General features: G+C 50.9%; 3 protein-coding genes across 11 annotated transcripts; 1 reads left to right on the forward strand and 2 right to left on the reverse strand.

Annotated features, from left to right (window-relative positions):
• Window positions 1–553: 553 nt before the first annotated feature.
• On the forward strand, window positions 554–67,257 carry STXBP1 (syntaxin binding protein 1). 2 transcript variants are annotated; one of them, XM_073314006.2, is made up of 20 exons: window positions 554–750; window positions 27,586–27,635; window positions 28,241–28,322; window positions 31,738–31,814; window positions 33,768–33,846; window positions 36,048–36,151; window positions 39,329–39,477; window positions 40,250–40,334; window positions 41,458–41,588; window positions 43,559–43,666; window positions 44,837–44,897; window positions 45,930–45,995; window positions 46,991–47,071; window positions 48,149–48,287; window positions 49,516–49,625; window positions 50,256–50,357; window positions 53,614–53,699; window positions 56,172–56,326; window positions 58,021–58,146; window positions 64,867–64,955. In XM_073314006.2, exons 1-19 carry the CDS (start codon window positions 714–716, stop codon window positions 58,128–58,130), a joined length of 1,812 nt encoding a protein of 603 aa, XP_073170107.1. In that variant the 5' UTR covers window positions 554–713; the 3' UTR covers window positions 58,131–58,146; window positions 64,867–64,955. The 2 variants fall into 2 exon arrangements, with proteins under 2 accessions (XP_073170107.1, XP_073170108.1); XM_073314007.2 differs by lacking the exon at window positions 58,021–58,146 and having other exon boundaries at window positions 64,867–67,257.
• A 4,626-nt stretch (window positions 67,258–71,883) lies between these two features.
• On the reverse strand, window positions 71,884–144,117 carry AKNA (AT-hook transcription factor). Of its 3 annotated transcripts, none has more exons than XM_073313988.2 (22): window positions 144,016–144,117; window positions 117,170–117,733; window positions 112,804–114,044; window positions 112,108–112,182; window positions 98,558–98,714; window positions 97,474–97,634; window positions 97,154–97,213; window positions 96,122–96,249; window positions 94,613–94,829; window positions 93,934–94,088; window positions 92,879–93,052; window positions 90,361–90,637; window positions 89,628–89,734; window positions 88,880–89,130; window positions 87,571–87,721; window positions 82,412–82,582; window positions 81,427–81,539; window positions 80,669–80,779; window positions 80,310–80,408; window positions 78,967–79,092; window positions 78,107–78,275; window positions 71,884–77,346 (listed from the first exon to the last, which is right to left on the reverse strand). In XM_073313988.2, the coding sequence occupies exons 2-22, from the start codon at window positions 117,522–117,524 to the stop codon at window positions 77,055–77,057; spliced, it is 4,590 nt and encodes a 1,529-aa protein (XP_073170089.2). In that variant the 5' UTR covers window positions 117,525–117,733; window positions 144,016–144,117; the 3' UTR covers window positions 71,884–77,054. The 3 variants fall into 3 exon arrangements, with proteins under 3 accessions (XP_073170089.2, XP_078705167.1, XP_078705168.1); XM_078849041.1 differs by lacking the exon at window positions 144,016–144,117 and adding an exon at window positions 127,047–127,295; XM_078849042.1 differs by lacking the exons at window positions 71,884–77,346; window positions 78,107–78,275; window positions 78,967–79,092 and adding an exon at window positions 79,236–79,529.
• A 7,216-nt stretch (window positions 144,118–151,333) lies between these two features.
• Window positions 151,334–264,727, reverse strand: WHRN (whirlin). 6 transcript variants are annotated; one of them, XM_078849035.1, is made up of 12 exons: window positions 263,272–264,726; window positions 230,674–230,889; window positions 209,831–209,956; window positions 194,158–194,377; window positions 193,636–193,661; window positions 185,323–185,535; window positions 183,447–183,653; window positions 164,191–164,262; window positions 163,155–163,743; window positions 157,821–157,999; window positions 154,785–154,907; window positions 151,334–152,476 (listed from the first exon to the last, which is right to left on the reverse strand). In XM_078849035.1, the coding sequence occupies exons 1-12, from the start codon at window positions 264,031–264,033 to the stop codon at window positions 152,294–152,296; spliced, it is 2,916 nt and encodes a 971-aa protein (XP_078705161.1). In that variant the 5' UTR covers window positions 264,034–264,726; the 3' UTR covers window positions 151,334–152,293. The 6 variants fall into 6 exon arrangements, with proteins under 6 accessions (XP_078705161.1, XP_073170174.1, XP_078705160.1 ...); XM_073314073.2 differs by lacking the exons at window positions 193,636–193,661; window positions 194,158–194,377 and adding an exon at window positions 180,141–180,173; XM_078849034.1 differs by lacking the exons at window positions 193,636–193,661; window positions 194,158–194,377; window positions 230,674–230,889 and adding an exon at window positions 180,141–180,173 and having other exon boundaries at window positions 263,272–264,727.
• Between the last annotated feature and the right edge of the window lie 20,925 nt (window positions 264,728–285,652).

The following is a 285,652-nucleotide window of genomic DNA, read 5'->3' on the forward strand; positions in this document are numbered from 1 at the left end:
GTTTGCAACGTTTCCATTCAAATAAACAATGCAAGGCTGAGCAACGAATAAACACACAGGCAGGGGAATAGCAGCTGGTTGTAAAAGCACAGGGGTTGCTTTGATTCAGGCAATGCTTTCTGACCAGGCTCTGTGCTCAGGGGCTGCCAATCCGGCCCTGGTGTAAGGCCAGGCACTGCAGTCGGGTTTCCCCCGGGAGGAATTGGACCCAAGCTCTTCACCCCCCCAGCATACAGCCCTGGTGAGTGGCAGGGAGGGCGAGCACTGCGGCTGATGCTAGGCTGTTCCTAGACGGACATATCCCCCCCCCCCCCCCCCAGCACCCTGCTGTGTGCGCAGGATCAGAGCCCGCCGGCGGCTGGAGGGGTCTCTCTCTGTCCCGGGGGGGGGGCCCGCTGCTGCGCCCCCTCCCTCGCCCAGGTGGCCAGTGGGCTGCACCGCAGCCCCGTGATGGAGGCACCAGCCCGCCGAGGCGATTGGTCTGCGAAGCGGTGACGTCGTGGAGCACCATCACCTCCTCTTCCCCATCATCAGCATCAGCCCCCCCCCCGCTCCCCCCCCCCAGGCCCATCTCCAGCTTCCCGGTCTCCCCCTCCTGCGCAGGCAGCTGAGCGCACAGCCCGGGCGAGCGGATTTGTACAAACCAGAGAGCAGCAGGAAAAGGGGGAGACGAGCCCCCCACCCACCCACCCCCCGAAAGGCACCAGGGCATCATGGCACCCATTGGGCTCAAGGCTGTGGTTGGAGAAAGTAAGAGGATGCTTCTCTTGTGGGTCTATTTCCCCTTCTGATCGCTCCCCTCCCTTCCCCGGGCTGTGCGGGTGGAGGCTGGATGGGTGGGGGGGGGGGAAGATCTGGGAGGTTAGATGGGCTCTGTTTGGATGTGGGTGGCGGGCGGGGGGCGGGGGGGGGGCAGGATCTGATGGGGAAACGGACCAGAGTCTTGGTAATCTTTTGCAGGAGAAAATAGAAAGTGGGGGCGGGTTTGGAATTGCAGATGCGCAATCCGGACCCTTGCAGTCAGGATCAACGGCCAGCTGGGGGTGGCGGGTGGTGGGGGGAGATAAAGGGGGCAGGGGAATCAAACCAGAGGAAACTGGAGAAACACATGGGGAAATGGGGGTGTATGGGGGGGGTGTTGCCATTGTTTGATTGAGGGAGGGGGGCGGTTGGGATTTTTCTGCAGTGCTGGGGGAGGGAGATGGAAAGGGACAGCAAGCTGAGCCGTTTCCCCAGGCTCTGGGTCCTAGTGGCTTTGTCCAGCAGGCAGCGGTCGCCTGATTATCCCAATAAATAATCATAGGAATGATCATCATTAATAATAATTAATAAATACATCCCAGATGATTCCCCAGAGCCTCCGGGCATGGGAGGGCGGGGGTGGGGGGGGAGAAGGAGGAGTGATCTCTGCCTGGGCCAATAATAAATAAACACAAAATTACCGGCTCCTTCGCCGACATTGGCTGCGTTATTTTGCGCAGGCACAGACAGCCCTTGCTGCTACGCCAGGTCCTGCAGTGTCAGGGCAAAGCCTTCTGGACTCCCTGCTCCCACCCCCAAAATCAAATCAAACCGTGCAAGCAGCACCCAGCTTTCCCTTCCCATCAGGAACATGCCCCCAAGGTGGTGGAAGCTGTTCAAGCTACCCAAAGAAATGGTTCAGATAAAGGCCGACTCTTCTCTGGGCTTTGAGCTGGGCACTTTGGCAACCAGGGTATTTCTTTGTGCAGTTGCTCTGATTGGGGGGGCATAAGCTCTTGTGTATGAATCCAAGGTGCTGTTTTTGGCTCACGGTTGATATCTTCTCTAGCTGGGGGGCCGAGGGGGGAATCTATGATTCTCCCCCCCCATGGTGTTATTCTTAGTATCTAAATAAGGGGTTCTTATTTTTGGAGTGTATGCAGCTGGGCAAGTGGGGAGTTCCTGTACAGAGTGCCTGCATTCCTCGTGCCATAATAATCTAATCGAGAAACTTTTATGCCTAAACAACTAACAACAAAAACGGTATAAAATGGTAACAACTTCCTCTGAGTCCCCTCTGCCATGAATCATGTAAATCCTTCACTCTCTTTAAATTAATTAACCTTGTATTAGTTATTTAAATGGAAACTAGGCAAAATGTTGCCTTAAAAAGTCATCGTTCAATTTTTTGTGTGTGTGTGTGTGCTTAGCAGTGGGAATGGGAGAAATACATGTCGATTCGAATAGCTCTGGCTACCAAGAAAGCGCTCCTGGAGCTTTGTGCATTAAGAAGGCAGGGTCTTATTTAACAATCCTCCACACCACAGCCTCGGCTCCAGGCTGCAGATGGTGCGGCTGAAGTGCGGTGGTGTGACTGTTTGGTGGGATGATCCCATTAGATTTATGTCCTGCTTTGTTCCAAGAAATCACCTACCCAGAGAGCTAACAGACAGCTCTGCACCAGTCTCGCTCTGCTTTATTTTCCAAAACCCTACAGCTCAGCTGTGGCTCGGTGAACTCCGTCAGGGGGGAGAAAATCCTTTGGTTCTAGTGCTGCAAGATAATCCTGGAGGGGGGTGAGGTGGAATTTAAAATGTTTTGCTGCATTTAATTCTCTGGCACTAGATTGTCCTCTTTCACTCTCTAACGTGTGAAAAGTAGGTTATGAAACCGATAGGATGCACAATGTATCGCTGCGTTCCTGAAGAGCATTACTTGGAAAAGCTAAAGGTCTCATCCGACCCTCCTTCCTCAGTCAAAACCCCCAAAGGCTACAATCTAAATGTATCTTCTAAACCTTCCATTCCTTGAACAAAGACCAGTAGCTGGAAGCTAGTGATGTGGACTTTTCACATATTTTCTTTCTTTGCTTGAATACAATAGCATTGGCCTGCTAAACCCAAGGTTGTGAGTTCAATCCTTGAGGGGGCCATTTAGGGATCTGGGACAAAAATTGGGGATTGGTGCTGCTTTGAGCAGGGGGTTGGACTAGATGACCTCCTGAGGTCCCTTCCAACCCTGATATTCTATGACAACATTAACCATCACAAGTCACACACACTGTCTTGTTCTAACCACCATGATGGGCATCTGACTGAAGGCAAAACTCTAGCCTTCAGGAGTCTTATAACAAACTGCACTGTTCACAGAATCACAGAATATCAGGGTTGGAAGAGACCTCAGGAGGTCATCTAGTCCAACCCCCTGCTCAAAGCAGGACCGATCCCCGACTAAATCATCCCAGCCAGGGCTTTGTCAAGCCTGACCTTAAAAACTTCTAGGGAAGGAGATTCTACCACCTCCCTAGGTAACGCATTCCAGTGTTTCACCACCCTCCTAGTGAAAAAGTTTTTCCTAATATCCAACCTAAATCTCCCCCACTGCAACTTGAGACCATTACTCCTTGTCCTGTCCTCTTCTACCACTGAGAACAGTCTAGAGCCATCCTCTTTGGAACTCCCTATCAGGTAGTTGAAAGCAACTATCAAATCCCCCCTCATTCTTCTCTTCTGAAGACTAAACATCCCCAGTTCCCTCAGCATCTCCTCATAAGTCATGTGTTCCAGTCCCCTAATAATTTTTGTTGCCCTCCGCTGGACTCTTTCCAATTTTTCCACATCCTTCTTGTAGTGTGGGGCCCAAAACTGGACACAGTACTCCAGATGAGGCCTCACCAATGTTGAATAGAAGGGAACGATCACGTCCCTCGATCTGCTGTTCTTCCCTCAAAAGAGCTTTTTTAATCTGTAAGATAACCAGTAGCTGGGTATCCCTCTAATATAAGAGTATCTATAATACTCACGCTAGATTCTCTCCCTGGGCAGGGAAATGCTGCATAGGACACAGGTAATTTGGACTGTGATTGTCCAGAGAGCTCCATGTAATCTGACCCCTGTTGGCTTCATTGGGGCTTGGGATTCTGCCTACAGAGAGCTTTCGTTGTAGGATCAAGGCCTTGGAGAGAGTTTGCTCTCCATTTCCTTGGAATTGTCCTATCTGGGAGGTGGAGCTCATCCCCTGACCATAGGTCCCAGCTATCTGCGTGGGAGTCCTGTGCTTCCTCATGGCCTCCTGACCAGAGTGGTTCCTGCAGGACTTCCTCACTGGCCCTGCCCACCTTTTCCCATGGGTTCACTGGGCAGTTGCCCACACTGTGCAAGGTAATGCTGACTATGAAGATTATTGTGGGCTGGGATGTCCAGGAGGTTTTTCTGGCGGTGATGGTGGTGGTGATGATGATGCCATGGAGAACAGTTGTCCTGATCCCGAGGCCACCCACTGATCCTGTGCACAGACGGGGTTACCTCTTGAGTGGAGAAGGCAACGGAGCATCATCCTGCCATGGCTCCCTCTTTTACATGGTCCCACTCTTCAAAGAAAGGCACCGGGCCTGGCTCCCCTCTAGCCCTTGGTGATAACTTTGTAGACTTGCCTCTGAATTCGCAGCCAACTCTTGTCATGATGATACCTTTTCTGGGGCCATTCCATCCAGTACGTCACCCCTTCCAGTCACCCCTTCCACCCACCCGGTGTTGCGTTTGAGAGCAAACACCGTGCAGCCCATGCGGTTGCAAAAAAGTCTCATAATTCTCCCCAGAAAAAAAAAAAAGTCACATTCCTGGATGAAACTTTCCAGGTCTGGCCTCTGCCCACAGGCGTCTTGTAAATTCTGAGTAAAATCTCTCCAGCGTATCTGAGGACAGTGACGGTTAAACCCTGATTCCCAGCCCTTTCTATCACCATTTCATGAAACTCCGGTCCACCCTTTTTTGGGCAGGAGGAGGCTGGGGGGGGGGGCAGGAGATGAAGTTACCGTATTTGCCAGCTGCCCTGTTTGACCCAGGTTTGTCCCTATCTTTTAAAAGCCAACTGTGGTGCCTAGTGGAGCTGGCGTGATTGTTTTTAAACCACGTTGGCCTTCCAACAAGTAGAAGGAGATGTGCTAAGCAGGCAGGAGTGTGTCAGGGTGCAGAGCAGATGAGTTGGGGTAGAGTTTGTACCTTTGCCTTGGGATTTACTGGGGGATTCCAGCTCGCTCCAATGGGCTGCTCTTCCTGCAAGCAGTGGACAAAGCAGGTGGCTGCCAAACCACGTTAGAAGGGAGCATTGCACAACTTTAAACGAGCATGTTCCCTAACTGATCAGCAACGAAACAGTGTTAACTGGGACGACTTTAAGTGAGGAGTTCCTGTACTTTGATCTCGGCCTTTGTGTCCCTGAATACAATGGGCCTGGAATACAGGGCAGAGTAATGAGCATCTCTGGTCATCTCCTCCCCAACTAGGTCCTAAGGCTATTTTCTTCCTCCCTTGGCCAGTCTGCTTCTTTTTGCACCTCTCCTAGGCCAGCTGGGTTGGATTGTCAACTTGTTCCTCTGCTGAGTTCATAGAGCTTTCCCACACGGAGCCCCATTGCTTCAGTGAAGCGGTTATGGGTTAAAGTGTAGCTAAAGGAGAGCAGGCTGGTTATGGGTTTGTAAACAGTGCAGCTAAAGGCGAGCAGGCTGTAAACACTGTGCCAGGTCCATTGCCCTCAGCCATTGCACACGCCTAGGATTCTCTTTCTCCTCTTTGAATTTAATTTCCTATTTATTATTACTGTTTCTTTTAAAAGAAATGAACTCTTGTGTCGCACCGCAAAGTCAAGGACTTAAATCTGCAAACAGTTTAGGGCATTTAGACCCTTTAAAAATGATTTAGGACTCTGACAAGTTTACAAACCCTTGCCCTGTACATATCAGAAACAAAACCATTGTTACAACAGCCTTTGTTTAAAGAGACACTATAAAGGAATGTAGTAGACATCTTTATTATTAGAATGAATGGGAGCCGTGTGTCAAGAATCCACTGAGTTGCTTGGGAAATCTCCATCAAGGTACCTGAAACCATGCTGCCCATATGGAGCATCCCCTATTTTAGCTTCCTTGTTAGATGTCTGACTTCATCACTGTTCATGATTTTCAAGTGAAAGCCGCAAATATATACAAGAGGTACAGGGTGCTCACGCTAATGGTGCTGAAGGATGCCGAACTCTCGCATGTTGGGATTTGTAAAAGAATTAACAAACCTTAGCTTCGTATTCATTTTTTTAGAATGCATACACACTCTCCTTCTCTTCACGTACATCTACACAATCCGAGAAACTCTTCTTATAGTCACACAAATGATCAAGTGCCCAGGGCTGGCAGGCCATCCACAACTCACCCCCGTGGGACAGATTTTTAAAAGCGCTCAGCATGCTGGGTACATTGGAACTGAGCCCTCTTGAAAAGCTGGCCTGAATAGTGTCGAATGGGCTGATTCTTCACTGCCTTGCCCCTTGGGTAGTTATTTAGGCCCAGATGCTCAAGGCTTCTAATGTCCACGGAAATCATTGGGAGTCAGGTGCCTAAATATCTTTGAGGATCTGGGCCTTATACCTGTGCGAGAGCATGTGGCATCTTGCTACCAGCATGAATGGAGGATTCTGATTTCTTAGCCTTCAACACCCACTTGCACAGGCTCATTGACCACCCAAGGTGCAAGGCAGGGGAGAACCAGCCCTTAAAGTATCACGGCTGAGGTGTTACTGAATGCAAAGATTCTGCATTTGTCTGAGCTCCCCCTCCCCAAATAAATTAGATATAACAAAGGAAATTATGGCTAGAGTGATAGCTTCCAACAATGCAATCTGACATTTCATCATAATATATAAGCCTTTTTTGGGTTTAATTTTCCTTTTTATTCTGCCCCCCCCGCCCAAACTGTAGTTTAAAAAGAGAGCTCTGCATCTCCCTAACGATCCACTCCCTCCTACAGTACTTACACAAAGTTTTCCCTAGGTTTTGGCATTTGGGCAGAAAGATGCACGTCCTGTTTCAGACCAGCACAAACAAAACCAAGACGACTTCATTGTGGGTGATGAGGGAGTCTGCAACTAACCCTTCCAATCAGACTTCCAAGTGCCCATGATTTCAGGCAGATTTCTTAAAGTGCGCCACTCTCAATATGCTGAGTGCTTTTGAAAATCTGCCCTTCCACACAGTGCCGCAGGAGCATTAAGGAACTCCTGGTGGCGGTAAAATTTGTGGTCCTGCATCCCTGCAATGCAACCCTTCAGATTGAGTAACCAGGAGGGGCAACTCTCCAGGTGGTTGGAAAAACTGCTCCTGCTCCCCTTGACCTTGATCAGAATTCTGTTGCTGAGCTCAGGGAGAGAGGTTATGGGCTACCTCCTGCTATCTCTGTACACTTGGTAGTCATGTTTAATAGTACACATGTGGCACCCTGGAGCTCGCATCTCTGTGACCGTGCCCTAAAGGAATCTTTAAAAACAGAATAAGTCCTTCTGTTTAAGGGCATTGGGCCTGATTCTTCAACACTTATGGAGGCTTCTTTGGTTGAGTAAATGTTGCAGGGCTGGGCCCTGCTTTTAAGAATGAGGTCTTATCTGTGCATTGAACCAAGTGACTGCCTCCCCACTGTTCCTAAGTCAATGAAGCCTGCTTTACAGTGATGGGCATGCTTAGGGAATAATCATTTTAGGCCTAGAGAACATGCATTGAGCCAATTTCTAGTGCATGTAAATGGTATAATAGATTACGTGTGGCTGAATGGACACAGTGGAGCCCCTCATAAGCAATCAGTGAATGGACCAGCAAAAATCAGTTGTCAACTCAAAGTGGGTCTTTAAGTAAAGATTGAACAAATTTGTGCTGGACATACATTAAGCTAGGAGTTGGTATTGGACGTGGTCCTAGGGCAGGTGTTGCTGTAGAGATTGTCACCAGCTTTTCAGAAGTGACTAGTGATTTGGGGTCCCAGGTGGCACTATGTTAGAGGCCTGACTTTCAGAAGTGCAGAGCAGCTGCCCTGGGAAAATCAGGCCCTAGAAAGGAAGGGTAATCCAGTGACAGGGGCGCTAGCCTGGTAGTTGGGAGCATAGTCAGCAACAAGTATGCAGGTCGTACCCCGAGTGTCTTTGTAGAACTACAGCCCTGGTCCAGCAACACACCAGCAGCCTGCTGGCAACACCCCACTATCACACTCTGGCTTGCACCAGCCTGGGTTACAACCAGCAAGGTGACCCCAGCACACTCCAAGTCCTGGATTTCTTCAAAACCATGTGGTCTGCAATGTCCAGCTCTCTCCTGGACAGTGCAGAGAAATCATAAGGTTCATTTGTTCCTCTAAAACACACAAAACCCACTAGCTTGCCACATTAACTGAAATGAAGAGTCACTTTAATTCCAACACAGCACTAGTGGTTTAGATTAATAGTAAAACAAAATTAACAACTCTAGAACATAGGTTAAGTGATGCCAAGTAAAAGGAATGATGTTAGAAAGGATTACAAGCAAATAAAAGTGATAACACACATCTAAAGCTCTAAAACTTAATCTAGCAAGGTACAGGCTTGGTGAAAGATGGTTTCTCACCTATATTCAATTTCCAGAGACCTTAACCCCCTGCCCCCCGATTTAGTTGAAGGACACATCTTTCTTGGCTTGCAAGAGCTCTGTTCCATTGTGTCTGGCTAGGGCTGGATGCCGAAGATGGCTTCTCTCCTTGCTTATATCGTCCAAAGTTCAATGACTGTTTCAAGAGGCAGGATGATCTCATGCTGGTTTTTCCCTTCCTGTGGGCTTCCCATCCCCATGCTGGTCCTCTATGTAAATGGAGCTTCTATTGTTTCTAGTTGCACGTTGCTTAATTTCATTGGAGACTGACAGACAACTGCCATCGTGAGGTTAGTGTGAGGTTTGCCTCCACCTCTTGTTAGCTTGATGGGACTGTTTACATGATATGTAAATACATTCTTCTTGTCTTTCAGAGAGCTTTGGAAATAACTCCCAGGTGGGGAAAACATGTTCCTTTGTCTAAGGCAGACCTGTTTACTAGCTCCCCTGGCATGCCTGGGTTAAACACACTTGAGTCATAATTCTAGCACATATCCATTACTCTTAATATCCAATGCTTATATACATCACACAAGAATATTAATGATCATGGAATTATTAGTTTTCAAATGATACTTCACAAGGTGTGTTTTGTACAAAGATTACTACAATAGTGTGTAGGGTGTGAATACAGAGGTGCTTAGTGTCACAGTCACTAGTCTCTCTGTGCCTCAGTTCCCCATCTGTACAATGGGGATAACAGCACTGCCCTGCCTGACAGGGGTGTAGTGAGGATAAATACAGTAGTGACTATGGGGTGTTCAGATACTACAATAGTGCGGGGCCACATCTTAGATAGTGGGAGCTGTATCTGAAAAGTGGGAGCTGTATCACATCACAACATATGCATGTTACACGAGATACCCACACCATCACTGGTTCTTTGTAAGACCTGAGGCTGAAGGCCAAGTACCTTCAGCCAGCTGAGAACAGGTATCCCTTTTTGCTGCTCATCTTGAAGTGTATTACTGCTCTTGTGAAATGTGTTGCTGTTTGTTTGCCTAGTGAGTCTTTCCCATTGGTTAACAGCCAGTGTTGGGTAGCTAAACTGGCAATATCCTCCCAGTCATATTCTTCATCAGCCAGTCAGGTTGCTCTTATGTTACCAGTCCTATTAAATATGCATGCTGGTTTACAACTCCCCTTGGCAATGTATTTACATGCCATTAATTTCCTTATGGGCTTCAGGTTATTTCTGTAGCATGATCACATGTATAGGACAGCTGTAGATGTAAAATTAGACATATTGAAGCAAATTTTGCCTTTGGTTATACCTATGACCTGCCCTAGAGTTAATATGGCTTAACTGAGATCTGGTCTACACTGGGAATTTGCATTAGCATATCTATGTCTCTCTTGGGTGTGAAAAATCCACACCCCTGTGAGATATTGTTAAGCCAACCTAACTCCCGGTATAGCCAGAAGAATTATTCAATCGCCTTAGGTACTGCTTCTCAGGGAAATGGGTTAACTATGCTGACTGGAGGACCCCTCCCATCGGTGTAGGCAGTATCTACACTGAAGTGCTACAGTGCTACCCCTGTGTGAGGTATTTAGCCCACTTTTCTTACAGTTCCACTATTGCACCATCAATGTCAACTGGAGATTTGCCATTGATGCTAATGACGGGTGGATCAGACCCTATGTCAAGCAAACTGTACTCGTTTGAAAGGCTCCGTGAAAGATTGCTCTGCTTTTGCTCGGTTATAAATAAAACACATTGCCTCCCAAGGTGACATACAAGTTTTATTTCTTATAGGCCACCTCATTGCTAACTTTTAAATTAGCCGGTCAGTCACTTTAGTGCCATGCAAATCACCCAGAGAGGCAAATTAATTCAGAAGAATGATGGATTGGAAGATACATGCAAGATATCTAATGAGCTGGCTGTAGCCCTAAGATTTGTCCCCATCACTTATTTAAGACCTTATCCCTCAAGAGTGGTGAAGACTATCAATAAAAAGGGTAATCAAGAACAGAGGAGGAATACTCCCCCGTAGCCATTTGAATTGCATTTTTTTCTAGAAGCTACAGAAGTGAAATTGTAGCAGTTTGCTTTTTCCCCTCATTCTTAGTAAAAATAGAAATAGAAATGTAAGAGCAGCTTAGCCTGAGGATAACAGACCCAAAGTGGTGAGGCCATACAAGCATGCATATGATGATAACATCTGGTCTTGTGGGATGAAATGGCCACCAAACACATTTTTTCATGACCGTAGTTATATCTGACTGTCACAGGCTCACCTGAGGCATCCAATAGAACAAGCTCACCTTAATTTTACAGAAAATAAATTAACACTTACCTCAAGATGGCCACTTGGGCATTAAAGTACTTATTAACAGTCCTTCTCTGGTCCAGGTTTCTTGGGTTAAGACAGGGAGAGTCTTCCCGCCCTGTCCCAGCCTCTTGTAGAACTGCTTTAGATAGTAGCAGCCAACTCTTTTTATCTGGCCTGCTGGCCCCTCATTGGCCTGTGCGTACTCCAGGCCCTCTAGCCATTGAAAGACCAAATCTCACTGGTTCCACCAGCAGCTGATCCTGGGAGGGCCTTTCCAGGCAACTCCTGGAGGGCTAGAATTTGCTGCTTTTCTCTTCCAAAAGGACAGCTTCTTAGGGGGCCAAGGCAGCAGGACCTCCAGTAGAGGGCCGTAAATGGCTGGTACACCCTGTCCAACCCATCTGTCTAATATTAAAGCGAATAGGCTTGATTTTTCTTTTGGTTACAATGGTGTAAATACAGAGTAGTTCCATTAGAGTCATTAATAGACACACGCGGGCAGCACGCTGCTGGCCTTCCAGACAGGAAGTTCATCAGAGCTCCTCGTTTTGCTGCTTCCCCACCCTGCAGGAGAGCCGCGGAGCCCATACTGGACCCCGTTTCAGAAAAGCACAGTCAGTCCCCGGGCTGGGTCCCAGGATGCACTAGTCGGTGGGGAGGGAGTGGTTGTGGCTGCTGAAAGGGTTAACTGAGTAACAAGCGTAGCATGTTGTCCCAGGTGAGATGGCTTCTCCCAGTCGAGGGGTTGGCGGAAGGGTTCAAGAGTCCAAGCCCCCCCCCCCCCATTTCAGACCCTACAATTCTTCATTATTTGTATTGTGATAATGCCTAGGGGTCCCACTCATGAATCCAGGTCCCCTTGGGACCGAGTATCCTCTAGCCAAGTCTGGCTCCAGCTCGCTGGAGCTACTAGAGTTTTTGGAGTTTGTATGCGCTATGGCTGCTGCACAGGCCCTGCAGGAGTGCTGTTAGCTGAGCGGTCCCCACCTTCCTCCAGTTGTTCTGCGCTCCGTCCTGATCTACCCTGCCCGTATCTCACCCTGGGGCCAGACAGCGCCCCCACCCTATCCCTAAGCCTGGCACATCTCCCCCATGCATCCACCTTTGCTCTCTGCATGCATCTACTGTGCCCCCTCCTCCCCCCACCACACACACGGCTTCAGCCCAGTCGGACCTAGTGGGCACGGCAAGCTGGACCAGGGTGGCCAGAATTTCAAAATGAGGCAGGGTGTCCAGGGCCCAGAGGAGTGCAGCGTTTCCAGGACAAGGCTCTCTGGCGTCCGCGGTGCCGCTGTCTTTGGCAGGGTTGCTCTCCCTGAACCGGCGGCAGGCTGCCCACTAGCGTGACGTCTCTCTCCTTTCTCCCCGAGGTCGGGGCTGCTTCTCCAGCTCGCGTTCTGAAGCCATGGCTTTGCGCCTTTCTGTTCCTGTGCGATTTCTGCCTCTCTTGTGTTTTGGGCCCTGGAGCGGGACACGTCTCTCATCCAGACACTGGCACAGCGGGGCACAGTCACCTGCGTTGACATGTCCCACCCACTCCCCGCCTCGCAGACATGCGGTGCGGGAAGTGGGGCACTCCCGGAGCGGGGGGCGGCTAGGGAGGGCAGGAGCGAGCGCCGCAATGAATCCAGCCAGTCCCTCCCAGTAACTCCACTCTCTGATTCTTCTCCTTCCCCTTCAGGGATTCTCCTGAAACCCTTTGCCATTATCTCCCCCGGGTGTGCCTCAGCTGTAGTCAGTGCAAGGGATGTGATCTATTGCTATGGATTTTTTGGGTTTGCTGCCGGGTATCTGGGTACTGCAGTACTGAGGGGGCTGAGGTATGGCAGTATTGGAGGGGCCGGGAGGCTGGGATATTGTAGTACTGGGGGCTTTGGGGTACTGCAGTACTTGGGGAGGCCTAGCGTATTGGGGGCTTGGGGTACTCAGACATCCAGGGCTCCTTTGAGGATAAAAATTCTCACTCTGAGTGCTGCAGACTCCTGCCCATGCAGCACATGTGCACGGGGGCAGCATGCCGCTTGCTGCACTATGGCCTGCATCAATTTATTCCTCATTCCCAGGCCAGGATCATCCAGCCTTCAGGAAGTGGCCTGTCTGACCAAGGCTGTATTTGAGGCCGGGGGGGGAGGTCTCTACGAGAGGACCAGCCCCTTTACCAGTTGGCTGGCTTGTTCTGTGAAGCATTGAGTGATTTTCAGACAGAGTGGGGCAGCCTCCTTGCAGGCTGAGTGCACCCCACCTCTGCCACTCATCACCCCTTTCCTGCTCTCACTATGGCGCACGGAGCCCAGAGGTGGTATCGCTGTAATTAACCCAAATCACTTGGCACACAGCCAGCCTCCCTGGGCAGAGGCATCTTTGTCAGATGAAGTCAGACCCTTGCGTTACAGCCTCATCTGTTCCCCACCCTACATCTCCCCAACCTCTGACTTGCACTGGCTGCAGGCCTTACCCGACAGCTGCCTTGACAGCCGATTTCCCTGTGGTCAGAGATGTGGAGGTCCTGAGAGGCGAGGGCCATAATGACATTCCATACGGCCACACTGGATATGCCAAATCAAAGCCGTCTGCTTGTCCCTCTAATCTGTCATCCTGCCCGTGAGTCAATGGGCATCAAGCTGTGGTCAGGACTTGCTCGCTAAGTGCCAGAAACAACACCTCCCCCACCCCACCCCGTGTTTAAATGCACACGTCAAGAGCATTGGTTATGTTGGACATCAGGCTTGCTAGGGAGACTGAAGCACTTGAGCACTGGCCTTCTGCCTCTAAGGTACCAGAGACATGGGTATTTGAAACAAATCTCATGCTTCAGGGTATAGTTTGTGGGGTCAGGAAGGGTTTCCAGCCTCCTCTCTACAGAAGATTCCACAATTGCCCTGAAGAATGCCGATGGATTCTTTGCCTTCCTCTGAAGCAGACACTGGGCTTCAGAAATCCTCTGCTCGTATTGGCTGGCACCAGAGGCTGTCGCAAATCTCAGTGGGCTGATCTGGTGCAGCAGGGCCGGTGCTAGCTCAGCCCCACAACGGGCAAGGAGTAAATAAATCTGAACAAAATCGCCTCAGCCCAAACCTGTGAGCTGCTTTCAGCCGCTTGTGTAACAGACTAGCGCTGCTTGGGCAAGTCATGGCACCTCCGTGCCTCAGTTTCCCCACCTGCACAACAGGGATAATGGTACTGAACTCCTTGGTAACGCGCTTTGAGATCAGTGGATGGAAAGTGCTGCAGGTGAGCTAGGCATTGCTATTGTTGTTCTAGACGCGGGCTATGAGCTTGGGCAGCGGCTCTGGTGCCATGGACTGCATAAAGCAAAAAGGTGCATTCTATCAGGGGCCATGCAGCAGCCAGGGGAGGGCACTGAACAGCTCAGCAGCCCTACCAGAGCTCAGAGGCGCACTTTTAACAGCTCCCTTAACTAAGGAACTGGTGGACAGCAAAGGCAATTTATGGAGCCTGCCCTAAACCTCTGACCAAGAGCTCTCACTGGGCAGGAGATGTAGCATTGGATCTGATGGAACTGCGGGCAGACGCCACTCGGATGGCTCACGGCAGATCTTCGAAGCCCAGGATCAAACAGACTGCAGCTTGCTGCAGAGCTGGGGGTGGTGGAGGAGGAGGAAACTGACTGCAGGGTACTGAGGCTGGCAGTTAACCTGCCAGAGACAGCCGCCCATCCACAGCCTGCAGGGCCTGGGGCAGGTTGGCAGTGGGGACCTGCGTGGCTGCCCTGAGAGGACTCTGCCGGGGCTGCAAAGCCAGAATCCCTCACCTGGCCAGCTTGTTCTCTCTAAACCTGTGCGTTCAGGGGGCTGCTCTTGCCAACCCTAGAGCACCACTGACAAAAGGAGGGTCAAAATGGCTCCTGCCAGGCAGCGCCGAGCCAGAGGATAAGGAATGCCAGCAATCCCCCTCTCCAGCACCCTCCCATCAACCAGCTCCAAACACGGCGATGCACCTTAGCCCTTGCAAGGAGCAGGGTGCCGCTGACGAGCAAGTCCCAACAATACCCCAGGAGCAGCCAGGGGTGTAGTGGCCTTGGCATCCCCAGGCCTGGGTACTATCGCATGGGAGCCAGAGGCCCTTGCACACAGGACCTGGCAGCTACTCTGCTGCTGGCACTGCATTCTCCGCTCTGCTGGCTCTCGGCTGTATCCCAGGTTCAAGGTCTGGCCTGTTTCCTCAGGCACCAGCTGTGAGAGCCGCTGCAGTCGGAGGAGAAAGGGGCTGCAGGCAGGGGTTGGTTTGGGTATGCAGAAATGGGCCTGGCCATAGGTGAGGTGCGTGGGACCCTGTCCTTTGCACAGGGTTCCTCAGAGCCTGAATCACTGCTAAGACAGTCTTGTGCCACCTCAGATCCCTTACCAGCACCCCCCACGCCCTGGGCAGTGCCAGCATGTGGCAGCCCCTCAGTCCTGGTGCGATCTGCCAGCCCAACCATGAGAAGGTGCCCAGCCGCAGTGTGGCAGAGAGAGGGCTCTTGGAGGGGAAAGACGCTGCTGACTCCATCTGCAGGCTGGGCAAGGCCTCTGCCCACACAGCTGGAGCCCAGCCATCAGCCAGACGCCTGCTCCGGGAGCCACTGCAATGCCAGGGAAAAATACTGCAGCCCAGTGCTGCAGCAGCAGCTGCTTTGTGAGAGGGAGAGGAGAGTCATAGTTGGAGGCCGGCCCTTTGAAGGACAGGATCATCCTCGCGCCCCAGCAACATTAGGGCCAGCGATGGGTCCCGGAGTAGTGAGTTTGGGTTCAGACCGGCCAAGCTCCTTGGCACCCAGGGGAAGAGAGGGAGGGTAAAGGAGATGAGATGTCCCCTTTTAGATGAGCCACAATCCCTGCTGTCTCTCACATGCACAGAGACTGGATCCAAGCCCCCAAGCTGATTTCCAGCCTCCTGCCTCAGACACATCTGCCCTTTGTGTTTCCCAGCAGCACGCACAATGCTACCGGGGGCAGAGAAATGGTGGTGGGAAGGGATGACTCAGCTTGGTGCCGGGAGGGGGCGTTATTGTTTCTGGACCAGAGGGAGATGGCATGTGTGACGGGGGAAGACATTTCTCCCCTGGCAGTTTGTATAAGGCTGGATTTATCTGGAACCCATTGAAGAAGGAAATCCCCTTTACCCCCAGGTCGGGCCAGATTTGTACAGGTATTCAGGTGGCTAATGCCTAGTGGGATGTTCACAAGTGCCCAGTGCTTATCTAGGCACCTATATACGCCTTTAAAAGTCTGGCCCTAAGGGACTTGGTCAAGGTCACACAGTCTGTGGCAGAACAGGAACTTGAACCTGGCTCTCCCAAACCCAGGCTAGTACCCTAACCCCAGGACTATCCTACGTCTCTGTAAACCCAACAAAGATCTGAATAAAAGGTGGTTGCAAATATATATATTTGAACTGATTAGTCTGATCTGGCACGTGGGTTCTGGGGCATCTTCAGACAGGATGTGGCCGTATCCCGTGCAGAAGCCACGGAGCGATAGTTAATTCACCTCCTTGGAAACCCCAGATCATGGCCTCCTAAGCATCCGTTTGCCTAGAAATCTGGAAAACCTCACGGTCTTTCTCTGCTTTCGCCTCAGCCATTCTGCTAGCTGGAGTTGCAAACAGTATGGCCAGGGGGTCACCTGGAAACCATCCTTTCCTCACAGGTCAGGTGCAGGAGGAACAGTTTGTGGTCTTAGCTTCAACACGCCTGTCCCAATGCCCAAGCCCAAGGGGTTTCTCCTAGACAGCAACTCCCCTGCTTCTAGAGCAGGCATGGGTCACAGCTATTACCGTCCTTGCTGCTGAGGCAGCCCCCAGCCCCACGACTGGGTTGGCTGGAAAATCCTTGCAGCAAAGACAGGTGCCTGAGATGGATTCTCTGAGCCTAGCTCCATGGCTCTGGTTCGCAGAGATTTCTGTGAACTTTTTATCCACTTTGGGCCCATGGGGGCAGAGGTTGCACCTCCTTGAATCTTGGGTATGAAGGAGATGGAAAACCCCAGGAGGGACCCAGCTGAGAAGGCAGAGACTCCCCACCTTGAGTATGCTTCCGCCTCCTGCTCTAGATCTCTCTCTGCCCTCCAGACCTGGCCTCACTCACAATCCAGACCTGCAGGCTCGCTCAGTACCCCCAGAAAGCCATGCTGCCCCGACCCGTAACAAACCCGCCCATGCTGGGAGCGCCCAGAGAAACCTGTTACAGCTTGATCTCTGGCTAGCTCCTTTTTAACCCTCGCCCAGCCATTGACCTTGCCCAATGCGGCGAAGGTAGTTACGCCTGCACCAATGCAGAGCATGGCCCCTGATACTCACATCCTTGCTCCTTAGCAGAGAGCCAGCTATGAGCACGAAGGGTCCCTTTCCCCAGCTGCACAGCCCTTTGCTATCATCCACCCCGGCAGGGTAGCTGAGCTTGCTTGCTGCTAGCAGCGCATCTAACAGTTCTGCACTTCCGGGTCCCCAGCAGCATCTGATCCTCCCCCACGGAAACAGATTGAAGCCGGTTTCCTCTTTGCTATTCAAGGGACAGAGCCATCCAGGAGCCAGAGGCCTAACATGCAGAACCAGGGAATCCTCTCCCCTCACACAGAGCACTGTAGCAAGGCGAGACCCACCGCTGTGGCATCTCCTGCTGGTTACACTGGGAATTAGCTCTTCCAGCTCCAGAGCGCCTGCTGCTGGCCAGTCTCTCTCCTGCTGTCACTACTTGTCTTACCACTGGCATCAGTGTAGGCCCCTTGTCCCCCCTGGCCTGCAGTGCCCCTTCTCTGGAGTACTCCCCCACAGCAGTGCCCCCACACTCAGGGTCCTCCCAAGGAACCCCAATCCCACCTCACCACACCAACCCACTGCCAGTCTTCATCTAGCCCCATCCCTCAGGGGCAAACTGCAGTCTGAACTGGCCACTCATCATCAGCAAAGGGGTTAAACCCCCTGCCCCTGCCCCTGCCCCTGCCCCTGCCCCTGCCCAAGAGAGACTACCTACCTTCTGGCCCTGCAGCCCTTTTATAGGGCCCAGCCTGGCCCTGATTGGCTGCCTCCCAGCCTTCTCTGATTGGCTGTCAGCCCCAGCCCTCCCCAAGGGCTGGCTTTTAACCCCTTCTGAGCCAGAGCAGGGTGACCATCCCGCTACAAGCACCCACTGCATCTTATCCAGCCCTGCTTATATGCAAATACTATTGAAGCCATATAGCAGAGCGCAAGGAGCGTGAGACCAGGACGGAGGAGACCAGGATTTATTCCTAGGTCTGCCACTCCTCTGCTGGGCAAGTCACATTACTGCTCTGTGCCTCAGTTTCCCCATCTGTAAAATAGTGATAGTGCCCCCCCCCTTTGCAAAGTGCTCTGGGATCTACTGAGGGCAGGAGCTAGGTATTGTTATTGTTGTTCCCAGGATGTGTTCAGTTTTTATTATTGTCAGCTTCATGGTAGGACCTGTCCCCCTTTCACACTTGGATCAGGTGTATTAGGGTGGGGTGGGTCATGATAAGGATACCAAATATTTGGCTTTTGACACAGTTCATCAGGCTTTTTAACATCAAGTGCCTTTAACTGCATTTGAAGCGGTTTATGCCGTGTGTGTGTGTAGCTTTGTAAACGGCATTGTTATTTCTGGGTTTGGTATTAAAGGGAAAGATCCAAAAATGAATGGGACATAAATATATTGGAGGCGATGGCATGCGCTAGAAATGCTTGTCTGTGAACGTCTGTCCCCTGACTGGGACGTCACTCAAACTGCTGATCCCCCCACCCTTCCCTCCCGTTTCACAATTCAACAGTTCTGATAGTCACAAGCCAGGACAGGTGATTTTCCCCAAAGGCCACGGTCGCTTGGACATTACAGTGTTGGGAGGTCTGCATTGCAATGTGCTTCCCCCACCCCCCAGCTCCTGCCCTCAAGGGCAGAGATTCCCCTACAGCTCCTTGGGAAGAGGCAATACGCTCTGACCTGCTGCACGCTCACCACCAGGTAATAAACAGCAAGTGCGTGTGAGAGGGAGGCGAACTGGGGTCTAGTACCATCTCTGCCTCTCACGCTGGGGACCAGGGGAAGGGCTTTTCTTGCCATAGAGGGATGGGTGAGGTGCAGAGAGTGTGAAGTACAGGGATAGCTCCCTCCCTGCTTATTACGCAGGAAGTCTCCTGTGGATCAGTGCATTTATTTCGGCTAGCATATCAAACCGTAGCGTGCCGTCCCCTACATAGCCCAGATTCCCACCTGCCCTGGGCAGGAAAGCCCTTTGCAGGAGCTCAGTGTTATTCAACGGAAGGCACTCTGCTGGGGATGGACTTTGACAGTCCCAGGGCCGTAAAACATACCTCACGGCTGTGCCAACAGGGAAAGAGAGCCCCTATCCCTTTCCCACTGCAGAGAGCTCAGAGGCCGAGATTTGCCCATCCAGACTCTGCGAGGAGCTCGGGAAGCCAGAGCATAGCAGCCTGGCCCCAAGGGGAGGCATCCCTGGTGCAGTTCTGTCTCCAGCACGTTGTTTGATGCGTGCCTAGATCCAGCCTTTAACATTTAGGAGGGAGAATGGGCTCTAACCCATCACAGGGTACAGCTATCAGCGCCCGACTCCCCCAGGGAAGGGGACATCTCCAGGTGACTCTGGGGAAGGCGCTTGTCGTACATGGACCATAGAGCCCGCTGCCTGAGTGACTAGACCTAAGGAGATGTTCCCAGCTGTGCCCTGCAGCAGCACAGACAGCCGGAGCTTGCCCAGCAGACTTTCCTGTGAGACTGAGCTGCAATGGCTGATCCAGTGGATAAAGGCGGGGGGGGGGGGGCATCCAGAGCTAAGGGTCCTCCTGAGAAGCTCTCCCACTGAGGCACTTCCATCTCCAAAGTCTTTTGTAACCTGAGCCTTAAAAAGTAAATAATCTGCTGAGGTTAGTCCTGATGAAATCTGCTGAGCTCAGAGCCCTGGAGCCCAGAGAGTGCTCTACTTCTCCACAGGAAAAGATACATCACAGGTAACACACCGGCTAATACAGCTACAGCACGGGTAACACACTGGCTAAGCGTCATGACCGATGGCTGGTCCACATGGAGGATGGCCTGCTACTGCTACCAGCTGATGGAGTTACTCCTTGAGCTCAAGTGGCAGAAGCCTGTACTGTGGTAGTGAAGGTCCGGGATTTTATCCCTTGTGGAAGAGCATACTCACGGCTGGTGCCCCTCCTCCTGGCTGGGCGCGGCATAGCAGCTGCTCTTTCCATTCTAGCGTCCCGCTGATGGTTGCTGTCATCCCACGGTAGTCTGCCTCTTCTAGGGACCCAGCCCTCCAGCCAGGCTGTGATTTAGTTCTACCCCTTCCAAGGTCACAAAGTCCAAAACATGCGTCCAATGTCCCTACCTCTGGTCTTTGGACCCAACTCTGGGCCCCATGGCCATTTCACCCCTTTGGTCAGAGCGTTCAGTGGTCCTTATCCCGCTCTCTGGCCCCATGTAGGGGAACCCAGGCCCTCCCACTACACTAGGTCTCAGTCCAGCAGCCACAGTCTGCTCTGCCAGTATCCTTGCTCCCGCCTCCCTGGACCTCTTCCTACCCGCAGCCTCTATAGTTCAGCCTTCTCTCAGGGCCCGGGCTCTTCCCTGGAATCCCCCAGTAAATCCCAAGGCAAAGGTACAAACTCTACCCAACTTCAGCCCTCCTCTGGCTTGACCTTTCATCCCTCTTACGTTTCCCTTGCTGTCCTCCACTGAACACCTCCCACGGCTCTCTCCCCGGAAGTCCAGGTCCTGGCCTTTTATCAGAGCTCTCCCCTAGCCTTCTGTATACAGGAGCAGATCCCAGGGCCAACTCTCCCCTAGACATCCTCCTTCACCCTCCCAGTCTCTCCACTCTCTAGTTAGGTTGCTCCCTGGAGTCCCCTTTTGCTTTGTACCAACCACCCAGCTCCTCCCCAGCTGGGTTTAGCCTTAATTGGGCCTGGCCCAGCCCCCAAGTGCAGCCAGGTGAGCAAATTGGCCTCGCTTACTCCCATTAACTCTTTCAGAAACAGGATGGTGTGTACCGGGGATTGTCATAGGTGCACATCAAAAGGGTGAGGCGGTTATTCAGCCACCTGGCCCAGGCAGCTCTGGGCCTCCTTGCTTCAGCTGCCCACTAGGGCCACATTTTCAGTGATGTGGACACTTGCCCACTAGAGACTGGATGAGGAGCGCTAATTTACTGCATGTAAGCCACCAGGCAGTCACTAGATGGGGGTAACTTTCAGTCACTGCAAAGAAGATCTGGGTTTGAACCTGGGGCCCAGGGGAGTCCCTGGAGATGTCATAACAAATTGTTAGCCCCTGTCAATGGGGCAGAAATATGTCTCTGGGCTGGCCAGGTCTCCTGATCCAGGTGCTTGGTTTGGAAGGCCCCTGTCTCACTAGTTGGACATGACCCCTAGAAGATGGTGTGATGCTTACACAAATTCCCCCTAGCCTCTACCCCCTCACAAAAAAGCCAGGCGGCCTGGGGTATAGAGTCCCCATGACTTCTGGGATGAGAGTTTTCCCAGGCCAGCCCACAGGCAGAAAAGGCTTCTGAAGAGACAAGCAGATAGTGAATGCATCCAGCCTACATTTAAGTCCACTAATTAGGGGAAGCCAATTTTTACTGCAGGCCTTCTATCAGCAGAGGGAAATTCCACAGAGAGCCTGTAGGCTTTACTTCATGGCGGTTTCATTCACCGCCTTGGGGCCTTGGATTGACACTGAACGTGTCTCATAAGTGCAGTACCTTTTCCTGTCTCCATGTAGTAATTAGTGAACATCTCTCCATCTTGGACCCCCATGACAACAGTATCTGAGCACCTCACAACCCCAGGGAGGTAGGGCAAGGCTATTGTCCCCATTGTACAGATGGGGAACTGAGGCACAGATAGGCTAAGAAACAAACTGAAGGTGACACAGGATGTCTGTGGCAGAGCAGCGACTTGTACCCACATCTCCCAAGTCCCAGGCTAGCAACCTAGCCACTAGATCATGCTGCTATCCCCTTCTCCGGAATGGCATGAATCCACATGACTCTGTTCAGGGCTAAGCCCAATGCCGGAATAGCCAGGGATGGAAAGAAATCCAGGCTGCTGATGCAGTGACAGAGCTGGGTGTGTGGATCCATTGTGGGGGCAGCAGGGTATACTGCAAGACAGGACTTAGGCACATGGGCAGGTGTCTGTGTGACTTGAACAATTTATGACCGTGCTATGTCTGGCATTACCCAAAGCACTGAGTTCCATGCTTTCCCAAGCGCTAACAGCCACCAAACTTATTGTTTCAGAAGTCCTATCAAATAGACTATTGCAGTCTGCAGCGCTGGGATCTTGGCATCAGTAAAGCCAGCACTTCCTATTGCTTTATTGCTGTGAATGCATATAAAACATTATCATAATTCATTAAAAACGGGCTTTATTTGCCATACCATTGTCATTCCATGCAGTGTTTTACAGCATGAATACTACAACTGCGGTGGGCAATTGTGGAATATTTTTACAGATCTCTGTGATTCTAGCCTTCCACTTATATAGCACCGGAAAGCCAAAGCACCTCAAAAGCAGGTATGATCTATTGGGGCCACTACCTAAAACCAAGCAGCTGTTTAGCCGGTCACAGTAACACTGCAGGGCACAAAGTGAAAGATTCTCTTTTATACCTGCAATTGGATGGGGAGGTTAGGGTTTATTGACGTGAGTGCCAAAACTCCCATAGATTTCAAGGGTGCAGGGAGGTAGAAGCTATACGACAGATTTGGAGAGTCTTCTTGTTCTGGGCCTCTGTTTTCCGTCTCATATGAAATAAGGCACCTCCAGTAGCAAAGTGCCCCCCCGGACTCAGAGGGGAGAGGCCCAAGCTGGGTGACTGCCAGATTTTCCATTTTGTGGGAAATTCCGTGAGTTTGAAAGAAATTCAATTCCAAAATGTAAGGAAAGAAAATAAAAATTGGAATTTCCTGTGAAATTAAGTTCTGAAAAAAGAAATAATCTTGGCTTGATTGAGATGTTTCCATAAAATCAAAATGTTTTGTCCCAATTTCTACTTTTAAAAAAAATATGATATAATGTTAAAGATTGAAACAAAAAGTCATTTCAAAATGGAAAATTGGAATGTTCCACCCGGAAAAGGTCGAAATGTTTGGGACGTTCCGTTCTGATTTTTTTTAAAATGAAATTTGATCCAAACGGGCGTTTCTGTAACGTTTCATTTTAACGTGAATCAGCATTTTCCAAAGTAATAAAACTTTCATCAGAAAATTTTCAGCCAGCTCTAAAGAGAGCCCCCTCTGCCCCATGCTGGTGCCCTCTGGTTAACGCCCATCTTCATGCCAACCTCGCTGAGCTGGTCTGCTGGAGGCATGTCTCACCTATCCTAGAAACAGCTGTTCTTCATTATATAGATCCGTAAGGCTAAATTGTGGCGTTGAGGCCACGTTCCAACCCAGAACTGGGTACATTCCAGATAGTGAGTGAGTGAATGGCACATATAGTTTGCCAACTGTTCCTTTGGGAAGAAAGGCCAGTGTAAGCCATGACTTTTCCATTTATATGTTAAAAAAAATTACTTTTATCTAGGACGGTCTTGTGGTGTTGCTCCCCCCTGCGCTCCTTCTCCCAGAAAATGGACAGAATTCCTTATTATCTGTAAAGCAGACCGTTTCCTGTGGTTCCTGATGGGCTTTAACCTGGTGCTTTTGTCTGGAACGTGTGCAGTATGTGCCCATAGGCTACCCACTGCCTGTTGACTCAAAATGAAAGCTAATAAATATATATATAAATCCAGAGGCCAAGGATTTCAAAATTGATTTTGGGTGTCAGTTTTTCAGAGGGCAGGTGATCAGCATTTTTAAAAACCAGGCCTCTTTAAGGTTTCTTGCATTGGGCACCCAAAATGACTAGTTACTTTTGGTTCTGAGCTTTAGTTCTTTCTAGTCCTCATTTGGGGCTTGATCCGGCAACCAAATAAGCATGTGTGTAATTGACTCACGTGAGCAGTGTCATTGAGGTCAGTGGGTAAAATTGTTCACCGTATTAAGTATTTGCAGGGTCTGTCCCTTAGTGACAGACTTCTGCCCTGATTTTTTCATGTACCGCATTTAAAAAAAAAACCACACCACAGGATGCTGAATTCTTTATTTAGTTTTCCCACTCTGAGATTGCATGGGTAGCAAAACCCTCTGGGAAGGAAAGGACAGAGAGAGGGAAATGACAAACCATAAGGCTTATGCTGCCTTTCCACCAATGTTGCACTTTAACTGTACTTTCTTTTGCTCTGGTTTAGCTGTACAGCTCAGCTGCGTATCTGAGTTCTGGGAGGAACTGATTGGACTGGGGGAGCTGCGGGGGAAAGGAAGTTTTTAGGATAGCAGGTGTTCTGGTTCCTACTAACATGCTAGCTAACTGTGGAGTAACCTTCTCTCGATTGCTAGTCCACATGGAGGATAAGATCTGCTACTACCTGAAGGGATAACTTCTTTAGCCCACCTGGTAGTGGCTGGTGCTTTTGGTGCCAGGTTCTCTCCTTGCTGATGGTGGTAGGGCCTGGCTTTCACGGACGCATTGCTAAGAGCTGGAGAGAGCCTTTCTACTCAACCCCCTCCTTTGCTTCCAGGCATAATTTTCTTGAAATACGATGATTTGGGCTGAAACGTTTCATGCTTGGCTTCGGGCCAGAAGTGAAGAGGGTTTGGAGCTAAGTGCTGCTTCGGCAGAGTCCCATTTGAGAAATTGCCAGAAGCGAGGGGAGGAGGAGGCAGAGGATGAAGAGAAGAGGCAGGGGGCAGGGACTCGAGCATCTAAAAGTCAGAGTGGGGCCGTACAGCCATGACTAAAGTGAGGTAGCCTGGACAAGGTGGGACAGAAATCCAAGTGCATGGCCAAGAAAGACAAAAGCTGCTTAGCACAGGGTGTGAGGACAGACCCCCTGAGCCAAGCGGTTGGAAAGGCTGATTCTCAGCCTCAATAGCCAAGAGTGTTTTGGGGAAGGTTAAAATGTCATTCCCCCCCCCCACCCGCCCCACAGCAGTTTGGAGCTCAGGGGCTCTGCCGCTCAGACAATGGGGGTACCCCACAGCTCCCAACTGCCCACTGCGGGCTGAAGTCACAGAGGTCTCTGGACGTCATGGATTCCGTGACTTCCGTGACCTCTGTGACAAAATCGTGGTCTTATTCATCATCCACTCACGCGCTCTCTGTATGACTGTAACAGGTGCGCAAAGGCAAGTCAGGCCCTGTGGCTAAGGTAGAACCCAGAGCAACCTGGGATGGGACATGCCTGGAAGGTCCGTTGCTGCTGACCCGCCTTAGCCCTAGAGCTTGGACTAGTGGTGGGAGCCCAGGCGAGGCAGATGCTCCAAGGGTGAAAGTGGAGTGAGCCTGGCGTGTGAGGGTCCGTGTGATGTTGTTGCCTCTGGTTGCGTAAGACAGACCTAAATGGGAGGTGAAATGCGATTGCCAAGGATTATAAGGGAATGGCTCAAGCTGCTTGGTTCTTGTTTCTAAAAGGGGCTCTAAATCCTTTGTTGTTTTCTTCGTGCGTTGGATTAGAAAGCTCCAGTCGAGCGGGGTGGGTGAGCAGCGCTCAGGCCTGCCTACTTGGAGGCTTTTGCTGCTCGAGTGTTTGCACAGAGCAGGCCTTCAGCTGCAGGAAGCTGGGTTCGAAGCCTGTCTGCATGGTTAAAAGGGAAAAGAGGGCAAGGGTAACAGGGAAATCCAGTGCCTGAAGAATAATGGAGGGTGGAAACTCATCTGGCCACCTGCCCTCGAGGCCTGTGAAATCTCAGTCCCCGGAAGAGCCCCTCTTTGCCGAGCAACCACTTCCCACAATGGCAGAATTTTAGCAGCCCTTTTGGCTACTGCCGTTACCAGATTTTACTGTGTTTAGGTGAGTTCTTTCAGGTGATCAGGGCAGATTTGGGGTATATGACAGGGACACCCCCCCTCCCCGCCAGGACTGACACCAGGATAACTTCGGTTGCCCTCCTGATGTCACTATGAACTGGGCTATGAGCTTTCTGAAGGCTCTGGAATACCCAGTCTCACTTGGGACCTGCTCCAAAGCCTATTGAAGTCAATGGGTGTCTTTCCATTGGTTAGAAGGGACCGCAAGGGTCATGCTGTCTAACCCCCTCCCAAGATGTAGGATTTGTTGTGACGAAACCATCCAAGGCAGCTGGCTATCCAGCCTCCTCTTGGAAACCTCCAGTGAAGGAGTTTCCACAACCTCCCTAGGTGTCTGTGCCATTGTCCTACTGTTCTTATAGTTGGGAAGTTTTTCCTGAGATTTAATCTAGATCTGATCTGCTGTAGTTTGAACCCACTGCCGCTTGTCCTGCCCTCTGGGGAAAGAGAGAACAACATTGTTTTTATGGCAGCCTTTCAAGTGTTTGAAGAAGGACCTGATCCAAAGCTCACAGTGAACTTCTGGGCATGACGCACAACCCATCCATTCTCACAGATCAAATCCCCGCAGCTACCCTGCTCCAGCCTTTCCCCGTACAGCCCCCGCGCTAATGGAATGGACGCTCCCCTCTTGCTGCCTCAGACTACAGCTGGTCAGAAAAATTCAGACAAGACACTTTTTCTGGAAGGGGGGATGAATTCTGATTTGTCAGAATCGAAATGTGTCCTGGAGATGGTTTGATTTCGATGAAGTTCTGATGGAGCCCAGCCTCCAGGGAGGTTTCCATTGGACACTGCCTGGTTTCCTGCCAGGTTACCTGCCTGGCTCCTCAGCAGCCCATCTGGCAGGCCAGGGAGCTGGCAGCTTGGCAAATCCTGATTCCCAAGCTCCAATGCACACAGCTCCATGGCAGTCGGGGCTTCCATGTTCCCTGGCTCTGGGTGCAGCCCATCAGGTCAAAGTCAGGGAGAACAGGGCTCTGCAGCTTAGTGGACTACCTTGGAGCTGGGCTCCTCCAGCATCCACAGCTCCGTGGCTCCATTTCCTTTATGGGAGAATTTCAAACTTTTTTGTTTCGGTCCAAATCAGAACCAAACCCGATTTCGCAATATCAAAATGAAATGGGATGATCTTTCTCTGCCCAGCTCTACCTGAGACTGCAAAGCTGCTCAGGGTGGGGGGGGGGGCAGTGGTGTCTCTCTATTACAATAGTCCCCTATCCCTTTCCTCTCTCTTCTGCTGTCTCGGTCAGGCTGCTTGTCCTGCTGACTTGGCATGTCCTGCAGCAGCATCTTTGTGTTCCCACAGTTTCGGAATAAATGACACTAACACTGTCCCAAGGAAAGGAGCACAACTCAAGTGCTACTCATTCTCCCCTTGGGCAGGATGGATGCAGATGCCCAGAGTGCGCGAACGGCCCCGATACAGGCTGCCTCTGGAATTGCCGTGAGCCATCTCTTACCCTCGTGACTGATCCCAGACACAGCAGTTAGAGGTCACAGCCTGGTTCAGAAGTGGTTGTAGCTCAGATGGTGTAAGAAAGTCTCCAGCAGGGAATTCACCCCGTCTTCCGGCCCTTCCACTTGTCATTCACACAGACCCACCCACTGACAAGCAAATGCCATCCCCTTAGACACCACCTCTGGGTGGGAAGCACTTTAGAGGCAGTATCAGCCACTGACCAGAGCACTGGAGTGGGACTCAGGAGACCTGGCTTCTATTCCCAACTCTGATACTAGCCTGCTGGATGACCTTGGGCAAGTCCACTTCCATGCCTCAGTTTCCCTACCTGAAAATTGGGGATAATGGTACTGACCTCTTCTGTGAAGTGCTTTGAGATCTGTAGATGAAAAAGCTGGGTATTATTGTTATTATTATTCCCTGCATGCAAGCAGAGTATTGATCAGTAGTCGCAGTGCAGACCAACCGGCGCTGTTGCGGCCAAGGAGGATGAAGCTAGGGGAGTAACAGGGGCCAGAGCCCAGGACCCTCGGAAAGCTGGTGTGAACTAACATCCACCTTTTCTGTTCCTTTTGCAGAGATCATGCATGACGTCATCAGGAAGGTGAAGAAGAAGGGCGAGTGGAAAGTAAGTGGGGGACAACAGAGAGAGGTGGAAGGGGGCAGGCAGCAATATGGAGGAAGGGCTTGGAAGCAGCCTGGGAGTTGCTGGCCCAGTGCAGGGCAATGCGGCACGCTGGACGGATGCTAAAATTGCCAAACACGATGAGTAACGTGTAGCACCAGCCCTGCTAGGGATTCTGCTCCGGCTCTGTGCATCCCTCCTTTCAGTGCTGGCCAGGGGGCTGCGCTGCGGTCAGTTTGACATATGAGGACAGGGAGTCCAAAAGAAAATGGCTGAGGAAAAGAAAAAGCCGTCTCCTGTCCCGTTTGCCAAACAAAGGCCAGAACTAGCAGAGGGTGCTGCAGGGCATGGCGGTGGGCCATTGGCAGAGGTCTGTGGCAACCCAGAGCTGGTGGTTAGAGCTCTAGGGGAAGCTGCATGGCGGCACTGAGATGCACCGGCAGAGCAGCATGGCAGAGGCCTGCGTGTGGGCCCCTTCGCTATGCCAGGCCCAGTCAGGGTCACTTTACTGTCCGAAGCACCGAATTACACCAGGTGCATCCTAACGCCTGATCCCCCCATGGCTCAATCACTGTGTTCCTGCTCACTCAGTCTCTCTCCTGCTCCAGGTGCTGGTGGTGGATCAGCTCAGCATGCGCATGCTCTCTTCCTGCTGTAAAATGACCGACATCATGACGGAGGGGATAACAAGTGAGTCCCGTGCCCCCTGACACTCCCTTTCTGCTCCTTAGATTCCAGCTTCACCACCAAAGTCGGCTGGCACTGGGAGGCAGGTGATCAGGAGGAGTTGGGAGACCAGCATCTTCCCATGGCAGCTTGCCTCACTCCATCCATTGCTCCCATTTTGTTCTGAATCAGCTGCAGTACTTCAATCTGTCCGTCTCTCCTGGACAGGGCTTTGCCACTGGGCCTACATCTCTCTCTTAGCCCCAGTCACACTGAAAATGTTCCCATACAGCTAGTGAGTTTCGAGCTTCATTTCTTCCCCAGATGGCCACTATGCCCCTGAATAGATCCACTGGGCTGACTATGCCAGTGTGACCCCTTAAACCCAGGAGGCAAATGGACTGTGAGTCTCTCTCCCACTGAACTATTGTTACTAAGGATATCTGTATGGCAATATTGACGTCATTCCCACAGGAAGCTGCAGTATTCCGTGGTAACCCACTCGGTTGTATGTCAAAGTCTCAGTGTTTGTGGTGAGATTTTTCACACACTTCCCTGAATGACTCACCCGGCTGGGATAGCACGAGGAGCTTGTCTCTTGGTGGTATTTCAGTCCCTGGTTGCTGGAAATACCACACATAGACCTGACGTCATTGTACTTCAGCCCCATAAATAGCTCTCGGTGGAATTTACAAAGCCAGCAGAAAAAAATGTAAAACACAGCTATGGAGCCATTCAATTGACTGGCGTTTGACCGAAGGATGCTGGTTTTTATGGCATTTGCCCCAACACACAGCGCTATTGCAACGTGACAAACATTGGATCTGGGGCCTGATTTTCCTCTCCCAGCAAGTTTACACCAGGGGTAACTCCACTGACTTCAGCCTGGGTGGGTCCTGCTTTACACCAGGGCAAGTGAAAGCAGAACCAGAACTTCAGGGTGCGGGTGATGGCAAGAAGCTGTCGGAGCAAGGGGAACTCCCAGTAAAACAAAGATCCTGTTATGGGAGTGCCCCCAGAATAGCGACCAGAGAAGGCTCAGTACGTTCTGAACAGCACAGATTGGAAGCCAGTTGGTGCAGAGACTGCCCCTTCATTCTGTGCACGTACAGCGCCTAGCGCAAAGAGGCTCTGACCTCTAGCAGAGGCTTCTAGGCAGGAGGGCAATGGAAATAATAATTGATAATAATGAAAGGCCAAATCCAATAGGCCTTACTGGGCCCATTGAGGCTAATGGAAATTTTGTCCAAGAAAGGACAAAGTAAGTTATGACCTTCAAGGTATACTGATAGATCCACCAGAGTTCCTGGGGGATGTGGGGTGGGAAGCTCTAGATTGGGGGAGGGGTAGTTTTTTGGGGGGGCTGCAAAAGTCTTCCAAGCAGATTCTTTCTGATGTGTTGTGAGGTCTGACCAAGGTTGTTTTGATCTTGACAGAGTCATAGAAATGTAGGGTTGGAAGGGACCTTGAGAAGTCACCTAGTCCGGCCTCCTGCACTGAGGCAGGACCAAGTGAACCTAGACCACCCCTGACAGGTGTTTGTCCAGCCTGTTCTTAAAACCCTCCAACGGTGGGGATTCTACAACCTCCCTTGGAAGCCTGTTCCTGAGCATAACTGTCATTATCGTTAGAAAGGTTTTCCTAATATCTAACCTAAATCTCTCTTGCTTCAGATTAAGCCCATTACTGCTTGTCCTACCTTCACTTACAGGGCTTCATTCTCCTCCTGCACCACACTAGCTCCATCAGCATGCAACTCCAGATTTACACCAGCATGAGTGGGAGGAGAATCGGAACCAGATAGCAGTTGCCAGCTGCAATATATATCGGTCCTAGTAAATCCGCAGCTGGCGTAAATTGCCACAGTTCTACTGAAGTCAATGGAGCTATGACAACCTACAGTAGCCTAGGATCTACCCCCAAGAACAGCAGGTTGTGGTCCAACATTTGTTCAAATGGCACCAGGCCCTGAAGCTTCAGTGGTTCTCCGGAGGTTTGGGCTGGTACTATTTCCTGCCTCGTGATTTTATTTTTCATACAAAAAAATTGGATTTCATCGCTAAATAGTCCCCAGATCCAGATCCTGATTTCCCCTGGGCTTCTGCCGGTGCTGAGGGTCATTTAATTGCAGAGGGCTGGAAGGATTGGGGTAGCTCACATGGGAAAAGGAACTTCTGCAGCTCAGCAATGCAGGAGGGTCTATGGAAGAGGTTGTTTTGCAAGGGACCATGTGGCTCAGGGGACTGGTAGCCAGATACAGAACTTTACCGTGCCACCGGAAATGGTCTTGCTGATTGAGAAAGTGTGTGAACTAATGCACAACTGCTCATCCACTTTAAACATATTCCCGTGTGAAACACGGACCTGTTATCTACAGCACATTAAATAGCTTGACAGTTTCCATTTGTGACACCCGTGACAATTGCTGGACATCAAGAGGCAGGGCCAGGTGTCCAACATGTAAGTCTGGTTTGGGCTGCTCATCTGATTTGTACCCTACTGAGATGAACTGGTCATGTAATCTGCATGTCTGGTATCCATCTATCAAAACAAATTCTATATTTTGAATTAAGATCTGGCAACAGTATGCGTTGCGTGGAGGGCAGATAAAACACTTCAAAGATACTCTGAACAAAATTTGCACAAGAGGAACATTTTTTACTCGAACTTCGAGCAGCTGGTGACTAACCCCATTGCATGGTGCCACACCGTAAGAGTGATTGGCCACAACTTCAAGAAGAACCATCTTGAACAGCTGGAAGCCCAGCACCACCTACACAAACAACATGCAGGCCAATCAACACAACCAGTTGACCCTCCCTGGATAAGGATGAGGTTCCTTGGGGGAAGCTGGTACATCTGCCTCTGGCACAGTCTTGTGCATGAACGGAGGATTCCACTCTCCAGAGCATCTTTCACAAGCATTAAGATTCAAGGGCAATAGTAATAAATACATTTTAAAGGATGGAAAGAGCTATCACAAAAAAATCAACCCTTAAAAAAAAAGGGTTCTCCAGGACAGGTCCCAAACCCTACAGTATCCCAGCTGTGATGCTCTGAGCGGTTCCTGTACATCCTGCATTCAACAGTTGTGCTTTAAGGGGAGTGGCTGTCTTGCAGAATGGAGCAATAAGCACCGTTGCCTCTGGAGTTTACTGTCCCTTTGATCCTCCCCTTGGGGGCACTGTAGGAGCAAGCTAACGGCTGGGAACCTTTGTTATTTGGGTGTTGGGAGGTTGGTGGAATCACAGCTCTTCTGCCATTGGGACTTGCCGTGTTGGTTAGACATGACCAAAAACCAATTATTAGATAAGAGACTCCAGGTCACAGCGATATAGATCTATACACAATATCTAGCTATATACAATGAAAATAGGCAGCCTATCTCCTGTCACCTGCTGTACCAATCCCCTGTGCGTTGGTTGTGTTTCTTGTGCAGTTGTGGAAGACATCAACAAGCGCCGAGAGCCGCTCCCCACCTTGGAGGCCGTGTACCTCATCACCCCATCTGATAAGGTGAAACTCCAGCATGGGAGTGTCTTGTACCAGGGTCTGGCGAAAGCTAATCATGTTTGGTTGTAGCATCTGTGCTGAAGGGGTATTTGTCAGTGCCAGGACAAGAATGGATGGCAGTGCCCTATAAGGCACTTACAGGCATCAGCAATGATCCTTAGAGCTGTGCAGAGGAAGGACATTCAGTTTCACAAAAGATTTCAGGATTTTATTGGTTTTTTGTTTTTTGTTTTTTTTTCATTCCAATTTGGAACAAAGCCCCAAAATACCACAATGCTCCGCAAAAGAAAATTCTGAGAAAAAAGTAGTTTTGGATTGATGGAAACATTTCATTTCAACAAACACATGTAGTATAATACAAACTAAAAAAAAACCCCTCAAACCAAAAAGTGGTTACACAATGAAAACCTGAAATATTTCAGTCTGAAAATGTCAAACCGGGACGATTCAACAGGTTTGGACTTTTCCCCCCCCCAGGTTTTCTCCAAAACCGAAAATGTGATGAAATCAACATGATGTGGTGAAGCATTTTAATTGGGTTGGGAAATGATTCCATCTGCATTTTCCCATCCAGCTCTAATGATCATCTTATAATCAAAATCATGCTGTACCAACTGAGTTGCTGTGGGTCAGTTTAACCTCATTTGGGGGAGGATCTGAAGCCTTTCTGGCTAATGTTAGAATAGAATATCACAGGGCTGGAAGGGACCTCAGGAGGTCATCTAGCCCAAACCCCTGCTCAAAGCAGAACCAATCCCCAATTTTTGCCCCAGATCCCTAACTGGCTCCCTCAAGGATTGAACTCCCAACCCTGGGTTTAGCAGGCTAATGCTCAAACCACTGAGCTATCACATTGTCGTACATGAATATATTTTTCACTAGTAAGAGACAACTAGCAAAATTACAAGCATGTCCTACAGTGAAAGAGCTCTGCTCATGGTAGGTGGGTGAACCACTCAGCCGTGCCTTGCCCATGTCAGCTGGAACACCAGAGTCCTGAGCTTCATCCCAGCAGAATCCTGTCTGTGCACACGGAAATTCCCGATCCTATCACACCAGTTGCCCCTCTAATCCAGTTTCCTGTATCTTATTACACACATAAATGTTAAATCCTTTATTTGAAACTTACGATGCTCTTTGCTTTAGTAATAGCAGTGCAGCAGAGTAAGGTAGGATTGCACTGGTAGGACTTCAGTCATAGAATCATAGAATATCAGGGTTGGAAGGGACCTCAGGAGGTCATCTAGCCCAACCCCCTGCTCAAAGCAGGACCAATCCCCAATTTTTGCCCCAGATCCCTAAATGGCCCCCTCAAGGATTGAACTCACAACCCTGGGTTTAGCAGGCCAATGCTCAAACCACTGAGCTATCCCTCCCCCCCGAAGTCGTGGGAGCTTGCACATAGCAGGGGGCAGCCCAGGCCAGTTAGACTTCTAGCAGTGCCCAGCCAGAAACCCAGCACCGTGAGTTTTCTAACAGCAGTGCTGCGGGACTTCAGCAGTGTGCAGTTTATCACAGCAGTGCCCAACCAGGGTGTCGAGCTGTGTGAGCTTCTTCTCAGATGCCTACTAGTGAGAACCAGTCCTCCCCTCCCCTTGTGTCTGTAAAGTGGCAAGGTCTGGGGTGGAGATTTTCAAAGCCAGCCAGGGGATTTGGCCATACAACTGCCGTCAGAATGAATTCATCTCAACCTAGATCCTTTATCTTAACGCTGCCCCAAAGTTCCTTGGCACTTCAGCTCCTGAACGCATGGGACTGAAATTTACAATAGAGATAGTGTAAATATCTGTCTCCTAAGCTAATGGGTCAGAGCCAGCTGATGACTCCCTAGCATGGCATGCATTGTGATTATTGAGACCAGCCAATGCACCATCTGGGTTAAGTGTCTAATGATGCTAATCCTGATTTCTGGTGTCCAGCCTCACGTGGGCTTTTTTTTTTCTTTTTTTCCTGTAGTCAGTCCATTCACTCATCAGTGACTTCAAGGATCCCCCAACTGCCAAGTACAGGGCTGCCCATGTCTTCTTCACTGACTGTAAGTATTCTGCCTCCATCCCTCTCCCTGCATCTCTGATGTCTTGTAGTCTGGGCTCCTGCCACACTGTGACTTCCATAATGCAGAGGAGATGCAAGATCCTGGCAGGAAACAAGCAAGACTTGCATGTAGGAGATTTGCGGCAACCTTTGCCTGAGATTTGTAAAATGCCTCAAAGAAATCCTAGAAATCAAAGCTGGGAAAAGCTCTGTACATGAATCCAACTCACCCCTCATCCAGCGCAAGGTTTTTCTCTCTCATATATGTGCAAATGCTGTGTCTAGTCTAAGCTAAATGACTCATGGAATGGAGCTTTCACCAGTTTCCGTGGGAAACAATTGCACTCTCTAATTAGGCCTTATGGTTAGGAAATCTTTCCTATGTTCAGCCTTCGCCCATATTCATCCCCTTGCTCTCATCCCCTCTCAAGGCAGGGATTTCTGGAAGGGGATATTTCTTCCAAGAGCCCTCTTCTAGCTGTTCAATGCACCAGGGGCTAAATGCACTCCAGATATGTAACACTACTGAAGTCAGTGGAGTTCCACCAGTGATTAATTTAAGTCCCAAGAGTCTGATTCTCTGTCTGTTACCCCACAATTACACTGGTGGGACTCCCTTGACTTCACTGGAGTCACATTTGCATAAAACTGGTGTAACAGAATGGTGCTTCATGGCCCACATGCTTAATGGCACTGCTGCATTTTTGCACGGGACACTGTGGGTCATATTCTGCTCTGTTTTACTGGTGTAGATCTGGAGCAGCCCCCCTGATGTCAGTACCATTACTCTGACATTACACTGCGTCACCCTGGGGTGTCATTTCTTTGCACTGTTTCAGAAGAGAAGCTGGCGGGGGCCATGGGTGAGTGGATTGCTGCTGAAGTTGTCCCCAGAGGCAAAGAGAACCCAGGTTGGAGGTAGTGCAGGGGACAGGAAATCGGTTTACAAAGGAGACTTTGAAGACCATGTGAGATTATCACCCAGTGAATAATTTTGTAGCTGGGAAATTTCAAACTGAGCAAACAGCATTAGATAAAATGGTCTCAAACCAGGGCACGCCGTTGGTTTGGTGAGTGACTTTGGAATGGGCAGGAAAAGTTGAAATGACTTCCTCTGCCCGTCTGCAGTATACCCAGCCACCTGCTCCCCAGAACAACCTCCCAAGGCATCAGCACTTCAGGCCTGATCCAAAGCCCACTGAAGTCAATGGAAAGATTCCCATTGCTTCAGTGGGGTTTGGATCATTTCTTTTATTTGCTGCTGGTATTAACCTATGAGAGAGCATTGATTCCTTAAATAATGGGAATTCCTCCTCCCAACAGGTCATTCTAAGGATCCAGAGAAGGATGTTTCACTTCCCCTCTCCTCTTCAAATAACTGCTTTCCCATCTCTCCTCTTATCCTCTTTCCCTCCTCTGGGGTCTATCAAGGCAGGCCCTGTGGTTTTAGCTTAGTTCTGAGAAGTTCTGTTCCTCAGGGCCAGCTTGATAATTGACAGGGCCCCGAGGAAGGGTGCAGCCCCTAGCTGGCAGAGATTTGCTGCCCCGCCAGTCTGTTGTCTGTTTCGATGGCAAGTTCTTTGAAGAAGGGGCTGTCGCTCACGCTGTGTTTGTACTGCACCTAACTCAACAGGGCCCTGATCTCGACTGGGGCTTCCAGGCTCTACTGGGAGAACAATAGCCTAGCAGCATAAGTACAGACCAAAGAGGCAGGAGATCTGCAGTCCCTCCCCAGCTCTTCCTGTGCAATGATGGGCAAATCACGACCCCTCTCAGAGCCTATTTGCTTATCTGCCATACAGGGCTAAAATGCTACTGATCTGGCCATTCTCTTTGCCACGGTATCTTTGCACTTCACAGGGAGGCCGAATTCACTAACAATGTGCTTAAAGTGCTTTGTGATCCTGGGGTGGAAAGTGCTAGAGAAGTCATTATTAACGCTACGGAGCCCGCTGAGTGTGAGCGTGGTTCCTCACTGGTCTGGGGGTCCCCAAGGAGACGGGACAATAAGCACCAGCCTTAAGACTGTTTTATGGGCACTGGAATGAGACCATCCACCCCTCTCTGGATTTATCGGGGCCTTTCTCAGGATGGGTTTGATACTTGTGTGGGTGGCTTTGACCTTTCTTTTGGCCTTTGGGCATGAGGCACCCAAGGATTTAAAACCTCTGCTGAATCTTCTGGTTCTCCTTCTCTTCCCAGCCTGCCCCGATGCCCTGTTTAACGAACTGGTGAAATCTCGTGCGGCCAAAGTCATCAAGACCCTGACAGAAATCAACATAGCCTTCCTTCCCTACGAGTCCCAGGTGAGTCCGGGGCGGGGCAAAAGAGCAGAGATCAGCCTAGCATGCCTTCTCTAGGAGACCCCAAATGGCACGGGAGGGTTGGAAAGGAAAAAGCCTCACGTTCCCTGCAGGAGGAGAGTTTATGGAACAGCCTGAAATGAGAGATTAAATTACTAACCCCCTTTTTCCAGGGCTGGTTCTTTACCTCCTGCCCTGCATTCTCAGCCCTGTCTCCTTTGATTATTTCTCAGGTCTGATCCCCGGTTGTGTATTAACCCTGTGCTCCACCCCCGGCCCCATGCTATCGCCTGTCATTGGCTGGCTCCTTGGGTACCACCAGGGATGGGCCAATGAGTCCAGGGCACAGGAGGGGTGAAACTTTGTGCCATCTGCCGGGGAGCAGGCCCTTGCCCTGTGGGAGGGTGGCCCATGTGACTAGGAACAGATGGCAATCAACCTTCAGAGCCATTAACTCTTTAAATCCCAACAGTTGCAGGGATTTGCCTAGCTGGTCAAACCAAATGTGCCCCCAGAGAATAAACCTTTGCCAGCAGCTGACACTAGAATTTGGCATCTTCTTATCATGGGATTGTTGGCAGGGACAGCCTTAGTGGTACTGGCCCCCTTGGAGCAGCAATGATTTGGTTTCCCCTCCTCTCCGAGCCAGCTACAAACATGCTTCTCCTGCTGCAGGGAAACTGTTGGATTGTGCTTCCCATCTCCTGCTCTGCCTGCTCTCGCTGCCAGCTTGGGGGTCCTGCCGGAGCGGGAGTGGGTGTTTACACTGAGAGGTTGATGCTGGGGAGAGAGACAGCACGGTCTTGGGGACAGGGCACTGGGTTGGGAATCAGGAGACTAGAGACCTGATTCCCAGTCCTACCAGTGACCGGCTGTGTGACCTCGGGCAAGTCTCTGCACCTGTTTCCCCTGCCTTTTCTATCTGGAGCGTAAGTTCCTGGAGGCAGGGATGTGTCTCTTCCTGGGTAGGATTGTGTGCTATGCCTCTGAGAGGCCCAGCGTGTAACTGGCAGTCTGGGGAACGGAGCTGACGTGGCATTAAGCCACCTTTGTGTTCTTTCGATTCTGAGCTGAAATGTAGCAAACCCCAGGTAAGCACAGAATCACGGCATCCACCACAGCCCCATCCCCTCTAGCATCCCACCCTGCCCCCAGCATGCCCCCCTCGGCCAGAGATTTTGGACAGGGCCTTGTGGCTGTCTGACTCAGTTTCTGCAGTAGGGGAATTCTCCCTCAGCTCGAACCAGGGCTTTTATGGTCCAGTTACCCTTGCAGCAGCATAAAAGGGGCGTAAGCAGGCGGGGAAATTCCTCACTCCATGTCTGTGCAGCACCTAGCACAATGGGGCCCTGATCTCAGTGGGGGTCTCTGGGCAGCACTGTCCTATAGCTAATAATAATGGTTGGAGGTGAGGTGCTGCAGTGAGATTGACTGAGGATCTATCATTAGGATTTCAGCTGTCTTTAGAGATGGGCCTGAGCCATATCAGTAGGGCCAAGCATCCCTGAGCTCTGGGGGTGTGTGAAAACCCCAGGCAAACCCAGATCCACCTGTTGCAAACAGCCCCTCTCTTTATAACAGGCTCAGGCCAACCCCTGGAGCCAAACAGCCTTTGGGAGGTTTGAAACCTGGACCCAGACCTGGACGTTCTCGCTCGGCTTTGGGTGTCCGAGCCCCGGGTTCCGGGCCCCAGTGCTGTGGTGCTATGTTGTTGCAGTTGGTCGGCTCTTCTCTGGCATGGGCAGCATGTTGCAGGGGACCCAGGCAGCTGCCTTGCTCTGGCTCTGAGCTGGCACAGGGTAGCGTGACTGCTGCCAGGGAATTCATGTGAACCGGGCTGGCCTTTTTCCAGCCAGCTCGGTGTCTAGTTAAACAGGAGGCTCATCTGAGAGTGGCAGTCATCTATGATCCCTTCATCTGTGTCCGTCCTCACCCCCTGCTCCATCCCTCTTTGCTGGCTGGACCCCGCGGTGGCTGCTTTGAGTGCCCATCAGCCCACGGCTGGCGGTTGGTATCATCAGCTGCTGCAGCACCCTCACGGGGGTACGTTGGCATTAGCTGACGGCTTTGGTTTTGATGCAGCCCTGGAGATGCTGCTGTGGTGGCCGCTACCTTGGCCGACACACCCGGGGGATTGAACTGGGGCCCTCTGGAGCCAAAAGCATGAGCTGCTAAAGCTCCTGAGCTGGCACCTACTCTCAGTGGACTGGGCACAGAGGGAGACTTGTGACACGCATGGACATGGCTGGCAGGGGCAGTGCCCCGTCAGAAGGAAAATGAGCCAGCATCAGCACAATAAAAAATCTTTACAGTGCTGGGCCCAGGTAGGGTCCCCTTCCCTGCACCCCTTCACTGTGTCTTGGAGACGAGGCGAACAGACCCCCTCCTAGCAATAAGCCAGCATCATTCCAGAAGTCATCCAGCAGGGAGCACACATCAGTGTCCTGCGTCTGCCCCCCACCTGCCCCAAGCCCGTACGTGTGTACCTGTGATGCATAGCCTCGGCCAGTACGTGTCTCCAGCCTGCTTGTGTTTGCACCAAGGCCTAATTTTAGCCCAGTCGCCAAAGACTTTTGAGGGGGACTTGGTCACGAGAGCGCAACAGGCCCCCAAGTCACTCAGGCATTCGACTCCACGGAGAGGGACCGCTGGGGAGAGATGAGGTGTGGGGAACAGCTTTGGACCATGCAACTCAAACAAGCTGCCTTCTGCCTGGCTCTGGGGGAAGCTGAAAACCCGCCCATGCTTTTCAGGGTGGGTAGAGGCAAGCTACAGCGTCCCTGCCAATAGCCCCCCCTTGCAGGAAAGCTGGTGCTTATGGCCCAGGCTGTACTGAGAGTGCTCTGGCTGTTGGGTTTCCCTACAGATGTGAACCAGTAATGGGTCATGTGTTGCAAACTGCTGGACAATGCCTCGAGTCAGACAAGAATTAAAAGGAGCATGACTGTAGATGGGAGGCTGTGTTGCCAAGCGGGTAGACTCAGGCGACCTGGGGTCTGTCCCCAACTGTGCCACTGGCCTGCTTGGGCAAATCTCTTCATCTTCCTGTGACTCAGTTTCCCCCATCTGCAAGATGGGGATAATGACGCTGGCCCCCTGTCTTCTCTAAGCCATTCCTTGGGCGCTGCTAGTGTTGCATTCACATTTAAGCTCAACCGCTGCCATTCTCATCCCCTCCAGGTTTACTCCTTGGATTCTGCTGACTCTTTCCAAAGCTTCTACAGTCCCCACAAGACCCAGTTGAAGAACCCAATGCTGGAACGCCTGGCAGAACAGATTGCCACCCTGTGTGCCACCCTGAAGGAATATCCCGCTGTCCGATACAGAGGGTAAGGCTGTGATCGTGGGGTGGGCTGAACTGGAGGCTTCTCCTCGAAGTATCTATTCATTGAGATCCCCACCCTACACCTCCCCAGTGGGACAGGGCTGGAATTACTCCCGGTCATTGGCTGCTTCTCCGGAGTAGATTAAAAAATTACCAGAGTTACAGGCCATTGTCCCTTTCTCCTCCTGTCCGAGTCCTTCTTCACTTCAATTTCCTTTGTGGCAGTTTCCATCTGTTCCCTGCCCAAAATCCTTCCTGGTGTACTATTCCCCCGGCAAGCACAACCCCACTTCCTCCGCCTCAGACACGTAGGAAGGTGAGCACAGCACCCCCAACAGCTGAGACTAAGGTCCAGCAGTGGGGCGGGGAAGGTGCGGGGAAGACAGCGAGGGCTCTCCAAGGAGAGGTGGGGAGAGTGGAAGAAGTCTGCTAAAGCCACGTATGCTTCATGGGCCTGGTCAGAGCCCCATCCAGCCCCCACCTTCCCCACGTGCCCTCCCAGGGTTTTACATAGAGGCCGGCTCTGTGAGGAGCGTGAGAACTATGGTCCACACAGCCATTCTCCTGTCTTACTTCTCCCACATGGGCCCTGAGCTCTGCAATTCTTGGACATTAGAAGCTGCTGAAATGGTCTGATTTAAGATATCTAGGTGGCTGGGGTTGGTTTTTTTTGTTTTGTGCCAAGCTCCCTAATATAATCAACACTCATTGTAAGCTGGAAGGCACATAAGGAATGAAATGACTTTACCCCTTTCTTTCCCTCCCACTTGGGCTAGAGATTACAAAGACAATGCCATGCTGGCCCAGCTCATCCAGGACAAACTGGATGCCTACAAGGCTGACGATCCGACCATGGGCGAGGTGAGTTCGGGCTGCAGGGTGCCGGATGCTGGCCGTAGCACTTAGAGCGGCAGGAGCTCATGAAACTCTTGCTTTAGCTTTGGACTGGTCTGTGTGCCTGTACTTACTAAAGTGGCAAGACCCTACCACATCTCAGTAAGACGAGAGGCTTCAGGTACGAGCAGAAGGAAGACCACTGTAAGCATAGATGACTCATAATCATTTGCATTAGGGCAGCATCTAAAAGCCCAAACCAAGATCAGGAGCCCAGCGTGCTAGACAATGTAGGTACCAAGTCCCTGCCCCAAAGCGCTTACAGTCTAAATAGAGACAACAGTCAAAGCTTGGGAGGGGAAGCAGACACAGAGTTGAAGTGTCCAGCCCACCGTCACACAAAAAGTTAGCAGCAGAGCCAAAACCAGACCCCATAGGTCCTTGGCCGGGGCCTTATCCACTAGCCTCTCAAGTTCTTCTAATGGGCTGTATGGCTTGGCTGATAGGAGGAGCCAGTCTCCCTTTCAATGCAATCAAGTCTGAGACCTTGGTGAATACATGCAGCCTAGACACGAACTCGGATCACCTACTGCAGTGTACGTGCATAGGGGCTCCGTCTAGAGCCCTCTGGGGATAGCACTCTCACAGAACAGCATGGAGAGAGCTCTCTGGTTCCCGGGGGGTTCCCTTAGCATCAGGCAGGGAGCGTCGTCCTGGCACACTGCTGTCCCACTGACAGATGTCCGCTTGCGGAGCAGGGTGCAGAGGGCCATTGGACTATCTTCTGCTCTACACCAGGACATTTGACTCAGAACAGGTGCAAACACCCACAATGAACAGGGAGTTCTGTATTTGCTTCCACAGTGGAACATATCTAGCTTTGCTTTTAGCTTGTGCATGAAAATATATATATCAATCAGGCTGGAAGGGACCATCCCGATCATCTAGGTTGACCTCTGTGCTCTGGAGCAGAGCAGAGCTTCGCCAGGCAGTTTCTGCACCCAGTCCAATAACCTATGGCTGAATCTGAGCGCATTCAACCTATGGCTGAATCTGAGCGCATTTCAGCAAGTGACCTCTAACGTCCACATTAGTGATTCGAATCGATAGAGGATCCACAGTGACAATGATTTGCTCTTTGTGTTGGTAGGGTCCGGACAAAGCTCGCTCCCAGCTCCTCATTCTGGACCGTGGCTTTGACCCCTCATCCCCTGTGCTGCATGAGCTGACTTTCCAGGCTATGAGTTACGACCTGCTGCCCATTGAAAATGATGTCTACAAGTGAGTACAGTGGAACAGTGTACAGGAGATGCAATATACAATACACCTTAATCCCTACAGCTCCGGCCGGTCCCAGCCTGATGGATCCTTGTAACGGGATTCACACTGCACCCCTAGGTATTCGGCCTCCCTCTTCAATGAGTCAGGGAGGCTTCAGTTTGGTGCAACACCTGTGCTCTTTATTCTCACAAGGTTTCCTACCGCCAGTTCCCAACTATGTACAGGGTTCATAGCTACTTTGCCTACAACAGGCCTGGCCAGCAACAGACTAGGAGGCTTCCACTTCCTTCTTTGCCTGACCTTTCTCTTCCCCTCTCCCCCTTTTCCCTGGCTTCCTCCCAGCCTTTGTAGCTCTGGGCTAATGAGACTGGCAGATGCAACCAGTAACCGGGCATGCACTGGGCTATTCACCCAGCCTCAATCCATCCCTCTTGATTGGGGCTAGAGTGGCAGGAGCTGATTAAGGGCTTCTCAACTAGCAGCCTGCCACAATCCTGAAGAACTCACTGGCTTGGCCTGGAACTGTAAGCGTCTGGTGCCCCTGTAAAACAGGCTCTGTCTCCAGAGGTCACCCCAACTGGAAGTGTTCAAAGTCATGTCTGGACATTTTGGCTTGAACCTCATCCGCTTCGACTGGTTTTACCTGATGGTGGTGTGAAATAATTGCCATCAGCAGAGCCCTTGAAGACCTCCAGCTGAGAGGCATAATGGATTCTGAGCGCAAAGCCTTTTAAAGAGCACTGGGGCATGTCATTTTAAAAAGATACTAACAGTAACGAATGGCTCATCATATTCATACTTCAGAGTGTAAAAATCTACAGAAGTAGCGAGTAGCGGGAAGATGTACTAGGTCTTTTCCATTGCAAAATTCTATTAGTGGTAGTAACTATTTGTATTATGGTAATTCCTAGAGACTTCAACTGTGATCAGGTCCCCCCCCCCCCCCAGAGCGTCAGGTGCTGTACAAACACAGTGAGAGAGTGTGTTCCTGACCTGAAGTGTTTACAGTCTAAGACAAGTAGACGAGACCGACAAAGAGTAGGAGAAGGAACAGCGGTGAAACAATTTGCTAGAAGTCACTGGTAGAGCCCTGAATAAAACCCAGGCCTCCTGAGCCTCTGTCTAGTGCTCCATCTACTAGGCCACACTACTGCTAGGACCATTGATTTTTATTTTTTTTTGGTGGAGGGAAATTTTGGTGAAATTTGCAGAAGTTGTGCTGCATCTTACCCGTTGCATATTAGTCACTATTTTTACTCCTCGCAAAGTGTGGAAGAGCCAGGGAAGTGGGTCAGGTTGCTGGAGAGAAGACTGTAAAGCCATAAAGAAAGTGAACGTCCCACTCTTTCCTCTCCCTCTCCTCACCCTGAGGGTGGAGCGATTCCCTCTCTAAACCAAACCACTAATAGCCTGAAAGGGGAATCTAGAAATCCTTTCCACGGGGATGTAGGGGGTCCAGTTCTGATTCTACTCCACAGCGCAAGCAGATAAATGGAGTGACAGAGCTCTGTGACCATCCGAGACCAGCTCTAGACTTGAGTAGCCAACTCCTGTCACCTATTTTATTCTTTGTCCTGTGCCAGCAAGTAGGATCTCCAGGCACGGGCCAGGACCCCCACGTATTAGGCACTGAACGAGCAAACAGAAAATAATGGTGGTCCCGAGGATAATCCTACTTTGAATAAATTCCAGAAGGGGGAGTCCTGTACCCACCTGGAGAGAGAGCACAGCACGCCCCAGGACCGGCACTTGTTGTGTGGCATGCACTGGTACACCCCCCCCGTCCCCGAGGGGACACCGCTGGGCCCTGGGAGTCTCTCTCATGTGAAAGATGCACTGTCTTGTCTCTCCTCTTTCTGGTCTGGGGGAGGGGAGGTGCTAGAGGGGACGAGGGGATCTCCCTCAGAAGCAGGAGATGACGCGTGAACCCCCCCCCCCCGTAAGTTTTCCGCGCCTGCTCTTTTCTCCAGGTATGAAACAAGCGGCATCGGAGAGGCCCGGGTGAAAGAGGTTCTCCTGGACGAGGACGACGACCTCTGGATCACCTTGCGCCACAAACACATTGCAGAGGTGTCCCAGTGAGTGCTTGACCTGTTCCACGTGCCCCAGTGACAATGGGTGGGGCAGTCGGTCGCCCGCCTCCCGCGCAGGGTCAGGCAGCTTGCTTAACGCTGGGACTTAAGTAAGGGTGGAAATAATTCCACGGGCAAGATGAGGAGCGAAGGCAGGCCCTGGGCGAGTGTTTCAGCACAGCTCTGCCAACACCCCCCAGTCCCGACCTGCAGTCCCCACTGGAGCCTGGTCCTAACCGAACCGGGCCCACCCGGCTACACGGCTGGCTTTAGCACGTCTGTCCGCCCCCGTGGACGCACCCTAGCGGAGACAAAGAGCAAAGCCACCCGTCTCGTTGGCCTGGTGTCCTGTGGCAGGAGGATTTGGGCCGCCGTGCCGGGGAGGGTACACACACCCGTGCTACACCTCCTGCACCACCGTCCACAGCAGCTCCGAGGCTGCCGGCAAAGCTTCCCCCTCGTTCCCCAGCCAGTGCATCTCGACCCTGCTCCTTCGCTGTGTGCCGGCGGACCCCTGCCGGTGATCGCTGGCCATCCCCACCGCGGGGGGAGCGCAGTACCTGCGGAGAGGAGCAGGAAGCATAGCACAGGATTAACCGTTGGCTACTGCATGTGCGTTGTTGCAGTCTCGGGTAGATGGACGCTGTATGCTGTGCCCAGATGCCCCAGAACTTTGCAGCCCTCTCCCTTCCCCCATCCTGTCAGTAAACTCCAAACCTGCAGACCCCTTGCCACCTCTCCGCTGCCCGGCCACCGTCTCCTCCTCCAGCTCAGCAGGTGATGCGTGAGGGGGAGGAAGGTTCTGTACTCCTACAGTGCATCTCTGCCTCCTGGAAGCTTGCGTCTGGTGCAGTCAGCTGCCTGCCACGTGCTGAGGGGCCTGTAGGCTTTGCTGTCTGGGGATGGACGTGACCACATGCTTAAAGTTAAGCTGATCTGGGGTCTCACTTACCGCTGCAGATGGACCCATCTTATGACAGGGCTTGGATTCCTAGGCCCTTGCTTTCAATCCTGTCCAACCCCCTTGAGCAAGCCCCAATAACACACAGGGAGGCTGTGGAAGGCTAGAGAGGAAGTGGGTGAAACTGCAGGGGACAGAGGAAGGGGTAGAGTGGGCAGGAGCCCGCGTGCATAGGGACTGGCAGATGGCTGATCATTGTGCCCCCTTCTTTCCAGGGAGGTCACCCGCTCGCTAAAGGAATTTTCTTCCAGCAAGAGGATGAACACAGGCGAGAAGGTGATGCCATGACTTGTGTGGGAACTGCACTCCTGTTAACTGACCCCCTCGTGCACTGGAGCGGTCTGCTAGAGACGTTCACAAGGAATGAGCAGGGGGCAAAGGGGAGGCTAGGTTCTGCATGGAAGCTTGAAGCCCAGTCCCAAAAGGCACCATGGGCCCTCAAATCCCTGGGCCCTTTTAGAAATGAGGGAGAGGGCAGCAGTCCATCCATATTATGGAGAGAGACTCAAATGCTGATAAACTCCCTAGGCATGGTCCTAAACTCCAGGTGTGTGGGGTGGGAAGGGAGAAAGGGAGCAGGTGTTTCTCCTCTGAGGCCATCAAGTCACATTCTAGCAATACAGGATGTGCCCTACAGGATGCAATCAGTGCTCCATCACTCCTAGTATCCTGCAGCCATCAGGGGACAGTACCAGACTCTTAGGGACATGAGAATGCCAGATTGGATCAGACTTGAGGCCCATCTAGTCCAGGATCTTCTCTCTGATGGTGGCCAGCACCAGCTGCTTCAGAGGAAGATGCAAGAAGCCCAGCAATAGGCAGTTATGGGAAGGTTTCCTCCTGACCCCTAGTAGTTAGAGTTTGGCTCTGAAGCATGAAGGTTTGTAGGACATGTTATTTCAATATCCTTTGAAGGTGCTCACTCGCCATATTAATATCCAGTCCCTCTTTGCACCCTGCTGAGCTCTTGGCCTTGATGAGACCTTGTGGGAAAGGAGAAAAAAATCCTGCCCCCAGCTGACTGTGCTAGATTGCATTTGGATTTGTGTGTGTGGGGCAGGATCCTCCTGGATCCCCTGTCTCTAATTTCCATAGCTACAGCTCTTATTACTGCTCATAAGTTAGCCAGCCCAGGAGGAGACTTGGTGACATCCTGACAACCGCCCCCAAGAGCCATGCATTTGAACTGCCCGAGAGAGTTACAAGGCAGGAGGTGTGATGCTCCCATCGGTGTCTTCTTCCCTGGCTTTCCTCCCTATGATGGCAAAGGTACAACAGGGGAAGTCACGCCATCTCCTTTCCTTGCAGACCACGATGAGGGACCTGTCCCAGATGCTGAAGAAGATGCCCCAGTACCAGAAAGAACTCAGCAAGGTAAAAACGAATGAGGAAAATGTGTGGCTGCTAGTGGAAAGGAATCTGGGCATGAGCAATCTTCCATGCAAAATGTCTAACACTGGCCTTCCTCCTTAGGCAAAGGCAGCAGTTCGACTGGAAGGCTGTGGGCCAGGAGTGATCAGTGGAGCCCTTGCTGGTGGTCCAGAGAGAGAATTCTGATAAGGACCAAGTGGTTGGTTGTGGGGCAGGAGGAGAGAGGGCCTACATAGGAGGTTGGGCAGGGAGTCATCCTCATGTGGAAGGCAGTTGCTGGAAGCCACATTGCTAATTTTCTACATTATTATTACAGTAGAGTTAGAGGTCTCCACTAAGCTCAAGGACCCTTTGTGTGAGGAATTGTACAGATATGAAGTAGGATACAGTCCTGGCCCCAAAGAGTTTAAAATCTAAATGGAGGAAACAGAAAACTGGCCAAGAGGAAAAGTGACATGCCCAGGGTCACCCAGCAGGTCAGAGGGGGAGCTGGTTCCAAAACCCAGGTCTCCCATCCATGTCTTAGTTTGCAACCTGTTTTAGTCCAAGGTCATTCATTTTCCTGGAAAAAGGTGATGAGGGGCTGGGAAAAAGGAGGAAGAGGAACCACCGACTTTGCTTTAGCAAAATAACGGAGAGAAGCTTGAAATTCCAGAATTGTTTTTCCAGCCACGATGGGGTTCAGCACAGCTTACATCTACAAGGACATCTCTAGGGTCACAGCTGGAAATGGATATTTTTTTGCAGAGCCCATTTTCTACACAGTGCCCTGTGCCTGGGAGAGTGGCGAGGGAGGCTTGGGGGTAGGCGTGGCAGGGCAGGTGTATGCTCTTGAAGTCTGTTCACACACACTCAAATAGAGGGCCAGCTCCTTTGCAGGTGTGAATCAGTACCGTTTCAACGGCAGAGGCTTTGGTCCGCTGAGCTAGTTTTAAGCTCTGAGGAACCTACTGCAGCTGCCACTGCTAGGCCTGTGTCTACCTCTTGTGTCTTCTTAGTACTCGACTCACCTGCACCTGGCTGAGGACTGCATGAAGCACTACCAAGGCACCGTGGATAAGCTCTGCCGCGTTGAACAGGTCCTGGTCTCCTCTGTCCTTCTCTCCACTCCCCCTCTGGCACCACGTGCTCTCCCCCTCATGCAGTCCCTGCCAACTCAAATGCAGCCTCAGAGCCCAAAGATCCTGCAGACCCCAGGGGAGAATCCCTCCTTCACCAGGGCACTCATGTCCCCCAGACCACCCAGGCCTGTTCTTGCGGGGGCCTCAGCTTGGGTTTAGCGCCGTGCTGCCTGCTCTTGGCATGCTTGATGCTCAGTTGTAGGAGCCGAGACCTGGCGGTGCCTAGGGAGGGCGAGTGCAGCACTGCCAAGCTGATGGGGGGCCCCTGATGGCAGGACAGTGTTCTTGATTTAGACACAGTTTGTTCCCCCTTCACAGAATTTCCCTAGCTGCACCTCACACCCTTCCCAGGTGGGAAGAGAGACTCTGGAGGCACGTGTAAGTGGGTCCTCCATCTAGCTTTAAGCTAGTCTCTTCCCTCCCCACATCCAGAAAAGGGGCAGGGTCACTGGACACTCTCCCCTCTATGGGAGAAATCCTCTGGCCTAGACCCTGGTGCTGTAGAGAAGGGGCCTGTTCTGGGCAGTGTGTTCCTGTCTCCATGAACTACCCAGAAGGGTAGGGGGCTTTCATCTGTCACCAGCCCAGGTTTGTGGCCTGACTGCCAGAGTCCAAACCCTTCTGTCAGGTAAGCCTGGGGCTGATGCTCCTTGGAGGAGCCACAGCCTCACTTGGTTGGGGTGGAGTTTTAGTTCTCACCCACCACCTGCTTAGCCTCCTGCGGCTAAAGCAGAGCTGGCAGCTCACTCCCTCCAGACCTAGTGATCCACCTGCACCGTCTAGATCAGGGTCAGGGACCTTCACAAGGAAAAAGGCTAACACACACTTGAGCTTCTCCCTTTAATCTAGGCAGTGAGGTGCTCAGACCCCTGCTCTGCTCCTTGCACACTGGTAACTGGGTGTCAGTCAGCCTAAGGGAGTCAGAGACCACATGCCCCTCTGAAGCCAGCCCAGAGGCTCCCCATGGTGGCTTGCAGCCTGGCCCTGGGAAGGACTCCAGGGGTAAGAGATAACGAGCATGTGCATTCTCTGCAGGACCTGGCTATGGGCACTGATGCTGAAGGGGAGAAGATCAAGGACCCCATGAGGGCCATTGTCCCAATCCTGCTGGATGCGAACGTCAGCACCTACGACAAGATCCGCATCATCCTGCTCTACATCTTCCTGAAGAACGGTAAGGAGGAGAAACTGCGGAGGGGGCTGGGGGATGGGCAGAGGAGCTCCTCTGGGCATAGGCAAATGGAGAAAGAGCAGGGGAGGGAGGAAAGCCTAGAGGAAGGCAAGAAGATGCAGGGTGGGGAACAGAAGGAAAGCGGTGGGGACAGAGCTCTTCAGGCATAGAATCCAGGAGAACTGGCCGCTGCAGACTGATGTGAAGGGCTCAGACCCCTGTCAGACAAGGAATTGGAGCTACTTGCCCGCTCTTCCGCTGCATGGGTAAATCATGCACTGGGCACATGGATTTACACCCGCAACCCACAGAAATATTTAGCCTGTGCACAATCCACCAACTGCACAGATGATTAGTGACTCAGCCTGCTCACGTCAATAGGGCTCCCTCTCACAATAGTTCTCTAACACTGATCAGCACTTCACCGTCTGGCCTCTCAGCACTTGGGAAGGCTGCATCGTGCTGGAACAGTTGCCAAGAGGCTGTTACCATCCTCCTCCTTTTACAGAGGGAGGAAACGGAGGCATGGTGAGGGGAAGGGATTTCCACAAAGTCACCTTGCAATTCAGTGGCACAGCTGGGTCTGACCCAGGACTCCCCCTAGCTTCCCGAGCCAGCGCTATGCTGTAGGTTCTCAACCAGGGGTCTGGGCCCCCCCCTCCCCCCAGCAGGCTGCAAGCAGGTTTCAGGGGGGCCACCAAGCAGAGCCAGCACTCGCTGGGGCCTGGGGAAAAAGCCAAAGGCCCACCATGTGGGGCTGAAGCCCAGGGCCCTGATCCCTGCCCCCTGGGTCTGAAGGTGAAGCCTGAGTGATGTAGCTTTGCGGGAGCCCCTGGGGCTCCAGCCAATTGCCCAGCTTGCTACCCCGTAATGCCGGCCCTGGCTTTTATATGCAGAAAGCCGGTGATGGTGGCACAGGTGGGGCTGTGGAGTTTTTCTAGCATTTTGGGGGGGGCCTCAGAAAGGAAAAGGTTGAGAGCCCCTGGTGTAGGAGGTGCAGAACCAATGCACAGGAGAGCTGGTCATTAGGGAGGAGAGCAGCTCTGAAGGAGGGAAGTGATGGAGTGAAAGTGGGAGGGAAGATGGGATTGGAGCAACAGCCGCTTTCGTGTCTTGAGGGAGGAGCCTCATGAGTGAGGCTCCCCGCTGATGATTGATGGGTGGTGACCTCTGAGCCCAGGGCAGGAGAAGAGTTTCAGTTTGGGAAGCTGTTCCCCATTTGCATTCCTAGGGATCACAGAGGAAAACCTGAACAAACTGATCCAGCACGCTCAAATCCCACCGGAGGACAGCGAGATCATCACCAACATGGCCCACCTCGGGCTGCCCATCATCACAGACGTAAGCACCCAACTGCCCCCTATGGAACCAGAGCTTCTGAGTCCCTGTGTGCTACACTGGCCATCAGCCCCTCCTGGGCTTGCTTGACTGGCCAAGAGACCTGCAGCTATAAGCGTATTGTTCCTCCAGCATTGCCAGACTGACTGGTTCTCAACTGGTCACAAGCTGTGGGGTCTATCACCATCCCACTAACTATCCTGGATTAGTGTTAGCCATTACTGGTAGACACCAGCAGAGGCGGCCACTAAAGTGACAGCTGAATTCTTATTCGCTTTGGGATTGTAATTAAATCCAAAATGGCTGGTGCGGAGGGATCCCTGCAGAAGCTGGGACGCAGGGAGTGAATGTACTTATGTAACAAGGCAGAATTAGTGAGTCTGGGGCCAGCTAACGCTCTCATCTCTGGGTCAGAGGCTGTGGATCCAGCATGACTGGCCCTCCCTTGCCGACGGTGGCAAGACCGGCCCAGGGCAGGCAGGGTCCAGGCAGAGGAGTGTGGACTGCCTCAGCTCATTGCTGGAGGAAGGGACTGGCACCAGGCGTTCTTCTAGTGGGGAATGGGAGGGGTCTCTAGGCTCTGGAACCGAGCCTTCCTTTTAAAGGCTCTCTGCATGTGTCATTTGTGTCCAGTCTACCTTGCGTCGCAGGAGCAAGCCGGAGCGGAAGGAGCGGATCAGCGAGCAGACCTACCAGCTCTCGCGATGGACCCCAGTTGTGAAGGACATCATGGAGGTAAATCAGTGAGGAGTGTACGGACGGCGAGGGAAGGGAGGAGTTTCGCTAGTGGAGATAGTCCCTGTGACTGCAGCAAGGTCCTGGAGCACAGTGCTTCGATTGCAAGGTCTTTGGGGCAGGGACTGTTTATTTTTGTAAAGCCCAATAGGGTCAGGTCCATGACTGGGGCTCCTGAATGCGACAACAAAACAAATGGATAAAGAAATTCACCCGCTTCCAGGACCACATGGTTCTTTACAACCTGGGCTGTGTGGGCTGCATCCCTCAGTTCAGCAAGCAGGACAGCTGCTGAGAGAGAGCATGTGATCCACACCGATCTAGGGAGACAGCCTTCCGTTCCATTTAACATTGCATTTACTGAGACGTACAGAGCGAGGTGGCGCTCTGAAAGCCAGCCCCCAAGTTCTGGCCTCTGAGCTGGTCACCCTGCATCCCTGGGCTCTGGTTTCACATGGCAAGGGTGGTGCCACGGTGGAGCAGGGTGAAGTGGGGAGGGGTAAGGAAATAAATGTACTCCATTCCCCCAAGGAACAGATCAGAGTTTGATCCTGCTGGGCACAAAGAGCAGTGCTGGGTTTGAACAAAGATGTTTCCGGATCGGATCTTTCAAGGGCAATTGCCCTAATATCACACCTACTCTCCGATCTCAATTGTGCAAGTGTTCAGTGCGGGACAGGTGTTAATTTCTCAGTGACACAGTTTAGGAAGGACCCTTGCCTATGCTGCCACCTAGTGGCAAAAGACAGCCCTGAAGAGGAACACAGCCATGTCTTTGGCGAGCTGGGTGTGTCCCCTCTGACAGGGCCTGCATTGGGCACAACAAGGTTTTAAAATGATTTACAAAGTCTAAAGGGGAGAGCTGGAGCCCAGAGCAAAACCCAGGATTCAAACTTTGCGACTCAGCCCCATCTCTATCAGCGCAAATGGATCCTCGACAAAGAGCCAGATCTTAGACCAATGCCTCATCAAGAGAAGAGCTCTCCCCTGCGTGTTCATGGGATCTTCAGGCTGGTTAAAGAGGAGTAAACACTAGTACCTAGGTTCAGAATAAATTTCCCCAACCCCACTCAGGTTATTCCATAACTTCCCATGCCCAAGTTTTACACTTCCCCCTGGTGCTAGCCACTATTGGAAATGGGATCTTACTATTTACTAGTAACCCAAGCCTGTGTGTAATTAGCTTCTAAATGGCTGAGAATTTAAACTGGATGGTATCAGACTGCAGAGCCCAGGGATGAGTCAGCCTGGTGCTGTTCTAAACAAAGAGTGCTCTCAGCCATGCTTGTAGCGGTTTCCATCACTTGACACTGACTCAGACGTTTGAGACTTCCAGTGAAGTTTGGGGTTGTTGTTTGTGCTGATGTATGAGTGGCTGTGTTGATTTGTGTGGGTGGCAGATGAGGGGCTACATCTGTTTGGGGTTATTGTGTATGCTGGTCATGTGGTTGTGTGGCTGGGGAAGGTTGTACTGGGAGATTTGTGTGGGTGGTAGCTAGGCCAAGTAATCTACCAACTAGGCAGTCTCCCTCATACGGCCAATGAAATTGTTGCATGCAGATGAGCTGTATAGTAAGGGTGGAGATTGATTGAGTTACCTCTGATATCACAGGACTAAGGCATGTGTCTATGCCCTATATTGGTCCAGGACTAAGGCATGTGTCTATGCCCTATACTGTAGCTGGACACCACACAGGTGTAATTCATAAAATCAAAATGACTGAACTTAAAAACTGGATGGCAACAGACTGAAACCCAGTGCTGATTGAATGTGGTGATATTCTGAACAGAAGGATCTCTCAGCTATGCTTGTAGCTGCGTCCATCACTTCACACTGACTCCGTTATTTGAGACTTCAGAGCGACCACAAATTCCTTAAACCTTATTACAGTATACAGATTTATTTGTATTACCATAGCACCTACGAGCCCCAGTCATGGATCAGGGCCCCATGGTGCTAGGTGCTAGGACAAAAGTTGGTTCCTGCCCCAAAGAGTTCACAATCTGTTAGTGAATTAGATAGACCCCCACTATGATCCAGTATGGCAACGGTTTGGATATTATTGATGCTGTACAGGAGGAAGCTCGTTTGGAGGCTAAGAATGGGGGTGTTTTTATTCCCACATTGTGGGTCAGGGAAGGGTAGCTAATGTTTTATGATGAGCTATGTCAGGTGGAGAAGAGAGGTGCACATAGGAATCTTGTGCATACAGATCTATGGAGATCAGAAAAAAAAATCAGCCCACTATTATCTTTGAATGCCAAATCGACCTAGTGAACTCTTGGTACGTGCTAGGAATCAACCCCAAACCTGGCAGAGAGGAGACAGAGCAGATGCCTATGTCCCTAACTTTGGTTTTATCCCTCACTGAGGGACTCCTCCATCGAGCTCCCACATCAGCCATGTCCCCTCCCTGAGTTTTACATCAGTGGCCCTTGCTGAAGGCAATAACGAGGCACTAATCAGAGCTCTGCAACCCTTGGCTCAGCCCTGCACCAGTATTTGGGGGTGGTGGTGTAAAGAGTAAGTCAGAGGAGATGCCAATGACTCATTAAGGCTGCATGGCCCAGCGGGGTTCCTAGCAGGTCATGCTGGGGAGCTGCTCATAGTAATTACCCTCTCAGGCTTAAAGACCTGGTGGGTGACAGGAGGTGGCTGTGAACCAGTAGAGACAAAGCTCCCATTCAGGAGCCAAACAGCTGGCTGGCTCCTATTTGTCCCCCATTGCTCAGTTAGGAGGGATGGAGGCGCCGGGAACTTGCGGGGTGACTCGACAGTTTTTAGCCGCCGACTAAGTGATGGTCCCAGGGATTTGGGTGCAGAACGGATTTGCATGGCACGTGGCTTAGGTTTCGGGCTTGCCCTAGGCATTCAGTAGCTATGGCTGAAAGGAGAGGGACTCGCTCATTGGGCTGGCTGGCAAACCCAGGAAGGAGCAGGGAAACGACAGAATCAGACACGCAGGGCTGGATGGAGCCTCGAGGGCATCTTGTCCCTCCCCATCTTGGCTGGGGCAGGATTGAGTTACCCAGACTCTGCTAGAGCGCAGGAATAGCTGGGCTTTTTTTTTCCCTCCAAATGGGACAGTTCTGGAGGAATTCTGCCAAGGATCCAGTGGGAAGGGTCCATCCCCTTGGAGTGACCTCCAGAGCTGGGTCCAGGAAGCTGCCCGATCAGAGAAATTGGAGCTCTGATCCAGACAGCGTCACATGGGCTTGCCCGCTACATACTGATGTGAGGCTCTTCTCTTCCCAGGACACTATTGAGGACAAACTGGACACCAAGCACTACCCCTATATCTCCACCCGCTCCTCGGCCTCCTTCAGTACCACTGCAGTCAGGTAGGTAGAGCCCTGCAGAGAGGGGCCACCATGCCCTTTCTGGGAGGAGGTGCAGCTTTGAGACTCATGCCAGCCTTGGCCCTCTGCCCCCCTTGGCTTCTCTCAGTTTCAGGACTTCGTAGGGCACAGAAGAGTTCAGTTAGGCCCCATCTGCATGAGACATCTTTGCTCACATTACCTTAGAGTCTGTGCCTCATATGCCATGATGGATTGTATCCTTCCCACACACCAGTATCAGCCCCCTTCTAGAGAGGGAACTGAGGCACAGGGTTGATAAATGACTTACTCAACATCACACAGATAGCATATGGCAGGGCCAGGAACTGAACTCAGGTCTGCCGAGTCCCCACACAGAGCCTTAAGCACAACTTATCTTCCTATGATACCTTGTAACTCATTATTGCCATGGTCTGCACAAACCAGGCTTGTCCTACACACAATGTGCTCAATCTGCAGCTAGCAATGCATCCCCCTTTCCGCAGGCCTTGCCTGGCACAGGACTGATCTGTAACTCACTCATGACATTCTTCAGTTTGCTGCGTCGATAGGATCACCAGGTGTGCCTGTGTAACAGGTTAAACTGCTTCCTCCCAGCTCTCCATGGGAGACAACACCTGCCACCAAGCTATTGCCTGGCCAGCCAGGATAACCTGATCACCCCAGGAAAAGAAAAAGGGGGGGGGTAGAGAAAAAGGGAGCCAGAGAGAACAGAGTAACACTTATCAGAGGGTCTGTTGGTATCTAGTTTATCATCATCTACACCCAAAGTCTCCCCATAAGTTCTCTTACCTTCCAGACACGGCCAAAGTTTCCAGGCCCAGTTGGTGTCCCATGCTCCCTAAACTCAGTACCTTTCTCTCAGGGTAACCCCCCCACTCCTGCTTTCCTTTGGCACTTCTGCCTCCAGGAATGAGCCAGGTCTGGCTTATATAGGCCCAGGCCCTGCCCACTCCCAGCAGGCTCTGAGGGGATTGGTTAACTGGAGTCAGCTACTTGTGAGGTTTTTTCTGCCTCCGTGTGACATTTCAGGCTGTCACAACATCCCAGAATGCATTGCCCAATGGGCTGCTGACCTCTGTGCTGGTACCCCAGGCACTCTCTCCCCCACTAAGGCACTATGGGATAATTGCTCAGGTTTTTGCAACACATATGTGGTTAGGCAGCAGGGGAGGTGTGGCTGCACTGACATGGGTGAGGGAAGTTGCAGTCTGGAAACAGCTCAACCCTGTTTGTTGTAAACGGGTGAGAGGAGGGTGTTGGGACCTGGCTACAAAAGTACATGTGTGTTTGGCAGGTGAATAAACCCACCATCACTCCAGCACCAGCAACTCACAGGGACTCTGCTTTTGTTTCTTCTGTGTTGTTTCCCTTCTGACTCCATAGGAGTGAGGAGCTGTCCAAAGTGCCCAGAGCAAGGCACAGAGTAGGCATGCGGATGTGAGGTACGCCTCGCTCCAGTCCAACAGCAGCCCCCGATGGCCCAGTTCTGAACCCCAACCATCCCCTCAATCTGCCATTGCACCTCACCACTGTCCTGCATCGACGCTAGTCCATGGCTTGAATTTGAATCCTGAACCTTTCCTAAACTGGAACACCTAGAGATGGAAACTGCTCTGTGCCTCAGTGTCCCCCTCTGTAGCAGAGGGACAGCTTACTGCGAATTGAAAACCATTTAAGATCTCTGCATGCAAAGTGGTATAGCAGCACCAACCTTTATTACTGCTGCCTGTGTTCTAATAATATTTAGCACTTTTAATAAACCCTCCCAGCCCCAGGAGAGCAGGCAGCACTGTCAACCTCTCTGCTTCAGTATGGAGTTCCCTGCTTCAGTTTCCCCATAGGTACTGTCACTTATTCAAGACTGCAGAGGGAGCAGAAACCAGGAGTCCTGACTCCCAGCCCTATGCTCAGACACTAGATCTGGGAATAGAACCCAGGAATCCTGACTCCCGGCCCTGTGCTCAGACACTAGATCTGGGAACAGAACCAAGGAATCCTGACTCCCGGCCCTGTGCTCAGACACTAGATCTGGGAACAGAACTCAGGAATCCTGACTCCCGGTCCTGTGCTCAGACACTAGATCTGGGAATAGAACCCAGGAGTCCTGACTCCCGGTCCTGTGCTCAGACACTAGATCTGGGAATAGAACCCAGGAATCCTGACTCCCAGCCCTGTGCTGAGACACTAGATCTGGGAACAGAACCCAGGAATCCTGACTCCTGGCCCTGTGCTGAGACACTAGATCTGGGAACAGAACCCAGGAATCCTGACTCCCGGCCCTGTGCTGAGACACTAGCCCACATCTCTCACCAAGTACTGCCCAGAGGAATTCATCTCAGAGGCCTTCACTCTTCTGTAGCAATGAGCAGACATAGGAGTTGATTAGCATGGGGCATAGTGATTTCAAAGCCATCTGGCTGCAGAGACTGTATGTTGTGTTTCACCTCACTCCCTGCTCCCTTCCCTCTCTAGTGCCCGCTATGGACACTGGCATAAGAACAAGGCCCCTGGTGAGTACAGGGCTGGCCCTCGCCTCATCATCTTCATTCTGGGGGGCGTGAGCCTGAGCGAGATGCGCTGCGCCTACGAGGTGACGCAAGCCAGCGGCAAGTGGGAGGTGCTAATAGGTGAGTGCCGCGGACGGTCTGGGCAGAGCCATGCACTGCTCCATCGCACTTTCTGGCTCCATCCCATGCTTCTGTGTCTCACCCTCTCTCTTAAAGCCATTCCTCTCTGTGCCAAAGGCAAGCAGACAAAATCCAGTCTCCAGATGACCGTGTGGGAAGGACTAGTGTCGAAAGCTCATTCCCCCCGCCACACCCACACCCACACCTGAGAACACAGGGTTTGCCCCTACAGACCACTGACCCTTTGAGTCTGGCATCCTGGCTCGGGCAGTGGCCAATACCTGATGCTTCAGGGGAAGGTGACCTCTCTCGCACAGCCAATTTTTCAGTGCTACACAAGGCGGGTGGTTGAGTGGGAGCAAAGGGGAATTTCCTTCCTGACCCCTGAAGTGGTCTGTTTTGGCCCTGAAGCATGAGATTTGATTAATTCGTCTCACACCACAATGGTTTTTATTAGTCAGAAAATGTATGCATCTCCACAGATCTTCTCCACGGCAAATGCTTGGAAGTGCTGCCATAGGGGCAGCACAGAGTGTGTTTATGTCCCAGTGGTAGAGCCAAAATCCAGCTGATGGCAGAGGAGCGAGGAGCCACAAACACACCAGGGGAGAAGGACTGGCTAATGCATGATTCTGACAGGGAGAGACTGGCCTTTTTCTTGGGACAGGTCAAGACTGAAGTGCACCGTGGTGCTCTGTGTCTGCCTGTGCTTTGGGTGGGGGCAGGTCTGGAAGAGCAGGAGCAGGTGTGGGTCCGGTCTGAGGGGGACGGGAGAATCTGCGCCTCATTCTAGTGAGTGCTCTTAGGTCCCCACGTTCCTGAGTATGACATTCACTCCGGCTGGGTTAGCACTATGGGCTCAGTTGACTCCACTCCGGACTGTGCCCTTATCACTGCTCAGCTTGACACACACAAAACGTAGGCCAGCGGCACCCCTCGTGGCTCCTCTAAGCAGTACCTCATCTGCTCACTGGATTTTCTCCATTGGAACATGCACTCCTCACTCCCCTTAACTCCTCCTCTAACCCCCGCAGCCTAGTCAGCCATCTCTCCGTGCCGTCCTGTGTCTTGGGTAACCTCAACATTCTCATGGCACTGTCATATCTCCCGTTAACGTGCTCTCCGGTCTGCGACTCTGTGATCGTTGCATGTGTGTTTAATGTCCCCCGACGATGCTGAGCGTCTCAAACCCTTCCTGGAAGGCAGCAGTTTACCTCCGGGCCTCCTTGCTAAGCAGGGTTCTGACTAAGGTCTAGTCCATTCGATCCCTTCAAGGTTTCTCTCGTATGACCTGGCCCAGCGTCCACTGGAGTCAATGGAAAGACTCCCATTGACTTCAGTGGCCCTGGATCTGGCCTTGGTACTAGTTAGAAGCTTAGCAGCCCAGCAGAAATCTGAGGCAAGGCCTGGGGGAGGAGACAGATGATCGACTGTTGCTGTTGTCTTCATACAACACACCTTGGTTACCCACGGAGGCCCAGTGGTGACCGCGTAAGACCAGCCTCTGAGCTCATGTGTAAATGCACGTGGCATTGCTCATTCAATCATACATTTATCCCCATCTTTCTCTGTGTCTCTCACTGGCTTTTTCACCCATCCTCACCTGCTGTGTATTATGAATATTAGGCCTAAGTTGGAATGTTCCTTTAATTTATTTCTGTTCAAGAAGTCAGCCCGCCTCTGTTCTCTCACAGGTTCTACTCACATTCTTACTCCCACCAAATTTCTTATGGACCTGAGGCACCCCGACTTCAGGGACTCCACTAGGGTATCTTTTGAGGATCAGGCTCCAACAATGGAGTGAGAGCCAAAGAAACAAAGTAAAAGCAGCTTATTAAAGAAAAGAAACTCTTCCACTCGGAAGGGTTTTCTTTGATTCTTCCGTCACTCTTTTTTCTTTAGTTATTATTATTTCTACTCTTCTTTTTTTTTTCTTTTGTTTTTTTGGTTCTTTGATGAGAAAATGCTTGCAGTTCTTACTACCGGTTTGAAAATGTGTCCAGTGCTGCCTCCATTAACCCTATACCATGAATCTCTTTGTGGCCAGAACTTGCCGGCATCCTCATGCCATTAGTTACCCATTACGTAGTCACAGAGATGCAGGTGGCAATGGTTCACTGGCCTTCACTTGACTGGAGAGACGCTTACACTTAAGGCAGCTGAGTGGGGAAAGTGGGGAATCTTGTGATTTGCAGACCGTCAGTGTGTATGCATGGATTTACAGCCCAAGTTAGGCCCTGATGGCACATGCATGGATGTGGAGCGTGAGCTGAGCAATGTGTAGCTGAATCAACAGAGTCCCTTACGTTGGATCCAGAGAGGACCTGCATAGCAGATCGGGTGTTAGGACAAATCATGGTTTCCAGGTGGTAGGGGCCACACAGACTCCTTGTAGCATTCAATAACAGAGTTACATGACTGTTGGATAATAATCACCGCCGCACATCAGATGACTGTCCCCGTCGTTCTGACATTCACTCCACAGGAGAATGTTGGGGTGTTGCCATAGCCTATTTCAATCCTCTGGTGCTAGGATCTGGATGTGGGGGGGATCTGGATGCACAGGGGTTTGTTGGGGAGTTCTGGGTGCAACGGTAATGGGACTCTGCAGAGGGGGTCCAGGTGAAGGTGCTTGGAGTTCAGTGGGGGGTGTCTGTGTGTGTGGGGGGGGGATAGAGTCAGCAGGGGGGTCTGAGTGTGGGGGGTTCAGTGGGGTGGGGATCCAGGTGCAGCTGGTTGGGGCTTAGTGGGGTGGGGATCTGGGTGACTCATTGGGGGGGTCCAGGTGCAGGGGAAGTGGGGCTCAGCAGGAGGGGTTCTGGGTGGGAGGGGTGAGGCTCAGCAGGAGGGTCTGGGTATGAGGGGGTCTGGATACACAGGGGTTGGGCGGATGGGGGAGTAGCTCCCAGTACATTGATCCCTCCCCCTGCAGCTGAGGAGCAATGGGAGTGGGTGGGTGGGTGGGGGGAGTTTGCAGAGCTTCCTGCAATCTGGGGGGCAACCTGAGAGTGGGTCTGACCTGGCCTTAGATGCTGTGTAGGGGAAGAGAAAGTCCTGTCCTCCCCAGCCCAGCCGGGACTAGCAACTGAGCCTGGCGCAGGGTAGGAGCCACCAGCCAGGTCTTTCCCCTCCCACCCCCCGCCCCACAGTGATTTACCTCTCTGCCAGCTGCCCTAGGCACCCAAAACATACTGCTGGGGAGGGTCGCATGACTGCTCTTGTGGCTTCTCGTTGCTTCCCCATCAGAAAGTCATTTTTCTGCGGGGAAGCAAAGAAATCTGTGGGGCACATGAATTCTGTGCGTGCACAGTGGTGCAGAATTCCCCCAGGAATAATAAATGAGGAAAGTGTGAAAGTAGGGGAAAGAATCTTAAAGAGCCCTCCATGCATGTGAGTAGAGCAGCACCAGATGGCACTGGCCTGTTTTCTAAAGGGGATGTGACACTGTCTCCCTGCTCCTGGAAATGCTCCAAGTGCCTCGGTTTATTAGAAGCAGCTGGTGAAGGATCAGGTGAACGAAAGCTGCACTGATGCAGATGTGGCTGGATGTTAATTATTCCTGCCTCTTGCCGGCGAGGTCCTCCTGTCGGTTCCGATCAGGCAAACGCTCGTGTCACCGGTACTGCCACCCTGAGCTGCAGGGCAGAGACAATGCACCTCTGCCCCTCCCAGCACTGCCTGCCCTCCATGTCTGTCGCCCCATCCAGTACATGCTAGGGATTGTCAGTGTGATTATCAAGGTGGCCAGGAGCCCAAGGGCTCCTCTTTAGTTTTGTTTAAACTGGATCCGCTTGCGGGCCACTCTCATCATCTGAACCCAGACCTGTGGCCTACAGAGCTTACAAGTCCGTTCATGCACTGTCCCAACTTGACAGTCCCAAGCAGCCACTGTATTAAAGGGCCACTGTCCATGGCCAGAGGTTGGGTGCAAATGTCATTCAGGTGCAAGGGAGAGAATCAGCTTAATTGGCTTTACCAGACCGTATGTTAGCATCCAGGCAAATATTTCTTCAGTGCAAAGTCTTTTGGTTCAGATTTAAGCATCAACCGCCTCCCCCACTGCCAAGTTTGCCAGGCAAAAGCATCTGAGGAGGCAAGTTTGCTGCACAAATTCACAGCATGACTCTAAATACATTTGCGTTGAAAAACATCCATAGCAATGACATCTCTTCTGCCTCCCTGGGCTGCTCACCTGGCATGCACTGGAGATGCCAGATTGTCTCAGGGTCCCCTGCTTATCACACACCCATGCCCCATCCAGTCTGCAGTCAGACGAGATGGGGACGAGAAATGCTCGGTAGAGCCCAAATGTCTGTGCTGCGCTGTTCAGGACCCGCTTCTTGAACATTGCTCTGGGGTCTGGATCTCTGCTTTCACAGGATGCAAACAGCAAAAGCTTTGTTAAAAGCGAGGCGATTGCTCCGGCCGACCTTAAGTACCCTAGTGGGAGTTTCTCATCGGTGCTGGTGGCATGCCGATTGCAGGCAGGTGGCACAGGGTTTGGTGCTACAGATAGTTTATTTCTTTCAGGGGATGCGTGTCCACATTTTTCGTTGAGCGCGGGGCCCAAACTGGACACAGTCGTCCAGCTGAGACCTCACCAGTGCCCGGAAGAGCGGGACTGTTCCGTCCATGCAGAGAGCCAGTGGCAGAGTCATGGCTAGAACCCGGGTCATTTGCCGTACTGAACATCCCCATCCAGGTGCCTGACCAGGATTTTAGAATAACCAAAGAAGAGGCTGCTCCCAGAGACCCTAGCCCAAGTTTTTATAAGGCATGCTGGGACAGGCCTTTGGGATTTATCCAGTGCAGAGTCCGACGCAGTACGGACAGGAGTAATAAAATGCATAGGCGTGGTATCTCATTGTTGAGTGCCTCGTCACTTGGACCATAACAACTGACGCCCAGTGCCAAGGTCTAATTGCTAGACTGGTTCTCAACCAGGGGTACGTGTAGTCCTGGGGGTACTCTGAGCTCTTCCAGGGGAACATCAACTCATCTAGCTGTTTGCCTAGTTTTACAACAGGCTGCATGAAAAGCACTAGTGAAGTCAGAATAAACTAAAATTTCATACAGACAATGACTTGTTTATACTGCGCTATAGACTATACACTGAAATGTAGGAACAATATTTATATTCCAATTGATTTGTTTTATAATTATATGGTAAAAATGAGAAAGTCGGCAATTTGTCAGTAATAGTGGGGCTGGGACACTTTTGTAGCTTTACGTCTGATTTTGTAAGCAAGTAGTTTTTAAATGAGGTGAAACTTGGGGTACACAAGACAAATCAAAGAGGGACAGTAGTCTGGAAAGGTTTGAGAACCACTAGACTACACAGCCTTGCAGTTAGACCACGGGACTGTGAGTCAGGAAAACTAAATTCTGGTCCTGAGGCTGCCACAGTTGTGTACATCATTGAGTACATCATTCTGCCTTTCTGTGCTGCAGTTTCCTCACAATGGGGATAACAGCCCCGAGCCTCCAGGAGGTTTAGGCACCTGCCCCCCATTGATTTCATTGCAGAGGGGCAGGGACAGAAGAGAAGAGAGGGAAGCTCTCACATATAGCAGCATTTATCCCCAAATACTTCAGGAGTCACTTAGGCCCAGATCCTGAATTGTATTTAGGAGCCTAACTCCCACTGATTTCAATGTAGGCACCTAAATACCCTTGGGGATGTGAGTCAGTGATATTTACCTTCCTTTGTGAAATGCCTTGAGATTTCTGGATGAAAAGCTGTATAAAAGCGCCACGTATTTTAACAGTGCTGCCAACTTTCACAGTATTAGCTGTTTTACTTAAAGCCCCAGCTCCAGGAGTCATGTGATTAAATGAGACGCTCGTCTTTCACGTTTGTCTTTTAAAGTATGTTTCTAGCCAGCCTGGTTGCAGAGGAAAGCTTGAAAACACGAGCCCCTAAGGCCTCAGAAACTGGAAGGCAACTAAAAAGAACCCCCAAAGTGTATGACTCTCTAAAATATCATGATGTTTGCAGCCTGACCCATGATTTCTGAATGCTTTGGGATGGCAATCAGATACAGGGACCTAGGGGATCTTCAGGCCCCTCGGACTTTTTCTGTAGCAGATAATTTTCTTGGGATCTATGTGACGAAGGTGACGATTCCAGCACCGGGAGGGCTGCTCTCTCTTTTGGAAGAGCTCCAGCATCTTGCCAGTCGTTTCTCTTTCTCCAAGAGGGCAGCTCGGCCTGCCGAGCACAGGATTGGCAGACTCAGGTGTGAAAAACAAGTCAACCCAGATGGTCGGCTTCCTTCCAGTGATGCCTACATCTCTGGTGCTTTACAAGCAATATGGCAAGGAGTCTGGGGGGAGAGGCCAGGGGGCTCCCAGAAGGAAATAAAGCAGATCTGCTGTGGGGGGTGGGTGGGATTTGCCCAGGTTGCCTCTCCTCGCAGTATATGAGCTGCTGTTCATATTGCAGGGAGCAGGGTTAAAGCGACAGAGTGACAAGACCTTCTTTCTCCCCCACCCCCTCCTTTCTTGCCTTATGCAAGAGAAACTCGCAGTTCACTCTTGCTGAGGCTTGAGACAAGGGGCCGAGTCTGTGGGGCAAACCTGGTGCGGATGAGGATGAGCCAAATCGCCACACATCTGTCCCCTCCCTCCACCCTGCAGCCGCTCAGCCAGGGTGAGACCATTCTGTAGAGCAACCAAGCGTGGGGACCCCGAGCCCAAATTCGGATGCAACTCTCTGCATTAACCAAGTGTTTCGGATACACTGTATACCCGCCTTTCCCCACCGCTGACGTGAGCCAGAGTAGAGGGGGGTGGGTAACATGGCTTAACTCCTCCACTGAAAAGAGTCGGATGGGACGCCTCCTACTCCCTGGTGCACGTGTGTGCGTGTCACAAAACCACCAGATGCAGTTGGGTACGGTGGGCAGTCCCAGCTCGGGAGAGTCCCTGGGGTGGGAGTGGATTTGTCTATGCCTTAGGCAGGGGCTGGGAGTCATTGCACTGGGCTGGAGTTGGGTTCCCTGTATAAATATCATGAGGTGGGAGCGATCAGGGGCCTATTTCTGGTTTCATGTACAGCAGGGAGATGTGGGAGTAATTCCGTTGACCTCAATGATGTTGCGGCTGTCTGCTTGGCCATACCATGCATACAGTCTTGGATATCTTAGCCTGGTGCCTGGCAAGGCCAGGGACTGAGCTGCATGGATGCTGAACGGGTGCCATGAGGGAGAGTCAGGAGAGGTTCCTGCTGCAGTGATCAGTTCCCAGTTTCAGAGGGCAGCTTGTGAAGGCTTCCCACTCCCGTTCCCTGCTCTTTCTCTTCTCTGGCCTGTTCCAGCATCTCCTGCCGCTGCACCCAGCGAGCGACTGGCACCCTCTCTACCCAAGGATGCCGTTCGCTGCTGGCAAAAGGAACCAGCCCCACTGACACACCTTGATTTCCTCCCTTATGTAAGGATGTAGGCCCAGCCCGTGGCTGAAGGTTCTTCTGCCTGCCTGTATAAGTCTAGCTTCCTGCGACCCCCCTTTCTCCTCCGCGCCTGTTCTCCATCTTTCCAGGGAGGCACATTTTCAAGTGCTGACGACTTTCCATGTGGGTCTCCTCTCCCGCCCGAGATGGCGGCGGCCGTGGTGGTGGTTGTGTCTTTCCCCGAGGGCTGCCATTGCACGTGCCGTCCTCATGCGCCACGCACCACGCCTGCCACTCCATGCACGCCATGCCGTCCATGCCCCCACCACACCTTCCATGCCTCATTCCGTTGCTGAACCTAGTTCTCTTGCGGAGAGGCCTCCGTCTATTTCTTTTTCTTTCCTTTATCGTTTTCCGCAATAGAGACACTCTTAGTGCCGTAGGCAGCCATTTTTGCAAGCATTTCCAATACCGTGCTCTCTGTGCAAGGTAAGGCCTCAGGGATTAGAATTGGCCTCCGCTCGCCTGGCCAAGGCAGTGACCATCGCTGGGGAGGGAGGGCAGGTTCAGGGGCAGGGGATGCCCTTGCGGGGGGAGGGTGGGGGGGTGCACACACGCTGCTCTCACACAATGCCTGCTCTCTCTCTCTCTCTCTCTCTCTCCCCCTCGCTTCCAGAGCAGTAGCGAGCATGGTGCGCGCTTTACAGCCGAAGCAGTCCAGCTGCGTTAGCGAACGCCCGCCAGGCCCTGTCATCCCCTCCCATCCCTACTATAGACATGGGGCCACCCATACAGCCGCGAGGGAGCATGGAGGGCGGACGGGGGGCTCTGCCACCAAGCCACACGCCTCTTTCTCTGGCAGCCCAATGAGGTGCCGATCCAAGTGTGGACGTACGCTCAGCTGCGAGGGCGCACCCTCCCATGCTCAGACTGGCCGTACCAAAGCCCTCCAATGGGAAGCTCATTCCCTCCCCAGCACCTGAAACACCAACCTTAACTTTGCTGCCTCGGCCGTCACTATGCGGGGGGAGCAGGGCTGCCCAGGCCCTTTCTTAGATGGGGTGCACAGGCTGGATCGCAGCGTGAAAGCTGCCGAACTGACCCTTCAGAGTGCTAACGATCTACCCGTCCTTCCCTCTGCCTCCCACAGGGTCCACTCACATCCTCACCCCGCAGAAACTGCTGGACACGCTGAAGAAACTGAATAAAACAGATGAAGAAACCAGCAGTTAAAACAAAACAAAGCAAACAAAAGGACGACGACTCCACCTTCCTGGCTTATGGCAGTCCTCCCGTTGGCTGTCCCGCTAACCGTTACTTTGCTGAGCCACGGCTCCATCTCCAGCCCCGAGCTTTCTCCCTGTTCTTGTTTCTAGAAACCTGCCCACCCCCACTTGCCCCTCATTTTAAGCAAAAGTGTTTGTGTTGGGGAGTGGGGGGCAGGGAAGCGGACACAAAATGCATTGTGTTTAAAAAAAGAAAAAACCCTAAATGCAAAAATATTTATGCTCTATGTATGTATCCCAAAACCACAAACCAAACTCATTTTCAAATAACCCATTTACCCATCGCTATAGAAGAATTTTCCAAAGCGTTTTTCCAGGCTGGATGGATGCACATGAATTATTTACAGCGATGTGTGCTTGTCCTAACCCAGATGCAAACACAACTGCTCCATATAGGGATTTGCTCGAATACGGACTTGGTAGAGTTCTTTCCGTTACTGCTGTCATTGGGGTTTTTTCTCCATTTTTTTGGGGGGTGTATGTGATTCTTAAAGGTGCAGTTATTTTGTGTTTCCTGCAGGAATATGTTAAATTGGGGGTTACCCATAATTCCAGCAAACCTGTCCCCAAATCTTCTGCGGCATCCTCTGCTGACAGAAGTTGACCAGCCCTCCCCTCTCCCCCAGCAAGGTTCAGGTGAGCACATCTGGACAGATCAATCAGATTGCTGCTGGGAGGGGTGACCTCTTGCTTTGCATGCGTAGGCGGGGCTTCTGAGAACAGCCAATCAGGACTTTGTTTGAGAGGTGGGGATTAGATTTGCATGTACCAATAAGGTGACCAGACAGCAAATGAGAAAAATCGGGACAGAGGGTGGGGGTAATAGGAGCCTATATAAAAAAAAAGACCCAAAAATCGGGACTGTCCCTATAAAATCCGGCCATCTGGTCACTCTACATACCAATCAGCTCATTGGTCTAACTAGGCTGGTAGCCTGACTCTGCAGGTGGTCATTGCTTGATGTTTCAGAGGAAGGGGTAAAAGCCAAACGGTGCACCGCGCTGACTGGGGGGAGAGGGGTAGAAATGGGGGAAATGGCTGAGCTCCGGTCAATGATTGGGCAGTTGGGACTAGAGACTAGCCCCCCCCCCAAGCTTTAAATTGGGATTCTAGGGTTATTTTGCAGACAGAAAGAAGGGACATTTTAGCCCTACCTCTCACCACAAAATAACACCCCCTAGAGGCGGAGTCCAAACCTGCTGTTGCCCAGACATCCTTGCTAGTTAGGGCTGCACTATACTGCATCCTTTATCCAATGGTTTAAACCTTTTCCTTCCTAGCCTGAGTTTGGCATATTCCTTAAAGAAAAAAAAATATAAAAATATATCTGTATACGGACATATTTTTGTTAAACGTGTGGGGTCAAAAAAGTCTCTCTTTGCTTGCAAAAAAATTAATGAAACCAAGACTGTTTATATCTCCGTATTGAAGTTAAAAAAAAAAAGAAAAGAATAAAAAAAATAAGCTAAAGGCCGTCACCTCCTCAGTACCTCTTAAGATCCCGTCCGCACTGGCCCTAGTAGTGCCTCCCCCGTTCGTTTCTGCTGTTGTCGTCCAGTAGTGAAATGTTCATGACTGTGGAAATTGCCCAAACTCTCCCAACCCGGCCTCCCCATGTCCATCTCTCACAGCGGACTGTGTGTATCTTAGTTACGGTGTCTTGTGATGTTTTTACAAGCTTGGCGTACAGTGGGTAAACTAGACCTTGTTACTTTTCCTCAAATTATTTCCTTTTCCTTTCGCCCGCCACCTCTGCTCTGCGATAGTTTAGGGGTCCTTCCCCCCCCCTCCCCGCCCCAAAGGAATTGAACCCCTCCTCCCACCCTGGCCTTCCCAAATAGATCTCTCGGTTTCATAGGTGTTTCGATTTTTTCCTTGTCATCTCCCCTGTTCCTGGCCCATAACATTAGATAAGGGCAAAGGCTGTAAACATTTGCACTGATATTTGTTCGTTATCTCTTGCCCCTTCCCCTCGTTTTTATTTTTTTTAAATTAGCGTTGTACTTGATTCGGGATCTTGTCTGTTGGACATTTATTGCTTTTTTCTGTTACAGTTATTTATATAAACAAATAATTTATCAAAAAGGAAACATTTTAAAAGCATCTTGTCTTGGAACTTGTTTACCTAGAAACTTACTGGAATCTTAAGTGTTTGAAAAGTGTTGAAGCACAAACATATATCATCTGTGTATATCTGTTCTTCTGTACGAAAGCACTCGAGTCAATAAATAAATACGCTCCCATACATGGTGCAAGAGGCTGCCTAGTGGGTCTTCTGTTGGGGGCGGGGAGGGGGAAGGAAGGTTGGTTAGAACATGAAGAGAGTGCCCCCCCCTCTAGCCCCACTCTCGGAAGCAGATCTGGTTGCAAAACAGAGGGTGGAAAACATTGCAACTTTTATTGTTCATTCCCCCTCCCTTTTCAGAGGTTGAAATTTTGATCCACTTTCATCAATTTCAATGAATCCACAGCCGATTAAAAAAAAAATATTCACAGATGTCATCAATCCCCCCAGACCTGAAGAAGAGCTATGTAGCGCCAAAGCTTGTCTCGTTCACCAACGGACGTTGGGCCAATAAAAGATATGACCTCACCACCTTGTCTCTTTAATATCCTGGGACCGACACGGCTACACCAACACTGCACCCATCAGTTCCCCATCTCACTCCCTCACCTGCCCCAGCCCACCTCCTGACGCCCCATTTGTCTGTGAAAGTCAAAATGTTGACAGAATAATACGGAGACTTGCAGCAGCTCTAAGCTTTGCAGAATTTTCTACTAGGACTGCAGGATTGGCCACACTGGGTAAGACCCATCCCGGCTGGTACCCAGCCCCCAATCAATGCTTTAATAATAATACCTTGCTCTTTCATAGGACTTTGCCTCAATAGATCTCAAAGCGCTGCACAAGGGAGGTCAGTATCAGGTGGGGAATCAGGACCAGAGCGGGACCGTGACCTGCCAAGGTCACCCAGCAGGCCAGTGGACAGCTGAGCCTAGAATCTATGTCCCCTGAGTTGCAGTCCAGTCATTATGCACTCTAGCCATTAGGTCACACTGCCTCACCTGCTTATAAGGCAGAGGTAGGCAAACTACCATCCGGTCCCTGAGCACCTGGCCCGGGAGGCTAGCCCCCGGCCCCTCCCCAGAGCCTTCCCTCGCCATGCCATTCTGCTTCCCTCCCCTCAACCTCCCACCCCCAACACCCATTGTGGTCATCTGCACATGCCCAGAGACCTTGCGCCAGTCTCCACCGAGAGTGGGCAGCCGGGAAGCTCGGGGGGAGGGGGATGCTTGCGGTAGCTGGGTGCAATGGGGTTGAGCAGCTGAAGGAATGGGAGAGCCTGGTGTCCATGTTCGGGGGGAGCCTGCAACCAGTATTGGGGTCCCGCCAACAGGGGCTGCTGGTGCTGCCGCTGGATGGCTCTGAGCTAGCAGGGAGAGCCGAGGGCCCTCGAGCTGCCCGTTCAGCGGGCACTACAATGGCACCAGTCCCCGTGGCCGTGCGATGGCAAGGTCATGGCTGCTGCGTGCCCGGCTGTGGGCGAGCAGGGGGGCAGGTGTGACAGGGGAGGGCAGGTGGGAGTGTCAAATGCCACGCCTGACACTGGGTCCCGGCCAGCAGTTGGAGAGACTGGGTTAGTCATTGTGCACCTGATAAAGTCATTGGGCACTTTGCCCCTGAATTCCTCAGGCTCATGCTGTCTGCTGTGTACAATGGAGGCCTGCTACATCCCTAGCAGGAGGGACACTGCAGTAAGCACGTCGCTGAAATCAGGAGCCTTACCTCAAGCAACTGCGCCCCCCACCCCGCCGCGCTCAGGGGCACTGGGCTGCATGCAGAGGGTCGTCTGATAAAGAGCACTGCACTGTTTGCGATGGGAAAGAGCTAAAGAAACGCACTGAGTGTGCGAACACCTGCGAGGAGTGGGGAAAGCAGAGGTCATGGAAACAAACCTTGAGCCTGTCGAGGTAGCAGTTCCAGAGCTCCCCAGGGCAGAGCTGTTACACGGCGAATCCTAGCTCCCACCTGCGTGAACTCCCAAGGCCTGGTAAGTCTTATGTCTCTGCACACACGGTCCACTAGAGGCCCCCCCCCCACCTTCCTGCATGTAGGGTACACTGCTCTGCGCTGTGGCCCGTTCATCTTCTTGGAGCTGGCGGGAAAAATTGTCTGCCACCAGTTGTCACGGAGTCCCTGGGCGATGCTCTGGAACTGGTCCCCATGAAGCCAGTCAGGACTCTGGGGAAGTCTCCTCCTTTCTGAGAGCAGCCTGTCTGCAGGACACACAGCTCACACAGCTTCCACCTTCCTGGGTCTGACCTCGGAGCATTCAGCATCCTCTGCCCCTCCGTGCGCTTCCCACAGCGAGTCCGCCCAGGCAGGGTCCTGGGGAAGCCAGAGGGTCCTGCACCCCAACTCTGCAGTCAGACGTGACTCTCAGCCAGCCAGTAAAACAGAGGTTTATTAGACAACAGGAACACGGTCTAAAACAGAGCTTGCAGGTGCAGAGAACAGGACCCCTCAGCCGGGTCCATTTTGGGGGGCAGTGAGCCAGACAACCACATCTGCACTTCACGCCATGTCCCAGCCAGCCAACTTCTGATGAGAAAATGTAAGGCAAATTTTGCCATTTCCCCCTCCTCCCCATCTCACTTTCCAGCCAACTCCCTATTGTTTTACAGGCAGAAGGGCCTGGAGGATCAACACACACTGGGGTTGTGGCAGGTTTCAGAGTAGCAGCCGTGTTAGTCTGTATCCGCAAAAAGCGGAGGAGGACTTTGTTAGTCTCTAATGTGCCACAAGCACTCCTTTTTTGTGGGGGTTGTGGTAGTTTATGATCTGAGATGAGGTCAGGCTGGACTTAGCTGTCTAATACAAGCCCCTGGTGCTGGGGGAAGGGATCTGTGGAATCTTTCCAGCTGTACAATAGGGCCTGGATGCCTTATCATAATCATAGAATATCAGGGTTGGAAGGGACCTCAGGAGGTCATCTAGTCCAACCCCCTGCTCAAAGCAGGACCAACACCCACTAAATCATCTCAGCCAGGGCTTTGTCAAGTCGGGCCTTAAAAACCTCTAAGGATGGAGATTCCACCACCTCCCTAGGTAACCCATTCCAGGGCTTCATCACCTTCCTAGAGAAATAGTGTTTCCTAATATCCAACCTAGACCTCCTCCACTGCAACTTGAGACCATTACTCCTTGTTCTGTCATCTGCCACCACTGAGAACAGCCGAGCTCCATCCTCTTTGGAACCCCCCTTCAGGTAGTTGAAGGCTGCTATCAAATCCCCCCTCATTCTTCTCTTCTGCAGACTAAATAACCCCAGTTCCCTCAGCCTCTCCTTGTAAGTCATGTGCCCCAGGCCCCCTAATAATTTTCGTTGCCCTCTGCCTTGGCTACGTGCTCCAGAATTAGGCCCCTTTATCCATTAGCCAAGGTATTCCCCTAACGGGCTGAGGAGCTGGTGTGCCCCAGGCAAGCACCCATGCAGACGGGCAGGATACTGGTCCAGACAGAGGGAATCATAGTGCCAGCAGGACATAGCAGCTTAGCCATCGTCCCTGCACATTTCAGATGGCTAGCCACCTCCCTGCTCAGCCAAGGCATTGGCAGAGCTGGTGGAGGCCTCCGACCACCCTTGCAGCTATCCTAATTTACGACGAGACCCAGGGACATTGCCACCCCATGCTCTGGGCATCCATAAACCTCTGACTGCCAGAAGCTGAGATGGGACCACAGGGGGTGGATCACTCAATCACTGCCCTGTTCTGTTCATTCCCTCTGAAGCACCCGGCCCCGACTACTATTTGGAAGACGGGATATTGGTCTGAATGGACCATTGGTCCGACCCAGCGTGACCATTTCCAAGTTCTTCTGCCACAACTGCATAGGGGAAACTTCCATTGCTCCTGGCTGCCCCACATTTCCAGGCTATGGTTGGGTTACAGTGGATAGCTATCCATTGCTATCGTTGGGTTACAGTCAAAACACACCATATGCTGGCTCTCCTGAATATCGGCAGGTTTCTATGCCCTCAGCGACCTCTGGATAATCAGCGTGGCCTGTTGTCCTTTTCCATCCCTTTATCTCAATGGAGCATGGTTAGTTTTAAAATGGTGGATGCATGGAGGATGTTGGGAGCTATGGAAAAGTCTGCAACAGAGTACATCCAATCCCATCCAGGAACCTAAATGCCATAGGCTTGCCTTTGCTTGCGCTGTCCCTAAGAGATACCAGCCTTGTAAGGGTGACTGAGTGGCTCAGATTCTGATCTCAGCAGCACTGGGGAGAATTGGAACCCCTAGTGGGGGTGAAATCAGAATGGCCCCTTGGCCCGCAATCAGGAGTTGGAAACAAAGTAGCCTTTCCACTGGTGACCCCAAACTGAAGCTAAAGCTTGGGAGACAGGTAGCGTGGTCTAGTGGGCAGGGCATGGGCATCACGCCAGATTTTTAAAAGTACTAGTGAGATTTTCAAAAACACCTAGGCATCTACTTCCCATTGGAGTTAAGTGCCTAGATGCTTTTTAAAATCCTCATCAGTATCTATTTGCATCCTTAAGCACCTAAATACCATGAAAAAGCTGGGCCTTTAGATTCAGGACCCCTGGGATCTATTCTCTGCTCTGCCACTGACTTGCTGTGTGACCTTGGACAGTCACTTCTCCTCGCTGTGTCTCTCGTTTCCCTCCCAGCCACTGTTTGTCTTAGCTATTTAAGTCTTTGAGGCAGGACTGTTTCTAACTATGTGTACGTACAGCCCCAAGCACAATGGGACCTCCCAGCCACGGCAGTAATGTATAAGTAATAGCTAGCTGGAAGGCTGGGTTCCCTGAAGCTCAAGGCTGTAGCCAAAACACACAAGAGAGACACGGTTTGAAAAACAAACAAATTTATTTCATTAAAAAATAGGCAATTATCTCGTTACAAAATACCGTCAAATGGCTCTGCTAGTTCATTACAAAACCAGGAGATGCTGAAAACGTAACCATCACTTCTTGTTCTTGCAGTTCCTAGAATTAAATACACACACCCGGATGTCTTGTGTTCTCCCAGCGAGGCTGCATTAACCACAGTGTCCTGGTTTCAAGAGCTTGGGGGCTCTTGGCCACAGTACAACCAGCTTTGCGATAAGAAAACAAGGACATGTGCAAAATTCAAAGCTGTGTGTGCAATTCCTCTATAAGTCAATGGCATTGCATCCTTCAAAACCAGGCCTGAATTTGGTCTGCCAAATGGAAGCCTCTTCTAGCAATCTTTTTTTTTTAAAGAAAACCTCACACAGAATTACTTCACTCTAAGCAAAGCTTTCACATTTCAACGAGAATTGCTCAGGGCGCTGCACGGAAACGGGGCCTCTCTTTGTCCCTCACTATACAGCCGAGGCTGTTGTCAGTGGGTTCCGTTGTCTACATGGACAGAGGTTCTCACACAAACACACATTTTAAGAAACTGCCCCCCAAATATCCCCCAGAGTTCAGTTCAGACCAGCTCTGTTAAGCTACTCCATTTTTTGTCAGCGGTTGTTTGAGATGAGTTTCACTATGCAAGCTCTGAAGCTTTATGGATCGACCACAACTTCCCCTTGTTCCAGGACTCTGTCTGTGATGGGACATAATTTCAGTGGCTCTGTGAGGTCCCTAAAAAGAGTGAGACCTGATAACTTGCCTTGTGCATTAAAAACAGCCACAACTGGATTATAATACTACTAAAAAAAAATAAGCAATAAATCATTTTTAAAACGGGGCACTTGGGGTAGGTCCTACATATAAACAAAGCCACACGTTCAGGATCAATTCCCAAAACCCTTTACTTCATGATTTTTCTGAGACTAACCCTTCCCCTGAAGTAGGGTGACCAGACAGCAAGTGTGAAAAATTGGGACAGGGTGTGGGGCATAATAGGCTTCTACATAAGACAAAGCCCCAAATATCGGGACTGTCCCTATAAAATCAGGACATCTGGTCACCCTACCCCCAAGAATGTTCTGATTGTAGTCAATGAGAGTTTGGTCTTCAGCAGGGATTTTGAGATATGGCCTGATGATAGATGGCTTGTGTGCACAGTTACATTTGTGCCAGGCGAAACGTGTGTCATGGAGCGTGGTACAGACCCTGAGCGGAGATGTGGAAAGACGAGGTTATTATCTCTCACAGAGGCCAAAATGGTGACTTTTTCCCATACGCTGTAGCACATAGTCTAAGGCCTAGGTCAAGATTTTGAAAAGTAACTCGAGCTTAGGAGATCCTTAAGTTTGGGATGTCCAGCTTGAGCCATCTGAAAGGGGGCTGATTTTTGGAGGTGCTGATAACCTGCCCTCTGAAATTCAGCCATCTTTAAAGGGTGTAGGGTTGGGCACCAAAAATCACTAGTCACTGTTGAAAATCTTGTCTGCACATAAGCCTGCCCGGGTTTGACTAAAGGTGTGACTTTAAACCAAGGCAAGAGTGTGCACGTACACACACCCTCTTCTAATTGGGTTCCAGCTTATCATGATTTACCTTGCACTTCTAAATTTACCAATGCAAGCCTGGTTTAAAATCAATGAGTGTCCACATAGCGATTTAGTTTTATCTAAAGGGGGTTCCAAAGAGGATGGAGCTCGGCTGTTCTCGGTGGTGGAAGATGACAGAAGGAGCAACGGCCTCAAGTTGCAGTGGGGGAGGTTTAGGTTGGATATTAGGAAACATTATTTCACTAGGAGGGTGGTGAAGCCCTGGAATGGGTCACCTAGGGAGGTGGTGGAATCTCCATCCTTAGAGGTTTTTAAGGCCTGGCTTGACAAAGCCCTGGCTGGGATGATTTAGTGGGTGTTGGTCCTGCTTTGAGCAGGGGGTTGGACTAAATGACCTCCTGAGGTCTCTTCCAACCCTAATCTTCTATGATTCTGTGGTGTTAAACCAGTGCAACGTCTGTGTGTGGACAAGCCCCAAGCAACCTTAACTCCCACGCCCAGGCTCCATCCCCTCGTGGGGTTTAGATGGCACTTGAGCGTCAGACAGTTCAGTGTTTAAAGGGATGGTCAAACTCTCCCTACGTTGCTGATTTGGAAACTAGAGTAAGTACCACTTTTGCTGGAAGAGTTTGAATGACCTGTTCACGAAACAGCCACCCAAGCTGGAATAAGGGAAAGGATCTGCTCGGACAGCTTTTGAGAGTTAAATCTACTGCATTTTAAATTTCGACGGCATGACGTACCACAGGGAGCAATGTCGGGATGTACCTTCATTCAGAGATTTCCTCCTATGTCCAAGCACGTGCTTTGATCCATGCTAACATGCAACAGGATACAGTCTCAACAGTACCTGTGCTATATTCTCCTTCTGCAAAGTCCTGATCAAGTCCTATTATCAGACCAGCAACTGGCTGCTACTGCATTGTAGAGGGAGCCTGTTCCTACCTTTTCAAGGAGGCTTGATTGGTTGGTGACCCTCTGGCCCCAGCCCCAATGCAAACATGCACCATTTGCACAGACAAGGACCATTATAGGCTGGAGCAGAATTTGCTCACCACCCCTCACAGATTTAAAAGCACACACACAGTAAGAACAGTTTTTAAAAAAACAATAAATTACATGTAAAAAGTGAAATGCCCTAAGGATTATGTTGAATATATATACACACACGTACACACACAGAGACACACACAACCAAAACCTGAAGAGAGAGTGATTTAGCCACTCACCAGCTACCACAATGAGAAATGTTCCATTAAAAATATTAACATGCAAACAGGCGCGTCTTTAAGGGGATCAAACAGCTTGATATAAGCCAAACCCGAAATCTAAGTTGGCAGAAAGATCTGTGGTTTTAAAGGGACAGTGTCCAATTTTGGCTAAAACTTTTTTTTTTTTTTTTAAGGGGGGATTTACAAACCTAGATGACAATCCTGAAATCAGATCCTAGATAGAGAGATAGGTAGATAGAGAGATGGTTATTATGGGAATGGATGGACAGACAGGTGGATAGAAAGAGAGACTCCTACACACATGCAAAAACCTTACTGATTTTCAGCGTGGCTGAAATTTTTCCATCTGAATTTTTATTCCAATGAAAAAATCACCTTCCTCCCCAGAAAAACCCTGAACATTTTCGCAGATGTGTGGTTGGGGTGGTGGTTGTAATTTTCCAACTTTGGAACAGTATTTTTATTTTTTTTTGCTTTACATTTTTCAATTATTGATCCCTCTAGCGCTTACTTTCTTTTTTCCTTCCTCCTTTGTCTTTTCAGTGGCAGCAGAGAAAGAAGGAGAAAGAAAGGGGGAAGAACCAAAAACTGAAATATTTCTGGCTGTAGATTTTTTCCAGTGGAAAGTGGGAAAACGTTGACATTTTTCACTAAAAAATGTACAGAAAATGAACACTTGCGTGACACTTACATATTTTTCTATCAGCTCTCGTCAAGGGGGGGGGGAGAGGAGAAGGGGATGGCACCCTAGTTAGTGGATCTGATTGCAGGTTTGGGTCTTCATCTCCACAGAAATGGTTGTGAGAGTTCAAAATAAGTGCCAATGAAAGCAAGGTTAAACCAAAAAGTGACGCAGCATTGGCCAGCTCCAGCACTGGGCTAGCCCGGGAGAATCAGTGCGGGGATCTAATCGCGTGGCTGACCTTCAAGAGGTGCTGAGCTCCTATGACTTCTCCCAAATTCAAGGAGAAGCAAGAGTGCTCAATGCCTCTCAGGATCAGGCCTTAGAAACAGAAAATGAAACTGACCGTTTGTGCTTCCTTTCCCCCACAGCAAAGCCAGAAACAGCAGATATGGTGAAAATTACCAAAGAAGTGGCTAAAAATTGTTTCCGCTCCAATCATCTAAACTGCTGGGATGGGCACGTCTTATCTGGACAATGTTCCTTTAACCCTTTGCCTGCTGCTGCCCAAAGACTGATCCCTCCCGGGCTGTGGACTGCACCCCCTAAGGCACTCGAAGAGTTAATAGACATGCGATTGCAGCTTTGGAGCTGGTCAGACAGGGTGGGATGAACCCCTGGTCTGGTGAAGATGGCGCCTAGGGCTTGCCCTGATGGGAATGTCCTTCATTTTTTCCAACAACAGCCAGGAGCAACCAGGTAGAAAAACAATAAAATTCCACATAAACATCTGATCCTCCTCCATTCACCTTTGAGATGAACGTAGAAAAAGAGAGATATGTATCCTGTCCTCACAAGCACTCTGAGGTAACCTTTGCTGCAAGGGGAGCCTTATTCTGATAGGGCCTACACAAAACAAGAGCGACGCGTGAAAAGGCTCAGCTTGTAAACAGAGCTTGTCCCAGCTGGGCTGTGCCTCGGTAGCCCTCTGACGTGGTGTACTGGGACAGATCCACATGGAAATGGATTGATTTAGCAACGCAAGGTGGGGTAAGGACCAAGTGGGAATTTCTGCAAGGGGCTAGGGGTGGGATCTCACAGTGCGATGGTAAGCCATTGGCTGGTGTCCATCTCCAAGCTGGCCAATAGGGAGAAGGGGAAGGGGAGTTAAAATGATACTTAAAAGTAGGGTGTTCTCTAGGGACAAGGCCAGGGGGATTCTAAAGTGCGGGTCTCAGGCTCCCGGGAGGCCAGGGCAGCTCTCTGCCCAGCCACGTGTCCCGAGGTTTTCACTGTCTTCCTTCATCTTAACATTTGATCCTTTAAGAAAACCACCAACAACCGAAAGCTACTGGCCAAGAGGAGAGGGGCAGGTGAGATGCCCCAGTGCAACGGCAGCTCCGGTCCCGCTGAGCAGAGAGGCTTGAGGCTGAAGGCAACTGTAACATGCGGGCTGAGGAGGCTCTGGAGAAGGGTGGAGAGAGGACTCTGCAGACTTAGCTTCCTCTGCGGATCCCGCGCGGAGACTCCAGTATGTCACAGGCTCCGCAGGCCCTGGAGGATGGCTCTCCAGCCCTACTGGAAGGAGTGGGAAGCTGAGGGACAGCCTAGGCATTCTTTGGCAAATCAGTTCCCCAGATGTATGCTAGGGGCTTATCTCCAGATGTTTGGAGAGGCTCAGCCTGCCAGCTCAAACTGTCCTCGCCAGGCCCCAGAGGACGCCGACTCCAGGTTCTGTCAGAAGAGGCAGGATCCCCTCAGGCGCCTTGCCTTGCTCAGTTCAGAGGTCAGCGACCTGTTCATTTGCTTGGTGGTGAATGTCATGCTCTTGGCGGCTTCCACGGCCTGGCTCAGGGACCAGTTGAGGTCCTCCAGGTCGTCAAAGTCAAGCATCAGGGAGTGGTGGCGACCATGGGTTTGCTGCCGGGCGGCCCAGGGCTTCAGCTCTGCCACTCTGTACTCACTGGAGTAATGGGCAGCCAGGCCAGCTGAGCCGGGGACTGAGGTAGGTGCTGGTGGAGAACAGTAGCTGGAAAAAACACCAAAACAAAGACTAAATACAGTGCGCTGAGGGAGGAACAAGTAAATCTAGATCATCTGACAGGCGTTTGTCCAACCTGTTCTCCAAACCCTCCAGGGATGGGGATTCCGTGACCTGTTCCAGCGCTGAACTACCCTCAGAGTTAGAAAGTTTTGCCTAATATCTAACCTGAATCTTCCCTGCTGGAAACTAAGCTGATTACTCGTTGTCCTATGCTCAGTGGACCCGGAGAACAATTGATCACTGTCCTCTTTAAAACAACTTTTTCCGTATTGGAAGGCTTATGCCCTCCTCAGCCTTCTCTTCTCTAGACTAAACGTGCCCCCTTTTGTATCCTTTCCTCAGAGGTCAGGTTTCCCAAACCTATCATTTCTGTTCCCTCTCCAGTTTGTTCACATCTTTCTTAAAGTGTGGTGCCCAAAACGGGACACACCACTCCAGCTGAAGCTTCTAAGTGCCTAAATCGCTTAGGCTTGGCAACGCTGAGTGGAGCAATACCTAAATAGATTAAAAAAATCTGGGCCTAAGCGATTTGACCAAGGTCATACAGGACGTTTGTGGCAGAGCAGGGAACCAAAACCATTCTCCCAAGTCCCAACTTAGTGCCCCAACCGCTGGACCATCTTTCCCCTCCACAGGCTCTGCTTTGGCCCTAGAGATCCCAGGCTGCCTCCCACAATCCCAGAAGGAAACTCTGAACATCCCTCCCCACAGTAACCCCAACCAATGTGGCGTGGGCCGCTCTTACAGTACAGAGGGCGAGTAAGGCAGCAGGGGCACTGCTGGGATGCAGTTGACAGCTGTGCCAGGGGGTGGGGCCGCCAGGTACCACAGGCCAGGCTGCTGCTGCGGCTTCTCGGGTTTGCGACTGTGGCCGGAGCCTTGAGATGAGGCACTCTCTGTGCTGCGGCCGGTTGCTGGGGAGAAGAAAGACACACCGTAGGAGACACCCTGGTATTTGGGGTGAATGGACAGGACACCCACGCGGCAAAATCCATCCCTGGTGCTACGCCACTGACTCCAGGGGTGAGTCTGGCCTCAGGACAAAGAGAGGGCCGGGGATGCACCCCTCAATCTACTGGAATCAGCTCCCTGGGATGAATCACACCTACAAGCGGCTGTGCTGGAAAACCCTGCCCTGGGACCTGCACCTGCAGCAAGTGTCAGGTCCTGAGCTGTCAGTGCTCCAGCCCTGGCGCGGACGCCTCTAAGTTCTCCCAGATAGCACCCCATTCCCTCCCAGCCACTGCTGGGAGAGCCGGGACTGCAGCAGCTCGAGAGCCAGCCAGCATGCCAACACTGTTACCGGCAGCGACTCCTACTGGGGGAGGCTGGCGCTGCAGCAGCCGTGAGCCACAGCCAGCACTCCAATTCCACTACCTACAGCAACTCCTGCTGGCTGAAGCTGGAACTAGTGTGACTGGGAGGCCTGCTATTGCCACCCTCTGCAGTGACTCCTTTTTTGGAACGCTAGAGCTTTGAATTCAGCTTCCAGCCTTGGCCAGTAGGTCCCTCTGCTAGATGGGAACCATCCACCAGGATCCCTCCTCATGCAGAGCAGCTCTTCACAGAACAGAAACATTCAGACAGAGCAAACTGTTCACCTACCATGTGCTGCTTTGTCCCTGGTTTTAGAAACTGGGGTGCTCCTGGTCCCGCTGCAGATTGGACAGTGCGTCTGCCTTGGAGTGCTATGCTGAGTGGGTCTCACGGTGTCCCTCGCTGATGCATTGCCTAAAAAACACAGAGAACAAACAGTGAGTAAAGTAACTCCACAAAAATCTCAATTGCAAAGGGCAGTAGAAGTATACAGGAGCTTTCAGGATGTTTGGAAACAGCAAACTTGTTATTATACTAGATTAAGGCAATTTCCAGAAAGTAAAAACGTTAAAAAAAAAAAAAAGAAAGAGTTGATGGCAAAGAATGCTGGGTCACAACATGCGAATGGAACTGTGCAGCTTTAGCTCAGCTGTGGGTTCCTCTCAGCGACTGGAGGGCGCCCTCAGACATGCAAAAATTTGGGCAAATCACCTGAGGGGATCACAACTTGCATGCAATGTACTCAAAATGCTGGGTGCAAAATGCAAGTTAATCTTTAGCCAAGATAAATGGTTCCATACAGGTGGCTGCTAGTCCGGAAAGCTGGTCATTTCTTTGTGTGCCGTCTGTTGCTAGCATCGGGAAACAAGATGAACAAAGCAGGTTGTAACACGGAGCTCTCAGATGATAACAACTGGCTTTAGCACAATGGGAAAACTGCAAGATTGCACTGAAAGGCCAGAAAAATCCAAGGATTACAGCTGCTCTGGCAGGCTCATCTTGGCAATGTCACCCATCCTGTAGATTATGTGGGGTGCTTCCGTAATAATGAACAATGACCACAGGGTCACATGTAACGAAGGCGAGAGCAAGAGCCATACGTGCAACCGGGCTGAGTTAACAGTCCAGCAGTGTAGGACGCCACATGCTTTGATCTGTACTAACCTACTCTCTCGTGGCAGGGATACAGCAGCCTCAGGAGTGCCTAGCCGTACCTGCAAATCTCGCGGTCAGAGTGGCTACTGGCCAATCCTGCTTCTGCACAATCAGCAGAGGGAGCAGTCTCCTTCCTTTCCCAATACGAGGGAGGTCCCTCCACCCCGAGGTTGGGAGGTTGGCCGTGAGACCCTCTCTCAGAGTGCATTCCACCCAAAAAACATCTGCATGTCAGTGGGGCATGACCTCTGCATCTCTCTCATCAGAGTGTCATGAGGCCTTATTTCCTTGGTTCAGGCCTTAAATAACTAATGGTTTCATTAGCGGGTATTTGCCAAGCCCTCAGAAATCTCAGGTAGCAGGCGCTAATGAAGAGCAAAAATCTTATTACTTTGCGCGTTGTAAATACTAAGCAAAGCCACTCGGAGGTGTGATTCTTTGGGGTCTGGCCCAAGATGAGCAGATAGGATATTTACCAGCTTGTGTCCTGGTCCCTTGGCAATGGAGGCAGGAAGTGGGGCCCGTGTCTTCCCTCCGTTCTGGGGACACGGGGGCAGATAAGTGGTAGCGCGTCCCTGCAAAATCCAACAAGAGCTGGCTCAGCACGCATCGCAGAGGGCACCCAGCTGGGAAGGGGGGTGGGGGGGGTGGGGGCTGAGCTGTGTCGCTCACATGACAGGGAGGGGAAGATCCCTCCTGCGTGGCAAGCACAGCATCAAGTCGGCGTGTGCATGGGGCAGACAGCAGAGATCTAGTTTAAGAACACAGGGTGGCCCAGGGTGTTACAAGGGAGGCAGCACCAGGGCAGAGCACGGCCTGGCTCGTGTTCACCCACCTGTGTAATGGCTCTTGAATGTCAGCGTCCTCGCAGGGCTCTGCCTGGAGGAGACGTTTGTCCTGGGCTTCCCATCTCGAGCCCGCGGCGGTGGGCAGTCTGAATCTGAAGCTGCAGAGCACCGAGAACACCAGATTAGACAGTCAGTCATGTCCGCTAGTGAGTTTCTAACTAGTGAGTGCATTGCCCTGTGCGCCTGTTCTCTAGGCACTATGGGATAGCACGCACTGGTACAACGGCTATTAGGGGGCGGGGTAGGTGTGGTGCCGTGGTGCGAACCCGACTCAAGTGTGTTTTGTCATCACCAGGTCAGAGGAGGGAGTCGCAGGCGGGTCACGCAACCACACTTGTGCTTGCAGCAACCACGGGCCCTTGTGTGAATGAACAACCACAGGATCTAGGGTAATGACCGCGAAGAGCTGGGCACAAGCTGTGGAGTTTGGATCCAGGTCCAGCCTCCAGCTTTCCGAAAGGTCAGGAGGGCTGGATCTGGGCGTAAGCCTGTCTGTCATGAACGTTCCCAGGATGCTGGTATCACTGACCACGTGTGTGCACCACAGAGTGGCCGTTCTCACCTCCTGCACGCATAGGAAGGGCATCTGAAAATCCCTTTTAGGAGAGGGAATTCAAAGAAGAATGGAAGGAAAAGCAGATCCTGCTACCTCTGCAGTCTGCTGCCCCCAAATAATTGCTCCTGGAAAGCAGGGAGAGAAGCCGCGTTGATCCCAGATGGGGTAGGTTCCAACAGGTCTACTTACTGAGGTCCAGTTCAGGCCCGTCCCGAGGGAGCGATGCCGACCTCACCCGCCTCGCTGGCTTGATCACTGGAGCTGGCTCCCCAAACTTGCCTGGGCTCCTCTCTGTGGATTCGCTGGGAAAGGGACAGACACAGAGTGAAGTCGAGGGCTCAGCACCCCGGTTCTGGGTGCAAGGGGTTTTAACCCTCCCCTCCACCTGGCACTGGGGGGGGTCTCTGGTTGCACTGAGTGACAGTCACCACCTCTGCCTTGAAGCACGGAGAGGACGAGCTGCCATGTGCTCAGGAGACAGGGTCCGTGGGGAGACTGGCAAGACTGCTGGGGGGGACTCAGGGTGCTCACACAATCGCCTGTCACCCTCTGCGGCCCTGGCTGTCCGGGTGGCTCTGCACGTGGGTGAAATGAGCCAGGCCTGCTCCTAAGATCCAGGGAAAGCGTGTCAGCCGCCCAGAAAGCTGCAAGGAAAAAGGCCCACACCCCACCTGGCCCCGCCAGAGCTACCAGCCCTTCACCGGAGCGATAAAGGGCCCGATTCTGTCAGCATTATACTAGCCTAACTCCCACTAGCTTCGACAGGAGCTATATGGCACCTGTGTCCCCAAAAGCCAGAAGCGCCAGCTGAGGCTGGACCCCGCCGTTCGGTCTCACACCTGGCGTTCCCTACTCCCCACTTCCACCTGCTTGGCGCTACTTCCTCTCCAACCTGTCACACCCCCTCACCGCTGCTGGAGCAAGAGCCTTCTCCTCACACTGCTCCCACCAGCTGCAACAGCCTCCCTGTACCTCCTTCCTCCTCAGCAATTTTCAAGTCTCAGCAGAAAACAGGTCAGTTCCGCAGGGGGGCAGAAATCTCCCTGGGCACCAGAGAGAACCAGAGAAGGAGGCTGCTGTCAGCCATCCTATGTCACTGAACTCCGGCTGGCAGAGTTTGCAGGAAAGGCAAAACAGGCAACAAGGCCACGTTGTGTTGCACACTGGCACCTACCCAAAGGTGGCTGCGTTCCGGACTGAGGGGCCGTTCCACTCGGGCTGCCTCCTGCTCCTAGTGGTGCGTGGGGATGACTTTCCCTCTGGGTAGCTGCGGGATCGGTGCAAACTCTCCTCCAGCCGCTGCCGAAGCCGCGAGACCTCGTCCTGCAGAGCCCGGATGGCCTGGCTGGGATGGGAAGGGGAAAAAAGGATTAATAAGTGCAGGTGTCATAAATATAAAGGGAAGGGTAAACACCTTTAAAATCCCTCCTGGTCAGAGGAAAAACCCTTTCACCTGTAAAGGGTTAAGAAGCTAGGATAACCTCGCTGGCACCTGACCAAAATGACCAAAGAGGAGACAACATACTTTCAAAAGCTGGGAGGAGGGAGAAAAACAAAGGGTCTGTGTCTGTCTGTGTGATGCTTTTGCCAGGGACAGAACAGGAATGGAGTCTTAGAACTTAGTAAGTAATCTAGCTAGATATGTGTTAGATTATGATTTCTTTAAATGGCTGAGAAAATAAGTTGTGCTGAATAGCATGGATATTCCTGTCTGTGTGTCTTTTTGTACTTAAGGTTTTGCCAAGAGGGATTCTCTATGTTTTGAATCTAATTACCCTGTAAGGTATTTACCATCCTGATTTTACAGAGGTGATTCTTTTTACTTCTATTAAAATTCTTCTTGTAAGATCTGAATGCTTTTTTCATTGTTCTTAAGATCCAAGGGTTTGGGTCTGTATTCACCTATGCAAATTGGTAAGGATTTTTACCAAACCTTCCCCAGGAAGTGGGGTGCAAGGGTTGGGAGGATTTTGGGGGGAAAGACGTTTCCAAACAATGCTTTCCTAATAAAAATAAACCCAGATAAATGTTTGGCGGTGGCAGTGGAAGTCCAAGGGCAAAGGGTAAAATAGTTTGTACCTTGGGGAAGTTTTAACCTAAGCTGGTAAAAGTAAGCTTAGGAGGTTTTCATGCAGGTCCCCACATCTGTACCCTAGAGTTCAGAGTGGGGAAGGAACCTTGACAGCAGGTTACAAGAGAAATGTCTGATCTAGAAGGAAAATGGGAAACACTCCATCCTCTCCGCCTGCCTGAAATCATATGGCCAGTCCCATCTCCGCTCCTCCTGGCTGTCTGACACCAGAAATCCTCAAACCTTTGCCGAGGGGATACCATTGCTCATCACCCTGGAGACTCGAGAGTTAAAAGTAACCACGTCTATAGGCATGTCTACACTGCAACCAGGAGGTGTGACTGCACCGCGCATAGACACACCAGAGCTAGCTTTAATCTCGGTAGATCGAAGCTAGCTTGAGTAACAATAGCAGCGAAGCCGTGGCAGCATGGACTAGCCCCACCCAGGATAAATACTCAAGCAGCTGACATGGCTACATAGCTATTGGCACCCAAGGTAGCCGGTGCCCCTGTAAAAATGCCACAGATGCCCAAAGACGGTACTGGACATGGCAAATGCAGGCTGTGATCAAATTAGCCGTCAGCCAGTTACAGCCTGTGGAGGCACGTGATTGCCCTTCCAGAAGGAACGCTGAAAAGGTGGAGAAACCATGAGGGGTCAACAACATTCGCTAGGAGATGGAACTCTGAACTTAAACCTGCATCCACATCCGTCGCTCTCCTCATTACAGTTCTGCACCAGCATGCGCATGGCTCGCATGGATGTGAGAGTGGGACAGGAACTGCGCACACGTTTCCCACTAGAATCTAATCACGGTGCAGCTGGATTCAGCAACGCAATTCTGCTCCAACAGCCTCTCCAAGCGAAGCGCTGTACCAGCCTGTGCTAGGGGGTGTGCACGTTGACCCAGTCACGGAGATCAACCATGCTCTTCTCAAGTCTGTGGAGAAGTTTGGCTACCTAAGGAGTACACTGTCCCAGAATGCCATAATTGATGATGAGATTCCACGTCGCACAGCCCACGCCAGCTGTGCATTGGGAATGCCGTCACACCACCTATGGAACGAGAGGGCTGTCAAGAGAAGCACCAAGCTAAGTAGTTGTCGGGCAATCATGCTTGCGATTCTTGTGTGTGGTTGTGAGTCACGGATAACGTGCCACTGCTCCATATGCGCTGTCTTCAATCTGTTTGCAGAGTCAAACGGTGGAACAATATTCCCAATATCAGAATCCTTCATCCTTGTTGGATGTCCAGCATTCAAACCAATGCTGATAAAAGCTCAGCTGTGTTGGTCGGGTCTCTCGTTCGTACAGCCAACTCAAGCACACCCAAGGCTGGATTTTATAGCCAGCTGAAGCAAGGTTCTCCTGGTGGCCAGTCCAAACGATATAAAGACACACTGAAGTCAAACTTGAAAGCCTGTCAGGTTGACCCCAGTAACTGGAAAGCAACAGACAATGCTCCACACCCGGCCACTGCAACTCAGGCCGGGCACCCAGATCACTAGTCCCTTTTGACAATCTTGTCCTGAAAGTTTCACAATTAACCGTGTCCTGTGAGTGGTGACAGGAGATCCTCAAACCATGTGGAGGTTCAGGCTGGATACACTCTGGAAACATGGAGTCTTCTCCAAATGAGCCGGGCCTCTGGGTTCTGCAAAGGCAGGTACGAAACCTCCCAGGAACTGGCTCTCTCACCAGATAGCTGCAGGACACACAGTGAGAGCGACGCTTTCTCCTTCCTATTTGAGCCCTGGCTGCTACCCAGAACCATGCAGCATAGCAGGGAATGAGCTAGAAATACCAAAAAAGTTACCCAGACTAAGGCTATGCAAATTTGACTGGTCAATTCCAGCCCACTCATAATCTTGGATTCAAGGTTCATTGAAATCCGTGGCCACCTCAGGCCTCTCTCAGGTGTCACTAAACTGCACATCACAATGTCTCTCAGATCTTCAGGGCGACAGCGGGGGAAGGATACTGATCTCCCTGCTCCAGAAAGCACAAGGCCCTGCCAGTTGAGCTGAAGGAGAATCTCCATCAGCACGATGGGATCTGAGACACACCTGAGCAGGGCTGACTCCCCCCAGCAGGAGGCAGTGGGACGCAGACACACACTGTCCAGTTCATTACAGGATGCAGGACACCTACTTAGGTCAGCTCAGCTTTCCGGGGAGGCTCGGTTATCCGTAATACACAGCACAAGCTGCTGCCCTTTAGCTAGGAAAATACATAATCACCCTCAGTGAAATAAACACCAGGGTACAGATCCTTAGCTAGTGTAAACTGGTGTCGGTCCAATGCATTCAACAGGACGATGCTGATTTACGCCAGCTGAGGATCCGTCTGAGTCAAATTAAAACAACAAGGAGAAAGGGATGGGAATTCACACTAGGTTTGCCAACCCCACTGAAATAGTTTGCAAGGTTCTGGAAACCTCAGACTCCCCCAGGGTTCTCTCGCCCCAAGCTGGGCAAAGGTCTGGTTCCAATCAGGGTCTAACCAGATGCAGGTTTGTGAGAGAGCAGAGGGGGCAGGTTTCTTACTCTGTCATTCCCCTCTCTCCTCTTGTGAGTGACACGAGCGAGCGTTAATACTTTACCTGCCAGGCTGAAATGAGGCAGCCAGGCAGTGAGCAGACGGGCTATCGAGGCAAACCAGATCACAGTTTGCCTCAAGAGAGGTCAGTTCCCCTGGTTCTATCCCCCTAGCTACGGAAGGCACCTGCATTGAAATAAAAGTTTTCAGTCCAGCTGGCAGATGCTCCAGGAGGGCAGCTCAGAGCTCCACCCAACCACTCAGCTAGCGAGGGTGATGGGAACTCCCTGACCCTTTCCCACTGATCTGCTCTTGCTTCAGCCCATCCCTGGGGCAGTGATCACAGAGGCTGCCCTGGTGGCATTAATTTGGCTGTGCTATATAGCCAGGGACTCACTGTGTGGGATTCTCCCCGCTCCCCCGGTTACTCGCTCCTAGAAGAGCTGCCTCCAAAGACCACTTTGTCCCTGGTTTGCCCAGCAGGATCTGATCTGGCCCCACTCTGCTTCCCAGTCCCAGTTAAGACACTGCAAAGCCTTCAACCGAGGGGCTAGTATCCACCTGCTAAAATAAGTCTCAGACCTGGCCTCACTGTGGTCACAGTGAAATAAGTTGGATGGTCTCTGCCTTGACCAGGGGGCGGCCTGCGTACGGGATAGAACCCCCATGCTGAGCCCACACAAATCGGTGTGATACGCACATGGTGGAGAAGGCCAGCACTGGCGCGGTCATATCCAGTTTTTCTCCGCTTCCTCCCTCCGGCTAGCTGGCCCCAGTACTGGTGAGGCGGCCTCCTGTGGCTTTGAGATCTCTCATCTCCCCAAGGGAAGGGGAGCTGCCGCTGAATTCGCTCCCATGGGAGAGATCTATTGTACCAAGGTTCCCAGCCTGCCCGTCCCAAGGCCTGGCCCCTCTCAGCACGTCTGAGCCCAAAGAAACAAGTGACCCGCCTTTCTAACACAACATGCGCTGGAACCAGTCCATTAGCCCAGTATAAACCAGTCCTAGAGCAGGGTGGAGACTGGAGATAAGGGATCTCGCCTGGGGTGGGCGCTTTAAGACGCGGCGTGCTCGGATCTCCAAAAACGTCCCTCTTCCTCCAGCACTGTTTCCTCCCAGCCCCACCCCTGCCACACTCGCCTCCGAGAGAGGCGGCGTCCTAGCAACACTCTCAGAAATGTTTGCTGACATTATGCAAGGAGAGAACGGCACACCCCAACCTCCCGGACCTCCCCTGCTCAGAGAAAGCAGATAAACAAGCCCCCACCTCCTCTGCTCGGGGGCTGCTTGGCTTACTGGGAGCTAATGACGCTCAAGGGAAATCTAATGACAGCGCTGGATTCAAAGCCCTTTCCGGAGAGGACTGCTCCAGGGATTGCAGTCGTGAATGGCCCAGAGTTGACACCACTGACAGAGAGCCCAGAGTGTGACTCAGTGTCACGACATCTTCACGTCATAATGCTCCACTGGGAGATAAATTCAGGGCTCTTCCAGCCTAGGACAGCAGCGGCCCGGCTCAGAGACGGAGCTGCCACTGAGGAGGCTGGTCTACGACAATGGAGAAATGCTGCAAAGATTCATGCACAGCCAAAGGCGCAGAGGGGCTGGTGGTCTCACCCCAGCAGCCCATCCCCGCAGCAGATGCTGGTGCCCCAAAGGGCCAGGGAATGCGGCTGCTGTTGCTGACTCAGCCCTGCCCCCGAAGCGGAGTTCACACTCACTCTCGTTCCACGCGGGAGCCCAGGAGGCCGTGGTGAGCCCGGACTGGGGAAGGCGATCTGGTGGTGGAGCTGCGTGGGCATCTAGTTTCGCTGAGACGGTGATCAGAAGGGCTGGCCCTGCTGTCCCGCTCTGCCTCGGAGTCCGTGTGAGCTGGGGACATAAGGAGACAGTGCCAGATGTTAAACAGCTGCGACCTTTGGGTGCCTCGGTTTATTTCACCAGTGACCAGGGGCCATTTTCAGGTCTGACCCAGACACCTTCCCTCCCCGCTAAGGTGGAGGCAACCCCTCTGGGTGGGAGAGGATTCAGTTTCCATGGTCCAGTCACTCCTTGACCTCTCTGCCAACAAGTGGCACAAATGCAGTGTGGACCTCTATCCACTGCAATGAGACCTTCCCAAACTCATTCCACCCAGGTCACCCAACAGCCAGGTTAGTCACTATCAGCTTGAGCAGGATTCAAACCAGCACCCAGGAAGTGAAAGGCTCCGTTTCCCATGCCCAGTCTCCAGAGCCACCCACTGTCAAAGGAATAGGACTGAGTGAGTCAACTGACTGGGTGATGGAGGCTCCCCGGTACGCTACTGGTTTCCCTCTGATCCATGTGCCTGAGGACAAAGAGGCCACAGGCTGGATTTGTCTCAAGACATAAACCAAAGGGGGACTTAAGATCCTGGGAGCCCTGAAATCTACCCTGCCTGTGAGCAAACTTCAAGCCAAATCACAGAGCCTGTGTCCAAAGGCTGTGGGTACAAGGGGGAGAGAGATCTCTGGGTGATGGGACTTGAGGGTGAGGAGAGGTCACTGGCTGGTACAGCTTTAGCTTGAGGGACCAATACAGCTCCCCCAAACAATGTGGAAGTGGATAGTCTCTGTGGGCCTTTCTTACTGCTCTCTCCCTGGCAGCCTGAGCCCCATCATCCCCTTTTAAACCACCATCTCCCAAGCAGGCACATGGAAATGACTGGCACTGGTCCACATCTTTTAGCTCAAAAATGAAAACTTGAGTGGAAACATTTCATTTTGGTCCATGTTTTCCCAGTTTTTTATTGAAACACCAAATCCCCCCCACATTTTGGTTTTCAGAAAAATGATTTTTTAAACTGAAAATAGTTTTTGAAAATCACGAGATATGTAGGGGAAACCAATTGAAAATGTTCTAAAAAAAAATTGTTATTTTTTGTTTGTATCAGCAGCAGCTCCTCTCACCGTAGGAAGATGGGAGGAGAACTCTGCCCCCTACAGGAAACAATGTGTGTCTCACGCTGGAGGTGCCCAGACACCCAGGTGATGGACACTTTCTACTCACTGATGTCTGCGTCTGGTACCACCTCGCTGGTGATGCTGTTTGCCCACTGGGGAGGGGAGCTGGTTTGGGAGGGGCTGCCACGGGGCAGGCTGTGTCTCCGGGTGCCGCCTCGGGGGGGCCCCTGGCTGGCAGATGTGTACATGCCCAGCAGTTCCTTTTCCGATGGCAGGGGGGCTGCCACTTTGCCCAGGGAAGTGCGAAGGGCAGCAGGGCTGGATGTGGGGCAGGATCTTCCCAGCAGGCCGGGGGTCCTGGGAACAAGGCAAATACACAGGCCTCACTGAGGGAGTCTCCAAGCTATTACCAGCCCGGCTTCTACTGTGCTTCACCCAACTGGCTGGTTTCCTCCTTCATGTGTCTTTCCTGGCACCCCTGTCCCAGCCACTGCTCAACCCACTCAGTCTGTAACTACCCTCCCCCCTTTCACTAATCACCCCCTTTGCCATTCCATGTGCTCCAGACCCCCTCGCCCCGTTAACCCTAGTCCCCAATTCACTGCTCACCCCATGCACCCCACCTCCTCACAATCCCCTCCACCAGTCTGATCATCTGCTCTAGTCCCTCCCCTTTTCTCTCACCCCCATTCACCAACCCTCATATACTCAAGCTCCTTCCCCGTCCATAGGCTCCATCATGTCACACATTCCTTCAGCCCTGGACCCTTTTTTATCAGCCCCCCAGGGCAGGAGTGGGGATGAGGGCAGGTCATAGGAGCTGGAGGGGTGACAAGAGAGACAAGGGTCCATACGCAGTGCGAGAGGGGCGATGCTCCGGGGTGCGCGTCAGCGGGGACACCCTGCTGGCCTCCGACCCCACAAACCCGCTGTCTGTCTCTGGAGACACAATGCGTTGATCCTGCAACAGAGGGAAACTTGATCCAATTCGGATCAACACAAGTGATGCTGGCCATAAGACCAGGCAGAGTTGGTCTGTAGTTGGAGGGGAGACCACCAAGTACAAGCATACTGATGCATGGTGCTGGTGAATCAGTAAGTGGTATTCCTCCCTCGTAATCAGCACTGAACAAATGCCTCAGCATGGTGTTGGGAGGGGGGTAGGGGCTACATTGCTGGAGCCATTTTCTTTTATAGGAGTAAGAAGACTGAAGTTCTGAAGCACATGGTCATTAAACTAAACCCCATGGCCCATTCTGCAGGAACCAGGGTGTTACCTCCAGAGGCAAAGGGCCATATTCCATATTGGAGAATTGCATTTTGCGCTGGAAAACTCTCCTGCAGCTTTAAGCATGGAAATAATGCTTCCCTTCCTTTCTAAGGAGCTGCTGGGTGGTGTTCCAGTGTGCTGTTAAACAGCTGCGGTGGACCACACACCAGAGATGGCTGCATTTCAGCAGCTGAGAAGGCAATTTCTATATACACAGGGCCCTATTTTCAGAGATAGCTTCTGGATCTGTGCCCCAAATTCAGTGACCCCGAGTAAGTGGGAACCCTGCCCTCCATTTCACCCTCCTGGGCGCTTACCTCGGACCGTGAGGATTTTGCCTGATGGAAAGGCTTCTGTGGAAGGTGCTCAGAAATGGTGCTGCCCACCACGCTGGCCATGCTGCTCTGGCGGGATAGTGTCTCCTGCTGCCCCCCGAAGGAGGGCTTGGGGATTGCATCCTGGGGCCTGGCTTTAATAGCCATGTTCCGAGGGAGGGACTCCTCGCCCTGGACAGAGGACAAGCGACTGCTCTTCCTGACCAGCTGCCGGTGTTCCCCTGGCTGTAGGGCGTGCGACTTCCTCTCCAGGGGCTGCCTGTCAGGATGAGAAAGCAACACCAGTCAGAACCTTCCATCAAGATGGGGCAGTGCCCCCTTGTCATAGCTCTGCTGCCATCTGGTCTCCTGCAGCACCGCCAGGTCCAGAGGATTTCCGGAGTCGAAAACTGGGTTAGCTCTGATTCAAAATGAAAATCAGAGTGCTCCACAAAAGGGATGGGAGACCTGGCCCCTGGGCCCTACTCCTGTGGGCTGTCCCTGGGAGCCCCGATTCCAGGGTGCTCTGACGGGAGGGCTTCCCCCAGAGACTTGGAAGCCCTGGGGGCCAGGCAGGCAGGCTGCTGAGGAGCCGGGTGGGCGTGCTGGCAGGAAACCTGGCAGGTTTCCATTTCAAACACACACACACATGCACGCACACACCCCCCTACACACCTCGACAGACTGGGCTGTTTGAGCTTTGTTGGCATCGCAACTGTCTCTGCGAAACATTTTGATTTCCAGCAATCAGCGAAGTCAGACAAAAAGGGGTTTCATAGGAACCTCTCTGACCAGCTCTATGCAGCTGAGAGTCTGGCCCCGGTGAAGAAAAGCACCTTAAATCACAGGCCCCAGGGCCTCCACATGTGTATTGCAATGATGTGGGGAGTCAGTGACCAGATGGGTGGATTTATACCTTAGCTTGATAGCTTTACTCAGGGCAGGGGCAGCATCTTCCTTTACATGTGTACAGCTCCTGGCACCATTTGGGCCTTTACTGAGTGCCTTACAGGCATTATACAAGTAAACAGCCAGAGCCTCAGTTCCTTGGTTCTCTCCTAGTCAGTAGAATGTGTTCAAGTTTGCATGCTCACTTTTCTTCCCCCCTTCCCACCCCCATTTCTTCCTCCTCTTGGATGCCCTCCTTCTCCTTATTATTTGCTCTGCAATAGACTTGCCCCCAGGGGACAGAGTCCTCTTCGCTTCCGCAGCCAGCTTGCCCTCCAAAGCGGGGCAAGTAATAGCCGAAGGCTCCTTTGTTCTGCTTGTGACTTGGGAGATAGAGAGAGAAGGCGTCTTTGTGCGCCTGGTTTATTATATTTTATCCGGGTAAAGCAAAAGTGGGACTCAGCTCTTATTTAGGTCACCCCCAGACACAATGCCCTGGTAAATATAACACAGAAGAACAGCATGTAGCAGGGGTTAGATTGAGTCCACACTGCCCTGATGCTACCGTCAGTTTCTGCAAAGTTGAAGATTTCATTAAAAAAAAAAAAAGAAGCTGAAAAATGTCCAAAAGTGGCTGCTGATTTTGGGAGCCTAACTCAAGGGAGCATCCGGGGGCAATTCAGTTTATGAGCTCTTTGGGGAAGAAAGCATCTTTCTGTTCGGCGTCTGTACTGCGCCCAGCACAATGGGGTCCCCATCCAGGACTGGGCTCAGAGGCCCTACCACAATACAATACAATCAATCAGTAAGTAAGTCCATTTGAGTACCTAAAGTGCACGAGTTTTGCAGAGGGTTTAACAAAACTCCTGACTCCCCAAACCTATGGAATCAGTTTGTGGGATGGATGATTCATGGGGATAAATTTTCGACATTACTTTTTCCCTTTTTATGCTTAAAGATCTTGCATGTTGCGAAGGCGATTTGTTTAAAATCTCTCTCTCTCTCTCCCCCCATGAAATACTGAGGAATAACAACAACAAAGGGCTGATTTTCAGAGATCTCGGGAGAAGCACTAGATGAAGTGACAGGGAATTACAGGTGCCAGACCCACACTGGGCCCTAGATAATTGAGACACACAGAATCAGTGGCCACTTTTGAAAATCTGGGCCTGTCTAGCCACCCTGACTGCAAAGAAAACTTTTCAAATATAACATAATGCTGTGCAGCCTTCCTGAGAAACAACAGCCCCGGACAGGCATGAACTACCCCATTCACCTGTGTGTGTTACCTCTGAACCCTAACAATGGCAAGGCAAACGCCAGTAATGTAAACTATTTCACAGCTGATCAGCTTAGCAGAAACATAAAGCTCTGCACTTTAGCCTTTGGGTTTCCAACGTGACAGGGCATTTAAACAAAGAAATGACAATAAAACAGTTTTTAATAGACATTTATTTTTTAAATAACAAAAAAGCTTTGTAACGAGTTGTCCCCCCTTCTAACAGAACCTAAATTTTGGGCCTACAGTCAGTTGGTGCTGTCCCTTTAAATTAGTCTCTTATCACTTCCCCTCTCCCCCCAGTTAGTGCAGGATATTCACAGGGCAGGTATTTCGTGCTCCTGAATTACTTACGGCTGAGTGGTCACATACGTCCTCTCTTCCTTTAATGACAGCATCCCGAGAGAGCTCTCAGCCGTCCCAGCATCCTCTGCAGCAGGGCCATCCACTTCCTGTGGGGAGCCGTTCTCCTCCAGGCCCAGCTGTTCCATGCTCAGAGATTCAGGCAAGGACTTGAAGCTACTGTACCTGGTGGTATGAAAGAGACTGAGTGTCTCTCCATCCAGCCAGAGGTCCCCTTCCTAGTGGCAGCACTACCATGTTCCGGCACCCAGACCCAGTTAAAACACCAGGGGCACTCTGCACCTAAGGATGATGCACCAGCTCCCACTTGATCTGGATTGACTCTCAGCAGCCAGTTTCGCAGGACAGGTTAGCCGCCCAGTGCATAAGCAAACAGGGCCCTGGCAGCTCTATCCGAGCAAGGTCTAGTATGGGCAAAAGCTCCTCCCTCACTGCTCTGCCAAAACACCTCATTCAATCCTACCTGGCAGAGGCTCTAATGATTTCGGCACCAAGCTCCCACACAGCTTTGGCAATGCAGATGTGGCTACCCCTGCCAGGCTAGTATCATGTGTTGGTTTTTCCAGGGGACAAATCTGAAGCTGCTACACTCATGACTTGTGTGTTCATGGCTGGGTTGGACATAGGCCTCCAGGGGTGGGAACCAATTGCCCTTTGTGCCACGAGAAGTCGATGCTTGAACTCTCGGCCTGAGCGACATCAGTTTTCCCTTCCCATTACAAACATAGTGATGAGGCGAAATGCACCTTTCCCGCACTGGGTGGGCAGTGAAGCTATTCTCACTGCAGAGATCTATGCTGTGTATTCAGAGCCCCTGACCCGCAGGCCCCTTGGTGTGAATGCCTCAGAGAGCTGACACCGGCAAAGAATTGATTTGCCAGAAGTTGAAACATCCCCCTCGGGCACAAAATTACTGTACTGCATGATCACTGCATGGCAGGCACTTGTGTTGCACGGGTGCTGGCTGTGAGCACGTAACACGTGCATGTCCATTTCAACACGTCAGCATGCAAGTGGCTGGTTGGGTTAGCGGGGGCAACACTTACTGGTCCAGCAGGTTATCGAAGTCCTTCTCCACTTGAAGCTGCTTGTGCCGAAGGGGCTCGGGAAGCTCTTCTCTCTCCTCCTCCGTCTCGCCACTCGCAGAACTCACCTCTGCGTCCACTTGCATTTGAGCGCGGGCATGCTTTGGAACAGGGGCCTATGGGGCAGAAAGGGGTAAGGTCTGCCCCCAAACCAGAACACCTCTGCCAGCAGGGGGCGCTGCAGGGAATGGTACCGATATGCTGGCTGCAAAGGATCTCAGCAATTTTCTAGTTCAAGCCACAAGTGGAAAGAATCTCAAAAGAAGCCAGGGCTTCTACACCATGTCAAGACAGCTCGGCGCTACTCCAGCTCCAGCCTCTTCCAGCAGGAGGCGCTGTAGGGAAGTGAGTAGGAGCTCTGGCTGTGTGTGTGGATGGGGGTCGGGAGAGCTCACTGCTACTCTAGTTCTGGCCTGACCCAGTAGGAGTCACTGAGGGAACCGGGCAGCAGCAGTGGCTGCAGGCAGGACATCCCCACTACTCCAGTTCCGGGATCTCTCTGTAGGAGGTGCTGAAAGAGGAATCATTTGAAAACACTTCCAGTCCAATTTTCTGTAATGTCTTGGGAATGAGAAGTGTCAGCAATCACCTTGCCTGGGAAACCTCAGGCCACAGAAACCGAGAGCAGCACGGCGTTTACCTCAGGGTAGGGAGTGCGGAGGGCTGGGATGGGGACTTGAACTGACGGCCTTGGGGAGGAGAGTGGCGGCTCTGAGACCAGGGTTGGCAAACAGCTGGGAGGCAAGGCTGGTGCAGAGCAAATCCTCGGGGAGGGCAGGATCTGCTGTGCTCGGTCAATCCCATCCTTCAGCTCCTCCAAGCGCATTCCCAGGCGGAATATCTCCCCTTCCACCGCTCTGAAACACACCATGCCAGCAGCAGAGGGGTGAGGACCTTCAAAACCATGCCCAGGTGGAAAGAAACAGCTCACAGCTTAGAAAGGAAGGATGACCCAGCGGATAAGGCACCAGCATAGGACCCAGGTGATCGGAGTTCAGGTCCCTGCTTTGCTACAGGCTGCTTGGGTGACTCCCTGTGGCCCCCTCCCCATCTGGTAACAATCCTTCCTTTGTTTGGCCTGTCTGTTTGGAATGCAAGCTCGTGGCAGGGACTGTCTCTGGGTGTGCGTACAGTGCCTAGCACACTGGGCTTCTGCTCTGAGACGGGGCACTGGCAACAGAAATAAAACATAACAATTGCCCCATCCTGGAATGCTCTGGGCCAGGTTCTGCAGCAGGGGAACTGCCAGACCAAAGGGCACTAACAGGGGCCGATAGCAGGTGCTTCAGCTTTAGGCTGGCTTCTCCCCTTACATGTTTTTACCCTATCTAATATACCTGCAGGTGCTGTTATTGTCCATGTCAGTGAAATCAGGACTAACTTCACGGATATGGGTGGGGTTACCCTGGATTTACACTGGTGTGGCTGAGATCAGATCTGGTCCACTCTCACCAGCTCTTAGAGCTCATCTGTCACGCAGGGTGACACATGCGGCTCCAGGTCATTGTCTGCAGCGTCAGAGCATCCTTTTAAACATGTGAATAATGAGCCAGGAGAACTCAGCCGACAGAGCTGGCTAGTACGGGATTGGAAAGCAGCAGACAGTAATTCACTGTTTAGGATTCACCGGCCTCATCCCTTCATTAATGTCCGTAAGTATCAATCAGGAAACACAGGTAGATTAGAATAAAACGGCATAATCGCAACAGGACAGTCCAGTGCCACAAACGTGGCTGCATTAATCACACTGATGGACAGTGGCTCATCAGCAGGGAAGTTAGCATTCATTCACGCCCCTTCGCGGCCGGCTGCTCAAAGAAACCCAGCTCTTAAACTCCAATCCCAAAGCCCCTCTGTCTAACCAACATTTTCTTTCTTGGGCTCTAACCCCATCATCGCAGTGTCTGAGCCCCTTGTTTATCCTCACCCCCTGGGCAGTGTTGTCGTCTGCCCTTTACAGATGGGCACAGAGAAACGAAGCAATTTGCCCAAAGTCACAGGGTACCTGTAGCCGAGCCCAGAATTGAACCCCTGGTCTTTGGAGTCTCAAGGTGGCACTCTAACCACTGAGCCGTGCTTCCTCTTGATATAACTCATCATTTCAAGAGGACACAGTTTACGGAACAAAGGCAGATGAAAAAAAAGCTACCTGTCTGAATCGAAGTCCCCAAGGGGCCCCGCTGCACCTGGGCGCTGTTGCTCCAGGCGGTACTCTTCCCGGGCCTGCAGATACGCTCGCTCCAGAGCATCCTGCGCGTTCTTCAGCCTCGCAAATCCCTACGACAGGGGGCAGCGCATCAAAACGTGTGAGTCTGAGCTTTCGGCCCCCGGTGTGGAATCCTTACACCAGATGACACACCCAGGACAGCATCTGGCTAGGTCATGGGAGTGGGATTTTGAACTGCAGCCAGGCTGGGCCTGTGAATCCCTGGGGTAACAAAGCCAGGACCACACACACATGCAGCCATCACAAGTCCTCAGGGGAGATAAACCTGGGACCTTCAGAACCAGAAGCATGAGCCTCTGTCAACTGAGATAGAGGGTTACTCCATTAGCTACGCACAAGTAGAAGGCTCTTATCCCCCCTGGGGCCAGCCGTAAGAGGAAACAGGATCACACACACCAAACCAACATATTCCGATGGTGCTAGGAACTATGGAGACAGGCCCAGCACTGGTGCCCCGTGGCACAGGAGGACTAGCTAAGTGCAGCACTGCCGAATGACCTCCTCCCTGCCCCGCTGCCCTGCGTGCACCCCTCCCGACGCCCCGTGAAGAGCTCGTACACTGAAGCTGGGGCCCGGCTGTGAAACTCCATTGCTGTGATTGTGGCATCGCATCGCATCGCCCTGGCGTGACACCGCCCAGCATTGTGAGTCAACCATACAGTGCCATGGCACTGAACAGCCTCAGGCCTGGCGACCCTGCTTCCCTGGGGACACGCGGGGTCTTCTGCGTCGGACTGGAAGGGACCTCGAGAGGTCGTGTAGTCCAGTCCCCTGCACTCATGGCAGGACTAAGTATTATGTGCTTCAGCCCGTCTGGGGTTCTCAGTGACCGAAGGGGCTGCATGCACGTGCCCGGCACTAGACACAACCGCCGCTCCACGGATGCCTCCTGGAAATTCCTGGGATCTCAGAGAAGGGGCTAATAAGAGAAGCAGAAAGTAAAGCTGGGTGTACCGAGAGCTGGTCCTGCGGGGTCAGTCTTCCCATTTGGATCAATCCCTCGAAGGATTCCACCTGGATAGGAGGAATAAGGCATTAACTAACGTCCCATGGAGCTGACCTACAGGAAGGTAATTCTAATGGTCAATGGTTACAGCATTACAATAGAGCTTAACCTCTTATACCTGCCCCTCCTCTTCCTCACGGTTCCTTTCTTGTCCCCCATCCCTTGCTGGATTCTCCCCCAGAACTGACAAATTCAGCACACCCATTCCCCAAATACGAGTGGGTTTCGTTCCACACACCGTACTTTGCTCGCTCTGGACCCCACTTGCCTGCATCCCAAATTTCCTTGCCTGACCCGCCAAAGTCTGTGTCAGGGGATCCTCCGGAAATGGTCTCTCCGTAGAGGTGCAGGTGTCAACCCCAGCCAAGCCGGTGAGTGCAGAATGAGCTGGAAAGGATGGAGCCTGGTCTCCTGGTGCTGACGATGGCCCTGGAAGGGAAGACCAATGTAAGAAGATCCCAGCTGTGTCATCTCCCCTCTCTAGGTGACACCAGGACTAAGGGACCACCTCCATCCTAAGCACTACGGCAGGGACAAGCCACAGTCTCCAGATCTGACTCCAGAGCAGTGAAATCAAATACGTTCAGCTCACTCTCAGCAGCTCCCAATGAGTCAGAGAGCCCAGGTGAGAAGCATCTGGGTTTCAGTCTCTGGTGCATGTGCCAATCGGCAGATGGAATTCCTTGCGAATGAGCATCTGCCTTGGCCACGGGGCTGCACCAGGATGAACAATCAGCCCTGCTCGGCTCTCTTTGCTTCTCCCACGGCCACTGAGAAGATGGTGGGGGATACTGAGAGCTTGTACAAATGGTGCCAACTCCATTGAGGTCACTGGCATTGTGGCCGCTTGTGCCAGTGATGAATTGGGACTCAGGCCAACACTGGACCACATCCTTCCCTTACAGAGACACGCAGGGACTGCACATGGGCAGCACGGATGCAGCTGCAACCACTGGGCAGGTGATGACAAGATGCTGCATGAGAGGGGTCCCAGCAATGGTGGGCAGTACAGGCACGGGGTAGGGAGGGGCGCAAGATGAATGGATCCTGCACACCAGAACGAGCAGCGTCTGCCAGAGCACAGTACCCCTACCACCATGTTGGAGTCCTGGGAGCTGGAGCATAGGCTAGCGATGATGGACAGTATATCCAGCTGCTGGTGGGTGGCATGCATCCAGATTCCTCTGCTGGCATTTGGTCTGGAGCTGTTCCCATCCGTGCTGCCCCAGTTGTGAACAGCTGGAGAACAGCAGGAGTAAGGGAGCAGCTTATTGCCAGGCAGGAAGGACGGGGGCGGCAGAACGAGAGGAAAAGCAGCTGCATCAACAGACTCTCCAGTGCCTCAAACCCACCTTCATCCAGACCTGCTGGCAGGGCTGGAGCTGGGTTGGTGCTGAACTCTGCTGTCCGGGTCTGTGGGATGCTGAAAGCCATGACCTTGGAGCCATGGGCCACGGTCCCCATGTGAACGCTGTGGCTGGGCTTTGGCGGGTCGGCGTACAAGCTCACCTGAGGGGTGGGGAGAAAGCAGAGCAGAGAATTCTGGTCAATTCTGACACTGACCCTCAGCATCCAGAGGATCAGGCTTTCAGATATCAACTGATTCAGCTGGACAGCTTGTGGGAAGCACCAGCTCTTTGTGTTGCTTTAGCCTGGGGGATATTCTTACATGCTGGCCTTGGGGTATGCTCTGCACTGCCGTAAAGGAGCTCCGGCTCCCATTCCCTGCTCTGATCTCCCACTGCCCAAGCGGGGAGAGGCTGAGAGCACCATGCACAGAGAGGGCTCATCTCGGGGGGTGTCTGTGACGTTGCACCACATAACACTTTATAGAAATATGCTTATGAACGTAAATATGACATAACTGGAATATGTTTTATGCTACATATGCCATGTAACGTATCTTTGCAAAGGTTATTTTCTACTGCATGTATTCAGCCTATTCGTATGCATGTAGCATTTTTATATCTGAAGTTATGAGCGTTGGCTCTGGGCTTGTATTTAAAGCGTTTGCTGTAGAGAGCACCTAAGGCAGATTTGGTCAACATTGTATGAAGGGGTTATTCAAGTAAATGGAAGTACTTGGCTAACAATGGACCTTAATAGACACCAATCCACATCTGAGCTTTCCTGGGAACATGCGGGTTAACATGTGGGAAATGGCTCGGCCTGTAGAGAACTGAGTCATGCATGGACATGTGACTTGCCCATGTGACTCCGAAACTCCATCTTGTAGCTGTGATTCTACACAGGGGGAGAGAGAGGTTTCCACCCACAAGAGAGAGGCTATATAAGCCCCTGAAAATCCCTCCATTTTGTCTTCAGCTGTCTAAAGAGATAGCCTCTCCACCCCAAAGAGATGTCTGAAAGAAACTGGAACAAAGGACAGGAACTACAGGGAGTGTGAGTGATTGCTGGACCCAGACTAGGAGGAAGTCCAGTCTGTAAAAGAAGCAAATTGGAACATCTCCGAGGGTGAGATTTACCTGCATTTAAGTTTCTTACTGTATTAGGCTTAGGCTTGCGCGTTTTCTTTTATTTTGCTTGGTAATTCACTTTGTTCCGTCTGTTATTACTTGGAACCACTTAAATCCTACTTCTTGTATTTAATAAAATCACTTTTTACTTATTAATTAACCCAGAGCAAGTATTAATACCTGGGGGAGCAAACAGCTGTTCATCTCTCTCTATCAGTGTTATAGAGGGCAAACAATAGATGAGTTTACCCCGTATAAGCTTTATACAGAGTAAAACAGATTTATTTGGGGTTTGGATCCCATTGGGAACTGGGTGTCTGGGGTTGGAGACAGGAGCACTTCTTAAGCTCTTAAGCCTGCAGCTTTTGGGGGACGTGGTTCAGACCTGGGTCTGTGTTTGTAGCAGGCTAGCATGTCTGTCATGACCAGGCAGGGCTCTGAAGTCCCAAATGGCCGGGGAAAACGGGCTTAGAGTTGGTCCTAGCACATCAGGTGGCAGTCCAACGGGGTTCCTGTGACCCAGCCTGTCACAGTGTCTAGCAGCACCAGCTGTGGGATTCTGTCACACTAGGAGCCAGCTCCACCACTAACCATTTTGCTGCCCTAAGCTACTGCTCACCCTGTCTCTCACATTGCTAGTGGGGTTTCTGAGGGACTGCAGGAGTCTCACCCAGCCTTCCTGAGCCAGGAGAGCAGAGACTAGTAAACACCAGCTCAGTCTGGCCTTACCACCCCTTATATTGCCCTAGAAGACCTCGATCTCTACTTCAAGGAACAGCAAATGCAGCATATTCCCAGAACATCAGTGCAGGGCTAAGGACTGGGGTAGGTGCATCAGGGTGGATGGGATGGATGGGGACAAGAGTGTAATACAGGACTCAGAAGATATGTATTTACACATACACTCAAATCTATGTGTAGCCCACATGCACACACATATCCACCTTGACACGTCCATTAAGATTTGGGCACATAAAGCGCTGAAAGCAGAAATCTCTCCCCGAACTATTTGCCAGCCAAACTCTTTCTTTGGCTCCCTTGTTATCCCGGAAGGAGCAACAAGGATACTCATACTAGTTGGCACCAGGATACCCATGTTGGCTGGCAGCGCCTCTCTTTTAAGTTGCACTTCACATCCTCACAATAAAATGCAATCCATTCAGAAACGGTATCATAGCCTCAGCACCAAGGCACTTATCTCTGCCTTCTTCCTCCTGGGCCCCTTTCCCAGCTCTCATCCCTCCTCTGCTGGCAGAGGACGTAGGGGATTATGGAAATCCAGCACCATCTGCTCACTCCCGTGCTGTGAAGCATGGCTCAGAACCCATCTCCTCCTCCCCACGTTAACCAAGATCTGGGAGGAGTTTCCCCCAAAGCTCTTCCTTTCATTCCATTTTTGGTAGCAAATCTCTCCTCATATGACAGGCATTCCTATTCCATACCCCTAACCATTTTTGTTGCCCTTTTCTGAACCTTTTCCAATTCCAATATATCATTTTTGAGATGGGGAGACCACATCTGCACACACTATTCAAGATGTGGGCATACCATTGATTTATATAGATATTTTATGTCTTATTATTTATCCCTTTCTTAATGATTCCCAACATTCTGTTTGCTTTTTTGACTGTCGCTGCACATTGAGTGGATGTTTTCAGAGAACCATCCACGATGACTCCAAGATCTCTTTCTTGAGTGGTAACAGCTAATTTAGACCCCATCATTTTATATGTTTAGTTGGGATTATGTTTTCCAATGTGCATTACTTTGCATTTATCAACACTGAATTTCATCTGCCATTTTGTTGCCCAGTCACCCAGTTTTGTGAGACCCCTTTGTAGCTCTTCGCAGTCTGATTTGGATTGAACTATCTTAAGTAGTTTTGTATCATCTGCAACTTTTGCCACCTCACTGTTTACCCCTTTTTCCAGATCATTTATGAATATGTTGAATAGGACTGGGCCCGGTACAGACCCCTGGGGGACACCACTATTTACCTCTCTCCATTCTGAAAACTGACTATTTATTCCTACCCTTTATTTCCTATCTTTTAACCAGTTCCCAATCCATGAGAGGACCTTCCCTCTTACCCCATGACAACTTACTTTGCTTAAGAGCTTTTGGTGAGGGACCCAGTCAAAGGCTTTCTGAAAAACTAAGTACACTGTATCCACGGGATCCCCCTTGTCCACATGCTTGTTGACCCCCTCAAAGAAATCTAGTAGATTGGTGAGACATGATTTCCCTTTACAAAAACCATGTTGACTCTTCCCCAACAAATCATGTTCATCGACGTGTCTGACAATTCTGTTCTTTACTATAGTTTCAAGCAGTTTGCCCGGTACTGAATTTAGGCCTGTAATTGCCAGGATTGCCTCTGGAGCAATCCTTTTTAAAAAATTGGTGTCACATTAGCTATCCTCCAGTCATCCAGTACAGAAGCTGATTTAAATGATAGGTTACAGACCACAGTTAGCAGTTCTGCAATTTCACATTTGAGTTCCTTCAGAACTCTTGGATGAATGCCATCTGGTCCTGGTGACTTCTCCAGATTTGTCACCTAAAAAGAATGGCTCAGGTTTGGGAAGCTCCCTCACATCCTCAGCCGTGAAGACTGATTCATTTAGTTTCTCCACAATGGCCTTATCGTCCTTGAGTGCGCCTTTAGCATTTCAATCATCCAGTGGCCCAAATGGTTGTTTAGCAGGCTTCTTGCTGCTAATGTATGTTAGGATATAGATATTCAAGCCTGTCTGTAAAGACCTATACTTTAAGAATTTAGGTATATGTTTATCATTAAGCTAGTTATAGAGGTATAAAAGAGAGAATCTGTGTAAGGGCCTCCTCTCACTGTGACAGTCTGAGGCCCTGTTCTTAGGCTAAGGCCTTTGGCTAAGCAACAGAGGCAGCCATAAGCTGGGAAGCGACCGGTCACATCCTCACATTCCAAACTAGTCACATTGAAATAAGGCAATCTGGGGCTGTTGGAAAGGTGATCCGATCTATCACCCCCAGAGAAAGGGAAGAGCCTAGAAGATGTAAAAGGAAATTTAGTTTGGTAGTTTTCTCTCTGGTAAGAACTCAACTTACCAATAGACACAGCTGGGAAACCTTTATGTCTTTATAGATGTAGTTGTGAAATCCTCACTTCTGTATTGTTTTGTCATTATAGTTCCCCCTTTACTATTGTTTATTTGCATGGTCTCTGTCTGATTCTGTGATTGTTTCTGTCTGCTGTATAATTAATTTTGCCGGGTGTAAACTAATTAAGGTGGTAGGATATAATTGGTTAGCTAATCATGTTACAATATGTTAGGATTGGTTAGGTAAATTTCAGTAGAATGATTAGTTAAGGTATAGCTAAGAATATTACTATATAAATTTGAGGCAAACAAGAAGTAAGTTGGGATTCGAAAATAAGGAAAAAGGAACTTGGATTTAAGCTTGCTGGAAGGTCACCCCAATAAACATTGAATTGTTTGCACCTTCGGACTTCGGGTATTGTTGCTCTCTGTTTATGCGAGAAGGACCAGGGAAGTGAGAGGGTAAAGGAATAAGGCCCCTAACGATGTACTTAAAATGTTTTTGCTATTACTTTATGAGGCTTTGGCTAGCTGTTCTTGAAATTCTTTTTTGGCCTTCCTAACTATATTTTTACACTTCATTTGCCAGAGTTTATGCTCCTTTCCATTTTCCTTAATAGGATTTAACTTCCACTTTTTAAAGCATGCCTTTTTGCCTCTCACTGCTTCTTGTACTTTGTTTACGTTGTTGGCACTATCTTGGTTCTCTTACTAAGGTTTTTAATTCGGGGTATACATTTACGTTGAGCCTCTATGATGGTGTCTTTAAAAAGTTTCCATGCAGCTTGCAGGTATTTCACTTTGGGCACTATACCTTTGAATTTCTGTTTAACTAACGTCCTCATTTTTGTGTAGTTACCCTTTCTGAAATGAATTGCTCCTGTGGTGGGCTGTTGTGATGTTTTCCCCGCCACAGGGATGTTAAATTTAATTATATTATGGTCACTATTACCAAGCAATTCAGCTATATTCACTTCTGGGACCAGATCCTGTACTTCACTTACGACTAAATGAAGAATTGCCTCTCCTCTGATGGGTTCCAGGACTAGCTGCTGAAAGAAGCCGTCATTTAAGGTGTCAAGAAACTTTATCTCTGCATCCCGTCCTGGAGGTGACATGTACCCAGTCAATAATGGGGATAATTGATGATTGAGTTTTTTATTTTTATAGCCTCTCGAATCTCCCGGAGCATTTCAGTCACTATCACCATCCTGATCAGGTGGTCAGTAGTACATCTCTGCTGCTATATTCTTATTGCTCAGGTATGTAATTACTATCCATAGAGATTCTATGGTACAGCTGTATTGGCCATGGTGAGCAGCTTGCTCGGAACCCGTCGGGCTTCAGCTTCAATTAGCAGCCACCCCGGAACCTGCCCCACAGAGCAGAAATCGATGCATTTCTCTCCATACGGAGTTGGTGGCTAAAGTGCAGTTTACAGGTCAAAACTGCTCCAAGTTCTCCAATGCAGCCCCTGGCTAGTGCGATGGGCAGAGTCCACGAGTTTCAGCAGATGTTTCATTCCCAGCTAGATAGCCTTGTTGCTGGAGAGGTGCATGCTGGGAGTTGGAGCTAGAGATGGGCAAAATTTTTTGCAGCAAATAGTAAATTTGCTGAAAAATGCATGGGGGGTGGCAGGATTGAAACTATTCGCAAATTCAGGTCAAATTTAACTAATAGTTTGAGCCAAAAAAAAAATTCGGAAATGTTTGTGGAAACGAATCGTTCCAACGTTTAGTTTTGAATCAACAATGAAAAGTTTTGTGCACCCTCGATTCATTATTTTTTCTTTGGGTTTTTCATTTCAGTGAGAAAACCTGGAAAAAAAAAATCAGTTTTGATTGGAAACTAACCAAATTCTTTTTCTGTATTTTTCGGTTTCGCCCCCAAACAAAAATAATCAATTGTTTGCCCAGCTCTCTCCTCTCCATACGTTTTAGCCATGGAGCGTTGCCTGGAACCAGCAACATGAGAGAGCGGTCACTCAACACACGTCAGACCCGAAGGAGGACGCACAGCACCGAACCTAATTACTGAGGGGAAGAAGAGAGTATACAAGGCGTGGATCTACATGGAAAAGGAATGCATCGTATCCCAGGAGCTCACACAAATACATAACTGCATGTGAATCCTCATACAATTACACATTCACAAAAGCATGCACATGTTCCCCTGGACAGGTCTTTCTGGCTTTGAGAATTATTCATTCAGGAGGCAGGACCAGTACCGTGCGACATAGGTGACACCCCCATAGGACAGGCAGTGGATTACAAAAGGCAAATGTTTTCCAGAACTAGTCACGTTAGGCAGTTTGCGAGCTACCCACTGGCTGGAGAGGGCTGGCTCAGCTCATTCATCAGCTGTACAACCAACGTGTCCGGGGAGAGGACAAACCCAGAGGGGAGGTGAATGTGCTGAATGGATTTGTCCTTGCGAACAGCCAGCTCCGTCGGGTCGGTGCCAGCCAGTTTTATGCCGGAACGCAGCAAGAAACCGGCTCTTGGGAATGGAAACGGAAAGAATTTGTGACTTGTACAGCCAAAAAACATATTTACCGCATTTATTTATAACAGAGACCGGGGGACTTGCATGCACATAGCAAGAGACGTTGCCTGGCTCAGAGTGTACACAATCTAAAGAGACGAGACAGACAAAAGGTGGGAGATTATTATCCGCACTTTAATATGGGAAATCGAGGCAGAGAGAGGTAGAAAGTGACCCGCCCCCAGCCACGGGGTGAGCCAGCGTCAGAGCAGGGAATAGAACCTACAGCTCAGCGCCTTACCGACAAGACCATCCTTCTTCCCCAGACTGCCTGTAATTTCAACAGGTGGCTTCTATTCTAATTTGGGACTGACTGGAAGGATTGTTTAGTGCCAGAATGAGACCCGTGGACTGTCACGGTGTTGTGAGCAGAGGGAAGGCACCTGTCCCAAAGCCAGTGGGACAGCCCTGATTCACAGCCTGCAAGACAATTAGAGTCTCGAGTTCACCTGGGAACATGCCTTACCCAACAACACAAGATGATGGAGGGAGGAAGTGCGGGCCAGTGGTTATGACACTAGCAGAGATGCGAGAGAACTAGGTTCAAGTCCCTCCTCCGTTACTGACTCTCCTGTATGACCTTGGGCAAGTCACTTAGCCTCTCTGTGCTCAGTCCCCCATCTGTACAATGGGTAGAACAGCCCTGCCCTACCTCACAGAGGTGTTGTGAGGATAAACACGTTAAAGATTGTGAGGGGCATACTACAGAGAAGGACGGCATGGAAGTACCTAAGATCGATAATGTCAGCGCACTATCGACACCACATCAGCATCAAGATAACACAGTGCGATAACCCGGGACACACAACATTATGCCATTGCTTGGACACAAATACTGCCGGGGCACCGGGTGATGACTGCATCCTGTAATGCACAGTCCAGTGTCCCCCACCCACAAATGCATGATGGCTGCTCTAGGCGATCCATTAGCTGAAGAGAGAAGCCTTCATGCTCTGATGATCAAAGATAAGAACTTGAAACAGAAAGAAAAGAAAAGCGCTCTGGAGATTAGAGAGATACACATTTGATTTGCGGGAAAAGACCCAGGGTGGGGGCCCACGACCAAGACACTTGGTGACCTGCCTGCAAATGCTACGGCACTCCCACCATATAGCCTAAGCTTCCAGCAATTGGAAGTTCCCACCATTCTTACAGAATTTTCTGCCTCTGGAAGCAGAGGGGGGTGTGTGCCTGGGAACATGCATGTTTTTATATATAAATACACACACTAGCTAATCACTTGCAGTGATTCAGAAAGCCTCGGCGGGTGCCAGCAAGACCTTTCGGGCTAATAAAATAGTCACTGACTACGATAAGTCATAGGCTTAAGAGCCTAATTCTTTCTTACTTAAAGACACACTGCAGTGCTCCTCCAAAAGGGGTCCAGAGGGAATGCATAGCAGGTCCTGCTCTCTGTTCGTTTCGGCCAAACCTTCAGTCTTAAGCCGGCTTCCATGTTTGCACCCACGATCAGGGCCTTAGATCTGTTCAGGCATTTATATTACACTCATCCCTGGTGGAGCTGAGACCCCTAGTGATCTACCTGACCTAAAGTGCTGGCCCAAAACACCCCCCCTCTTCACACCCCAATTCTTTTCACCTGCAATTTGTGTGCACAACAAATGGAGGCTAGCATTTGTAAATCTGTCTCTTTTGGTCTTACTTCTAACCAGCAAGCCCTTTCCCTTAAGGGGACTAAGGGACGGCTTCCCCAGAGGAATGAGGGGGCTGGCGGTACTGATCCTATATAGAATTCTGACAAAGAAGCGATGCTCTCTGCTGGTGATGCGTTCTGGTCTATAATAAAGCTAATGCGACTTTCCCTATATTGAGGGTTAGTCTTTCCGAATGGTTAGAACAAGGAATTGGGAGTCAGGACTCCTGGGTTCTTTCCCAGCTCTGACTGAGCTGTGTAACTTTGGGCAAGTCACTTGGGGCCTGATTTTCAGCAGTGCTGAGCGCCAGCAACTGGATGGAGGGGTGGGGGGGTTCAGCTCTTCTGTAAATCAGGTCCTTCACGTTCTCCGTTCCTCTGTGTGTAGAGTGGGGAGAACCCCTACCTCAAGAGCGGAGGTTTAATGTCTAATTTGAGATCCTCACAGGGTGGGTGCTGAAACAGCGCAAAGCATTATCACAGGCCACTTCACCTTGAGCAGAGCGGAGCTGCTCCTTCATGTTTGTAGCACCAATGGGGGCTACACTTCAGTCCCCCCAGCCCCTGAGTTCACCAATAAGCCTTCCCCGTGTGATGCAGAGGAGAGAGTGCATTGCTGACCAACCGGAAAGCCTGGAGACTCGTGCTGGGTGCCGCCCTGTCGCTTTAAGAGCTGGATGGATTCTTTGGGAAAAAGCGGTTCCACCCCATATCTACAGGCTGCCAAACCCATTATCCTGGGGGGGCCCCCAGGCTGGGCTCCAGACAGGGGAGCCCCAGATGAACAGCTTTTCAGGGGATCAGCCCTCACCCGCACCTGTCTGCCCGCAGGGCCATGGTGCTGAAAGAGGCCCCCTCTCTCCCCAGCCAGCCAGGGCCTGGGAGCGGGTACACGGTGATCCCGCGGCTGTAGTGCAGAGTGACAGCACCCACCTGAGCCCAGGGAGCTCCCGGCATGTGAAATGCTGCACTGAGAGGTGTCACCCCTTGTTGCATCGCACCGTAGTGCCAAAGGGAGGTGTGCCAGGCAAGCCACGATGATAGCCCCAAGCCCTGCAGGGGAGCATGGGCCTTCACCAGGCCTGAGGGGGCCTTGCAGACAAAGCAGAAGAGGGAGGGATGTACTCTGCTTAGGGATAGTACCCTGCTCCCGCTTCCAAACCCTGTTCACTGATAGACCCTTCACCCCACAGAGGCCCCCACTCTCAGAGGGCATCTCCCCATCACCCCAAGCCTAGCCCGTCACTTGCCCTTCTACCCCCTCATTACCGGACAACGTCCTCTCTAACAAGCCCTGTCCACCCACCACCTCCCTGCACAGTCATGGCTGGGCTCCCCTCCAAGCTGCATTCACAGACGGACTGCCCCCTCTCCAGACACACAGAGCGTCCTCCACGCTGAGCTCCACTCACACCTCTCACCTGTGCCTCCCTCCAAATTCCAGCTCACAGACCGACCCTCCTCACCCAGCCCGCGCCACATCCCAGACAGGCCATCCCCTCTCCGAGCGCATCCGCACAGCCTCTCCCCTCCCCTGGGATGATCACAGCACGCAGATTGCTACCAGCTCTCTCTGCCGCAGCTTTGCTCCCGTCCTGCCGGGCGGGGCGTCCCGCCACACTACCTTCTATGGCGGCACACGGCAAAGAGCGACTGTGGCCCTGGCTGGCGTGTATCTGCGCATGTGTGTAAGGCACTGCATGGGAGGCGAAAAGGGGACCGGTGGCCTCAAAGCTAGGAGGACAGGGTTGCTTGGAGCTAGCCTTTGCTTGGAGCATAGCTGCACCCCAGAATGCCAGGGAGCAGCGAGAGGAAGGATTGCCCAGTGGCTCAGGCACTAGCCTGTGCGACAGACCCAGATCAGGGGGGTACAGGAGTCTGGTGGAAGGCAAATATATTGGCCACTGGACGAACAGGTTTCTGTTCCCTAAGTCACCAGAGCAGGGGCTGCCCTAGAGCAATCGGGAGCCTGCCAGAACCAATTAAGACAGGCAAGCTAATCAAGACACCTGGAGCCAATTAAGAACTTTCTAGATTCAGTTATGGCAGGCAGGCTAATCAGGACACCTGGTTTAAAAAGGACCTCCCATCAGTTAGTACGGGGGCGTGCCAGGAGCAGGGGGTGAGAATGCGTGCTGCAGGAGGAGTGAAGAGTTCAAGCGTGATCAGGCTTCAGGAGGAAGATCCTGCAGTGAGGACAAAGAAGGTGCTGGGGGAAGGCCATGGGGAAGTAGCCCAGGGAGTTGTAGCTGTCACGCAGCTGATAGAGGGAACATTGTGGACAGCTGCTATCCACAGGGCCCTGGGCTGGAACCTGGTGTAGAGGGTGGGCCCGGGTTCCCCCCCATCTCCCCAACTCCTGAACAGACACAGGAGGAGTTGACCTGGTCTGTGAGAAACACCAGAAGGGAAGGTCTAAATCTGAGAGGGATCTGCCCTGTCCCCAACCCACTAGGCAGGACACAGAGACTGCGGGGATTGTTCTCTGTTTCCCCCATGCTGGCCAGTGATGAGGTTAGCTGAGTGGATGGGCAGGTCTGAGCCACTAGCAAGAGTGGCCAAACTGAGAGCTGCCGTGAATCTCTGAGGCAAGCAAATCCACCAATAAGCGCGGGACCCACCGAGGCAGAGGAGGAACTTAGTCACACCTGGGACTTGAGAGATCCAGGTTCAGTTCCCTGCTCTTCTGCCGTGGAAGTTCTGTGGACAGGAGGTCAGACTTGACCGTCACAATTCCGGTCTTGGAATAGTGGGCAAGTCACTATTGAAATTAATGGAGCTGTAACCAGCTGAGGATCTGGTTTTCTGTTCCTCAGTGTCCCATATGTGAAATGGGGACAACCGCACTGGCCTGCTACTCGTGGGTGTTGTGAAGACAAATACATTGAAGAGTGTGAGGTGCTATGGCAGGGGTGGGCAAACTATGGCCCGCAGGCCACCATCTGGCCCATCAGAGCTTTTAATCCGGCCCTCAGCTCCAGCTGGGGAGTGGGGTCGGAGGCTTGCCCTGCTCCGCGTGGCTCCCGGGAAGCATCCGCTATGACCCCCCTCTGGCTCCTACGTAGTAGGTGGAGGCATGGTCAGGCAGCTCTGCACGCTGCCCCGTCTGCAGGTGCCCCGCAGCTCCCATTGGCCGGGAACAGCACCTGCAGATGGGGCAGCATGCAGAGCCATGTGGCCGTGCCTCCACGTAGGAGCCGGATGTGGGAACATACTTCCAGGAGCTGCTTGAGGTAAGCGCTGCCCAGAGCCTGTGCCCCTGAGCCCCTCCCGTGCCCTAATCCCCTACCCCTTCCCTGATCCCCCTTCCATGCTCTGAACCCCTCGATCCCAGCCTGGAGCCCCCTCTTGCATCGCAAACCCCTTATTCCTGGCCCCACCCCAGAGCCCACACCCCCAGCTGGAGCTCTTACACCCCCCCCCCCCCGCCACACACACATCCCAACCCCCTGCCCCAGCCCGAAATCCTCATTTCTGGGACCCCACCAGAGCTTGCACCCCCAGATGGAGCCCTCACCCCCTCCTACACCCCACCCCCCATTTCATGAGCATTCATGGCCTGCCATACAATTTCTATACCCCGATGTGGCCCTCGGGCCAAAAAGTTTGCCCACCCCTGTGCTCCGGTGATGGGGGACAGGGAAGTACTTTAGATAGAGTGAAAGAGCAGGGCTGCACCTGCAGCAGACCATTTGCCTAATCAATGGCAGGAAAGACCGTGTATTACTCATTGGCTCCAGCTACACTCGAAGCAAGGAACCAACTGCAGGGGGCAGCCCCCGTGTCTTAGTGCATCTGCCCACAGCATGCACCTTACAGCTGCGGTTTCACCCGGGCACAACACCACAAGGGGCAGGGTACCGGAGAACCAGCCCTGCCGTCTCTGCGAAGGTTCCCGACCGCAAACTCCTGGGCTAGAATATCGATGGCAAGTGAACATAGCAGAGGCATGCTTCCGACTGCACGTGAATGGGCATGGGTGTGTTTTTGCAACAGGCACCCAGCTTCAGTGGCGTCTCTTTTCTGGCCCGACGAGGGCAGCGGGGCTTGGCCTTGAACAGGAAGGGAAGGAGGAGGGGAGATGGGAAGCTTTGCAACATGACATTGCGCCAGATTTCAACTTCCCTTCTCCCGGTGCTGCACTAGCTAAACCGCAGCTCAGGGGCTCCCCAGAAAGAGGAAGGAAGCAAGAGGCAGCGTGCAAGGACGCTGCGAATTCAAAGCTTGGGCCATTAGAAGGGGAGTAGAGATGGGGCTTTTTGCTGGGGGAGCAACTAACCCTCCATGTGCTTGTGTGGTGTCAGACTAACCAGACCCAGGGGTACTGGGATGGAAATCAGACTGCTGCCCTAGCTGAGGTGTGGGTATGAATCCATTCAGCTCAGATGTATATTAACCCTGGAGACAGACCGCCTCATAAGCGGGCAAGCTGAGGGGACAGATTCTGAACCTTAGAGGAAATCCAAGCTTCAACCCGTTACAGGCCACGCTGGCAATTTGGCAGGAGCCCGATCCTCAAAACTGCACCTGAGTTGCATAAACTGGAGCAGCTCACAGCCACCCTCTCTGGTTTGTGGAGGTACGGCCTGGGAAGGCTAACGATCCCTGCATGCAGCGCCCCTGTTTGCTCCTCGAGCATCTACAAGGGCAAACCTGGCCGGATGAAAAGGGAACCAACCACAGCATCCACCCTGCTCTCAAACCACAAGTGAATCTCTTCAGAAGTTCAGAAGAGCTTGGGTAATTTATTCTGTAATTTCCTGGCTGCCTTGGCCCTTTCTGCTTCTGGCTCGGATCAGGGCTGCCACAATATCATAAAAAGGGCAGGTCTTGAGCAATCTCTGGCCAGAAGGCAGCATGCTCCAGTGGCTAGAGTGCTGGACTGAGAGGCAAGAGACTGAGGTTCTATTCCCTGCTGTGTGACCATGGGGAGTCACTTCACCTCCCTGTGCTTGGTTTTCCCCAGAGCGAATGATACCTCCCCATCTTAAATATTATTACTATTTTAAAATCTCCCATGCAGCCTGCTCTTGGGAGCCTGCCGGCCCAATGTGTCAGCCCCAAAAGCACATAGGGAGAAACATCTGCAATGTGGGGTGCTTATCCCAATATCTGGCCTGTTTCAGGCTCCCTGGACGTTGTACCTTTGCTCTCAGCCGTAGGCGGTCAATGGTGTTCTCAGCCTCCGCGTACTTGGTCAGCAGTTTGTGGTAGTCCTCCTGGAAGGAGAGGGAGGAGAGCACACGTCAGGGTCATGTAGGGGTGTTACTGTCACTGAGTTTTACATAGCAACATAAATGTCCAGCTGGGGGAGGGTGGAGGCTGAAGGAGCAGTTAGCCACCGGGTATGAAAGTGCCTGGGGCATGTGTACACAGACACACATACACTGCACATGGAAACACTGCAGAAACATATGCCTCAGGTAATAGGGACTTCAGAATTTAGTCTGCAAACCAAGAATCAATACATCAAAAGATTAGTTCCCCCTCTGAACACATGCGCACACGATATTCTACCTGAGCAAGTGACTCTGGTTTCCCTGCTGTTAATCCTAATGCCCTGTCATTAACACCCCATGCAATGATCTGCCCCATGGCAGTGCTGACCGGGATTCCAGAGGGATGAGCATCCCCTGTCAACATGGTCTCCTAGTCCAGAGGCGACACCGTACAGGTGAAGGCTCCAACATTTATTCCCTCCAAGTTCTGCGGCCCCTTTCTGCCCAGCTTCTTGCAGGAGGGAAAAGGGGGGGGGGGGGCCCTCTGATTTCAAACCTGTGTCGAGATCCCTTGTCTCTCTCCTAATGAGGTTTCCCTGGTTTGGGAGAGGTGGAAGTTACCTGCAGCTGCTTCACCAGCTCCGTGGCTTGCTGCGGGGACCTGAACTCCTCGGGCACCATGGCGGTGGAAGGGGTAGGGTATTTTTGCGGGGATCCCTCCGTGCTGCTCAGCAACACCTCCCGGACGATCTCCGCAGGAGACTTGAAGACCACGGGGCTCGCTGAGCCCCTGGCCCTCATGGGCAGAGTTCTGCCCCGCGGAGGGCGGTAACTCTGATCGTCCTTTGGGAACTTCACCCGCGGCTCCACCTTGGACAAATCCGGCAGCGGGTAGTTGAGCTGGCCTCGCCCGTATCGCGAGGCATCGGCTGCAGCCAGGGATGGCCTGACGGGGCCTGACTTGGGCGAGCCAGACCGTTCTGCCTGCTCCCCGGCATTCCCCTGGGGGCTCAGGGACCTGGACTGCCTGCTAAACTTGGAAGGGAGTGCTGGGGAAATGGCCTTCTTCAGCTTCCGAGCCCTGTCCTGCTGCTGGCTGCCAGCCTGCCGTAGGGAAGGGGAAGTCTTTGTTGCCTGGAGCCTTGAGCTCTCCGAAGGTTGAGACGGAGGCACGGGGCGGTGGTGGGATGCCCTCGCTCCATCAGCGGAGGTAGCCTTGGAGACTATTCGGGGCAGGTCCTCCACGCTCTCAGTATAGGAGGGGTCTGGGAAGGTCTCTGCGTCGATGCTCGGGGCATTCTGAAGGTCTTCCACAGACAGGTGGTGCAGGAGGCTCAGGCTCCAGTGGGGGGAATCGGCCAGCGGGCTCAGATTGGGGCTGTCCAGCTGCCCGCCTGAGGGCGACGAGAACCCCATTTCTGTGGGGAACTCAGGGCTCTCTCTGAGCCGGCTCTGGCTTTCAAAGACATCAGCTCCAGTTCTCTGGCTTGGCTTGGGGGAGCACTCCGGCAGGGTGCTGGAGAGGGGCGGGCTGACGTCTGAGTGTCCCGAAAGCTCCTCTCCGCCATCCGTGGTGAAGCTGAAGGATTTGCCATAGTCCCTGTACAGAGCCTGGGCGTCCCGCAGAGCATCGGGGCTAGCGCTGTACTCTGAGCCATACTGGCCCTCGAAAGAGAGCTCTGGGTAGCCCTCCCCTTCACTCCCTGCCTCCCAGTCCCCCTCCTGTCTCTCCACGTCCCCTGAGCTGGCTCGGTCCTCATCCTCTTCAGTCATGTCTAGCTGCCTGTCTCTCTGTGGGTGCCAGTGGGCTGGGGAGGTTAGGTCCTCCTGTGTCCCATCATGCTCTAGCTCCTCACCATCATCTGGAAAACAAACAACAGTGCTGCCGTCACCAAGTGCTCGATGGTTTTTGTTCATTTGATTTTTGCCCCATGAACTGAACCCCAAAACTGCTCAGGAGAATTGGGTTCTATTCCTGGCCTGCCACTGGCTTGCTGAAGGACGTTGGGCAAGTTACTTCCCTGTCCCATGCCTCAGTTTCCCCATGTGTAAATGGCGGAAATGATACTGACCTCCTTCGTTAAAAGTGCTCTGTAAGAACTAGGTGGGAGTATTATTATTCCTACAAACATGGTTTTTGTTTTGTTTTTTAATAATAATCCATGCTTTTTGCCCCTATATTTTCCTGCTGCAGAGAGTCCCACAGGTCATGTTACTTAGAGAAATAGAGATCACACATACGTAACTGTAATTCTTTCCGGTTCTGCCATTTTAAAATATACTGCCTTTTAATCCTTTCCGAGTGCCCTCTTGTTCCGTTACAAGATGGGAGCAGCCTGAGTGGCTTTCTCCGCACCATGCATACATTTCTAGACCTCCAGCATCCCTCTTTCCTATTCGCCAAGCCAAGCCAACTAGTCCTTGGGTAAAATATTTAAAAGTGCCTTAGCAAGCTAGGTTCATTGACTTCCAGTGAGGCTCCCAAGTGTCCAAGTCACTTTTGAAGATAAGACTCAGGCGCTTTTGAATATTTTACCCTTAATTTTGTCAACCTGGAAAGTCATATGGAAGCTTCCCTTGCCTAGCGGGTCCAATTCTCCTCTCACACCATTTTAACGCTGGTGGAACTCCATCAACTTCAGTGGAGTTTCTCCTGTCCTGCTGGGGTACATCAAGAGTATCAGGACAAACGTCCCCAATCATTTTTATTGTCCCTGCTTTGGGATGTTTCTATTTCTGTTACGGCTTTACGGGGAGATGGCCAACCCTTGAATGCTATCTTCCAGAGTAGGACTTCAGTATATATGCAACACTGAGAATATATTTAGGGGGGTCATCATCTCATTAACCACATGAAGATATTTGCATATTATTCCTTTGCCCTCAATACAGGCTAAGGCTACATCTACCCGGCAGTTGGGAGGCATGGCTGAGCTAGAGGAGATGGAGCTAGTGTACTAAACAGAGAGGTAGCCGCAAGGGCAGCGGGATGGGCTAGTCACCCGAGTACAGTCCCCACCCGGTACTCTAGGTGCATAGTCAGGCGGCCAGTCTGGCCCTCCGCCCATGCAGCTGGATCACAGGTCACCATATGACCTGCAATCACCCTTCCCAACGGCAGTGCAGGCAAACCCTGGATATCTTCTTGACTCTTCCGGCCACCACTGAGCAGATGCCGGCAAGGACAGCTCGGTCTTTTACAACGAAATCCAAACCCACCACTGCATCTGACCAGCCCTTAAGGATTTCTTCCCCGACGCATTACTTTGCCCTGGACGGCCCTAACATTCACCCGCCCCCACCCATTTGCGTGGCTCCTTTTTTCAGCTCCTTCCAGAGTTTCTCACAAAATCTTCCTTCGTCCCAATTCACTGAAATGTTGGTACCATCAGGAAATGTTACTGCTTCCACTGTTCCCTTCCTAGTCCAAGGTCTTAAACTCCTCAGCATTAGCGTGGTTTCCCTTTTAACCGTCATACACACTGACCAGTCCATCCCCGGGAACAATCATCATCCCCAGCCATTGGAATGCAAGGTGCAGAGAGGAAGGGTAATATTTTCTGAAATGCCCAAATGATTTAGGTGCCGATGTTGCAATCTGGGCTCCTTTGTGATTAGGGCCATGTCTACACAGCGAAGAAAAACCCCAGCCAACTTGGGCGCAGGTTGCGGAGCCGTTTCGTTGCTGTGTCGACATCACAGTTCAGGCTGGAGCCCCAGCTCTGGGACCCTCCCACCTCTCAGGGTCCTCGAACCAGCCCGAGCCCAGACATCGACATGGCAGTGAAACAGCCCCACAGCCTCAGCCCCACGAGCCTGAGGTGGCTGGCACAGGCCAGCTGCGGGTGTCTGGTTGCTGTGTAGACTTAGTCTTAGGCGCTTGTGAAAATGTACTGCAGGTGACTTGCCCCAAGACACAGCCGCAATCTGGTATCAAAGCTGAGAACAGAAATCAAGATTCTCCTGGCTGGGGTTTCATACTTCTAGGCTGTGTCCTGACCAGCACTAGTCCTGGTGTTTGCTCCCCACGGAGATGCCAGCTGTTAACATCTTTCCATGCTGCGCAATGATCATTTATTTATTCCAACTCTGGGCTTCCTAGCTAGCAACATGCTGGGACTTTGCCTCTTACCATACAGTTCGAAAGGTTCCCTCACAGAAAGCAGATTTCTACCAACACATATGGACTGCAGCCCATAACTGTGGCCACACTGAAAGGTAGATGAGGTAGACGCAGGTCCATATTCCCTGCACAACACCTGATGCAGCTGGCATTCCCCTCCTGTGTGTCAGACATGTCAGGGGAAAATCTGCTTGAGTGAATTTCCTGAGAACTGGCAATTCCCAACAGGAGGGCTTCTCTAGCCTGCAGCCATAGCACCTTCAGCCCAGATCCTGCCAGGTCTCATAAGCTGAACGACATCAGACCTAGTCAGTGTTCGGGTGAGGGACCTCCAGGAAAATGTTAAGGCATTGCAAGGATGGGCACTGGAATTCCCACAGGTAGCGCTCTCTTTGCCCCAGTGCTGTGACGCTGAATGAGATTATTCACTGCAGGCCCTCATCCCTGCATGAAAGGGATCCTGAAAGACCCTCAGTGTTTTCTGCAGGTGGAAGGACGCTGCTAATAGGTGTGTGCTGGCCACATGCCAACTGCGGTTTCAATCAGATACAGAATGGCTCCTCCCTTCCTGTACTAAACTGTTGTGAGGCGCACATCCGATGGGTTCAGTGTTCTACCCCAGAGGTAGCTGCATTTTACTGGCAATACCTAGACACTTAAGCTCACTGGAATTAGTCTTCTTCAAGGCATGTGAGCTGCATTTCCCAGGACCCAGCAGACTACTGGGGTCTGGAGAAAACACCCCATGCCCTGGCATCGCCCATCCCCCCCGTGGCAGTTACTCTCTGCTCTCAGCTATCTGGGCTATCTCCGTAGTACATGCAGGCTACCAGAGGAAGAGGAGAGAAGAGAGAACCGACTCACCAGCGGGTGGGCTCCTGGCATTGTCCCCTTGGACACTGCTCCACTCAAACTCCTGCAGTTCACGAAGGTCGAAGCTCCTGTCACTCTGGGCCAAGAGCCCCTCGGGGGAAGATGGCCCCTTCAGAAGCCTGACGTTTCCCAGGAACTTCAGTTCTGCGGGCTCCTGGGCTGGGGACTCACCCCACCGGCCAGTGCCACCCACCAGTCTGTTCTCATCCAGTCCAGCAACTCCCTTCTCCTCCATGTATCCCTCAGACCCCTGCTCCACCTCCTCCTCCTCCCAGCGCTGCCGCTGCCCAGAGCCATGGCCAAGGTCCACCTCTCCCCAGCGGGCCCACGGTGCCGCGCCGGCCATGTCCTGCCGTCCCCGGCGAATGGCGTGAGGTGATGCAGCAGGGCGAGAAGCCTGGCTAAGGAGGCACCTGCCGGGGCAGAAGAGGCTTCACTTGCATCATTTCATGGGGCAGGCGCCGAGAAAGCTCCGGGGGCTGGGGGCGCCTTGCTTCCTTGGGAAATGTAGGTCACATCGCGACTCCATTCAGCGCTTCAGTATCCTGCCTGCAGCTAAGAGGAGACAGGCAGAGAGAGGGAGAGACGCGTCATGGCAGCCAGGAGGGACACAGTGGGCTCTATTCAGACAGTACCTCTCCCTGTGTGTGCCCCCCCACCAGCACAGAGATGTCAGCTGCTGCCTGAAGCTTCCCGCACCAGCTCTCCCCATCCCCAGCTCCAAGGGGAGCCAAGTCACCTCAGGGATTGTACCCTTCCCTCCCCAAATAAGGGAGGGGGCAGGAACCCCCCCCGCCCCCCAAAGGGGCCCAACATCCAGGCTAGGCGCCACATAGATGCCGTCGTGCTGCCTGTACTGGGGCCTCGTGACACGGGCGCCGTCACGTCTCCACACAGCGACGTCCTGGGTCTCTGTCCAAGGCAACGTCCCACGTGGAAGCTGGAAAGGTGGCACCCTGCCCGCTCCCTGGGCTGCTGAGCCCACCGGCCCCACGCGGCGCTCCCCTCTCGACACTGGGCATGCTGCTGGGAGCCCCGGCCCACTCAGACGTGCTCCCGGGGAGCGGCAAAGAACTGCTTATTGGTACGGTGTGCTGGGCCACAGCCTGAACCCAGCACCACGTCCCGCGGCCCTGCACGTGTAACCCCCACACCTCCCAGCTCGTGGCACCGAAACCACTTAGAGAGAGAGCCTTAAACGAGTTTGTTCTCCAGCCTTAGCTAACAACCAGTTGGCTTTTAGCTCGTGCAGTGGAGCCTCATGCACTAAGCTCCAGAGGTCCTGGGTTCGATGCTGCCTACCGACAACCGGGGTCTGTTGGCGTTACATACACAGCAACTCAACATCAGCAGGGCGGGACAGTGGCCTTCACCTTCCCACACAGCCGTCTCCCTGCCCTTCCTTCCAGGACACATAGCCCGAAACACAATCCCTCCCTGCCTCTTGCCAGCCCGGTCCCAGGATCACAGCCGCTGCACAAGAGCGGGCAGAAGGGAGCGCTGTGCTGTAATGCGCACGCACCTCCCCACTCCCAAAGCCTCGCTCGGCGTGATGTCGGCCAGCGTGGGCAGCGCATTCAAGAGCTGCCGGGCCTCAATCGTAAGTCTAACTTGTGAGCAGGCTGGCCATACCGTCCTGCCAGCCCTTCAGCGAACGCCGCGCCCCTTCACCTGGGCATGCAGACAAGACCTGCCATGAAACCCGGCAGGCCCATCTGCGGTCTGGGCCAGGCGTCAATGCCAGCCACACTCAAAGTGGGCAGTAGGACCAGTCCTCCTCCATCCTGGAGCAGATGAGGCAGCTTCGGGTCTGCCAGGGAGGTCACACACAAACATGGCATTGCTCAGAGCGCCAGGGCGGCTTTCCAGCAGCAGCAGCTGGCGAGGCTGCAATTCTCCTACAGGGGAGGCTATTCAGGGCACGGACCGGCTCCACCCCACCCCCTCTTCCGTGCAGCTGGAGAGACACTGACCCACTGTTACAGGCCACTCCGTCACGGCGAGCAAAGCAATCAATGGCTGGACGGGTGCTGCACCTCAGGCAACGCTGTCAGAGCGGTCGTGGAGGGGGTGCCCAGGAGGCGCTGCAGGGAACGGTGAGGGGGGCTGGCTGTGGGGGAGCTCCCAGCTGTGCCGGTCCCTGTCTCAACACCGCATTGGAGAAATGCCAGTCCGGCCCCGAACAAGTCAGGTTGCCTGTCCCGCTGGAAGCACAAGCCAGCTGGTAGCTCTGCGAGGGGGTGATGTGCTACAGCCCATCTCCTCCTGTGGCTGGGGTGAGGAAAAGGAAATTCTCACTTCCTCAGCCGCTGAGGGAGAGCTGCCCGGTGTGCACGCTGGCTGGGCCTGGGGAGCGGAGACCTCGCCTGGGGGGGCCGAGAGCCCCCGTCCCCTAGACCGCACTCAGCGGCAGAACTTCCTTGGCCTCCTCTCTCCAGTCGTCTCTCCCCATATATTCAGCCTCAGCCGGAAGCGACCGCAGGAGTCCGACGCACCACCCCAAAGGAAGGGAGGTCAGTGCTGCTCTGTGCCATTAGGGTTTGGAGCCCAGGGCAGCAAGAACCAGGGGAGCAGCTGGACCTGGAGCTGCCCTGCAAGGAGCCTCCCACCGTGCCTGGGCATTGTGTGCCGGGAAGCAGCTCCCAACAGCCTGGGGAGGCTCTTACGCAGCTGAGCTGGTGTTTATCCTCCCCCCACATCCACCAACAGCCCCACTCTCTCCCTTCCTCTGTCTCTTTGCTGCAAGGGCCTTTCCCCAGCCACTTCACCCCTGCTCAGCACTCAGTTCTGCCCCGTCAGGACACCCCTTCGAGAAAAGAACCCACTGCAGGAGCGCGCAGGCATCCCCGGGAGCACCTAGAGCCATTGCTCAGCCAGGCAGGGGGACCTCAGTACATTTGCATGATGAGACCGTCTGTTCTGCTGCCTTTTCATGGGGCCCTAAGGAGCAGGTGATCTGCATGCTCCCCTCTGTGCAGGCTGCCTGCCGCCAGCTCCCACAACTCTCCCACTGAGACAGGATTGGGCAAACTCCCCCCGGTATCCTCCAGGCTGCAATGGAGGGATCAGAGAGCGGGCAGAGGACCCCAGGAAACTCCTGTCTTGCTCAGATCAAAGCTAGACGTTCTCTCCCTCTCTGCACTGGGCACTGCCCCTGGCTATGCCAGGCACTGATCCGCCCAGCTCCTTGGTCCTGCGGAGCCAGGAATTGGTCACCAATATCTGCACGGTCAGACCCTTTGACAGCCAGTGACGCCTGCATCCACGGTGTGTGCCGGCTATGTTACTGGACATGACCCTGTCGTGCAAACTCCTGCCGTGTGCCATCAGGGAGCAGCACCTCATGCGTTTACACTGCCAATGTGAGCCGGAGTGCGTGTGCAGTGAGCCCTTCGGCCACCCTGTCTGTCCGATAAACATCTTCTTGCCCTGAAACCGCTCAGCCTCGAGCCGCTTGTTTCACGTCACTAGCCAGTTTCACCCCACCTGCCTCTTTTCGCACTTCGTCCTTCCCTTTGCAATGGGACCTTCCCTTCTAGGGCAAGGTGCCACAAAGCTAGTGCAGGCCGTTTGCCCGCTCCTGGCTGCCGCGGACCAAGTGAAGCTGCTTAGCAGCCAGGCCGCTGTACTGGCAAACAAGCCGACTGATGTTCAGTGGGGCCAGGCACCTGCGGCTCCAGCTGGAGTCAGTGGCCCTGGGACGCCGGCAGAGGTACTGGGGACACCAATCCCCTGTGCGGTGGACACCAAGCTGCTCAGGGGACATGGTGCCCATCAAGGCCTAGATCACTGGTTTGAATCTGGCTCCAGGAGAGTAGCAAGCAGCCAACCACTGGTGGCCTGTGTGAAATGAGCGGTTGGGTCTCAGCCTAGTGCCCACTGGGGAGGCGTCCACGGAACAAAACCCACCAACCCAAATCATCACACGACGAAGAGCAGCCAAGGACGTGAACAGGCCCTGGAAGCCCAAATGCCCTGGTCTCCTCAGCAGCGATGCCTCTGGGGGCCGAGGCTCCTGGTGTGGGTGGGGAGGCTTGCTCGGCTGCAGACCCAGCTGTTCTTGTCCTGTGCACCAGCGAACGACTGGCCTCCAGCACCGCATTCACTTTCACTTTTAACGAGCAACGCCCAACACAGCCCCTCCCACTCCACCCTGCCAGGCTCCGAAGCCAACGGGCCGCTCCTGAGCGGAGAGCTCACAACTCACCGCAGCCTGGCCTCAGCCAAATTCAGACTCAAGATTGGGAAGGGGAAAAAAAAAAAAAATGAAATCAAAGAATAAAACAAGCCTCACCCCCAGCACTATCCCCCTCGTCGGTGCAGTCTCAGTTAAAACTCCCCTCCCATCACTAACCCCGAGAGTACCGGCAGGCTCCAGCTTGCCAGCCGCATGAATGCTCTGGAGTCCCCAGCATTAACTCCGCTGCTCTCAGCTCTTGTTCCTCTGCCAGACCCTGCCCCACAACCGCTTCCTCCCCTCTGGCAGCCAGGAGCAAAATCGCACCCCAGGAAACTGCTCTGCTCTCCTGTCTTCCTTGCTGTGGAACAAGGAAGCAGAATGTTCTCTCAGCTGTGACCCCAACCCCCGGTCTTCCCCCCACACGCGATGCCTCACCCAAAGAAGGTATTATAGTAAGTCCACAACTACCTGGGACTTCCCTGTCACCACTGCTGTGCACCGTGGCCACTCAAACCTTCAGTGCCATTGGGATTAGAACTGAGATCCCCCCGTTAAAAAAAACCAAAACAAAACACAGGCCCCCTTCATTTGGGCTACTGGAGAATCACCCTCAGCTGTTAGCAATATAGGGCCAATGACACACAGCTGCACAGTTCTGCACAACTGGGCACACATCATCCAATACAGGGCACGCATGTACACACACACACAGACCCCTGCTCATTCCTGGATTAAATCCCGGGACACTAATGAGCAGCACGTGGATCTTTAGCTGGGGCGAACAAGGTCAGAGCGCTGGGGGCAGTAATGAGCCACTCCCAGAGAGCATTGTAGCTTCTGCCACCTACCAACGCCCACCCCAAAAGGATGATGCAGGGGAAGGAGCTAATGCAAAGACACCTAGCTGGTAGGGGGAGCTCGACCTGCCAAAGCCAGCGAGGACTTATCCCCCACAGTCACAATCCCCCAGGTCATTCAGCAGGGGAACAAGCTGGGCTCGCCACCGGGCAGTTGGAAGCAGAGAGAAGAACCTAAACAAGGGCATTACATGTCCCTAGAGCCCACCACAGGGTCCGTGCAGTGGAACATGGAAAGGGGCAGACGGGCTTTGTTTCAGGATGGAGAGCTCCAAGGCTCTCCCGCCCTCCAGGATGCGTGGGCGGGCATGGAGTTGTTTGAGGTCCTTCCATTTCTCCCCAAGCCTCTGCTAGCTATGCAGATTCAGGCGAGAAGCGGTCAGCCAGAGTTAGCGGGGGAAGAGAGCCAAATAAGGGGGGAGGCTGACAGCCGAGAGAGAGGACAACAAAATAAGAGAACAGCCAGACTGAGCTTGGAGCCTGTTCACTGTCTGCACGGAACCGTGTCGGTGTGTATGGCAAGTCAGACTGTGTGTGAAAGAGACAGTGGCTGAGATCCAGCAGACTCATTCCACTGATGACCTAAGGGCAGGACTGGAGAACTTTCACTCCCTTCCTCTCCAGCTGATGCCTTATTATTGTGGCCTGGGGTTTCCCAGTGACTAGTGATTTCAAGAGCCCAAATAGAGATGCTTTAAAGGGGCCTGTTAGACACCCATGCTCTGGAAATCAGGCCCCTCCCCAAGGGGGCTCATGTTGGGCTTTTGAAAGCCCTGGCCTCTCTCTGTGGTTGTAGCACCTTTGGGCCCCAGTCAGGAATCAGGGCCGCACTGTGCTAGGCCCTGTACAACCAGGATAGATACGGCCCCTGCCCCAGCTCACAATTCAGCATGTAGTGAAATACACCCCACCTTTCTCATTATGCCCTCTCTCCTCGCAAACACAGGCCCTGGCGGGCTTCTTCTGCCTGACACAAGACCCACACCCCTCCACTCACCACAGCCACAGGCTCACTGTCCCTAGCCTGGGTCCTGGCTGCCAGCTGGCACCCCAGAGCTGGCCAAAGGGCCCAGCCACAGCTCTAGAGGAACTCTCTAAGAAGGGGAAGAAGTCAGACTGCAGGAATTCTCCTGTGCTGCCAAGATGCCTGATACTTCAAGACACCGAAGGGCAACACGGACGTCTCTCTGATCCCTTCCCCTGGAAGGAGATCAGTCCTGCCCACGGCACCTCGTGCCCCACCCCTCGCCCCATCCGAACCCCCTCACAGCTTTCGGCACTCTGTGCCTGCTCCAAACCCGCACCCCTCTGCATCACAGGTGAGCAGGTGGCCGCAGAACGGCAGCCACAGCACGGCCCCGCTGCTGGCTGCGACCCCAGCTCCCTCAGGTGAACGGGCAGCCGCTCCGAGCCGGAGCTGCAGCTCAGAGCCAACGGGAACCTGACTCTGAGTGGGGAGGCTCAGAGCCCCCAAGGCCTGGCAGTAGGGCACACAGTCACCTCCCATCTCCTGCCCCCTCCCATCATCACCAGCCAGAACAAAACCAGGAGCACTGGAGGCTGATATTATCCACCCACAGGCCAGGCCCAGCATGGGCAAGGGTGGTGGCAGCTTCTCCCAACACTGCCCTGCCAACAGGCCTGAGCCTAATCTGCAGGGGGCCCCTACTAGACACTCAGACACTCTGGTAAAGAATGTGATAGAAACCCTGTAGTGTTCAGGGCCCTGGTCCTCGGCTGGGATGGCTAACAAGCAAGCTGGCTAAAGTCAGTCGGGGAGGGGGGGTGGTTTTCATGGGCGGGGCCACTGCTGGGAGCCAGACAGCAACTCACCAACTCGTCGTCTTCTGCAGGTCAATGAGCCAGCAGCACTGCCTTGATCTCAGCGGCGCACCAGGAGAGAGTGGTAAAGAGCCACAGGGAAAACTGATTTCTGCTAACACTGAACAGGGAGCTTTGCTGGGATAAAGCAAACAGTGTCATCCCTCGAGTTACCCAACCATAAGGCTTCTGCCTAGAATCTTCCCCAGCTCTCTCCCACCTGTCTTCCAGCTACATTTTTCGCCGAAGCAGTCCCGGCTGCTGCCATGGAAATGGTCTGAGATCTCCAGTGGGACTGGAGGTGGCCCGTACATTCATGAATGGGAGGGAAGCACCCACAGCAGGTGGTAACAGTGCCCGGGTTTTCTGGGAGGCTTCCTTCTGGCCTGGAGTTTTAAACCCAAATTTTCAAAAGCTGTCCCTGATTTTGGGTGCCCAACTTGAGGCAGACACCAGATTTTCAGAAGTGCTGAGCACCCGCGGGTCCCATTGATGCCAGTGGTGGGTGCTCGGCCCCACTGAGAATCAAGCCCAAGGTGCCTTAAATTGGGTACCCAGAATCAGTGGTCACTTTGGAAAACATGGGTCTTGCGGCATGTGTGCCTGCATGCACAGAAGCAGGAGTCGGGAAAGATGCATGATTCACATCCAGGTTGCCCAGCTTTGCTTCCCTTACTGCTCTTTTCCCCTGGCGCAACTCCAGAAACCCACAGCCCTTTCAAAGCAGCGGCAGGAGCTGGTTCTGAGCCGCCTGCATCATTACAACCCGTGTAACTTTCCGAACAGGACTCCCTGCTACAGTCAGACCCAATGGAAGAGAAAATAGCTCTCAAGAGATAACTGGTGTTAAATTAGTGTTTTGTTTTCTCTCAGGGTGTCAAACCACAGCCATCAACACAAACTCCCTCCAGGCCACAGGAGCTGTGTGTCAAACTCCCTACAAGCCACACAGGCAGCGTGGCTACTCCCAACATACTCGTTACAACCCAGACCAACGGTGTGAAACGCCCAAACACACGCCCTATGCCCTGGGAAAGCGGGAATCCAGGCCATTTTCATTTCGCAATGACGCTGCCAAGACTCATTCATTCAGTTTTACTCATCAACCAAATAGCTTCTTCTCTTACTGTTGCTCAGAATTAGCACACCCATGCCTCTGGAAAAACTCAGATTGGCTTCCTTAATCAAAACGTTCCCCTCAATCACAACACACACACGTTTGTTCCTAGAGGTTGGCCCCTGACCCGGGCTGCATGGTAGGTTACAGCAAGGCTGCTCAAGGACTCTGGGTGGAACGCTAGGCTATGGCTGATGTAGCTATGAGTCGGTGAGCACAAAGGGGCTAACTGATTTTACTTGCAATTAGCTATAATCAGCTTTGGTGCTAAGATCACATTGGTAGCAACGGAGGGGCAGAGGGAGTGCCTTGTGATACTGCAGCTTTGGACTGGGAATTAGCGACTGTATTAGCCGGATCGGTAAACTGGAGGTGGGATCCCTGCTGGATGACTGCTGGTTGCTTGGGCTACTGGTGGTGAAAAGCTTAGACGAATCCTACTAAAAGGAGTGTCAGCTGCAAAGGATCCTGGGAGCACAGAAATGACCACAGCAGATCAGATGAACGGTCCATCTCATCCAGTGTCCTGCCTGACAGTGGCCAGCTGCAGATGGTCAGAAAAGTGCCAGAAACCTGACAGGGGACAATTATGCAGTGGGCTGCCTACAGCCGGAGCATTGTGCCTGTATCAATGTGACCCTAGCAATTGATCATAGCGGTAGAAAAGAGGCACAGGGCATTTCATTCAGACAAGTGGTCATTGAGAGCCCAGTTCTGCCAACCTCACTCGCACCAAGTCGTGCTTTGTTCCAGGAGTAAAGCAACGATTTCAATGCGGCCAACCCTGGTATTACTCATGGTGAGCAAGGGGGACAGAATCAGGCCCCAAAGCATTGTGGACCATGGGAGGGGGAGGAGGAGGGAAATCCATCCAACTTGGACATCCGAACACCCCCACTGAGGAGCTGGTTGAGTCTTTTTGGACTTGGATCCGCTCCAAGATGCTCAGTGTTCCATGGCGATTCGACCCCTTGTCTCTACTGCTGGAAACAGCAGAACTGGAGCCAGGAGCCTGGGCAGGCAAGGGATTCTCAGCATCTACAAGTAACTGACGCTCCAGCCTGGGACAGGGCAGCCCAGAGGCAGGAAGAGGAACAAAACCTCCAGTGCAAAGCTCAGACCAAGAAGCAACCCCCCCACCCAAGTTCGACAAACCTCACAGCAGCCCAGTTACCCAAAACCTGCCAGGATGAACCTGCTCCCTACGAAGACTCTATCCCTCTCCCCACTTCCGGGCGGACTCCAGCTCGGGTCAAACATGAGCCTTGGGAACAACCTGGCACGAGTTTGGACCTGGATCCACCCTTTGAGGTTCAGGCCTGTCTGACTCGCTTAGCCACAGCCTAGGCAACAGCTATAAACAAAGCTGTGATCACCGCAGCACTCAGACCGGGCGGCCTCTTGCTTCACACGCGCCCCCCGCACGCTGCAGGAAATCCCCACCGAGGCAAAACAGAGCAACAGAAAGTCTCGCTGCTTTGGGGCAGCAACGACATTAACTGTCGGGCTCAGGAGACACCGGACGGCCGGGGAGCAAGGCAGAGCGCCCAGACGGGGAGTGGAAGAAGCAGCATCAGAGCTGGATACCGTGGTGACAACATCACTTGAAATGCTGGAGCCATGGTGCCTGGGCTTCCCTTTGCCCGGCCTCCACACGGCCTGGCGTGCCCACCCCACACTGCATCCTGCTGCCTTCTGGCCTCTCTAGCCTGCGCCAGCCTCTGTTTCCTTCTCCGCTCTGCTGCCCGGAAACTGGGCTCTGAGCAAAGACCCCAGATATTCCAACCCTCCAGCTGGCGAAGTGCCCGACATCAGGAGAGCACAGGGGCTGCCCAGTTGCTGGCAACCCTGGGGGAGCCGAAGCAGTGGGGTTGGAAGGTTAGATACACTCACCTGCTGCTTTCTGCCTTCTCCCTTAGCCGTTATAGGAGCCACTTTCCACACCCCCGAGCGCAGCCTGGCTCCCTGCTTTGGGTCCTCAGAGCCGTGCAGCCCTGCGGAGCTCAGATCACCTCTTTCCTAAAGTCTCTCTCTGTCTCTCTCCCTCCAGCTCTCAGGCGCCCCTGGCTCCTCTCCAGCCTGTGCTGTCAGACTGAGGAGCCTCTCCCCACGCGCTCCCTCCCCGCCCCCAATCTCGCTTTCGAAGGCAGAAGCAGGAAGCGTGCAGGCAGATTTCCTACAAGTTTTCACGTGTGTGTGTGCACAGACAAAACTTCTTAACCCCATCGAGCCCTGCAGGCTGGCACAAGCCCCGTGTGTCCAGACGGTTCATCCCACCATCCCCACCTCTTCCTGCAGCCATACTATAATCCCTTCCAGGGATTCCGTCTTAGCTGCAGCTTTAAAATGGATCCACTATCTCTGGTGAATTTAGTGCTGGACTCTAACCCCTGGAGCCCGCTATCCACAGAGTAGGGGCAGCGGTAGGGCAAGCTCCTTCCATGCTGCTCGGCCAATGTGCCACCTCTAGGGGCGAGGGCGGCATTCAGTGCCCACTGTGCATTCAGTCCTTGGCTGATACTGCACAAAGACGCCTATCTACATATCTCCAAAGAGGGGCACCTGGTGAGAAAACTGGGGCCACACCTACAGTATGACAGGGCTGGGAGATGTCTCGGAGGTGTAGAGTGGGGAAAGCGACCGATGCTAAGAAACCAGGGACCATCCCTCCTAACCAGGGTTTGGCAGACATGAGATTAGCTTGTGTGATGTGGTCACCTCTGCTGGGAACTGAATGGCGAGCTACCAACTCGTGTCATTGAATGAATCGGACGGTAACAGCCTTTGGTCGCTAATGACCTCCCTTTGGGGATATTCACAGAGGGACATCCCTCCTTTATAAAATGCTCGTGCTGACTTGAGCTGGCTTTGAAGATTTCGCTCCTCCCATATTGCAGTATCTGAGGTTCCTCTTTTGGTGTTGCGGGTTCCTTCTGCCCTCGTGTCTATGAAGCTGCATCTTGTTGGGGTCTCCGTTTCTACAGCCCCCCCAACACTACAGCATCTCACTAGCACACAGATGTATCCTCACCATACCTCCGGGGAGGGAAGTATCCTCCACCCCATTTCGTGGATGGGGAAGCGAGGAACCCAAGGTCACACAGAAAGCCTGCGGCAGAGGACTTGGCCCCAGATCTCCTGACAGCTAGTTCTTGTGTTTTGACCACAAGACCATGCCTCTTCCTACATTACTCCGCGCTGCCTCTTCCACAGTGGGGTGCAGGCAGCTGATCTGCGTTGACAAGGACTGCACTCCGCCAGTCCGTTCTGCCCCGGGGGACGGGAGGAGGAATATGACACACACCAGAATGAAGGGATAGTTGGAGCTGTGCAAAACTTAATAAGCAGCTCTGTGTTCTGACCCATATGTTTAAAAAAAAAAGTCAAGAAAATAGAATACAAATTCCCCATGCAAGGCCAACATAAAACTTGGTCTATTGGCAACATCCTTGGGATCCTGCAATAGGACCCTTTCCATAAAGCGGTTTGGCCCCCGCACAAACTATTGTCAGGGGCATCTAGGCAGAGAACTGTTGCATGGAGGCGCATCACCCGAGACTATCTTTTTTTAGCAGTAAAAGGCCTACTTAGGGAGACTGCATGGTCTAGTGGATACAGCACTGGACAGGGATTCATGAGACCTGGGTTCCAGTTCCACCTCTACACGGACCTGCTGGGTGACCCTAGGCAAGGCGCTTTTCCACTCCGTGCCTCAGTTTCCCCTCTCACCCTTTGTCTGTCTTGTCTATTTAGACTGTAAACTCCTGGGGGCAGGGACTCCCTTTCTCACTGTTTGTATAGCCCCAGCACAATGTGGTTCTGATCTTGCTGGGGAACCTCCAGGTGCCCCTGCAACACAAAAATTCATCAGCGTAATACTGTGGCTGGGTCAGGGGCCGTTAACAGGATGCAGAGTGTTTCACCATTAGGTTGCCAGTTCAAGTACAATCCAGGCTGTTAGTGCCAAGGGCTTTAGTGCTCCCAGGCGCTGAGCGGCCGCACCACCAGCTGAAAGCAACAGGCACTCTCTGGTTGTTTGGTGGTCGAGGAGAAAAGAGGGGCTGCTCTCAGTCTGTGGCCGTCCCATTGTTTACTCTACCTGTGTGTTACAACCCTTCCCGCCACGCTGCGACTGTCTTGTCTATTTAGATTCGCAGCTCTTCGGGGCGAGGCCTGTCTGGCTATTCAGTGTTTGTCCAGCGCCTAGCACAACGGGACCCCATTCTTGGTTGGGCTTTAGGCACTACCATAATCAATCGGATTAGCTCAATGGGTGTCCTAGTGGATGGCGGTCCATATGACCGCTGTGGGAAGTCTGAGCAGGGAGGCAGAGGGGGATTGAATTAGACTGAAGACTGAACCGCCTCTCCCACCCGCAAGAGGTAAGGGCATCACGTCAGGACCAAGGCCCATGGGTGAGAGTGCGTGGGGGAAACCTTGCCCTGCTGCTGACAATGCTGCAGACGCTTCATGGATAAGGCAAGGAGATGCCTTCGAAGAACTGTAGACAGAGGATTCCAGCATCCAGGACTGCCGGGTCAGCACCTTTCCCCAGCAATACACTCATGCAGGTGACATCATGCGCACACAGAGTATTTGAAACAACAGGAGAGTCACGCAGAGGGAGAAGAGGCTGGCTTTCAAACAGCACGCTCCTAGACCCAGGTTTGGAAGCAGCCTCCAGACAGCATCACACACAGCGATGACTAAGGACCGACGTTCTTCTCCTTCACACTTGCTGCTTCTAAGCAAAGGCGACCCTAGAGTTTGGCATCAAAGCATGCCAGCTTCTCCCTGGGGGAGAAGGTGATAGCAGGCCCCAGTGGCAGGTAGGAGACCCCAGGCTCTGGACTGGAGGCTAAGGAGAGAGACGTGCCACAGGCATGGAGAGGTAACAGGATACAATTGTAGACAAGTCTCTGATTGTTCAGGATCTGGGCATGAGCTGACTCCTGCAGTTGTCTCCCCATCACCCGTTACCATCTGGCAGGAGTGCCAGGGGTGCCGACGCCTCCCCAGCAGGATGCAAGGTGACAACATCATTTAGCGGCTGCCCAGGGCACAGGGGAAAGACAGGAACGATGCATGCTATTTTCTGCACAACAAGCATTCAGCGTCCATGGCAATACCACCAGCATCTTGCAGTATGGGCCCACCCAAGTCTTTCGATTGACATCTAAGGGTGCTGGATTGAGCCCCGGAAGAGGAAAAGGAACTTGAGAACCCGTAGTGCCGACAACTGGGCTCAGAAAGAGAAGGGAAGGGAGGGGCTGCAATGTGGGAATGAATTAGAGAAGGGCAAAGTGGTACTGGCAAAATAAAAACTGAACCCAACCTTCAGCCCAAAACGAAGCCCACAGGATGCAAGAGAGGCTGTTTCTTTGTATTTCAGATCGCCAGGAACATCCAAACGCTCAGAGCCACCCCCTGCTCCCAGACACCCAGCTCTGCAGTCCCCAGAGATTCGGAGGTGCCGAGAAGCTGCCAAACTCTCTGGCGATGATCCAAGCTGAGCCACTGAGGCTTGCCCATTTCTGGAACAAATATTTGCATTTAAATGCAGCTCAGCACCTCGGGCAGAGAGAAGCAGGGCTGGTCTCGCAGCCCTGTGGCCTGAGCAGCCCCGGTACTTGAGAGCCCTGTATAATTACACACAATGGGGAGCAGAGAAGAGAGGGGTAATCATCACTCCCCGGAACAGCAGTGCTGTAATTGGCATGCTGGGGGCGTGTTATGTGCTGGCATATTCATGAGAGGGTAATTAAGCTCTTACTGTGTAATTAGCGAGGAGGAGGAGGAGATTTGCCAACCCTCTGCAGTAACTGAAACCTCTGCATGGACTGGAATGTGCTTTGATTTGCTGTGGCCAGGACTAGGAGAGAGGCTGCTCTAGAACAGAGGGGAACAGACCCAATACTTCCAGCCACTTCTTCCTAGGCAGGGGCCGGGCAAAGTGGGCTCAAGGTCATCCCCCAAGTCTGTGCCACGTTGTGATGAGACTATAGAAAGATTGGTCCAGTGCTCGAGGCACTAGCCTGAGGCTCTTGAGACTTGGGTTTGATTCCTTGATCTGCCACAGAGCTGGGCAAGTCACTTGGTCTTTCTGTGCCTCAGTTTCCTATCTGTAAAATGGGGATAAACAGCACTACCTTATCTCAGAGGGGTATTGTAAGGATAAATACATTCAGGAGTGTAAGGTGCTCAAATACTCCAGTGACGGGAACCCTACAAACACCTAAGACAGATGGAGATCACTCCTGCTGTATCTTTGAATGGGGACACACCCTTGTTCTTCATCATCATCCTTTATATCCACTGTGGGCCAGATGCCCCAAGAGATGTAGTCATGATGGCAGTGGGCACCCTGCTAGCCTCCGCTCTTCACTGCATAGGGGAGCTACTCAACCTTTTCCCTTTCACAACCAAAGACATGCCAAGGTGCTGGTACCCTCCCAGATCGGGCCAGCTTTGGAGATGGAGCCCCAGCCACACTGTGTTTGTGTTGGAGTGAAAGGATACAGAGCCTGGTCCAAAGCCCACTGATGTCAAGGGAAAGAGTCAAAGGGCTTTGGATCAGCCCCATTAGGCTGGATGGAGTGGACAGAGGAACTTGCGAACAAGTCAAAGGGAACTGCGAGGGGTCTGATAGCTCAAGCTGAATGCCAAAGGGCAGGACGTTGCTCGTTCTGGGCCTAATCCCTGAATTCTGTACACACACAGAAATCCCAGCAGTGTTGGGCATGCCAGGAATTCAGGATCAGGTCTCTTGGGGACTTAACGATGCGGCTTCAGGCTCAGTCTGGCACCGGAACTCATTATGACTCTTTGTTTTCATGTTTTTTCCATTCATTTTTTAAAAATCTTCTCAACAAATACAAATGCCACCCAATGCAAGTTGTGACTAGGGACGGTGATCCCAGAAAGAGCGTGCCATGTCCTTCATTGGAGCAGAATGCAATTCCCAAACAGTCCCCATGCATCACACAGCACATGTGGCAACTCCAGTTCAGAGGAATCCTCTGTTCACAGTGACATTATTTTGGACTTCCCCCTTATTCTAATTATTATTGTGAACGATCTGTACTGCGGTAGCACCAAGGAGCCCCAGTCGATGGTCTACATAATACTTAGGGATGGTCTAGATAATACTTAATTTTGCCTTGAGTGCAGGGGTCTGGACTATAAGACCTCTCGAGGTCCCTTCCAGTCCTATGATTCTATGAAAAAAGATGCTCCTGGCCTCTAAGAACTTGTAATCTATAATGCCTGGTCTCCACAGGGAAAAGTGACTGCATTTAGGTCAGGCATAGCCCACATGTACTAGCTAAGCCCAAACTAAACGCACACTTTCCCCCCCCAACCTACAAATATAACCTGTGCATGGCCCTGAATCTCTCTGGGTATGCCGTTCCGCTAGAAGTGAAGCTGCCCCAGGTTTGGAGTCGCCGTAATCAAGTTCCACTGTACCCCAAAGCCAAAATAAACCCACTTGAAATAAAATCAAACCAGCTTAAAGAAACAGGCGTGTTAAGTACAGAACTCTTAGGAGTTATTGCTACAAAGGGCGAAGGATGCAGGACAATGAAACAATTCCGTCAACGTTCTGGACAGGAGCAATGTTTTGATAGAGAAACGGAAGGAAGTGACCGGGCATCGGGCAGGATACGAGCCCTGACATTGTTCGTGTGCGTTATTGTGCACACGTTAAAAGAGGGTTTAAAACAATTAATGTTTCCTACCAGTGTGGGTAACACACACCTGAGGTTGTTGCAATGAGAGAGCACAGAAGCTCTGAGGAGTGGGACCATTTGTTTATTGTGTCTGTGCAGTGCCTAACCCAATGGGGCTGAGGTTTCTAGGCACTGCCATCATCCCAATCACTTGGGAAAATTCTCAGCTGATGGAGACCAGCGTAGCTCCAGTGACCTCAATGGCGTGAGTCTGATTTACACTGAAGATCTGGCTCCTAATTTGCTTTTTGACATTTATGTTAGTTTTTGCCCCAGTGGTATGGAATGGCGTCCCGGCACCGTTTGTGGGAGCCAGTATGGTGTTCCAGTGCTTCTGATTACCGGGCTGCCGTCTCTCCTTCTGGAGTGGGGAACCGGGTCACTAATCCTGTCATGCTTCTTCCCTTCCTTTGCCATTCATCCCCACACGCTCTCTCCAGACAATTGAATATCCCACTATGTCCCATAGACAACCCCTGGACACCCCTGAAACAGACCACCCGCAAAATCCCCCTCCCTCAGAAAGACACGCACGATATCCCATAACAGATCCCCCCCCATATCCTCTCACCCATACACTAAATCCCTCTCACCTAGAAGCTCATCCCGAACACTTCCCCATCACCAGATCTCTAGTTTACCCCATGTACCACAACCCCGAAACACGCCCTCATCCATTCACAACCTCCCACCACACATACTCTACCAGCCTCCCCCCAGCATACCCTCTTGCTGTCCACCTCCCTTCATCAGACCCATACCCTGCCACAGTCCTTGAAACTGAGTTCCCCACACTACTTTATGGGGGGCGAGAGCCCAGGACTCGACTGGTCAGTTTCACTTGTTCCCCTGCCCTAGCACAATGCTGCAACATCTGAGTTGCAAAAGGCCTTGCTAAAGGTCATGATTTTATTGAGAGTCTTGTGATACTCAGTGGTTTTCTGAAAGCCCCAGTTTCTGGAGTTCATGTTGTTTCGTGAGAATCTAAGCTTTCCTTTTATCAAATATGAAATTTCTGGCCCTCATGATTGCAGAGAAAAGCTTGAAAATGTAAACCCTTATATGCTCAAAAATCACATGGCAAACAAAAGATGTCCAACGTTTTTGTTGTTGTTTTGTTTGTTTGTTTAATCTCATGATTCTTTGAGTACCTAGGTTTGGCAATATTGCAAACACAGAGAAAGATTAAAATTAATTAAAAAACCCTCTTTTTGTATGAATTCTTCTTGCAAACTTGTGTGTATTGACTTGGGTTTGGTAAAAGATGATTGTTTTACAAAACCTAACCTGAGAAGAAAATTTGCTCTTTCCTGCTAACCTAGAAGCAGATGATACATACAATCACAGTGACCTTTGGCTGAAACTCAAGAACAGTTTCTTACCACTTCTCCAGAACTTAAAATCAAAAGTCACTTTGAAGTGTAAGTGTGTGTGTGTGTGTGTGTGTGGAGGGGCGGGGGGGAGAGGGGAATGATGGTCTCCAGTCCTGGACAGTGAGTGAAAATGAAAGAGAGACAGAAAGGACCAGAAGAAATGATCAGATTAGAGTAGACAGCCTGCCACCCTTCCCTTTCTATGAGCGAAAGGGAAGCAGGTTAGGTTTCTTTGCTGCAGCCAAGAGAGTGATGGAAAGGGAACCATGACTGCTTGAGACAATAAATAACAAGTAGCAAAAGTATAACGTAAGAATCAGGAATCCTTCCAACCCCAGCAACCCTGAGGGCGACCACAGATGAGAGGGGCTAGGGAGTACGATCTGCCAGCCAAACAGGGCGTTGCTCAGCAGTCTGTGCGGGCACCACACACAGCATGACGCTGACAGCTGACTGAAAGGGGAAGTCATGGGAAGGGAAAGCGCCCTGCTCCCACTTTGAGAAATCAGCCTGGCTCTGCTCTTCGGTATTATCCATCGCTGGTTGCGGGCTGCTTGCCCCCCCCCACACACGTGGACAAAAGCCCCCTACTCCCGGCGTTCCCTTTGCTGAGCATGGCTTCAGCCGCTTTCTGGGAACTTGACCCAGCGGCACCCAGCTGGAGGCAGGCAAAGCTTGGCATGCTTTCACGTGAGCACCAAGGCAATCGCTGCATTTACTGGCTCCTTTCTTGTCTGTGCCCCTGCTACTTTCGCCCCCTTTTCTGTTGTGAAATGCTCGAGTGAACGAGGAACCTGAGTGTTTGTGGATGGTAAGGGGGTGATATAGTTTAGGCCTGTACATATGCTCCTGAGCTCACTCATGACCTGCAGCACCCTCTGCTGCTCCTGCCTGGTCCGTGCGCTGCTCTGCCAATATCCCGGGCTCGTCCCCACCCCAACTCTGCTTTGCCAGCGCACGCGATCCTGTCCTGCGGTCCTCTCTGCAATCCCAGCCCAGCCCGTGCACTGCTCTGCCAACAACGCACCTCAGCCCTGACCCGCAGCACTGCTCGACTGGGCCACAGCTCTGCCCAAGGGCCCTGGAGGGATAAACGTCCAGCACACCTCCGAGCAGGTTGCCCCCCAAAGCCGTTCACCTCAGAACAAAGGAGAATTCCAAGAGCGAGATTGCAGCGGCCAGCCAGCTGCTAAGCCTCACTCAGCCTGAAGGTAGGGGCGCCGACGCAGGAGGGGAGGAAGAGGCTAGAAGGCCAACCAAAAGGGCATGCCCCACTTTCCGAACCACCAGCCCTCCAACAACCCAGGTCCCTTCCCCTATAACAGGGATCGGCAACCTTTGGCACGCGGCCCATCAGAGAAAGCCCCTGGTGGGCCGGGCCGGTTTGTTTACCTGCTGCGTCCACAGGTTCGGCCGATCGCAGCTCCCACTGGCTGCGGTTCGCCGCTCCAGGCCAATGGGGGCTGCGGAAAGCGGCGGCCAGCACATCCCTCAGCCCGCGGCACTTCCCGCAGGCCCTATTGGCCTGGAGCGGCGAACCGCGGCCAGTGGGAGCTGCAGTCGGCCAAACCTGTGGACGCAGCAGGTAAACAAACCGGCCTGGCCCACCAGGGGCTTTCCCTGATGGGCCGTGTGCCAAAGTTTGCTGATCCCTACTCAATAACATTCCTCCCAGACAGTCCACCCCACCTTCCCACATGCCTCCTGCCCCAGTGCCCAACGAAAGCCCTTGGAAAAGTGTATTGGTTTGGAGATTAAATACCTGGTTACCATAACTATCCCTGTGGGCTAAGGCTAAAACCGACTGCACTTGTGACCCCATTCTCTGGAAGGGAGCAGCAAAGCAAGGGGGGCCCGTATAGAGCCATCAGGACATCTGGCTGCTGGGCTCGGTTCACGGGATGGAACAATGGTTTGAACCTGGTGCCATAAGAGCGGATCATAAGATCTAATTCTCTGCATGGAGAGGGGAGGTTGCCAGACTCCCATTGCTGGCTTGTCAAACCCTGGAGAGGGAGTAAAATACCCAGAGACATGTCTCCTTGAGAGATGGGTGGGGGATTCTCCCAGACACGTCTCCATCTGCCACTGTTGGCAAACACAATCACAGCTCAGGAGTGATCCGAGCCAAGCAGTTCTTTAACCCGAGGTGCGCAGAGTCAGAGAGATGAGTCCAGCTAACACCCTGCTCTCATCAGGACCAGACTCCTGCCTCCTACCATAACAGGGGTGGGGACCTTCACTGGGGGGCATAGAGGAGGAGGAGGCAGGAGACACCTGCCAATAAAGTCCAATGAAGCCCATAAAAGCCCAGCCATGACTGCCTGCTGCCCGTCTCTCAGGCTCACGTAGGGGGAAGGTTTTTCTCTTAGCAGCCAAGGAGTCTGCAGGTGAGTCAGTTTAGGAAGAGGCCTGTTCCAGCCACACAGCACTAACTTGCCCATCTGCCATGTCTGTAGTGCAGCTGTACAGCGAGAGGGGGCTTTGCTCCCAGAGCAGGGCGGGGCAGGTCACTTATTGGAGTGGCACGAGGGTCCCTGGGGTGTCACCCAGAGACGTAAGAGGAAGGTGAACTTGGGAACGGAAGGGCTTGATCCTGCAGCCACTGAAGGCAGTGGGAGCAGGAGCAGGCTCAGAATTAGGCAGATCCTGAGTGAACAAACCACACCAGCCCCAGGGCCGAGAGGGGAGCTCAGTAGCAATGATCTCGATGTCGACTTTGGCTTTGCTGCTGAGGCTACCAAGAAGAATGCTAAAGTAGAGGGGCATGTGCCCCTGTCCCGCTAGGAACCGGACCGAGACCCCTTCTCCAGCTGGCACCCTGACTCTGCCCTGAGTTGGGCAAAGTGGAGGGATGAGGACACATCTATATTCCCACATGAGCTGCAAGAACATCCAGGCAAGCAGAAGGCAGAAGAAAAACTGCCCTTGGCACGGGGAAAAAAGGGAACAAAGAGCAGAGCTAAAACCCCAATGGGATGCCAGAGGACATGGCCAAGGAAGCAGAGGCACGTACATGGCCTGCCTCCCTGCATGGCCACAGGCTGCACCTCCCCTTCCCTTCCCAGCCACCCCACCCCCTCCCTAGGCAAAGGCTGCACCCCCGCACTCCCACCCTCCATGCTAGGCACAGCCCACGCCCTCCCTTTCCTCTCCCCTAGATCCCCATGGGCACAGGCTGTGTCCTCCCCTTTCCCACCCCAATAATTTACAGCCCCAACTCATCCCAGTGCCAGACTTGGGGCAGCGTTTCTGTAAAGCAGGATGAAAGAAATGGTGAGTCCTCCCACCTCTGTTCATTTAGCTGTGAGCCCTCATTAGCCAAGCCATCTCTCAGCATGGGCAGGACCCCAGCATAAGCTTTAGCAAAAACACATTTTTTCTAAGAGCCAAGTGCTTTTTATTACTAACGGGCCCATTCGAGAGCCTGTCAGCATCTCCAGGCATGCACACAGCCCCGGGGGGATAGAAGGAGGGAAATATTCTAACATGGCTGTGGGCCCAGGATTTTACTATGCTGCCCACCGGGGCTACTGGGAACTCCAAAGTTAAGGTGGGATAGAACTTCAACCGTCCTACCCCAAAACACAGGCCGTTAGTACTAAAACTAAAGGAAATCTCCATTAACTGGTAGCAGTATAAGATGTATGACACATAGTCGAGGTTCTAATACAATCCAGTAGACGCGCGCTCGCTCACACACACCCACCCACCCCCCTCCCCGATCCTGCGTTTTCATTCATTACTCTAGTGCTGAGCCGCTAGCCCACTCCTGCTTTATTTTACATGTTGATTTCAATAGGACCAGTCGTGTATGTAAAGTTAAGTGTAAGCGATTGCAGCACTGGAACCCCTGTATTTTCACCATGCTATACAACATACACCCCACATCAAGACCTTTGGGTGTGCTCAGTTATCCCCAGCTTCCTTTTCTCCCAGGAACTTAAAGAGAAATCGAGTTTCCTCCAAACCCTCAGGGGTGGCAGCCCAGCTGAGCTTTCACTTTTGACACATCCACCTCCCTGCTACCATTACCCTTATTAGAAATACTCCCCCGGTTTGTAATTTAGCCAAAGGTAATATCAAAATGAGCAACCCAGCAATGCACAGAGTTGGAGGTAGCAGCAATGAGCCACCCAGCCATAAAACCGACATGGTCTCCTTTATCCTGTCAGACTCATCTTGTCCCTTTGCCATGCAAAAGATTCCCTCCGGAGTTGAAGGGCCAGACTCTGATCTCAGTTAAGCCAGTGGACTTTAATGGCATGGTTCCAGATTTACACTGGGGTGAGAGCAGAATCTGGCCCACAGACTCTGCAGCCTTCTCTTTTCTCTCACTGAGCAATGCTGACTAAAAAGGAACACTACCAGGTCAAATACGGTCCAAAATATACGTTTTGTGAGTTCAAGTCTTTACACAACCTTAGACCAACAGAAATGTTTCCAAGATTTAATACAAACATTTTCACTGGACTTTAAAAGTAAAACACCATTCACCCTCTGTACCATTTGTATGCCAAACATTGCAGGGCCTGGCTAGTGGAATGTGAAACTGACTAGAAACTGACCCAATACAAAGCGTGAAAATGACTAGTCAAAACTGACCCTTGCAATCCAGGGAAGTTAGGAGGTTAAATACCTTTGAGGATCTAGGCCAGGGTGTTTAAAGTTAAAGCCCCATATATGGTCACCTTAAGCAGTGTTGCCAACTCTTGCAATAACCTTGATATTTGGTGTTTTACTTAAAGCCCAGTGCTGTCAACTGAGAAAGTGAGAATCTCAGCTTTCATTATTTAAAAGAAGTAGTTTCTAGTCTTCCTGGTTGTAGAGAAAAGCCTGAAAACATGCCTCAAGTGAAACCCTAAAGGTTCAGCAACTAGAAAGCAAATGGAAAGATAACCCCCCATTTTCTTATTCATTTAATCATTTTTCAGCCAATGATATGATTTTTTTGAGGCCTGCCGTGATTTTTGAATGCCTGGGGTTGGCAATCCTGCAAAAGTGGCCCAGTTTTCCAGAGGCACTGAGAACCCGCAGCTCCCATTGTCTGCAGTCGGATCTGAGGGCACTCAGCATCCTTGAAGCTCATGTTGCCATTCTTTAAGTGATTATACATGGGGCCAAACACGAATAATAATGAAATACCTAGCTCTTACCTAGTGCTTTTCATTAATAGACCCCCAAAGTGCTTTCCAAAGGGATGGCATCTCATTATCCTCGATTTACAGATGTGGAAACTGAGTCACAGAGAGGGGACGTGACCTGCCTAAGGTCATCCACCAGACTAGTGGCTGTGCCAGGAATACAACCTGCCTCCCATTAGCCCCCCACCTCCTCCGCTTTGGAAATTTAGACCTATTTTCACTGTCCATGCTGAGTGAAATGCAAAAAGGAAAACAGAATAAAGAGTGAAAAATACACTTTAAAAACATTTTTCTGTTTAATCGTCTAGTCTCTCATTATGCCTAATAGAGAAGGAAGTTTTCTGCAGGATTTTTAAACCCGCCAGTGTGCCTTGTGTGTTAACTGAAGCTGCAAAGGGAAACTTGATGGAATGATAGCTCCTTGTATCTGGGCATCTTCATATTCCCAGGCCTCAAGCCGTCTCAGCACATTCCATATTCAGTTTGAGTTTTTGTCTATGCCACTATCATTAACGGCACGTCAGCATTTCCAGTCAAAACCTCTAGTTTGGGGGATTTTAAGTAGGCCATAAGAATGTGTCCTGGCTGAAATTTGGCATGGGGAAATTCTCAGTACAGCAGGGAATTATGCCTGGCTTGTAAAACATTATAGACAAAGTTCAGTCTATACATAGAGACTGAAGTTCTATGTACACAAAAGAAAGGAAAAAAATGACAAACAAACCCTAAAAGTTATTTCTTAATTCATAAACTATTATAATTTAAAATTAATGGAACATTTATCTTATCGTGGAATAACTTTTTTTTTTTTAATAATACTTCTTCTCTAGCACTTTTCATTAGTAGATCTCAAAGTGCTTCACAAAGGAGGTCACTGTCTTTATCCCCATTTTAGAGATGGGGAAACTGAGGCACAGAGCGGGCAAGTGACTTGCACAAGGTCACCCAGCAGGCTGGGGGATGCACTGAAAACAGAGCCCAGGTCCCCCGAGTTCCAGTCCTGTGCTCTATCCTCTCGAGCATGGCCTCGCATCTGACACAGCAGCGGCAGCATTCCTTATATTAACACACACAAAACCTTCATTCCATGACAGGTGAGGTCACAGCAAGGTGCCCCCCACCGACCCTAAATCTTCAAAGCCTAGCACGAAGAAGCTACGGGCAAAGTCCCCTGCATTTCTTGCCCCCTTCACAATGCCTACAGCGCTGTCAATGATACTCCACCAAGCTTTTGGGTCCATCTCCAACAGGCATTGAAAAGCAGCACGGGTCTTATCCTCCAACAGACTCTCTAACCTCATACCTTACCACGGCCTTTGCACGCTATTGTATCAAGAGGCTGGCACATCCGGCTGGCATGCAGCAGCCCACACCTTTCCCTCGAACGGGTCATCCCGAGTGCATCAGAAATGACACAGAATGTTCTTCACCACCTCAAGAATATAGTCCCCTGGGGTGGAGTGTGGCAGACATTGGGAGCCAGTAACTATAGACATGGGTGTTTTTGCAGCCTCCCACCCCAAACCCCTTTTAAAAACAGTGACGTGAAATCCCCATGAAACGACAGGAGGCAGTTTTAGGCTTGCAGGGTGCAAGTCATTACCCAAGCAGGGATTTACCCGTTACCAGGCCTTTAACTACATCTCCTGTAAAAGTGCCCTAGGATCTGTAATGCATGGATCTTAGTTTGACATCTAAGATGAGAGATGCAGTACATTTCTTCCCCACTATCCCCCTTAGAAATGTGCTAAGGGATTATCTGGTGTTGACTCTGCAAGGGCCTGGTCCCGTTTATCTTGCTAATGTGTGTGGTGCCCTTGAGTTCATCAGCTCAACTCACTCGAGTATGTGTGGGGGGACACATAAAAGGTCTAACACAATGCCCAGTGGAACGACTGCCACTGACGTCAGTGAGGTTAAGATCTGGCCCTAATTCAACAGGCTGTGACCTAGGAGTCAATAACCTGTGAGGTAAAATGCCTGCAGCTGTATAGGCCTTGACATGAGATCAGCTGCAGCTGAGCACAAATAAAGCCAAGCATCAGGCCAGACGTGCAACCCTCGCTTTGCATCGCTTGCCTTCTTTGCCTGCAACTCTGACCCTCGCAGGGGTAACACACTTAGCACCCACAAGCTGCACACTTAAAAACCTGGCAGCTTGCAATGCAAATCCTGTGCCATGTCCCCCTCCCCATCATGGCTGAAACGATGTCGGGTTTATTTCAACCCAACAACATTTAGCCCCTTCTGAACTTCCCAAAGCCCCAGTGGTGAATAGGGATTAGCTGGGGGTCAATACGCATGCGCTTAGGGTGCTCTGCACTGATCTTTAGGGTAATTCCAACACCAGGAGGATGCGAGGTCATTGCACGTCACTCTAATACAGCTTGACAAGTCTCCCTGCCAGTAATGCTGCTCTGGATGCTGGCCTTAATCCCTGTCTAGATACAGCTGTCACCACCATCAAGATAAAGCCTCTGGTTAAGAGATCCCCTTCCAACATCAGGGTTGGGAAGAAGAAAACGGGAAGGACCACACAGAAGGAATCATGGGGCAAAGTGAGGGGGCAGAAAGCCTGGCTGAGAACTCTCAGATTACATTTGATATGAAAGGTACATTTTAAAAATAGTTTATAAAGGGCTAATAAATGATGAGTTGGTGTTTTAACAAATGGTTAATCAACTGCTATAGACCCAGTCGATTCTGTAACAAGTGATTAACTATTTATTCAAACATTTATTCATCATTTATTAACGCTTTATAAACTATTTTTGAAAGGTACCCTTCAAATAAAGTATGGTCATCTTACGAATTCTGGGGTGCTGTTAATGATCCATGTTTAAGGAAATGTTTATTTTTAAACCTCTCTTTTTTCTAAGAAAAATAAAGGGAACTAAAACTCAAACCAGCCCTTGCAACATCCTCCCGGCAACTACATGCAGGGTTAGATACCAATGTCTTGAAATCCCCCTGTTCAGCCCCAGACTTGACTTACTGCCACATTTCCCACCAGTGAGCAGAGAGCAAACTGATGAAATGATCATGAAATCTTCTTGCCACGCTCTTTAAGAGTAAACTTGAAAAAGTGCAGCAGACTTTGAGTTGAAAGAGACTTAAAAAATATATATATATGTACAAGTTTCTCCCCCAGTAATAAACAAACATTCCGGTACTTTAAACAGTTGCCTATTTATAAAGGAAACATGCATAAAGCCCAGAGTGGAAAATTTTTTTGACTTCAGAATGCAGCTTGGATTTTAGTTGCCAGTTTGCTCAGCTGGCCTTTTTGTTGAATGCATAACAAAGGAGTCCTGAACTCCGCTCTCCTCTAACCACCAGAATACGCTCCCTTTAAGCGGGGGGTCCTACAATCCAATTCCCCTGATCTAAGCAGCAGAACATACAGCCTCGAAAAACAGGCGTTCTGACTTCCGCTCTTTTGGTCTAACCCCCGATTACAACACCCCATCCCCGAGGTGGGAACAGAACCCAGGAGTCCTACTTCCCAGAGCCCCGCTCTAACTACTAGACATCATTGCCCAGATCCAGGACTCAAATCCAGGAGTCCTGACTCCTAGAGCTCTGCTCTCACCACCAGACAACATTCCCCCTGCCCCGACACATACCCTCTTTGTGTCCCCTGAGATTAATATCCATAATAACCAAAAAGAAAAGGAGTACTTGTGGCACCTTAGAGACTAACCAATTTATTTGAGCATGAGCTTTCGTGAGCTACAGCTCACTTCATCAGATGAACATCTGATGAACATCAACATCTGATGAAGTGAGCTGTAGCTCACGAAAGCTCATGCTCAAATAAATTGGTTAGTCTCTAAGGTGCCACAAGTACTCCTTTTCTTTTTGCGAATACAGACTAACACGGCTGTTCCTCTGAAACCTGTCATAATAACCAAGACGCTTTCCCACCTCTGCCTCCCCCAGAGACACAGGGGCGAGGGATGGGGTACACGACTCCAGTTTCGGGGCGAGGGAAGCGGATTAGCCGAATCCCAGGTTCTTGTGCAGCAAGTCAGCAATGCTTGGAGTGTCTCCTTGGTTGCCTAGTGAGCTTCACACACACAAACCAGCCAGCATGCCATGCCACTTCTCTGGGTAACCACAGCAACCAAGGCTCCAGCTCCAGGACACACACACAGAGATCTGTTGCATGAAGCTGAGATTCTTTTAAAGTCCCCCCCCCTTTTCTTCTTCAGGTTTAAGGAGCCTTTTGCACCTTGAAACAGGAATGAAACAGCAATAAGAAACCAGAACAAACTCACTGAAACCAGAGGTGGCTGCAAGACCCTGCCACGCGTTCTCTGGACATGGCCAGATGCGCAAAGCTCGTTCATCTTTAAACCAGTTCTTTAAAAGTCCCCCCGCTTTGCACGAGGAAGGAGTTTTCGGGGGTGGGGGGGGGGGAAGGGAGGTTAATGAGGCATTTTTACAGTCTCGCTTCGGATTAAATCGCAGCCCTAGATTCGCTGGTGAACTTTCGAGCATCCTCCCACGGCAAACGCACATGGAATTTGCAGCGGGGCAGGCAGCGGGGACTGCCGGAGAGGGGGGCTGAGCCCCGGCCCCCTGCTCGCCTCGCACTCAGCTGGGCTCTCACCTGGGCAGCCGGCGGTTCGAGTCCTCCTTTCTCCGGGCCAAGCAAAGTTTCGCCCACTCTCCCCTCCTCAGTCCATTTCCTGGAGTCACAGACTGCGAACAATAGTCCCCAGCCTGAGAGCGGCAGCTGGGAGGGGCGGGGCCTCAGACCTCATTAGCATAATCACAGGCCGGCCTCCCCATCCTGGCGGCTGGAGGTGGGAACCTCCGCTCCCATTCGCATGCTGCAGCCGACGTCCCGCGCGAGGAGCGAAAGGGCGGGATTTTGCCCTGTATTTGCATGGCCCATCACAGGGTGTCCAATCAGAGGGCGGAGGGGCGGGGTTCTCTTCCCTATTTGCATAATACATGGCATGTCTCCAATCAGAGATTGGCAAGGGCGGGGTTCCAGGCTATTTAGCATAATACAACCCATACCTCCCGTCCGAGCTGCTGGGGTGGTATTATCTTAATGAGGGACCGCAAGCCTCTACAGCGCCCTGGGATTGGGCAGCAAGAGAGAAGGGGCGGGGCCGAGATTCAGCCCTCCCCCCCCCCATTCAGCTGGACCTACCTGCAGCCACCCTAGAGCCCCGACCCACCCTAGACCCGAACTTCCCTCCTGCAGCGGGGAGGGGGGGGGGCGTGCAGGCAGCAATTCCCCCTGCTTCTTGGCGGGTTTGAAACCCCCCCCTCCCTAGCCTAGCCAGCTCATCTATTTTAGGGGTTTATAGGGCCGCCCATCACTGCGGCGTCTGAGCCTTTTCCAGGTTAAATCAACAGCAGCGGCAGAGTCTCTCATGGACTTCAGGGGGTCTGTCAAGGTTCCTTCCCCACTCTGAACTCTAGGGTACAGATGTAAGGACGTGCATGGAAACCTCCTAAGCTTACTTTTACCAGCTTAGGTTAAAACTTCCCCAAGGTACAAACTATTTTACTCTTGGACTTCCACTGCCACCACCAAACTTTATCTGGGTTCCTGAAAGAAGGTAGTTTGGAAACATCTTTCCCCCCAAAATCCTCCCAATCCTTGCACCCCACTTCCTGGGGAAGGTTTGGTAAAAATCCCCACCAATTTGCATAGGTGATCACAAACCCAACCCCTTGGATCTTAGAACAATGAAAAAAAGCATTCAGTTTCCTTACAAGAAGACTTTTAACAGAAGTAAAAAGAATCATCTCTGTAAAATCAGGATGGTAAATACCTTACAGGGTAATTAGATTCAAAACATAGAGAATCCCTCTTGGCAAAACCTTAAGTTACAAAAAAGACACCCAGACAGGAATATTCATTCTATTCAGCACAGCTGTTTTCTCAGCCATTTAAAGAAATCATCACCTAACACATACCTAGCTAGATTACTTACTAAGTTCTAAGACGCCATTCATGTTCTGTCCCCGGCAAAAGCATCATACAAACAGACACAGACCCTTTATTTTTCCCCCTCCTCCCAGCTTTTGAAAGTATCTTGTCTCCTCATTGGTTATTTTGGTCAGGTGCCAGCGAGGTTACCTTTAGCTTCTTAACCCTTTACAGGTGAGAGGATTTTTCCTCTGGCCAGGAGGGATTTTAAAGGGGTTTACCCTTCCCTTTATATTTATGACAGGGTCTCTGGCTCGACTCCCCTCCCTGAGTCAAAGCTCTCCTTGGGAGACAGGTTTTTGGGGCGGGTTATTGGGGGGGTGGTGGTTAGGAATAGAAGAGGATGTTCGTATTGTGTGTCACTTACGGTGGAAAGGCTCTGTCCAACAGGAAGGTTTTGCAGCGTTTCCTAAAGATGGTCAAGCTCTGGATCGGCCAGATCCTCTCGGGAAGTTTGTCCGTAGGCGGATCCCCAGGGTACAGAATGCTCTGTCCCCAGCTCTCCCGTGCTTTGTCCTGGGATTTGGCTAGGCATTGTCCCAAAGGAGCGCCACTGTCTCACCCCCTCCTCCCTACTGCCCCCTTTCTTCTCTGCTTCCTCTCCATCTATCCCCCTTCCTCCCGCCACCACCTGAGCTGGAGGAGAATCCCCACTTGCTTTTATCAGGACAGGGCCTATGGCACACAGCTGAGTTGTTCTGATTTCAGCCAGTAGAGGGGACGGACGGACACACACACACAAAGTTCATTACCACAGAAACTGTTCACTGTACAAGGTGAGTCGCTCGCACAGTTTGGTTTCCTCCCCAGTGTTTTGTCTGAGTTACATTTAGCACAATGAAAAGGAGGACTTGTGGCACCTTAGAGACGAACGAATTTATTTGAGCATAAGCTTTCGTGAGCTACAGCTCACTTCATCGGATGCTCACGAAAGCTCATGCTCAAATAAATTGGTTAGTCTCTAAGGTGCCACAAGTACTCCTTTTCTTTTTGCGAATACAGACTAACACGGCTGCTACTCTGAAACCTGTCATTTAGCATGTTTCCCAATCTCTTCTCCGCGGAGCACTTGCTGGCAGTCCATGGGGCTGGCTTGCTTCATTTCCAGCTGCTTCGACCCGGGCCCACTAAAGCATGAACGACATCTAAAAATGCATCACTTTCCCAGTATTGCTTTTCCACCTCCGCACTCGCAGCCAGAGGGCTGCTGTGGGCTCATGAATAGGAGAGGAGCTCGTCTGCACAATGGTGAATGGGCGGGGAGACAATCTCTCTAGGAAGATATGGCCCGCTCGGTGGAAAAGTTGAAGAGCCCTTGATATAGGAAGGGGTGAATGAATCACAGTTGTGGGAGGCAATGCTTTGCATGTACCTCAGTGTCAGGGCCTCAGCTCAAAGCGCCCTGGGGCTGTGGATACACACCAACCTCAACGCTAGCCCAGCCAGTGGAGGGCATTATGGTTAGGAGCAGAACCGGTGACTACTTTTGGTTTCCAAAACAAACGCACGGTGCTTACCAGGTGATCTTACTCCCCCTTCCCATGAGCAGCGCTCGCACCTTCCAGCCAGCAGAAGGTGCATGGCAGACATGCCAAAAACGCAGAAATTGGGCTTGTTTTTGGCTTAATTGGCTTGTGAGTTGCTTGTTGGCTAGTTTTTTGGCTTGTAGCTTGTTGAGCTTGTAGCTTGTTGCTTCTTTTTGTTATCAGCTGCTGGCAAGCTGGCAAGGGGGGGTAATGGGGGTAAGGGAGGGGAGAGAGTCAGGGGTGCACAGCAAGCCCACTGCAGTCCCAGACTGCAGGCCGGGGGAATCTAGTCACATAGAGTCTTGGGGTTCTTAGGGATTGGCTTGTTTTGCCCTCCTTTTGAAATGGGATTAGCTTGATTTTTGGCTTATTGTGAAAGCCGCGGTGCTTACTTAGCGCATGAAAGGTGGCCACTGTGGTGCATTGATCCTAAGCGATTGATTAGAAAAGGACACATGGCTCCCAGCCCCTGAGTTCAGCAGGGAGGTGGAGAAGAAGAAAATATTTAGCAGACCAGTCAGGTCAGAGTGGCAGAGACAGGGTGCTGTGGCTCCCACCTTGGAAAGGTGCCGATCATTCCTACCTGGCTGTTGTGAGCGATGCATGCTAACAAACAGCGAGTCAGAGAAAGAGAAACTCTCTGAATCGTCAGCAAGGGCCATTAGCCTCTCTCCATCATGTGGCTGGCTGGGCGGGGCTGGGCTGGGCTGTTGGGGGGCGGGGAATCGGGTTCAGATGCCCAAAGGGGCAAGGAAAGTTCTAAGCTCTGCCATGAGATTTCATGTATCCAAAGCTGAATATTAACCAAATCCCTGGGGGCCCCGCATGGGCTGCAACCCTCCCGTTCCGAGATTCCTAAGGCTGCTGTTTGGGCAGGTGCTGCATCCTCAGTTGTCTCCAGGTTCTTGGAGTCAATACCTGGAGCCAGTGCTGGGGACCTTCGCACGGGCAGTTTGGACACCTACTGTCCCACCCGTGAGGGACCCTTGAGGTCAGGGTGGTGGTACATTGACAGGAAAGGCTGTACTGGGCTGCTTGGTCAGTGGATCTGCCAGGGGCTGTCAAACTGGGCAGCCCAGGCCGGTGTCCTAGCTCTGGACTCTTGTCTCTGGGCCATGCGGCACTGGGTCTATTTGTCTATCTCTGAGCTGAGTCCTTGTTTTTAAACGTAAACTTGGCTCCTTGCTGTATTGACTGCACAGGAGACTGGAGCCCTCCGGCTTTCTGTGCAATGGGTACAGGATGGGCAGTGGCAGCAGACGCATCCCCTAGGTGTCTCTGCCCCATGTGCCCAACCACGGACCGAGCGGGAGAGGCTTAGTCTCTGTGGCACTTTTCACCCTTGGCCTCTTTGCTGAGAGTGCCACCAGGGTGCAAATTAGCGAGGACGGGGGGCAGCTGGGGATGGTGTTGGAGTTACGCATGTCTGGTCTGAGAACCAGTAAACTCATTTTGACACAGAGACCCCAACAGCTGCCAGGTGACCCAACGCTTCTACACGTGACGTGCCTTGGCTCTGATTCCTGGGCTGGGGAAGGCACTATCCGATGCCGTCTTTACAGCCGGCTGAACGCTTTCATGTGTTCTTCGAAGGCAGAATCGCTCCAGCAGCTCCCGTCGCAGCTCCTCGGCGTTCCCTCCTGCGGTTCTTCTCCTCTGCCCTGCCACCTGAGGTTCTCAGCACGCTGCTGGGGCATGGTCTGCCTGGTGCTGCTCCCTTTCTCTGGTTATCTTTCTGGGAGACACCAGAGGGCACCATGAGACAGGACTTAATCTTCTCCTCGTGATGGCTTGTAAGAACCAGAATCAGGAGCCGCCCATTCAACCAGATCTGGGACTCCTTACAGAGCCCTTCAATCCCCCCCTGCCATCTGCATGGTCCAAGATTGGGTGTGACTTTCCCTCTCCCCACCCCACATAGGCCTGGCCAGAAGTGGAGCGCATGATTGCAGAGGGGGCTAGAGGAAGGGGGGTGTATGTCCCTGTGATGTGCCCCACGTAGGGACGTCCCGGTTTCACTGAAGACTCAGGTTTCATAGATTCATAGTTCTCTCCACAAAGAGCAGCAGCAGCAAAGATCACACTGAAATTTCAACCCACCTTTAGGGGCACAGGCCCCCTGATCAGGACTGGGGCGTGGGGTGACAGCAGTGTCTGCAGCTGGGCCTGGTTATGGGGTCCAGTGAGCAGACTGGAGCTACAGTGTCAGCAACCGGCCTCATCAGGGCGGCCAGTGCAGTCTGAGAGCCACACTATGGGCAGAGTCAGACAGCCCTGGAGCTGTGCGCGGGGCAGCCTATTTCCTGCAGTCTGCCTCCCCTCCGCCGTGGACACCCCAGGGGCCAGGCCGCCAACCGGTCTTAGTAATGTATCCCAGGGAGAAGAGGAGTTTTTGCAGCACTGCCCCCCCGCAATCACGCAGTTCTCACCTGCTGGCAGTGACTCAGGCCCGAGGGATGTAGGTTTCTTCCTGGCTGTTGGCTTAGGGGGAGAGCGCAGCAATGTTCTCACTGGTGGGGAGGGGACTGACCCATCGCCAAAGGGGCCTGCCTGATAGGGTGCTAGGAGAAGCACAAGAATGGGAAAGTCCCTGGCTTGCTCAGGAGTAGGGCAGAGCCTGCGAGGATCTTGCTGGTGTAAGCAGTGTCAGGGTGAGCTCCACCCTGACATCTGGTGGTGAGGTGTGGCAAGTTGTGGAAAAGAACTTCAGGGGCCAATCTCATTTGCATAGGCACACCCACCCCGCCTAGAATGAGGCCATAGCTGCCCAAATGGTCACTTTGGCTGCTGTGGGATCCCCAGTGTCTCTGTTATTGGGGCAGGAAGAATAAATTGTTATTATCCTGATTATGGGAACTGTGCTTGGAACTGTACTTGGCCTTTTGTTATGCTGGAGGGACTCACCATCAACTAAGTAGCACTCGCTAGGCAAGGGTCATGGGTTCCAAAACTGTGAATTGAGAGAGGTTGGGGACAAGTATTAATACTTGGTGGTATGGGCCCCTTGGTGAGGGCCTTATATGCTAATTGTACTTCCTCTTCTCTCTACTGTGGAATATTAGAGCTAATTTTGATTCTGTTAGGAGTCTAGTTACAGGCTGCTGAGCTCACTTTGGGCTAATGGTGCACCAGCCCTGAGGCTTCCCTACTACAAGCTGAATTCACCAAATTGCTGAACTGACTAAGGCCTGAAATCACTGAGTGTTGTGTTAAGCAGTGGGGGAGCCTGAAGATATATTGTGGAGCAGTTTGCGGGACGGCTGGAGTGCCTTGTGGACAGGCTGGTGGAGCAGTTCATGGGAGGGCAGGAGCTGCTGGTGGGAGATGGAGCAGGGCAGTTCGTGGGATGGCGGGAGCTGCTTGTGGGCTGTGGAGCCGTTCGTGGGGCGGCTGGTGGAGCGGAGCGAAGGCCTATGGAGCTGTAGGGTGGCCAGCTTCAGATCGTGTAAGGTGCCTTTTACCCCTGCCCCATCTCCACCCAGGTTGGGAGGTAAAGCTCCGCAGATAAACTTTCGAACTCTGGGGCTGCCCTGACCAGGGACAGAGACTTTTGGGTCATTGGACTTTTGGGACTTTGGGTGATTTGGGGTTGCTGGACTCAAGAACCAAAGGGAAAGGACACGCCCCAATTTGCTTGGGGTGGGTTTTTGCTCATGGGTTGTATTATGAATCCTGTTGGTGGTGTTTCCCCAACATAATGCCACATTGTTTCTCTCTGTTATTAAAAGGCTTTTTGCTACACTCAGACTAGGTGCTTGCGAGAGGGGAAGCATTGCCTCTGGGAGGCGCCCAGCGGGGGTGGTATATATGTGTCCCAGGTCACTGGGTGGGGGCTCGAGCCGGTTTGCATTCTGTTATTGGAATGGATCCCCTAGATATTGAACCCGGCCCTTGTTGCTGCCAACTCTGACGGGCAGAAGGGTTACGCTGGCTTGCACAACACAACACAGAACAGCAGGAGAGGGAATATGTGTGCAGCACGCATGCCCCCTGTACATGGCCACTTCTGTACTCTGCACTCACACACACACACTGCCTGTGGTACACACCTCCTCTGCACGCAGCACAAACGTGCTCTGCACACACACACGCCCTACCCCCCACACACAGTGCATGCTGCATGTGCTGCAGAATGAACGCCTGGCGGGGGGTGTGCACATGGGTTTCTCTGTTCTCCTCCCCGCACTTTGTGTGTCTTGGCTATTTAAATGCAAGCTCGTTGGGGCAGGGACTCTCTCGCTCTGTGTCTTTGTAGCACCCAGCACAACGGGGCCCTGATCTCGGTTGCAACGCAAACAATAACAACAACTCGTAGGCTGGGGACCCCTGCGCACCAACTGTTGAAACACAGAGAGCAACCACCCCTGCCCAGAGCTGATCGCCACACCTCTGCAGCCGGCCGGGATCAGCAGAGACCCCCACTAGCCAGCCGACTTTTTTTTCGAACCCGTTCGATTTATTGAAAAATTAAAAGCACAAGCTCTGTATATATAAATACACTGACACGGCTGGCGATGTACAAGGCATCCATTACTGTACACGCTGGGACACGGGGCGTGGAGCCTTGATGGGGGCCAGTGTCACGTGCCTGCCACCCAGCTCCCGAGAGAACACATTAAACCAGTGATCACCAAAGAAATCCCTCCTCCGTTCCCCACCCCCCACTTCACTGATGCTATGAGCAGCCCTGGAGTTCCCCGCACATCATGTGTGACATTAACGTTACTGCACGGCAGGGCACCCTGCACCTATGGCCGCACTCCTTGACCCCACCCGATGTCCCAGGCCTGGAGGGATTCTCTGTGCGGAGGAAGGGGGAATAACAGAGGGAAGAGAGACGCCGGGGGGGGAAAGGGCAGGGTGGGGGTGAGCTCTCAAGGATGCGGCTGGCTCCTCTCATCGAGGAGGAGGTGCAGGGAAAGACCATCTGGAATATGGCTTAAACTGGGAAATGAATCTGAACCACTGAAGAGAGACAGAGGCAGGGCAGTGCCCAGAGTAAATGCCCAGGCAGGAGATGCAGGGATCAGCTGGAGGCAGTGTTCTCCTCTCTCCCACACCCTCCGTTGCTTCCTCTCCCTTCCCTACCTTTGCCCCCACCCTACCCACGCTCTCCCGCAGTCCTTCTCAGCGCTGGGGCCTGTCACCGGCACCGCTGCTGTCAGCCCCAGAAGCAAGGCACCGCAAAGCGCCTGCCTGGGGCTGGCCGCCCATGTTCTGTGCCTGGAACGTGTGTGTGTGTGAACGGGCATATGCAGGACAGGGGACAGCACCAGCTCTGCCGTGGAGGGTGGCTTCTGTGCTGGGGCACGTGGGTGCACGTGTTAACCCGTGTGCCGATCCGCCTGAAGCCCCGTCCAATCCAGCTCCCTCCCTCTTCTGTCCGTTTGGCTTGGGGGCGGCCAAGCCCCCTAAAGTGTGACGTTGAACTCAGTGACTAGGAAATCGATGTGGTCCTTCTCTTTTGTTTTAAAGGCCTCAGCGATGACACGTGCGGCTTCCCGGTGCTCCTTTCCCCGCAGCGTTGTGCCGTTCACCTCCAGGATCACGTGTCCCACCTTCAGCTTCCCGCAGCTGTGGGCAGATCCTCCTCGCTGTGGCAGGGCAGGAACAGACGAGAGGGAAACGCTCACATATATAGCAGCCTTTATCCCCAGATGCTTCAGGGGTCGCTTAGGCCCAGATCCTGAATGCTATTTAAGTGCCTAACTCCCACTGATTTCAATTCAGGCACCTAAATACCTTTGAGGAGCTAGGTCTTAGCCCACTCTGAAATGCAGCCACCTCTGGGGCACAACGGCTGCTTAACAGCTCCATGCAACATTACATAACAGTTTAGGACAACGAGTGAAGAATACTGTATCCAATCAAAAACCAGGGACCTTTAAAGAGGCAGAATGTAATTCCCTGGGTTGTGCTCTGGCCAGTGGAGCTGGGTTAGCCTTAGGTTTACAGAAAGTGCCCAGGATGTTGGGACATCAGAGTAGGACACAGGAGACCCAGGGTCAAATCCCAGCTCTAGCCGGCGGCAAATCCCTTCACCTCTCTGTCATCTCCCTCCCTGCGTCTATTCGTTCTGTAAGCTCTTTGAGCAGGACCTGTCTCTCGCTGTGTGTTTGTACAACGCCTGGTGCCATGGGGCTCTGATCTCAGGTGGCCTCTTTTGGCGTTGCTGTAATACAAATGAATGACAATACTAGAGCTGGGGCGTTAGCATTGCGCGGTCTTTGGTTTGCCAGCTCCCCGGTCGCTGCGTTTGCGTTCGTATTTGTTGCGTGCAATACTGTTATTCAGCCGGACTCCCTGGTTAGTCTGGACAGGGAGTTCTCTGCCCGTGGCGGTCACCTGAACCGTTTGCTTTGCCTTTTGCACATTGCGGTGCCTGGTTGCTCGTCTAGTGTGAGCGCTGCTCCCTCAGCGAACCATCTTTACTGGAGATGCGTGAACAGCGGGTACCCAAGACCCAGCCACGAAGGGCATAGCTTTGCTGGCATTGCTGGAGAGCTGGCACTCAAATGAGTATTATGGCCACCCCAGCAGCTGAGCTGATTGTTTGAGGCGGTTTGCAACTCTGCTGCTTCACTTTTTGAGCCCAAGGGGCAGGGCTAAAGAGTTACAATGAGAGACTCATAGAAGATCAGGGTTGGAGGAGACCTCAGGAGATCATCTAGTCCAGGGGTCTCAAACTCAAATGACCACGAGGGCCACATGAGGACTAATACATTGGCCCGAGGGCCGCACCACTGACCACCACTCCCCCCCGCACCTGCTGCCCGGCCTCGCCCCCACCCCAACTCCACCCCTTCTGTAAGGCCCCACCCATGCCCCACCTCTTCCCACCCCTTCCCTGCCCCCATTCCAACCCCTTCCCTGTGGTTCTCAACCTTCCCAGACTACTGTACCCCTTTCAGGTGTCTGATTTGTCTTGCCTCCCCAGAAGTTTCATCTCACTTAAAAACCACTTGCTTACAAAATCAGACATAAACATACAAAAGTGTCATAACACACCATTACTGACAAATTGCGGACTTTCTCATTTTTACCATATAATTATAAAATAAATCAACTGGAATATAAGTATTGTACTTACATTTCAGTGTATAGTATACAGAGCAGTACAAACAACTCATCATCGGTATGAAATTTTAGTTTGTGCTCACTTTGCTAGTGCTTTTCATGTAGCCTGTTGAAAAACTAGGCAAATATCTAGAGGAGTTGATGTACCCCCTGGAAGACCTCTGACGCGTACCCCTAGTTGAGAACCACTGCTCATGGACACTTAGTCCAAGACAGGCTGAGGTGTGAGTCTAGCCCACACTAACTTGCTGTACACTAAGTGTCCACGTGGACCTGCTCCTGCACACTAACAGTTCCTTAGTGCGCTTTGATCTATCTCACTTGGAAACTGGAGTAGGTCAAAGTGCACCAGGGAACAGTTAGTGCGCAGCCAGGTCCAGATGGACACTTAGTGCTCGGCATGCTAGTGCGGGGTAGCTTCACACCCCAGTGTGCCATGGACTAAATGTCTGTGTAGACAAGCCCCAAGTTACAATCTCATCCCCTAGGGGAAACACAAGATGAGCCTCCTCTCCTGGACCTAGCTGACTTTTATACTCTCCCCTCCCTGAGAACATGCTCGCCCTCTGCTGGACACGGGAAGACCTGAATGGTGGCAACACCCTGATATGAGAGGGACGATGTAATCAACAGCCAGCATTCTGTTTCCATCTCCCAGTGAGGGGAACGATAAACCCAGCAGGTGTGGAAGACAGGAGGGAGGCTGGATTCTGGGCATGTCCCTGTTAGAAGAACCCAGGTGTGAAAATCTCAAAAGACCTTTCAGAGCTCGGAGCCACGGAGGAGCATCTGCACCGAGCTACTCCCGTTCCCAGCCCGCCGTACCTGTATGGTGACTATCCGGGGCAGAGGCTGCCGGGTGTTGGCGCCGCCCTCGATGGCGATCCCCAGGGTCGGCGCGCTCTTCGCCACTCGAATCAGACACGATGTGGGCTCCAGAAGGCCAGGCTGCGGAGGGAGAAACAGCAACGCGATTGAGGAGGGCTGGGTGGGGAGCCTTCTCTCCAGGCCATCCTGCCCCGCACCCAGACAGACCGGAACTCCTGGTTCTGGGGACCCAATGCCAAGCAGGTTAACCCTTTCCAGCCTGCCTTGCTGTGCTTGTATGGGGCCCTTTTCCGTGGCTGAGGAACGTGGAGCCTGCCACCTCTCTGGCCACGGCCCTGTAGCCTCTTCAATGACCTGGTGGGAAGAGCAGCGGAACGAGCTGATTGCCTGATGCGAATGAGACTCTGGGTGGCCGAGATCCGCCATCCTCGGCTTTGCAGCTGAAGTGGGACATCACAGCATCCTGGGGGTAGCCGCAGCAGGATGGTCTCCAAAAGGCCATTGGCCCTGAGGCACACCGGGTAGGGCAGCTGGGCGGCCAACACCTTAGTACTACAAACTCCAGCCCATCCCAGCCTGCCATTGTGTGCGGGGGCCCGTCTACACTGCACACTCCCTACAATGGTGTGGAGAGTACGGACACTGCACGCCCCCAGCACGGGGCTAAATAGCAGGCTTGATGACGGGGTGTGGTTAACGCGAATAGAGTCCAGACACGCCACAATCCCCAGCCTATATACCCTGCATGGCCCTCTACACGCTCAAGCAGTGCCTCCTCACTGCTCTTGTTAGCAATCATAGAATCGCAGGACTGGGAGGGACCTTGAGAGGTCATCTAGTCCAGTCCCCTGCACTCAGGGCAGGACTAAGTATTATCTAGACCATCCCTGCAGGTGTTTGTCCAAACTGCTCTTAAAAATCCCCAGTGATGGAGATTCCACAACCTCCCTAGGCAATTTATTCCAGTGCTTAACCACCCGGACAGAAAGTTTTTCCTAATGTCCAACCTAAACCTCCCTTGCCGCAATTTAAGTCCATTGCTTCTTGTCCAATCCTCAGAGGTTAAGAAGAACAATTTTTCTCAATCCTCCTTGTAACAACCTTTTATGTTCTTGAAAACTGTTATCATGTCCCCTCTCAGTCTTCTCTTTTCCAGACTAAACAAACCCAATTTTTTCAATCTTCCCTCACAGGTCATGTTTCTAGACCTTTAATCATTTTTGTTTCTCTTCTCTGGACTTTCTCTAATTTGTCCTCATCTTTCCTGAAATGTGGCACCCAGAACTGGACACAATACTGCAGCTGAGGCCTAATCAGTGTGGAGTAGAGCAGAAGAATTACTTCTTGTGTCTTGTTTATAATAATACAATCATAGAAGGGTTGGAAGAGACCTCAGGAGGTCATTTAGTCCAACCCCCTGCTCAAATCAGGACCAACCCCAACTAAATCATCCTAGCCAGGGATTTGTCAAGCCGGGCCTTAAAAACCTCTCTGGATGGAGATTCCACCACCTCCGTAGGGAACCCATTCCAGTGCTTCACCCGCCTCCTAGTGAAATAGCGTTTCCTAATAACCAACCTAGACCTCCCCCACTGCAACTTGAGACCATTGCTCCTTGTTCTGTCATCTGCCACCACTGAGAACAGCCGAGCTCCATCCTCTTTGGAACCCCCCTTCACGTAGTTGAAGGCTGCTCTCAAATCCCCCTTCACTCTTCTCTTCTGCAGACTAAATAAGCCCAGTTCCCTCAGCCTCTCTGCGTAAGTCATGTGCCCCAGTCCCCTGATCATTTTCATTGCCCTCCTCTGGACTCTCTTCAATTTGTCCACATCCCTTCTGTCTTAGGGGGATCAAAACTGGACACAATACTACACGTGTGGCCTCGCCAGTGCCGAATAGAGGGGAATAATCATTTCCCTCGATCTGCTGGGAATGCTCCTATTAATACAGCCCAATATGCCGTTAGCCTTCTTCACAACAAGGGCACACTGCTGACTCATATCCAGCTCCTTTTCTGCAGAACTGCCGCATAGCCAGTTGGTCCCCAGTCTGTAGCGGTGCAGGACTCTACGCTTGTCCTTGTTGAACCTCATCAGATTTCTTTTGGCCCAGTCCTCCAATTTGTCTAGGTCACTCTGGACCCTATCCCTAACCTCCAGCGTATCTACCTCTCCCTCCAGGTTAGTGTCATCTGTGAACTTGCTGAGAGTGCAATCCACACCATCCTCCAGATAATGGATAAAGATGTTGAACAAAACCGGCCCCAGGACTGACCCCTGGGGCACTCCGCTTGATACCGGCTGCCAACTAGACACTCAGCCGTTGATCACTACCCGTTGAGCCCGACAATCTAGCCAGCTTTCTATCCACAATGGAGCATCCTGCTGCCTCAACCTGTCCCTGTTACATGTAGCCACACACCACAGTGTGGATGCAGCCTGCTTTTCACTGTGGCATGTAGTTACACATACCCTAAAGCCACTGCCAGCTGTGTGCAGGGTAGACATAGCCTCTGAGTGAAGGACCAGTCGTGCTCTCTCGTGGCTGGGTCAGCTAATGCTAGCAGCTCCATCATCTCCAGGGGCAAAGGGCTGCATGCTTAGGGGCATGTCTCCACTGCAAACAGGGGTGCGACAGCCGCATGTGTAGACATACCCAAGCTAGCTTTGATCTAGCTAGTGCAAGACCCAGGAGCAGCGAAGAGGCACCAGCACAGACTTTACAAGCCCCCCTGGGACCCTGGGGATGCTCTGCTTGGACAGCTAGCTCGAGTTGCCGTGGCTTTGTTATCTGACCTCGCTAGTTCAAAGCGAGCTCAGGCCTGTCTGCGTGTGTGGCCGTCGCACCTCTGACTGCCGTGTTGACACAGAGCACGAAGGGCCCCGGGTTCTAGGCCTGCCTCCCCAAGCGGGTATGAGACGTGCGGTACTTGTGTCTGCGGGACATGGGGCCTTTATACGCAGCCTGTCTCTTTGCCCAGCAAGGACTACAGGTGAGTCCCACCGCCTACGCTAGCTCTGCTGGGTGCCTCACCGGTTTGGAGGCTGCCTCTGCTGGCCCATCGCTTCTCGGTGCCTCCTTGGGACCTCGGCTTTTCCCAGGGATCTGCTGCTGGGTCTTGTCCCTGCCGCTCAGCTCCACTTCGCCGATGTCCACCCCGCTGTCCTCGCTGAGGGTCTGCCCGCTGTCCGACAGCTGGGAGAGCGTGGAGGCTGGGGGAAGAGCAGGACCAGGGCTGTCAGCAGGAGGGAAAGAGCAGCACAGAGGCGGCGTGGTGGGAGACTTCACTCGAACACCACAAACTTGGGCTGGTCCACACTGGGAACTTGCACTGGCATAGCTGTGTCGCTCAAGGGTGTGAAAAATTCACCCCCCTGAGAGACGTAGTTAAGCCAACCTAACCCCCAGTGTACGCAGCGCTAGGTCAATGAAAGAATTCTTCCATTGTCTTAGCTGCTTCCTCTCCGGGAGGTGGATTTCCTAACCCCTCCTGTCAGCCCAAGTAGTGTCTACACTGAATAACTGCAGTGGTTGAAGTGTAGACATACCCTCAGTTTCCCATTGGGAACCCCCTGCACCCAGCGCTGCCTGGCAAGCAAGACTCCCATATGTCAGTAAAGCCACATCACCCCCCAGTCTGCAACGGTACCTGGAGTGGGGAATTCCCTGATCAAGGGCGCCTGGGATTCACGCAGCACCAAGGACCTCACCTTTCTCTGTGCATCACGCAGCTGGGGGAGACTCGCCTGGAGTGTTTGCAGTGGGCTGGAATGGGCCCCGCTGAACCCCAAAATGCAGCCAGGGGCAGCTGCTTCCAGGTCCGGTTTAGAGATGGGCCCTGAGCTGCCACGTTCATTCCAGATTCAGATCCGGACATGAAGGCTCAGACACTACATCATTGGGAGTTAGGTGCCTAAACATCTTTACAGGTCTGGGCCTAACTTCCCCAATGTTCAGATGTGGGGGGTGGGGGGCGTGGTTTGGGCTAAGTGTAGACGCAGGCCCAAATCATGAGGGCTCAGATTTTCCAATGAACCAGAGGCCCAGAAATGGGGCCAGATCATCAGAACCGTGCACATTAAGAGCTTAGCTTTTTAGAAAATTTGGCCCTAAATTCAGATCTAGGACCAGATCTGAATACAGATCAAGTGGAGGGGATGGCTCTAGGGTTCCTTTCTAGGCCCATCTCTCATTTTGACACAAACTTGAAAGCCAGCACACATTCAGCCAAAGGGTCTTCTCCGTCTCTGGAAGGAAAATACGTCCAGATTCAAGCAAACCGGAGCTAATTGATGAGGTTTGTAATAAATCCACATTCAGTTTGCAATTTCATAGGTTTTCAGGGATGTTTCCAGTGAGATTTGACACAGTCAGAATTTCCTTTGGGGCTTGTTTGAAAATAAATCACCAAGCAAAACGTCAGGGGTTCTGCACTCAGTGGACTGAAAGCAGGAACCTAAGCCCCAGAGAAATGGAGCCCCCTAGTTTTGCAGAGCTGTGCGTCTATGCCTAACACACATCAAGAAACACAGTGAGCCGCCGAACAGCTTGCATTGCGCTTCAGGCAAGCTGATTTAAGACATTCATTTGCATATATTTGCATGAGATTTATTAACCAGTAATAAATTATAAAAAAATACACCTCAAATTGGGTGTAAATTGCCCGTTTTATAGACCCACCATTAACTAGGGAAACCGCATTTCCCATGCGCTGCAAAGGCTGAGCAATGGGCTCAATCTCTGCTGCTGCTCTGGGCAGCCTTTGATGTCCCCTTGACATTGCTTTGGGGCATCTTGTCCGTCCCACCCCCCACTGAATGCAGATATTTTCACCTGAAGTCCTTGCTGCATTCTGTTCAGCAAACAAATGGTGAATCAGAGAACTCAGCAACGGAAAAGACCTATTAGGACATCTAGGTGAAATTCCCCCCTACGCAGAGGGCTGACAAAAGACTTACATGCCACTTAAACCCTCAGAAGAGGTCCCAAGTGGGACTAAAGTGGCATAGAGGCTACATGGTAGCCCGCTGCACAGAGGAGAATTTCACCCATAGGCCGTTCCTCCAGACCGTGCAGGATTGTCTCCCTGCGGCACCTGCAAGCCGCAGAGCCTCTCTGACACTGAACCTTCAATCCCATCTGCAGAGGCTAAGCACTCAGACCCAATCAAAGTGCCAGCATGCCTGTCCACAGTTCTGGATGGACATCAGCCATGGTCTACTCCACACCCCCCTGCAGAGCGTGGCTAGTTCTGCCCCAGAGACATTGCGAAGTGGAGGGGTTCTACCAGATCTTCAGGACATTTGTTGGAGGGAAATGACCCTGAGGAATGGGGTGCTTCTTGAAATGATTAAGTATTAAGATACTGAGGTAAATGACTATGAGCTTCATTGCTCAGCTCTATCCTGCTTGGGTACCTCCATGGGACTAACTCAGCTCCCAAAGCCGTATCAGGCATTGGGCCAATGTAGAACCTGAGATGAGCTGGGGCTGTTCCAGGACATTACGGACACGAGGGACGGGAAGGTTAGGTGGGAGAGGTTTGTGACATGCAGAATACAGCGCTGAGTCAGGCTACCCTTGACCGTGGTTGGGAGGCAATCTAGGGGAGTGCCGGGAACCGGGAGAGAGGCTGGGTGCGCGCGCCGGTTTGTGCAAGAGATTGGGCTAATGTCTATCAGCAGAAGGCTTTTGGAGGAGCCTCCATCCACAGGCTCAGCAACAGGGAATCAAAGCCAGTGTCCCGGCTGAACGTATGTAACAAGAGCTCAAACTGGACTTGAAATGGGTCTCGGTAATGAAAATTCAGTTTCTTATCAACCAAGCGTGCGAGGAGAGCTAACAAAGCAGCGTGGATAAAGCACTGGACTAGGACTCAGGAGAACTGGCTTCTGGCCCTGGATCTGCCACTGCCCAGCTGAGTAACCGCGGGCAAGTCATTCCACCCACTTTCCTTTTTCACCCTGTGTCTGTCTTGTGTATTTAGTGTGTTAGCTCTTCAGGACGTAGCCGGTCTCCTATTATATCTCTGTACAGCACCTAGCGCAATGGAACCCTGACCTCGGCTGGAGCCTCTGCTGCTCCTGGAAGGATAATAATCAGTAATAATAAATCTGAACAAACATTCTTAATGGGATTGCAGGTGGGGACTCAAACCATGACTGGGAGGAAGAAGAGGGGGGATGACGGGCTGTATCCAGAGCTGCATCGGGCCCTACAAACCCATTAGCTATGCCATGGTGGTGGCCAGGCAGAGCACCCTATACAGAACAGAACGGAATAGAAAATCACGTCATCCATCACCCACCAGCAGTGACATCTGCAGTGTGTAAATGGTACCACGAGAGGGAAGCAAAGCCACCTGCATGGAGTGTTTCCAGAGTCTGGTGCCCAGGAAAAGATGGAAAATTGCCCTTTGGGGTTCCCAGGGGCTCGGGCCAGAGTCCATTCCAGGTGGGCACAGAAAGCCAGTTTGGGTGTTTCCCCCAACTGTATTTTGAGTGAATCACCAGGAGGTCTCTGCCTGTCACACAGTAGGACAAACTTTGGGGCTGATTTTCATTTACATTAAGGCCTTAAGGCCCCTTTACAGGGCTCCGAGGTAAAGCGAGTCATTGACAGTGTAAACAGGCCCTTGTGACAATGAGAATCGGGTCAAACAAGTGCCAGAGAAATCCAGTCGTGGAGACTTGGTCACGCTGGAACTGAATTCTGGCCTGGGGACACCTCAGCCAGCCAGAAAGCACTGAGCAGAGGGCTGATGAGGTGGAATATCAGTTGACTCGAGTACACCCCAACATCGATCCACTGTGACAGTGACTCTAGTGGGGTCAAATGGCAGCTCACTCCTTTGGGATCTCATGTTTCCTTTTGGGTAACTTTCCCTTGATGTCCTCTTTGCACTTCCCTTACCCCCCCGCCTCCCCAAACACACGTTTAAAAGACCAACGCCTGGTTGAATCGGGCCTCTAAATTCAGCTTTTTGCCAAACAAGCTTTTCTCAACCCAGAGACTAATGGAAAAAGTCCCGGGGTTATTTCTCTTTTCTTTTAGAATTCTACCAGAAACAGATTTTATTAACAAACGCAGAAAGACTTGCCCAGGAGACCAGATGCAATCAGATGCCTAGTGGAGCTTGGTCTTTAACTAAAGGTCAGGTAAAGTTGCACTGGAAAGCTAGGGGGAGGCTTACAAAAGTTCACTGAGCACAAGGTGGTAGGAGGCAGGGTACCGTAAGGAGTGCCAAACCCCGCACCCCGCGCTGACAGCATTGCCAATGCCAAGCATTCAAATATCATGAAATCAGCTTAAAACTCATGAGATTAAAACAATAATTTGGGCCTCTTCTGAGTTGCCCTCTCGATTTTTGATCCTAACACTTAATAATAATTATAATGATACAACACCTGGTTATATAAGAGCTAGGGATTGTGTTATATTAATTATTATTCTGAAAGGCGATGTCAAACTTTTATTCGCAATTAGGAGACCTAGACACTGATTTTTTTTAACATGTAATCTGAATATTCTCACATGACTCCAGCATCTGGGGCTTCAAGAACAGCAAAATATTGCAATAAAATCAGGAGAGTTGGCAATGTTGCTTCTACCACCGCACGCACATATCGGGCGTTGCCCCAATTTACCTCCTTCCTGCGGTTTCAGTAAAGGGCTTGCTTACATGAGGAAGTTATTCCAGAATAAGGTAGGACATGAATTTAAAGTGCAGTAGCTATTCTGGAGTAGCTCCCCCTTGGACATTCTTATTCCGGAAGAGCTATTCCTATCAGTTTTCTCGTGCAGACAAACCCTTTGTAACAAAGGCCCAGATGGTAGTGAGGAACGTAAATACCTTTGAGTATCTCGAGCAGGGCTGTATTTACAGATATAAGACTCAGTCCTGAAACTCCCCCATCAATAGGCTGTTCTCAAGGGTTTCTCCCTGCCCTTCCCTCTAGCTCTCTCTCATCTCAGAAAGACTCTCTGCCTTTTCTAGCCCAAATTTGGGGCTAGTGGGGCGTCTCTGATCTAGCTGCCTGGGTGAGGCAGCAGAATAGCCCTGTTTTTTCCCATCACTGCAAGTCCTTAGAGAGGGTTTCACTGTCAATTCCTCCCCCCTGTGGTGTTTGCAATGCTAACATCCAGTTCTTGTGCTAGATCAGGAAATGGAAATGGACTAGAAGTGGCTGTAAAGAAGAGTGAAACCGACTAGTCTCATTGTCCAAACAGAGCAATGCAAAAGAGGAACAGAGAGAACAGAGCATGAACAAGCCCCTTCAGTGTTACTTGCCTGAGTGGCAATTTGTACAGTGGTTCTTTAACCTGGCCATGCCCCCCAGGGTCAGTCCAGCAGGCAGAGCCACCCACCTCGGGCTTGGGGCAAGGATCTCACTTCATTCACGTCCGGCTCGCTGTTGGGCCGATGCACCTCCACCATGACGAAGTGCTGGTTGATCGCTGACTGCAGGCTGCCTTTGTCTGGCTCCGGGTGCGATGGGGGAGGTGGAGGGGAACGAGGAGCAGGCGTTGGGAGGCTACTGACTGGGGTGCTCTCAGGAGATGGGCTCTTCAGCCTGGTTGGAGACTGAACTCGGGGGAAGGGGCCTATCGGGTGCTGGTTGACCAAGGACAAGTGGGCACCCATGTGCCTCCCGGAGCTGAGAGTGGCAGGGGAAACGGCGGCATAGACGGGACTCGAGGCAGAATCCTCAGTGGACACAGAGGCCGAGGTGGAAGTCATGCTGGCTGTGTCCTTGTCGGGGTGGCTGGGAGGTGGGGTGGGGCTGGGAGGGGCCACGAAGAAGAGGCCTGACTGGGAGGATTCAGAGGAAGGGCGCTTGGGTGTGACTTTCGCGGCATTTCGGAGCTGGGCAGTGGAGGAGTCCAGCTCTTGAGCCGGAGGAGGAGGTGGGGGCTTAAAGCTGGGTGGTTCCTCAGGGAAAGACGAAACATCGTCCTGTGAAAAACCAGAACAAGAAGCCATTAGATGCCGCTATGTGGGACGAGGGGCCCTTTCCCCGCCTGGACACCTGAGAACTGGCCCATCACCCCCGGAGCCTGGTGTCCTGTCACCTCCAGTGACGTGTGTCAGACGTTTCACCTGGATTGGAGGTGACAGACTGGAAGTTTCTTCCTGACCTCAGGAGCAATCTGAATATCCCCTGGAGTGTGAAGATTGATAGAGGAATAGTCCTGTTTTTAGCTCCAGTAACTGCAGATGCTGTTCTTATTCACAGACCCCAAGTCCTTTTTTCTAACTATGCTGCATTATTTGTTTCAATCGTGCCCTGCTGCAGTGAGTTCCACAGGTTAGTGATGGGGGAAAGTATTTGAGAAGATGGTCTTCAGTTAGCATCTGTTTCCTTTTGAGGAAGCACTGGCTAGAGAAGGTGAGATCTCTTACCAGGGAGATGTCTGGCAGGGCATTAATACTGCTTTGGAATCCCTCTCCGCCTCCCTCCAGGTCTGCGGTGTTCTAGGCACACAAAGGAAGGGGAAAAACAGCCAGTCACTGCACTGTACAGCAACACAAAGCAAAGCAGAGGCCCTAGCACGAGACGCTGCCCAGGGGTTTCGGGTGAATCTTAGAAAACCTCACATGGACAGAAAGGTTTGCAGCAAATGGAGCTTTTTGGTTGCAATGAGAAAGGTTTGTATTCATGGCAAGGTCGCCCCTGCAGCATGGGAGATCCAGGCACCACAGCTATGGCAAAGCAACCCGGATGGGAAACTGCTTCTGCCCCACGTGCAGACTAGGAGGGCAAGGCCTTCAGCTCAAGCAGTAGCTTTGTGGGTTCAAGCGTTGGACTGTTGTTACATTTGTTAGTTTTAATAATGCAAGGGACCCCTGCGGCCTGCTGCCGCCGTCTGCATGGCCCCAATCCTCCTGTTAATTGCAGTGGGGAATTTTAGGGGAGCAAGGGATGTAACCGTCCAGCCCACGGTTTTTATCTTGGCAGCATCCCCTTTAAACACAGCCCTTTGCTGAAGCCAAAGGGCTGGCTTCTCCTCTCGCCCACCCTGCTGGGAATCAGGAGCACCACTGCTGTGAGCAAGGGGACGCTCCGGTCCGGTGCAGCGTCTGCAAGAGGTGAGAGAGGACTGATCGCTGGTCCATGGGCGCACGCACCCTTGATTTCAATGGAGGAGGCACTCGTGTTAGTTAAGAGCAGAATTTGGCCTATGATCTACGTAGCGTCGAGTGCTCAGAGCCACCGGGGTGGGAGAAGTGTCCTTCCAAGTGAGTGGATCTCTCTGGGATCTGCCTTTGCTTTGCTCAGGCCTGGGCCGTCTTCAGAGGTGCCGCTCCAAGGATTGGTGAGGATGGAGCCTTCCAAGGACCAGGTGATGATCGTGGTGCATAGCTGCGCTAGACTGGGGATGGGGCGCAGGGAGTCCCTTTCCTGCTCTAGGCTACCTGGGGAGGACAAGCATGGCCAGCAACGAGGGTGAGGCATGGCCGAGCCCACACAGAGAAGGTGCACTGGCTATGACCTTGCTGGTCACGGTGTGAGATCACCGCTGGGCATTTGAGTCTCGCTCTCCAGGTCAGAGGGTCTGGTTACTCTTTGGACTATGGGCTTGTCGGTATTGGGGTGGGAGCCACCCCCACGGTAGCGGCAGCCCTGTGTGGGTGCCTTGCCCCAGTGACTTGCCCTGGTGAGTAAAGCAAACCCAGCTCCAGGAGAGCTTAGCACTGGCGAGATGCGTGGTCACAGCCTCAGACCGGACTGGCCCTGAATCTGTCGTGACTGCCTTCAGGACCCAGAGGGTGAGGTGGTGTGTGTGGGTCTCCCTCTCTGCATCTGGGCCTCTCTCTCACTTTCCGCCAGGAATTGCAGCATTGCTGCAAAGAGATCACCCTCCAGCTTGGCTACGCTTCCCTTTCCACATTCCCTTCCATTTCATATCCTTCTCCCCATGCTTTCCCCCTAGCAAAATGCTTCTTTGGGAGCCCGCATGCCCCGGCAGCCCAGTGCCGTTGGCTTGCTCCCCTTGCTCGGCTGAGCCACTCTCGTGGTTTGACCCAATCATGTTTTCACTTCCTGGGGGGATCTTCCACTCTTTGCGGGCTATGAAAGGGTTAAATCAAGATGCTCCCCCCCCATCCCGCGCACACACCACCCTGACACGAAATCAGACCAGACAGTCTCCGATGCAAATGCCTGGCAGATGTTGGGTGCGTTGGGGTTTTTTTTTCTTTCTTCATTATAATTATAGCCAAAATTAATGATCAGATGTCAAAATACAGCCTGGAATATGTCAATGCCGTCAGCAGAGCTCGAGAAATCAGCAAAAGAATTCAATGAGTTCGTTAGTCTCTCGGCACGGTGGGGCTGTCAATCAGGGGTGGGGGAGAGATGGGTAACGTCAGCCGGAGGAGAGAGGTTCGGAGCAGTGAGCGCCTGGCTAATGAACCCCGGGGAATTCAGGGAGATGTCATTTCCGTGCACAGAGGGGTTGTGCAGATTGGCGCGGCTGACGCAGCACTCTGCATCCCCGTGGGGCTGGCACAGTCCCGGTTGGCCCAGCAGAGGGGAGGGCAGGGGCCCTGGGCTCCAATCTGACTCCACCACATGGCGGGAGTTTGCCTCAGATGGGCTATGACCCCTGTCCCAAGGCCAGAGCCATCACTTTTCTGCCACCATGGCCCCTGCTGATTAGAGCAACTCCCTGTTCGAAGTGTGACTCCTGGCACTAAGCACCCGCTAGGATTTCAAAGCACCTGGCACAGCAGGGGTAAGGGGCACAACTTACCCCTTTCAGCCTCTGAAAGGCTGAGAGTGAGACTCCTGCTGTCTAGTCCTGCAGGCTCTGAGTGTGAATCCAGGCACGAGTGCCCTGGACTGTGTGAGTTCTACTGCGCTCCACGCTTGGGAGTGTGAATTGTAACATGCTGGGTGGGGCCCCTGGCGCTGATAGGCTGGGAGCACGAATGTGGACACCAGGGCGTCATTCTCACTGCATGTGGGGGCAGGGAAGGAGAGAGAAGGCAAGCCGCTGTGTCCCCCTGCCCATAGTAGCGTGCTCGGGGCCTGTTGCAGAGCATGGCTTGATTTTGTCTGTGTGGAGGGGACAGAATTGGGTTAAAAGGCCAACGATCATATTCACTCTGGTTTTAGGCCAGTGTAAACCCTGGCAGAGGGCCCAGTTGGATGGTGGCAAGTCCTCCACAGCATCACAGTGGAGTGGCATACTGGGACTATACCCCCACTGGTACTAGGGGACAGAAGGGGGCCAGCACAGGCTCCAAATGCTGGCAGGTAAGCCCAGAATCAACCTGCTTGTGTAACACTGACAGACCCCACTCGTTGGCGAGTGGGATCGAACCTGGGACCTCTAGAGCTAAATGCATGAGCCTGTACTTCATGAGCTAAAAGCCACACGGCCCTTCGCTAAGGCTGTAGAGCAGACTCATTAATCTCTCTCTAAGTGGTCTCGATGCCACTGGCTGGGACAGAACATCACACCCAGGAGGTGGGCGGGTGACACTTGCAGAGTAAAAAAGAAAAGGAGGACTTGTGGCACCTTAGAGACTAACCAATTTATTAGAGCATAAGCTTTCGTGAGCTACAGCTCACTTCTTCAGATGCATATCGTGGAAACTGCAGCAGGCTTTATATATACACAGAGAATATGAAACAATACCTATTCCCACCCCACTGTCCTGCTGGTAATAGCTTATCTAAAGTGATTTCCAGCACAAATCCAGGTTTTCTCACCCTCCACCCCCCCACACAAATTCACTCTCCTGCTGGTGATAGCCCATCCAAAGTGATAACTCTTTACACAATGTGCATGACAATTAAGCTGGGCTATTTGCAGAGTAGAGGCTGCTTGCAGGGTTTAAGTTGGCTTCCTCCCGCAGGAAACCCGAGGGAGGGCAGTGGTGGAGAGAGCTCCCTGGGGTGAAACTCCTGGGTTCCAATAGCACCCAGCACTGTAGTATCCAAGCCCTGCAGCCTTGCTCTCCTGGAGGTGGAAGTGACACACAGGAGAGCACATGGCTCTGCAGTGTGGTTATAACACCTCTTGATCCCACGAGGCCAGGCAAGAGCAAATCACGTTCTCCAACACACTGTCATCTGGAGGGAACCTGGACAACTGGATCCTCTCCTTCCCACCCTGGAGAACCGCTGTACACTAGCGCTCAGATCCACACTCACAGGCCATGAGTGCAATGGGATCTATCTACCGGGGGAGGACGCAGGGGGCACTGGTGCTAGGATCCATGTAGGACAATGGGATCTCTATAACGAGGGAGCAGGTGGGCACTGGTGTAGGACAATGGGATCTCTATAACGAGGGAGCGGAATTTGCACCAGGATTCACACTCATGCTCAGTGACACTTTGCCAACCAGGTAAAGCGTGTAGCCCACAGCGGGGCTAATTAACAAGCAAATCAAATGTCATTTGTATTCCCATGGGAACCAGTTTATTCTCATGGTGGGGGCATTTAGAAAGAATAATATACAGCTCCTGCTGGATTAGCAAAATGCCACTTAACCCACTTCTGTTTAGACTGATCTCGCCTGCCTTCCGCAATTAAGTCAACAATCAGGCAGTTTACATCTGCAGAAACACTGATACACAGCATATTTCCTTTCCCTCGCATTAATGAGGCTGTTGGTTCCTTTGTGCTGGAATGGGCAGGGTCCAGTCTGTGTTTAACCGCATGTTGTCTAGTGTCAGATAAACAACTGGTTTGTTTGAATCTGTGGTATATGTGCATTTCCCCGTCTGCTGGAAAGCACTCAGCCCAAGGCCTTCCACCCGTTAGATGACTCACATCCAAACCAGGCCCCGCAGGCACCCTAGGCACGGAAAACATTTGAAGAAATTGCTTCTCCTCTTTGCAGCTTTAGGACAGGGACTAGGGGGCGGGGGAGAACGAGGATGTGAATGGACACGGCTTGAGAGCAATGGTAGCATGGGAGCCTGTCCCACAGCCTGGCACTCCGGCAGGAGTAGAAAGCTGAAAGCCTTTGTTTCAGGGCAATGAGTTCTCATTCCCAGCGAGCCCAGTATTGGGCCAAGGGTTATTTGGCAAGGATGGGTTTCAGTGGGGTTAGGTTTTGGGGACAGATAGCCACATTAATGGATAGGGGATGATTCATCCTTAGTCCCAGCCTGGCTAGGCATGTGGCAGGAATTTCAGGAAGGTCTGATTGCATGCAGGGTTAAGGTGGGCCAGTGGATGTCAATGGAGGCGGGGTGGGGTGGGGTGGGGGGAGACAGTGATTTCAAGAAGAGACAATTTTAGGGAGCGTGAACTTCAGTCACCCCCGACCCATGTGATCAAACAGAGGAGGGGGACACAGTTACTGGGCCAAATTCAGAATTGGGCTAAGCACCTGCAGTGAGCTGCACCCTCTTACCCCAGCTCCATACCCCCTCGCAGGAGAGAGCCGCCTAAATATCACCGTCTCCTCCATGATATGATCTCCAGCTGCTGCCCCTAAGCCTATAATCCCACCATGGCTTGTCAATAACCACACAGGAAGTGGTGGCATTTCCAGTCCCCTCCCCATGTCGCTGTGGGGGGAGGCAGCTGGGTCTGTAACCCTTCCCTGGCCAGACTTTCAATTGCCTGCCTGATGTGCCAGAGACAAGAGCTTTCAGGCTGCCACGTGAGCCAGGACGTTAACAATTCACCAGCCACGTGCAGCCCGGAGAGCTTCCAAAATGCACATGCTAGACCAGGGGTGGACAAACGTTTTGGCCCGAGGGCCACATCTGGGTATGGAAATTGTATGGGGGGCCATGAAGGCTCACGAAATTGGAGGTGGGGTGCAGGAGGGCTTGAGGGCTCCAGTTAGGGGTGCGGGCTCTGGGGTGTGGCTGGGGATGAGGAGTTGGGGGTGCAGGAGCGTGCTCCGGGCTGGAACCAAGGGGTTCAGAGGGCAGGAGGGCAATCAGGGCTGGGGCAGGGGCATGGGAGGGGGTCAGGGATGCAGGTTCCAGGCGGCACTTACCTCAAGCAGCTCCAAGAAACAGCGGCATGTCCCCCCTCCGGCTCCCCTGCGGAGGCACAGCCAGGCAGCTCTGTGCGCTGCCCTGTGAGCAGGCACCGCCCCTGCAGCTCCCATTGGCTGCAGTTCCCAGCCAATGGGAGCTGCGGGGGCGGCACTTGGGGTGGGGGCAGCGTGCGGAGCCCCTTGGCTGCCCCTACATGTAGGAGCTGGAAGAGGGACATGCCACTGCTTCCAGGAGCCATGCGGAGCGGGGCAAACCCCAGACCCCACTTCCAGATGGGAGCTCAAGGGCTGGATTAAAATGTCTGGAGGGCCAGATGTGGCCCCTGGGCCATAGTTTGCCCACCTCTGTGCTAGACCCCCAGCACCTTTGAAGCCTGAAGCCCTGTAGGATGAAGTCCACTGAGTTCCTGTTCAAAAGATCTTCCCTTGGCAGGATGGGTGAAATATTAAGGCTCCGGAGCCTTATAAATAGGGAAGCTTAGGAGACAGGAATCGAGACCCACCTTTAACATCATTGGCCTAAAAAAGTTTCCAGGGAAGGCGGAGTGAAGAGAGAAAGTATTTACAGAGACAGTAAAGTCTACTCCTCCACACCAGGCCTGTGTGGCTACAGATCCCGCTCTTACACCATGGCCATCACCAGGGTATCTAAAGCCTTTCCCAAAGACCTGGTCCAATGTGCAGTCTCAGTATCAGCACTACACAGGTAGGGGCGTTTGCACTCTGGTTTGATGGATGCGCATTGCAAAGCTCTCCTGTATGCCGCAGGGCTGCTGGCAGGGTGGCTGCTGCTTTCTCTGCCTGATCCCGGTGCAGTTCTACTCCAGCCAGGCGATCGGCCTCGGAGCTAATGGGCTCGGTGAGGAGAGTGGGAGGAAGGGGGTGTTTCTATTGCACAATTTGGCTAGCCTGGTTCTCAGGGGACATAAACAAAAAACCTGCCCACACTGATCAGGGAACCCCTGGAGAGACCCTGCCAATAACAACCAGGCCTAGGACCAGGTACAGCTCGCTCAGTTTGGATTATCAGTAGGACCTGGGCTTTCTGGCGACTGTGCCCTTTACAATTCCTCTCCCCCTGCAGGGTGAACAGCACCGAGTTCCTTCCCTTCCTGCAGGACAGGAGGATTTCTCAAGGGTCACACTGCAGCAAATCTTTACGCTGACCCATGAGTAGGGCCCTACCAAATTAATGGTCCATTTTGGTCAATTTCACGGCCATAGGATTTAAAAAATTGTAAATTTCATGATTTCAGCTATTTAAATCTGAAATTTCACAGTGTTGTAACCATAGGGGTCCTGACCCAAAAGAGGCCTGGGGGGGGAGTTGCTAGGTTACTGTAGGGGGGGTTGTGGTATTGCCATCCTTACTTCTGCGCTGCTCCTGACTTCAGAGCTGGGCAGCTGGCTAACAGCTGCCGCTCTCTGGCCACCCCGTGCTGACGGCACCACAGAAGTAAGGGTGGCAATACCACCCCCCCCACAATCACCTTGCGCCCCCCCCCCACACTTGTCTCCTCTGTGGAATCTGTATAGGACAGGGTAAAATGACACAAAAGACCAGATTTGGTAGGGTCCTACCCATGAGGATACACCCCACTGGTTTACTCTGGAGGAGACTACAGGACTCCTGTGGTTTTACATCCATTCCACCCCATCTCTGTTTCGACCAGGCTGTTCCTGTATTGGATCTCAGCTGGAGATAGTTCTGAAATGTTCTGCCATAGTAATGGGCATTTCAGGGAAAGGGCTGGCGGGCTGTCTGTCTCCAGACATGCCAGGCACCGTGTGCCAGGGGAACATGCTCACTGAGTCAAGGCAGCCTGCCAGTCCTCTCTTTGCTGCTAGGGAGTTCTCAGCAGCCCCCGGGCTGCTCTATGCCTAGGCCCTGCCAACAATGCTGCTGACCCTGGCTGTTTTCGGCCCGTCTGCGTGGAGATATAAATATGGTTCCATGTTTTGCTGAGCTGTCCTAAAAGAGGACTGGATTTCCCTTACGCCTAATATTTCTGGGCAAAGTAGAAATTGCTCCTGGCTGTAAAAGGCAATGGCTTTTAAGCAAAAACGTGCCTGTAGGAGCTCACTCTATTTTAAGATCAGGTTTTATTGGCTGTCACTTTAAAAGGCCACTGAGGCCCCATGCCACAGCTTTGAAAAACAAGTGTTTAGAAATAGCTCCGCACCTATCAACCGTCTATTTCTCCTCCCTCTAATGTACGTTATTCATGGATCCTAAGGGCAGAAGGGGCCTTTGTGATCATCCAGTCTGACCCCTGCAGAGTACAGGCCAGAGAATTTCACCCACTGATTTCTGTACTGAGTCCAACCTGTAGCGGAGCTCGGGTGTAATCTTTTAGAAATATACCCCGTCTTGCTGTAAAAACTCCAAGTGATGGAGAATCTACCACATTCCTTGGCCATCGGTTTCAATGGTTAATTAAACTCACTGTTAAAAATTAGCATCTCCTTTTTCCCAGTTATTGCTAACGACAGGAGCCAGGCAGAGAAAGGTCATTCTGTTTCGAGGAGGGTTTTGGTATTTTGAAATCTGGTTTTATTCAGAGTTGGAATAAAATTGAAAATTCGCCATAAAAGGGAACAAAGTCCCGGCGCTGGGGCAGTCTGTCTGGTGGGCTGCCACTGAGTCCCCCACCCTGGACGGCCCAGGGATACCAGGCTCTCAGTTCCCTGGCAGCCCACAGGTGGTCTGCCGGGGAGGTGGGTAGGCAAGATGGCAGGAAACCGGTGGAAACCTGGTTTCTGTTGGAAGTTCGTCAAATCAAACTGTGTCCACAGAACATTTAAATTTTGACAAAACAAAGTTTGTCAAAGTTTTTCCAACAGCAGTACTAACAACATGGGCATGGACACAGGGTAATAATAAAATAACTACTTATATGGAGATGTATTTTATATTCTCAAGTCCCACTGCGCTTTACTAACATATATTGCTATACAACTGGGATCACTTTGCCCTCGGCTGAAAGGTGACCATTTCTGGTGTGTAGCTTGACAGTGGTTTAACACCTCTGAGCTACACTACACATTAATGTCATTTTAGCACAGGAGATAACAGATATCCCACCTGGGGGGCTGCTTGGCATGGTTCAACTGTTTCCTTCTAACCCATGGAAATTAGCTTCCTTTCTCATTTTGTCTGTATGAAATTTTAGTTTGTGCTGACTTTGCTAGTGCTTTTTATGTAGCATGTTGTAAAACTAGGCAAATATCTAGATGAGATGACATACCCCCGGAAGATCTTTGCGTACCCCCAGGGGTATGTGTACCCCTGGTTGAGAATCACTGCTCTGGATCATGCTGCTTTCCCCAAATACGCTGGTGGGGTGAAGGGGTGGAAGACCTTTCACGAAACACCTTAAAACATCGGACTCTATTCTTTCAGCCACAGCAAGCAGTATTGTGATTTCCTGCCAAAATTCCTTGTGCTTCTACTGAGATGCTATCTAAACCCACTGCAGATTCATGTGAATTATTACTTGTAAGAAATGTCTGGGAGCTTCAGATTCCATGGTGATGTTAGCAGAGACCCACCTCCAGCACCATTACATTGTTAAGTGAATTTATTGGTCCTCTTGCTTCATTAATTGAGTTTATTATACTGAGAAGTGGGGAATCTGAGAGCACTTCTAGAACTTCAGTCTCAGAACTAAGTTTTCAGGATGAACAGAAAGGTCACTGCTGAATGGTAAATTTGGAGGAGATGAACTGAGATAATTTAAAGGCCCCGTCTAATCTCCCCTCTATGTGGATTTAAGATACAACAGCCACAACCCATCATTTCTTCAGGAGACGGGAAACAGGCAGGCAAAGTGACTGGGAAAACAGGTATTTCGTTTCACCATCTGGGATCATTCTAACACCTTTTCCAGTTGTTCTCAAGCGCCTTCCATTTGAGGGTCTCAAAGCACTTCCCAGATATTAATTAATTAAGTCTATCAAGTCACTGGTCCCTCCCCAGGGTGGCAGGGCAATATACTAGTCTAACTTTACAGTTGGGAAACTGAGGCACAGGAAGATAAGTGACTTTGTGATCATTCCCTGGGGTTGGTGGCTGAGCTAGATGCAGGGTCCAGAAGTCTTGACACCCAGCTCCTTGCTCTAATCACTAGATAACCCCGCCTCACTTTTATTTAGACCTCTGTCCCTTTAAAACCAGGCATGGCTGATCCATTTTGGCTAAAATAAGAACCAAAACTGAAACTTTGTTCTGAACCCAACCCCAAGCTAGGCCTTTTCAGCTACTGGTGAGCATGGTCACTTAAGGATGAATGGACAAGGAGATCATCTCCCTCCCCATCTCCTGCAATGAGTTGTTCCACCCAGAATGGAGTTCATGCTTATTCGCAGGGGTCAGGATGTGGGAGGACACTGCTGCCCTCTACGCGGTGTCTGTTCTGGAGCTACAGGGCCCAATCCATCCTGGTGTCGAGCGCCTCCCAGGAGCTGCTCAGCCCCTCGCAGGATTGGGCTCTGTACAGAGAACTCTGCTGTCTGTCAATCTGGCACTACATTTGCTACGAAATAATGACTACATAAAATCAATGTAGATTTCAATTTTGTAAACATAATAATTACACAGCCGGGAAAAACCCAAACCCCTCTCCAAATCCCTCAGGACCAGCTCATTTTTAAGCAAATTCTACAATACCTGAGCTCCTGTGATCAAGAGACTGCAGCTGATTATCACATTGTACAATTAACCCCTGCTTTGCAGAACTGAGCAGAGAGCCAAAGACACATTAAACTAGGAGGTGATAACCAGGTCTGGCTGGGTCATAGGAGGAGAAGAAGGACCTTGGAGTACTGGTTGATCATAGGATGACTATGAGCTGCCAATGTGATATGGCTGTGAAAAAAGCTAATGCGGTCTTGGGATGCATCAGGAGAGGTATTTCCAGTAGGGATAAGGAGGTTTTAGTACCGTTATACAAGGCACTGGTGAGACCTCACCTGGAATACTGTGTGCAGTTCTTGTCTCCCACGTTTAAGAAGGATGAATTCAAACTGGAACAGGTACAGAGAAGGGCTACGAGGATGATTCGAGGAATGGAAAACTTGTCTTATGAAAGGAGACTCAAGGAGCTTGGCTTGTTTAGCCTAATTAAAAGAAGGTTGAGGGGCGATATGATTGCTCTCTATAAATATATCAGAGGGATAAATACCGGAGCGGGAGAGGAATTATTTAAGCTCAGTACCAATGTGGACACAAGAACAAATGGATATAAACTGGCCATCAGGAAGTTTAGATTTGAAATTAGATGAAGGTTTCTAACCATCAGAGGAGTGAAGTTTTGGAATAGCCTTCCAAGGGAAGCAGTGGGGCCAAAAGATCTGTCTGGCTTTAAGATTAAACTCAGTAAGTTTATGGAGGAGATGGTATGATGGGATAACATGGTTTTGGTAATTAAATATTCATGGTAAATAGGCCCAATGGCCTGTGATGGGATGTTAGATGGGGTGGGATCTGAGTTCCCAGGAAAGAATTTTCTGTAGTATCTGGCTGGTGAATCTTGCCCATATGCTCACGGTTTAGCTGATCGCCATATTTGGGGTCGGGAAGGAATTTTCCTCCAGGGCAGATTGGAAGAGGCCCTGGAGGTTTTTCGCCGTCCTCTGTAGCATGGGGCATGGGTCACTTGCTGGAGGATTCTCTGCTCCTTGAAGTCTCTAAACCATGATTTGAGGACTTCAATAGCTCAGACATAAGTGAGAGGTTTTTCGCAGGAGTGGGTGGGTGAAATTCTGTGGCCTGCATTGTGCAGGAGGTCAGACTAGATGATCATAATGGTCCCTTCTGACCTTAGTATCTATGAATCTATAATCAGCATTACAGAGAGGTTTAATTAGGACTTGGCTTGCCTGGGGGTGAACTTCATGCACCCCATAATGATATCACACCTCACAAGTTTAGAAGGGGCTAGTGATCCTCGAATTGACCAGCTCATTCAGAAGTTTGGGATGTTAGATGAGGTGGGATCTGAGTTACTACAGAGAATTCTTTCCTGGGTATCTGGTTGGTGAATCTTGCCCATATGCTCAGGGTTTAGCTGATTGCCATATTTGGGGTCGGGAAGGAATTTTTCTCCAGGGCAGATTGGAAGAGGCCCTGGGGATTTTTCACCTTCCTCTGTATCATGGGGCACGGGCCACTTGCTGGAGGATTCTCTGCTCCTTGAAGTCTTTAAACCATGATTTGAGGACTTCAACAGCTCAGACATAGGTGAGAGGTTTATCGCAGGAGTGGGTGGGTGAGATTCTGTGGCCTGCATTGTGCAGGAGGTCAGACTAGATTATCATAATGGTCCCTTCTGACCTTAATATCTATGAATCTATGAATCATTAGCCTGCAGATTGGAGAGCTGAGGGGACTCTTAGGGTACGTCTACACTGCAACCTCACTCCCACCCCTCCCCCACAGAAGTGAGTTTCAGAGGCCAGGCCAACTCACTCCGGCTCCTGGGCTTGTGCTATGGGGCTAAAAATAGCCATGTAGCTGTTCTCACTCAGGCTCTGAAACCTGGCAAGTGGGGTGGGTCTCAGAGTCCCAGCTCCAGCCTGAGTGGGAAAGTCGACATGGCTAGTTTTAGCCCCCTAGCATGAGCCCCGCAAGCCTGCATCTGTTGACAGGGCTCTGAGACTTGCTGCCACAGGGCTTTTGGGCACTGGAGAGGTAGCCTTTGGGGTAGATCCACGCCTAGCGTAACTCCATTGACTTCAGTGCAGACGTACCAGGGATGGACCGGAACCCAATCCAATTCTCATTGCAGCCAGTTGAAAGGCTCCCAGTGACCTCCGAGATGGTGGATAGGGCCCTTTGGTGGGGAATCCTTCGGCACTGCTGCGGCCATCTTGACACTAGGGAAGGTGCTATTTAGTAGTGGGGACTGCTGCCAGACGTGGGGTGCCTGAGAGATTCGGAGTTGAAGGGGGCACAGTGTTAGTACCACGGCTTCCCATATTCCACACACCTTGAGTCCCAAGTAAGGGTCTGGTGGCTATCATGGTGAATCAAGGAGCAGTCAAATGGATCCGGGGTGTCAAAGTGGACCTGGTGACACCAGCCTTCCTCGCCCCTGGTGCTGCCACCATGCCACACTTAGCCTCATTCAAGGTGGCAGCACCTGGAAAGCCTGGCACCCTGGAGGTCTAGGCCTTGTTCCTGGCTTTATCACTGTTTTGCTGTATGATCTTTGCTAGAGAATACACACATCCTAGCCTAATATACACCACATTATACGAACGCCTGGCCATGATAAGAGCTACATTGGCCTATGCTTCTCCCAGAGTTCTGTTATTCATGCGAAGCTACATCCCACGGTGCCCTACAATAGAACAACTGGCATCGGCAGATAGGAACTTGTCAAAATCGAGATACATTTGCTCTCCGTCTTGGTATAAGCTAGGGAGGGACTTTCATGACCCAGCACCTGAAACGCTAGTACCCAAAACAAAGATAAGGAGAGGAACAGAAGAAAAGAGCTTTGTACCTTGGAAAATCATCCTGTAAATACGACTGGTTGAAATGTGCAACTCTGGGAGCACACGGCCTTACATAAGGTGAATGTAACAAAGCTGCACGAGATGGCTTCCCAGAGACTGGCATCATACTGAATCTTTTCCCTGGACTATATTATGATTGACTTATAGCAATAAACCTGACTGGTATTGGCGATTTAGTCTCTTGAATATATTTCATAACAGACCAAAGCGTACTCAAGCAACTGTCTATGCAATTTGCCAACATCTCGAACTGGGCAGTTCCCCTTTCTGTGCCTCAGTTTCCCCATCTGTGAACACCTTTGCAAAAGCTTTGGTCACTTACAATGATTTAGTTACAAAGTATGATTATTACTACTACCTGGGGGTGACACATCCCCCATGATGGGAAGGAATACAGATGGCCTGCACACCAGATGGAATCATGCGATCCCCGTGGCTCATGTAAGTAAGTCCCTTTATCAGATAGAGGGCCAGAGTCTGCTCTCAGTTATACCGAGGTATATCCCAAGTAACTGCACTTAAGCCCACATATATACACGGGATTTTCTGCTGGTGTAAATAAAATAAAAATCTAGCCCTTAGTTTGGTGTGAAGTGGCACTTCCCAAGTTTCTGCTTTGCCAAACGCATTATCATACAAACTAGTGATTAAAAGGGGTAGCCAATCATCTAACTACCCTCGCGGTTCATTTTTAAAAATGTCCAAGAGACCAAATAACCAAACGTAGCCAAATGTATTGTCTAAAGACAAAGTACTACGATACGAAAATGAGATATACATGCCCTGCTTCCAGGAAGCAAATTCTTACCTTGGAGCAAGTTCACTTCACACTGATGGTGTGCTTCAAAGTTAGACATTTCAGCTAGTAGAACTGATAGTGTGATGTTACAAGTTACAAAACTCTTTACACATCACTTAAAATTTAAGTTTGTCCCACTACTTTGTGCCAGCTTGTCCTTGGTACCTCCCTATACTTTCCAGAGCTCATTTTGAATGCTATATTCCAAGCATTGATGAGCCATAACAAAAGTACTCTCTGGCTGTACTAGGTACGAAATGTTCATGCATCTTTGCCTTGACAAGTTTCCTCTTTTTTAATTCCAAAGCTGCCTTCAGTTTTGCAAAGTGTTGTGGGATAGGTGACATGTGTGAAGAGAACTGTGGGAAGCGAATAATACATTCAATTAACATAACTTCCCAATACCCATATGCATAAATACCACGTGCACACTACCTATTAACATGCTGTATACTACAGCTAACATATACATTGGCTAACGGACCCCAAACCACTCCATTTAATCTTCATTGTGCTACCTTCCCAGCCTAAATAGCACCTTTCACCAAACACGGCGCTATCCCCTCTTCACGGGAGCATTCTGACAATCTACGGGACTTCCCAGAGACCAGGGGTCAATAGATGGGGGCGAAGGGGGGGAGTGCACAGCATGAGGGATTTATGAAGTTCCTCCTCTTTCCCCAGAGATGCCCCCGCAGCTCACAACCAGAGCAAGGGGATACTAAGCCCATCTGCACCAAAGGAGACACTGACAAGAGTTCATGGCAAGCAAAGTCAGGGGTTAGCAAAGCACTTTGAAGCAGAGTCGTCCAGTGAGGTAGTTCTCATTAGCCCACTGCTCACTCGAAGCACATTTCATCAGACAGGTATGCATTTATCTCCGCATGGACTAACTTCACGCAGTCCAAATGCAGGCGCAGTTCCACTGAAACCAATTACTACACCAGCTACAGTCCAGGTGCTTTAAGATTCCACCTGCCCTGCAGGGTGAATTCCATCCAATAACCTTGAGATTCCTCCCTGCAAGATAGAAGGGGCTTTTAAAGGTCCATTATGGGATGCGCTCAGCCTCACAAATGAGACCTTGCAATCATTCACCGTACAGTGGGGTCAGACTCAGCCCCTGGTCAGCAGAGCGGCACTGGGGATGAGTTTGGACCAGTGTTTCTACACACCTGCACCCTGTAATTTAGCCTGTTGTCATGTATGATTCCGCCCCGGTTGCAGCCTTTTGGGGCTCAGTGTGCCTGGAAGATGTTCTGGGGACGCATTAGAATTGCAGTACATGAGAGCGCCGGGCTTCTCAACCAGTTCTGTCCTAGAGCCCATGGTACAGCAGAATACAGTTTCAGGAGCCCCTCCCCCAAACATTTTGAGACCCTCTCCCCATCTAGCTATACCAAAAAAGGAGAGTAGTCGCGCCCCCTAGGTTAAGAACCCATGCTATTATGCATTGCTCTTTATGGCGCTTGAATCAAAGACAATGTGGACTTAAGATGGCCAATGTGGCCTGCCCTAGATGGCCAATATGACCCCCCAGCCAGGGCATAGACTGGCTGATTACACAGAGCAGTGGACAGATGTGGTGCCATGATGGAAGGAGCAGGTACAAAGGTATCATGAGACAAGCTGGAATGAGACAGTAGTTAGAAAGGACAAACAGGGATAGATCAGATCAGCCCAGGAGACTGGCGCTGAACTTGCCCTTCAAATCTCCCACTGTTGCACCATCAAGTGCAGTGGGAGCTTTAGTGTAGACAGGGCGCCAGCATTTTGACGTGGCCCGAATCGGGTCAGAGGGCATGGCGGTAAAGACTTCAGAGCCGTGTCTACACTGGAGCTCCAAGCATCGCTGCCCCAGCAGGAGTGGCAGGGAGGGAGATGCTAAGGAAAGGCTGAGAGCTGGCAGAGGCAAAGGAAGTGAAAGCAAACACCGAACGGGAAGGCATCAGCCTCTGGCAGCAAACAATTGAATTATGCCCTCCCCACTCCCACATCTCTTTCACTATGGAAATCACAGCACGCAACTCCCCACCCCACTGAAAGGACCCTACCTCCATCAGGTCTATTAGCCACAAGAGTCGCTCCTGGGGGAACAGATTCAAACAGACATAAAAGGGAAAAACAAAAATGTTAGGGAGGAAGTAGAACAAACGAATGACACGAAGAAAACATTGCACAACCCCCTCCCCATCCCCAACCTTGCCATCCCATGGAACATGTCTTGGGTTCTCTCCAATGCATTCAAATAAAGGCAGCAAGAGCCCCGTTCAGAGAGAAGAGCAGGGAGATGGGGCCAGATAACTAGCATCGGTGGACTACATGGGCCCTTTCTTGGTTTGCACAGAAATAACAGGCCCCCTTGAGTTCCCCCTCTGTCATCTCCTCCTTCGGCATTACTGGGCAGAGTTAAAGCAAAGGATCAGGGTTTTAGGGACGGGGGCGTTACAGGAGCTGGCTGATCTGGCCACACTGGTAGCACTAGACTGAGGCTGCAAGTCTCACATGTGGAAAGGAAGAGCAAGGATTGTCTGAGGAGTGGCTGTTTTGCATGCCCTGGCTTTCCTACAGACCCTGGGGCAAACCCGGGGCTGATTTACACCCCAGGCAATCCCATTGATTCCTATGGGGTATGGCTCCATGTGCTCCGAACAGGGTGTAATTTGGGAGGGGGCTGCTCACCCTGACTCCCGCATTCTGAAGCTCTATCCCGTGTACCCAGAAGCAGGAATCAGTCGGTGGCTGGAGAGTGGTGGATGAAGGCAGGAATGCATCCATCTGCCCATTTGGGATCTGAAGGGGTCACCAATATTTTCCCAGCCTTCCCTATCCCCCTGGTAATCATTTGACTTCAAAGAGCTAAGTCCACTCCTTGTTGAGGATTGTTATTTGCCAGCACCCTCTCCTGCCTTCCACAGCTCTGGAGATATTTTGCTGGCAACCTCCTATGCCCCAGAGTGACTCTGGAGTCTCCTGTTTGGATTAGAAATGTAGAAAATCATCCAAATCATAGAATATCAGGGTTGGAAGGGACCTCAGGAGGTCATCTAGCCTAACCCCCTGCTCAAAGCAGGACCAATCCCCAATCTTTGGCCCAAAAAATGGTCCCCTCAAGGATTGAACTCGCAACCCTGGGTTTAGCAGGCCAATGCTCAAACCACTGAGCGATCCCCACCCCCTTGATCCAGCACGCTGCTTTAATCCAGCTCAGCTGGTGCAGAAGGTATTAACTATGGGACTCCCATTAAAGGCTGAAAAACCATGTCCAGTGCCATGAAAAACTTTTAGGAACTATTAGGAAAAACTTTTTCACTAGGAGGGTGGTGAAACACTGGAATGCGTTACCTAGGGAGGTGGTGGAATCCCCTTCCTTAGAAGTTTTTAAGATCAGGCTTGACAAAGCCCTGGCTGGGATGATTTGGTTGGGATTGGTCCTGCTCTGGGCAGGGGGTTGGACTAGATGGCCTCCAGAGGTCCCTTCCAACTCTGTTATTCTATGATTCTATGAAACTTATGCTCGGAGCTCAGATCGGGCTGCCTCATCCCCAAGAAAGGCCCCCTCTGCTTCTCCCCTGTTGGCTGCAGAGCCTCCCATTAGAACAGAAGCCTGGCCTGTTTTCCTACTGCCCCCTTGCCGCGCTGATCGGGCAGCAGCCGCGGCTGTCTGTTCCTTTCATGGAGGTTTTAATTTCCAAGGCAGCTAATGTGTTTATGATGAAAGCCAATTTACGGCTGGGAAATTAATTTTGCGGCCGCGCCGCAGCACACTTAGAGGTGATTATGATAACTTAATGAGATGGTGCACGCGGTGACGACCCTGAGACATTGCCACGGAGTCACTCACGCGCCGGGAGGAAGAGGACTGGCAGGGAATGCAGATGGCGCCATTTCCATCATCCCTGCTGGGACAGGGAAGGGGGTGGTAGGGAGCACGTGTGGTTATGGGGGCACGGGGAAGAGGGGGACTTGTTTAAAGGGATAGCTAGTATCATCACTATAATGGCAGGCCAGGGGCTGGGAAAGGCAGTTGGAGCCCGGGCCTGTGCAATGAGAAACGGAGGGCGGTGATATAAGGCGGGATTTTCAAGCAGGCTCAGTGTTGGTCAGACTCTGCTGGCACTCCCCACTGACTTCAGCGGGGGCAGAGTGTGAGCACCCCACCAGGTTCATCACCTCTGCGGTCCCCAGGACCCTGCAAATGGCCCTTTCCCAAAGACCAGGTGTGTCATCTCCAAGGTCCCGCATGACCTTCAGCGGACGTCTCCTCACAGATCATGGACACCACCCCGAGGGCCCTAAGGACTTACAACCGGACCCTCCCTAGAGGAAAGCAGAAATCCTCCCGCTTCTTTGGTTCCCTTTGGCCCATAGCGGCAGGAGGGTGGAGTGCAGAGGGTGATTCAGTGCACTGGTCTCCAGCACAGCTCTGCCCCCTCCTGCCCCCATTCCCACTGGAGCTCAGGCTTGTGACTGCTGAATTGCTTACGGGGCGTGCACATGCATTTTCCATGTGCTTCAAGGGTCTCTCCGTTTGCCCTGGCTGCCTGGATGGGGTCCACCAATACCACTCGTACACAGGTCAGGGGAGATCTCAGGGCACGAGTCTGATGCTTCAGCACCATTTCCAGCTCTTGACCAGCCCCCACCTATTACTGAGCCCATGCATGTGGCATCGGGGGTAGAAGTGCTGTCATGGAGCCACCGGGGGAGCCTTTCCAAGCAAAACATGATATTCTCCAGTATTATAGCTATACCTCGGTTATTCAGGGTTACAGGGTTTGCCCAGTGAGAGCCAATCACAGGCCAATCAAAGCTGGCACCTTGCCATCAACAGTGGCCCAGTATCTCTTGCTTCAGTGGGAGAGATTTCCTCTTCTCTCACACAGTTCACTCAGCTGATTCTGCCATGCTGTGGAGGTGGAGGAGGGGATGGGCTAGGGGGTTGGAAGATAGATTCTTCCCGGATGCCTGTGGCGATCTGCTTGTGCTCTGAAGCATGTTCGGTTTGACCACGTTGATCTTAGCTTCAGAGCCGTGGGTGCAGTGAATGGGCAGCAATTTTAGACCGAAGCCAGCAATGCTGTTCTCCTGCCCCCAGGCACCACCTCCGCGCCACCTCTGCATATGAGACGAGGGTCTCCGTGATGCCTGCAACCCACTGCCAGAGTGGAGCCCCTGCACCGTGTGAGCTTGGCGATCATTTTGGAGAGCCGAGGGGGAGTAGGTTTGCGGAGGGTTGGGGGGGGGGAAGGGTTTGCAGGAGGACTTCACGAGACGGCAGGGAGTGGGTAGGGCTTCACGGAGAAGGAGGGTGGTTCAGGAGGCTGACTGGGAACGGCAGGAAAGCCGAGTGTACTCACCCGAGCCGAGCTGACCGTGGTGGAGGTGAAGTGGCTGCAACTGGAGGAGCCGGTGTCGCTGTGGGACGTCATGGAGTAGGAGTCGGCACTGCGCACCGAGGGCTGTCGGGCCTTCATGGACTCGATCTCCCGCTTCAGAACCAGGGTATTGAAGCGATCGAGGTCCTGAGGGGCTATCACCCCCCTCACCTCAGATAGCAGCGAGAACTGGATGGGGATGGGGGGGAAGGAAAAGGTCAACATGAAGACAGTGCATGAGACAGCTGGCCTTTCGCTGCACCATGATGCCATGCGTTTTTTTAACGCCTTGGTGCCAGGTGTTGGAAAGCCGAACACCTTTGCAGCCAGGCCTCCTAAGCAGATCCCGCAGTATTTACAGGTTTGCGTGGTCACAAAATGACCATGTGTGCTCCAGCCAGCAATAATGCAAGCCGGTGACCATTGTGCATGTAGAAATGCACAGATTTGCATGTGCAAATGTTGCATTTACTAACCGTGTGTGCATCAAACCCAGCTGAGCCCACAGCCCCCTTCAGAACAATGCTCTCGGCTCTCAGCACAGCGGGTGCGTTCCACAGCCTAACGGAAGGCTGAAGAAACCCCCGTAAACTGGACATCCATTTGCTTTTCACTCTTCCCTCCTCTGGCAGCGAACTCCATTTACTCCCCTTGTGGCAAGGAGCCTGGTCTCATTACGCCATCGGCAAAAGCAGAGTGAGCTTCTGTTCCCTTACTTAACCGCAGCAGTAGGGGCCATTAGGGCGTAGCGGATTTAGAACGAGACCCGCCCCCTGGTTAGCCGCAGCGGGAGTGGGAAGGGCATGCGGCACCTCCGACTCTGCTATCGCAATGGGGGACGCATGCTGGCAGCCCTGTTACCTGAGTCCCATGGGATGGAGGCTTTGTGCTACCTGCAGCAGCCCACATCCATCCGGCACTCGTTAACTAAGAGCAGTACGGGGGGAGGTCAGGGCAGTCAGTGACCACCCCCATTCTCAGGGAGAGGTGTCTTTCAGGATGTGCCCCTCCCGCTTTCTTGCCCCTTTGCTCTGCCCCCCGTAAAGCCCTGGGTGATTTCATTGCCCACCAGGCGGCTGTGGAACGGATGCCCCATCACCTTCCTTCAGAGACACTCTCCAGCATGGTTGCTGGACTTGCCTGGGTTTAGAGGGGCTAAGCCCATGCTCCTGCCCTCTGTTGGCTCCAGACTTCCCTCCCAGCTGAGCATGAGCACAAAGAACCGTGTGCATGGCCAGATCGCACGGGGGCTCTGCCACTGTGTGTCACGGGGATGTCCACTATCTCCAGCCCTATGGCTGGAGCGACTCTAAGCTCCTCAAACCCTGGGACAGAGTTTGTGCACACGGGCATTCTGGTGAGGTGGTTCAGGCTGTAACCAGCTGCCATCACAGCCCCTTGTCTCAGCCACTCCCCGCTCCCATAACCAGTCATTGGTTGTGTTGTGGCAGCACCTAGAGGCTCTGGATCAGGGCCCCATTGTGCTAGGTGCTGCAGAGACACAGGGAGAGACAAAAAGCTTACAATTTAAACAGACATGGGTGGGAGGGGAAACAAGCCCAGAGAGGAGCAGTGACTTGCCCAAGGTCACGCAGCAGGTCAGTGGCAGGGCTAGGAACAGGCCCCCCCCCAGTCTCCTGACTCCCAGTCCAGTGCCCTCCAAGCAGACCATGCGGTATCTCTGCTGCAACTTTGGCTTGGGGAATTCGCTGGCCTACAAAACCGCCCCATTTACTAATGGCTCTCGCCAGCTGTGGTGTAGCTGGAGCCGGCCTGACTTCAGCCACGACCTGCGGTTCCATTCACTCTTCTGTGGGTGAGCCGTGCTTCCCTGGAGCTGGGGGTGGCTCTCCCTTACCTTGGCGTGTGTGTTGAGTAGCTCGAAGAGAGCCATGACGAGAGAGTCAACGGAAATGGTGGTCTCCTTGTATTCGTCCAGGTAGTAGGCCATGGTCGCCCGCTCCTGTTCATTCAGAAGGTGGCGAGCTTGCTCCTCTAGCATGACGCGGGTCTGGTTCACCAGGCTGCTCAGCGTCACCTGGGAGCCAGCCAGGCCCCTGTAAAACACGGGCTGAAAGAGAACACATAGGAACTGTTTTACCCTGGGGCTGGATGGCTGAGAAACTGGCCTCAGCAGACAGAGAAGTCGACCGTAGCACCACATTAAAGGTTACATCCCACAACCCAGGGCCTCTGCTCAGCCATTCCTGGCTAGCTAATACTGGCTTCTGTCAAGGCTGAACTGAACTGAGAGCTGGGGAGAGGTGCCTTGACAGAAGGCAGCGTCTCTTATCTTCAGAACTGGTGCAACATGGACAGCAGCAAAGCCATCTGCTCCCCAGCCCAGAGTTGCCGGCGTGCCTCAGCCCAGGCTGGGAGGTACCAGGTCTCGGGTTGAGACGGGAGTGAGGTCTTCTGGTCTGGTTGATCCTCGGCCGCCCTGCTCAGGCTCTCACTGGTGGTTTTTGTGAGGCGGACACTGAATGGAGAGCGCAAGCTCATTTCCCGCCGGCCACCAGGTGCTATTGACTCAGGCCCCCTGTAACGGGGGAGTCCGCCACTGAGCACGGCAGCGCCTGGTGGTCAGCCCACCCCAACGGCTGGCATTAAGGGTGCCCAAGGGTCCAGTAGATACATCTAGACCTAAGGGTCCTGGGAGTGAATGGTACTTGGGGAAGGAATCTGGACACGGTACCTCTAAAGGCCTGAAACCTTGCAGAGAAAGCAGGGCAAATGTCCCCTCTCCCCCAGCTAAGTGGGAGAAGGGGAGCAGCAAAGAGGCCGCCGGCTCCTCACACAGGGCAGGCGCTGGTGGGCGGAGGAGTGGGAGGCTAATTGGGAAGGAAAGCCTTGTAGTTCACTTCATTCACAATCCCAGCTCCAGGAGAAGGGCTGGGGAGGGAACCCTGCCTGAAGCAGGGCACAACTGACTGGCCTAAGGCTGAGAGCCTGGGACAGAACCCTAGCTCCAGAGACAGGGCTGAGGGGGACTCCTGCCTCCAGGACCGTAGGACTGACCAGTCCCAGGCAGAGGAGTGACTCTTCACAGGCCAGCTGCTGCAAGAAGGGCTGGGAGCAGCTCCAAAGGGACACCGCTACAGCTGCCAAAGAAGAAATGGAAAGAAGTCCTAGATTCCAAGCAGGGATAGTAGAATCCAGAGGGCTGGGGAAAGATGTTGACAGGCTTGGAGAAAGGGAGGCGCAGCCCCGGGAGAATGGCAGAGGGAATGAAGGGAACAGTCCTTGGCTGCCTAAACAGGGCTGGAACCCGGAACAGAGGGTGGGCCTGGGTTCCCCGACCCTTCCCCAGGCCAAGAGCGAAGGTGTGGGCATCAGAAAGAGAAGAGGCCAAACATCCTGGGTCCCAGATGGAGGTCAAGGGGCCCAGGCTCAAAAGCCACTAGACTGGGGGTACTATCCGGCACTTTTCTGTTAACCCCGGAAGGGGAATGGCCTGAGCAGTGCCCTGGCCACAGGTCACGTATAATGACAGACCGTCGTGGCATCGGAATGACTGCAGAGGGTGCTAGACTGAAAAAAGCCCTGCAACGCCACACCCAGGCCCGGGGAGGCGCTCTGGAGGTGAAGTGTGACAACACCCCCATTTTCAAAATCAGCCTCTCCTTTTGGGTGTCCAGCTCTGGCTCTCCAGTGGCGCTGAGCATCTGCAGTTCCCCTGGGCTTTAATTGGAGCTCTGGGCACTCAGCCTGCTTGGCAAACAGCACCCACGTGCTCAAGGCTGGGCACCCACACGTGACAGCAACCAGCACGAGCGGCCACTTTTAAAAAACGTTGGCCTTTGTTATTACTAGGCTGGATTTGACCTGGCCTCTTAAAGGGGAGGGAGCTCGCTGGTCCACTCCCAATCCCCCTGAGCCATCCAATCTTCCGAGCTGAGAGCAGGCTCCTAGCTGAGATTCTCCACTCCCATTATGTGCTTCCAGCAGAGCCATCCCCTTTAAAAAGCCGCCTTTGTGAGAAGGCATCGCGAGAACACAACCCCGCCCAGATTACTTCTTAGCCCTGAAACAAGAGGTTTGTTATCGGCTTTACGTTGAAGTGGCTCCACAAGCCACAGGGTTTTAATATTAACCTTTCCCTCTGGTCCCAGTTCACATCCTTCCACGGGACTAAAGCCTGATATTTAAAGAGAACTTATTGATGTCCTGCACGTGACTCGTCTCAACAGCAAGCTACAGAACTGCCTGTTGTTCGCTAAACAATCCACTGTAATTGCAAGGTGTCGCTTGATTGAAATCAGACGGATAGCTCGGAAAGGGGGTGTCAAGGTTCCTTCCCCACTCTGAACTCTAGGGTTCAGATGTTGGGACCTGCATGAAAGACCCCCTAAGCTTATTCTTACCAGCTTAGGTTAAAAACTTCCCTAAGGTACAAACTTTGCCTTGTCCTTGAACTGTATGCTGCCATTAAGCGTTTTAAACAAAGAACAGGGAAAGAGCCCACTTGGAGACGTCTTCCCACAAAATATCCCCCCCAAGCCCTACACTCCCTTTCCTGGGGAAGGCTTGAGAATAATCCTCACCAATTGGTACGGGTGAACACAGACCCAAACCCTTGGATCTTAAGAACAATGAAAAATCAATCAGGTTCTTAAAAGAAGAATTTTATTTAAAGAAAAGGTAAAAGAATCCCCTCTGTAAAATCAGGATGGTAAATACCTTACAGGGTAATCAGATTCAAAACACAGAGAATCCCTCTAGGCAAAACCTTAAGTTACAAAAAGACACAAAAACAGGAATATACATTCCCTCCAGCACAGCTTATTTTACAAGACATTAAACAAAAGAAAATCTAACGTGTTCTAGCTAGATGACTTACTAACTTAACAGGAGTTGGAAGGCTGCATTCCTGATCTGTTCCCGGCAAAAGCATCGCACAGACAGACAGAACCCTTTGTTTCCCCGCTCCAGATTTGAAAGTATCTTGTCCCTTCATTGGCCATTTTGGGTCAGGTGCCAGCGAGGTTACCTTTGCTTCTTAACCCTTTACAGGTGAAAGGGTTTTGCCTCTGGCCAGGAGGGATTTTATAGCACTGTATACAGAAAGGTGGTTACCCTTCCCTTTATATTTATGACAGGGGGTGTGGCGTGGGGAGCTCTATCAGGTAAGAGATGCTCATTAGTGCTCTGTGTAATGAGAATAGTCAGAAGCTTGTCTCTCACCAACAGAAGCTGGTCCAATAAGAAATATTACTACACCCACCTTGTCTCTCATTTCTGTAGGCATTTGGCAATCTGCTTTCCTTCAGAGCTGGCAATGATCCAGTCCCCCTCCATGGTGCCCAGGGCTCTGTGCCGAGATGTGTCACTCTAGGTTGAGGGGTAAGATTGAGATCTTGACCGCTTGCAGTCATGAAAGACCTCCTGGCACTAGTCAGAGTCCACAGCCAGCTGTCCTGGCCAGATTCCAACCTGGGTCATTCAGCCAACCTGACCTCCTGTTGTTTGAACTGGTTAGGATGTACCTCACTTCTGTTCTGCCCTGTTGCTGGGCACTGTTAAGCAGCTGCCATGTTTCACCGCAGAGGTGGCTGCCCTTCAGTGCTGGGCTAAGTGATTCCTTCATAGAAAAGTTTAGGAAGTGCTTTGGCTCCATTTAGATGGTAGGGGAGATAGCAAGGAAAGATCTTTACCATGCGGTAGAGCTAATCTTATGTTTCTAAAAGCAACAGACACCTCTGTGGCGTAGGATGAAGCTGTGCTGAAGGGCCCCAAGGAAAGTCCCAGCCAGGTCTCTTGGCAGGAGTGACAGCACTTTGCACATCTCCAGTGCATCCCAGCTGAAGATCTCCCGCCCTTGAGGTCAGCAAACTGTATTCAGATGGACAAACTGAGGCACAGAGAAGCAGGACTGCTCCCTCCTTAGCTGTGACTCCCCAACACCAGTTCCATCGCACTCACATCCATCTCTGATCATCCCTAGGATGTCAGCAACACCCCTCCTGCCAGGACCTGGCCTAAACACACCACCTGTTTGCCCTCTGGAGCCCTCTGGAGCCATGCCCTTTCTACACGGACTCTGCTAGGAGATGAATGTGGAAGAAGGAAGCAAGGGAAGACATTGAAGAACAGGACTCGGGAGAGGAGAATTGAACAAGTGAGTGGCTAAGATCAAGGGAGAGCTGCTAGCGGCATAAAGGTGTGCTGTGTGATTGGGTGGGTCAGAAGAGGTCTCTGCAGCAAAGTGAGGAGAGGTCATTCAGTGCAAAGTCAGTGGGGCCTAGAGGCCACCATGACTGTCGTGCTCCACATGAGTACAGAGAAAGGCAGATAGGGCCAAACAGAACCCAGGAGTCCTCACTCCTCGTCCCCTAATCTGACCCTGGGCCCACCCACAAGCAGGAATAGAACCCAGGAGTCTGGAGTCGCAGGTCATTGCTTTAACCACTAGACCACACTGCATCTGCCAGTCAGTGGGTGATGTGAACCAAAACTGCAGTATCCCTAGGTTCCTGCCAAGAAAGTAGTCATCCCCCCGCCCCCAGAGATTAAAGTGTGACTATCTAAAGCTGTAGCTATATAGAGCTAAAATATTACTGCACAGCAGCTGGAGAAACAAAGTGTTTGCCCTGTCCCCCTTCAGCTAGCCAGGAAGTTACCCCTTCAATAGCTACTGAGCTAACACCAGGTTGTATTGCTCCCGGGGTGGGTGAGTGCCAGGCTTCTTTCTATGTGAAGGGACAAAGCAAGATCAACCACAGTTCCCTCCCGCCCACCCCCACTGATGCAAGCTCATAGCAGAACCCAGACTGAAAAGCCTGCAGGGTATACAAGGCAGCCAGCAGCTCCCAGTTGAGTGCCAGGGAGATTTTCAAACCTGGCTGAGTTGAAAGGGCATTTTCTTTTGGAGCAATTTCTAACCTGATGCGTTCCCTGAACAGGCCAGGGGTCTGTTGTTCAGCCTTCCTACATCAAGGATGCAAATTGTTGTAAAGAAACAAAAGCCAAGCGAACGAGACACGGGGAAGCAGGGAAAAGCATGCAGGCCGTGCAACACGTTTTGCCAAATAAGGAGTGTACATCTGTTATCAGTGCACGCTACCTGTGAAACTTCCCAACTCATTTCCATTTAAAAGGAGGACGCTGCACCGAGAGAGATGCCGATAATCTCAGCAAAGCGGCAACTCCCCGTCGCCGGATTCCTGGCTGCGTTGTGACATGCGGTGCCCGGGTGGGGAGCTACCTGGTCTCAGAGGCCTGGCTCCACTCAGACTGCTGGGAGTTGGAAAGGCCCTGGGTGTGCGAACGTAACATAGCCAGGTAGAAGATTATATTGGTGTCCAGGATGTTTCAGAGTTCTCAGCTGGCAGTGACCGGTTCTGCTCTGTCCCTTTTTCAATGTGTAATTATTCTCATTAAGAAGGCAGCGTGATCTATTCAAACTCATTAATCACAATCTGACCCTGCTGTTTTCCCTGCACTCTTAGTTCAGAATTAACCGCCCCCCCTCCCCGCCCGCAGCATCTCCTGCCAGGCACAGAGCCACATCTGGGTTCCTGGATCTCTCTCCTGCTGATGCGTCTTCGATTTTGCTCCACCTCTGGGGTGCAGCTCAGTAAAGCTGCCATGGGGCACAGCCCCGGGAGGGCCAGCAGTGCACCACCATTCGCTTGCAGGAGGGAAATCACCTACTAACACTGCAGCTTTGAGCCCCGTTTGAATGCAAAGCCGTCTTGGGCAGAATCAGATTGAAGAGCGTCTCCACTCTCTAGAGGCATGCCAGGGTGACTTAGGGGGGTGACAGAGTCATTGAAACATACCCCTTTGGATGATCATTCGTGGGAGGCGGCTTTCCAGTCTTCATACCCACTGCTGCAAAACAGACCTTCACACTCAGCTGCCACGTTAAGATCATCGGTTTCTATGCCCCTCCTCTGAGCAACGATTATACTGTAGGCAGCTGTTCCCTCCGTGTCCTCTCAATCCAGGTCTTAAGGAGACCCGAAGGGGAGCTGGCAGGCAGGTGAAAGAATGTGACTGCTCTCACCCCTGTGGCGCTCCACGGCTTTGGTGACCTGGGACAGCACAGGGTTTGATTGACCAGCTGAGGAGCCAGAGAGAACCCCAGGGTCTCTCGAGGGCCAACAACCTCAATATAAAGAATTTCGTTTATAGTTTTTAACACTGAGCCCCATCTCATCTTGCCTGGAGTGGAGGAGGATTCCGGATGAGCTGAACAGAGACTTCAGGGTGGTGGCTTATAAAGCCATGGGATGGGTCAAAGGGCTGCTTCCTATGGTCTTTCTCTCCCGTGCCCAGGGCTGAGCGCTGTATCAGTACGGCAGCAGCCGGCAGAGACAGAGACAATAAAAGAACCAGAGCGAAATGGAGGAGGGTGCATGCCTGCGTCAGGCAGAGCTTTGCTGATCTCCCTTCTGCCTCCAGTCTCCTGGCACTGCTGCGTGAATAGCCTCGGAGCGCAGTTGAGCACAGCACATGGGTGCACGCGGTGTGGCAGGCCTGCAATATCTGCCAGACACCCTCATGACGGACTAGACTCTCTCTCCACCCACAGCCTTGAGCAGGTTGGGCCTGCCAGGTATTACAGGGCCCTGGACTGAGTCTGATGGTTGCCAAGTATCCCCATAAGCTCAGCAGGTCGCTGACCTTCACCTTTGCCTGTAGGCTTCCAGCAAGTGAGTGTAAGCTACGGACAGGGCTACTGTTAGACTTGTCATTGTGAAGGGGAAAGACAGAGCTGTTGGCACACAGGTCCCTGCCACACATCCCACCTCCTGGGCACGCAGGTGAAAGGGTGTGGCTGCTAGCTCTGGCCTGGCCTGGCCGTGGTGGGGTGTAGCAGCCCTCTGGAGAACCAAGACTTGCAGACCTGGTCACCCACTGCCCCCACTGGGACCCAGGCCCAGTGGTACATACTGAACCAGCCCCAAATGGCTGGAGACAGAGGAAGGGTTGTGATAATGCATCAGGATAAGACTGGGATGGAGATGGCTGAGATTAGTCTCTAGGATGTCCCCTCTGCCTACTCTCTTGTAGCGAGGATGCACCTGTTGATTCCCAGTTGGTCACGGGTGCTGTAAGAGTGGCAAGAGAAATCCAAAACCATCTGTCATCCTTTTCCCCCTCCAAGAAAGGGCACTATCAGTGTAATGAACTGGAGTTACGGGATGGGGTGGGTGGGGAGGAAAACCCTTCTATCTCTGCTAGTCCATCCTGAGAGTCTAATTTCCACAGCGCAATGGACGAAAGCACCACCAGCGAGTTACCCCATTGCCCAGCAGCCTGGGTCGTCTCACTCATGAAACCATGCGATGCAGAGATATCTGCAGCTGCCAGCTCTATCCCAGGGCCTGGCTCTTTCACTCTTGGGTTCAGCTGTGGCCCTTTATGACTTCCCCCAGAACTGACACATCACCAGGAAGACCTGAAGAGCGGGGAACGTGAAGTTCCCCTCGCCTTTGCAAGAGTTTGGCTCCATCCTTCTAGCTTTTGTCTGTTTAAATATCTCTTCTTTGATGCATATGGGAGATCTAGAGATAAGCAACCCCCAACGTAGCAGAGCTCTTCCCTGGAGTGGGGCTTTGGCCAGGCTTCCCCACCTTCTCACCTTTTAACCCATCTGGCAATCAACTGGATTGCCTTGCCTGATGGAAACTCAGAGCATCCCCATCCTCACTGGCGTCCCGATGCCAGTCACTCCCCAAAGGTCTACAGCACTTGCACCCATGCATGGGCAAGAGGGTCTAATGACCCTGACCACAGAAGGTGGCTGGTGGAAGGGAGGGCAACAGCCAGTTCTCATGATGGAAGGGGATCAACCTCTTCCCTCTCTCCTAAATAAGGGTCAGACACCAAGGCCAGCTGGAAAGCACTGACGAATCAGGAAACATCTGCATGCTCTTGAAGAGCAACATCTGGGTTGTCTATCAGAGTGGGTGAAAACATGTTTGGCTATTAAGGTTCTTTCTTCTTTCCTGCAACTTTCTTATTTCCAAGCCATCTCTTCCTGTTTTAGAGCGGAGCCCACTGGGCAGGACACAGGGCTAAGCCGGGGCTCGCAGAGCAGCTCCTCCCCTGACACTGCATGGGGCGGTAAGACCTTGCTCTGCCTGAGTTATTAAAGTACTAATTCCAGCCCGCAGGGGCTCCTCGGGCATCTCATTTCATCTCCCCGTGTCCGGAGTCTTACCTTTGCCTCAGCTGTGTGATCACCAGCTGCCCTGTGAGGAGAGAGAACAACCTTTAGCACCGACCCAACTCAGAACAGTCCGAATTGGCAGGGTGGGACTTATTGGCATGGACCTTATTAAAAAGGATGCTTGCCCCTCCCCCATTGTTCTAGGTTAACACTAGAATATTAAATTGCAGGCCATACATCACTAATGGCTTCTAGACCAGGGGGAGACATGTTCTAGACCCCAGGGCACTGTCCCATGCTGCTGGGTTCTAGGCTATGAGCACAGTCTGCTAGGTTCCAAAATATGGTCCTAGGGTACAGGTTACCAGGTTCTAGGATAGGGGGTGCTAGGTTTCAGGCCACCTGTTGCTGGGTTCCAGATTACAGGAACATATAACAGGTTCATGGACCATGGCAGGCCAAGTCATGGAGTATAGGCCACTAATCTCACAAAACGACATCCAGGCAACTCTCTACATAACACCTGGGATGCTGGCTTGCAGGCCATACAAAGCAAGGTTCCACAGATCTCACGCTGAATGCATACAAACCCTGCTGTGTTCACCGGAGTCTCTCCGATCTGGGAGCTCGTGATCCATTGGGTCTCATCCACAGTGGTGCGGGCATGCGGCAGCCTTCCGATGTCCTTCACGGTCATGATGAGGTGCCGTGAAGACTTCAGCAACTTCACCGCCTCGTCGTGGGGGATGCTGAGGAAGCTTCTGCCGTTCACCTCCAGGATCTGATCTCCCACCTGCAGACACAGGGAGAAATGAGTGCCCTGGGTGAGCCTGGCAGACCTCCCAAGCATCTCTTCATGTTAGAGCCAAGCATTCCTCTCGCTGGTGTTACCAGGTATCCACCGCGTATCCTGGTGTCATGCCTTATCTACAGAGCAGTGCCCCTCTCCTGACATTACTGCATCTCTAGCGTTTCCTTTCTTCTTGATACAGCTGCAAAACCGCTTCCTGTGATGGTCACCACCTTGGCCAACTCACTGGGGTGTTGAACTGGAGACCCGCAGAACTAAAGGCGTGAGCTACTACAGCTTAAGCTAAATCACCCAACTCATCTCCTCAGTGGACCAGGCATAGAGAGGGACCCATAACACACGCTCATCACTGGGTTACATTTTCATCCTCCTTAAGTAATGCTGAATCACCAACACTCACGGGGTAAGATATGCTAAAGGGATCAGCGGCCTTTAGCAAGTGAAGGTGTGAGTCTAGCATGGGTATACCTACCTGGGCTAGCTTTAATCTAGCTAGCATGGGTAACGATAGTCGTGTAGAGATGGTGGCACAGGCTAACAACCAGAGTACAAGCTGGCCAGGAAGCCTGGGTATGTACTTGGGTTGGTAGCCCATGCTGCTACAGCTACACTGTTACTGTATGCCTACACATGCTACAATCACACCTTCCCTTGCAGTGTAGACGTACTCTTAGAAGGACCAACTAAGTGGCTGGGTTTTCCAAAAAGTTCAGCACCTGGGGTACACGCCGGGTGCTGAGTGCTTTGAAAACCTGGCCCTTATTTAGGTGTCTAAATAAGGCTACACGGCAATCAGACACCTGCGGCTGGCCCGTGCCAGCTGACTCGGGCTAAGAGGCTGTTTTATTGCAGATATTTAGCCTTGGGCTGCAGCACAAGCTCAGGGACCCTCCCACCTCACAGGGTCCTAGAGCCAAGCCTGAATATTTACACTGCAATTAAACAGCCCTGCAGCCGGAGTCAGCTGGCACAAGCCAGCCATGGGTTTTTAACTCCATGTGTAGCCATGCTCTACACAGGAGTGGAGCTCTTCTGAAACCCTGGTTCCAACTGTGCGTGATGAGCAGTCACTATCCGGTTGCCAACTGGGCACAGAAGTGAGGGATGAATGTCACTTTGGGGCAAATACGGATTGGCTGGTTTTTGTTTTTTTAAATGGAACATAGTTTCGTATTTTTCACCGACTGAGTATTTTCCCCGGCCACCTCTCTGCTGACTGCTTCGGTCTACCCCACTGTCCTGCTGTGACCTCCCAATAATCCCTCCCTCCTTGAGTTCAACCTCTGCGTTTAAATTAGCTCCAAGCTTGCCCTCAAATTCTCTCGCAGTTCCTCCTCTCTGGCAAGAAGCTGAGCTAGCAGGGTTTCTCCTCTGCCTGGTGTCTCCGTATCACAATGCTGTCCTTAGCCGGACGCAGAAATCAGTCGGATGGTCCCTGGTTAGCTGTATTTGTCACCCAATAGACATGTAGGCAATTAAAGGCTTTGGCACTCCAGTGGGGCAGGACTGCATTGATTCCTCTGGTAGCCAATCTGTGTCTCTGCTGACGGCTTCTATAGCTGGGACCTGCCATGAGCTAACACACTCTGCAACCTCTTCTCTTTGTGCTCCCTGGGAGAATCACCTGTTTTATTACCATCCTGGCCCTGCGAGTCTAAGCCTCATCTCATTCAAGCCAGCAGGATCTGGCCCTAGGTTCACTGGCTGGATTAACACTGTCCCCTTATTCTGTAATCACTCCTAAACCCCCAGCTGATTTCCGAGCCCCCACATGGCGCTTACAAACCAAGCCAATTAAACAAATCAGCCAGGAGCTGGGAAAACACTCCACTCCCCTGATCAGTGCTCTGTTCACCCTTCCAAGTCCGGATGAAATCTGGGCTTGGTTCCGTTTTGAGCTGCAAACCCTGCTCCGCGGCTCTGGGTAATTCACTCCCGGGGGCGCACATTCTACATGATACATTGCATGTTTTTTAACAACTCTCCTCTGTTAATCCATTTGCACCCTTTGCCCACTCAGAGCAAGAAGTGTAGCTGCCTCCCATGGGTTTTTCATTAGTTTTCCTCTTGCAATTGTGTGTCTGCAGTGGTAGCGAACTTGTCTGCAAAGGAGTCACAGCCTGGACTGTGCCTCCTGTATCCATGCTCATTATTTTGGCTTCAGCTGTAGCTGACTGAATCGGAGTAGCAATGGTTATTGCTTTTTCTAGTGTAAGCTGTGGTTCTGAAGTAAGCGTTCTCTTACACGAAGCATGGTTGTTTTCTCAATGAGCTGGTCTCCAATCATCTCATCTGCCATATTCCCAAAGTCACAAATTACAATCAGACTCCTCAGGGAAGCAATATACTGCTTTATAGTTTCCCCTGGTTTCTGCTCACGCTGGTGAAATCTGTAGCAATTAGCTACTACATTCACTTCTGGCACTGAAACATTCTTTAATGCAGTGAGTGCAGGCTCATATTTATCATCTGCAAGGGGAAAAGTGTAAAATATATGCTGCCCTTCTGCTCCAAGGCAGTGGATTAGCAGAGCACGCTTTCTTACTTCAGAAATCTCTGTAGCACTGACTGCAAGCAGATAAATCTCAAACATATGGATCCAGGTAGTAAAAGCAATTGGAGGCTCACCTGGGCTTTGCAGAAAGGGTGCAGGTGCGTTCAGAGGCAGAAGATCCATCCTCGTTGCCAAAATATTGTATCAACCAGGCAAGATACTAACAAGCTTCAACAGCTTGTTCAAGAGGTTTCCACTTTATTTTTAAATAAAATAGAGCAAAACTCTATTCGCTCTATGCTGTTGCACCCTCGGTAGCTCTCTCCCAGCCTCTCAACTCCTCCTCCCTCCCTCTTGTCCTTTCAGACTCCCAACAGCCAGTGCACCCAATTCTAATAATTACAAGCAACATCTAAACACCACAGTTGGCCTCTTGGAGCTTCATCACACCGTCTCAGGGGAAACCAATGTATAATCTCTTTGGATCAGGCTTCCATGCTGCTGGAGACTGTCACCTTGCAGCCAGATGGTGGCTGCCTGGAGTGTCACATGGATGCATCATTTTCAGCACACCTGAGAGTTTTCTCTGCAGCAAGGAGTCCATCTCTTGGCATGACAGGGCACAGCCCTTAGCAAACAAGGGTGCAGCCGACACCTTGCTCTCACTCCCTGTCTTGAAAATCTAATGGGGAGTCACCTGCAGAGAGAACAATTGGCCACTTCAAACGTTTCACTAGCCTAAATATCCTGGCAACATCAGAGACAGAACTCAGATCCTGAACCTCCTGCAAAAGCACAGAGACTACCAGCTGAGCTAAGGGAGAATCCCCATCAGCTGTTAGCAGTATAACATATATGACACACAGTGCTGAGCAGTGCTGATTCTATGCAGTAAAGGGCGCTGGGGACACATTGGTCAGTTCAGCACGGTCACTGTGAACTTAGTTCTTCCTGGTGGAGTTTTGCTCTATGTTTGTGGCTTTATGTTAGCACTAGGCACCCATACAGTTAGCCAAAATGGGCCAAGCTGTGAACCTTGAAGGAGCTTGTATCCAGGGTTCCAGTCCAGACCAATCTCCCCACTCCATTTATTAATGTGCAGTGCTCCGAAATCCCCCTGAGTTAAAAATAACGCCAAACTATGCAAAGACAGAGGTCTTCTCCACCCGCTGTGAGTCCTCCTGAGCGGAATGCTGACAGCGGACACCTTTTCAATCTCTGTCCCTGCTCACTTGCATGCAGTCGACTGGCCATAAAGCACCCGGCAACAGTATGAGAGAATCATAGAATCATAGAATATCAGGGTTGGAAGGGACCCCAGAAGGTCATCTAGTCCAACCCCCTGCTCAAAGCAGGACCAATTCCCAGTTAAATCATCCCAGCCAGGGCTTTGTCAAGCCTGACCTTAAAAACCTCTAAGGAAGGAGATTCTACCACCTCCCTAGGTACATCCCTCATTGCAGTCTCTGGGGTTAATTCCACAGTGTCTCACTCCTGCTTCCAAATCCAGGCCAGCTTTGGGGTTGAGGACAGGGACAAGACGTCATCTTTCTTCTGCCTCTTTATCCCCCCGTCCTTTAATTAAAATAATCTGTCATTTCACTTCATGGCCCATAGTTCCACTGTAAAGGAGGCTTCCTCAGGCTGCTCCACACTGCTTGATATGCACCATTGTTTTGGGCCTTTTTTTTTTTTTTAACTTGGCTTCCAGTGTATCCAAGTCAGCTTTCTCCCTCCACACTGTGTCACAATCCTCTAAGTTTCTGATAAGTGGCGGCTTTGAAACAGCTCCTTCATATCTGCTTAACCACAGCCTTCTCTTTAGACCTTTGTTCTGACAAAGCTGTTGCCTTTATGCTTTGATTTCAGTGGAACAAACCGTTCCCTTCAGTAACTCCCTGTCTGGAGGGGACCTAGAATTTCTGAAGCTAAAGATAATAAAATGAAAAATCAATTCCAGTGTGGCTCATTCTGCCCATCATGGTGGGGCTCAGAGCTGGCCAGCTGGGTCTTGGGGGTCCTCCGGGCGCCGTGGGGCCAGCCGGGGTTCGGAGCTGCTCCAGGTGCCGGCTGTCTGGCTGGGGTTCGGGATTGCTCCAGGTGCCAGCCGGGGTTTGGAGCTGTGCCTGCAGTCCAGCTTGCGAGAGGGGGGCAGCAGAAGGGGCAGAGCCATGGGTGGAAGAGACAGGGCGGGGGCTAGCCTCCCCGAACAGGAGGTGCATACACTGCCCATGAGTTTTATTGCTGTTAATTCCACTGATTTCAATGCGACTGGGAGCAGAATCTGGCCCGGTGTGTCAAGGACAAAGCATCAGGAGACCCAGGTTCTTTTCTTGACACTGACTCACTTGCAAAAGTCATTTAACATCTGTGCCAGTGGGTGTGGGGATAATGATCAGTCTTGTAGGGATCAGCTGGCTTACGCCGCCCCCATTATCACAGTATCTGAGTCTCACCCAAACCTTGAGTATGACAGCACCAGCACCCTCAATTTATAGATGGGGAGCTGAGACACAGAGACTAAGTGACTTGCCCAAGAATTAAACTCGGGTTTGCCAAGCCTGCGACTAGCATCCTAACCACCGGCCCGGCCTCTCTTCAGAACAATGTTCATGCAACCTTGGCGAAGTCCACCGAGAAAAATGCTACCCATCATTACTGCATTTATTACTGTGTGTGTCAGGGCAGGAGCGGGAGCTGCCAATTACCATACGCCACGTGGCACCAGAAAGTATTGCGGCCTCGGCCTCGAAAGGTCTCTCGTTGGGCAACACTGGAGCAAGGCCCAGGCCAGTCTCTACTCTCCAAACGTTAAGATTTCAGCCTGAGTTCCCCAGCCTGCCGGGAAGGGTTTTAAGGGGCTGTTTGTGCTCTAAGGGGGTTAGGTAATCTGGTCACAGTGCATGCTGGCAACAGAGACACTTGCTCTTGTCTGCCTTTGTCATCCTGGTGCCACAATCTCCTGCCGAGCCCCTTAAGATGCAAACGGCTCCTTGAATTGCACTGCCTAATGCTAGCCAGCCTGCGCTTTCCCTCCTGGTGCTGGCTATTTAGACATTCCACAGACCTGATCTGAATGGCCCGGAAGAGACCCCTCTGTTTGCTGGGCGCTAGGGCCTGGCTCACGAGCTCAGTCCTCTTTCCTTCCCAACGCTGCTCCCAGGCGAGGCGCGCACGTTCCACACAGAGCAACATGTTAGAGGGCCAGCTCGCACCTCTCCCTGTCCCAAATACGCGATGTGTAATGGACTATACCTTTAAGAGATTTGGTAATGGATCATACTAGGAAGTGCAAAGGGCTGGATCTGGGTGTGGTAGATGCAGAAGGAGTAAAACGGAAATAAAGGGCTGTTGGACCCTTCTGGCTTGTGTCTCTGTTACACTGAAGCTTCACCCTGGTTGTGTTGCACAGCATTGTCTGATCCATATTGAGGTGCTGTTCCATCCCAGAGATGGCTAGATGTCCGTGGTAGGTGAACCGATCCCTGTGTATAATTTACAAAGTACTCTGGGTTCCTCTGGCGTGAAATCCTCATCCCACAAAGGAGAGTTCTAACTAATGACTTGCTCTCTGCCTGATAAACCAGGACTCATTTGATCCCTTGAGATCTCCAAGAGTGACATGGAAATCATACCGATATTAGTAAATGCACATAACTATGGATTAAACACAAAAGCCTCAGGAAATGAAACCTGCATCATGTGAGGGGGGGAACCCAGGAGAGGCAAGATCTGTGGATGACAAAATTATTCAGACTCAAAGACAACAAGAAGGACCTAACAAATTTGGGGGACTGACTGGGCAAGACAGTGTAGGTAAAATCATTTGTAGAGTAGGGTCACACGCATCGGAAGGAACGACACATGCACTTTGATGGGTGCTAAATTAATAATAACTAGTCAGGAAAAAGATCTCGGCAGCATGGTGGACAGTTCGACGAACATCTGCTCAATATGCAGTGGTGGTTTAAAAAAAAAAGGGGGGGGAACAAGATTTCGTGTAAAGCCAGAAATAGAGAATAGCCCCTAAACTGTTCTACAGCTCAACTGTATGCCCTCACCCTGAGCTCACCCTTCAACTCTCCTCTCAGAAAGGATACCAGCAGAAATTGAAAACGTCCCAGGGGAGGGCAAAAAAGATGACTAGCATCATAGAAAGGCTTCCAGGCAAGGACAGAGTAAAAAGATTAGGACTGTCACATTTAGAGCGCAGACATATGAGAGGGGACGTGGCAGAGGTATCCAAAATACTGAATGAGATCGAGAAGATAAGGCAGGTGCTCTCACTTACCCTTTTTCATAAGAAGAGAACAAGAGACATTCGATTAAATGGAAAGGCAGTACATTCTAAACTGATCAAAGGAAATCAGTTGGGATCCTGCACACGATCTGTGGAACTCCGTGCTACAAGTTAGCACTGAGGCTAAAAAACTCAGTCAGCTTTAAGACAGGATTAGGCATTTATAAGAGCTAAAGGCACAGTACTATAACTGAGCCAGCCTGGGTTCTAGTCTCAGCTCTGCGCTTGGCCTACTGGGTGACCTTGAACAAGTCACCTCACCACCGTGCCTCAGTTTCCTCCTCTGTAAAAGGGGATGAAGATACTGACCTCCTTAGTAAAGTGCACTGAGATCTGTAGATATAAATTATTTTACATCCATATAAAATAAGTCCCAGAGTTTTTCATGAGTAGACCGCCAAGTGCTTTACAAAGGTCAGAATCATTAGCCCTACTTTACAGACGGGAAACTGAGGCACAGGGAAGTGAAGTCATTTCCCAAGGTCACCCAGCAGGCCAGTGTCAGAGCCAGGAATAGAACCCATATCTCACAATTCCCAGGCCAGGGCTCTAACCAGTAGACCACAGTGCCTCTCCTTCTATAGTTAAAACTAGAATAAAAAAGAATCTGTAAGGGCTACAAGCCCTCATGCTTCAGGTCCTGAACAAACCAGTAGCTGGTGGGGGTAAGGCAGAAACTTTCTTTGCGAGCAGGTTATTCCATAAGTGTCCAATGTCTGCTACAGATATAGAGCCCCAGTCTCTTCCTACGTGCAACTCCCCTGGAGTCAAACCGGGGTAAAGCCAGCATGAGTTGAGAATCAGGCCCAACGTTTTCTGAATTCTGTATAACTGCAGGTGTGTTAGAAACAGGTCCTGCATCTGCCATCTCTGCAGAACCACCCCATCATGTGCTATTGCAGCTGAGGGCATCTGACTATTGTCTCTCTCCAGCAAACAGGTCCGATGCAGTAACCCACGCCTCATTCATGCAGCCCACATGAAAATGGCACTTTCCAGCAAGTTAAGAGTCAGACTGTAACAGCACCCACAACAGGGGCTCAGTCAGCAAAGACAGATGCAGCTGCTCCTCTTGGCTGGATCATTCCCCCATTCTGAATACCACCTCCTCCCTTGCATGGCCTAGCAGAAGGGTAGGCAACCTACGGCTCGCGTGCCGAAGGTGGCATGTGAGCTGATTTTCAGCGGCACTCACGCTGCACGGGTCCTGGCCAACGGTCCGGGGGGCTCTGCATTTTAATTTAATTTTAAATGAAGCTTCTTAACATTTTAAAAACCTTATTTACTTTACATACAACAATAGTTTAATTATATATTCTAGATTTATAGAAAGAGACCGTCTAAAAAGGTTAAAATGTATTACTGGCACGCAAAACCTTAAACTGGAGAGAGTAAATGAAGACTCGGCACTCCACTTCTGAGAGGCTGCCGACCGCTGGCCTAGCATCTTGCATCAAAGAAACTCAAAGTGCTGTGACAAGAATCATCATCATCCCCAGGCAGCAAGAATTTCCCGTCATTGATCTCATGGTTACAGAGAGGGTTGCTAGGGTTAGATTATTGATTAATGAAATGTCAGATAAACTAAGCTCAAACGGCTTTATTGACCAGAGAAAGGGTTAATATTTTACCCAGTCCTGTGAAGCAGTTTTCAATCTGTGACTGCTCCAAAGGGTGAGCTTCATTTGAGTTATTTGTATAGGGTGCTTGTTTACGACAAGCAGGAGATTAATATACCTCACTCCCTTTTTCGCCCCTGTGTTCCATACAATACCATTCCCGATGTCAGTAGACCATAAAGTACAAATAGTGTTAGACCCACAATGTGAACTACGGTTTTGTATTCCAGTGCCTAGCAACATTCATATATAATACTCCGGAGAGGATCCCACATGCACGTACAAAAAAACCCAGCCTTGAACAATTTAACTCCTCAGTAAATTTCCACAATAAAGCTTAACATAAATGCAAAAGCATGCAAGGGAGTTTGGTTTCTAGCTCAGCATAAGCATCCTGGTTCATTTTATAACACTGGCTAACAGGATGGTGGTAAAACACCTGTAGCAGCTGATGTCCTGCATGGTTGCAGCCCCACCACCCGTGGAGCTGCTAGGAAGAAAGGGCTGGGGTAGACAAGGCCGGAGACTCACTACAAACCATACCAGGAGTCTGAACTTGGGTCTCCTACCTCCCAGTCCCCTTTGTCACTGAGTAGAGCCCACTAGGACATCAGTGTTGGCAGTACAAGGGGACGAAGAAAGGCAATAGTTGTAACATAGCCTCTGAAAGGCAGGGATACAAAACAAGAGCTGGTGACTGGTGGCCTGGAATCACAGCTCGCCACATTTCTATATGGCTTCCTGCTGCCTCTCCTGGGAACAGCAGCAAAGGGTTTGGTGCAAGAGGCTCATAACAATCATTCGCCCTGCTCAGACTTGCTCTGTTCCCTCCTTGGCTTTCCCCAGTGGAAGGTGCTCCAGGATCCGGCGCTGAGTTTCTACGCTGGCTCTGGAAGCAGATCAAGCTGAATGTGTCTAAGTTGGTGGGATACAGAACCCAGGCCAGCTGGAGAAAGAGCTGCAGATGGGGTCAAGCAGACAGCAAACCTGGCAGCCCCGCTGCTTTGTTAGAGTGAGTTTAACTCACAAATATCATGAGTTCTGATGTTCTCAGAGAGCAGAATTCACAAATCCCCTTCACACTCCTCTGGCTTTACACCAGTGTTCAGAAAATTCCTAACCGCCATAGAAACAACTAGGGTAAATTATGCAACAGCCTAACCAGCTAAGACAACAGCATGTCGGGGTGAAGAAGCCTTGAATTAAATGTGCAGTGAGCATCATCTCCTGAGCCTCTTTAATGCACTGAGCAATCCATACTGGAATGGAGTTTTGCTGCTAAAATAAGGAGTGTCTATGGCACTGCAGTACTAAAACGATGAACATTCAAGTTCTATCAAGGAGTTTTATCGCAATTATGAATCTTTAATAGTTTTTCATATCAAGTATTAAATTTTCATATTTTTTTGTACAAGACAGATATGCAGTTTTAATGAGCCATCTGATAACTATTTCATAGAGGTCCAAAATACCAGCAAGCCCTTTCCATAATAAGGAGTCTAGGGAGGGGATCAGACAAAGGAAATGAAGGAGAACTAGCACCATGATTAGATCTCCAGGGCAGATGCCTGTGGTGGGATGCAGCACAAAGAGTTTGTGCTGTTGTAACAGCGCCTTAGGGTGACAGGAGAACACAGTCTTAGCCAGCAGTTTCTGGTGCTGTTTTGTGTGGGGTCCAGCAGAAGGGACACTAACTTGGACTCAGAAGACCTAGGATCTTGTTGTCTCTGCCACTGACCTGCTGTGTAACCTCTATCAGCAACCTGTTTCACCTCCTGCTTGCCCTTTGGCTATTTAGCTTATAAAATATTCATGGCAGAAACGGTTTCTTACTATGTGTTTTGTATAGTGCCTACCATCATGAGGCCCTGATCTCCATTAGGGCCTGCAAGTGCTATTGGAATAATAATAAGAGAGGAGAAACTACAGGCAAAATACACCTATCAGTTACAGATCCTGTAAAATAGTTATTGATGAAAAGCAAATGATGGAATACTTGGGAAAACTGAGCATACACAAAATCAATCAGTGTGTATGATACACATTTTTTGCCAGGGATTTTACTAATTAACACCAATAACCATTTTTCATAAACCAAGGACAACTAATGACCGGTGAAGGGAAAATGTAGTACCAGGTTTGGTTTTGTTTTTTAAAGTTGATCCTGGCAATTACTGTGCTGTAACTCTAGCTCCTACAAGGGGAATAGAGGCAGAAATAAGAGGAGAAGTATTCAGAGAGAAAAATCACCGCAGTGGACATTGTGGGACAGATTTTCAAAGGGCTCATCACATTGGGTGTCAACACCGGGAACTACTGGGAGCTGAGCACTTTTGAAAATCTGCCCCAAAATATTGGTGCTGAGCACCACCCATAGAGGGCAATGGAACCAGCAGCAAGAAGTGGGATGAGTTCATAAAGAGCAAATCTTGCTGGACAATCTTGGTGGCTTGTTTGGAGAGAATTGCAAGATGACTAGATGAAGGGAGGTGCAGTGGCTGGAATACAGATGGATTTCGGTAAAGAATTTGACACTGCACCTTGAAAAATTAATTCAAACTGGCTTGGGGAGGAAGGCAGCCACATGGACTGAACGCGAGCGAAAAGCCTGGAAACGGAAAGGTAATGCTAACTAGCATTTAATTGATCTGGGAGCAAGGTGGCTAATGGGATGCTACAGGAGTCAGTGTTAGGACTGGCCTCATTTAACATCATTAATATACCAGAAGATGAAGGTGAAATGACATTAATATTAAACTAGAAGGAGTTGCAAACCGCAGCCAGGATAGGACTAATACAAAGATCTAGAGAGATTCAAAATATGGTCAGAAAAGAAAAAAAAAAAAGAATCAACTTGGACGAATGTGATCTAATATATAAGGGCATATAACCGGAGACACCAGATGCAATCAGTGGGAGGCAGTAATATTGAACAGACCTAGAGTGATGGTGGATAGCAAATGAGACCAATGCACTTGTCGTCGGGCACATGCAAAGGCATCTAATTGCAGAGCAGGGAAGTCAGAGCCCCTCTCTATGGAGCTGGTCCAGTGCCCATTAAAACTAGCGAGAGTCTTTCCATTCACTGCACTGAGCTCTGATGAGACTCTGTATGCAGCGGCTGACCAATCACACCTGGAACATGTTCTGAGGCTAGTACTTCTGAATTGCAGTAGGATTTTAATTAGCTGGCAGTGGGCTTTCACCGAATGTTTTGCATTGTCCGTGTAAGGATCAGGAAGCCTTTAACAAATCTTGCCCCTGTGAGTAAGTAGTATTTCCATTGGGCTTTGGGGGTACTTGAAGCACAGAGAGGCTAAGGATGATGCTTTCAAGACTAAGAAAGTACAATGCCCACTGGCTCCTTGGCAGCTCAGACAATGTTCAGCTCCGTGGGAGCCGAAATTTACACATTTAAACCCCTATTTATGCTCTCCTCATTTGTTTATTGTCTCCATTGGCTGCTTTTCACCAAATACTGTTTGTTTGTAAGTGACTTATCCCAGGTCACACTGGGAACCTGTGGAAAAGCTGGGAATGAAACCCACATCTCCTGAATCCCAGCCTAGTACCTTAACCATAAGGCCATCCTTTAGATGGCTGATATTTGTTGGCTCCTTGGGTGAACACTTAATAGGACTGGAGTTAATGATTCACTTATAAAATTATCATTCACCATATTAAATATAGCTGAGGGCAGATAATGTAGTTTAATATGCATAGAGATAGCCGGTAATTTAGGACCTTATCCAACGCCAATTGACGTCAGCTGGAGTCTTTCCATCAACTCCAACAGATGTTGGATCATGCCCCTAGGGAACAGAAGTCTTTCTATTTGCCTGGTATAACCCGTTACTTGGAAGGACTTGTTTAACTTCAGTTTCTTTCCACATTTTAGAATCAGGTCTCTCTGTGCCTCTGCCTATCTTAGCTTAGGGAGTATGCATATACATTCTACAGTATCATTTTACGTGGATAATAACAAGACACAGAGACCCCTTTCTGTTCCTCCCGCCACCAAAGATTTCCAAATTTACAGCTTGCAGTGTACGGAAATCAGGGAGAAGGAACTATATAGAAGGATGCAGACCCTGGTGTTTAGCAAAGCGTCCGGCTTCTGGCATGCACAAATCAGCTACAGGGAAACAGCACAGCGAGGAGCAAGGCATAAAGAATCAATAAGCAGAGATATAATGTGAAGACAATGCTCGCGGCATGAAGCCTTGCATAGAAAACACCGCCACCTCTTAAATCCTCACTGGCTAACGTGGAAGAAAATAACACAGGATTAGACAGTGCATTTTTATAGAAGTGTCTTCAATTATTTCCTTCCCTCCACCGCCTGGGAGATGAAATGATAGGTGGAGAGAGAATGCTGTGTATTATAAATGGAAATAATCGGAGAGGGTGATAATAGAAGGCTGTATTCTTATATGGCTGCTATTATTTTTTCCTATACGTATTTCCCTTAGCCCAGATGTTCCATTAGCTGCTCTGGCCTCCTGGCTGAGCTAGGGAAAGTAGCAATTTTCTCTGGGTGGTGATGGGGGCCGGCTGGGGGAGCTTGGTGGAACATGGAGGCATCGATTATGAAAATAATCTCAGGGAATGGGCACCAGTTCCCCTCCCTCTCCTGCCATTAATCTTGCAGTGCTTACAAGGGGGAGCCTGACAAGTCGGTGCTGGGGACACACAGGTTTGATCTCACCTCAGCCCAGTGACTTGCGTTCTGTCCGAAGGCAGCCCTGGGTGGCACGTCTGTTTTCTCTTTACTTTAGGGGGAGAAATGCAGCTGCTGGGCAATGGTAAATATGAGTGGGATAACAGTGCTGCCCTTCCATTTCATCCGCTACGTAGCACTGTTCCCACTGCCCCTCGTGTACATGAACTAGGGGAAGTGTCAATGTCTCCCCAGGGCCAGGGGTGAGCCTTTAACTCAAAGAACAGCTGTTTAAAAAGTTCTGGCATGTGGGCAGAGTGGTTCCAAAGGGAGAGGCCCACAATCCCAGAGGCCATGTGACAAGGGTGGTATAAACACTGAATAGAATGACGATGGTCCAGCATGGGAGGTTTGTAGGGCCAGCTGGGAGTAGAAAGACTGAAGGAAGATTAGCTCTCAGTCTTTGTAAGGGATCTACCTGGCCCCCAACACTGCAGTATTGGAGTACCTCAATCTTTAATGGGTTTATCTGCACAATAACCTGTGAGGCAGGGCAGTGCTATCATCCCCATTGTACAGATGGGAAACTGAGGCAACAACAAGTTGAATGATTTGCCCAAAGTCACACAGGAAGCCTGTGGCAGAGCAGGAATGGAACTGGATCACCCCAATCCTGGATGAGCCCCCTAACCCTTGGCCCATCCTTCCTGTCCAGCCTCCACTCTCAGGCAATTTAGCACACGCTGCAGTAGTGACAGAAGGGCAGTGCCATGAGGATGTGGGATTAGCGCTCCACTGCAGAAAGTTTAGCAGTCAGGTAGTGGGAGTCATTTGCCAGCCCATCACAGGGGCAGTGGGATCAAGGTGGATTACACCTTGATCTCTGATAATCCAGGCCTTTGTCTATGTCTTGAGGGAACACAAACAGCAGATTACAAGGAGTTTGTTACCCATCAGCCCTACACTGAAGCAACAGATACAGTCTTATCAATAAATTTCCAAGGGAACCCCCCACAACACCTTACCCTCAGTTGCTGCTGAATCGCTCTGAACCAGAGATGAGGAGCACGAAGTTGCGACCCTGAGGAGATGGGCCATTTACAGAAAAGCCAAACACAACTGGGTTATTTTGAGCAGCACAGCCAGAAATTACAACCCGTAAACCTGCTTCTGAAACACGCTCCCAATCAGAGGAGCTAAGGACTATTCCAGAGTCCAGTGGGTCTCTTTACAACTTTACTGTCTGATATTACATCATTTTCTACCGCATCTGCCCCCAAAGCCTGAGCCATCAGCTGAGCTCCTGCATTTCCCCTGCCGAGACCTCTCTCCTGGCTAATGACTGGGCTCAGGGAGTCCTTCGAACCAAGCAGAAAAAAGACCTTGCCTAATGCTACCTCAACAGTGACCGTGCACCAACCCCTGGGCATGAGGGCAACGCAGCTGCAGAGAGAATGCCATGGGAGATGCTGTAGCAGATCCTTGGAGATTCCTCGTATCGCTGAGAAAACCCTGAAGCAGGTGTTGGTCCTAACAGTAGGAATTGAATACGGAGATGCGGAAGTGGCCAGAAGCAGATGTAAGCCGCATCAATTTCGGCTGCCCGCAGACGCGCTCCGGCTCAGCCCTGCATTTGCCACCTACGGTGCCGATCGTTAATGGAGATTACTCTTGCAAATGTCACTGAAGCAGAAGGAACCCAACACAGACATAGTGTCCTGCCAGCTGCTGCTACCGCGAACCCAGGCCCCCGAAACCCAGCATCACTGCAGCTACTGCAGACTCCCAAGGAAGTACCGAGAGGAAGAAGTTCAAAACTGCAGCTCCAAGCGGCTAGCAGTGGCAGGTTTCTTTGATCAGGCTGGAATGAGAAAGATGCACTGGGTGGGGGCATCAAAGCCAGTCACTTTAATAGGAAAAAGTCTCCTCTCTTGCAGCATGGGGAGGCGGGACAGTGAGACTTGCTTTTCCCTCCAGACGCCCAGCTTTGATTGCCGCCTAGGATTTCGACGCTGGGCTCGCTCCCAGCCCAGCTCCGGGTGGCGAGACTTCCATTCGGATTGGAAGCAAGGTCACACGGGTCGCCACGTGGCGTGCACTAGTGCCGAACGGCAGATGCCGCCTGCTCCGGAGGGCTGCGTCCGTTGTGTACAGCGCGCCTAATGGGATGCTACAGGGGTCAGTGTTAGGATTGCGGAGGTGGACTCCGAGAGGCCCAGGGCAGCGGCTGGGTTACCAAGTTGGCAGCACGAGTTCCGAGACCCACATCGGTTTGAACTCCTGCTCTGTAAATGCATTCTCAGCGCCCAGATGAGCCCCAAACCTACCTCCCCCCCCCCACACTTACGCGCTCGTATCTCACCTTCAGGCCTGTGCTCTCCGCTTCCGAGCCCTTATCCACGCCGGTGATGTAAATGCCCAGCGCGTATTCTGCTCCTCCTCGGATCATGAGGCCCAAGGACTTCCCTTCGTTCAGCACCAGGTTCACCTGCGGAGAGGGAGAGCTGGTATTTACGGAGCCCTGGAGACGTGCCAGATACTTTACGGGTGCAGGGAAGAGGCACTGCCCCTACCCCAAGTCTGGGACAACATGGCGTCCAACCGCTGGCCATCGAGGCTGGTCCTGGCTCGAGGGAGATGGTGTTTAGAAGACAGCGTGTACCTAGAATCGGAGAATCTGGCTGATTATGAACTGAAAATGTGCTCCTTGTACAGGGTCTGAATCAGCCCCTTTGCTATGAGGAGGAGAGAGGGGGCAACGCCTCCCCAGCCCCTCCAGCCATCTCCCCTGCAGCCCCCGAATGGTTCTGGTGTGATGCGGGCGCAGTCTGAGCCGCGGCAGTCCCTTCCCTGCTACGGCAGCGCTGCAGCGCCCCACCTGGCTGCCTGCTGCATTGCAAGGGAGGGGCGGGAGTCATTCCAGTGCAGGGGTGGCCAGCCTGGGGCTCCGGAGCCCCACGTGGCTCTTCAGACGTTAATATGCGGCTCCTTTTCTAGGCACTGACTCCGGGGCGGGAGCTACAGGCGCCAGCTTCCCAATGTGCCCAGGGGGTGCTCACTGCTCAACCCCTGGCTCTGCCACAGGCCCTGCCCCCACTGCACCCCTTCCTGCCCCCTCCCCTGAGCCGGCCGTGCCCTCGCTCCTTCCCTCCCTCCCAGAGCCTCCTGCATGCCACGAAACAGCTGATTGGTGGGACTGCTGGGGGGTGGTAGGCGCTGGGAGCGGCGGGGGGTGGGGGTTGGGGGGGGCTGCTGACGTATTACTGTGGCTCTTTGGCAAGGTACATTGGTAAATTCTGGCTCCTTCTCAGGCTCAGGTTGGCCACCCCTGTTCTAGTTGCTCCTTTTGCCGACTTTCCTGCCACGCTAGCGGAGACCCGGGGAGAGCAGGATGGCGAGGGACTGGCTCCAGGGCGAGGGAAATAGCTGAAGGATTGGTTGTGGGCCCTTGCCATGTTTGTGTGGGTCATTATGACAAACAAAAATAGCAAAAAGAAGAAAGGTCTCTCCAATCTGGAGCATGTGGTATAAAGTAGAGCCTGCCACATTGCAGCACTAACATGTGTCAGACCTGACCGCTCTGGATCTGAAAAGTCATTATGGAGTCCAGAGCAGGAAGTGGGAGGGGGAAGATAGAGGGCAGGGGCCAGGCTGTTTGGGGAGGCACAGCCTTCCCTACCCAGCCCTCCATATAGTTTTGCAACCCTGATGTGGCCCTTGGGCCAAAAAGTTTGCCCACCCCTGTGCTACTGGGAGCGGGGCTACAATTTATCTTCCATGCACAGCCAGGCTGGGGCCCTGGGAGTCAGAGGGTCAGCCACGTGTCAGTTGGCTCAAAATTGAGGCTAGACAGTAAAGGCCAAGATTGGGCAGACCACAGCCTTTGGATTGAAAAGGCAGCTTCATTTGGTCAAAGGATAATCTGGCAACAAGCCCACATGCCCCACAGCCTTTAAAATGCTGTTCATTCTGGAAAAAAAAAAAAAAACCACAGGGGAAATATGAACCATCAGGGAGCTAAGAACAAATAGAAGTTTGAAGAGGACATTCATCTTTACTATACTAACTCAATCCGAAGCGATAGGGGGAGGGCGCGCTGTCTGTGTAAATCCAAAACCAGCTGTGTAATAAAAGGATTGAGATGCATTTTGCCTATTTCTTTTATGTCCCTAGGAAAGAGGACTCCCAAATACCTGACTTGCACCTGCTGCCAGCAAAAAGTGTTACCCAAGAGGTGGCAACATGCACCCATCTAGAGACACTGAGCACCTCTGACATGTGCCAAGCCATTGATACCCTGCGATTTCCCCAACCAATTCAATAGTTTGTAGAATCTGTGGGGGATGGCCTGCAGGGGTTTGTTGATGAATAAAGGTAAATCAGCATAGAGGCATATTTTTGTCTCTCGGAGCTCTATTTTATCCACTAACACTCTAATTTTTATTGCCAGAGGCTCTTAGGCCAAATCAAACAGGAGTGGAAACAGGCCTGACTGCTACCCAAGAAGGGGAGACATAGTGATTGGTTAAGACACAAGAGGTAAGACTGGAGTACAAAAGTCTAACCCGGAGCAAATTACAGCAACAAGGGAAACAGAAGATAGTGCTGACTAGAAGCTATTTGCCGGTAAGTCTGTCTTTTTGTTCACTGTTTGTACAGCACCCAGCACAATGGGTTTAAAATCAAAGGCCACCAGGGCTCAAACCGAGCAGCTGTTATACTTTCCCAAACTTCCCCTGGAGAGACTATGCACCCTTTGACAGCTCAGATCTAGGTCTTGCCGGACACACATCACCACGCACACAAAGGGGCACATGGCTGTGACCGTCCCTCCTAACGCAGCCCACAGAAGCAGAGAAGGAAGATGTGCAAATGCAGTGAGACACTGTTGGAGGAGTACCTGAAACAGGAGTGCCTCTCTGCTACTCAGACACCTCAAGGAGCTGTTTTACGTCCGGCATGCGCTTTTGCTATACTACAGGCAGGGTACGATTTGCCCTGGTGAGGGTACAGGAGAGATCAGAGCGAAAGCTAGCCCTGAAGAATCTAAAAAGCCCTGGACTTGACAGGAGCTCTGCATGGGATGAGGATCAGTCCAGTCTGCATGGCCTGGGACCCAAGTTATGCAGAAAGGCAGAGGCAGGCTCTCTGGAGACCTCTGAGTAGATTTTCAAAATGGGGGAAAGCAGGATTTACATGGATATCTGCTCTACACTGGGAAAGAGTTCAGAACTTAGGGGGACCACGATGTAAACATTGCGGGGTTCGGAGTAAATAGGGAAAGAAATGCAGACGTGCTGCATCCAAAGGGTAACACCATCATGGAGGTAGCTCCTGAGAAAGTGACTCAAGGAAAGAGTGGGGAAGAGATCAAGAGAGGCGGCATGTGTTTTGTGGGGGAGGAGACTGAGGGATCAAGTAAACAAAAAAAGCAAAAACAGAGAGATGTAGGCCCTTGACTAGAACTCAGGAGATGTGGGTTCAATTCCCAGCTTTGCTACAAAAACCCTGGGCAAGTAATTTAATCTCTCGGTGCTTCAGTTCCTGACTTGTAAACCAAGGAGAGTGATTCTGACTTTTCTATTGCGTTTGAGCTCTTTGGATCAGGGCCTGTCTCTAACTGTGTGTTTGTGCAACGCCTTAGGGCAAGGGAGAACCTCCTCGATTGGGGCTATCGAAATACAAATTCTTGACACACACCCAAGGCTGGTTCAAACAGCCTTTGTCTCCCCGTTCCAAAACCCCCACAACACCCTACTAACTAATAAATGATGGGGAATAACCACACTCAACATACAGCACTATATAACCTCGCCTTCAAAGCTCTCACAGCACTTGACACTTATTAATTAACCACCCTGTGAGGTAGGCAATGATTATTGTTACCCTCAGTGTATAAAGGGGGAAGCTGAGACACAAAGAAAGAGTAAAAAGAAAAGGAGTACTTGTGGCACCTTAGAGACTAACAAATTTATTTGAGCATAAGCTTTCGTGAGCTACAGCTCACTTAAACAGATGCATTCAGTGGAAAATACTTCAAGTTTGAAGTGAGCTGTAACTCACGAAAGCTTATGGTCAAATAAATTTGTTAGTCTCTAAGGTGCCACAAGTCCTCCTTTTCTTTTTGCGAATACAGACTAACATGGCTGCTACTGTGAAAGAAATTGTGTGTGACTTGGACAAGTTACACTGAGTCAGGGATAAAACTGGGAAGAGAACCCAAGCTCTCACATTTTGCTTGTTCTAGATACGCTTTCTGAGCCGGAGCCTCAGCTGGCAGAAATCTGTGTAACTCCACTGACTTTGATGGAACTGGGCCAATTCACAACAGCAGAGGATCTGTCCCACTGCCCATGTTCTTATGTAAACATGAGATTACAAATGAGTGACACGCTTTTATATGGGTTATGAACTAGACTGAGAGTTCTCTCTCCCCTTTATGCCAGCACATAGCCTAGGAGTCAGACAGAAGCAGTAGCTACAAAGCTGCTCCAGGTGACCTCTTCTTCCAGAATGACACAATAAAGGAACAGCAGGATGAAAAGAGGTCCTCAGAAGGGTGGGGAAGGCCTTTGGATCAGAGCTCCCTGCAACATCCCAAGCCACTGTTAGTGAAACAAGTACTGATCTGCAAGGGGGGAGGGATAGCTCAGTGGTTTGAGCATTAGCCTGCTAAACCACAGGTTGTGAGCTCAGTCCTTGAGGTGGCCATTTAGGGATCTGGGGCAAAAACTGGGGATTGGTCCTGCTTTGAGCAGGGAGTTGGACTAGATGAGGTCCCTTCCAACGCTGAGATTCTATGAAAGCAAAGGCCATGGCTTCAAGGCAGAGATGAATTATGCAGCCAGTAATCTCTTCCTTTCTCCCATACAAATGTCTGTCCTGCATATTAGGGAGGGGAATTAGAAAGCCTGCTCAGAAATACAGGGGGAGCTAACAGTAGCAATCTGCTGCTGCTACTCCTGGAACCTGAGGGCAACTACAATTATTTTACTAAGGAAAGGGGATTGGGGTAGGAGGAGAGGAAAATCAGCTCCCCAATCCTCACTTAGGCAAAGTTCCCACTGATTTCAAAAGGTGCAAGCAATGCTCTTGTTTCTTAATTACAGGACACCGAGATGGGGGTTGGGGGTCTATTCCCAGCTCTCCCACAGACCTCCCTCCCCCGGCAATTTTGGGTGCCCAACTTAAGGCCCCTCAATGTATTTCAAGTCCATCAGGCATTCTTATAGGGCCAGATTTTCACAAGACCTCTGAGCCAGATTTTCCAAAGACTCAGTACCCACAGTTAGAGCCAGACTGTCCAAAGAGCCAGCAGGTACCTGGTGTGCTGAGCTTTTAAAATCTGGCTCACAGGTGCTGTATTCCTTCTGGGCCCTGGTCTGGTTATGGTACTCTACTGTGTACACCCATGAGAGACATTGCCCGGGAGTTAACTCTGTGTTTGCTCAAGAACAAGCCAGGGCTTCAGGATCCCCCTGGACATGTGTGTGTTATCACTAATGAATAATACAAACATGGACTCCACCCTGCCCAGGGACAGCTGGCACACATGCCGCAACAGACAGGTGTTAATTACTTTCCACAGACATCTGGCAGCATCATTATCAGGCAAATGTAGGGCTGACATTTCCCCCCTGCCATAGGCTGACATGCTAGACCGTGGAGCTGCTTTTACAAAGTTTACAGTTATACCCTATTTTCCCATAGCCTCTCGGTTAGTCACCCTTAATTTTTCCCCTGAACATTCTGCTCTAAAAGTTTGTCTACATGGGGACAATCAGGAAAGTTAATCTGAATTAACTAAAGTGGTGAATTTAAAATGGATTAGTAAAGCCACATCAAACCCTTGTATGGATACCCTCATTCAGAATGAAAGTGGCCTTAAATCAGTTTAGTTTCCGGAGTGTTTTGTTCCCATATGGACAAGCCCTAAGGGCGGTAGGAAGATTGGGTTTAGTAGAAGACAGGAGGCCAGGTCCCCGCTACAAAAGTTTGTTGACATAGATGTGTCTGTCAGGGGTGTGAGAAAACCACAGTCCCTACCCGACCTGGCTATGCTGGCAAACCCCCCAGTGTACATGCAGTTATAGTGATAAAAGAGTGTGTCAGTCAGCATAGCATACGTCATTCTGGGAAGCAGCGTCACTATGTGGGCAGAAAAACTTCCGATGGTATATGCAGTGTCTGCACTGGGGGCTGGCAAAGCACCTGTAAGGTAGACAAGGCCAGAGGACGGGAGAGCAGTGTGGAATTCTGGTCATTGTTTAGGTAGCACCAGTGTCCGCAGAGCGCTGGATACTTTCCAGACACCGTCCCTTCCCCTGAAAGCAAACAATCCAGGACAGAGGTTATAGAATCATAGAATATCAGGGTTGGAAGGGACCTCAGGAGGTCATCTAGTCCAACCCCCTGCTCAAAGCAGGGCCAATCCCCAATTTTTGCCACAGATACCTAAATGGCCCCCTCAAGGATTAAACTCACAACCCTGGGTTTAGCAGGCCAATGCTCAAACCGCTGAGCTATCCCTCCCCCCTTCTGAACTCAGGTTCTGAACTCAGGAATGGCAGACAGATGTCAGGAGAGAATCGCTTCCTGTCCTGGGAGAATTTAAGATTTCAAACATTTTTCCCACCCCAAATCGGGATGAAAAGTCAAAATCTCAAAAAATTTTGGCAACTGACAAATTGGGGGAGGAAAAATTAGTTCAGGTCAAAGTGTTTTGTTTTGATAATTTCAAAATGTTTCCATTTCAACTTTTTTTCCTATTTTTAGATCTTTTTAGTCTAAATTTGGTGAAATTTTAAAACACAATAGGCCGCATGACCAGAAAAACCCAAACTCTCCAGTTCAAAAATGTCAAAATGGGGACATTTGACAATTTCAGAATGGTCTCCAAACAGTTTTTGAGTCAGGAGATTCCCTGTTTCAATTTAGATGAGTTGGCATTTTTCAGCAATAAAACAGTTCATAAAAAAAAAATAAAAAATTCCTGGCCAGCTCTAGTCACGACCACCCTGTTCGGGGTGTCCTGGTATTGACCTAAGGCAGAAGAGGGAGGGGGAAGGCTTTGAACAGAGTTTCTCAAAACCTTCTTGTAGCATGGACCACATCATAATAGACTGGGCATCCTCTCCTCCTATTTGTGATGGCATGGACCACCTTCCCCCACCTACACATTCATGACCACAGAGCACCACCTTCTCCCATCTGCAACGATAGAACATCCCTGGGGCAACTATTTACATGGGAAAGCAACGTTAGGGAAGTAGTTCATGCATTTCCAAGGGTTTCCAGTGCAATTTGGCAGCTGGAAAGGAAAGGAAGACCCAGTGTAGTAAAGTCTCCTCAACTCCATGCATTTACCATCTTGGAAGGGCTCCTTCCAGGCCTTCTTTGCCCGTAGTCTTAGCCCCAGCTCTCTCGGCTGGACAAGGCTGCTCACTCCCAGCAAACTCTGCTCTCGCTGAGCATCCCCCCAGCACTTTATAGGGAAGCAGGTGTTCCCTGTTCAGCTGTACCACCTTAGTGATCAGAGTTGGCTGGCCCCAGGACTCTAGCCCTTAAGGGGCAAACCGCCCTGGTACAGGGCCAGATTTGCAAGATGGCTCAGCCCACTGGGCACTGAGCTCTTGTGAAGATTTGGCCTGCCGTGACCAGATAGCTCATAGAGGAGCACCAGCAAGGGCTCTGTAGACATCGGTGGCCACGGGAAACTTGGGAAATGCTACACTGTGACAGGCAAACTAAGGGCCTGATCCGCAGCTTGCTGAGGACAATGAGAGTCTGTCCATTGACTTTAGTGGGCTTTGGATCAGGCCCTAAGTGATCGAGGGGAGGATTAGGCGCTTGTCTTGTTAGTTATATATTTGTTTGCTAAAATTACATAATCAAATTCCCCACCTCTCACACGCTCTCCAGTCCAACCCACATTTTTCCTCCCACTCACCAATGGCAATTCAGCTCCAGGGTCTTTAGGACCCTCCCTCTGCCTAAAGGGGTGGCTCACTCCTAAGATAAATCAATGAAGGATGGGATTTTCTAAAAAGCCTAAGGGATTTAGGAACCCAAGTGATTCCAGTCTATATATGTTCTTATACCACACTCATCACCATAGTGTTTGAGCCCCCAGCTCCCACAGGCTCTTTTGAAAATCCCAGTCCAAGGAGATAAGACAAGGACTTAGTTAATAAATCCTTAGATACAAGAAACTAGCTAAGAAAAGGCAATAGATGTATTTACAAGGTTAAAGCAGGTAAACAGATGCACACAAATTAGTTACCCTCTTAAGTTCCAAAAAGTAACAGAAGCTGCTGTAATGTGTCAGCTCTGTATGTCCTGTAGGGCTAACTCAGGCTAAGCCGCTTGGGGATCCCTTGCTTATGCTTAGAAATATTGCCCTCTCCAAATTCCAAGTGGCACAGCAATCCAGTACCGTCTGGGAGTTTTATTCCCTTCCCCCAGAGTTGAAGCGGTGATGGGACAAGCATTTGTGCATGTGCCTTCTTCATGGGTGTGAGGAAAACAATCAACAAAGTATTTTGTCCCCTGATGTTCCACAATGGTTTGCCTGGTGTCTGTAGGCCTTCTTTTGTTGGGCAGGAGATGACACCTCTTGTGGTAAATTAGTATTTCACATTTGGTAATGCTTCTCCCCTGACTGTGTGAATTTCCAGTTTCATAGCAAAGACTTTTATAGTTACAAAGCAAATACTTAAATCTTGCTTTATAACATGGGATGCAGATATTATGAGTGAGATTATGAAATGCTTGTGAGTTGCTGCCTGCATTAAAGTCCAAACACTAAACACACTCTTATAAACTTAACAGCTGTTTTAACCATGCTAACACACAGGTGAGTCAGACGTTTCCAGCTGTGCATTAGTCAGTGTTCGGTGAGGCCTAGGGGCCTTGGCATGAGCTGGCACCTGGTCTGCCAGCGTCACCGTGAACTGTCAATTGGTGTCTTAGCAGCAGGGCAAAATTCCAATTCCAAATTCATTGCATTTTATGAGCTGGATCCAAAGGCAGTTCTCATTTTTATAACCTGATTTTATAGCTACTTTGCAGGCCTGCTAATGTCCCATTGTCACCCATTCAAGTTTTTACGGGACGGCCAGCAGCCAATCGGATAATGACTCGGTGCATATTAGTGGACTCTGCAGAGACTGCTCCATATCCACCCCAGTCTTGTAGTTCCTCACCTGTTGTTCCCTTTTATTACTGCTGGCTTGTAGAAAGAGAGGGGAGAAGGCTGCTAAGCTGACTTCACACTCTAATATGGACATCATTAGCCTTATCAGAGTGGATGAGAAAGAATGAGAGGAAGGCTTCCTAGTCGCTGCAGCCAATTCATTCATGCTATCTGCGTTCCTTGGAATGGCTACAGCTGTGAAGGCTAGATAGTCATACATACAAGAAACTAGCTAGCTAGGGCCTCTTCTTATCCATGCCTCCAAAATGTTTACATTAATTGGTTTTTAACCCCTTCATTGCTTTTAGGGGCACAAGGTACTGAAATCAATTCTAGGGTTACATAGTCATGAAAGACTTGTATCAGGCCCTCTGCTCTCCATGCTAGACACTAGAGCTGGACAACAATTTGCAACCAAAATTTTTTGTCAAAAATGGGATTTTGGCTTGGTGGAAAAAATGCTGTTTGGGACCAAAAACTAATTTTTGATGGGAGATTTTTTTTTCTGTATAGCTTGTTTTGAATTGAATTTCGTTGGGTGTTGTTTTCAAAAACTGAAAAATATCTGATTTTTTCCCCATCCTTTTCCTTCTTTCCCCTTTATTTATTTATTGGCCAGTGATTTCAATAAAACTAATTCTATTTAGAGTTCCCTTTCCCACACACGTTTTTCCTCTCTCTTTTCTTTCTTCTTATTCCTCACTAACTTTTCAAATCTCCTCCAACTTTGGAAGAGACACAGAGTGGGAAAACGAAAAACAAAACTAACTTGGCATTGTTACAGATAAGTCAATTCCATACTGTTCTATAGATGTTCTTACATAGAGTTCATCCCATAGTATCCGAGTGCTTTCCAACAGTCCATTAAGCAACAAGACTAACATCTGCTATGTGCTTACTTGCTCACCCTCTCCCCTGGAGGAGAAGTGGATCCAGTGGAGTTTCTTTTTTTGGTGGAGTTAATTTTTTAAATTTGTTTTAAACATGCACTAAAGACAACCCCCCCCCCCGCCCCTTTCCCAGAAGATTCAGAGTGCTCCAAGAGCTAGAATAATGCAGCCCAGAGTGAAACAATGGTGCAGGAAAAAGAATAGCCTCATAACAATACCAGCAAACAACTGAAGGTGGTGACAAATCTCCATGGTCTGTGACTGGTGGGTACCTCCCAGCTAGTCACACATTGATAGGAAACCTTGGGTGCCTATAGTACCTGCTGCCATTTTGATAGGGTGCTGGATTTTTTGGCGGGGGGAGTGGTTGTTTTTAATATACATGCTGCTATGCATTTAGAGAAGACAAGGTCAAAGAAAGGTTAATGTAATCAACCACACATTTCGTGTGCTTGAAGTTCGGCACCTGCTTAAGTACCTTGCTGAACTGGTGCCTTAAGGATCAATGAGCGAAAATAAGTAAACTCAGGCCACTGGCAACTAAAGAGTAAAAAGCCCCCCCCCCCCACATCATGAGCCTGAACTACTGGGTAAAAAACCCAAGCACTGCTTAAAAATACACAGCTGCTGGCAGCCACAGAACACTGGGATGGCAAGAACTTAATTGCATTTCTTAATCAACTAATACCGAAGGCTCTCAGATAAACACTGAAGAAGACCCAATTTATATTAAGCTGCAGGCTGCCAAGGAGAACATCAACTGGCAGCAAGGGACAAAAGAAAACAATCACATTTAGAGGGCCTGACTTCTTGACAACAGGCAGATCCATGCTGTAGCCAAGAAATGAAAAGGAATTGAGTGTATAAAGGAGGAGATCTATTTCTTTTCTGATTTGGGGTCAGTAGCCAGGCAGAAAGGAGGAGGGCCGAGAGTACACTCCAGGACCTGAACATGGAGACAGGCTTATTACACTTTAGTACTTATTGTACTAAATGAAGAATGAAATACTGGGATAAAAGCTACTGGCTTTGAGATAAGAAGTCAGAAGCTTTGCCAGAAAAGGTGCAGATTTTATGCAGGAACCTCTCACTTCTTAGGGCTTGATCCTTCACCATTGAAACAAATGGGACTTTTGCCACTGAGTTATATGGGAGCTGGATCAGACCCCTTAAGGAGCAAAAAAGGTTAAGGTTCTTCACAGACGGACCAGTCTGTCGATCACCTGCCTTCCATAGGTCCTTGAACTGGGGGTGCTGCCACACCCACCGGCTTTAAGTGCTTTTCATCATAGAAAGGGTTTATAGTTTGGTTCAATGGCTCTTAGCACCCCCACTGTACAAATTGTTCCAGCATTCCTTCTGCTTTCTTCAGACTCTGGACTGCTTCAGGAGCCAAAACAGCTCTGCATAAATTAGAGCAGCCCCAGGGGTGCTCTAATTTATAGCAGCCTTCCTGGGCATGACCTGCAGTTTGAAGTAGTACAAAAGTCTCCATAGTCATGAGTGCTACAGACACTCCCCTGTCTCACTCCCACCCCCAGCACATCCTCTGAACTGCAGCTAGCCAGGGCCCCTTTGCAACATGCTGTCGGCCCCTATGCACTGCTGGAATGGCATACAGCGGGCAGGGAACAAAAATCTGTCCCTGAATTATTTGCATCAGCTTTCATTTTAGTTCCACTCACACGATTTGGGGCAGTTGGGCAGAATTGGTTTGATCTATCTTCAGGTTTTATAATAGCCACCCAAGGAGCTGAGTGTATTCCATGTAAAATTAACAGAAATAACAGAGGCCCTTGTGAGGGGAATTCATGGAGTCTCTTGCACTTTTCCCTTATGGAGGTCCAAACGCTTGTTGGGGTAGGTTTTAAGATTTTTTATTAATTTCCTCTTTTTGGTTGTGATAGGAGGAGGTGTCAGTGTTGTGTCACTCTTACGGTGGAAAGGTGTGTCAGATGTGTTATCGGTAACCATCAGAGAAGTTTAAACTCTGTACCCTGTATCAAATACAAAACACTTCCACTAAGCTAAATAGAGCGGGTCAAAGATTTATTAACATTTTCATCCAGATTTTGACACAAAAGGAAATAGTTTGATGAAATTTATGTTACATCCTTCCCCCCCCCCGCCCATTTTCCAGCCAGCTCTGCGGCTAACTATTAAGTTAGTTTAGGGCCTACACAGCTGCCATTTAAAGTGGGGGGCACAGATTTACCTCTGCCTGACCCTCCTCTTCCCCTTTCTGGTGCCCCCGCATCAGCAGCCTGAACCCCCCCAAGCTGATGAGCCCTAACACCCACCCCCTCCAAATCTGAGTGAGTGGCATTGTGACCAGGCGCATAAGGTTGCAGCGTTTGGCCCAGCAAAATGCTCTGGTCCCCCAGCTCGGAGGGCTATGGCTCTGAGTGACAAACTACATTATGGCTTGATATTACAGGGACACAGAATCGTTTTGAATTGTACAATCATCATTGCAACAAAATAGACAGATGCAGGCGCCTAACAGGCCCTTAACGATACATGCATGAGAAGCCCCCATTGAGTTCAGTGGGGCTACTCCCATGTGTAAAAGTAAGTATATCTAAGGCTATGTCTGCACAACAGTTTATGGTGGCATAATTTGTGTTGCCTGGGGTGTGAATAAGCCACCCCCGAGTGACATACACTACACCGGCGTAAGCACCAGTGGGGACAGCTCCATGAGGCCAAGAGAGCTTCTCCTGCGGACATTGCTACCACCTCTCACAGAAGTGGTTTTATTATGCCGCCGGGAGAGCTCTCTCCCATCAGGATAGGGCAGGGGTGGGCAAGCTTTTTGGCCTGAGGGGCACATCAGGGAATAGAAATGACATAGCAGGACATGAATCCTGACAAATTTGGGGTTGGGGTGTGGGAGAGGGAACAGGCTCTGGTTGGGGGTGCGGGCTGGGGATGAGGAGCGTGGGGTGTAGAAGGGTGCTCTGGGCTGGGACTGAGTTTGGAGGGCGGGAGGGGGATCAGGGCTGGGGCAAGAGTGCGGGCTCAGGGGTGGGGCTGGGGGTGCGAGGTTTGGGGTGCAGGAGGGTGCTCCATGCTGGGATTGAGGGGTTTGGAGAGCGGGAGGGGAAATCAGGGCTGGAGCAGGGGGTTGGGGCATGGGGAGAGGCTCAGGGGTGCAGGCTCCGAGCGGCGCTTACCTCAAGCGGGTCCCAGAAGCAGTGGCATGTCCCTTCTCCGGCTCCTACGCGTGGAGCAACCCCCGACCCTCCGAGTGGGACCATGCGGCTGCTTCTAGGAGCTGCGTGGTGCGGCCCCTGATGCAGCACCCCACGTGGAGCGCTGGAGCAGGCCCGAGCCCCAGACACTGCTCCCCAGCGGGAGCTCGCAGGCCAGCTTGATTCGGCCCACGGGCTGTAGTTTGCCCACCCCAGCATAGGGCATCTTCTCCAGACATGCTGCAGCACTGTATGCTTAGACAAGCTCTTGGTGTTTGCAGGATCAACATGGCAACTTTCCTCTTCTCCCAAGCAAGGATGGAGACAATGAAAATGCCATAACAACATCTTTAGTAAGGAATAAGTCTTAGGTTGATACTGGTGAGATTTTTTTTGGTTGGTTTATACAGTTACCTGGAGATGGATTCAATATCTTTTAGAAAAGCATTTTCAGGCAGGACTTATTCCATACTTATTCAATTCTACATGTGACTGTGTTCCAATTTTTAAAAGTTTCATATTCCTGATGTTATCTTGGTGACATTACTGCTAGAATACAATACAAATAAAGTTTTAAAAGACAGATAAGGTCCCATTCATACCAGGATAACTCTACTGACTTTAACAGGGTTATTACTGATTTACACCAGCATACAGGAGCAAAGAATCAGGCCCATCCACTTTGTATCTAATCGAATGCACCGTACATTTGGATGGGCAAAATTCAGATCTGAGAAAAACAGGTGAAAGGAAGAACCGAAAAAAAATAAAAAATTAATCTAACTAAAATTCTGCACATTTGATTGCCTCTAGTAATAACACTATTGTCAGCATTAGTGCTTTGGACATTATTATTTGGACTTGTAAAAAAAAAAAAAGTCAGTGGAATGATTTTTTGTGGAAAATGCCTGCTTTCCTTTCAAACGTTTGATTTCTCATTGGAAAACCAATTCCCCTCCGCCACCGAACAGCTGAATTTGCAGCTCAAAGCAGAAGCAAAAAATAATAAAAAGCCCGAACAAGAAGGAGCTGTATCTTTCATGCTGCTAGGACATTGAGTGGGCAAGGACGACTAAGCATAACAAAAGATCCCCTGTGCAGAGCTTGCTTATTATAGAAATTTCTATTAGCTTTTGAAACTTATGACTAACTCATCTCTGTGTGTGTTTACCTGCTTTAACCTTGTAAATAATTCTGATTTCCTTTTCCTAGTTAATAAATCTTTAGATAGATAGCCACTCTTATAATAAACTACAAACACTGTGGTTGGTGTGAGATCTAAGGTGCAATTGACCTGGGGTAAGTGACTGGTCCTTTTGCATTGGGAGTAACTTGAATAGTATTGTGATTTTTCATGTAAGGGACCATCTATCACAAAGACAGCTTCCCGAGGTGACGAGAGATCAGAGTACCCAAGGAGACTGACTGACTCCATCTTATAGCGCCTAAGAAGTTCACACTGGATACTTGGTTGGTGAAATCTAACAGAACTCACAACCAATTTGGGGTTTGTGCCCTGCTTCTCACAGTCTGCCCTGAGGTTGGTACTTATGTTCTTAAACCACTGCAGGACAGCCTGACCATTGGGGTAGAGCTTTGTTTAACTGCTAGGTCCATGATTTCTTGCCACGTGAGATGCTGATAGTGTGTGGTCAGGGTGACTTCTGCGAAGGCAAGATCTTGCTGGGAACGTTTAGCCATCCGCTCAAGATGATGCGTATGATCTGGAGTTAGAAAACGTGAATCCAGATCCCTGTACCATGCAGCAAAGGGGACAAGACAGCCCTGAGAAAACAATGACCTAGTGCAGCCAAAGCAGCCCTCATCAAAGAGACCATTGCTAGAAGGACCAGGAGCCAAATCTTCAGAAGAGTTCTGCACCCAACGTGCACCTGATGGGCTGAACTCTTTAGAAGATCTGGCCTATGGGGCATATCAAGGCTTACTGGTTCTTCTTCTTCTCCCCCTTTTTCCCAGCTAGCTGAGGTCAGGTCTCCAGATCAGTCTTTTCCAGGCTTCCCAGTCCAGCACTCGTTGCATATTCACTCCATCCTTCCATCTATCCACCATTTTCTTGGCTTTCTTTTTCTTTGTCCACAAACTCTAGTCTCAATTGCTTCCTTAGCAGGCTGTCCTTCTTCCATTCTTCATACATGCCCATGCCACCTCAACTTCCTCTCTTGCAACTTCTCTCTCCTGCAGACCTTGATCTCACTCCTGGTGACATTATTCCACATATGGTCCAGCAAAGTCAACCCTCTCACTGCCCTCCAACATCTCATTTCAATAACTTGAGGTCTTCTCAAGTGGCTCTCTTTGGTCACTCAAGCCTCTGATCTATACAGAAGCACTAGTCTTGCCATGGTTTTGTCCAGTGCCCCTTAAGAAGTCTGGGCATCTACTTATAATAAATCACTCCACTTATCTTGACCCAGACTTCCCCTACATTCAGAAGCCTTGCTTGCAGTTCTATGATAACGTCTCCATTTGCGGCTAACCAGCCCACAAGGTTCTGAAATGCAGAGAATTGATTTAGGCGCCAGCCCTCAATGCTGATATTCATCTGTCTTGGTTTTGCATAAGTCACCCATATGACTTCAGTCTTTTCTTTACTCCTTTTGAGGCCTTCATTTAGTTCCCTGTTCCAGATATCAATTGCCTGGACCAATTCTTCCTCACTATCAGTGGTCCGCTCAATATTGTCTGCATAGATCAACTTCATACCATTTTCTATTTGTATTTGCTTACTTATGCAGTCCATCACAATTCTGAATAGTAATGGACTAAGTGCTGATCCCTGGTGGAGACAAACCTTCACCACAAAACCCGCTGTTACACCAAAGGGCATCTACACCTTTGCCATGGAACCGCCCTACAAACCCATCACCATCTGGACAAGGTCCTCCAGAGCCCCACAGAATCATCGCAGGGACACTAGCAGTCACCTATGTACTTTGTCTAAGGCTTTCTCCACGTTCAGGAAAACAGCGACTGTACTCAGTGTTCCCCTCCCATTTGCCACCAACTATCTAGCAATGAACGTACCGTCTATTGTCCCTTTTCCTTTCCTAAAGCCAAACTACTCCTTTCCTAAAATGGGCTCTGCTATTTGGCAAATGCAACAAACTAGGATTCTCCATTTCAAGCTGTAGGACAGCAACTTAATTCCTCGGTACTTTGAACAGTTGTGTACACCACCTTTTCGTTTGTCTATTGGTACCAGTATGGACTTTCTCCGTGCTCTGGGCATTTTCTCCTCTTTTCAGACTATGCATGGGACTCACGTGAGCCAGCATATATCAAACTCTTTCAAGGCTTTGATCATTTCTGCTGTGACTTTGTCCGGACTTGCTGCTTTTCTAGGTGCCATCTTCAGCAATGCAGCCTTGACCTCTGCCTTCCACAGGTCATGAAAAGCCAGGATTGCTGGTTCACACAATGGCAGTGTGGCACATGAATGGTTCTCATCACTAAGCAGACCCTCATAATATTCTTGCTATCAGGTACGTACTAGCAGCCTGCCCCTTGCATCCTTCATAAATGAAGTGTCCACTCGGTCTTTCTTCCTTTTGTTTTTTGTCCGAACCATCACTTATATTTTCTTTTTGGGAAGTTGAGGGCAGATGTTCAACTCCTCATACAGCTCCTCTAAAGCTGGGCTTCTCGCCTGTCTTGACTGCAACATAATTTGCACAAATGGGGGCACATGCACGCACAAAACCATCCTTCTCCATACCTTTGACCCCATCACCCTCTCTCTCTCTCAGACACACGCATTCCTGCCTCTCCCCAGATTGGTTACAATGCTCCCACCCCCCCAATAGCAGCTGTTTCCATTTCAAGCCTTCCTTATAATGAACGCTCTCACCTACAGATAAATGAGCTTGTTAAACAGTGCTACAGACAGCTTCCTGCCGGGCACACAGAACAGAAGTGCCAGGGAAGAAAGCTGGCTGGGAACATTTCTACCCCGACAGGTGTGCGATGCCTGCTTGGACCTTGAGTTTAACCTTGCAAGAAGAGAAAACTACAGGAGCATCATTCCTATATTTAGCTACACCCCCTCCCTCTCCAGTTAACCTTCTGTTTTGCGTCAGATCTATCCCCAGGTCTAGGGCTGAATTCAGATCTCTGAACTGTTCTTCTCTTTCAAATGCCACTCATTCAAGACGTCTGAGTATTTATTCCCAGACATCCAGGCTAATTAGAAATGGAAGCGGGGCGGGGGATCTCCAACCCTTTCCAAGGATTTTAAAGCTGGCTAGATATCAGACACCACCCTGGGCTTCTGTCACTCCTGCCTGGCAGTGCTGAGCTATCCAGGGACATGGTGCATTTAATGACATTTCTAAGCAGGATAGCCACATTCATATGAAAGGCAGAGGCACAGCGTGGGTTAGGGCCTGATCCCAAGGGGAGTAGCTGAAAGCCAGTGGCTCCTGTTGAAATTGATGGGAGTTCCGGGTGCTTAGTACCTTTCGGGATCAGGTCCTGCAGTCTGGGACATGTTTTGAGAGCTCTGTGGTGCGCGCTAAATCAGGGCAAAATGACTTGGATAATTCATCCCTTAAGTGCACCCTAGGACAAATGTTATCCCCCAAACACGCCAAAACAGCCTCCGCAAATTCTCTTGTAAGGTCGCACTCCCCTTCGCTCCCAACCGTGGCTATTGATCGATATAGTGCCGTCTGGCAGAGCGAGGCACCTCTCGGTAATCAGCCTGCCGGGCAGCACTGAATAAAATAAAGCATGCTATGGCCCAGGGCTTTCTTCCGCTCCACATACTGATGAGGCTTCAGGAGCGGATTTTTCTGCTTCGCTCAGAAGACAGCATAACGGACATACCATACTCTGCACACTGGTGCTAAAAAGCATGAAAGGGTTGGCTTGCAAGGCAGGCACTGAAAAGCTGGAGAGCTTTGGGGGAAAAGGAGCCCCACCCCCTTCCTTCGGCACTTTTAGCCTGTAGTCTCGCACAGCAGCGGGCCAGGCTCAGAGACAGCAGGCACGGAGGGCTCCGGCCTTCTGAGCATTTTGTGTTCATACAAAAGGAAGAAGAAGAAAGAGAAAGGAAAGGCAAGAGGAAAGTGACATGCATGAGAAACACTTCCAGGCTCCGACTTCAAAGAACCCAGGGCCACCCCCTTGGATCCACATGAAGGTGACACAAAGCAGGGAGGAGGGACACGACCAAACCAATCTCCCTCCACAATGGCTGGTTTTCTCTTCTCCTTATATGAAAATAACAGTTCCCTTCTCCCTTGGGGCCAGCCTGACTATTTCATCAGTGAAGCAAAACATCTTGTCCCTTCACAGATTTTTCTTTGCCACCACCAGGAGAGGAGCTAGCTCACAGGTGCCTCTTCTCAGCCTGAGTGGTTAGAAACCTCAGCCTGACTGGTTAGAGGCCTATCAAGGCCCAAGCAGCACTGGGTCTCAGAGCTGGGTCAATTGACTCAGGCTTTTGGGGCTGAAAATAACTCTGTAGACATTCCCCTTTGGGCTGGGGCCTGGTCGCTGAGACCCTCCCTCCCTCACTGGCTTCTCACTCCAGCTGCAGCCCGGGCTCTGGAACATCCGCACTGCTCTTTTTAGTCCGACAACCCCAGTCAGGTGACCCAGGCTATGAGACAAATCTTCGTGGGTTTTTCTTTGCAGTGTAGACATAGCCTTAGAGTTGCTCCACAATTAACGATGCTTCCACGGGTCACAGAGTGAATGGGTCTCCCATGCACTGACATCGATAGATACCGTAGCTGGATAGGTAGTCCTATCTAATAGAAAGATACTCATCTGTATGTCTGTCCAGCCACATATATGTCCCTCAACATCATTGTAGTGTCTGAGCACCACAGTCCCAGCAAACTGAAGATGGCAATGCTTCACCAGCTTTCTTCCATGGGTAACGCCGATGCCCCTGGGTGGGTCGGTGTTAATGGGGATCAAAGCTGGGACCTCTGGATCTTAATGCGCAAGCCTCTACTGCCTGAACTAAGTCAGCCACTTCTTAGCCCAGGCTATAGCAGGTTCATTGATCTGCCGCTGGCCTAACGCTCTAGAGGGGGACATGGCTTACACGTCTCCTGAGACTCAGAAGGATGGAGAGGAAACATCTGACTCCCCTGGGACCAGTTAGTTCTGCACATGTGCATCCAACATTGGCTTCCTTTCAAACATTTCTCGTTTCAAGAGGGCGTGGACCCAGGATAGTCTGTCTCTGTTCCCAGCTTTGCTAGGAGCCTGATCCAACGGCCATTAAAGTCAACAGTAGTTGGACCAGTTGCTGTCCTGCTGCGAGTCCTTGCGCAAGCCACTCCATCTCACTGTGCCTCTGTTTCCCCATCTGCAAAGTGGATAGAATACCTCCTTCAGAGGGGAGCCATGAGGTTTCTGGCTCGTAAAGTGTTTTGAGACCTTTATCTGTAAGGCGCTATGGAAGCACAAAGCATTATTTCAAATCTCAGCCACTAAATACTTTTTTTTTTACACCAGAAAAGATAGACAATGAAGGCAAAACCAAGTTGGGTCGATACACTTTCCCCCCACCAAGCCCTGACTCCTATGCTTTCTGTTTTGAGGACTGTCTGGGAGCTGGACGAGAGAGGAAGAGAAGTAGAGGAGCAAAAAGGATGAGAGAAGAAGTAGGATTAAGTGAGAGAAAGAGGAAAAATACAAAGGTGTGAAAGAGGAAAGGAAGTTTGGAATAAGTCAATTTCCCTTCCTCCCCTGCTCTCTCCACTCACACCCATGCATCAAAGTTGTGTCCAAAATTCACCCCTTCCTGGGAATTATGGTTAAGTTACAAGCCTTTGCTTGGCTTCTTCCTAGATCTTCTATGTTTGTCCCCAATTCCCTCTAAGAGCCATGACCCTGGATGGGAGTTTATGAGCCTCCTCATATCTGGCTGTCATGTGACTCAGCCAAATAACCCTGCGTCTCGCCACAGAGTCCTAAACCCACATCCCTTGATGGAGAAGAAAAGCAGATGAGAGGTGCTATTTGGAGAGAAAAATCCTGAAGTTCTTACTCAGGCTTTTCCAGCCTTTATCCAGGCAAGACTCCCACTGAAGCCCCCCCCCCCCCCCAAGGTTTTGGCATTTGGCCCAAAATTAAATGGTGAAAAACCCCCAAGAAGGATCCAAGATGGAAGGAAAGCAGCAATAAGTCCTTTTGCTATACAACCAGCAGCAGAACCATGCCCCAAACCACCACAAGAGAGGCCAGTGTGGATTTTTTCCTATTAATCAGATTTGTTATTAACATCAGAGTTAATGGTCAGCACGGGAAACGTCACAGAAACAGGTTCTGGTCTGATCAACTGCTTCCCAGCTGCAAGTGCCACTGACAGTTCTATTTGCATCTGAAAGAGCCTTGTTTCCATCTCCAGTTCAGGAAGGGTGTTGGCGCTTTGATGTTCAAAACCACCTCTGATTCTAAAAGCCTGTAAGAAGGGCCTCATTTTCTATTCCATTCTATTGAACCTGGTTATATTTTGTCAGGGCCTTGCTGGCTTCATTCCCATTCAGTTCTGCAGGATTCTGCCATTTCAAGGACTTAGAAGATGGAGCTGAAACTAAAATCTAGACAGAAAAATCACACAGAGGTGTTTTCTGGGCATCACCTGGAGAGTCAAGAGAACAAAGCTGTGAATTTGGGGAATGGATCAGAGACCTGGGGGTCCTCTTCTCCATCACCCTGCCCACTTCTGTAGTCATTTGTACCACTGCAAAGTGAATGCAAAACACCTTGGAAGCATTCTGCACTATGCCTGGTACAGGGCAATGGCACAGGACCTAGAGAAGCAAAGGGCCAGCCCTTGTTCTTGTAAGAACTGATGGAAGATGGAATGACAGAGTGGAGGGGGCTTGAACTTCCATGACAAGAGGAGATGAGGCCCCAGGGCTTTGACTTTCTCCCCCACACTCACCTTTTTCTCATCCCCCTCTTGCAGAAGCTGCAGGTGACTCCTCTTCTCGCCGTCCTTCCGCAGGAAGCTGCTCTGGTGCTGAGGCAGGCCCATGGGCGGGGATGCGCTCCGCCCCTGGGGATCCACCCAGGTGTAAATGTGATTGGTGACATAGCCCCCAGGGATCCGCCCAACTGAATGAACTGACAGGTTCAGCTTCTTGGAGCCTTTCAGAGCCTGTGAGACAGTCCGGGAGAAAAAGGGAATTAATTCCAGAGCCCAAGGGAAAGAACAGCAATTAACGCTAATGGAATTTCAATAATGCCAAAGCTTTGCTTTTCTATGGAACCGTTCATCTGGTGATCTCCAAGAACTTTACAAACATGGATGGAGCAAGCCTCACAAATCCATGAAACTGATACAGAACTCAGGATCTCTGAACCCTCTGCTGAAATGCAGCCACTTCCGGGGTAGATCACAACAGCTGTTTAACAGTCCACATTGTCCCTATAGGACAAGCGGCAAAGAAGAGCTCATAACAACTTGAAACTGCAGCAGGGTCAGAGGGAAGCATGTTGGAATGAGGATAGGACACTGGAGTTAACTCTAATTCTTATGCAAAGCACCAGGGGATTGAGAATGATCTCACATGGGCAGGATGCTGTATTCTGTCTAATGTAACTGTGAGTACCAGATGGGTCTCCTGAGTTGCAGACAAGTGCCCTAACCACTGGACCATCCTTCCTCTGCAATATTTGCATCCGGATCTACTGTATGCTCTTGCCATATTTGAGGAGCAGCCACACACTGTTATCCAGAGTTACATTAGGCAGGGTGCAAATGCTTTAGAGGAGATATATTTCCATGTCTCTGGGCATAATCCAACCCCTACAGCATGGGGTTAGGAAGCAGCTCCTCTGATAGGCAGGCTATTCCATACTCATGCACAAGGGGTTTTCTTTTCTTGCACCTTCCTCTGAAGCGGCTGGGTCTGGTCTTTGCCAGAGCCAGGCTCTCAGGGGACAGGGACCATGGGTATGGCAATTCCCCAGGCCTGCTCACCCCAAATTCCCCACGCCATCCTCACCACATCCCAACCGCAGGACTCCTCCAGTCGTCCAGGACAGGGGATCTCTGCTGCTCAGGAGCAGCCTAGGACTGACCCAGGTCTGGAGACGGAGCCATTTCTCCTCCTTGGGAAAGAACGCCAGACCAGGACAGGACGACATGATCGACAGGGACTGGCGCTTGTGGAAACCTGCCCTGCCTCTGCCCAGGCCATTGAAGACAATGGGAAAGATTCCCATTGACTTCACTGGGCTTTGGACCAGGCCCATAAATGAGAACCTCAGTCTCAGGTGCCATTCATTACCGTACGCCTCCCAAGCACAAATAGTCAATTAACATGTGCAATAATTAGTTAAAAAACCTCCACCCCATCCTGAGGGGACCAGGAGATCCAGCGGGGTCTGTTTCCCCTCTGGCAGGTACTGCAAAGGGCCGACGGACGTTCTGTAGTTAAATCTCATGTAATTAACGCTAGGGAGCTCGACCAGCTGCTCACAGGGCTCAGTAACAGCGAGGCAGCTCAGCGTTCACAAGCGGCCAGTGGCTGCGTTGCTGGTTTAACATACATATGCCTGTGGGGCAGACACAGCACATGCTCACCTTGAATGGGTGGCAGGGAGCGTGTGCCAAGGAGCCCAGGGCGTAGAAGGGGTTTGGGCAGTGCTTGGGGCAGCAGCAGGGCTGGGGGCAGCTGGTGGGGCAGGCATTTGCCTTGGCCCCAGAGATGCACAGCAGACTGAGGAAGGGGACCAGTCAGGGCACCTGGAGCTTCAAGGTATCCCCACACCCCAGCCCCAGGCACTCACAGCAGCTGCCTGCCCAGATCCCGCTGCTGCTTTCGTGCAGCTGGTAGCGGCAGCCGCCCCCACCCAGGGGAGACAGCCTTCCCACCAGCCCAAAATGGCACAGATCTGCCTGGCTGCCCCTTCCCTGCCCAGCCCAGCTCCAGGCCCCCACTTCCAGGTGTTGAGGGAGTTAGACCAGCAGAGACACTCTCCAGGTTCAGAGGACATATTGTGGGGGCAGAAAAAAAATAGATCACTCCTCCCCCAACAATGTTTCTGTGACTGGGATGCTCGCCCCCACCCTCCTCCTGGTTCTTCCACCCGTGTTTGGGGGCCAAGTCTCCTGGTGAAACTAACTGAAGCACCATGCCTGGGGTGGGGACTTGCCAAGAGGTACTGGTGTTGGCTGCTCTCAGATCCAGGAAATGGAATTAGATAGACACCTGCACTGATCTGGTGGGGCAGTTCCGATGCTCCCCCTGCAAGCAGATCCCCATATCGACTGCAGAGAGGAAGCCCTGGATCCAGCACATCACCCATTCCCCGATTCCCAAGCTTCACCATGGTAGCCATTGCCTTCAAGTTACCTCCAGCCCACTCAGGGAGTTTAAGGGAAGTGTCACTGAGATTGGCCACCACTGCAACCCCACTCCAGACACGTGCTGCCACTCTCAGTCCCAGTTAAGAAGGTTTATTCTTTTACAGCAAAGGTTAAACAAACAACCAGAGAGCAGCCTTAAGCCAGCACCTGGCCCCAGGCTTCAGGGCCACCCCTCCCAGGGGTCTCCAGCTGCTGGCAGCTTCCGAGCCTCAGCCTTGGAGCAGCAGTCCCAGGGCTGCTTCTCTAAGCCCTCCCTTGCTCCAGGGACTCCCCACAGGAATTGGCCTTTGTAGCCCAGGGCTTTGTTTATCTCAGTCCTCCTCTCAGCTGCCTCCTAGCAGCCATTCATGGACCCAGGTGTAACACAGCCCTCCTTAATTAGCTGGATTAGGCTCACATGCTCCAGTCTGGGGCACTGGGCTCAGGCTATCCACAGAGACAAGCTACCCTGTGATGGGGAGGAGCTTTTGTGCCCGCCCACTTCCCAACACCCAGTAGGGAGCTACCCTGTGACAGGAAGTCTTTAAAAACAATGCACGCCCTTGGATCAACGGCAGTGACTTCTAAAGCCAGCGGTCTGCTCAGGGACTGTACCACCCCGACAGATACCTACTGAGAGAGCTGAGGGTCCAAACATGAATCCACCCTGGCTTTGCCTTAGCAGTGAGTGCCCTGTCCCGAGCAAGGAATATAATCAAAAATAATACCTGACAGCTGTATAGTATTGTACAAGCATCAGCTAATTAATGTGGCTCATGAACTAGTTGATCTGTTCTGTATGAGCTAACATCCAAGCCAGAAGACCAAGAGAACAGATTTAAAAATTTTATTAAAGTTAATGTTTAAAATCAAATTTACACAAGTTAAGAGGGAAGGTACTGTACATCTGGGGTATCTACACTGCAAAAACCCCCAAACGAAACAAAACAAAACACACACACACCCCTCGGCAGCAAGTTGCGGAGCCCAGGTCAACTGACTCAGGTTTGTGCTATGGGCTAAAAGGAGCGGTGTAGCTGCTCCTGCTTGGGGAGGGGCCAAGGCTCTGAAACCCAGTGAAGGGGGAGGGTCTCAGAGCCCAGGCTGCAGATCCACTTTCCCCCTCTACTAACCAGTAACAAAGCTCTGAAACCAGCAAGCCCCAGATGGGTTACGGAGGCCCTGAAAACATGCCGCAAAGACTCAGAATGTGAAGGATGCATGGAAAAAACCCCATAGCACTCAGCCTACAGTGATGGGAAGCAGTATAAAAACGCTAAGATAACAGCCCTAAAACAGAGAATGTAACAGAAAATGAGACTGTCAATCATTTTTTTAACCAACCTATAAAACATAAGAATTATTGCCCTGCTCTTCAGTCCTACAGCGTGTGTCGAAACAACCTACAGAAAGGGTCGTGTTCTCTATTAAATGCTACCGGGTTTTAGAGCAATTTCTTTAGAACCCTGTTGCATTTCTATATTCTACAGAACACTGTTCATTTCAGGAGAGACAACAAGCCACGGCCAGCAAAGTCTTTTCCTTGCAGAGGACTATACCAAGTAATCACAAATAAATGCAAAAGAGCAGGAAAACAAGCAGAGGTGGTTTTGTCTAGTGGACAGGCCACCAGGTTGGGAGTCAGGAGACCTGCGTTCTGTTCCCTGCTCTACTGCATGACTGGCTAATGGCTTCACCCCCCCCACCCCGTTTTCCCCTCCCACCTTTGTCTCTCTGATATATTAGAGCGTAAACTCGAACTGGGTCTCACACAGCCGTGCTGTCCACACTGCACTCCACAGACTTTCTGACTCTGGTCTGCAGCTTGAGAGATGTCCACACTGAAAACAAGGCTTGGACCGGAGTCACAGAAGGACTCGGGCTCTCACCCACTGCCCTAGCAGGGTCTTAGGATTCAGGTCCTGAGTGCTTGCTGACCTGAGTCAGCACGGGTTTAGGGTGCAGTGTAGACATACCCGTAGGGGCAGCCAGAGATTGTCTCTTATTCGGTGTTCATATAGCCCCTAGCACATATTTGTTACCCCAGAGCCAAGCGCCATGGGGCCTTGAACTTGGTTTCTAGGTGCTACTGTTACTTAATGTTAATAAAGAGAAAAACTCCTCACCGGAGGGTCAGCTCAGACTGATGACCCTGGCTGTGCAGCCCACTGTTCCCCAGTGCATTCTTCTCCATCTGTCTCCTAAGCATCCATCCCAAAGGGCCTGATTCCCCAGCACCCTAACCAGCACTGATAGCCAAGCTTCATACCCAGAATTAGTGCAAGCTGGTGCAGGGATGAATCCTTCCCCAGTCCTTCCTCTAATCGCCTGTGCAAAGGAAGCGGGGAGCTAAGCTGAAGTTAACCCCTGATTTGTCACGTGGCAGATCCTGCCTGGCAACAGTGAGGCTAGAGAGAACCTGAGCTCGCCTGAGAAAGCTTGCCCAACCATTGGCGTGACCTCGGTCAGGTTCCCAGCCGCACCACGCCTGGCCTTGGTCTGACACGAGCCCATACAGCCGTGACATTGCAACACATGTAGGAGATAAAAATGCCAGAAAAGGCAGTGGGGGAACCGGGATGGGAGCCTGTGGGGAGGAACAATCATGACCATTGCCGGTGGGAGGAGATGAGCGGAGGGGTGGCTCTTCCTTTCCTTCTGAACTACCTGTCAGCCCCTGGCAGAGTCGGAACACCAGGGGAGCTGCTCTCGGAAAGCTCGGTAAACAGTTTGAGAGGCTGAGCGGCTGGAGATTTATAAGGTACTTTTAAGGTCCCCCTTGTGTTCCTCTGACCGCCCTGCCGGGGAAATGGAATCTCAATTAACGGCCAGATGTTTTATGTATGAAGCTGGCAGCAGAAACTCTGGGAGGCTTTGAAAGTGAACACAGAGACCTGCAAGGCAGCGGCAGGGAGTGGAAACGGAGGCACGGTCTGTCACCAGGCCCCTGCAGGCGGCTTTCCAAAGCAGCTCTCCCAATGGAATAGGCCATGCCAGCATGGCGGCTGTGGGACCCAATTCATCTATGTGACTGAGCTGAAACAAGCACAGGGCCTGAGGATGCCTCAAGCCACCTTTGCTCCTTCCTTATTCTGGAGCCTCGGGCGGCCCTATCGTACCCGGCCGCTCATGGCCACAAGCGGCTGTTATATAGCAGTTCACCGACCATGCCTGTGGTTCCTCCGCTCCACCGCTGCCAGGGACTGCTGGGAACCCTTGTGCTGTCTGTGTAAGGATCTGCCCGACACTGGGGGAATTCCCCAGGATCTGGCTCTGCCGGGCTCACCGCCCTTTGCACCAACACAGCTGGCACAAAGGGGCTGTGGGCCAGCTGCCTGCCCAGTGCACCATCAATAGAGGGGCCCCTCTGAACAGCCCAGCATTATGGGACCCTGACACAAGTGCCCTGCAGTGACCAGCACAGGGACAGTTATACAGCCCCACCTGGCATGGCCCAAAGCCACGGCCACAGTTCGCATGGGAGGCAGAGGAGAGATCCAGGAGCAGGAAGAGGACAAGGACCTGCCAGGCAGCGAGGGTCTGGAAGTGAGAAGATGGCATATTTTAAAGGGATTAGAGCTGACTAGTGGATCCTGTCCTCATTTATCTCCAGTTTATTCTCTCACACACCCAACACTGTGAGGCAGGGCAGTGCTGTTATCCCCATTTTACAGATGGAGAACTGAGGCACGGGATAGATTAAGTGACTTGCCCATGGTCACACAGACAGTCTGTGGCTGAGCAGGAACTGAACCCAAGACTTGAGTCCCAGTCCAGTACCTTGTCTACTAGACCATCCTTCCTACCCCTCAGCCAGGGGTTTGAATGCGCTGGAAGCAATCACCAAGACATACAAATCCCAGCTCTGGGGGCAGGTGACGTATCCAGTTATGTTGGTAGTTGGGGTTGGTTTTTGCTCCAACAAAGAAAGAATTAGAAACAAATATAAGGGAAAGAAATTGACTCTGTAATCCTGACATTGCATTTGCTACATCTAAGCAGCCACATCTAATGGGATGTCGGCGCAGTTTCCACTCGAATACTGATGAAATGGCTCCATTTGTCTTTAACTTCACAGTAAAGGGGCTGCTGGAACTTTGCCCTTCGCTCACAAAATCCTCCTGTCTCAGCTTTTAAAAACAATTGGTTACTTACTTCAAACTGCAGCATCAGGCAGGGAAGTTAATCACCAGCAATAGCAGATAACGAGCCCCCTCTACCACCATCAACTGTGGCTAGAAATCACGTATGCCAGCTACCCAAACTAGATCTTTTCTGCCGCAAAGATAACATTTACCTGCCAGCTACATTTCTTCCTCTGAGCTGGTCCCAGCTCCCACCCCAGCCTATAATCTGGTGAGCTTGGAGGCAGGCAGGACACCTCCTAAGGCCCTCAGTGGGATGGAGTCCCAACTCCAGCAGCCCCCGTCACTCCTTCTGTAGCAGTAGCTTCATAGCAAACCACCGCCCCCTCCTGCACCCTGTTGTACTAGGGGCTGGGCAAACATGTGTGAAGAGACAGTCCCGACCTCAACGAGGGTATAACCTACATTGGCAAGATGGACAAAGGGAGGGAGGGGAAAATGAGACAGGAAATTGCCCAAGGTCACGCAACAGGTCACTAGGCAAGCTGGGAATAGAAGCCTGGCCTCCTGGCTTGATGCCCCTTCTGTTAGACCATGCTGTCTACAGACTGGGTTCAAATAATCCTAGCAAGAACCCTGAATATTTCTGTGGTGGGGCGGTGCCCCACACCCTGAGAAGAAGGGCTGAACCAGGCCAGAGAGGCTGTGCAGACCTGCAGCAGCCAATCAGAGAAGGCCTGGGGAGAGCTAATCAGGGCAGCGGGAGAGGTAGCCAATCAGGGCTGGCCTAGGCCCTGTATAAAGGCTGCCTAGCAAAGAGTAGGGCAATCTGTCCCTGGTGGTCAAGGGAGGAGGACTGGGTCCTGAGCTGAAAGGTAACACCTTGGACAGAGCAGTGCTGGGGAAGGGTAGAAGGAGCTGGGGAGCTCCAGCTAAGGAAAACCCCAGGCTGCCGGCTTAGCCAGGGCCAGGCAGGTGAATAGGGCTGAAGGGGAAGTGGCCCAGGGACAATAGCAGGGCAAGGAGAGAGAAGGAGGGCAGAGAGGCTGCTGCTAGAGGGTCCCTGGGTAGGGACCCAGAGTAGCAGGTGGGCCTGGGTCCCTTCCGCCTTGTACTACACCTGGCTGAAGAGGAGTGTGCCCTGGTCCAGGCTGTGGCTGGCCCCTGTGATGAAAGGGCTAGACTCTGAGGCTGCAGCTGGCCACTACAGCAGGTGCAGATGGTGGACTGCTGATAATGGAAGGGGGCTAGACTGGAGCAGTGGGCACTGCCAGAGGGCAGCGTCCTGAAGAGGATGCTGCTGAGCAAGGAGCAACGCGGGTCCAGATGCCAGCAGGGTGAGAGATGGATGGGACACCACCAGCAGAGGATGCCCTGCAGAGGACAGAGCTAATTCCCAGATGTGCCAGCGGGAGGTGCTGCAGTGGTGAGTCCCAACCCCCGTCACAAGCTCTATGGAGCTTTGTTCTGCAGGTAAAACTGCATCTCTGTTTTCACGTGCACCTGTCTGACACCATTCAATTCATGGGGGTCCATGGGTGCAACTGAGGGTAGAATATGGCTCTGGATGTTGAGATTATTTATCTGTCAATCGGACCAGGTGTACAGCTTTATGCACCCTGCCATCACACACAGAGACTCTTCTAATGCCATAGGACAAAGGGGTGAGTTAATGATTGTCTGAGATGCCTCCTGACATGTGTGGGCTCATGCCAAATCTTTATTTTAAATTCAGCCATTATTGGGTTAATATCCCTTCCAAAAATTAAAGGTCATTATAACAATAAACCTTTCATGGAAACACATGACATTGGAAAAATAGGAAGCTAAATTTATATACTGCCTGAAGGATCCCAAAGCCGTGTATTAAATGTGTTGATATTTATGTGAGTAACTGTGTGAGTGCAATAATTCACTTCATGCACCACTGAAATGCAGCCACCTCTGGAGTAGAACATGGTGGCTGTTTAAGAATGTCCAGCCACACTATGCACCCATTGAGGAAAGGAAGAGAAGAATACCATATCCTATTAAAAGGTGTGGTGGGTTTTGTTCCTCCTGGAAAACAAACCCATAGGGGTTCTCACTGAAGAAAGCACATAGGCATGTGCTTAACTTTACGCATGTGCTGAAGTCCCACTGTCCTCAAGAGGAAGTCAACAGGAGCTTAAGCACATATTTATCAAAGTGGATTTTTTTGATTCATTAGATTGTGCCAACTTGGAAAGCATTTTTATGCAGCTATTTCACAAAATATTCTACCTGGAAATGCCTCATAACCATCTGCAGTATGGAGCTATAAAATACACCTATTAATAAACAATAGTAACTTTGCAAGTGTATAAATATACCAGGGACTAAACTCAATCCTGGACACAGCTCTGTTGCAGTCAATAGTTACACCTGAGATGAGTTTCCCTGTAGGGTTTCATCTCTGGGGACAAATCCATCTTTTTATATAGGTCACAAGTCAAAATAGTTTGTGGGGGGTCTCCTCCTTAAATCCCTAAAGAAATGTGTCCACACTGGCAAGTCACAGCCCAATTCCCTGCTTAAGACAGGGCTCGAAAGTGGAAGAGTAGGGTAAGGTGCTACAGGATCCAGATGCATTTAGCAAGATGTCTATGTTAGGACACAAAGGCATTAGTCAGAGCAGCTTGGATTATTATGCTCTATGCTACAGTCATGCCTAGAGGCCCCAGGTGAGACCAGGGCTCCACTGGACAAGATGCTGCAAAAGCACTTAGAGTATGTCTACACTGTAATCAGGAGATGTAATTTGCTAGCAGCACAGGTTAGACACCACTCGAGGATGCACCCAGGATCCTAGGCAGGTCCTATTGCTGTTCAAGTTAGCTACGCTGAAGTTAGCTAGGGCATGCCTACATGTACTCCAATCACCCTTCCTGATGGCAGAATAGACAAAGTTTACAATCTCAATAGACAAGATGAACAAAATATGTATTATTATCCTTGTGCTACCGATGGGGAACTGAGGCACAGAGAGATAAAGTGACTTGCCCAAGGTTACACAGCAAGTCTATGGCGGAGCAGAAAGTTGAACCCAAATTTCCTAAGAGCCACTCCAGTGTTGCACCTACACCTGGAAGGGTGTTCTTGTGGTTACATTAGCAGAACAGACCAGGGCAATGGAGAAAATCTCTCCCGAAGCCCTGGGTGTATCAACTGTGAGTCAGACAAGTGAGTACAGGGTCCAAGTTACTCCAGAATCAGAAATCCTCAGGGCATCTGGAAGCTGCAGTGGACATGGATGAATATTGGTGCAACATGGAGGAGGTGAAACGGTGCTTTCCTTTGCACAATGACATGGAGCACAGGAGCTCTGGCCCAGATTTTGAACTCCTTCACCCGCTTGTGCACTAAAACGGGCCTTTATGAAACACTGGCAGGCAGAGCTACAGAATTAAGAGGCTTTGGCAGAGCTCAATGGGAGAAGCTTCAGACTATGTCCCAACGCAGCTATCGATCACTCAGCCGCTTTGGCAAACCCCAAGTTAACCCAAATATTTTACTGTTTTCCCTTGCTGGGGAGGTTGTGTTGGCCTCAGCCAGAGTTTCCCTATTTCCTTCAACCTTCATTTTCTCTTCCTCTGTCAAAGATGGCGGCCAAGAGGGGCCTCTTCAAACTGCTGCTTGTGTTCTCTCTAGCTTATGGGCTGTAGTAGCAGAGCACCTCAGAGCAGCACCACAATACCTGTGTGAGGCAAGGAAGTATTATGTGTTTGGCCCAGATCCTCAGCGAGTATTTAGGCTCTTCATTCCTATTGAAACTTTGCGTTGCATTGGATAGAAATGAGGAGCCGAGTCTAAGTGACTTGCATAAGGCCATATGGGAAGTCTGTGGCAGAACAGGGACTTGAAGCTGGGTCTCAGATCCTAAGCAATGGCCTGAGTGACTCAACCATCCTTCCTCTTACTCATGCTGTTGGCTAGGCGGGGTACAATAGTGACTTCAGGAGAACCCTCCTCCACAATGGGTGGAGCACTCCCACTCTCAAGGCCTGACTAGCTGCTCCACTCCAACTTGCCTCCTCATTGACCCCAGTGCAAAATGACTGGAACACGTTACCATCCTGATCTGGGAGCATTTCACACTTGCCAATGACTGCACAAGAGCAACCATGATTCAGGTCCTCCATCTGCTCAGTGGCAAAGGTCTGACCTGAAGCTCAAAGGCAGATCCATGGATCAAGTGAGTTATCATATCTCATGCTTTCAGAAACGGGAGAATAATGAACCCTTGGGTCCCCATGCCTCTGTCCCTGCCCCCGCATTGCACGATCATCTGTGTGCATTATAGGATTTTTTCTTTTGCTTTCCCCAGAAGTACCTTGTATTGGCCCCAGCTAGGGGCAGGATGTGGGACTTAGTAGTCAGTATCTGATGTAGCTGGGGAAATCCTAGACTTGCCAAACCCCATGTATCCAATGCTCCATATTGTTTTAAATTTGTTTCCAAATTACTATGATCCCCAACATTTTTTTTTTTTGCTAGCTCCCTCCACAATTTCCCAAAAGTTGTAGTTTCAAGGACCTCTGCAAAATCTGGGTTTACCTGGATGTCCCTCTATTGTACTACCATTGCCCCAGCATGGCAGAACCAGTAACTTTTGTTACTAAACTTGTCTTGTTTAGTCTTAAACCAGTGTGTGTGGAAATCCTAACTGGGGGCAGAATGCTGTGTATATTCCCCTCCACATCAAGGGAGGGGGCGCATTTCATGAGCTTATGCTGCACAGTTCCCTGTGCAGAGCAAGATGGTATAATTTTGGGTTTGCACTCCAGAGGAGGGTGGGCACTTGAGTAACTGGGCAGTTCCTTAGCTGAAGCCTTCCCATGCAGAGGCTAGTCAGAAAGCCTGTTAGCATGTTACAACAGCTGGGTGTGTCCCTACGTGTGTGCTGGTGAAAGTGAGACCAAGAGCGTGTCTGCAGCTTGTCACAGCAGTACAGTTGAAAGGAGCCCAGACTGGTGGGTCAGGTGGGCTCAGTGGTACCCCAGTTCCCAAGTGGCAGCCCTGGGGGAGGGGAAACCTGTCACATCCTTGTCGATCCTCATTTATCCTCTTCATTCCAGTTGGATGTGCATGGCCATCAGTGCTCTCAATATCATAGAATATCAGGGTTGGAAGGGACCTCAGGAGGTCATCTAGTCCAGCCCCCTGCTCAAAGCAGGACCAATCCCCAATTTTTGCCACAGATCCCTAAATGGCCCCCTCAAGGATTGAACTCACAACCTTGGGTTTAGCAGGCCAATGCTCAAACCACTGAGCTATCCCCCCCCCCTCAAGGAGAGGGGGTGGCTGACTTTACTTTTTACCAGGGGAAAAGTTTGCAGGTAATCTTCTTATTCACTGAAAAACGTTACCTGAGGCCTTTTGAAAGTCCTCAAAGGAAGAGGAGGTAAAATAGCCAACACTTACTCCTGGCAGCTGTTTTTGACAGCTGTGGAGAAGACTTCCTCCAAAGGATACCTCGGGCCCATCGAGCCACCTTCAAAGCCATCATCATGGGCAAGGCTGTGCCCATAAATTATTTAATTCCATCCTGGGCTTGTCATCTTTTATTGCTTCAGCATGGGGACACTGAGTGGATTTAATGGTGCAATTTAATGCAAACGACCAAGGTAATGAAGTGCAGCCTGGAGATGTACTACTGCTGGCTGAGTTCTTTTGTAGCTCTGACACGCTAAACAGAGCTGCCCCTGATTGACACGTGGATGGGAGACCTGCAAGGAGCTACAGGGAGTGGTGCTCTTCCCTCTTGTTCTGCCCTGAGCGGCTTTCTGGAGGCACCGAGGGGACAGCTTTAGAATGAGCTGTGAAGCGAAAGTCCTGTTACAAGATTCCCCTCGATGCCGTCTGGAGAGAATGTTGGGTTGAAAGGTGCTGTATAAATGGAACCTGTTCACCACTGAACCAGAGGGCGGCAAGTGCAAATGGGCTGAGACAGAAAAAGGGCAATGGTGGTAGAAGTCTTTCTGCGAGCCCTCGAGGAGTGTTCCAGCCCAAGGGAGTGCGAAATACCCCCCATTCCAATACACATACAGCCGGATTCTGTGCTGAGGTACCCAGGAAGGGTAGCCTTGTGGTTAAGGCATCAGATTGCAACCCTAAACCCCAGAGCCAAAGGTGACTTTACACCACTCCATGCTGGGCCAGTTGTTGACTGATTTGGCCCCTGGGGTAGGTTAGAGGGGCTGTCCTAATGTGCTCAGTTGTCCACTGCTCCTACAGGTCACTGCAGTAGCCAGGAATAATCAGGAGGAAAGGGAAGCTCTAAGGAGGCCCCTGTTCCTTGGGAACAAACCCAGCAAACACCCCACACTGGGGACAGCAGAGATTCAGCTACTGACTACACTGGCAAGACACCCCCTTGACTTCAGGGGAATTCCCTGGGGACAGCCCCTTTATGTCAGCAGGGAGCCATTGGACACCCATGAATGGAGCCTAGATACCCAGCGTTAAACCCATAGAGCAGGCCAGAGTCTTCCCTGGTGCAACCGTGAATAGTCATACAAATCTGAATGCCGATTTGCTCCATATGGTCCTGCAGGGCAAACTCCTGTGCCAGCCTACCTCCTCAGGATCCCATTCCTTTCAATGGGCTGCAATACACTGGGGTGACAGGAACACCTGGAGGCCTTAGTGAAGATCAGGGCTGCATCATGCTGGGCATTGTACACACGCAGTGAGACAGTCCCTGTCCCAAAGAGCTGACAGTCAAAGCAGAGAAAAGGTGAGAGAAAGGAAGCAACATTTCCCCCTTCTCACAGATGGGGAGAGACTAAGTGATTCACCCAAGGTCATGCAGGAAGTGTGTGGATGAGCCAGGAATTGACCCTAACTCTGTACCAAACTCAGTATGTCACAGGGATGAAGTCAGCCCTGTGGATAGGAGACCCCCAGCTCCTGCTGTAATTCTGTTCTTTTCCCTGTGCTTCTCACCATCCACTGACAGTGAGAGTGGAGTTGCAGCTAGCCAGAGATGTTAAGAGTAACAAGAAGGGTTTCTTCAGGTATGTTGGCAACAAGAAGAAAGCCAAGGAATGTGTGGGCCCCTTACTGAATGAGGGAGGCAACCTAGTGACAGAGGATGTGGAAAAAGCTAATGTACTCAATGCTTTTTTTGCCTCTGTTTTCACTAACAAGGTCAGCTCCCAGACTGCTGCACTGGGCATCACAAAATGGGGGAGAGATGGCCAGCCCTCTGTGGAGAAAGAGGTGGTTAGGGACTATTTAGAAAAGCTGGACGTGCACAAGTCCATGGGGCCGGACGAGTTGCATCCGAGAGTGCTGAAGGAATTGGCGGCTGTGATGGCAGAGCCATTGGCCATTATCTTTGAAAACTCGTGGCAAACCGGGGAAGTCCCGGATGACTGGAAAAAGGCTAATGTAGTGCCAATCTTTAAAAAAGGGAAGAGGGAGGATCCTGGGAACTACAGGCCAGTCAGCCTCACTTCAGTCCCTGGAAAAATCATGGAGCAGGTCCTCAAAGAATCAATCCTGAAGCACTTGCATGAGAGGAAAGTGATCAGGAACAGCCAGCATGGATTCACCAAGGGAAGGTCATGCCTGACTAATCTAATCGCCTTTTATGATGAGATTACTGGTTCTGTGGATGAAGGGAAAGCAGTGGATGTATTGTTTCTTGACTTTAGCAAAGCTTTTGACACTGTCTCCCACAGTATTCTTGTCAGCAAGTTAAGGAAGTATGGGCTGGATGAATGCACTACAAGGTGGGTAGAAAGCTGGCTAGATTGTCGGGCTCAACGGGTAGTGATCAATGGCTCCATATCTAGTTGGCAGCCGGTATCAAGTGGAGTACCCCAAGGGTCGGTCCTGGGGCCAGTTTTGTTCAATATCTTCATAAATGATCTGGAGGATGGTGTGGATTGCACTCTCTGCAAATTTGCAGATGATACTAAACTGGGAGGAGTGGTAGATACGCTGGAGGGGAGGGATAGGATACAGAAAGACCTAGACAAATTGGAGGATTGGGCCAAAAGAAATCTGAGGTTCAATAAGGAGAAGTGCAGGGTCCTGCACTTGGGACGGAAGAACCCAATGCACAGCTACAGACTAGGGACCGAATGGCTAGGCAGCAGTTCTGCAGAAAAGGACCTAGGGGTGACAGTGGACGAGAAGCTGGATATGAGTCAGCAGTGTGCCCTTGTTGCCAAGAAGGCCAATGGCATTTTGGGCTGTATAAGTAGGGGCATAGCGAGCAGATCGAGGGACGTGATCGTTCCCCTCTATTCGACATTGGTGAGGCCTCATCTGGAGTACTGTGTCCAGTTTTGGGCCCCACACTTCAAGAAGGATGTGGATAAATTGGAGAGTCCAGCGAAGGGCAACAAAAATGATTAGGGGACTGGAACACATGAGTTATGAGGAGAGGCTGAGGGAGCTGGGATTGTTTAGCCTGCAGAAGAGAAGAATGAGGGGGGATTTGATAGCTGCTTTCAACTACCTGAAAGGGGGTTCCAAAGAGGATGGCTCTAGACTGTTCTCAATGGTAGCAGATGACAGAACGAGGAGTAATGGTCTCAAGTTGCAGTGGGGGAGGTTTAGATTGGATATTAGGAAACTTTTTCACTAAGAGGGTGGTGAAACACTGGAATGCGTTACCTAGGGAGGTGGTAGAATCTCCTTCCTTAGAGGTTTTTAAGGTCAGGCTTGACAAAGCCCTGGCTGGGATGATTTAACTGGGAATTGGTCCTGCTTTGAGCAGGGGGTTGGACTAGATGACCTTCTGGGGTCCCTTCCAACCCTGATATTCTATGATTCTATCTCAGCCCAGCTGTTCAGACATGTTGCAAGCAGGAATTGTATCCCTCTCTCCTTTATTTCATCTTTCAGTGGCTTCAGCCTTGGTGGGAAGGGGGTGGGTTGACAGCCCTGGCAGCAAAGCCCTTCAGTGGGCCACAGAACAGGCACCCCACAGGCAGCAGCCAGGCCACCTCCCCACCAACGTGTCTTGGCCCTGGCTGGGGGGACCATCTCCAGGGAAAAGAGAAGAGTTCATTCCCCAGGCTCGGCCAGCTCTTGGCCTCTCTGCTACATGTCAGCAAGTGGGAAGCTCCTCTTCCATTCCCACATGTGGCTGAAACAAACCAGGCACAGGTTGTAACCTAGACTGTAAGATCTCTGGGGCAGGGACTGCCTTGGCATGAGTGTTGGCATAGGCCTAGGGGGCCTGACTGGGCGTGGGTTACGGGGGCAGCACTAGCCCCCTGGTAGAGCGGAGATTGTGGCCAATTACCACCAATACAGCATCCTCAGTTGGCAGATGACCAGCAGGGGCCTTGCCGCAGGACTCACACCTCCAGAAGCTGGAACAGATCAGGCCTGGATTGGCAAAGAGGGTGAGAGGTTGGGATGAGACAAAGGAAAGGTCGGACTGCTCTCAGTGTGAAACGGGAAAGGAACAGCTGCCCAGAAGTCCAGTTTCCCATCAGCAAGTTCCGGGAGCTCATTCCATTTTTGGAAAACAAGGGCCTGTGAACCCTGAACGGATTGATTCCTTGCTGGTGCCATCAGGCTGTTCGTAGCAAGCTGCTACCCATCCAGATTCTCCTTAAATCCCCAAGGCCAAACAGGGCCTGGGGGTCTCCTCTTTCCCAATTTTAATTTTTTTTTTCAACCTTTGAAATGCTGGTTTCATGGGGTGGAATTCAGTCCTGACACAAACTGGTGCAACTCTATGAACTGCAAGAGCTTTACTCACACCAGGGCTGAATTTTGCCCTGATCCCAAACCTTAAAGCTGTGTCACAAGTCTTCCTTCCTTTAACCGAGCATTTGTGGCTGGGAAAGACTGAAATCAATAGCAGAAATCAGACCGTGCAAGCAGGAGCCAACCAACAACTGTATTCCCTGGAGCATTGAGGCTGATGGTTCTCAGCTGTCCACACCATGATTCCATGTTACAACAGGGATAGGTTCGGGGACCTATTTCTTCACCTCAGAAAGGGAAGGTGGTTGTGAGGCCCAGGTTGAGAGACCATAGTGGAGAACCTTTACATGGGCTCAGTATATGAAGAAAAACCATGGTGCAGTCCTCTTAAAGTCATTAAGTTCTCTCTGAACCTTTGAAAGTAGTGATACTATTGGGCAAATAACCGCTTAGGTAGTTACAACATTTAGACTGTAAGCTCTTCAGGACAGGGTGTGTTTTCTATGTCTGGAAAGCATGGGGTACATTTTGGCTGAATCAGTAAATTAAAAATACTGCTGCCTCCTTAAATTCCCCCAGCAGTGTCAACTGGATACAGACTCCTTTACTTCCTTTCTCCAACTGTTTTGTCACCTTGCTGTGTGCTCTTGGCTGCTGTGATCCACCCCAGAGGCAGCTGCATTTCATTAGTGTGCAAACTGCCTGTAAAGTGCTTTTGAGACTGTTAGATGAAAGGCTCTATGCAAGTCTGTCAGACAGTGGGAGGGCAGAGGGAGAGAGGAGGTAAAGGAAACAAGTCCTAGTGGCATTGGAGAATGGTAGCATCAGGGGACCACCCTCACAAAAATCACAGCCAGGAAACGGACACTAATCATCATAAGTATTATTATGGGAAGCAAGTGCCAAAGACTGGGACAGGACAGATTTTATAAGGCTATTGATTCCCTCCTTTCTTTAATTGTCCATTCAGCCTTTCATGATTTTAAGTAGATTTATTTTAAAGCACCTTTTAAAAACAGCATATTTACCTCAATCTCTAGCTTTAATGAGTCGTTAATAGAAATACCCTGCCTGCTGCATGGCTTTAGCTGCTATTAAATGGATTTGCAATACAGCACTCTGTGCTAGGATCAATGTTCTGACATATTCCATCCTCCAGGAAAATTCATGTATGTCAATAGTGCCTAATGAGATTAACAGAACTTGTTTCCCTTTTCCCTGCTCTCTTTCCTTGACCGGTCCTCACCCTGAGGAAGCTGGAAGAGAAGCCTTCTTAAAACTACTCCCTCAGAAGCCCCTCAGCAGGAATGCAGATGTCATAAATCAATGGCCATTAATCACTAGAGTTTCCTGGCAGCCTGAATAAAAGGCCCATCTTGTAGGGCTGCGGCTCACTCGCTTACCTTCGCTGCTAATGAAATGAGCAATCTATTCCAAGTCATTTGGTTAGTGGCACCACTGTAGATCACAGCCAGACACAAGAAGCATTAACTCTGGGCCATCCTTCCATCCCTCCTCTCTTTTTTTTTTTTTTTTTTTTTTTCCCTCCCCTCCCACCTCTTCTTTCATCAATAACAGACTCTGAGGACTTGTTTGGTTTCTTGAGCTATTCAGATGGTAGGAGTGCATTCCTCTGCCTGGGTAATTATCCCTATTTGCAAACTGCAAAGACTAGTGCTGAGGTTCTAGATAACTGAGACTCCCACACAGGTTTGCACTGTTTCCATCCAGAATAGAAACATCAGGCATGAAAGAGCAAAGGAGCGAGAGAAAGAAAGGGATTGAGTCTTAACACACCTGGAAGCATGGCGGAAACAACATGCAGAAGTTTGCACAACCACTGTTTCCTGCATTCTCCTGGCATGTCCCTATTAGAAGAGACAGGTGAATCAAATAGCTGAACATCCTCAACTCTTGGTCCTTTGGGCCCAATTAGGCTGGACAAGAACAACCATTTGTCAATAGCACAGAGGAAGCTTCCAGTGTTGTTATGGAGGACAGGTGGGGGAAGAAATGCACTTTTAAAATGAGACCATTTGCTGTGTACCTCTGTGCCTATGGGTGGAAGGGAACAAGGAGCAGACAATCCAGGCATACAAAATGGGGAAGGGGCAGGGGGGTCACTGAAGCACGCACTCCTTATCCCCAGAGACCACCTCCCTGGAGAGAGAACACTGTTGTTAATAGTATCCCAGCTGAGCCTGGAGCCCCATTGTACTGGGCACTATACAAACCTATGAGAGACACGCCCTGTCCCAAAGAACCTGGAGTCTAAACAGGTGAGTCAGACAAAGGACAGGAGGCAAAACAGGCCCCGAGAGGGAAAATGAAGTAACTTCCCCAAGGCCACAGAGCAGGTGGGTGGCCAAGGCAGGGGTAGAACCCACAGTTCCTGACCCTCTGATGCATTTCCGGGCCAGCCGAATGACTGCAGCCTTGACCCTTCCCATGAAGGGCCTGTCTCTGACCTCCTCCCCACAGGGTTTCAGCTGCACCCACAATCCCTCTTGTTAGTACCCTCATTGTGTCTTCCCCATTCACCCTAATTTCTGTGGCTCCCCACTAGAGCAGCCTAGCCTCCGACTTTTGGCTGGAGCCTCGGGCTTTCCACTCTTTGCCCCTGCCCCGTCGCTGCCTTCTGCTGCTTCAGGATTTACTTGGCGAGAGGTTAGTCTTTTCCACAGCTTTCCCTCCCAGCTGCCCCTGGAGCCTGCCCTGTGCGTAAAGTGTGTGCGCTACAGGCCAGCTGGGAAGGGACACAGACAAAGGAGATGGGGAAAGAAATCAGAGTGCGGGAGGGGGGAGCGCAGACAGAGAGGAGGCAGACTTGAGATTTCTCCAGGGAGGATGAGCCGTGAGAAATGGGGGGGGGGGGGGGGGAAGCACAACAGGGCCAGTGAGACAGGAGACTTCAGGTGAACTCGCCATTTTATTTTTAAGGACCAGGGCAAGCTGCCTCTGGAGTCAACACAGGAGGGGACAACCACTCCGACCCCCAAAAGTGTGGAAATTAAAATATATTTTGGTTTTCAAATAGGCTGTGAACATTCAAATGAATGCAAATGAGCACACATGCTTATGTAAATATATGCACATTTGTTCACAGGTCTTTAGAGGGCACAGTGGGGGGTGTAGGCAGGTTTGATCCCCACCTCTTCCCCAGGTGCAGGCATGACTGAGGATAACTGAGGAAAGCTCCAGGCTCCTAGGGCTTTCTCCCTAGCTACCCTAGAAGCCGGCTGCAGTAGAAGGAGCTAGCCCAGACCTGCTGCTGTTCAGAGATTCTGACACTACCTCAAATCTGTTTGATGCCCAGGCCCGGAACAACTGCTCTGTGGGTCCTCATCTGCAGTACAGCCCGGCAAAGGCTACTGAGGATTTTTCACTGAACGTTTGAAAAGAATTTTTATTTTGTTTGGAATTTTCTGGATAATAAAACAGACACCACCCCTCTCCCCCCCCCCCCCCACACACACACTGGATTTTGACCATAAACCAAAACATTGGCATTCTCTATTTTTTTTCCCTCCAGTTCTTCCCTTTTTCTTTCCCCTATCCCCTCTTCCTCTCCCACTCCCCTCATCAAGCATGCTGCTGAGAAAAGGGGGGGGGGGAGGAAAAATTCTACTTATGTGTGTGTCTGGGGGGGATGACCTGAAAGCAACATTTTTTGGTATTTGGTTTTTCATTGAACAAAACAGAAAATAATGAAAGCAAATTCATGGAAAATGCAGTCCTTTTCCATTTTAAAAAAGAAAATCAACCAGGTCTAAATACCAACAGCCCCCAGAGCCTTTTCTAAGGGTGACTCCCTTCCTGATGTTGTGCAGAATGCAACATTTTAAGCCCAAATAGGGAGGGTTGTGTGCTTGAGAGGAAGAGGTAGGGTCATTGATGTCTCTATATTCTAGGTGGATCCCTGATTCACGAGCTGTTGATTTTCTTTACAGTGGGATAACATGTGCACTCTGCATTTGGCAATGAGGAACATTCGGGTAATGCACCATCTAAGAAGCAAAGCAAAACAACTCCTGAAGGACGACCCATCACTCTCACAAATCTTGGGAGACAGGCCAGTCCTTGCCTACGGACAGCCCCCCAACCTGAAGCAAATACTCATCAGCGACCACACAACAGAACCACGAACCCAGGAACCCATCCTTGCAACAAAGCCCATTGCCAACTGTGTCCACATATCTATTCAGGGGACATCATCATAGGGCCTAATCATAGAATATCAGGGTTGGAAGGGACCTCAGGAGGTCATCTAGTCCAACCCCCTGCTCAAAGCAGGACCAATCCCTAATTTTTGCCCCAGATCCCAAATGGCCCCCTCAAGGATTGAACTCACAACCCTGGGTTTAGCAGGCCAATGCTCAAACCACTGAGTTATCCCTCCCCCAACATCAGCCAAGCTATCAGCTACACTATCAGAGGCTCATTCACCTGCACATCTACCAATGTGATATATGCCATCATGTGCCAGCAATGCCCCTCTGCCATGTACATTGGTCAAACTGGACAGTCTCTACGTAAAAGAATAAATGGACACAAATCAGATGTCAAGAATTATAACATTCATGAACCAATTGGAGAACACTTCAATCTCTTTGGTCACTCGAATACAGACCTAAAAGTCACAATACTACAACAAAGACTTCAAAAACAGACTCTAATGAGAGACTGCTGAATTGGAATTAATTTGCAAACTGGATACAATTAACTTAGGCTTGAATAGAGACTGGGAGTGGATGGTTCATTACACAAAGTAAAACTATTTCCCCATGTTTATTTCCCCCCTCCCACTGTTCCTCAGAGTTCTTGTTAACTGCTGGAAATGGCCCACCTTGATTAATACTACAAAAGGTTTTCTCCCCCCCCCTCGCCCTCCCCGCTCTCCTGCTGGTAATAACTCATCTTAAGTGATCACTCTCCTTACAGTGTGCATGATAACACCCATTTTTTCATGTTCTGTGTGTATATAAATCTCCTCGCTGTATTTTCCACTGAATGCATCCAATGAAGTGAGCTGTAGCTCACAAAAGCTTATGCTCAAATAAATTGGTTAGTCTCTAAGGTGCCACAAGTACTCCTTTTCTTTTTGCGAATACGGACTAACGTGGCTGCTACTCTGAAATCTAGTAAATGTGTTGTCAGTTTAAATGAGACTGCCAGTGATTTAGACTTCTGTAATTCTCTGAGTAGGCATGACATTGAGAAAAGTACCCCAAATCCGTCAGCCTAACAGAAATGGAGGGGAAACGGAAAATAAAGAATTTAATCCATGAATTACTTTGCACCCTATCTTTCAGTTTTCTTCTAATACATAGTTGGGCTGAAAAGAGAAGTTTCTCTGTTGGGTCAGTGTGTGTATTTCTTCACTGATGCAGAAATGTTTCTTTATGATGTTCCAGCAAATGTCATGGGATTTTCTTATAATTTATATTCCAGCATTGCCTACTGGCCCAATCAAGACTGGCCCCTAATGTACTAGGTACTGTGTACCCAAAGGGTAAGAGACAGTCCCTGCTTTGAAGAGCTTAGTATCTAGCCAGACTAGAGAGACAACGGGTGGGAGAAATGAAGCATTATTAGTCTTGTATTGCAGATGGGAACCTGAGGCACAGAGAGACTTACTGCCTTATCTCTTTTACACTCGTGTTACTCCTGATTTGCTGGTGTAATTAAGAGGAGTAGCAGACCCTAAATGATGTACCTAAGGTCTTGCAGGAAACCTGTGGCAGAACAGCGAATTGGACCTATATCTCCTGAGTCCCACACCAGTATATTAGCAACAAGCCCAGCCTTCCTCTCGGTAGCTGGACCATTTCTGTGGACCTGTATTCAAATCCTCCCCCAGGTCCTAGATAAGATGAATGTTGTCATCTCAGCTTAGTCCACAACACCAAAAAACACTGCCCTGTTCGTCACAGTCTCTGCTCAGGAGCAGTTTGGCCCTTGACTCTCAGGGCAGTTCTGGGGCACATTGGTGGCTCAGGACTATAGCAGAGGGGGCCAGGTGAGAGGTGCACCAGCAGAGCTGTGTGGGAAAACATGCACATCACCTGCTGGCTCTGTGCTCGATCGTTACCGGCCTCCTCTTCCTTTCAAGAGCATTAAAACAAAGTTAAAATACAAACATTTCTGACTCAAAGAGCCAACCCATCCCCTCTCCTCGACTGGGAAATCCTGGTGACTCTGATTACTTCCCCTGTCCCCTTGTGAGCTCAGCATGCTGCTAGAATTAAAATGTACATTGCTTCCAGGAGAGCAAAGCAGAGCAGGAGCCCAAGGCTTGTTTTTTAGATGTCTGGGTTTGAGATCGTTTTTCCCTTGTATTGATTTTTTTTTGTAGTGCAATTAAAAAAACAAACAAACCCACTCCCACCCAAGATCCATTTACCAAGGATTCAGATGTCGCCTCCAGCTAATTATCGGGGCAGATGAATGGTAATCCTACCATTCACACCCACCCTGTCCTTGCTATGACCACTCTAGAGATTCAGTTTTGGCCACTGGTTTGTACACCGGCTTCTAAAATGTACAGATGAGCTAACCCAGCACAATCTGTATAAGTAAAAGCTTTTATAAGAACAAGTCTGATACCTTTTGGGGAAACGGGGATCTCTGTGTGTCTGTCTATCTTGCCTCACCAGTCATTTGTCTGGCAGCCCGGAAAAAGCAAGTATCAGGAGGGTTAAAGAGTACATTCATCCCTACAAACTGCTTCAGCTGAATGTCTGGTGAAATGCAATGGTGATTATCGATTGTAGCAAGGAAGCCGTGTCAAATATGCTAATCGATTAATTGGGCAGCAACCAGAAACGACAAAATGAGGCTCGCGTTCTTTTAAATTGCCTGGGAGGCAGGATTGTTCTAAATATATTTTCAAGCTTCAGATCAGCATGTCCCTTTTGTCGCTTTTCAGCAGTGCCTTAGCAATGCTGCACGGTACCTCACTGGAGAACCAGCAGCCGGAGCTCTTTATAACTTGGACAGAATATTACAGCCTTTTAAAAGATTGCCCGGCTTGCTGCCTTGTGTATCCAAGTGAACAGAATGTTAAAATAATTCAAAGGAGATCTGATTATTTCTTTTTAAATGCCTGCTTGGCAGAGGCAGAGTGTGAGAAGAAAAGAACATCTCTGAGTGAATTAAAACCCTGTGTACCAAACTGAGGCAAACAAGTACAAATGGATAAAATCCACCCTCTGGCCACCTGAGCCTCTTCCATCACAATCAAGTCTTCTAAGACAGAGCTGCACAAGGGGAACACACCTGCTAAAAGGATAGACTACTTGTGAGCTGTCACATCACTCTACTGTATTCTGTATTTATTTTGCTTTCCAACAACAGATCTGTCTCATCACAGCCTCTGCCCTGGCTCCTTATCCCTGAAATGAGATCACAGAATCCTTTCAAAGATGCTGATCTGAGTTACACTGGTGCAAATCTAGGGTGGGTCCACTGACTTTGGTGAGGTTACTCTGGATCTACGCCAGCATGAATGAGATCAGAATCAAACTCATCGAGCCAGATCCTCTGATGTGGTAAATCCATGCAGTTCCACTGAGGCTGGTGGAGTTACTCTAGATTTACATTGGTGTAGCTTAGATTGGAATCGTACCCATTGGAATTCTGCTGATTTACGCCAGCAGAGGATCTGGCCCAATTATCTATTTCCTTCAAACTGAAAAAAATGAAAGGGGTGAGCTGCAAAATAAGAACCTGACAATAAGTTAGGGTGACCAGACAGCAAGTGTGAAAAATCGGGAAGGGGGGTGAGGAGTAATAGGTACTTATATAACAAAAAGCGCCGAATATCAGAACTGTCCCTATAAAATCGGGACATCTGGTTACCCTACAATAAGTGAAGAGGAGAAATGTCTCCAGGTGTGATACATAGCTCACATTGTTTTTGAATTGAAAGTGTGTTGGACAAAATATTATGGCTTAGTGAAACATACACTCACTTGTCTGTTGCTATAATACCAAGGATTATACTTTAGCAAGAGTAAACACAGCCAGGTGAGTTCTAGAAAGCAGAGACAATGCAAACATCTTCACTTAGAGTATGATTTAAATTACAATGTGCTTTTGATAAGCCCCTGAGTGCCAGAATGATGGAGCTACAATTGTAATGAAGTCATTTAATTCTGATTTGGATGAAACACACTCAGACTACGGAGCAGGCTAGGCATAAAACCCCAGCGCTCGCACTGGGTTAAGAAGCCAGTCATTAAGTGAATTTGATTTGGAGTGCTCAGGTAATCTAGCTACTTATGTTAGAATCCTACTTTTTCTCTCATTTACACTAAAATATCTTAGCCCAGGTCATGGTACAAAAGTAAATTTCCAGGTGGAATGGTATGTAACTCATAATTTATGTCCTTTGTCTGGTTTCGTGGCAGTCTTATCTTGGAGCCAAGTTTCCACTCTTAGGATATCCTGTCTTTGTAAGACACTTTCAAAATGATTACTATTCTATGAATTGTCTATGGGGACAGCAGCCAATAGAAAGAGGAACTGCCCCATGTCAGACTTGGTCTCTCTCGCTTCCTTCATGGAAGAATGCAGGAAAGACGAGATTATTTTTGCAAGGTCAAATAAAGGATCAAATGCTAAAAAAAGGCAAAAGTGCCTGAACTACCTTGGCCTACTGAGATGAATGTATCAGTCGCTCTGTGAATTCGTTTAATAGATTCCATGAACCTATGTTTTTATTTATCTTATCTAAATGACTGACTGTTTGCCTATGCTTTTGTACAGTACCCATCATTGTGTAATCTGGGCATCTGGGAGGTGCCATATTGGATCAGACCACTGGCAGGCTATGATTCTGTCCGTGGTCAACATGTGATGCTTCAGAAGAAGGAAAGAAACCCATAAAAGCAGCAGGCCGGGGGGTAGGGGGAATGGCAGAATGAGTAGAGAGGAAATTCCTTCCTGACTCCTGTGGTGGTCACCTTGTACCCCGAAGAATGAGCTTTGATTACTCCTATCTTATGGTAGCATGCTTTGCATATACTGAAGTCTCCAGACCCAGACAGTCAACTTTTGCTGCAGGACAATTAAGATCGGAATGCAGTAGGGAAGGCATACTCCTTTTCAACTAAATGGGGAACCAGACTAATACCCCTCCGAAGACTGGAAAGCACACTTTAATCAGACCGCTTTAGAAGGAAAGCTATTGTCCCCTAATAATTTAAAGCAAGCTTCTGGACAAGACAATGTTCAGGGAATCTTATTAGAGTAATTTATGTTTTTGTGCCAGGAAAGAACCCCAGCTGGTACTAAACTCTGCTCACATTTTATATCAGCAATAACCCTAAGTCACAGGAAGAAAAATCGCACACATTTCTCTGGGCCTGAATTTTTGTGCACCTTAAACTTCCAAGGGCCAATTAGCCCTGGCATTAGCCCATTGGGCCAAATTCTGTTATCATTTATGCTGGTGTAACGCACTGACGTAGGTGGAGGTTTCCAGATTTAGCCTGGTGTAACTGAGAGCCGAATTTGGTCTATTGACTGTCGTGGTGTTGCACGTGCTTACGCCAAGGCTGAATCTGATCTCTATTGATTTCAGGGGGGAGGTTGCGCAAGGAGTAAAGGACTGGACTCTCTGCTTGGAAAATATCCTTAACTCACTTTGTCATTGCAGCTCAAATGGGTGTAGAAGATCCTCTCAAGTGCTCAGGAACCTACTATAACTGCATACAACAGTGAGTTATGGTCAGGGGGGCTGGTACCATTTTTATAGTGGGGGTGCTGAGAGCCACTGAACCAAACTGTAAACCATGGATATAATGAAAGCTACTGCAAGCCAGGGGGTGAAGTAGCACCGCTAATTCCAGCACCTATGGTTATGGATAAAGAAAAGGAGTACTTGTGGCACCTTAGAGACTAACCAATTTATTTGAGCATGAGCTTTCGTGAGCTACAGCTCACTTCATCAGATGTTTACCGTGGAAACTGCAGCAGACTTTATATACACACAGAAATCATGAAACAATACCTCCTCCCACCCCACTGTCCTGCTGGTAATAGCTTATCTAAAGTGATCAACAGGTGGGCCATTTCCAGCACAAATCCAGGTTTTCTCACCCTCCACCCCCCCACACAAATTCACTCTCCTGCTGGTGCTAGCCCATCCAAAGTGACAACTCTTTACATAATCAAGTCGGGCTATTTCCTGCATAGATCAAGGTTTTCTCACATCCCCCCCACCCCCATACACACACAAACTCACTCTCCTGCTGGTAATAGCTCATCTAAACTGACCATTCTCCAGGTTTAAATCCAAGTTAAACCAGAACATCTGGGGGGGGGGGGGTAGGAAAAAGCAAGAGGAAACAGGCTACCTTGCATAATGACTTAGCCACTCCCAGTCTCTATTTAAGCCTAAATTAATAGTATCCAATTTGCAAATGAATTCCAATTCAGCAGTTTCTCGCTGGAGTCTGGATTTGAAGTTTTTTTGTTTTAAGATAGCGACCTTCATGTCTGTGATTGCGTGACCAGAGAGATTGAAGTGTTCTCCGACTGGTTTATGAATGTTATAATTCTTGACATCTGATTTGTGTCCATTTATTCTTTTACGTAGAGACTGTCCAGTTTGACCAATGTACATGGCAGAGGGGCATTGCTGGCACATGATGGCATAGATCACATTGGTGGATGTGCAGGTGAACGAGCCTCTGATAGTGTGGCTGATGTTATTAGGCCCTGTGATGGTGTCCCCTGAATAGATATGTGGGCACAATTGGCAACGGGCTTTGTTGCAAGGATAAGTTCCTGGGTTAGTGGTTCTGTTGTGTGGTATGTGGTTGTTGGTGAGTATTTGCTTCAGGTTGCGGGGCTGTCTGTAGGCAAGGACTGGCCTGTCTCCCAAGACTTGTGAGAGTGTTGGGTCATCCTTTAGGATAGGTTGTAGATCCTTAATAATGCGTTGGAGGGGTTTTAGTTGGGGGCTGAAGGTGACGGCTAGTGGCGTTCTGTTATTTTCTTTGTTAGGCCTGTCCTGTAGTAGGTAACTTCTGGGAACTCTTCTGGCTCTATCAATCTGTTTCTTTACTTCTGCAGGTGGGTATTGTAGTTGTAAGAAAGCTTGACAGAGATCTTGTAGGTGTTTGTCTCTGTCTGAGGGGTTGGAGCAAATGCGGTTGTATCGCAGAGCTTGGCTGTAGACGATGGATCGTGTGGTGTGGTCAGGGTGAAAGCTGGAGGCATGCAGGTAGGAATAGCGGTCAGTAGGTTTACGGTATAGGGTGGTGTTTATGTGGCCATTGTTTATTAGCACTGTAGTGTCCAGGAAGTGGATCTCTTGTGTGGACTGGACCAGGCTGAGGTTGGTGGTGGGATGGAAATTGTTGAAATCATGGTGGAATTCCTCAAGGGCTTCTTTTCCATGGGTCCAGATGATGAAGATGTCATCAATATAGCGCAAGTAGAGTAGGGGCTTTAGGGGACGAGAACTGAGGAAGCGTTGTTCTAAATCAGCCATAAAAATGTTGGCATACTGTGGGGCCATGCGGGTACCCATAGCAGTGCCGCTGATCTGAAGGTATACATTGTCCCCAAATGTGAAATAGTTATGGGTAAGGACAAAGTCACAAAGTTCAGCCACCAGGTTAGCCGTGACATTATCGGGGATAGTGTTCTTGACGGCTTGTAGTCCATCTTTGTGTGGAATGTTGGTGTAGAGGGCTTCTACATCCATAGTAGCCAGGATGGTGTTATCAGGAAGATCACCGATGGATTGAAGTTTCCTCAGGAAGTCAGTGGTGTCTCGAAGGTAGCTGGGAGTGCTGGTAGCGTAGGGCCTGAGGAGGGAGTCTACATAGCCAGACAATCCTGCTGTCAGGGTGCCAATGCCTGAGATGATGGGGCGCCCAGGATTTCCAGGTTTATGGATCTTGGGTAGTAGATAGAATATCCCAGGTCTATCTACAGAGTTACCAAAAGCAACTACAGCATTTGCTCAAGAAACTTCCTGAAAAAGCACAAGATCAAATCCGCACAGACACACCCCTGGAACCCCGACCTGGGATATTCTATCTACTACCCAAGATCCATAAACCTGGAAATCCTGGGCGCCCCATCATCTCAGGCATTGGCACCCTGACAGCAGGATTGTCTGGCTATGTAGACTCCCTCCTCAGGCCCTACGCTACCAGCACTCCCAGCTACCTTCGAGACACCACTGACTTCCTGAGGAAACTTCAATCCATCGGTGATCTTCCTGATAACACCATCCTGGCTACTATGGATGTAGAAGCCCTCTACACCAACATTCCACACAAAGATGGACTACAAGCCGTCAAGAACACTATCCCCGATAATGTCACGGCTAACCTGGTGGCTGAACTTTGTGACTTTGTCCTTACCCATAACTATTTCACATTTGGGGACAATGTATACCTTCAGATCAGCGGCACTGCTATGGGTACCCGCATGGCCCCACAGTATGCCAACATTTTTATGGCTGATTTAGAACAACGCTTCCTCAGCTCTCGTCCCCTAAAGCCCCTACTCTACTTGCGCTATATTGATGACATCTTCATCATCTGGACCCATGGAAAAGAAGCCCTTGAGGAATTCCACCATGATTTCAACAATTTCCATCCCACCACCAACCTCAGCCTGGTCCAGTCCACACAAGAGATCCACTTCCTGGACACTACAGTGCTAATAAACAATGGCCACATAAACACCACCCTATACCGTAAACCTACTGACCGCTATTCCTACCTGCATGCCTCCAGCTTTCACCCTGACCACACCACACGATCCATCGTCTACAGCCAAGCTCTGCGATACAACCGCATTTGCTCCAACCCCTCAGACAGAGACAAACACCTACAAGATCTCTGTCAAGCTTTCTTACAACTACAATACCCACCTGCAGAAGTAAAGAAACAGATTGATAGAGCCAGAAGAGTTCCCAGAAGTTACCTACTACAGGACAGGCCTAACAAAGAAAATAACAGAACGCCACTAGCCGTCACCTTCAGCCCCCAACTAAAACCCCTCCAACGCATTATTAAGGATCTACAACCTATCCTAAAGGATGACCCAACACTCTCACAAGTCTTGGGAGACAGGCCAGTCCTTGCCTACAGACAGCCCCGCAACCTGAAGCAAATACTCACCAACAACCACATACCACACAACAGAACCACTAACCCAGGAACTTATCCTTGCAACAAAGCCCGTTGCCAATTGTGCCCACATATCTATTCAGGGGACACCATCACAGGGCCTAATAACATCAGCCACACTATCAGAGGCTCGTTCACCTGCACATCCACCAATGTGATCTATGCCATCATGTGCCAGCAATGCCCCTCTGCCATGTACATTGGTCAAACTGGACAGTCTCTACGTAAAAGAATAAATGGACACAAATCAGATGTCAAGAATTATAACATTCATAAACCAGTCGGAGAACACTTCAATCTCTCTGGTCACGCAATCACAGACATGAAGGTCGCTATCTTAAAACAAAAAAACTTCAAATCCAGACTCCAGCGAGAAACTGCTGAATTGGAATTCATTTGCAAATTGGATACTATTAATTTAGGCTTAAATAGAGACTGGGAGTGGCTAAGTCATTATGCAAGGTAGCCTGTTTCCTCTTGCTTTTTCCTACCCCCCCCCCCCAGATGTTCTGGTTTAACTTGGATTTAAACCTGGAGAATGGTCAGTTTAGATGAGCTATTACCAGCAGGAGAGTGAGTTTGTGTGTGTATGGGGGTGGGGGGGATGTGAGAAAACCTTGATCTATGCAGGAAATAGCCCGACTTGATTATGTAAAGAGTTGTCACTTTGGATGGGCTAGCACCAGCAGGAGAGTGAATTTGTGTGGGGGGGTGGAGGGTGAGAAAACCTGGATTTGTGCTGGAAATGGCCCACCTGTTGATCACTTTAGATAAGCTATTACCAGCAGGACAGTGGGGTGGGAGGAGGTATTGTTTCATGATTTCTGTGTGTATATAAAGTCTGCTGCAGTTTCCACGGTAAACATCTGATGAAGTGAGCTGTAGCTCACGAAAGCTCATGCTCAAATAAATTGGTTAGTCTCTAAGGTGCCACAAGTACTCCTTTTCTTTTTGCGAATACAGACTAACACGGCTGTTCCTCTGAAACCTATGGTTATGGATGGCGTTTATACCTTAACCCTGAGTTGCGTCTTTTGAAGTCAGATCCCTAACGTTATTTGAAATAGGTTTTTAACTTCACATTTCCTTGGGGTTTATTTCAAAGGCGTCACAGCAATACGATGCATTAATTTAACTCAGTTTTAAAATCTCCAGAGGAGCCATCCTGGCTAGCTATGTTAATCTTTATGTGATGCCTTTTAAAAGAAGGAGCAGGGTTTCTTCAGTGCCATCGAAGTGTACTATACGCATCATTCTTCATCAACAAACCACAAGAGCTTTGAAAGATGCCAGTTCCCCTGGATATGTGATGAAATGATTGTTTGAAAAAGTTTCAGCCCATGTGTAGATAATTTCTGAGCTTCCATTTTATACCCTGATCATTTCAAAATACCCATGAGGAGATCTTTTATGGAATAGCCCCTTGACAAATTTTATTATATAATATAATATATATTATATATGTTCGGACAAGAAGCTCCAAGTGCTTTACACAAACACTAATGAACGAAGCCTAAAAATATCCATGTGAAGACAGTAGATATGGTTATCTACATTTTACCAGTGGGTAAATGGAGACACGGAGCTGTTAAGTGAATTCCCCAAGGACACAAGGTTGAGTCAGTGGCAGAGCTATGAATAGAACTCAGGAGTCCTGGCACCCAGTCCCCATCTCTAATCACTGCACCATGCAACATACATTTTCTTTCAGTTTTGCGAGCACAGAATACCATATTAAATTGATAAGATTCCATTTTTATTCTCCTATAATTTTTCTTTAAATGTCAGAAACTTCAGGCTGGTCCTGAGATTATTTATACCTACATTTCAGCTTGGAACAAATTTTTTTCACCAGGGGGTAGAGATTTTAAAATGTTGGGAAGGGAAAAGTTGACAGTTTAAAAATGAAGGGTTTGATCTTGTATATTTTTATGCAAGCAATTCTTACTCAACAGGTCATCCCCATTGAACTCACCGGGACTACTCACAGGAGCAAGGGATTGTCGAAGCAAGTGCCGGTGAAAGGTACCAGACTGACTGGGCTGGAAACCACAGTGCTTCAGTTATCCACAGATGAACTAAAGCCCAGGCAACTAACTGCAAGGCAGCCTGACCTCCCCTCCCCAGCTCTGCCAACGTACCTCAGCCCTACGGGCCAGACTGTCTGGCTCATTGAACCCTTGGCCGTTCTGCTAAGATTGCCAGCTATTGTGCCATGGGACACCTCTGGATTGAGCCCACCAACCTATTTCACCAAAACATCTTGCTGTCAGAGGGCAACAACTTTCGGTGACTCTAACCTGAGTTAGGTTCACATCAGTGAGCTGCAGTTGTAAAACTCCTTCTGTGGATACCCGCCCCCTAGTCCCCTGGCTGGTGAACTCTGATGTATGGCACCCCTGTCCTTCTTATTTATTTGTATTACAGTAGCTCTCGGGGCCGGTTGGGGATTTGTTGTACAGAGTGCATGCAGGGAGCGTTCCTGAGCGGCTTGCAACCCAGGTGTGTGACTATTCTCTTTTTTCATCCTGATCTAGCGGTACGAAAGGGGACCTGGGTTCTATTCCGAGCACTGCCACTGAATCGCTGTGGGTTGGGGGGTGAGGGAAAGTCATTTTTCCACTCAGTGCCTCAGTTTCTTTACCCGTGGGAGATGGTAGGATGGTCTAGTGCATAAGATACGCGGCAGACCAGGGTTCAAATCCAGGTTTAATCACCGATTTCCTGAATGACTTTGAGCAGGGCACTTAGTCTCTTTGTGCCTCAGTTTCCCAACTGCAAAATGAGATGACAGCCCTGTCCCCACAGAACTGCAAAGGGGGCGGGGGATCCTTGAATGTTACTGAGGTGCTCAGACACTGTGGTAATGGGGTCTCTAACTGGATAGACAAACATTTGAACATAGAATAATGATACATGTCCACCTTTGAGAAGCACTTTCAGGTCGTGGCTGTGGGCAGCATAGTCCTGCCCTTTAGTGTTTGTTATGATCTCTACATTCCACTGACTGGCATGTCCCTGTGCATTGTTAACACCTGTTTTTTCACCCTTCTAGCATGCCACGGAACTGATCCTGATCTCTCCTTCAGAGGTGCGAATCAGGGGCCACGCCGCTGAATGTTTGGAGTTGCTCAGGATTTACACCCCGTGCCAGAGACAGCATCCTGCCCCCGGCCTTCAGGGGGTCTAAGGTTCACAATCCGGGGGGTCAACCCCCTGCCGCCTTTCCCACATTGCTCACTTACCTTGACAGCTTCGGCGTGGGTCACTCTGTCCAAGGACTTGTCGTTGGCCCTCAGGATCTGGTCCCCGACCTGGAGCCCTTCTTTCTCCGCCAGGGAGCCCGGCTCCACCAGGGAGACGTAGATGCCCACCCCGTGCTCGGCGCCCCCTCGGATGCTGAAGCCCAAGCCGTCGTTGGTCTTGTTCCTCTTCAGGCTCACCTCCCGCACCTCCCCCGGCAGCTCCTCGGCGGCGGGGGCGCCGAACCCCGCCGGGGCTCTCCTGGCAGGGGGCAGAGGAGCGGGCTGGGGCCAGACACCAGCCGCGGGTGGGCTGGGGGCCCCCAAGCCCGCCGCGCCGCAGCCGGGCAGGAAGCCGGGCTTCAGGTAGAGCCCCTCCGAGGTGTACTGGTCGAAGAGCAGCTGGTCGGAGCGGGGGATCACCAGGCGCAGCATGGGCAGCAGCTGCCGCTTGCCCGGGCTGTCGAGCAGGACGCGGAGGGTCTGCACCAGGTCGAAGACGTTGCGGCGGGCGTGGTAGACGTTCAGGCAGTGGATAAACTGCTCCCGCTCCGGCTCGCTCAGCAGCAGGGTCAGGGCATGGTGCAGCTTCCGCACGTTGGCCGAGAGCAGCCGGCTCCCAGCCCCCGACGGGGGCCCCGCCGCCGCCGCCGCCGGGCCCGGGGAGCTGGAGCAGGAGGAGTTCACCGACGTGCGGTGCAGCTCGGCGCTCATCTCCCCGCTGCCCTGGGCGGGGGGCCGGTGTGCGCCTCCCAGGCAGCGCATCCTCCAGCAGCCCCCTCCCCAAAGGGCCGGGCCAGGCCCCGGGACCTTGCCCTGGGCGGGGGCCTCGCTCCGTCAGCCCAGAGCCGCCGCCGGGGCGGGAGGCGCGGCTCGCAGGCTCGGCCAGTGGCTCAGCCCCGAGGGCGGAGCAGCCATCAGAGAAGGGGGAAGCCCCCTCCCCGGAACCCACACGGCTCCCCCGGCCCTGGGGCAGAGCCTGCTGCTCCTCCGGCAGGGAGAGCGCGGCGCGCCCAGCGGAGAGGCTGGGAAGTGGCTGGAAACCCGCCCCCGGGCTGCCTTTGCCCGGGGTCTCCTGCTGTGCCCAGCCTGTCCCTGGCCGGGGAGGCGCGATCTCTCCCCGCGTCCCGGGCGCTGCAGCCGGGATCCCGGCGGGCTTCGCCTTGGCAGAGGCGGGGAGCCCCGCGCCGGGCTGTCTGGAGCCCCCCACAGCCCTGCGGCAGGGAGCGACCGGGGAGCTCGCTCCCGAGCCCCAGTCCGCCCGCCGCGGGCCAAGAGCCGGTCCCCCGCCACTCGGCTCCCTGCCTGCAGGTCGCCGGCTCCCAAGTCGCTTTCTCCCGCGGCTGAGCGGCCGGGGTCCCCGCCCAGCCCCGGGGCCGGCGCCCTGCTCCCGCCGGGCCCCGCCGCCGCGGGCTCGGGCTCGGGAGAGCGACTTTGCCAAACTGTTGAGCCAGGTCCCGTCCGCTGCCCGGCGGCCAGGGCCAGCCCCCTGTCAGCGGCTCTTCAGGAAATGACGTCTCTACACACCGCTCTCCGGTTGCCAGGAGACAGGGTGATCCAGGCCAGGGTGACCCAGTCCGGTTCGGTGATGGTGCATGGGGGGGGGGGCGGGGGGGGCTTTCACTGTTGCAGGCTCGTTGTGTGCTTGGATACAGGAGAACCCCGGTGCCCTTTCCTTCCTTCCTTCCTCCCTTCCTTCCTTCCTTCCTTCCTTCCTTCCTTCCCTGTCAACGTTATGAACGCAGAGACAACCTCTGCAATCACCCGTTGCCATTATAACCGCAGGGGACAGGCAATTTCACCCAGTAATGGAGCATGCCTGGAGATACTCTTATAGAGCAAGTCAGCGAAGTGTTTATTAAGCAAAGATGATGTAAGAGAAGCGCAACTGAGAGGAAATATAATGAATGGACTTGCAAATCTCACAGCAGGTGCTGTTCTGGAAGGGGATTGTGAAGTGTCTCTGAGTTTGAACGTTATGAGTCTGATTCTGCTCCTATCCTGTAAGCTAGGATAAATCAGGAGTGACTCCACTGGAGTCAAAGGAGATACGCCAGTGCAAAACCGGTGCAACTGAGAGATGTCAGACCTTCTCTTTGTTGTCAGTTGTTTAGACATACGGACATTCTCTTTGCTATGCTTTTAAAAAAATGTACAAACAAGTTGTCTGAGGTGTCCCTGTCAAACGTGGGAATGAATTGTCTACCCAGGAGCTAATTTCCCTGGCATGTGGTTAATGTTCAAATGGCCTTAGCTTGGTTTTCCCATTATACTAAAAATAATACTTCATATTTACCCAGCACTTTCCATCTTCAACTTGCTTGAGGAACATCAGGCAATTCATTCTCAGCGCACACCTTTGCTAGGTAGCCCACATTCCCTGATATGATGGTGCGATTGCAGAAGTGCCTGGTGACTCTGGGGGATGCAGTGCTGGGGTTCATACGGAGGCACCTGAGAGAGGCCTGATTTTTCGAGTGTGAGTGCTGACCACTTTCTAAAATCAGGCCATTTTATAGTCAGGCACCAGAACATTAGGCAACCAAAAGTCCCTTTTGTAAATCTTGGCTATAATAAATGCCCACAGAGATAGATGGATAATGATCATCCTTGTTTAATAAGATTGGAAGCAGAGAGGTGAAGTGGTTTGCCCTAGCCCACAGAGGGTGTCTGTGGCAGAGATGGACTTAGATGTTTAGACTATTAAACCATGCTGCTTTCCTCTCTAATTATAGTTGTCACGACTGGGTTTAATAATTCATCTCCATATGTGATTAACCTCTAATCTGTTTACTAATAAGGATAGTAGTTGTATGATGGGGTTTAGGGACCTCAGCTGAGATCAGGTCCCCTTTGTGGTAGGTGTTGTACAGACACACAGCAAGAGACCATACCTGCTCCAAAGATCTTACAAACAAAGGTCCTGACCCTGCATTGTCAGCTATGTGGGTCTGCCCTCAGGCAGAGCCCCATAGAGATTAATCTGGCTCCATGCAAGTGCAGGGCTCTGTATCCATGCAGCACATTGCAGGATTGGAGCCCAAATATGGGGTTTAGTTTGTTTGTTTTGTTTTGTTTTGGGTAATAACAATGTTGTACAAATCGGAGACCTGATCCTGCCTTCCTTGTCCAGCCATTGATTTCAATGAGAAAAAGAGAATGCTAGGAACTGTGGATCAGACCCATTGTAACTAATGGGTCATTACCTAGGGAAGGATCAGGGTGTGAAAATGGTGAAACGGGATTTTTTCCATCCCTTTAACATGCAAAATGCCTTTCCCTCCTACCCCCCCATGTGATCACAAGTCCTCGCCCTACAGTGGCAACAGGCTGGAGGGGGAACAGGCTGATATTTCACTGGTAGCTTTCCCCCATCCATCTTGTCTAAGTACCTTCAGATCTGCTTGCAAACTAGTTTGCCCTGGTGTTTTTGTGCAGCTGGGACCCAAAATTCTGTTTCCTCCCTGATAGTGACTTAATTGTTTAGAAATGACATGATGGGAAAGGAAGATCTCAGTGTATCTAAAAGCTGCTCTGGGCCAGCCTATAGGTAAGAGAATAAGAGTCAGTTTACACACTGTTCTGAGGAGAATACCTTGGCCTGGTTGTCCACTGCCCCTTCAGAGTGAACTGGTTATTTGACCCTTGAGAGTATTTTTTCCATTGCTGATGTGTCAATCCAAGTTGTTAATAATAATAGCAATTAATAATAGCTAATACGTTTAATAATTATTAATTCTGGTTAATAATAACAATAGTAATAAGTCATCTACACTAAAGCTGTGATTTATCAAAGCATTTAAGAACATGCTTAACTTTAATCACATTTACATCCCATTGATGTCAACGGGACTTAAGTACGTTTACTTTTTTGAATAGGGACTGGCTTATGTCCCTGCTTAAATTGAAGCAGGTACATAAATGCTTTGCTGACTCTGGGCCTAAGGGCCTCATCCAAACCCATCGAAGTCAAAGGGAGTCTTTCCATCGACTTCCTTGGTATTTGGATCACATAATACTGCTTCGTTCATTCAGCAGACTCAAAGCACTCCATAAACATTGGCTGAATAGCCTCACAAAATCCCTATCTGGTACATTCAGGCTACGTAGGGTTCATTTACACTTACTATTAAATGCAAAAAGAAAAGGAGGACTTGTGGCACCTTAGAGACTAACCAATTTATTAGAGCATAAGCTTTCGTGAGCTACAGCTCACTTCTTCAGATGCATATCGTGGAAACTGCAGCAGGCTTTATATATACACAGAGAATATGAAACAATACCTATTCCCACCCCACTGTCCTGCTGGTAATAGCTTATCTAAAGTGATTTCCAGCACAAATCCAGGTTTTCTCACCCTCCACCCCCCCACACAAATTCACTCTCCTGCTGGTGATAGCCCATCCAAAGTGATAACTCTTTACACAATGTGCATGACAATTAAGCTGGGCTATTTCCTGCATAAATCCAGGTTCTCACATCCCCCCCACCCCCATACACACACAAACTCACTCTCCTGCTGGAGAGTGCAGTCACTCCTCAGTGGAATCCTAAAGGCAGCTCTTAAACATCACATGACAGCAATCTAGGACAGGAATTGAAGAAGGATACTACATCCAATTATAACAAAACGACGAAATGTAAGGGAGAACATTACCCCAGAGAGATAGCTATGGCCGAAGGGGTAACACCCCCATTTCTGAACAGAAATGTTATGGTAGCTTAAATGACCACAAACGATCAGGGCTTTAATGACACAACATGGTCTAGTGGGCAGGGTCAGATTAACCTTTTGTGGGCTCGGCACCAAACATACTTGTGGGCCCCCATGGAGGCAATGGAGCATGGCACAGGGAGGTCAGTCCCCAGAGCGAGGGGCCAACCAGAGTCAGTGGGGCATGGCATGGCAGGGGCGGTCCGGCTCCATCCAGCCCTGTGCGAGGGCACTATTTACGAACCGGCAGTTGCCAGATGCACAGTGGCCCGCCTGGCCGTGTTCTGCCGGCATGTCCCTTCCCTTCGGGGACGGGTCCACCCAACAACTCCCCAACTCCAGAGCCCCGCCCGGACCCACTATGGCCAGTGCTCCCCCAGACCTCCCCCTCAAATGCACAGCACCCTGCACAAAACCACCCCTGCCCAGAGCCCCCCGTCCACAACCCCACCACAACTGCCCAGCACCCCACATAGAACCCCCAATTCCTAGTGCCCCCGCACACAGATCTTCCCTGCCTCCTCAGCCCAACACTCCACCCCAATGCCCCGGAGACCCACTCCCCCATGCCCTGCCTCCCAGCTGCACTCACCAGCCCTGCTGGGAGGTGACTGTGTCTGCTGGGCTGAGCCAGCAGCGTAGCCAGGGCTTGTCCCAGGGCCGGGAATCATTTCAGCCCCTCGGGAGTGGCATGATCAGCCAGGCCAGGGCCTGCCCCGGCCAGGATCCCTCAAGACGCACTTTCCTGGAGGGGCCCTGCCAAGCCCCGCACGCTGTCACCCCCCCTGAACCCGGCTGAGACTGGCCAGGCTTCTGCACCAGTCCCAGGCGGCTCAGCTCCAGGGAGAAGGGGGGGGGGGGGCACAGGTCGTGGGAAGCAGAGGCTGCCCGGAGCCGGAGGTGCACTGGGGTCTGGCCAGGGGGCAGAGAGGAGCAGGGGCGGAGGGGCCAGGGGGCCGAGAGGAGACCTCGGCCAGCCAGCAGGCAGGCCAAGAGGAGCAAGTGGTGGGCGGGGGGGAGCCAGCGGGGTCTCGGGGTGCAGGGCAAGCGGAGCAGGCCAGGGCCCCTTCTGAGCATGGGCCCGGCTCCGTAGAGGCACTGGAGCCATTGTAAACCTGCCAGTGGGTTAAGGCAGTAATTTGGGGCTCAGAGGAGCTTGTTTCCGGTCTACACTTTGCCACCAACCTGCTGTGTGACCTTGGACAAGCTGCTGAACCTTTCCTTCTGCTCCTACACTGTCTGTCTTCTCTGTTTGGATTGTCAGCTCTTTTGGGCAGGGGCTCTCACTCACCGTGTGTGTACAGTGCCTGGCACAATGGGGCCTTGGTCTTAGTCCAGGCCTCTGTATGTTACTGTAACATGAACAAAACAATAACAATTGGAGAGATGGACCCTCCGGCAGCACAGGGTCCCCTGGCAACATACCGGGGGATTGGATCCCTTCCCCTAGCTGTACTCTGCAGGCCTCCCATCCAAACTGGAGCCAGCCCATTGCTTGAGCTGGAATGACTACAGGCCCGGCCATGAGCATTCTTCTTTCTAAGGTAAGATCACACCTTCAAATTCATTTCACTTGTGACCTTTGCTAAGATTAGAACATGAAGCTTCAGGAGAAAAATGCATTGCGACTGCAACCCATTGGTTGATTCCATTTTTTTATTATGTACATTTTCATTTAATCTTTCATTTTCCTCTGTCTTTGGCACATGAGCGAAAACCATTTTCTATTCCAGAGTCATTAAAGTCTCTCTTTCGCTCTATCCTTTGCTGAAGTGCCTTCTATCCAAAGCCCTAGGGGAGGATTAAACTTAATCGATCAGATGCATCTCGATGGCAATAGAATCCATTTTATTCACGGATATGATGAAAGGGCTTTAACAGCTGCATTACAGATAGTTTTATGTACCAAAGCTTTGTTGGCTCGTGCGGGGCTTTGTTTAAAGCAAAACAAAAACTGGCAGATTCCTAATTTGGGTTCTAACTCTGATAAATAAGCAGATGGAGGAGCCCAATGTAATTGGGGAAAAAAGACAATGCAGGATATGGCAGAAAATTGAGCAAAGCTAAACAACACAACAGCAGCAACAGCCATTTAAAAAACCAAGGGAAGGGCAAAAAAGGTAAAGAGTTAACAGTAGAATAGAATCCCTTCAATTTCGTTGTTACCAACCATGCTATAATGCCTAAAAAACCCCCGTGGAGAATCTGTCTATCTAGCATACTTGTATGTCCCTCATCACTGTAATATCTGGGCACCATGGGAGGTGGGTGAACCCCTCCACATCGGGGAGTCTAACCCCTTGGCCCCTACTACCCAAGGCTCTGCCCCTACCCCACCCCTTTCACCCTCCCTCTTCTGCTGGAGCCCTGGGCCACCCCTCACTGTGGCTGGAGGAGCCCCGGCTGAATCGCTCCAACCCCTGGGCCACCAGCTGGTCCAGGCACCAGTCCAACCCTAGGGCTGGAGCACCTGAGCTGCCCTGAGAAAGCCCACCCAAGCTGCCCCGGTCTGCTGGCCGGGCCGAGGACTGTCCCGAGCCACCAGCTGGCCCAAGTACCAGCCCATCCCCCAGGTCACTGGCCAGCTCAAGCACTGGTCCGACCTCTGAGCCAGCCAGACCCCCAAGCTGGCCCACCCTAGCCAGCCTGGGCTGCTGGCCAGCTGAGACCCAAGCTCTGGAGTGATTCTGCTTTCACAGCAGTGTTAACTCCAGAGACATGAGCTCTCCATTCAGCTGTCTGCCTACCTAGGACTATCTACTGCACTGGTTAATATCTCAGTGCCCAGTTATTCTGGCCTTAAATTAGTGTAACTAAATAATATTCAGGCCCAATAATAATAAATATTTCTCTCTCCTATAGCACTTTACAAAGGCAGTCAGCGTCATTATCCCTATTTTACAGACAGGGAAAGTGAGGTACAGAGCCATGAAATGCCTTGCCCAAGGACACCAACAAGGCCAGTCTCAGGAGTCCCAGTCTAGTGCACTTATGCCTAGATCACACTGCCCACCTACACTAACATTGCATTTGACACCTGGAATGAGGGCAACACAAACCATGGATCTGATTCTGATCTCATTTCCAGTGGTGCTATTCAGGTGGAATGCTCTGGGAGTTGCTACTATTTAACATGTAGCAGGAGCTTTTAAGTTCCCTTACAGAACTGGTCCCTAACAGTGCCGCTTTGGGTACAAGTCTTGTGTGTGTGACGGGGGGAGGGCGGGGGTAAAGGAAATAGAGCTAGAAACATGCAGGGAAGCAAAATAATTTGCATCGCTTTGGGGCAGATCTTCGGCAGTGTAAGTTGGCGTTGCTCCTTGGAGTCAATGGGGCCAAATCCTGAGCAGAGGTAAATTGGCATCAGCTCCATGAGGCCAGTCCTCCGTTGGTGTAATTTGTCATAGCTCAACTGATTCCCATGAAGCGAAGTCCTGAGGATCTGGCCCTTTTAATTTACAAGTGTGAAGATGCATGTAAAGAATGTAATACCCTACAGGGCATTTTGGATGTAAAACCTAATATTAACATAAGCCAAAGAAGACGGTAGTAACTGTGTAGCCTATGTGAACCAGAGGTCCAGAGAGGTCGCGTAGTGGGTAGGGCATCGGTCAGAGTTCTCTTTCTAGCTCTGGTAACGGTGCACTTTATGACCTTGGGTGTGTCTCATAAACTGGGGCTTATGACACTTATCCCATCTTCTTCTAACACTCTGCAAGCCAGGGATGGGAGCTAAGTATTATCATGCCTCTGCTTCCCCCAACACCTCCTATACAGCCTTGTCAGTGTATCACAATCCTTAGCTGCACATCTGGCTACTACAGAGTCAGGCATCTCTGGAGCACAGACTGCCAATCATGGCAAATGGCCAGTTGCTTTGGTAACGTGGATTGTGTTACACTAGGGACGATGAGGAGATCAGTGTACTAATTTCAGGGGGCAGAATGAAGTCAACCCGGGTCACTGAGATACAAGACGCATTGTCAGTCCGCTGTGCCCCCAATAAGATTGTAATCCTTCCATGAGAGGATCGTTTGGAGCTACAGTCGATGAGACAACTCAAGCTGCCACAAAGGTCTGTCAAGACTTTGATGCTGAGTTATTTGAACTGCTGCCTTCCTGTGTCCAGAGAGCGCGGCTGTGTTATGGGGCCGTGCAGCCTGTTGCAGAGTGGAGGAGATTGAAAGGGAAATTCGAAATAGCAATTTGCTATAAAAAAACCCCCAAAGTAGGGACTTTATAAGAAGCTTATTGTTGACCCTTGCAGTCTGTGCTGACGCTTTTAAATAAGATTACAGCCCATTCATCTTCAGAGCAGGCAACGTAAATCCAAGAGCTAAAACTCGTAAGATTTCAGATGGGAAAAAAAAATGCAGGGTTAGATTTTCAAAACAGCTCAGGGCCAGGTTTCCAAGCGCTCAGCTCCGGCAGCTGGGGCCACATTCCCCAAAGAGCTCAGCTCCCATGTAGGTATCTAGCCAATGGCCAGATTTTCCAAGGAGCTCAGCCCCTAATGTGCTGCTTTAAGGGCCTGATCCAAAGCCTGGTAAAGCCATTGTGTCTCTTTCCACTGGCTTTCATAGGCACTGGAATGGACCCTAAATACAGGAGTCATGCCACTGGACTCAGTGGAGTTACCCCAGTGTAATACTGAGGGGAACGGGGCTCCAGGAGAACTAAAGGGCCAGTTGTGCTGATTTATACCAGCTAAGGATCTAGCTCATTGTGTTTGAAACCAACTGTACAGTTCAGGTCGTCCAATTCATCCTTCAAGTTCCCAAAGAGAAGACACTGCTGGAGGGAAGGGGGTGGTGTTGGAGGGAGTATTTGAGGGGGTGCTGGAGGGACGGGTATGTACTCTGAGCAGGGGTTATTGGGGGGTGCTAAAGGGGTGTGTGTACTGGGAGGGAATATAGTTGGGGGAGTTGGAGGGGGTACAGTTGGGGGGTTCTGGAGGGGGTATTTATGAGGTGCTGGAGGGGGATACGGTTGGGGGTACAGTTGAGGGAGTTGCAGGAGGGATTTAGGGGGTGCTGGAGGGGTGTGTGTACTGGGAGGGAATATAGTTGGGGGAGTTGGAGGGGGTACAGTTGGGGGGTTCTGGAGCGGGTATTTATGAGGTGCTGGAGGGGGACACGGTTGGGGGTACAGTTGGGGGAGTTGCAGGAGGTATTTGGGGTGTGTGTACTGTGCTGGAGGGGTGTGTGTACTGTGAGGGATATTTGGGGGTGTTGGAAGGGATATTCGGGAGTGCTGAAGGGGTATTTGGGGTGTGTGTGTCTATACTGGGAGGGCGTATTTGGGGGTGTTGGAGGGGGTACCTAGGGCCTCACACTCGAGATGGGGAGCAATGTCATGCTCCCTGTCACCATGGCAGGGCGGCTGGTGCAGGCCTGGGAGGCAGTGCCAGCCTGTCAGTCAGTGCCCCCCTGTGGGCCTCTGCCCCTCCCCAGGACGGGGAGCCAGAGCCTGGCCCTGTCACCCCTCCTGGCTGGGTTCAGAGGCCCCACAGTGGGGGAAGGCAGCCTGGCTGAGAGATGCTTGGTGGCTCCGCTTACCTGGCGGGCTGGGCTGGGCCGAGCCTGGGGTGGGCGGGATGTGGCAGGTGCGGATGCAGGGGAGGGGCCAATCGGGGCGAGATGGCTCTTTCGGAGCTGCAGCATCTGTTTGAAAAAATCCCAGACATTTCCTTGTATCCGAAAAACCCTCCTGGTCGGAGGGCAGAGGATCAAAAAGCAGTAATGTCCAGGAAAACCCAGAAATATGGTAACCCTAAATTCAGGTCTAAATCCCTTCCCAGCGTGTCTCTGACACAGTCATGTGCGTTACCCAGGCCCTCAGAACGTACAGGCCTGATTCTGCGTTTCAGTGGGGTTACGTAAGTCGGGGGAACACCAGGCCACTCACGAGCACAGCAGTTTCAGTTCCCTTAGTCTGAGCAGAACCTTTCTCTGTAAGGGGCTCCCTTGAGGTCAGTGGGCCAGACGGTGACCTACGCTATGTGTGGCAGTAAAGGAGCTACGTACCCTGTGGGTCCAAGCACGGGGTGGGGGGAGGGAGATGGCATCCTCTGTGGGACCATGTGACAGGGCGAAACAGCCGGGAAAGAGTTAAAAGCTTCCTGCATGTCACATGACGCAGCAGGGGATTTAAAGAAAGGGCTTGTCCCTGTTCTTTGGGGGCTGGGAGAAGCAAGGGGAAAGTCTCTGTGGACTGCAGCCTGGTTTGCCCTCTCACTTCGCCCCAGGCCTTCAGGTTGCCCAGGCCTGGGTGTTAGCTGGCGTGGGGGTGGCTACCCCTCTCCTTCACGTGTGGAAGTTCCTGGGTGTGGATTTAATGTGCCGCCCCTGATCGCCCCCAACTGCACATTCCATGCCAGCCTATGGAGCTTAATCCGGCCCCATGGAAGCCCATGGGAGATTCTTCATCAATCTGACGGGGCGCAAGTTCAAGGCAATACAGCTTTGTATGGAGCCCACCTCCTAGAGGCACAGTGAGTGCAGAAACCAGCCCTACTCTGCTCCTAACCACCCCCCATGCGGAGGTCCTCTCCCGTCAGTGATTTCCAGCTTAAGAGGAGCATGCTCTTGTTTCCCGTAGGCAACACAGGGCAGGGAGAGGCAATGCTTGTGTCAAGACACAAGTGCTTCAGAGCACGCTGGAAGGAAGCACTGGCAGGCTGGCTGGTTGGTGGGTGAACGCACAATACATAACAGCAGCCCCAGCAGCGGGACTCTGGGGACACATCTCAGGTCTGAGGGTGCATTTAAATGCCTGACTTGTGTAGCGCGGGAATTGATTTAGTCCTATCAGTAACCGCCAGAAGAATGAGTGCTCTCTCTTATTCCTTCAGGATAAAATAAATCCAATGCCCTTCGAGAGTGCCAAACAAATATACCGCCTAGCCTTTCACTTTAATCCAATTGCCCTCGCTTCCCAGAACGCCCTCCTGAAAGCTGGCTGTGCAGTCTCCCGTGCCTTTATGTGCCCAGGTAAAAGAGCCGTAGCGCAAAGAGGATGGAAAGCACATTTCAGAATGGCAATTCAGTACTGCCAAGCTGGAGGATTTCACTGAACTGTGAGAAAGCAGGGAAGGCTTAGGAAGGAAGAAGGAACTCTCCTTTGCTGTCAGGCTCCTTCGGAGAGCATTAGGAGAGAGGCTGTGTTCAGGGCTGTGTCTTGGCTAAATCCTGGTTTAGCAGATTTCCCCACAATCCTCTCCTCAGCCTAGGATGTACTGTATGAACACATGCTGCTCCCTGGGGTGGATGGGAATCAACTGCGAGTGTCTGAGTTTGGGTGATATTTAATTTATAAAAAACTGCTCCAAGGTGGCAGGGGGGAGGAAGGGAGGAAATGAGTTGGTTGCAAATATTTTTTAATAAATAAGGAAATGCTGGGCCTGGAACAGGTGATTATTTGTATTATGGTAGAAGTCTCAGTCCTGGACCAGGCCCCATTGTGCTCGGTGCTGCAGGAACACAGAACAAAGAGATGGTCCCTGCCCCAAAGAGCTTCCAATTTCAATACAAGACAAGAGACATCAGGTGCAGACGGACGGAAAAGCACAAGGACACAACGAGACATAACTTAATAAATAATATTTAGTTAGGCTGGGATTTATAAAAGGGCTGAGTTAGGAGTGTCACCAGTTAGAACTGGTCAGCAACCAGAATTTCCATTGCATTGGAAATTTTGACATTTTGAAGTTCTGAATGGGAATGAAAAGTAAAAAAAAAAAAAAAAAAAATCCAACAAAAGTTGATCATAGACCATCAAAATGTATCATGCTGATAAGGTAAAACCAGGTTGTTTTGACTTTTTGTTTAGACTTTGTTACATTAAAAAAAGCTAAGTGAATCGAAACAGAACATTGAAACAAAATGTTTTTACCATGCCTCAAAACATTTTGACATTATCCAAACAAAACGATAAAGTCCAAACAAGTGGCTTAGACTTTTTTCTGTCAAACGTTTTATAAAAATTCAAGTATTCCCACGGAACATTTTGATTTTGACAAAACTGTGTTTTATGATGCAAAAACTGTTCCATCAAATATTTGTTGGCCAGCTCTGCCCTCAATAAAGCCCCAAGTAGAGCAATGCAATTTAATATAAGCCAGCCTTAGGGCTCCAGGTAACTTAAAAACTCAACCTCACCCCTCCTGGCATTTCCCCACTTTTACAATCCCTCCCCCCCATTTCTAAATCCCTGGGGGACAAAATGCTTTATAAGGGCTTCCCTTTTTGTGCAGCACAAGACAGCTTTGATTCTCAGTATAAGGCTGAGTGCTGGGGGTAAGGAAGAGGCAGACAAGGCTTGCTGTAAAGCATGGGATTTCATTACATCCTAGTCTCCAACTGGGGCTGCTTGTTAGCCTGTTTGTATGATTTTATGACAGACTCATGTCAGCTCCCGCGCAGTGAAGTGCAGAGGGTTTGCACCTGTGCGCTGCTGGATGTCTGTAGATTCAATCAATAGGCGAGCGAGGTCTCTCAGAAGCCTGCAGACAGCCCAGGTTCTGTACACATCAAGGACCAGATTCTCTGATGTAAATTGGCAATGTTCCATTGAAATCAAGGGAGCGATGCCCATTTACACCAGCTGAGGCGCTGGTAACATCTCAGGAACACAACCATGTAGATAAAGTTAGGGGGACGAGGGGTGAGGCTGCACATAAAGCTAGAATCATGCTGAGAGAGACAGACATAGGGTGGGAACAAATTGTGGGATGGAAATACGCTCCTCATCCCCAAAGGGGTGCACTTCCTCAGAGCCTGGGGATCTATAGCCTGCCTGCAGAGGGACAGCATGGTCTGGAAATTAGGAGACTCGGGAGACCTGGGTTCTATTTGTGACTGGCTGAGTGACCCTGGACAAGTCACTTCCTCTCTGTCTGGGCCTCTCTCTCCCCTCCTATCATCTGTCTAGCTGGTGTATTTAGCCTGTAAAGTCTTCAGGGCAAGGACTGTCTCTCACTGTGTGTTCGCACAGTGCCTAGCACTATGGGGCTCTGATCTTGGCTGAGACCTCTAGGTGCTACTGTAATACAAATAATAACGTAGGTCAGACAGACTGCAGAGAGCCCTAGCAGGTATAGTCCCACCCAGCCTGTGTGCTTTCTCTTAATCATATGCCACCTGAGGTCTAGAGCATAGAATAATTGCCAGGCTGGAAAATACCAGATGGATTCAGGGGGGAAATGCAGTCTATCGATGAAATGGGATATTCTAAATTGGTCTGAGCTTTATAGGCAATTTGCTCATTTTCACCAGCTGAGCCTCCTAGCAGGTGGGAGAATCAGCGGCCTTCACACACACAGGGAGAGTTGACAGAAACCTGCACCGTGCTAATTGTTTATTAACAGATCTAATGTGTTCATTATTCGGGCAAATTTGTTCCGGTCTGTTCATTTCTAAAGCTCGTCCATTTAACGGGGCCAAACTCCACACTCAGTGACGCCGGTGCCAAATGCTGCTTTCAGCGGCAGGGGTGTCAAGCCAGAGGGATTCCACTGACATCAGCAGAGTTCCTCTAGATTGAACTGAGCCTGCTGGATCCAATCGTTGAGGGGTTGGTTTGACTGGATAGGCATTTGTTGGCAGCAAGTTGGTTTGCTCTTCACAACGGCTCGATGGCCCCTCTTTTTTCTGTGTGTACATTGCCTAGCGCAGCAGGGTCCTGGTCTGTGCCGGGGGCTTGTTGGTGCTAAGGTAATAATAGTCAGAGTGGGTGCAGCACCCCTCTTCATAGAGCCTGTGCAAGTCCCATGCACCTCTGAAATCCCACATAAGCTCACCGGTGCTGGGCCTTGTGCTGGCTTTCTGCAAGGGCTGAATTTCATCCACTGTGAACTGCTGGGTTGGGAGTAGCAGGGGAGAAGACATTGCCCCCTGCAGACATTGCTAAAGCCCCAACTCCACCTCCCCACACCAGCAAATGAGTCCTGAGGGTCCCCCTACCCCCGGCCTCTCTTGTGCCGTTGCCCTGCACTGACACCAGGCTGGTGGGCAGATGTCTCTCTCACCCTTGAGTAGGTTTATGACACAAATAGGTATTTCTTTCATGGGCCTCCCCTTGCACTGCTGGAGGCATGTTCTCTCTACTTAGCCACTGTTGCTGAGCCACAGGGCTCAGATGCATGTCCGGAATTAAAGGTCCAGAGGCTCCAGTTCTGAACAGCTGTTGGCCAAGTTGGTCCGTCACATCGCCCGGCTCTAGTGAGGCACAGAATGTGTAGAAACACTAAAGCTCAGCATCCTTTGCCCTGTAATTCATCCCAAGGCTTTGGAAGGGAATGGAAGATACACACTCTTACTCACATGAGTAATACAGGATCAAATGCCTTGTCTCTGCAGTATAAACATATCTCTCTGCCGCTCCTGTTCCCAGAGCAAATCTGCCCAAGAGGCCAACGTGGAGGTGGGGGACTGTGCTCCCCGCTGAGTTATTAAAACACTGCAAGAATAGAATCAAAAGAACATGGAATAGGTTAATGAAGTACTAATCTCTGCTGCTTTGTGGTATACAAAGCAATAAACAGCTGCTGCAATTGATTAAATGTAGAAGCAGAGAAGAGGCTCTTAATCAGTCACATAAGCCTTTTTATTTTTTAAGTTTGAAATTAATTTAGTGCCAACAGAACAACAATAACGGGAGCCAGAGGGCTGCTACTTAACCCCAGGAATGAAGTTGTCTGGATGGCCACAGAGTGAGCTCCCCAGGCACTCGATCCCTTGCCAGCTGTCTTACCCCCACCACCCAACCCAATACCCACATCATCATTACACTGAAACTCAGCTGGCTTCAGGCTCCATTCCATCTGGGAGTGTTTCCACTGGGCAGGCTGCTCCTGAGGAGGGAGATCAGCAGGATTAGGGGCATCGAAGGAGCCCGCAGACTAGGGAGCAGGGCCAAGGTGTAAGACACAGGAGGAAACGCCCGAGTCATGCCACAGGGTCCCCCCCACCCATTCAGACCTTCCTTCCGAGTTTATCAGCACCTCTGTGCAGCCATTGCAACTGATCAGCCCGTGTCGATACTGATCCCCAATAGCGGATAGCTCAGTGGTTTGAGCATTGGCCTGCTAAACCCAGGGTTGTGAGTTCAATCCTTGAGGGGGCCATATAGGGATCGGGGCAAAAATTGGGGATTGGTCCTGCTTTGAGCAGGGGGTTGGACTAGATGACCTCTGTGGTCCCTTCCAACCCTGATATTCTATGATTCTATGTTAGTATCTCAGGGGAACAAAGGCTTCCGGCCACTCCTGAGCTTTGTAGCACCTGGATACCACCACAACAGAGCAATGTCACAGCCCCTCCATGGCCTACCAGCTCCACTGTTGTAGGGAAAGGGTTCAAAGCAGCGTCCAGAGAAGTAAATGAAGCAAGCAACCTAGGCTGTATGTTGGCATCCAAAACCGACTAGCATCCCTGTTGCTCAGGGTTAAGGTCCCTATGGCATGACTCAGGTTAAGATCCATTGATGGGGCAGTTTGAGGGAACCTTGCAGTGGCCTTGCCCATGCTGTCACTGTCTTGGGGATAAGCAGAGGGATATCGTCTCTGGGGAATCTCCATCCAGTGCCTTCCAGCAACACGGAATTCACAAACAGAAAAGGAGTACTAGTGGCACCTTAGAGACTAACCAATTTATTTGAGCACAAGCTTTCGTGAGCTACAGATTATTTTGATAGATGGGCCAGCATCCCAGTCTGTGTTCGGCCCCTCTGGAAGAGAAGAGGAGCAATTGCACCTGGCACCAAGGCCAATCAGGAGGAGATACTTCCCTTGTTGTAACAGAAACTGGACACAGATTGAGCTTTCAGGTCAGCATGGTCCTACCTATTGTGATAGACCCAAGCCAGTTGGGTACAACAGAGTAGTTTGGTTTTTTTTGAAGCAGATATACTGGCCACTGGATAAGCAGTTTTCTGTTCCCTGACTGACCAGAGCAGGGGCTGCTCCAAGCTAATGAGAACACCTGACTCCAATTAACCTGAAAAGAGTCAGGTGAGGCCATTAAGGTAATGTGAACACCTGACTCTAATTAAGGCCCCTCTGATACTATAAAAGGGCTCACTCCAGACAGGCTGAGGAGAGCCAGAGTGGCTGAAGGGCTAGTTAATGAAGACACCCTCAAGTCATCAGTAAGGGAGCCCTAAGGTAAGGGTGAAGAAGAGAGAAGCGGGAGAACTGTGGCAAAGTGGTCCAGGGAAATGTAGCAACTCTGGCAGTGAAAGGTTGGCTGCCAACAGCTGCTACCATTAGGGTCCCTGGGCCAGAACCCGGGGTAGAGGGTGGGCCTAGGTTCCCCCCAACCTGCCACTACAGAAACACCTCCTGGGAGGGGAAGACAGACCCCTGTCAGGACAGGAGGCTAAACTGTTCTGAAATAAGCCCCTAGGGACAGCAGAGACTGTGGGAGTTCTCTCACCAACCTCCTTGCTGGCTTATCATGAAAAGGGCTCAGTAGACTGTAACCCTGGCCCTAGAGAGAGAAGGGTTACGTGGAGGGTCACAGTGAGCTGCTGAGGCTAGCATAAACTGCCTAAAAGTGGGACCCACAGGGACAAAGTCAGAGTTCTGCCACACTATCTACCACTTACACAGCCATCTATCCTGTCTATTCCCATATATAACCATCTAGCTATGGTACTTATATGGTCTCCATTGCCATAATACCTGAGCACCTCTCAGACTTTACCATATTTATCCTCTGTGAGGTAGGGGGCTGTGCTATTATCCCCATTGTATAGATGGAAGACTGAGACACAGAAAGAATAAGGCCCAGATCCTCAAAGGTGTAGTGAGGCAGAGTGGCCTCCAAGCGTCACAGGGAGGAACTAGCCAAGCCAGCCCTACCCCTTGCCCCAGAGGAGACGGAGGAGCTGCTGGGACTGCCATCTGCTGTTTACCCAGAGGAGCTGGAGGACACACCGATGACGGAGCCCTGCCAACAGATTGTGGTAGGAAGTAGCTCTGGGAAACCAGACATTAGTCCAGGTGTGTGGCCGCAATATGAATTAACTTGTTGCAATGGGATCCCCGCTGACCCAGTGGCAGGACCACCCGCCACTTTTAGGGCCCTGGGCTGAGACCCGGTGGAGTAGGGTGGGCCCGGGTCCCCCTGACACCAAATCCACAACTGGGATAGCGACCTACTGGCCCTAGGCCTGAAGGTCTGTGCCTTGTGTGTTGGCTGTCTGCCCTAGCCTGAGGGCTGGGCTAAAAGACTGTTCATGGCTCTGTCCCACCCAGAGGGTCAGAGCCCCAGACTGTGCAAACTACTATCTGCCCCCAGGCTACAGACTGTGTGGTGCTCGGCCCCACCAACGGGGCCAGAGCCCTAACCTAATAACTGACTCTGTGCTGTGTGACTGCTGACACCATGCTGTCCATGGTGGCACTTTTGTTGGTGAAACTTTTGTCGGTCAGGGGGATATATTTTTTTCATACCCTTGACCGACAAAAGTTTTACTGGCAGAAGTGCTGGTTTAGACAAACCCGTAGTGGCCTCCCTCCAAGCTTCAAGGGGAGGGATGACCACAGGCCACTACAAAGGGTATTCAGATACCTAACTCCCATTGATTGCTAGGTTTGATTTGAGGATCTGGGCCTAAGTGACTGGCCCAAGATCACACAAGAAAGTCAGGTTTCAGAGTAACAGCCGTGTTAGTCTGTATTCGCAAAAAGAAAAGGAGGACTTGTGGCACCTTAGAGACTAACCAATTTATTAGAGCATAAGCTTTCGTGAGCTACAGCTCACTAAGTCAGTGACAGAGCAAGGAGTTGATCGTGGATCTTCAGAATTCCAGGGTGCAGCTGTAACCACTACTGCTTTCCTTCCTCTCTATCTACCTTCTTAGAGCTGGTCAACATTATTTGACCAAAACGTTTTCTTGCAGACATAGGGGATTTCATTAAAAATTGTTTTTTTGCCTTGGGGGAAAAACATTGTTTTTGATATTTTTCGACAGGAAATTTATAAAAAAATGAAACAAAATGAAAATTTCAATTTGTTACTAAATCTCTTGCGAAAAGTTTCAAACAAAATCGCTTCACTTGAAGTTGTTCTCTTGGGAGGAGGGAAGGGTGGGGGTGAACACCAAATTTTTGTTGACCAGCTCTACTTAACTATCTCCTCTAACCAGCTTTCCATCCAATACCTTTGTATCCAGGCTGTCTGGATGGGATTATGGCATGGGGTAAAAAGAAAACAGTAACAAAACAACCCCAACTCCCAACAACCCATGGGACATTCCTGAGGGTGGTGGCAAGCGGGCGGGACTGGCTGAGAGATAAATGAAGGAGGTGAATCCCTGACTTGCACATGCTAATGCCTGCAAATACATCTCTAATGCTCTCAGTTCAAACTCATTAGCCTGGCCAGGGGAGACAAGACAAGCATGTTATGTCATTGATTAAATCCTGTCACTTTTCCCAACGACTCCAATTACATTTTGAAATATGTATTCATTTTCTCATGTGGCGGGATTGTCTGTGTCTTCTGGAGCCTGGCAGACTCACTCAGAACTGGGGGACCCAGCACTTGGGGGGCTGGGGTGTCACATATCCCCCCTATCCTCCCACCCCCCCCAGCTCCCAAAGGTCACATACTCGCCTTCTGGCCTAGGTCTTAACACAGCGTGAAATAAAGTATTTCCAGCTCCTGTGTGTGGGAGAAGGAAGGGGTGTGGTATCGCACGCACACAGCAGCAGGGACACACATAGGCATATGCACATGCCCACACAGACACACATTTGCACACAAACACACTTGCACGTGCCCCACATGGATGCATACACACACGTGCACTCCCACACACTCCCACAGGCATACACGCTCCATCTGAAGGCATGTCCAGCCTGTGCTGATTTAGTGACTGCAAGAAACCAACTCTCCTTGGAAGTCCCAGCTAGCAGCTGAGACAGAAGAGACTAAATATTTATGGGCATGTGCTTCATTCATCATCTCCAGCTGGGCCTGCCCTCCCTCCGCCTGGATTAGATGTCTTTGGGCCTCTAATTTTAGCTGGCAGCTCTCCCCTGTAATTTTCCCACTGGGAGTGAGAAGAGGATGGGGAATGCAGGATAATCTGTTGGATACTTAACTAATGACAAGAGCTGTGAAGGGAAAGAGGGGCAGGTGGGTATTTTAAATAAACCTCTGCATCGTTCAGTTGAGGATCTCAAAGCACATGAGGAATACTACATTATTATGGGCCCACTCTAACTCCCATTGAAGTCAATGTCAAGTCCTCCCTCTGAATGCGAAGAGAGCTGGATCGGGCCTTAAACCTCACATCTTCCGACAGGAGCCTGCTATTATTGTAACCATTTTGCAGGTGGCTACGTGGGGAGAGGCTAAGGCCCAAATCCTCAAGTATTTAAGCACCTACCTCCCATTGAAATCATTGATGGGAGTTGGGCACCTAGATACCTTTGAGCATCTTGGCTGAGAAAACGAAATAATCTGAGGATCAAGGCCTACATGGTTTGCTAATTGCTACAGAGTGAGTGAGGGGCAGCATCAAGGACAGAACCCAGGTGGCTTAGTCCCCAGGTCTCATCTCTAACCATTAGGCCACCCACACTGATTCTAACCTGTTAGCATCATTTCCCTGTGTGTCTCCTATAAACTATGCAGGGATATTTGCACCCTCTTCTACCAACTCGGGTGCAGCAGGACTGACCGTTGTGTCTTGTGGGAGCTGCATCTTCTTCGTGTCCCTCTCTGGGTGCTCCACTTTGGGCGTGTATGCATCCCACGCACCTTCAGTTGGAGATTTTCATGAGCAACATCAGCTCAGCCCGGGCATACACCAGTGATATCCTCATGTCCCACCTCAAGGCTGTACCAGGCTGCATGGGGTGGTCTTCCCTCAGTTCCTTCTCAACTGCCTTGGCCTGACACGGAGCTCGGTTTGTCCCTCTGCGGTTGCTGAACACGGTTTTTTCTTTAGTTTAGTTAGTAGTTACTTCTGGTTTTCAAAAAATGTTGTTTATTTCCTTAGGGGACTTCCTGCCTGCGAGGGGCTTGCCCAGTTCACCGGGGTTTAAATGTTGTCTCTTCTGTAGAGAGGCTGTCCCCATCAGCGGCAGACACAAAGTGCGGTTGCTGCCTGGGAGAGTCCCACGCCCCACAGAAGTGTAACTTCTAGTTAGCCCTCAAATCCAGGACTTGGAACAACCAGGAATCAAGCTGTGATTTCTGATGATGGAGCAGTCCCTTTGCCCCGCTTTGGCGCCAGGTCAGAAGAAACCCCCCTGCCCAGTACATCAGTCCCTGCGGGGGTCTCTAAAGCTCCTTCACCCTTGGTGCTCCCAGAAAGAGGAAATTCTCACAGACCTCCTCTAAACATTCTAAGAATCCCCGCTTCCAGGGATTCCACCTTAAAAAGACCTCATCCTCTCAGCAGGTCAGCAGAGACCTCATCCTCGAGGCTCGGTACCATCGAGGCAAAGAGCTCCTCCAGAACCAGTGAATCGGGAATGTCCCTCAGCTTTAAGTCCAAATGGGGCTCTGAGAAGGCTCCGGGTATTGTCTGGTGGAGATGGTAAGATCAGTACTGTTGGATCCCTTGGTATCCTTATCGAGTTCTTCGGTACCATGTAAGCCTCCAGCCACATCAGCACTGTCTGCAAAGTGCTCCAAACCATCAATACCCTCCAGCATGCACAAGTAGACTGGTTTGTCGGTGCTGCAACACCTCTCATGCCGCAAGATTGTAGATACCCAAAGGACTTCTTGGTGGCTTCTGAAGCAGAGTCTCCTTTGCTGGCAGGTACTGAGCGCCTCTCGGTACTGAGAGCTGCTCAGTCTCTGGAACTTCCTACATCCCTGGTATCATCACCTCCCTTTTCCGTTGGAGTTCCTCCATTAGATAAAGAAGAGGAAGATGATGTATCATCAGTCTCTGTTCAGGGTTCCCCCACATACCTGCATATGAACCCCTTTCTCAAAGGAGCAGGGAAGTTGTTTGGGGGCCTTATCGCTCCTGGTGGGAGCAACCCTGGAGTCAACCCCTCCCTCATATAGTCCTCGATGGCCATAGTGGGACCCCTGGGCAGCTTATCACTGGCTGTTCTCCAGGGCCCCGACCCTCTCCCATCGGGATGGTAAGGAGACTCAAGCTTCTCCTCCCCCACAACAGAAGGAAACTTTTGAAGAGTTTAGAGTGGACAAAAATCCATCCCTCAAACTACCATCTTGTCCTCTTTGCCAGGTGAAGCAGTAATGCCTCCTCCTCTATCTATGGCCAATGATTTTTGGCAGTTACAAGATCTTGTTAAGGGGTGACATACTTCCTGTGGATACCTCTTGAGGAGGTCAGAGAATCCCAGCACGGATAGTTAGTTATTCACTTTGCGATGCCATCCAGAGTTGACCTCCCTATCAATGAGGCTATGCTGGAACCTGCAAAAACCATTTGGCAAACCCTGGCTACAGTAATGCCCACATGTAAGAGGGCTGATAGAAATACTGTGTTCCCACCAAGGACTCTGAGGTCTTATTTTCTCACTCCACCTAACTCTCTGGGTATTGATGCAGTGAATGAACAGGGCAAACAACATTATTATAAGTCCACCCTGCATGACAAAGAACAGACGCACCTGGATCTTCTGGGGAGACAAATCAGCAACCCCACATGTCAAATGACCAGGCACTG

Source organism: Lepidochelys kempii, chromosome 16, assembly GCF_965140285.1.
Source record: "Lepidochelys kempii isolate rLepKem1 chromosome 16, rLepKem1.hap1, whole genome shotgun sequence".
In the NCBI taxonomy this organism is placed as follows: Eukaryota; Metazoa; Chordata; order Testudines; family Cheloniidae; genus Lepidochelys; species Lepidochelys kempii.

What these genes read in the sequence shown, in the direction of transcription:
- STXBP1 (XM_073314006.2), top strand. Translation starts at nt 714, where the DNA reads ATGGCACCCATTGGGCTCAAGGCTGTGGTTGGAGAAA. An exon ending in CACATTGCAGAGGTGTCCCA is followed by an intron (nt 43,667 to 44,836) that starts GTGAGTGCTTGA and finishes CCTTCTTTCCAG; the next exon opens with GGAGGTCACCCGCTCGCTAA. An exon ending in GGCTGCCCATCATCACAGAC is followed by an intron (nt 49,626 to 50,255) that starts GTAAGCACCCAA and finishes ATTTGTGTCCAG; the next exon opens with TCTACCTTGCGTCGCAGGAG.
- AKNA (XM_073313988.2), bottom strand. Translation starts at nt 117,524, where the DNA reads ATGGCCGGCGCGGCACCGTGGGCCCGCTGGGGAGAGGTGGACCTTGGC. An exon ending in GGGGACTTCGATTCAGACAG is followed by an intron (nt 94,830 to 96,121) that starts GTAGCTTTTTTT and finishes GGTGTGTTTCAG; the next exon opens with AGCGGTGGAAGGGGAGATAT. An exon ending in GGCTCCCGCGTGGAACGAGA is followed by an intron (nt 82,583 to 87,570) that starts GTGAGTGTGAAC and finishes TTCCCATCCCAG; the next exon opens with CCAGGCCATCCGGGCTCTGC.
- WHRN (XM_078849035.1), bottom strand. Translation starts at nt 264,033, where the DNA reads ATGCGCTGCCTGGGAGGCGCACACCGGCCCCCCGCCCAGGGCAGCGGG. An exon ending in CCCACGCCGAAGCTGTCAAG is followed by an intron (nt 230,890 to 263,271) that starts GTAAGTGAGCAA and finishes ACTGTCTCACAG; the next exon opens with GCTCTGAAAGGCTCCAAGAA. An exon ending in CCACGGTCAGCTCGGCTCGG is followed by an intron (nt 164,263 to 183,446) that starts GTGAGTACACTC and finishes TTGTGTGCCTAG; the next exon opens with AACACCGCAGACCTGGAGGG.